The 288,358-nt window shown below is 42.1% G+C and overlaps 2 protein-coding genes, 1 long non-coding RNA gene, 2 other non-coding genes and 2 pseudogenes across 12 annotated transcripts; 4 read left to right on the top strand and 3 right to left on the bottom strand.

Annotated features, from left to right (window-relative positions):
• The first annotated feature begins 24,956 nt into the window (after positions 1–24,956).
• LOC132509159 (Y-box-binding protein 1-like) lies at positions 24,957–29,921 on the top strand (annotated as a pseudogene).
• Positions 29,922–102,872: 72,951 nt separating this feature from the next.
• LOC132510275 (uncharacterized) lies at positions 102,873–222,206 on the bottom strand. 3 transcript variants are annotated; one of them, XR_009537261.1, is made up of 4 exons: positions 221,903–222,206; positions 199,386–199,464; positions 198,003–198,061; positions 102,873–102,970 (listed from the first exon to the last, which is right to left on the bottom strand). It is a non-coding gene; the product is annotated as an uncharacterized LOC132510275 (long non-coding RNA). The 3 variants fall into 3 exon arrangements; XR_009537259.1 differs by lacking the exon at positions 102,873–102,970 and adding an exon at positions 119,908–119,989; XR_009537260.1 differs by lacking the exons at positions 102,873–102,970; positions 221,903–222,206 and adding exons at positions 119,908–119,989; positions 200,910–201,038.
• On the bottom strand, positions 162,444–163,009 carry LOC132509983 (large ribosomal subunit protein uL11-like; annotated as a pseudogene).
• On the top strand, positions 221,883–240,148 carry GOT2 (glutamic-oxaloacetic transaminase 2). Of its 2 annotated transcripts, XR_009537255.1 has the most exons (11): positions 221,883–222,079; positions 227,818–227,974; positions 230,088–230,216; positions 232,350–232,409; positions 232,948–233,109; positions 233,483–233,587; positions 234,704–234,854; positions 235,336–235,501; positions 238,179–238,329; positions 238,913–239,127; positions 239,288–240,148. XR_009537255.1 is itself a non-coding variant. In XM_060132092.1 (10 exons), exons 1-10 carry the CDS (start codon positions 221,991–221,993, stop codon positions 239,033–239,035), a joined length of 1,293 nt encoding a protein of 430 aa, XP_059988075.1. In that variant the 5' UTR covers positions 221,883–221,990; the 3' UTR covers positions 239,036–240,148. The 2 variants fall into 2 exon arrangements, 1 of the variants encoding a protein (XP_059988075.1); XM_060132092.1 differs by having other exon boundaries at positions 238,913–240,148.
• A 4,479-nt stretch (positions 240,149–244,627) lies between these two features.
• SLC38A7 (solute carrier family 38 member 7) lies at positions 244,628–257,433 on the top strand. 5 transcript variants are annotated; one of them, XM_060132086.1, is made up of 12 exons: positions 244,632–244,675; positions 245,292–245,417; positions 246,524–246,945; positions 247,594–247,792; positions 248,014–248,158; positions 249,050–249,148; positions 249,800–249,857; positions 250,039–250,153; positions 251,487–251,634; positions 252,177–252,376; positions 253,217–253,271; positions 255,464–257,433. In XM_060132086.1, exons 3-12 carry the CDS (start codon positions 246,676–246,678, stop codon positions 255,564–255,566), a joined length of 1,392 nt encoding a protein of 463 aa, XP_059988069.1. In that variant the 5' UTR covers positions 244,632–244,675; positions 245,292–245,417; positions 246,524–246,675; the 3' UTR covers positions 255,567–257,433. The 5 variants fall into 5 exon arrangements, with proteins under 5 accessions (XP_059988071.1, XP_059988069.1, XP_059988074.1 ...); XM_060132091.1 differs by lacking the exon at positions 255,464–257,433 and adding an exon at positions 253,481–254,372; XM_060132089.1 differs by lacking the exon at positions 255,464–257,433 and adding an exon at positions 253,478–254,372.
• A 16,662-nt stretch (positions 257,434–274,095) lies between these two features.
• Positions 274,096–274,168, top strand: TRNAW-CCA (transfer RNA tryptophan (anticodon CCA)). The gene has a single exon. It is a non-coding gene; the product is annotated as a tRNA-Trp (tRNA).
• Positions 274,169–279,675: 5,507 nt separating this feature from the next.
• On the bottom strand, positions 279,676–279,782 carry LOC132510556 (U6 spliceosomal RNA). Its single transcript, XR_009537358.1, has one exon. It is a non-coding gene; the product is annotated as a U6 spliceosomal RNA (small nuclear RNA).
• Between the last annotated feature and the right edge of the window lie 8,576 nt (positions 279,783–288,358).

The following is a 288,358-nucleotide window of genomic DNA, read 5'->3' as shown; positions in this document are numbered from 1 at the left end:
ACTCTGTGGCATGTGGGATCTTCCCGGACCGGGGCACAAACCCGTGTCCCCTGCATCGGCAGGTGGACTCTCAACCACTGCACCACCAGGGAAGCTCCACTGCTGTTTATATACAGTACCACCAGGGAAGCTCCACTGCTGTTTATATACAGTAAAATGTAATTCAAAATAAAAAGGAGGAGGGAAGCCTATTTTGCTCTGAATTTCTGCCAGAAATATACCCCTCTGTGGATGGGGTTCTTACACAGTTTACCATTCTCTGTGTCTCTGCCCTGCTTCTCAGGTCATAGCCCATTGGGCTTGGAAATCCAGTTGACCTATGAAGCAGTGTGGAGCAAAAGCATGACCCAGGAGGTACATTCATGATGCTCTGACCCAAATATATTATTTATCCAGAAGTTTAAATATGAGAAATAGAGAGTATATAAAGTTAATAATAAGAGCAGAAAGCAGTAAGAAATATTATGTAAGAAACCAAAACGGAAGAGTGCTGAAGTTTAGTAAAAATTCTTTTACTTAAGATCAACTCTCTTGGCAAATTTAGAGTATACAATACAGCATTATTAACTATAGTCACAATGCTGTACATTAGATCTCCAGAACTTATTCATCTTATAACATATACCCTTTGACCAATGTCTACCCATTTCCCCCACGCTCAGCCCCTGGTATCCACCATTCTACTCTCTGCTTCTAAGAGTTTGTTTTTAGATTCTACATGTAAGTGAGATCATATACTATTTTTCTTTCTGTATCTGGCTTATTTCACTTAGCATAATGTCCTCCACGTTCACCCATGTTCTCACAAACGGCAGGATTTCATCTTTGTTTGTGGCTTAATAATATTCCAGTGTGTATGTGTATATTTATGTATGTGTGTGTGTAGTCCTTTTTATTCGCACTTCTGTTGAAGTACACAGGTTGTTTCCACGTCTCAAATGCTATAAATAATGCTTCAGTAAACATGAGGGTGTAGATATCTCTTCAAGATAATGATTCTATTTCTTTGGATAAAAACCCAGAAGTGGGATTGCTGGATCATATGGTAGTTTTATTTTTAATTTTTTGAAGAACCTCTATACTATTTTTCATAATAGCTGTATCAATTTACATTCTCACCAACAGTATACAAGGGTTTCCTTTTCTCCACATCTCACCAACACTCATTATCTTGTCTTCTTAATAATAGGTATCTCACAAGTGTGAGGTGATATCTTATTGTGGTTTTGATTTGAATTTCCCTGATGATTAGTGATGGTGAGCATCTTTTCATATACCTATTTGCCATTTGTATGTCTTCTTTTTAATATACATCTATCCAGGTCCTTAGCCCATTTTTCAATTGAGTTATTTGTTTTTCTGCTGTTAAGCTGTTTGAGTTCCTCTCTCTTAGTCTTTTCTACTATCTATGTCATTACTATATATAAAAGCTGAGTTTTTTAAAAATTTAGATAAAATAAAAAGTTAAAATAAATATATTTTTTTAATCTATTTTATTTATTTTTGGCTGTGTTGGGTCTTTGTTTTTGTGCGAGGGCTTTCTCCAGTTGCGGCAAGCGGGGTCCACTCTTCATCGTGGTGCATGGGCCTCTCACTATTGTGGCCTCTCGTTGCGGAGCACAGGCTCTAGACGCGTAGGCTCAGTAGTTGTGGCTCACGTGCCCAGTTGCTCCGCGGCATGTGGGATCCTCCCAGACCAGGGCTCGAACCTGTGTCCCCTGCATCAGCAGACAGACTCTCAAGCACTACGTCACCAGGGAAGCCCCTAAAATATATTTTTTAAATCTCTTACCAAGGGCAGAAGGTGACCAGATCTGATAGCTAGAGTTGTACTTCATCTTGAAAAGCCTTCCTCTATCACATTCAGCATCAGACTCCTTGGTGCTTGGCTTTTCTATGATCCTATGAGGCCCGATTAACACAAGCTTCCTCACAAAATCCTCATTACATGAAGCAACGTAAGTGAAATCTGTTCCTTCCAACCAAATGACATTGATACAGTCAGATTCCCCTTTTTGTCCAGGACATTAATATATATTTACATAATTATACATAATCCCCAAGCATGATGATATACAGTATACATAACAATTCATACACTGTCAGTGAGAATGAAAGTTATTCCACTTTCCTGCACAAAAATTTTACTTGTAGGAATTTATCCAAAAATTATAGTGAAGAGTAGGTGTAAAGTTTTAATGAAGAACTATTTCAGAGGTTTGTATATAAAATGCCAATAATAAGAGATTGTTAAAATAAATTGTAGTGTGATAAAACTATATAGATTCAGTAAGAGTGGTATTATAAAAGAATCTTATTAGCCTAGAAATATGAAAATGAAGTAATAAATCACAATAAAAAATTGTCATCCAAGAGTGTGGTTTCTTTTGTTCAAAATAAAATGCATATCTTAAATATTTGTATACAAATATATAATCTAGATAAGGACTTTGGCCAACATGTTGAAAGCGTCATTTCTTAGTGGTGAAATTGTGAGTGGTTTCATTTTCTCATATTTGCATGTCTGAATTTTCTAAATTTCTTCTCTAAACATGTTTAACTTGTATACTCAAGACAAATTAAAATTTAGAAATATGAAAGCAGTGATTGTCCCTAGGTGTTTAGGATTATGCTTTTCTCTTACTTCTTTACAACGAGCAAGTATTACTCCATTATTGAAAAATAAATTATAATTTAAAAACAACAAAGGTATAATGTAAAATGAGAGAATGTTTGATTCCACACAAGACTTTATCAGGATTGTGATACCCTATTGATAGATCCTACATGAACAATTCTGTTGTTAAAACACACCACTGTAGAAACAATTTTTCCAAAAAATATAGTACAATATAAGTTGTTCAGTGGCAAGGATTTCCAATGACAAACTGATCTTTACAACCTCTGTAATACACAAAGGTAATCTTCCTCTTCAGATATAAAAAGCAAATTTCAAGGTATTTACGGTAAATCCACCATTGCTAGGATTGCCGCCAGGAATTGCCATTTGCCACCCTCATTGAATAAATCATTCTCTGTAGCCAAAAGTTTGGTAGTAACTCAAATATTGTCAATATATCTAATTCTATTGTTGCTAACATCATCAACAGAGAACATATTTTCTATATGGCAATATGTAATGTGAAAGTTAAACATTTAAGCAAGAATAATGTTTGTTTTGGATGGCTACAGGAATACTTTCAGTGTCACAGGACCAATCAAGGATTTCTGATAGATATACTTTCTAGAACTGCCAGTCCCTTACCATAGGGTTTTACTTATTTATTTTTCTTTATACAGGAGTCAAAATAATCCCAGCATTATGTCTATGCTAAATACATTTAATTTTTCTCTATCAAATCTCATGAATGTGTCCTCCTGCACGTCTGTTCTTTTCCAGATTCCATGTTTAATGGACCCCATTCCTCCCCAGGCCATTTTGACCTCTATGTTTGACCAACTCTCAATGAGACGATATTTCTCAGTAGACTGATGTCATGGATTTGACTCTTCAAAGTCAGTTAGTACTGCTGTATTTTGAGGTCAACAGACTTATGTTCTAATCATGGCCATCCATCTCACAAATGGTGATAGTGACAAAGGACTAAAAAAGTCAGTATTGAACCAAAACTAGCTTTTCCCAACTTACTGAAAAACAAATAGTAGCACAGCACCTTGAACACAGCAGTCACTCACTTATTCAACAAACACTGAGACCTAGCATGTGCCAAGCATGCTTAGAAGTTCTGGAAATACACAATTGAATACAACAATGTCATTGCCTTCACGTCACTCACATTTTGAGATTGGCTTTAAACGTGGTAAAAGCGCCAATGTTCAGAATCTTTAATTCATGCCCCAAGGCAATCATTTTCTAATTGCTCTTTTGATTCTTAGTGGACTTTTTAAATACCTCAGGGACATCCAAAAGAGATCAGGTGAGGGTCCGCATACCCTTTCTTCTCCATTTTCTAGCATTCAGTTCTCTAAGAAACTATCTAATTCAAGCAGGGGGACTTTATTTGGCGTCCAACATATTATGGTTCTGCATAAGATTTCATTTGCCAGTTAGGTTCCATAAGAGGGAAGAAGCACAGGACATACACAGGGGAAAAGAAAAGATCCCAATGGCAAAGATTTAGTAATGAACCTCCGAAGAAGCAGCTGTCACAAAGACCACAGAGTACCACTGCTTTCTGAACTGCAGGGCTTCTTAGAGGCTATAGCCCTGTACCTGCACAGACTCTAAGAACTTCTAGACGGAGGCGTGGCCAAGATGGAGCAGGAAGACCCTGAGCTCACCTCCTCCCATGGGCACACCAGAATTACAACTATTTACAGACTACTATAGATGAGAGTGACCTGAAGACTAGCGGAAAAGATTTTCTGCATCTAAAGATATAAGGAAGGAACCATAATGAGACAGGTAGGAGGGATGGCGACACAGTATAGTCGAGACCCACACCCCCTGGTAGGCATCCCACAAACAAGAGGATAATCACAACTACAGAGGTTCTCCCCAAGAAGCGAGAGTTCTGGGCCCCATATCAGGCTCCCGAGCCCAGCGGTCCTGCACTGGGAAGATAAGCCCCCAGAATGCTGGCTTTGAAGGCCAGTGGGGCTTGCATATGGGAGAGCCAGAGGGCTGCAGGAAACATAGACTCTGCTCTTAAAAGGTGAGTGCAAAATCTCACATGCTCCAAGATCCCGCACAGAGACAGTAATTTGAATGTAGCCTGAGATAGACTCACTTGCGGATCTTGGAGAGCCTCCCAGAGAGGCAGGAGGCAACTGGGACGTCCCCTAATGACAGAGACACTGGCGGCAGCCATTATGGGGAGCTTGATCTACCGCGAGGACACAAGTGCTGGCAAGTGCGATTCTGGAGTCCTCTCCCTAGACTATTAGCGCCAGGGGCTTACCTGCCCACCAGCCAGTTGGCACCAGTTCTGGAACCCCCCAGGCCAAGCAGCCAACCATGTGGGGACATAGCCCCACTCACCAGCAGGCCAACACCAGCATCAGGACCCCCTGGGATCCCCTGGGACTCGACCTTGCCACCAACCAGCCAGCAGAGGCTGCATGAGGCAGGAACCGGCAGCCAACCAGGCCAGAGGCCAGTTCCCCCTACCAACACATCCACAGTAGTCAGCCCCACCACAACAGAAGGGTTCACATGGCCCACATAGGGGGTACCCCTAGACCATATAGCTCTAGTGATCAGAGGGAAGTGTGCTGCTGGGCCCCATAGGACACCTCCTACAAAGGCCACTTCTCCAAGATCATGAAACTGGACTGATCTACCTAATACCTAGAAATAAAATCAGAGAATAAGGCAAAATGAGGCAACAGAGAAACATGTTCCAAACATGTTCCAACCAAAGGACGAAGACCCCAGAAAAACTAAATGAAGTGGAGATAAGCAATCTATCCAATAAAGAGTTCAAGGTATATGAAAAGATGCACAACATCACTATTCATCAGGGAAATGCAAATCAAAACCATGATGAGATATCACCTCACACCTGTCAGAATGGCTATCATCAAAAAGAACTCAAATAACAAATGTTGGCAAGGATATAGAGAAAAGGGAACCCTCTTACACCACTGGTGCAGCTACTGTGGAAAACAGTATGGAGGTTTCTCAAAAAACTAAAAACAGAACTACCATATGACCCAGCAATTCCATTCCTGGGTATATATCTGAAAAATACAAAAGCACTAATTTGAAAAGTTACATGCACCCCAATGTTCATTATTTACAGTTGCCAAGGTATGGAAGCAACCTAAGTGTGCATCAACAGATGACTGGATAAAGAAGATGCGGTATAGGGCTTCCCTGGTGGCACAGTGGTTGGGAATCCACCTGCCAATGCAGCCGACACAGGTTCTAGCCCTGGTCCACGAAGATCCCACATGCCGCGAAGCAACTAAGTCTGTGCGTCACAACTACTGAAGCACACGCGCCTAGAGCCATGCTCTGCAACAAGAGAAGCCACTGCAATGAGAAGCCCACGCACCGCAACGAAGAGTAGCTCCAGCTTGCCACAACTAGAGAAAGCCCATGTGCAGCAACAAAGACCCAAAGCAACCAAAAATAAATAAAAATAAAATAAATAAATTTATTTTTTTTAAATGTGGTATACACACACATACACACACACACACACACACACACACACACACACACACTGGAATACTACTTGGCCATAAAAAATAATGAAATTATGCCATTTGCAGCAACACGCGTGGACTCAGAGAGCATTATGCTAAGTGAAATAAGTCAGACAGAGAAAGACAAATACTGCATGATATCATTTATATGTGGAATCTAAAAAATATTTTTAAAGAATTAGTGAATATAACAAAAAAGAAGCAGACTCACAGATATAGAGAATCAATGGGGAGAGGGAAGGTCACCAGTGGGGAGAGGGAAGCGGGGAGGGACAATACAAGGGTATGGGATTAAGAGGTACAAACTATTAGGTATAAAATAAGCTATGAGCATATACTGTACAGCATGGGGAATATAGCCAATATTTTATAATAACTATAAATAGAGTATAATCTTTAAAAATTGTGAATCACTATGTTGTACACCTGTAACATATATAATATTGTAAAGCAACTATAGTTCAATTAAAATTTTTTTAATTAAAGAAAATTTTTAAAGAGTTCAAAGTAATGATCATAAAGAAGCTCAACAAACTTGGGAGAAGAATGGATGAACACAGTGAGAAGTTTAACAAAGAGTTAGAGGCTATAAAGAAGAACCAAACAGAGCTGAAGAATACAATAACTGAAATAAAAAATACACAAGAAGGAATTAACAGTAAATTAAATGAAACAGAGAACAGTAGATTAGATGATCAGTGAACTGAAAGAGTTGTGGAAATCATCCAAGCTGAACAGAAAAAATTTTCTTAATCATGATTGCTTAAGAGATGTCTGAAACAACATCAAGCATACTAAAATTGACATTATAGGCATCCCAGAAGGAGATGAGAGAGAGAAAATAGCAGAGAACTTATCTGAAGAGATAAAAGTTGAAAACTCCCCTAACCTGGGAAAGGAAACAGACATCCAGGGCCATGAAGCACAGAGAGTCCCAAACAAGATGAACCCAAAGAGATCCACACCAAGACACACTGTAATTAAAATGGCAAAAAATTAAAGATAAAAAGAGAATCTTAAAAGCAGCAAGGGAAAAGCAACTGGTTATGTATAAGGGAACTCCCATAAGACCATCAGCTGGCTTTTCAGCAGAAACTTTGCAAACCAGAGAGAGTGGCATGATATATTCAAAGTGATGAAAAAACCTACAACCAAGAATACTCTACTGGGCAAGGCTATCATTCAGATTTGAAGGAGAGATAAACAGTTTTAAAGACAAGCAAAAGCTGAGAGAGTTCAGTACCATTAAACTGGTTTTACAAGAAATGTTAAAGGGATTTCTCTAAGTGTAAAAGACCACAAATAGAAATATGAAAACTATGAAACAAAAAATCTCATTGGTAAAGACAAATATATGGTATAGGTAGTAGATCAACCACTTATAAAGCTAGTAGGAAGGTTAAAAAACAAAAGTAGTAAAATCATCTATATCCACAACAAGTAGCTAAGGGATACACAAAACGAAAAGTTGTAAAATATGAAGTCAAAAACATTAAATGGGGTAGAGGGGAGTAAAAATGAACAATGCCCACTCTCACCACTTTTATTCAACATAGTATTGGAAGTCCTAGTCATAGCAATTAAACAAGAAAAATAGATAAAGGTGATGCAAATTGGAAAGGAAGAAAAAAAACTGCCATTGTTGCAGATGACATGATAGTAGACATAGAAAATCCTAAAGATACCACCAAAAAAAAAGAAAAAAACCTATTAGAACTAAAAATGAATTCAGTAAAGTTGCAGAATACAAAATTAACACACAGAAATCTGTTGTGTATCTAGACACTAATAATGAACTACCAAAAAGAGAAATTAAGAAAACAATCCCATATACAATTGCATCAAAAAGAATAAAATATATAGGAATAAATCTAACCAAGGAAGTAAAAGACGTGTACTCAGAAAACTCTGATTCTGTGCTTGACACTTCTGTAGGAGATACCTGAAACGCATCTTTCCACTCCCTGCTACCTCAGACAGTTCTGATTTTTGAGACACTCATCAAGATTTTTCAAAAGGTCCCAAAGAACCAGTCATCCTGTATCCTTGGCCAAGTTGGTTTCACATCCTTCTATTAATGGTCTTTCTTTCCCTGATCCACCACCCCAATCCTTCACACTTGCTCCCTAGAATCATACCCCCAAACTAACAGCCTGCAAATAAGCCTTGGATTTTGGCTCTGATTTAGGGGAAGGATAGCTTCTCTGTTGTCTTAGAAGGCAGCTTATAAGGAGTAATGTCAGCAAGATGGCAGACTAGAAGGTCTTAATGTTTGTCCCCCCACAAGAACAATTATGAAACAACTATGTACCAATGAAAATAGCTCTAGGAGAGCTCCAGAGTGCTATGAAGAAGCTGCAACAAGTGGAGGACAAAAACTGAGGGCGGCATAGGAAAAAGTATAGAGAGCATTTTACCTATGTCACCCCATTCCCTAGCCCAGTATAACTCTTCCTCCTATGGAAGAAAAAGAGGGCAAGAGATCCCAGCAGCCTTCACCACTGAGGATCCAAGCAGCCCTGACCACTTCGGTGGTCACTTGCAGCCTTGCCACTGAGGAACCCAGTCTTTGCTGATGCTGACATCAGTTGAGAGCTGTCTGGAGTCTACCCTGCTGCATTCTCCCCCCACCACCTGCCAGAGCCAGAGCCACCACTACACTTCCCCAGAGACAGGGCTGCAACACTCCACCTAGCTGGTATCCTTGTACCCACCCATAGGTGAAGGGCTTTCCCCACCAAAGCCAGTCCATTAAGTTAAGAAGAGGTCATTGTGCCTTCAGATACACAGACATCAACATAAGCCTACAAGGAACATAAAAAATCAAGGAAACATGATGATATCAAAGGAACATAATAGTTTTGCAGTATCCGACCCAAAGACATGGAGATCTATGAATTGCTGGAAAGGATTCAAAATAATTGTTTAAATAACCACCATTCTAATCTCTGCTTCTACAAGTCCAGCTTTTTTAGATTCCACATGTAAGTTATATCATTCAGTATTTGCCTTTCCCTGTCTGACTTATTTCACTTAGCACTAAGTTCTCAAGTTCCATCCATGTTATTGCTAATGGCAGGATGTCCTTCTTTCTCATGGTTGAATGATATCTGTAAATACATATATATGGGTATAGGTGTATATATATATATATATATATATGTATATATATATTTCTCATGGCTGAATAATACCTATATATATGGGTATTATTATCTATATATGGGTATATATATATACACACACACACATATATACACACACACATACACACACACCACATCTTTATCCATTCATGCCACTCAATAGCAAAAGAATAAACAATCCAATTTAAAAATGGTCATAGGAACTGAACAGACATTTTTCCAAAGAAGACATACAAATGGCCAACACACACATGAAAAGGTATTCAACATCACTAATCATCAGGGGAATGAAATCAAAACCACAATGAGGTATCACCTCACACCTGTTGGAATGGCTATTATTAAAAAAAAAAAAGTAAGTGCCGGTAAGGATATGTAGACAAGGGAACCCGTGTACATGGCTGATGAAAATGTAAATTAGTAGAGCCATTATGGCAAACAGTATGGAAGTTCCTCAAAAAATTAAAAACAGAACTAACATGAGGTCTAGCAATTCTACTTCTGGGTATTTATCCAAAGGTATTGAAATCAGGATATTAAAAAGATAACTGCACCCTCATGTTCATTGAAGCATTTTTCACAATAACCAAGAAATGGCAACAACCTAAATGTCTATTAATGGATGAATGGATAAAGAAAATGTGGTATATACATACAATGGAATATTATTCAACCTTAAAAGAGAGGGAAATCTGTCATTTGTGACAACATGGCTCAACCTGGAGGACATTATGCTAAGTGAAATAAACTAGATTCAGAATGACAATGTTATATAATTTCACTTATATGTGGAATCTAAAAAAGTCAAACTCATAGTAGCAGAGAATGGAATGATGGTTACCAGGGACTCTGGGTGGAAAAATCGGGAAATGTTGGCCAAAGGGCACAAACTTTCAGTTACAAGATGAGTAAGTTCTGGACATGTAATGTATACTTGAAGCTTACTACAAGGGTAGATCTTCAGTGTTCTTACCACACACACAAAAAAAGAAGGTGGTAACTATGTGAGGGGATGGATATGTTAATTAGCTTGATTTTGATGGTTCCTTCACAGTGTAGGCGTATATCAAATTTTCAAATTTTACACTGTAAATATATACAAATTTTAATTGTCAATTATACCTCAGTAAAGCTGGGGGGGGATAAAAAGAAGGCAGCTTGAGGCAGACAGAAGAACATAAGCCACACCATGCAGAAGTGGATTTCAACTTTAGTTTATAATTGGTTATCTGCATGACTTCAGACAAGGCTCATAATCGAGGCACCTTTTAAAAAGTGTGAAGAGTAAATAAGGTTTTATTGTTGTTAGCCTCCAGATTCCCAGACTCCCCTTTCCAACGCACAGCCATTTTTAGCAGGTTGTAGACTCCCTAGAGATAATAAAGTAGAAATTCAATGAAGTAGAAATTGAAGCATACAAATATTTTTCTGTAAATGATGTTTCCTCCTTTTTCCCAGAAGTTTACTTGTTTGCTTTGGAGGCTTTTTCACCTTTAGAATTAGATATCCTTACCTAATATGCCTTGCAGGCAATGTTAGTTCTAAGCGGTTACCATTATAAGAACATTTCAGATTCTGCAGTGCAGGTCCCTTTAATTTTTCAACGAAATATCTGGACTTGGCCATAACCCTTTCAAGAAGATGAGTAAAGTAAGAAGTGAAAAGAAACAATGATTTGAGAGGATAGCAGGAATGTAGGACCGTGACCAAGGGTCAGCAGGAAAATATAATAGAAGGATTGCGGAGAGTCACTGAGGTCCCAGCTGAGACTAGTTTGCAGGTGAATTCAATCAGCTAAAGTCTAAGAACGTGCCTTCTCTGATCCTACCAAAGCATCCTTCACTGCTTCCTATTCTTATCCTGATCATAAATGGCACTTATTACACTAAAATTTATATATTTCCTTCTCTATACCATTCATTAGAGAACTCTACAAAATGTAGGGACCAAGGGCTTCCCTGGTGGCACGGTGGTTGAGAGTCCACCTGCCGATGCAGGGGACACAGGTTCGTGCCCCGGTCCGGGAAGATCTCACATGCAGCAGAGCAGCTGGGCCCGTGAGCCATGGCCGCTGAGCCTGTGCGTCCGGAGCCTGTGCTCCCAACGGGAGAGGCCACAACAGTGAGAGGCCCACGTACCGCAAAAAAAAAAAAAAAAAAATGTAGGGACCTTGTGCCCAGTAAAAAAAAGGGCGGGGCAATATCTTGCATATCCTTTAGGAAGTCCATTTAACTTAGATTAAGGATCTCTGCATTTGACTCTGAGCATCTTGAAAGAAGTGCTTAAATAATGTTAAACTCTATCTCCAATGCACAATTCCTGGTACATAGGATCTATTTTAAAGTATTAAGAGAATTAATGAAGAAATTTTTTCAACTTGGGAAAAGAGCTGAATAAATCATATAAGGCCTAAGGTATTGGCAGAGTAGGAATTATGGATAAACAAAGGGATGAGAAAGTATTGAGATGAAACTGTTTAGGTTATGTGAAAAGGTAGATAAATGATGTAAAGGCAAAAATGATGGTCTGAGACTATAAGCATGTTCAGTATACAAGGAAGAACATGGGAAAAACTGGGCAATATTGTGGTCAGAGAAAACAAACTCGGACAATGAAGATATTTCGAATTATTGTCACATAACTGTGAGCAAGAGAAATAAACTCTTTGTGTAATGAGTAGATTAGCCTTTGTATACAAATAGAAATGTATACTGAAAAAACCTCCTACAGACTCTTGTTATGTAATGAGTAGATCTTATTTAACCTATTAAGAGAAGACTTCTAAATAATAATAGGAAACAAAAGTAAGACTTTACCAGCCTATGATGATTTATCAAGTTATTCCCACAGAGGTTCTATCTTAATTATTTTCTGCAGCTGCTACCAGGAAAATAATTGTGTGATGGATTTTGTCCCTATGAAATAATTGTTTAGCTTTTCAAAACACAGAAAACCAAGAAAATCCAGAATTATTAAATTATTAAATCCATCCTCTAATTATTCATTAGATAAGCATTGTTTACCAACATATCCCAGAGACTAGTACGTAGAAGTTGCTCCATGAATCAAACACTTAAGAACTGAGTATTGTGCTAGTAGTAAGTTTACAAAGATGAACAAGGAACCATCCAAAGCATTGAAGAGCTCACAATTTAGAAGAAAGAGTTGTAGATGTGAACAAATAGCTATAATGCATTTTAAAGCTGGACATGTAGCTAGGGGTATATAACTCTACCTTTTTAAAAATTATTTTATTTATTATGATTATGTAAATTCAGATTAACTTGGGCAAAGGTGGAGAGATACTGGCAAGAATCATAAGAATTTATAAACAATATCATAACCAAGGTTAGATCAAGTTTTAAAAGTAATTTTTACACCTATGTACAATTTAAAGACTGTTTAAAGACTGACAGTCTTACCCATCACAGCTTAACTCTGGCTTTTCCTAATGGGGCTAAACAGGCGACCCAGACTTCATTTCAGAGCAAGACCGTGATGTGTCTTGGTCAGCACTGCAAATGCTAGTCAAACTCATGTCAACAGTCCTTCTCCCCCAGCAGCTGAGAACGACTGAGGATAAAAAGCCTTTTAACAACTTGCGCGGAATCATTTATTAAAAGAAAATCAGTAAAAGCAATTAGAGAATAAAAGTAAAATAAATGTATGACCTTGGCTTTCCAACTTTTATCCGCACACTTCTTGTTTGAACCATGTCCTTTGGGTTTCTCTGCACAAAGGGGACTGCTTCTCTCCTCTGTATGCCTAGGATGCCTGCCTTTCTCTCCACTCCCAGCCCCAGTAGGATGTTGACTTGTGATCAACAGAGAGAAAAGATGGTGGAGAAATAGGCTATTTTTCCACATCCCGTGTTTCCCCATGACTGCCTTTTTCCTGGTCTGGAAGAAAAGTTTCCATGACAACCAAGTCACTAACATTCACACCCCACCAGATGACTTGCTTGCCTTCCAAATGATCAGCTGGATATTGTGTTAAAATTATTTTACAGAGGGTGGCTAATCTGCAGGGATTATTTGTTTATTTTGGAGAAACTGGCTCCTTGGTGAAACTTCTTCAACGGGCCTAACTTCTATTTCTTGTCCTTTAAAAGCATAATCTCAACTAAACAGAACAAGCTTAAGCCAACATTAGACAGTCACCTCACAGGAAATAAAATATGAATGTGAAGCTTCCTTCCCCATGAAGGGCATGTAAGTGCTTTGAGGGCAAAACTAAGTTTTATTTTTCTTTCCCTCTTCATGTGCCTAACACATGGTCTGGCAGGTGGTGTACATAAAATAAATGTTGAATATCTCATCATCCGAACTTCTCCAAACAGAGTATTTATTTTTAGGTTGATCGGTTGAGGCAGAATCGACTTCCTAGTAATGTAATAATCCCCTTATTTTTAAAAATGTCTGTCTATGAAAAAGGTAAGAAACACAGTAGAGGGTTAGTACACCAATCGTTAAGCCTGTGCCTATAGAAAGACTAGAATGAAATATACTAAAATATTTAAAATTGTTATGTTTAGTAGATGGAAATATGGGAGCATTTCTTCTGATTTTTCTCAATTTATTTTTTTCTTTTTTGTTAACTAAATGCATTTTTCTTTTGAGTATTATCTTGGTCCTTTGAGAGGGTAATAACAAGATACTACAAAGTAGGTAGTTTATAAACAACAAACGTTTATTTCTCAAGGTGAGGGCTTTCTTCATGGTTCATAGCTGGCACCTTCTCATTTTGCCCTCACGTGGTGGAAGGGGTGACGGATCTCTGAGGGGTCCCTTTTATAAAAACATTAATCCCATTCAAGAGGGCTCCATCCTCATGACCTAAGGCCCTACCTGGTAACGCCATCACATCAGGGATTAGGAAAAAAATCATCTGAGAAACACAAATATTCAGATCACAGCAAGTATCTATTATGTTCGAGGCACCGTACTATCTCCCAAATCAGAAAGATTACCAAATCGCTCTCATATTCAGAGCCATGAAGAGAAGAGGTGAACTAGGTAGAGAACAACTTGCTAGAAGGATTATCTACCCTGACATGCATGTTAACTGGTGTTATGACTATATGCTGTGGTGTGATGAAAATGAGATAGGGGCCTTCATTCAGATAGGGATCTTGAGAAGAAGGGTGATCAAACCTTTTTCTCACTCTCTGAAGACAGATCTGATCTTAGTTAACTTTCTTGCTCTTTCTCCTGAAAGCCTGATACAGGTGGACTCTCATTTGTATTACCAGGCAACATTATTTATGGTAAAGATGGCCCATGATAGATAAACGTGGCCTGGAAAAGCATGAATACACCAAAAATACCTGGTGGAAGCACAGCTTTATGATTCCTTGAATACAGAGACACACCAAGTGGGCATATCCTTTCTGGGGACCTGAAAGCTATACCTAAGCCTATTACAGGAGATACTGGTCTCTATGGGGCATGAGGCTTCTATGCCAAGGCAGCTACTGTACCTGTTGAATGTGAATCTTGTTCTCTCACACCTAAACTCGCATGGTGGAGGGAGAGAAGGGGAGATGCAGGAGAGGAACAGTCAAAGACTGGATTGCTATGAGGGTTATTCCCTCTGAAAGAAATGCCTAACACAGCCCACGTGGGATGCTGTCTATGTTTCTGGACCAATATCCATCTGATTAAACCGGTGCCAGGTGTTACATGCTCAGGTCTTGTGAGTTTGAGTGTCTAGTTAAGAACATCCCCTACTAGGAGTTACAGAGAGTATGAAGAAGACAACCAATTTTATAAGTTGAGACCATTTTCTCAATAATTTCATGTCCAGAAGAAACATAAGCATGAGCTCCCTGAGGCGGTATTACTGTAGCTTCCACAAGAACATTTTTTATTTCTTGAGCTAGTATGCTGAGTGTGTGTTTGTTGATTGACACTCATGGTGGACAATGCCACTCAAATTCTCCTTCAGAAGTGAAGGATAAATTTCCCAACACTGGACATGCTGTTGACAGGCAGCCCTCAGCTATCAACCCCCCTTGCAAACTGACTGCCATAGTGGTAGACAGCCCCTTCACCCAATTACTGAACAACACAGATGTATAAAGATCTGGTCGTCTCACCTCAATTTGAGACCACTCTGAAGGATTGTCCCAGCTTCAGAGCTTCCCATAGGACAGCTGAAGCTTCCATGCGGCTGTTTCAAGGCTAAACTTCTCTTTCTGCCCAATCCCCATCCCAAGAGGGCTCCCTGATAAATCTCCTGCACATTAATTTCTGTCTGTGACAACAGCTGATTAAACATATTTACAAAGCATCTATCATGTTTTGGGTACTAGAATCAGCACTGGTAAATACAATATGGCCTTTGCTCACAGGAAGCTTACAGTTTAGGGGGCAGAAATGCCTCCATTAAAATGCAGTATAATAAGAGCTATCATGGGTAAACATTCAGGAGGGCCATGAGTTATTCCAAACTGAATCTTTGAACAGTTAAGAAGGGATTTATGGAGGAAGAGATATCTGTACTGGCTTCTAGAGGACAAGTAGGAACTAATTAGTCCAGGAAAAAACAAAAGAAAGGCAGAAAGGTAGACCATGTAGAACCATGTAGAAAGAATAGCATGTTCAACAACATGAATCATAATGAAAGCATGATGACACTGTAGAGAATGCAATTTTTTTCACCTACTTACGGAATCGGAGGTAGGGGAGAGGCGATATCCCATGCAAAGACTATTAAAATGACTTATTATATACAGACATTGAAATTTATGTTAAAGAAATGGAGAGGCATGGAAGATCTGTGCACATTTGTATTTTATAAATATCTCTGTGCCTGAAACAAGGAAAGTGGACTCGGGGGAGGGGAACAAAAGCTAGGAGGACCAGTAAAGAGGCTGCTCTAGTATTCTTGGCAGGAGAGGATGTTAGCCTGAACCAAAGTTGGAATAGGATGATGAAAAAAAAAAGAAAACAGAGACATTTTGGAGGTAGAATTGATAAGACTTGGAGATTCATTGAACATGAGGTTAACAGAAAGGAAGGGATCAAGGGAAACCTCAAATTTCTGACTTGAGCAAATGGGCAGAGGAGGCAAAATATGACAATCAGAGCAGGATGCGTTAGTGATTTCTAGATAAGTTGAATCTGACCTGTTTGTGGGATATTCAAAGGGTTATATAAAGCTAGGAGCTCAATGTGGGGCTAAGGTTGTGTGTGTGTGTGTGTGTGTGTGTGTGTGTGTCTGTGCGTACATGAGTAACACAGAAACAGAGTAGCTCACGTCCCTTACTGGCCCGGCCATATCTAGTACTTGTAACAGTCTTTTGGGTCTCAATGGTACAATATCACTAAGCAGTTATGAGATAGTGTGGCGTATAGGGGAGAACAAAGCTTTCAAGTCAGGCACACCTCAGCTTTTATCTCAACTCTACTACTTACTTGCTAAAAAGACTTGGGCAAGTTATTATATTTGAGCCTCACTCCCCATCACCATCAAAAATGGGACTGCTAATCACACTTTACAGGGCTGTCACAAGGCTTAAATGAAATTATATATGTACAAGCATTTGGCACACAGTAGGCCTTCAGTTATTCTTTAGTTTCTCAATTCAAATAGTTTCTAGTGGTCTTTGCATTCTCTCTCTCCTTCTCCTTCTTTTTTCTTTTTTTTTCCAGTACCTCCTGACTCATACCGCTTTAAACTCATACTGTTAATATAAAGCATTATTTCAATTACCTGACAAAGATAAAAATTCTGCCCCATGCCCCCATCTTCCTTTTGTATGCCTTGGCCCTGCATGTGTTTGTAATCCTCTCCTGGCCTTGTCTACATCTAATTTACTTCCTTTCAGTTGAATGTTATCACAAGTCATGAATTGTTCTCACTTCATGTTTACTGCAAACAGATAACCATTATCTCCAATAGGCCTGCTTTGTTTTATCTTAGGCAGATCACATTCTGCAACTTTTTAATTACTTCATTTTATTTCTCTACATGAGGTTGTTTCTCTTCTGCATTGATACTTGGATAAAGAGATGAAAACAAATTTGTAATTTTTTTTTTTTGTGGTACGCGGGCCTCTTACTGCTGTGGCCTCTCCCGCCGCGGAGCACAGGCTCCGGACATGCAGGCCCAGCGGCCATGGCTCACGGGCCCAGCAGCTCCGCGGCACGTGGGATCCTCCCGGACCGGGGCACGAACCCGTGTCCCCTGCCTCGGCAGCGGACGCTCAACCACTGCGCCACCAGGGAAGCCCCCAAATTTGTAACTCAATACGCCTTTTCAAACATATTACCACTGGAAACAAGCTCAGGCCCTTAAAATTTGTTTTGATTGTAAAGTTCAATGACCATATCAAAATTCTTTGGCTGGTGAAGACAAAGACTTTCAGATTCCCCCTTACAAGGAGCTGAGTTAATTTCAGCAAGGGATCTCAGTCAAGTGAACTAAGGCTTGGTTGGTTCCAGAACCCAGGTCTCCTTCAATTGAGGGGTTACCTAGGGCAGCAGCCACAGCATGTGGGATCAAAGGGTAGGTGTCAGGCCAAATCCAGGAAAGAGAACAATGGCCAGAGAAGAGAAAGCAGTTGCCTTATTCATGGAAATGCATTAGAATGAGAAAAGAAAGGGAACCAATACTCTGGAATTTGGTAAACAAATGGAGAGGGTTTAGGCCATAAACTGTGAGCAAAGGGCAGGAGTATTTAAAGTACCCACTTCAGGGATGATGGTCAAATATCTGATCCCACTTCTGGGCATATATCTGGAGAAAAACATAATTCAAAAAGATACATGCACCCCTATATTCATAGCAACACTATTTACAATAACAAGACATGGAAGCAACCTAAGTGTCCACTGACAGATGAATGGCTAAAGACTATGTGGTACGTATATACAATGGAATATTACTCAGCCATAAAAAAGGATGAAATAATGCCATTTGCAGCAACATGGATGGACCTAGAGATTACCATACTAAGTGAAGTCAGACAGAGAAAGACAAAAATCGTATGATATCACTTATATCTGGAATCTAAAACATGACACAAATGAACTTATCTATGAAACAGACTCACACACTTCAAAAACAAACTTATGGATGAACATAGATGCAAAAATCCTCAACAAAATACTAGCAAAAAGAATCCAACAGCACATTAAAAGGATCATATACCATGATCAAGTGAGGTTTATCCCAGGAATGCAAGGATTCTTCAACATACGCAAATCAATCAATGTGATACACCATATTAACAAATTTAAGGATAAAAACCATATGATAATCTCAATAGCTGCAGAAAAAACTTTCAACAAAATTCAACACCCATTTATAATTAAAAACTCTCCAGAAACTGGGCATAGAGGGAACGTACCTCAACGTAATAAAGGCCATAAATGACAAACCCACAGCCAACCTCATTCTCAATGGTGAAAAACTGAAAAGTATTTCGTCTAAGATCAAAAACAAGACAAGGTTGCTCATTCTCACCACTATTATTCAACATAGGTTTGGAAGTTTTAGCCATGGCAAACAGAGAGGAAAAAGAAATAAAAGGAATCCAAATTGGAAAAGAAGTAAAACTGTTGCTGTTTGCAAGATGACATGACACTATACATAGAAAATCCTAAAGATGCTACCAGAAAACTACTAAAGCTAATCAATGAATTTGGTAAAGTTGCAGGATACAAAATTAATGCACAGAAATCTCTGGCATTCCTATACACTAACAAAAAAAATCAGAAAGAGAAATTAAGGAAACACTCCCATTTACCACTGCAACAAAAAGAATAAAACACCTAAGAATAAACCTACCTAAGGAGGCAAAAGACCTGTACTCAAAAAACTATAAGACACTGATGAAAGAAATCAAAGACGATACAAACAGGTGGTGAGATATACCATGTTCTTGGATTGGAAGAATCAGCATTGTGAAAATGACTATACTCCCCAAAGCAATCTACAGATTCAATGCAAGCCCTATCAAACTACCAATGGCATTTTTCACAGAACTAGAACAAAGAACTTTACAATTTGTACGGAAATACAAAAGACCCCAAATAGCCAAAGCAATCCTGAGAAAGAAAAACAGAGCCGGAGGAATCAGGCTCCCAGACTTCAGACTATACTACAAAGCTACAGTAATCAAGACAGTATGATAATGGCACAAAAACAGAAATATAGATCAACGGAACAGTATAGAAAGCCCAGACATAAACCCACGCGTATATGGTCACCTTATCTTTTTTTTTTTTTGCGGTACGCGGGCCTCTCACTGTTGTGGCCTCTCCCGTTACGGAGCACAGGCTCCAGACGCACAGGCTTAGCAGCCATGGCTCACGGGCCTAGCCGCTCCGCGGCATGTGAGATCTTCCCGGACCGGGACACGAACCCATGTCCCCTGCATCGGCAAGCGGACTCTCAACCACTGCGCCACCAGGGAAGCCCTGGTCACCTTATCTTTGATAAGGAGACAAGAATATACAGTGGAGAAAAGACAGCCTCTTCAATAAGTGGTGCTGGGAAAACTGGACAACTACATGTAAAAGAATGAAATTAGAATACTCCCTAACACCATACATAAAAATAAACTCAAAATGGATTAAAGACCTAAATGTAAGGCCAGACACTATCAAACTCTTAGAGGAAAACATAGGCAGAACACTCTATGACATAAATCACAGCAAGATCCTTTTTGACCCACCTCCTACAGAAATGGAAATAAAAACAAAAATAAACAAATGGGACCTAATGAAACTTAAACGCTTTTGCACAGCAAAGGAAACCATAAACAAGACGAAAAGACAACCTTCAGAATGGCAGAAAATATCCACAAACAAAGCAACTGACAAAGGATTAATCTCCAAAATATACAGAAAGCTCATGCAGGGCTTCCCTGGTGGTGCAGTGGTTGAGAGTCCGCCTGCCGATGCTGGGGACACGGGTTTGTGCCCCGGTCCGGGAAGATCCCACATGCCACGGAGCGGCTGGGCCTGTGAGCCATGGCCACTGGACCTGTGCATCCAGAGCCTGTGCTCCACAATGGGAGAGGCCACAACAGTGAGAGGCCTGCGTACCACAAAAAAAAAAAAAAAAAGCTCATACAGCTCAATATCAAGAAAACAAACAACCCAATCCAAAAATGGGCAGAAGACCTAAATAGACATTTCTCCAAAGAAGACACACAGATGGCCAAAAAACACATGAAAAGATGCTCAACATTGCTAATTATTAGAGAAATGCAAATCAAAACCACAATGAGGTATCACCTCACACCGGTCAGAATGGCCATCATCAAAAAATCTACAAAAAATAAATGCTGGAGAGGGTGTGAAGAAAAGGGAACCCTCCTGCACTGTTGGTGGGAATGTAAATTGATACAGCCACTATGGAGAACAGTATGGAGCTTCCTTAAAAAACTAAAAACAGAACTACTGTATGACCCAGCAATCCCACTACTGGGCATATACCCTTAGAAAACCATAATTCAAAGAGTCATGTACCAAAATGTTCATTGCAGCACTATTTGCAATAGCCAGGACATGGAAGCAACCTAAGTGTCCATCGACAGATGACTGGATAAAGAAAATGTGGCACATATATACAATGGAATATTATTCAGCCATAAAAAGAAATGAAATTGAGTTATTTGTAGTGAGGTGGATGGACCCAGAGTCTCTCATACAGAGTGAAGTAAGTCAGAAAGAGAAAAACAAATATCGTCTGCTAACGCATATATATGGGATCTAGAAAAATAATACTGATGAACCTAGTGGTAGGGCAGTAATAAAGATGCAGATGTTGAGAACGGAGTTGAGGACACAGGGTGGGAAGGGGAGGCTGGGACACAGTGAGAGAATAGCACTGACATATATACACAACCAAATATAAAACAGATAGCTAGTGGGAAGCTGTTGCATAATACAGAGAGATCAGCTCGGTGCTTTGTGACATCGTAGAGGGGTGGGATAGGGAGGGTGGGAGGGAGGCTCAAGAGGGTGGAGATATGGGGGTGTATGTATGCATATAGCTGATTCACTTCTTTGTACAGTAGGAACTAACACAACACTGTAAAGCAATTACACTCCAATAAAGATGTTAAAAAAAAAAAAAGAAGACTTGGGGTAATTGTTGAGGAGCAAGGATTTGAGAAGGAATCTGAAAGGAGAGGCAGAAATACTAAAAATAAAGTTTGTTGACCTGTAGAAAGAAAAAAGAAAAGGTATTAAAAAAAATAACTTATGGTTACCAAAGGGGAAACGTTGGGGGGAGGGTTAAATTAAGAGGTTGGGATTAACATATACACACCACTACATATAAAATAGATAATCAACAAGGACCTACTGTATAGCACAGAGAACTCTACTCAATATTCTGTAATAGCTTATATTGGGCAAAGAATCTGAAAAAGAATAGATATATGTATACGTGTAACTGAACTACTTTGCTGTACACCTGAAACTAAGACAACATTGTAAATCAACTACATCCCAATATAAAATAAAAATTAAATTTAAAATAAATATATAAAGTACCCTCTTCAGGGATGACAGTAAAATATCTGAAAATAATATTACAACACAAACTGTGGTAGATAAGGGCAGCTCCTTTTCTTCTCATCCTGAGTGTGACTTTTTGATTTTGTTGACCTGAAATAAACAGACTGCCTGATACTTCTCCAAGGATGAGTTTATTTGTGTCAGCAGAGGATTGCAATTCGGGGTCTGCAATCATGGGAGCCTCATGCAAGTCCCCCCACAGCAAGAGGATAACATTTTTATAGAGGGGAAAAGGAAGTTGGGGGGCCTGTAGTAAACAGAGTCCATGGCTTTTCATTAGCTGAGTCCTTGACGGGAAAGAAAAGGAGTTGTTCTCCTTCCTACTGGGCTTGGCTCACCTCTCAGGGTGAGCGCTCCCCCTACTCGTCTCCCAACTCTAATTGAGGTTTCTGTTTATTAATTTTTTATGATTCCTGTCCAAGAAAATTATACAAAAGCCTATAAAAGATTGCCCCAATAGATAGCCTGCATTTTATCCTTACCTGCCTCACACTTCCCTTTACCCTCTCAGCTCCTCAACTCTCCATTTATATTTCCACATCCCCCATAATAGGTACCTAAACCATTCAGTTTCTCCTTTCTCTGCCTTGATCACTCTACCTGACTACAAATTTCATCTATTCCTCTCCTCGGTTATGTATCCCATACATCTATCTCTCTGCCGATCAAGAGACCTAAAAGGAAATATAAACACAGAACAGCCTCCTCCTCGTCCTCCTCCACCATGTACATCAGCTCTGAACAGTGGAACTGGAAAGAAAGGGAACCTGCATTTTCTGAGCACCATCTAAGTGCCTGGCACTTAAATACTTGACAGGACTTATCCCGCTGAATCCTCACTATGTTCCAATTTTACAGCTGGGGAAACTGAAGTTCCTTAAAGTAACAAAGCTGGTAGATGGAAGAGCTGGGATTTAGACATTGGTCATTCTGACTCCAAACTCCATTTTTAACAGATCCTAATTTACAAATTGTGCTTTGATGGTGCAATATGAATCATCTCTCCACAATGTCCTCCATCACCTAGATATTTCTGCCCTTGCTCAAGGTCATTCTGGTCCACCATCGGCATGAAGTGCACTAGGGAATCACACTAGAAAGCAAATAGCTCCCAACCACTTTATTTATTTATTTATTTTCTTTTTTGCGGTACGCGGGCCTCTCACTGTTGTGGCCTCTCCCATTGCGGAGCACAGGCTCTGGACGCGCAGGCTCCGCGGCCATGGCTCACGGGCCCAGCCGCTCCACGGCATGGGGGATCTTCCTGGACCGGGGCACGAACCCGCGTCCTCTGCAACGGCAGGCGGACTCTCAACCACTGCGCCACCAGGGAAGCCCCCAACCACTTTATTCACAACTCTGGGTCTCTGGTATGCTTTGCTTTTCTTGCGCATACATTGAAAGATAATGTGTTTTGTGATGTTAATACTGGAGTGGCATTTAGAGACCCAAAACCTGACGCTCAGCTTCAAAATCTTATCATGAAATAAATATCCTTCTTGTGTGCCAAAAGGAAAAAAATGAAAATGCAATACATTTAATAATCATCCAAATGAACAGGAATGAAAGGAGCTGTGTGGCTGGTTTGATGCCAAGTCACCTCTGCCCTGTCTGACACTGATCCACCACTTTATCTTCAGCTGTTTACTCAGTCCAAGGGCCTCACTTCCTGTTTGATATGCATCCCACGAGCTGCCAGGGCCAGACATCCTGAAATAAATTACCAAATGGACTCCAGGCAAACGTCTTGTTCTCATTACGAGTTTTGAGAAGTATAAAGAACCTCCTGTGGACCACAGTGTAGTCCTTTTAGGTCTACTGAGAAAAGGTCAGCTTTCCTCTTCCGGAGGATGTATCTCCCAGAGCCCAACAGCAAACAGCAGTAGTGAGATCTTCTGTGTTTATAACCCCTTTTGCAAAAACCTGGTTCAGAGAAAAGACCATGGGCTTTGGAGTCAGAAAGATCTGGGTTCAAGTCTGAGCTCTGCCACCTACTCTATCTGCAACCTTATAATATAATATATGCAACCTTAGTATGTATATATCACACATAATATAATGACATGCGTCCACCATTAGAGTATCATATAGAATAGTTTCAGTGCCCTAAAAATCCTCTGTGCTCTGCCTGTTCATCCCTCTCCCCTCACTCAATCCTGTCAACATGTGATCTTTTTACTGTCTCCATTGTTTTGCCTTTTCCATAATGTCATATAGGTGAACCACATAGTTTGTAGCCTTTTCAGATTGGCTTCTTTCACTTAGTAATATGCACTTAAGGTTCCTCCATATCTTTTCATGGCTTGATATCCTATTTGTTTTTAGCACTGAATCCACTGTTCACAATGGTGAACACTTTTTAAACAGAAAAGCCCAACTGAGATTTACTGCATCAGAGTTTTTACACATATTTTAACCAGGTCCTCAAGGTGATTCTGATGCACACCTGGGCTAGATAATGGTAAATATTTTCTCCTGGATTTAAAAAGCATATGCATTATATCCAGACAAAACTATAATTCGAAAAGATACATGCACCCCTATGTTCATAGCAGCACTATTTACAATAGCCAAGACACAGAGACAACCTAAATGTACATCAACAGATGAATGGATAAAGAAGATACACACACACACACACACACACACACACACACACACACACACACACAATGGAATATTACTCTGCCATAAAGAAGAATGAAATAATGCAGCTGCATGGATGGACCTAAAGATTATCATACCAGGTGAAGTTAAGCCAGAAAGAGACAAATTCCATATGATATCACTTATATGTGGAATCTAAAATATGACACAAATGAACTTATCTATGAAAGAGAAACAGACTCACAGACATAGAGAGAATAGATTTGTGGTTGCCAAGGGGGAGGGGGCCGGGGGAGGGCTGGATTGGGAGTTTGGGACTAGCAGATGGAGAGTAATATATATAGAATGCATAAACAGCAAGGTCCTATTGTATAGCACAGGGAACTGTATTCAACATCCTGTAATAAACCATAATGGGAAATAAATAAATAAAAAGCATATGCATTAATGTTCCCTAGATTTAAGGTGATTCTTTTCCTTTGAGGGAAAAATGTTTATTTCCTCCAAGGTGGACGAGTGTATGCTCCATCCCAGTATCCCGCCTCAGGCAATGAGTCCTAGTATGGGGAGAATACAGGAGGATCTAGGCAGGGTGGATTCTCCCCTAATAAAGTAAGTTTTGCCTTCAGTTCTTGATCAGTTAGGAGGGAGAAAGAAGAGAAGGGTAATTTGTCAAGAAAAAATGGTAGAAAACAGGAAAAGTGCTAAAATTCCTGATCTTAATTTTTGCCACATGATAGGCACTCTAGAGACATGGTCTCTTTAACTTTATTTCTATAGGAGGTAATATTTACCTATTTAAAGATAAGGAAACTAAGAGCGTAAACTTTAACATTTGCAGATGAGAGGAGTCAATCTAACGCCTGCCTGTCTTCTTGTACTATTTATTATTTTACCCACTCCAATACAGATTGTAAGATTTTTGAGGAAAAGGACCACATGTGTCCATTTAACCCAAGTGCTTGACTGACACAAGGTACACAATAAATATTTATGAAATATGTCTTAAATGAATCATTGTTCACAGGAGTGTGCTGCCTCCTTTTGCTAGATTAACTCCAGTAGAAAGTGGAGAAAGATTAGTTAATATTCCTGATATTTTTATGCAATTCACTTTCTGACATTTTTTGATAGCACAGGCCTCAGACAGAGATATCTCTTAAAGCTGCAGATGATTCAGGAAAGCCTGTTAAACCTCAGATTCATAATCACAGTAGGCGATGGTGGTTCATTTCCTAAGCTCACCTTGACACACCTTTTAATCAAGGCGAGCCAGGCTAATGGTGCCTATGATTTATCACCCTTCCTGAAGAACCACAGATCCCCTTCTACTGCGCCTTGAACACACTTACAGCTTCTTTAGACTAAGCATCAGTTCCCTCAATGTTGAGAAAACAGTCAACAATAAATAAAAAAGTGGGTTTGCTTCTAAGTACATAAAATGTGTTTCTTTATAAATCCTCTCCAAGGGCTCCTAATGACATATAGCTCATATTGTAGTCATAGAATGAGCTGTATTTGCCCCCGGGCCTTCTCAGGCTAGTAACACATTAGACATTTGTGATGTGCATTAATTCTCTCATACCATTCACTGCCTTACATTTCCAAAGAGCTAGTAGCTCAGTGCTAATGAGGTCAAGGTCCCAGGTTTGATTCTTCATGGGCACAGATGATTATCCCTCTCATGTTTAGACATATAAATGTCACTGAACCTTGCCAGCTTGGACTATTTTTTCTTCATGGACAAATTCTTATAGAGAAAAGAGGGTCATTTCAACCTCTGGGTCTCAATGTTCTACTCAATAAAATGAGAATAATAATAATAGATCCTTATTACGTATCTTGTAATGTCCAAAGTATCTAAGAAAATAATGCATATAAATGTACTTAATAAGCATTATAGAAATAAAGGAAAGGGGAAGGAAAGAAGGAGGAAAGGAGAAAGAGAGGGAGGGAGGGAAAAAGGAAAAGCTTTGGTAAGATGGTATTAATAGAGGATCACAGTGGCCTTTCATTATTTAGTCTTACTTAATGTCTTTCTGCCATTTTTTTTTTATAATAGCAGCCCAATATTTATCTCAAGGAGCTATCTTTTTTCCACTTTGTGTTTATGTGGCTTGACACATCCCCTAGGTCTAGAGGTGGAACCATATCACAGTTCTCACCAGTTCATTTAGTTCCATTTTTTGGACACAGTGATTATTTCAGAATTGAAATAGGCCCACATCAATCCAAAGCCAATTTCAGGACTTTTCCAAAGCAACTGGACAAGGGGCTTTCTCCACAGACTTGGAAAGTGAAAAAGTGAGTGAGCACTGTCTTGGAACCATCCTGACTTGAGAGCCTGCCTGAAAATGGAAAACAAAGTGGAACTGCAGAATCTAGAGATGTAGAGAACTCACTCCTAATGATATTGTTTGAGCACCTGGATCTAGCTATACCTGAAGCTATATTTAAAATTGTCAGCCTACAAATTTCCCTTTTTATTCAAAGCCAGTTTAGAGCTGGGTTTCTATCACTGAGACTAAAGGAATCCTGATTAACATGATTACAGAAAGCAGGAAAGAAGTTCAAATACGTCAGCTCTGCCACTGCATGTCTTTCAGCCTGTGCATGGAGAAAGAAAGAACAAAAGTTACACACAGAATTCATTTAAATCTTGACTCTACTACTAGTGTTCTAACTAGTGTTAAGCAAATTACTTGATCTTTCCGAGCCTTGTCTTTGCATAGGTAAAATGGAGAGACAGCTAACTACCATGTGGAGTGACATAGAGAATTAAATAAAATGAAATATGTTAAGAGTGTAGCACATTGTATGCACTCTATACACTTCTTCCTACATTCCTGATTATCTCCTAGAAATCCAGAGATGAGAGGGAAGTGGACAAGTGCTCACTGATTGTGCCCTTGAGGCTATCAGCTCACATACCAAGTTCCAGGTTCAGTTTTTCATTCACTTGAGTTGCACTGCAGTGTGACTAACCAGATCACTATTTCCAACCCACTGCAGTTATTGTTTAGTTCTCCATACAACCCAGAATCCTTTCATCAGCGTGTTTTTTAAATGGGGTGAGGGTGGGTTTCTGCAGCAGAGACAGTATCTCAGGCAGTTGGAAGCACAGTAAGATGGAAAAAAAGAAATCCTGTGTCTAGTCTCATTCTCTGGAGAGCTTTATAAAGGCACACATCTGTTAATGAAGGCATAGATTTGGTCTGTTTTTTAGAATTTAATCCGAAAACAAACAAACGAGGAAATCCCGAACAATTCAGGAAGCATAAAGTGGGAAGGAAGGAAGGAAGGGAGGGAGGGCAGTGAGGAACCTATGCATATTAAAATAGAAGCCAAACTCAAAAATGATAACTCCTAATTTCTGTCCTTTGCCTGAGGTCAAATCCACTGCTCTCCTTCTCCATCAGTGCCTTCCTAGACCAAGCCATCATCTTTGTCCTCTTGACCTTGGAGCTGGTGTCTGGCAACCTGAAAAATCTATGTCCCAAATAGCATCTAGGATGGTCTTAACAAAAAAAAAAAAAAATAATAAATCAGATCATCCCCTACTTAAAATGACCCAGTGGCTCTGGAATATATGTTGGCAGTTTCTTAAAAAACTAAATATGCAACTACTATATGACCCAGCAGTCACGCTCTTAGGCATTTATCCAAGAGAAATGAGAACTAATGTTCACACCTGTATGCAAGTCCTCATAGCAGCTTTATTCATAACAGCCCCAAACCAGAACCAACTCAGTGGGTGATAGTTAAATAAACTGTGGTATATCCAAAACATGTCATATTACTCAGCAATGAGAAGAAACAACCTACTGATACATGCATATTGACACAGATTGATGTTGCAAAAAAGTCAATCCCGAAAGGTGATATACTGTAAATTTCATACGTATAACATTTTTGAAGTGACAGAATTATAGAAATGGAGAACAGATTAGTGAATGCCAGGGATTAGGGCTGGGGATGGAGGTAGGAGTGACATGGATGTGACCATAAAAGGGCAACACAAAGGCTCCTTGTGGTGATGGAACTGTTCTGTATCTTGACTGGGGAGATGGATACATGACTCTACACAAGTGATAAAACTGAATGGAACTATGCAGTGCATGATAAAACACACAAAGGAGTACAAATAAAACTGTGGCGATCTCAATAAAATCAGTGGATTATATCAATGTCAATATGCTGGTTGTGATATTGCATTACAATGTTGCAAGATGTTAACCTTGGGGGAAACTGAGTATAGTGCACTCAGGATCTCTGGCACCATTTCTTACCACTACATGTGAATTTACAACTATCTCAAAGTAAAAGGTTCGATTTTTTTAAAAACCACTCGATGCTTTCCCATCCTATTAAGAATAACATTGCAGATCAGTAGCGGGAATGGAGACCTGACCCCAGAGAGCCCTGAGCAGCCCCATCACCATCCTGGCCTAGTTACCATCACACCTTGGGAGGAGCCTCAGCTGCCACAGTGGGTCCCAGTCACCATCACTGCAACAGTGAGCAGCCCCCGCCTGCCTTCAGGGATGAGAAGATCATTGCGCCCAAGGGCTTGCGAATAGCCAAATGATTCAACGTAAGAAACAGATGTGTTGGGACTTCCCTGGCAGTCCAGTGGTTAAGACTCCGCACTTGCACTGCAGGGGGCAGGGGTTCGACCCCTGGTCGGGGAACTAAGATCCCACATGCCGTGTGGCACAGCCAAAAAATTTTAAAAAATAAAAGAAAGAAAGAAACATATGTGGTTTCATCAACAGGAATGACACCAAGGAATATGTATTTGTACACCAGACTGCCATAAGAATAACCCCAGAAGTACCTGTGCAGTGTAGGAGATGGAGAAAGGGTGGAGTTTGACATTGTTGGAAAGAGAAGAGAAGGCGGAGGCAGCATGTGTTACAGGCCCTGGTGATGGTCAATATTGCTGCAGATTGTAAGTGTGATAGATACGCTCCACGTTGCAGGGTCCTCCATGCCGTTAGCAGCATAATTACCAAAATAGTGAGGGCAGGAGAAGAATGTGGGATGGGAGAGCGCTACCGGGGCCCACCATAGCACATGCGGAGACCCTTCGGGAGTGAACCACGGTATTCCAACCCTCCTGTGCACAGAGCAGGGATGGAGGGTGCTGACAACCAGGGTGCAGAGCAAGGCAGACCCATGAGACAGAATATGTATCAGGTTAGAGACCACGATTCCACAGGGGCCCTCCTAGCCAGACAGCCTAGAGAGGAAGGCAACGAAGAAGATAAGGAAAATCTAGGTGAGAAGACCTGGAAGTCAATAGCCACCTCAACATGGGTACCGCCGCAACTTCAACTACTGACGCAGACACCCAGAAAACCCTCAACCACAAGGTGGCAAAGAGACAGATGCAGTCCATCCACCTGCTGAGAATTCATCCACTCCCACGACTGAGCAGGGTGGTGCCGAGTAAATGCCTGGCTTACCATCTCTGCAGTCATCGGTTTAGCCATCCAACAAGAAGAAATGAACATGAAATTCCTGCAATAAGAAATGAACAAAAGATTGGAGCTGAAGACCTTAATTGCTTGCTTTTTGCCTGTTGACCAGATGAGTAGAACTATCTGCATTGTTTATGCTGCATGGGGTTTTTATAATTTTTTTTTTTTTTTGCAGTACGCAGGCCTCTCACTGTTGTGGCCTCTCCCGTTGCAGAGTACAGGCTCTGGACATGCAGGCCCAGTGGTCATGGCCCACGGGCCCAGCCGCTCCGCGGCATGTGGGATCCTCCCGGACCGGGGCATGAACCCGTGTCCCCTGCATCAGCAGGCGGACTCCCAACCACTGCGCCACCAGGGAAGCCCGGGTTTTTATAATTTTTACCTAAAGGTATCTCTTTTTGGTCATGACAAATGTGTTTTTTTTTTTAAATCTTGGTTATTCTCGATACACCTTTGAAGGTTTTTAAATTGTTCCACATCTGGTCAAGTTGAGATTTTTAAGAACCTCATTTTTAATTTGCAATGAAAGTTTACAACTTGATTTTTTCAAAGAAAGTCAACAAACAGCAAACGCATGTTAACAGAGGTCTTAAGTTTTTTCTTTTAATTTTTTTTTTAATATTTATTTATTTTGGCTATGCCAGGTCTTAGTTGCGGTAGGCGGGATCTTCATTGCGGCATGCAGGATCTTTAGTTGCAGCATGCACGTGGGATCTAGTTCCCCGACCAGGGATCGAACCCGGGCCCCCTGCATTGGGAGCATGGAGTCTTACCCACTGGACCACCAGGGAAGTGCCAAAGGTAAGTTTTTAAAAGTTTTTTAAAGTTAAGTTAAAAAAATAATAATAATAACATTGTATTACCTGTCCTGGCTTACAGAGCCCTATCCAACCTGGCCTCTTCTGCTCTCTACCATCTCCTCTATTGCCATGTTCCCACCCGGCTTCTGAAAGGATCCACAAGGCCTTGGCATTAATTGTCTCCTTTTATTGAAATGTTCTACCTCTAATCTCTGCAGGATTAGTTCCCAACCTGTTACCTTCTCAGGGAGGCTTTTCCTGACTACACATTCAAAAGCACCCAGCCACCCGGTTACATCACCCTATATTAATTATCATTGTGGTATCTATTATTTTTTTGTTTCTTTTTTCATGTTGTTTATATTTGTTTCCTTCCACTAGAAAGTAGGCTCCTTAAGGGCCGAGATTCTGTTTGTTATTCTTTGCTGTATTTCTGTCATCGGAAACAGTGTCAGACACATAGTAAGTGCTCATTAAGTGTCAGACACATAGTAAGTGCTCATACTAAGTGTTCATTAAGTAGATATACTCATGTGTAAATGATAAGTTGTAGAAAGAGGTCTTGCTTAATACATAGTCATTCCTCTTGTCATTCAAGGCCCCCATCTATCTCCAAAGAATTCAAAGTCTCCACCCAAATATTACATCTTAGTGTTTTAATGAAAGGCTCAATATTAGTAGGATAGCCCAGACCTGAAGAAGCCAAGAATTCAGAGAACAGACACAATGCAGAGATGAATGGAAGAAGCGGGAAGAACCCAGGTACAGGTGGTAATAGAAAGGGGGACAAAATGGAAAATCCAGGTAAGCTTAGCAAGCACGCACTGACCTCCCTAGGTGCCAGGTACTATGCTATACCCTGTAGAGATACGAGATGATATAGTCCTAGTCTGAAGCATCCATGTGGTCCCTGATGACTCTACCCGAGAGGCCCAGCAGGAAGGGGCATCATTTGAGTGACCTGACAGATTGGCTGGATAACCTGAGCAGAGTGGTCAGAGCCAGGAGAATTCCATCTTAGGGATGACGATCACTGGGCAAATAATGTAGTCAGAGACCCATCCAGAGGCCCCATTTCCCTTCAACTGGAACAGGTCCATTTTTACTTGTATCACTTACTGGGCTTCTCTGATCAACACATGATCCCATAGTCAAAAAGTGTTTGAAGCCACTGTGTGTAAGGCAGACGCAGATCTTGGGCTAGTTTAACAGCAAAAGAGTTTCAATATATTCCATCATTTCAAGACAATATTTGCTTTCAACCTTTTCCACTTCTGTCTTTAAGAAATAGATAAATAGAAGCAATGCACTGACATTCTCATTTTCAAGTCCCCAGTGGGTTTCATTGTCACAGTCAGCTGAGGTTATCAAGTTCCTTCCTTAAAAATTGCTGGCCAGGCTAGACCCGAAATAGGCTATCGTATGCTTCACACATCCCACTCCAGTTGGAACAGAGCTATCTTATTCTTGAAATCGGTATTGATTTCTCTCTCAGCAACAGTATTTAACTCTTGTGCTTTCAGTCTAGGGGGCCCAGGAAGCTTCAGGTATTTTTCCTGGAAGAAAGCAGCGTCCCTCTTTTCCTTGGACTGGGGATCTTTGTTTCCCTGGTTTCTTAGGTCTGCAACAGGAAGCACCCTCCATGAGCTAAAAGACCATACTACAAAAAAGCAGTATGTCACGTGTCTACCAAGCTTTCACACTCTCACCTGCCATCATGCCTTAGTCTTTACCAAGATTGGCCTTTCTGATTCACTAATTTAACAGATAAAATTCAGGCGGGGATTGTAACCTCCAAGATATGTAAAGGTCCCAAAGTTAACATAGGACATTTCCAGTCCATTCTCTGATATGCTCCTCCCAGAAGCCCTGTGATAGAGAAAAGGCAGGGATTTTCATGCCCATTTTACAGATGAGAAAACTGATTCAGTTTCCTAGTTTTGTGGGCTCTAGCCAGCCTATTGTGCTTCTTCTCACAAAAACCAGTTGTCTGTTCTTCCCCTGACATGAAGAGTAATTTGAACCAAACTGAGCAAAATGACTGTTTCCTTTCATCAGAGCCAACTTTAACCCACATTTAGTAAAATTTAGGTGGAGTAAGGCCCTGGTCTTGGCATAAATCGTGGTTAGTCCCAACAGTTTGTTATATTCCATCCCAAAGATTATATCAACATTGGGGAACATCTATCTGTTTCTCCTGATACAGAAATTACAGAAACAGTTTGCTCATAAATAATATCATATGGTGAAAAGAATAATGATGGTAAATTACGTATTTAAGGTTTCTTACCCTGTATTTCCACACACTTTATGTTACGAACTCTTACAGTGAAGTAAATACTGGTAGCTTACTTTACAAAAGAATAGATGAAGAAATTGAAGAACACAAAATTAGTTAAATCCCACGAGATGGCACACCAAATAAAGGACAGCTCTGAGTGCAAGCAGTTTAACTGGCATCTAAAACCTGTTCTCTTACCACCCACATATAATGCTTCTCAGGCAGAGAGGTTGAGAAGGAAGTACCTGTTTGTGTCCAGAAAGGAGACTATCCAATTCTCCATTTTTTCCACAAATATGTGTTGAGCATCTGTTATAGGCAAGATATTAGTCTACTCACTGGGGCCAAAGCAGTGAAAAAACAAAGGCTCCACCCTCCTGAAGCTGACATCCTATATGCAAACACTCTTGGCTTACGAACGATTATTATTCCTTGCCATGTACTCTCCCCACAAAAAGAAAATAAGATCTCCTTATACACAGGTCACAAAATGAGAAATTATACCTCTAGTCATAGTTAAACGTGAAGGCAGTGGTTCTTGGTCTTTTTATTCCAAGGTGCTAGTTAAATACCAGCATCACCACTCCATTCACGACTATGACATAGACAAAGAGGTGGGGTTTTCTATACAATTCCCTGCATGTTAGCTGTATCTTAATTGTTTTTTCTTTTCTCAAGGAAGTACAGAAGAATGCAAGAAAATACTCTGTTATTGTAGGGTAACTATGAATCCATAGGTAATTATTTGCAAACTTCAGTACTTAATTATGAATGGTAACAAATTTATGACCCACCTCACAAGCGAGGTAGATATTGAGATACTATATTCTGGGCCAAGTTATCACCAGGATTCCTGTCCTGGAGAAAGCAGTAACTTATTAAATCATCATAAACCATATGTATTTTATCATGGGTCTATACAGCCTACGTGTTAGCTGCGGGTATGAAAACGCATGTAGCTTTCAGGACTATTTTTTTTTTAATTCCTCAGCTTAGCACACAATACCAATCAGGTGAGAGGTCAGAAATGGCCTTTCAAATAGGCAGGGAGAAGAGGGAATCAGGAGGCATGGAAAACCTCTTCCAACCTTACCGATATGACTTCAACCAGCCTCATATATGGTTCATACCAGAAAGGGGCATGATAGCAGTTACTAAGATTCACCAAGTCTCCATCTTTTTATTGTCTCCAGGATGTGGGAATCAAACATCTTGGATGAGGTAAGAAAAGTGGTATTTTTATTGGATTTACAAGATATTTCCTCAGCTGCACAGCCTTAGAACCCACCTAAATGAGTCAGGCTCCCTGCAGGAAACAGAAAAGATCGTACATCATTCAGATGAAGATATTTTAACTTAGGGACTGTTTACAGGAGTACAGGCATAATTTAGGGAATTATGATGGGGCAAAGATGATAGGGCAGTAAGAAATAGTGTGAAGACATTAATATCCCTAAGGCCAATGCTAGGATGCTCCAGGAATCCAATGAGAGCTGGAGCCATGGAGGAGAGGTCTCCAGAGGAACTGGAGGGATGCAGTTCTTGCCTGAGACAGGGAACCAAAGCAGGAAGAAAGTTAGAAGAGATATACCTCGACCTATCTCTCCTCCACATTTCCGTATACTGCCATTGCCATCTCATTGGTCAAATCCAACAATTAGCAAGCCAGGGAGTCTGGGTGATGCAATCTGCAAGGGTCAACTTTGCAGAGCACAGAACAGAGCAGAAAAGGGAAAAGAATAGAATTGGGGTTACAAATGAATAAAAGGGGTAAAGTTTACCCATCCTTCTAGCCTCGTCTCAAGCCAACCTCTCCCTTATTTCTGTATCCCTCCCCTGACCTACTGGCCCCTCTCTCTCTCCCCTCCACTGACCTACTGGCCTTCTCAGCAGCTGCTCTCTTCTCCTCAGAGCTTCTGCACATACTGCTCCTTCTTTCTCAGACTCCTTCTCCCAGTCCCTCTTCATATGCATAGCTTTTCCTCCTCCTTGGAGGCCCCTTAAACACCATTTCTCAGGAAGACTTCAGGAGACCCAACATTTCAGAGTCCTAATCTATAAAGGGTGCAGAAACATCACTCGAAATGAAATGAGATGAAGTCAAACTGTATCTACCAAAGTCCTCTCTAGTGCATAATGTGGAACTGTTGGTGAGGGTGAAATCCAGAGGGGCTGATCAACTAAAACCCGTAGTAGCTAAACTTCCTTGTAAGAGGGTGGGCTTGGTTAACAGCAGGGCTTCTATTAGGCTGAACTTAGGGCCAGTGCTGAATCACTCAAGACACGAAAGGAGAGTCTCAGCACTGCCACCACTGTTTCTCTATTCAGCCTCTCCTGCAAGTACCTGTTGAACAAATGCTCTCACAATTATCCATCTGGGGGCAGGGGGTGCTCTACATTAACAGGCTGTTCAAACTTCTAAACCCAGCTGGGGACCAGGGATACTTGTTATGTGCTGCTTTAATGTCCTTTACTTCTCCATCGTTAAAATATGTCACACATGTAATAATGTAATTAGCATGCATCTTCCCTAGCCCCATATTGTAAGATTCAGCCTTATTCATCCTCCGTCAAGACTGTATAGTTCTTAGCTCACTGTTGGGAACCTCCAAGGTAGATCTTCAAAAATTATACTGAATAACTAATAAGAACCTGCTGTATAAAAAGATAAATAAAATTAAATTAAAAAATTATACTGAATAAAGAAAAGAATGAGCCCAGGATTTAGATAGATAGATGATATAGATAAAGATATAGATATAGATACACAGACACATATGTATGGATGCTAGATCAGAAAATATAGTTAGATTACATTTTCATCCTGTGCCAACGAGACACCATTTGCAATTGAGTTTGATTCTAGGTGTCTTCATTTTAAGGGGACCTTCACTAATCAGAATACTCCTATGAAAAGTGGGAGGACTTTTAAAGTCCTGGAAGTCATCTGATAACCTTTGTGGTAGATTTCTAGCTCACTCTAAATCTACTTATTAAATTCCTCTTCTTTTCTAAATACTGTCAAATGCATTTGCACATAAAGGGAGTTTTGCTTTTAACTGTGATAGGTAGCTTACTTATTTGTATGTGTATACCATGCCTACCACTTTTATCCCAATCATAAGATTTTGAGATTGTGAATGTCTGCATGAACTGGCCGGGGAGAATGACAGATAATGAAATTTACGGTTTAAAACAAAAAGCTCGCATTTTTACAAGTCTCTTTAACGAAGTTCTGCAAAGAAAGTAATGCATATGCTCAGCATAAATGTTTAGCTACAAACCAATGTACTCTATCAAACCCTCATCTTCAATAAATAAAATAAGCCCCAAAAAAGTAAAAATAAGGGGACAAGATAATACCTAGAATTTCATCTCTTTCTAAAGAAAAGGCCACTTCCCAAACTAAATTCTAAGAAAGAAAAATATTTTTATTTCAGAGGCATTTCCTATTTTTATGCTGGCAATATACATTCCAACAGCAAGTCTGCTTCTAACACAAATGAGTTTGTATTAATGCATCTTAAAAGCATGAAGCTACAGCTCAGTTTAGATGACTAGCTGCAAACAAGAATGCAGATGGAAACACTGTTTTATGCGCTGTAAACATGCTGTACTCTGAGACATAAAGGCACTGGGAATGTCACCCTGAAGAGTGTCCGTGCATGTCTTTTCTTCTTTCATTCTGGACTGCAGTTAAAAGTCCATGCTAATATCATTTCCTGTTTCCCAGAAAAGAAATTAAAAGTCAGAAACAATTTAAATTACTTGAATCCTCTCCCATGAGAGGAATTTGTATACCTCAGAAATGAATGTGGCTCTTTGATGGGGAATGCTTATTTGCTGTTGACAGCTTTTTAGTGAAAAAGATAGAAATCAGATTGAATTTCGACAGTGAGAAATTGAGAGCTTGTTCTGCCAGCAGGAGGCTGAGGCCTCTAATTTTACCTCTGCAAAACAAAGATGAACCAAGAATATAATCTACCTACTTTTCAAAAACAAAACATAAAAATTCTTCATGTAGCCTGCTTCAAAGTAAGAAAAATTGCACATAGGGCCAGCTCTGTTCTATCCATCTTGGTATTAATATAATAGCTGGATTGTATTCAAAAGCAGATAGAATAGATTCCAAATTCCATTATACTCTCTTTTCTGAACTTTTCATTTGAACAATGAAGTCCACAGTAACCCCATCAAACTTCCTTAAACCAAAAGTCTGACAATCCCTGAATATCAAAATATGTGTTGCACACAAAGTTAAATTCTATTCTACACGCAAAATATCAATTGTCAAAGGTACACTTTTGCAATAGTGGTGATATACAGATAGCCTTCATTAGACTCTAGTAAGCTCCTAATTATATATATAATAAATCCAAAGAGGCAATACTTGCTTTGTAACGGAAATAAAATTTGGCTTTGGTGTGTCTGTCAGATTCTTTGAAGACATTTAGTTTTCTAACATTTACATCTGAGACAAAGGTAATGTTTATAAATTTCACATCCCAAAAGCCTGAGGGGGAGAAACATCATAACAATTTTCCAAGTTAGTATATTATGGTTGCGGAAGAGATTTTTGCTAATAGAGATGTTTAACATCAAGGATATTTCTGATACCATGACGTTATGTGTATTATCTCAGGAAAAAAACAAGGTAGATGTTATCATAGACTCAAAACAGGGTTTTATCAGGCAATATATACCAGGCTCTCCTTTGTCCCCTCAAAGAACAGAGAAAAATGATAATAACAACAACTACTACTATTATTACCAAGTTGCCAGACAGAAAAGCATATGATGTCTCAGGGGACAAAATTAATCAAATACAAAAGTAAATATAATGAAAGGAAGTAGCACAGTATGTTAAAATCCAAAGCAGTTATAAGGATACAAGGAGGAAAGGACTACATAACTATAGAAAAATGTAGATGTGATATTTGATAAAGACATAAAAATAGTATTACAGATATATACAGAATATTTCTGTTTTAGCAAGCCTCAATCAACAATGTGTTTTCAACAATTTTAAAAGAAATTAATTCCCTGCATATTTAAGCATTAACACCATATGCCAATCTAGCTAAAGAAAATAAATGAAGTCTAATTGAGCGTATTAGTTCAAAATAATTAATTTTACTAAATTACTAAATTTTTATTGAAAGTAATATCAGGATACAAAATAAAAAAAGATCCGTGGGCTCATTCAGTTTAATTTGAGAATTCTACAGCAGAGAAAGTGATTCCACTGAAAAGAACCAACTGATTTCTATATTTCTGGAACTTGGTTAGTTATCCTAAAAAAATCTGCTAAAAACAATCAGAAATACTAGCAAAAGATATAGTAGGCATCCTTTTAAAGTGTGTTGGTTGGCCAAAAAGAAAATGATCCCAGATGGAAACATGAGAATAAAAGATGAAATAAAGAGCAAAGAAAGGTGTTAAAAAAAAAAGTGGATGAATCTACATAAATATTTATTACATAAAACAATAGTAATACATTATGGTATTTAATATACGTAGAAAAGTGTAGGATAATAACAGCACAGGCATGAAGTAAATCAATAGAAATAAAGTGTTCTACAGCCCTGGAATTTTTATTGAAGTAGTAAAAGTACTAAATTATATTGCACTGGAATAAATTAAGGATGAATGTGTTAATACTTAGAGGAACCACAAAAGGAATAGTAAAATAACAATTTAATAAGTGATGTAAATGGAATAATAACATTTTAAAGATTAATCAATAAAAGACAAGAAATGTGAGAGAAAAAAGAATATGACCAATGCGATAAATAGAGAACAAATTGTTAAGCCAGTTAATATGAGTAAACGTAAATGGATTAGAAACTCTGCACATGCACACAACGCACATCCAACAACAGAGCAGTGTACCTATCAAAACTTGAATGCAGCTAAAGCTACTCTTAAATACATGTGTTAGAAAAGAAAAATGAATAAGAATCCATTTCAAAGAGAAAGTCTTTAAAAATAAAGAATAGAAAATAAAACCACAGGAAAACAGGGGGAAAGATGTAACAAAAACAAGAGCAGAAAATAATATAGAAGACAAACATCAAATAATAAGTCCACAAATACAAAAACTGTTTCTTTGAAAATATAATAAAATTAACAGCTTCCTAACAAAGTGATTCATAAAAACAGAAAAAGAATGCACAAGCCATCAATCTCAGTTAAGAACAAAGGGACATCTCTACAGATTCTACAGATGTTAACAAGATAATAAGATGTGATTATCAACACCTTTGTGCTAATAAATTTAAAAATTACATGAAATGAACATTTTTCTAGATAAATACAACTTAAACTAAAAGGAATATAGGAAAAAATAAGGATTCTGAATAGTTTTATACTCAAATTTAAAGAAATTAAATCCATTATTAAATTTTCCCACAAATAAAATTTCAAATCAGATTACTGTGCTCCCCCTGTGCTTCTTCTAAACAAGATTGGTTTAGCATTGAAAATTCAATGTAATGCACCAATTAAGAAAATAAAATGACTGGGGAAATCTACCATCATATTTACAGATGCAAGAAAGGCATTTAATAAACTTCAAACTCTTTCATGATTTCAAAACGAAACTCTCAGCAAATAAGAAATAGCAGGGAACTTAATCTGATAAATCACATCTTTTAAAAAATCATACTTCGGCTTCCCTGGTGGCGCAGTGGTTGGGGGTCCGCCTGCCGATGCAGGGGATGTGGGTTCGTGCCCCGGTCCGGGAGGATCCCACGTGCCGTGGAGCGGCTGGTTCCGTGGGCCATGGCCGCTGGGCCTGTGCGTCCGGAGCCTGTGCTCCGCGGCGGGAGAGGCTGTGGCAGTGAGAGGCCCGTGTACCGCAAAAAAAAAAAAAAAAAAAAATCGTACTTCATACATTTTCATGTAAAAAACTTCAAGGTGAAATATTAAAAGATTTCCCCAAGATCAGGAATGATAAAACAATGTCATTGCTTACCAATTTGATTCAACATTTAATAATGAAAAAGTGCCTAGTCAAGGCTTTAGGATTAAAAATATATATATATAAATTTTGAAAAGAAAAACTAAAAGAGTGATTATTTACAAACTATTTAATACATGGCTGTGTACATAGAAAATTCAATACTCTATGGACAATATATTAGATATAATAAGTGCATTTAGCAAGAATTCCTAATGACAAGGTTGATATACAAAAACCAATTGTATTAATAAACACCAGAAACAAAAACAAAATCATTTTCAAAAAAAAATTTATCAAAATATCATCCAAAAAAATCTATTACCCAGAAATATATCTAAGAACAATGTGCAAGACTTTTGTACTGAAAATTAAAAACTATTATTGAGAAAAAAAAATTTTAAGAACAAAAAGATGGAACAAAAGAAAAAATGGATAAAAAGATGGAAAGAAAAGTCATGTTTAAAGATGCAAAACTCAATGATTTAAAGTTATCAATTTTCCCTAAATTGATCTGTAGATCTTATGCAATTCCAATAAAAATTTCAAGGATGTTTGTGCGTGCAAACTGATGTCAATACTAACATTTTACAGGAATGCAAAGAATAGTCTAAACTTTGTTTTGAAGATCAAAGCTGTGCACTTACACTACTAGACATTAAAAGTTAATTATGAAATTATAACAATTTAGACTGTTGGATATTGGTACAAGGAAAGACTAAAACACCAATGAAAAATAATTTTTTTTAAGTCCAGAAGTAAAATTGCAATAAAATGAGAAAAAGATAGCCTTTATAATAATTGATGCTGGGCCAATTGAAAATGCAAATTGAAAAATTGGCCTCCTACCTCACACCATACATAAAAATCAATTTTATATGAACTGTAGATCTAAAAGTGAATAATAAAACAGTATGCTCCTAGAAAAAAAAATAAGAAAATATCTTCATGACCTTGGAGTAAGTAAAAATATTGCAAATGGGATGCAAAATTGCTAATCGTAAAAGTAGTTTCTGCCTATCATATCAGTTTGGACCCAAAGTGCCACATCAAATGGCTTCTATAATGCTTGCCAACAGAGATTTAAAAAGCAACCCAGAAGTTTGGAGGCATTAACTCCCAATAAGACAAACATTAACCAATGAGAGACAGAAGATGGAAGAGAAGAAGGAACCAGAAGACAAATTCTCTTATCCTTTATCCCTCCAAGGTGCCATTCCAAGGAACAGCTTCTCTGTCCCAAAGCATCCTGTGATCTTAAGTATTGGATCTACTGAGCAATCAGCTATGTCTGTTGTGACTTATTATAAAGCAGTAGCCACTTTTCTTTGAATGCCTCTCATCTCTCCTCAACTCATTTTCTTTTTCCCTATCCTTTTAACTACCAAGTGAATGCGGGCTGATTGCATCAGAATTAATCCTTGCCTTGGGCTCTGTTTTGATGCAGACCTGTGACAAATGCATTGATGGATGGATAAATGAATAAAACAAATATTTATTATTATACCAAGTATGTCAATATAATATGAGAAGCACTATTATAAAAGTCACATTAGCCCCTACATCTAAGTCCAGAAATCATAACTGTAAAATTTTTTACAAATGTATATTTTTGGTCCCTTTTTAAAAAAACTTCTTCGGCTTTATTGAGATATAATTGACATATAACATTATGTAAGTTTACGGTGTACACTGTGATGATTTGATATATGTATATATTGTGAACTGATTAACACAATACAGTTAGTTAACACATCCATCACCTTACACAGTTACTTTTTTTTTTTTTTGGTAAGAACATTTAAGATCTACTCTCTTAGCAATTTTCAAGTATATAAAACAATATTGTTAACTATAGTCACCATGCTGTACACTAGATCTCTAGAACTTAACCCTCTTATAGCTGGAAGTTTGCACCCTTTGACCACCTTCACCTATTTCCCCCACCTACCCACTCCCCACCCCAGATTCTAGAGGCTGGGAAATCCAAGATCAAGGCACCATCGGATTTGGTGTGTGGTGAGGACCTGCTTCCTGATTCATAGACAGCTGTCATCTCACTGTGTCCTCACATGGTAGAAGGGGCAAGGGAGTTCTCTGAGATGTATAAGGACACTAATCCCATTTATGAGGGTTCTGCTCTCATGATCTAATCACCTCCCAAAGGCCCCACCTCCAAATTCCATTTCACTGGGAATTAGGCTTCAATATATGAATTTGGGGGAGACAAAAACATTCAGTCTTTGGCAGGGTTGATGCTAAAAGAACTATTCCTGTGTAAATTACAGGGTCTCCAAAATAGAAGACGGCAAAACCCAGTGAAGCCTTCAGCAATATCTGCATCTAAAGAAAGGAGAAATCCTTAAAATAGCTTTTTTTTTTTTCCTAGCACCTCTTATCAGCTTGTTTACAAAGATCATTTGTGGACTGGCCCAACTCTGGGAAAATAAACCAGGCTAAAGGCGGCTTTACTGATACTATATCATGAAAAAGAAAAGGTGGCAAAAGTCAACCAACTATGCTTCTAGGAGAAGCTTACAAGTATGTTTGCTTCTTCCCTTGGAAACAAGGCTCAGGAAAAATGTCAGGAAAAAGATCACACTAGAGAGAGACTACATGTAACTGGGAGGGAGCAGCTAAAATTGAGTAAGCCTATAACAGTGAGAACAGAAATAAATTTATTTTCTTGTTACCTGCAACTTCTATTTTTCTGCAGAAGTGAAGAGAGAAAACCATCTGATGGAAGAAATAAAATAATGCACTCTTCCCACTGTAACCTTATGAGTAGTAATATATAGGAGCATCCCTTTTAGAAACAATTCTTTTTTTTTTTTTTTTTTTTTTTTTTGCGGTACGCGGGCCTCCCACTGTTGTGGCCTTTCCCGTTGCAGAGCACAGGCTCCGGACGCGCAGGCTCAGCGGCCATGGCTCACGGGCCCAGCCGCTCCGCGGCATGTAGGATCTTCCCAGACCGAGGCACAAACCCGTGTCCCCTGCATCGGCAGGCGGACTCTCAACCACTGCGCCACCAGGGAAGCCCTAGAAACAATTCTTGATTTTAATTTAATCAATTACATTCAGGTTTGGAATTCATATTTGATTTAGATTAGGTCCTGTGCTGAATTTGCCATTTAAAAATCATAAATAGACATATATATATAGATATATGATTTGTCTATTTTTATATGCTTTAGGAATGAAAGGATTCAGTGATCTTGATCATTTCTTGAAGCAATAATATAGAGTTGGGAGAGCAAAGGCATTTGAATTCTGAGTCTTTTCTTAAAAGACAAGAATAAACAAAATAAGATATTTTTGAAAAACACATTGTCTGGCTTTTTCTCACTTTTCAATTCTCTATTTGCTTACCAAAGGGCTTAAAGCATTTTTTGGAGTGGTAGGATTAAACAAAAGGCAAGCACGTTTCTCCACAAACTTCCCCATGTTCTCTCACCTCAACTTTTAATTAAAATATTGTCAGCTGGGGATAAGGGGAGCAAAATACAAAAGCAATTATGTACAGAAAACAAACAAAAAAAAAGCATATTTCACCACAGCATAAGCTATCAGCACTTTCTTAGCTATCTGACCATCTGAATTTAAAATCACATGCTGAGCTCCAGTGAGACACCAGCATCCAAGTCTGTGGAGAGGGGGAGTCAACATCAAAGCAGGGAAATGGAGCAGATGCCCTTGTGAATGAACCCAAGGCCAGAGCTAAGGACAGGGTGCCAGTCTGTCTATGACTTAGTAAATCCACACAGGCCTGAGCCTCATCATGAGGGGCACCAATGGCTAGTCGCAGTCCCTTGCAAGGGACACGCAACAGACATGAGTACCTAGGAAAGTAGAAGCCCTGGTTTTCTACAAATGAGGAGGAAGAGAAATCAACTGTGATCAGTGAGTCCATTGATCATAATTCCCACCATGTTGTTTGGATGCCATGACTCAAGCAAAAGTTTAAAAGATAATGAAGAGTTCACATGGAGCAAGAGTCAGGCTTGCACCTCCGTCGCCTCCTCTCACTGACACCCCCTGAGGCTCTCCAGAGAACACGAAGGCTCTCCAGAGCACTTTGAAAATCACTGATTTGGGACATAACTGTCGCCAGGGCTTAATTCTCTCTCCAACATGCCTGAGGGATTTAACTTTCTGTCAGTCCTGCCCCTACTCTGCAAATGGGTGGCCAGATTTCCACTGGCTGAAGATTTCCACCTACTTTCGATCAACGAAACTAAAGGTATCTACTTCAGTTGGCTTTGATTCCCTAGTTGGGTTGACTTTGTAATGTTACATCAGAAAAACATAGGTGTTTTGGTTTTTTTTTTTTTCTTTTTTTGGCTGTGCCAAGCGGCTTGCAGGATCTCAGCTCCCCGACCTGGATGCCGGCAGTGAACGTGCCAAGTCCTAACCACTGGACCTCCAGGGAACTCCCGGAAAACATAGGTTCTTAAAGGCTGTTACAAAAAGGAATGTTAATGCGTATTTTTAAACATCTACTATGTGAGAAGTGCTTTAAACAAATGGCTCATTTCATAATCTGGATGAGATGCATATTATATCCATCATTCACATGAGAAAACTGACCTGGGTCATGCTGCTTAACTTCCCCGAGCCTCAAACAGTGAATGAAGAATGAAACCTGGATTTGAAATCATACACACACGCGCACACACACATGCACACACATACACACACACACTTTTACCTCCCCTGCAAATGACAACTCACCAGAGCCCTAGGGAACAAGGGTATCTCTCTTCAGATCTTTTTAAGCAGGCCAACTCATCTACTACAGTTCATCTCAAAGAGAGCTGATGAATTTGAGCTGACGATTGGATATAAACTTTGGTTTAAAGAGGACTTGACTCCTGTATCGGGGTTCTTAGTGGCAAGCAAAACTGACTCTTGTAAGTGTAATCATAAAATTCATGCATCCATCTCCACTGTTGACTATGTCTGTGTCTTTGGCAACTTACTCAACTCCTTGGACACTCAGCTTTCTCTTCTATAAAATGGGAATCACAGAGATTCCCAGATAGAGTGGGTGTGAGCTCAGAACTTGATAACCGATATAAAACACCAAAACAGTGTCCAATAATTGTGAGTTCCTTTCCCTGTCCCCATTGTCAGTGGACAAAGGAAGTCTGACCCTGAAGAAAGAGGGGGGAGTTAGCAATGATGTGAGACTGCTTTAGAAAGCCGGTACTTTTAGCAGAAGCAGAAAGCATCTCTACGGAGAAGCTGCAGGTCAAGGGCCACATCCACAGACAGCTCCAAATGTAGAGTAACAAGCATCTCCAGGACTTCCAACATTTTTATTCCATCATGTTAAAGGGTAAGTGACACCAGCAGACGCAGAAGCCATATTATTGGCAATTTTCACAAAATGCCCTGAGCAGGCACAAGAGTAGATTCCAAGGTGAGGTGATGCAAAGTGATGCCAAAGCAAGTACAGCCCAATTCTCTGAGCTGCAGTCTGGATTCTGAGCCCATCGCTATGTAAATGGACATGGCTGAGGGAGGAAGGGGAGGACAAGGCATTGCAGAATAATTCAAACAAGGTCTGGATGCAACCAGAAAAGTCTGGAAAATGTTGTTAGAAATAAAGGAGAGACATCTGAAATATTGGTGCTGGAGAACTTCCAGAGGTAGGTTGGCCCATAAGGATTTTATGATTCTAGGCAATTGTATATTCTAGACGATGAACAGCTATAGGGATAACTAGAGAATCTGTGGAAGGAATCTTGAAGGATAACTTAATACAACCTGCTCAGAGTTGAGGAAGATGGTGGAAGAGTAAGACGCGGAGATCACCTTCCTCCCCACAGATACATCAGAAATACATCTACATGTGGAACAGCTCCTACAGAACACCCACTGAACGCTGGCAGAAGACCTCAGACCTCCCAAAAGGCAAGAAATTCCCCACGTAGCTGGGTAGGGCAAAAGAAAAAGAAAAAACAGACAAAAGGATAGGGATGGGACCTGCACCAGTGGGAGGGAGCCGTGAAGGAGGAAAGGTTTCCACACACTAGGAAGCCCCTTCGCAGGCGGAGACTGCGGGTGGCGGAGTGGGGAAGCCTCAGAGCCATGGAGGAGAGCGCAGCAACAGGGGTGCAGAGGGCAAAGCGGAGAGATTCCCGCACAGAGGATCGGTGCCAACCGGCACTCACCAGCCCGAGAGGCTTGTCTGCTCACCCGCTGGGCGGGCGGGGCCTGGGAGCTGAGGCTCGGGCTTGCGCTTCGGTCGGATCCCAGGGAGAGGACTGGGGTTGGCAGCGTGAACACAGCCTGAAGGGGTTAGTGCACCACGGCTAGCCGGGAGGGAGTCCGGGAAAAAGTCTGGACCTGCCGAAAAGGCAAGAGACTTTTTTTTTTTTTAACATCTTTATTGGAGTATAATTGCTTTACAATGGTGTGTTAGTTTCTGCTTTATAACAAAGTGAATCAGTTATACATATACATATGTTCCCATATCTCTTCCCTCTTGCATCTCCCTCCCTCCCACCCTCCCTATCCCACCCCTCTAGGTGGTCACAAAGTACTGAGTTGATCTCCCTGTGCTATGCGGCTGCTTCCCACTAGCTATCTATTTTATGTTTGGTAGTGTATATATATCCATGCCACTCTCTCACTCTGTCACAGCTTACCCTTCCCCCTCCCCATATCCTCAAGTCCATTCTCTAGTATGTCTGTGTCTTTATTGCTGTCTTACCCCTAGGTTCTTCGTGACATTTTTTTTTCTTAGATTCCATATATATGTGTTAGCATATGGTATTTGTCTTTCTCTTTCTGACTTACTTCACTCTGTATGACAGACTCTAGGTCCATCCACCTCACTACAAATAACTCAGTTTCGTTTCTTTTTATGGCTGGGTAATATTCAAAGCAATCTTGAGAACGAAAAATGGAGCTGAAGGAATCAGGCTCCCTGACTTCAGACTATACTACAAAGCTACAGTAATCAAGACAGTATGGTACTGGCACAAAAACAGAAATAGAGATCAATGGAACAGGACAGAAAGCCCAGAGATAAACCCAAGCACATATGGTCACCTTATCTTTGATAAAGGAGGCAAGAATATACAGTGGAGAAAAGACAGCCTCTTCAATAAGTGGTGCTGGGAAAAATGGACAGGTACCTATAAAAGTATGAAATTAGAACACTCCCTAACACCATACACAAAAATAAACTCAAAATGGATTAAAGACCTAAATGTAAGGCCAGACACTATCAAACTCTTAGAGGAAAACATAGGCAGAACGCTCTATGACATAAATCACAGCAAGATCCTTTTTGACCCGCCTCCTAGAGAAATGGAAATAAAAACAAAAATAAACAAATGGGACCTAATGAAACTTAAAAGCTTTTGCACAGCAAAGGAAACCATAAACAAGACCAAAAGACAACCCTCAGAATGGGAGAAAATATTTGCAAATGAAGCAACTGACAAAGGATTAATCTCCAAAATTTACAAGCAGCTAATGCAGCTCAATATCAAAAAAACAAACAACCCAATCCAAAAATGGGCAGATAACCTAAACAGACATTTCTCCAAAAAAGATATACAGATTGCCAACAAACACATGAAGGAATTCTCAGGATCATTGATCGTTAGGGAAATGTAGATCAGGGCTACGATGAGATGTCATCTCATGCCATAATCAGAATGGCCATCATCAAAAAATCTAGAAACAATAAATGCTGGAAAGGGTGTGGAGGAGGGGGAACACTCTTACACTGTTGGTGGGAATGTGGATTGATGCAGCCACTGTGGAGAACAGTGTGGAGGTTCCTTAAAAAACTCATTTTTGGGGGGCGGTCTCTATACTGTTTTACATGGTGGCTGCACCATTTTGCATTCCCACCAACAGTGCACAGGGTTCTAATTTCTCCATATCCTCACCAACACTTGTTATTTATGGTCTTTTTATGGTGGTCATCCTGACAGGTGTGAGGTGATGCCTCGTTGTGGTTTTGATTTGCATTTCCCTGATTGGTAATGTTGGGTATCTTTTTCACATATTTATTGGTATATAGTCACTCACTCTTACCATCTGCACCTGTGATTCACAAAAATGTTTTTTTAACACAATTTGATACACAACTTGATATTTGAAAGGAAAGTGACAAAATGAGATCCCTTCTCTTTATCATTTACATTATGCCATAGGGGTACTAATTTGATCTAAGACATTTTGATTTATGCCTATTGATGGAGTGTGCCCAGTGATGGAAACAGTCACCGTTATTCCTAGGAGATACATCTAAGATATGTGCATGTACTGATATATATAGACACGCATACAGATGTGTGTGTATAGACATATATAGACACATACACATATATGTATGTGTATTAGACCAAGTAACTCCCTTGCTCAAAAGCACCCAAATATTTCCCATCATATTAAGATCCAAAACCTTTACCAAGGACTGCAAAAGGGCCCTTGATCATCTCTCCTGCTGTGTTTTCTATAGCTTTCTTTCAAACTGCCCCTTCTTCCTTGCTTCCTTTGTTACTTGTGCACACTAAGAATATACCTGTCTTGGGTGCTTTCCTTTATGTTCCTTTGATGTGAAATGTTGTTCTCCCCTGTGTTGCATGGTTCAGTCCCAGCCTTCATTCATGTCTCTCCTTCAGATGTGTTATCCCACATCCTACTGAAAATAACACCGTTGGTTACTCTTCCTCCTCACTCCGCCTTATATTCCTTCATCTCCCTTATCACCAGCTGAAAATACATCATATATTGGTTTTCTCTGTTTATTGTCCATCTCCTCTATCAGAATGCGAGTTATACAACGCAGAGACTTTACCAGGCATTATTCTAGGCACTGAATACAGTAAACAAAGTAGAGAGTCAATAGGTATTTTGAACAAAAGAGACACAGCAGCATTACAGATTGAAAAAGTTTGCATGCACATCCTCATGTCTTTCTCTGACCCCCAATCTCAGGTTACTTCAGTACAGGCTCTCAGAAAACCATATTTCTTTCTTTCAAATAACTTGGTCTATATGTACTTATGAATTTATTAGTAGATGAATGCCTGTCTCCCCACTAGAGCCGTAAGCTCCATGAGAACAGAGATCACATCTCTTTTTTATTTATATTTGTTTCCCAGCTCCTTACAGTGTGTGTCACATACAACAAATATTTGCTGATTGAACGAACGTTTGTAGTGATCAATAGCTGACCCAGTTATGGCCAACAGCTGAACATTTGCCCTCCACTATTTAACAAGGCAAAAAGCTTCCTCATGAAACAATTCCTGTTACTTAAAACAGTCATTTATGGGGCTTCCCTGGTGGCGCAGTGGTTGAGAGTCCGCCTGCCGATGCAGGGGATGCGGGTTCGTGCCCCGGTCCGGGAAGATCCCACATGCTGCGGAGCGGCTAGGCCCGTGAGCCATGGCCGCTGAGCCTGCGCGTCCGGAGCTTGTGCTCCGCAACGGGAGAGGCCACAACAGTGAGAGGGCCACAACAGTGAGAGGCCCACATACCAAAAAAAAGACAAAAACAGTCATTTATTTCTGCCATATACCTTCATTTGGAATTCAGGTGGCTTGGAAGCATGATATGGAAAAGAGTAGAGACTGGTATTTAGACAGACCTGGATTTGAAACCTGATTCCCTTACCTAATAATCTCATCTAATAATTTATATATAATGCTCAGAGTTATCAAATATAAAATTGAAATACCTACACCTATTTTTTAACACTATGAAATCAAAATAAATTAGTGTTTGTATAAGCTGAATATAAACTATGGTCTCTGTGGTCCAGCGTCTGGGCCATCTAGCCATAAAACTAAACTCGGGAATTACAAAGGGAATCCATTCTTTACATGCATCTCCTAAATAATATATTTAAAGGGATCAAATTCCTAATTTACAGTCACCTCTCAAAATTCCCACCACCAATCTTCTATACTCAGGGATTTTGTGCCCACTCCAGCCCCTCTTCATGGCACTTTCCCAAACTCACCAGTCCCTGTAATTCTCCTCTTTCTCCTTTTCTTTCATCTCTTTATTATTCCACTTTACTTAGGCTTTTTATTATGCTCTCCCATTTTCTCTCTCAAGTCTTCGTTCTCCCTCTCTCAGTCTATTTCTCACATTTAGCAATGGCGATCCAACTGCCAAAACCAAAATAAAACAAGCAAAAAGCTCATTCTGTTTGCAGGAATGGGAGGGGAAGTAACACAAAAAATATATAATAAATCTTATCCCTCAAGCTAAGAAGCAGGGAAAGGTAACAGATTACTCAGCTAATAAACACTGGAGCTAAGGTTAAAACTCAGGTTTGATTCCGAGGGCACAATGGACCTTACAGGGAGATTCTGAAACCCCAAATCTGCCTCAAAATCAGGGTTAATTTGAGACCACATGCCAATCGATGAAGCAGGAGGGAGGAAGTTTAAGCTGCTTCGTTCTTTTTTGCCCCTTTTTGGAGGGATCTAAGTAAAGGCGGCATTCATGAGCAGCATGCACATACATATTTATATTTACTCCTTTCAACTGGTGGCCTCCAGAAAGAGAGCTCGGTGACAGGGTTTGATTTAGCTGCAATCAGCTTGTTGCCATGTTAGCTCTGTTTAAAAAGGGCAAGCTACATCTATCTGCTCCAGCGCGTTGCGTGGTGGGCCAATTTGGTGAGGTTTATCATCTGTCTCTAATAGCAGTAGGCCCCAGAAATGGCACAGAGCAATTTTCTGCTTTCATTTCCGCTGCACTTGAGAAAAATCTGGGGGCAGTTTTTTAGTCTGAGGCAATATTTCTTAATGTTTTTATCTCTTAGAATTGCTACTTAATTCTCTCCTTGACTCACTTTCAAAGTTTAAAGCCGAGTCGACTACTCGGTAACTCAGTTACAACCACGTGGAATAAAAGTGGGGTCAGGCGGCTGAGCAAGGCGCCCAGGGTAAAGGAACTGGGAAAGAGAGTCAGCTCAATCACAGGGCAACTTCTGGCTGAAAAACACAACCACCCTCTCCATCCTTTTACCTGGTGCAGATTTGTCCACAGAATCATTTCCTTGACTAGTAGAGGTTCAGGGCCTCTGTTAGCAGAGGTTATTGAGAGGATGTGACGGCAAGTGGACCCGCAAGCTGGACCTGGGCTCCTCACCCCTCCCCTGCCCTTGGAATGTGTCCTCCACTTGCCTTCCGCGTGCTGGAAGCTGCCCTAGGACACAGCTTGAGATAGTAATGTATTGTTGAGACCAGCTGGACTGTATACATGACTGAGCCCCGTTAAGGCCTCTTTATAAAGTTTAAGATTCTGTCGGGCAGGTACAGAGATCTACTTACCTTGCACCGCCCAAAACAAGCCTAGTATGTAAGTTCCCTTGCTTATTAAACCTGCCACCAATCTAAAGTGGTTTGCCTCTTTCTTCCGTCTCTCCCTGCCCTCCAAGTATGGGGGCCAGTTTCAGATTACAGCCAGGAAGCTCCTAAGTCTGCAAACTAGTAATTGGCAAGCTGGCCAGAAAACTGAAGAAACGGGCTTTGGGACAAAGGCATATGTGGGGGAAATCCCAAGTTAACTATTGGCCCAGTATGGCCAATAAAAAAGCCAGATGGCTCAGCCCATCATGAGAGTGGGCCACTGAGAGTTCAACAAGGTACTGTCCCCCATCCATGTGGCTGTGCCCATCACTGTCACCATCTTAGACACCTTGGCCTTGGTCCTAGGAGTGTACCATGCTGTACAATGCTTAGCAAATGCTTTTTTCAGCAAACCCCTGGCTGCTGAGTCACAGACCAATTTGTCTTCATGTGAGAAGTACAAGAACGGACCTTTCGAGTTCTTCCCCAAGGTTACCTGCACAGCCCCCTTTTATGTCATGGGATTGTACCTTGAGAATTGCTCCTGTTCTCCTTCCTTAACTCAATAAAATGAACACGTTACACTGATGATACAATGTTAAAACATGAACACTTGCCTCTACTGTAGGACACTGCAGGCTTTTCTGGAACAACTGTGAGGGAGAGGATGGGCAGTGAACCCACAGAAAATTCAAGGCCCAAGCACTGCAGTGAAGTTTTGGGGAATTGTTTGGTCAGATTAAGACATGTATGTGTTGTCCCAGAACCTGTGACTGATAAGATGAAAGCCTACCCAATCCCTAGGAACATGAAAGATATGCAAGTCTTTGCAGGGATTTTGAGGTCTTGGAGGACGTTTATTCCCCACCTGGCACAGTGCCTCCATCCCTTATACTACCTGGTAAAGAAAGAGCACATAACGGCCTGGAGATCAGAGCAGCAAGCCACCTTTGAGAGGCAAAAACACTAGTAAAGCAGATTAAAGTTGTGGGCATCTCCGAAGCAGGGATACCATTTGAGTTAGATGTGTCTGTGACTCTGGAAGGCATGCATTGGGCACTATGGCAGAGAAAATAAAAAGGAGAGAGTGCCCCTAGGGTTTTGGTCCCAGCTCTCGAAGGGGGCAGGAACCTGATACACCCCCATAGAACAACAGCTCCTACAGGGTACACAGCACTCCTCCAGGGAGAGCCTCTCATGAAGGAGCAGCATGACACGGTAAGAACTCCCTTCCTATCCATCAACCCACCTCTGCCATGGCTCAAAACCCCACTGTGATTAAGTGACGTGCTATCTGCAGCAGAGGAGCACCCTGTCCACCAGCCTACTGCCTCTAAAAATGCTGGTGCTGTTAGGCGTGTAGAATACATCGTCCTCCAGATGTTTCCACTTCTGCTCCTATGACAGCCCCTGCAGCCTGCAAAGAGAAGATGGGGGGAATTCCCATTGATGCCTGGTATATAGATGGATCTAGCCAAGGCATCTGTCCACATGGACTTCAGTCACTATTCGGCCCAATAATGACACCATCTAGATGGAAACAGCAGCAAAGAGCAGCAGCCAATGTGCTGAGCTCATAGCGGTTTGGCTGATGACCACATATAAGCCCTGGCTGTCAATCCTTTGCACTGACAGTTGGGCTGTTCTAAAGGATGAACCCTGTGGCTTGGACAGTGGGAGGTTGGGGGTTGGATGGTCATGAATAAGCCCTTATGGGTCAGGATTCATGGAAAGACATTTGGGCTCACCTGCAAGAGCCTGAAGTAGTCCTCACTGTCTTCCACATCCCAGCTCATAAGGCACTGACACCTCCTGGAAATCAGGAAGCTGATGCCTTAGCCCAGATATGAGCCCTAGCAACTGACAGCAGAAGAAGTGCATAGAAAGGAGGCCACCACAGTGCCTCGATGGAATGATGTATTACCAAGGATGCCAGCTTGCCCTTGAATACAGTGACTTGATTAATGCAGTAACAGCACATTCTGCGCATTCTCAATAATTGCCAAAGGAATCTGGGGCCATCCACTGGAGTTCCCAACAGGTGAGGGATGGGCAAATTGATTATATTGGCCCCCTCCCTGCAAGTGAGTGTTCTAAATATGCCTTGGTTTATGTGGTCACTGCCTCTGGCCTAACCCAACCTTTCCCCATGCAAACCAGGCTGCCACCATTAGGGAATGAGGGAAACTGAGTACCATGTATGGACACCCTCATTGAATAGACAGGGATTGGGGTCACATTTCAAAGGTCCAAGACTGGGCAAAGAACACGATATTGAATGTAGGTTCCATCGCCCCTCTAACCCACAAGCAGCAAGCTTGGTAGAAAGGAAAAATGGAATATTAAAACAGCACATTAAATTACTAACAGGCAAAACCACCTTGGCCGGGTGAGCTAAAGTACTGTCCCAGGCTTTAATACATTTGAATGACCAACCAGTAGGGCCTAGTGCCCCATAGGCCAGACTGGGGACCCCTACCAAGGCGCCCAATATCATAAAAGTACAGAAATCACAGGAAACAGCCATTGCCCCAACTTTCACCATGGATCAATGAGCTATGCTGCTGAGAACACCAAGCCCTTTGACATCTGGGAAAGGAGTTACCTACTGGAATTTGCAATGGGACATCCCACAAAACCAATGAGTTACTTCACACCCAGTGGGATCCCATTGTCCTGCTGCAAGATAAGCCTGCTGAAATGCGCTCTACCTGGAATGGAATGTATGCCATTTAAAGAGGAGAGAAAGTAAAGGACCTGGTCTGGAATACCCTGCCCCCACTCCACCTCTTCATACCTGACAGTGCTGCCTCCCCGCTCCCTCCCGGGCCGGCCAACATGTATGGTTTGCACAACCAGGTCAGGTTCCTAAAGCTGCAGCCACATTAACATCTAAGGATTAGGCCACAAGTGTAATTCGTATAGAAGGGAAGACCTCCCCATACAAGTTCCTACTAAATAATGTCTTTTTTGACCTTAGACTTCTGCTTTTCCTACAGTGTCCGGTCACAGGATGGACCTTTCCTTTCTACGGCGGGCCTGCAAAGAATGCCCAGCAAAGAAATCAATCCAACTGTTGGGTATGTGGGCAGCCTCCCCTCTCTAGCTCATCAGGATTGCCATGGTAGGGATCACCGCTCCAGGAAGGGGACTGGAAAGCCCTAAAGCAGTACGTTAAGGAAGAACAAGCTACAACTAGGACGCTTAATTCAACTGATTCAAAAACCTGGCCTGTGGCACACATCATCAGTAACATGGGGCATGGTATTCTTTTTCTGCCAATCAAACTACAACAGGCAGTCCATCAGACTACTGACCAGAAAGGTCCCAGAAATACCACTATTAGAGCTATGGGTGGCTATGCTCAGATTTGGAATGGATTTATGGGTTTACCACAGGATATGGACATTTGAACACCCAGGCAGCCCTGTGTTAGAAACAGAGAAATCACTCTAAAGAGAACCAACTCAACTGTACCAAGAATATGAGATGGGTATCACTGGGGCTGTGTAGTCATTCCGTCATATTAAAGGATAATGACTGATAGTGACTGGTCACACCTCCCAGGTATACCAGGTAACCCTGAATGGGACTCAGTGTCACGCAGCACACATCTCTGGCCGTGGCTTCCACCTGGGTGGTTGGGCTGCTGCACCCAGGGTTTTCCCCGGGCACAGGAGAAAATCTACCCACAGCAAAAACTGCCAACTTCCCTCTCCTCAAGGCCAGAGGGGCACATTTTGTTTTTCACTGGTATGATCATTTGGCTTCCCTCTTTATTCCCTCCATTGACCTGGAGGATGTTAGAGCACACACAGAAGCCCTTACTAAATTCACTCAGGAAGCGTTAAACGACAGCCAACAAAGCCTGTCCTTACTGAACACTGAAATGTCTCTAACGAGAAATGCTGTCCTCCAAAAGAGGATGGCCTTAGACATTATTACTGCCTCACAAGGGGGCACCTATGCAATTATCCAAACAGAATATTGTGTGCTCATACCTGATGAGTCTGCTAATGTATATGCCACCTTTATTAAATCACATAAAAACACAAATAAATGCCCTGAGTGACCTAACGCCCAGCCCAGGGGACTTCATAAATCAGTGACTTGGATTATGGGGCTCTTGATAAAAAAAAAATCGTCACTGATTTTGGGAATCCTTGTCTTCATCAGTGTTTTCTCTTACATGTGCCTATATTGTTGCTACATCTGCCTCCAATGCAGCCAGACAGCTGCCAAACAAGCCAGCTCCACGCTAACGAAACCTCTTGCTGGTCAGGGCACACTGCAGACGAGGGGGACACATGAGATTGTAAGAGCCCATAATGAGGGGTAAAGTGTTGGAGGGGGTCATTGAGAGGACGTGACTGCCAGCTGACCCACAAGCTGGACCCAGGCAATCAGAGGCTCTTACCCCCTCCCCTGTCCTTGGATTGAGAACTCTGCTTGCCTTCCCCACACTGGCAGCTGCCCAAGGACACAGCCTCGAGATAGTAAGGTGGGATTGAGACCCCCTGTATGGTATATGTCACGGATCCCCATTAAGGCCTCTATGTAAACTTTAACATTTTAGCAGGCAGGCGCAAAGATCTGCTTGTCTGCAGCTGCCTAAGACAAGCTGTATGTAGGTTCCCTTTCTTAATAAACCTGCCACCTACCAACCTGGAGTGGCCTGCCTCTTTCTTTGGTCTCTCCCTGCCCTTCGTCTAGGGACACCCAAATAACTCCCAAGGTTGCAAACTAACAGCCTCTGATTTTGTCTTTGTCAAAACTGTTAACATCTTTTTAAAGTTAGAAGCTTATATACTAAAAGAATAGCAACGAATCTGTTCAAAGTCTCAACAGTTAGAGATAACACCTAATAACTTTTCGGCTTGCAGTCTCACATTCAGACACATTCTTATTGACAAAGCGGCACATACTATTTAACTTGCTACCATCAAGTGATACAACATAATCATCTTTCAAAGCCAGTTAATTTTCTTTCTACTGCCTATTTTTTAATAGTTTCACAAATCTGGTAGTTGATTTAGCGAACCATCTGTGGTTGTTCATGTATTTTGTTTACAAATCACTCACTCAGACATGATACTCCAGTCAATAGCTTAATATTGAGATACGACTGAACGACAGAGAAGTTTTGTCCATGTTCTCATGATGGTGGAGATCTAATGTTTATCCTTTGCATGGCAGCCAAAACTGACTTGGAACCCCACTTGAAGTTCCAAACCGAATCAACCGTTCCCTTATCATTCAGCCCTCATGCAAACCCGGATGTCCTGACCTGACTTCACAGAACCATGTGGCTGCCGCCTTCCTAAAGGCTGTCAGTGAAGGGGTTCCAGGCACAATATGGAGATATGTGCCTTGGTAACAAGGGGCTGCTGAATAAGTTCTCTTAGGAAGAAAGTCCATTTTCTCAATTGACCCTTCTCTCTAACACGGCAAATGCTGGGGTGATATGTTAAGGAGACAAGCAGAGACATTTAACATGAGGATAAAGAGGGGGAGTGGGGGTAAAAAAAAAAAATGAAGGTAAGGGAGAGAAGGGTAGCTAGCTAGTTCCACATCTCTCTCTTCTCAAAATAGGTCTGAGGTCCTTTGAATAGACTCCTAAGGTTCCATGATTGCAACAGCTCTTAGAAAACACTGAATTCAAACTCTTCTTGGCATTGATAAGAAAACTGTGGACTAACAAGAAATTACAGGCATACCTTGTTTTATCGTGCTTTGCAGAGATTATGTTTTTTACAAATTGAAGGTCTGTGGCAACCCTGCTTCTAGCAATTCTATTGGCACCATTTTTCCAACATCATTTGCTCACTTTATGTCTCTGTGTCACATTTTGGTAATTCTCACAATACTTCAAACTTTCATTATTATCATATTTGTTACAGTGATCTGTGATCAGTGATCTTTGATGTCGCTATTACAAAAAGATATCACTATTCACTGAAGGCTCAGATGATGGTTAGCATTTTTTAACCATAAAGTATTTTTTAACTAAGGTATGTACATTGTGTTTTTTTAAGATATAATGCTATTGCACACTTCATGGACTACAGTATAGTGTAAACACAGCTTTTATATGCACTGGGAAACCAAAAAATTCGTGGGACTCATTTTACTGTGATGTTTGCTTTATTGCAGTGGTCTGGAACCAAACCCACGGTCTCTCCAAGGTCTGCCTGTACATGAATTTTAGACCCAGTTTCCCGTCGTGCTCTTTTCACCCTGTCTTGCTATCTTTGATCAAAAATTTAAACTAACATTTATAGAGAGCTTATTAACACTGAGCAAAAACACTGCATACATTATTCCATTTAATACTAAACATCTGTTTTAGGCAGCCACCAGCACCATCTGAGGAAGGCCATGTACCGTCCCTAAAGTCTCCCAGAACTGGCTGGTGAGGGAGCTGGATCTGAATGCAATCACACTGTTTCTCAAATACTTCCTCACACACGGTGATTTAAGCTCAACCTTCTCTTGACTGTGCTGAGAGCAGAACCACAGATATGCCTACTCCAACATGAGAAATAATATTGTGCTTTTCTGGGAGATATATTTTAAAAACAAGCCCAAAGAGAGCTTTCCAGAAGCTAAAAGAAAAGGTATTTTGGGACTTCCCTGGTGGCGCAGTGGATAAGAATCCGCCTGCCAACGCAGGGGACACTGGTTCAAGCCCTGGTCCGGGAAGATCCCACATGCCACGGAGCAACTAAGCCCGTGCACCACAACTACCGAGCCTGCACTCTAGAGCCCGTGAGCCACAACTACTGAGCCTGTGTGCCACAACTACTGAAGCCCGCATGCCTAGAGCCCGTGCTCTGCAACAAGAGAAGCCACCGCAATGAGAAGCCCGCGCACCGCAACGAAGAGTAGCCCCCACTCACTCCAACTAGAGAAAGCTCGCGTGCAGCAAGGAAGACCCAACCAGCCAAAAATAAAAATAAATAAATAAATTTTTTTTAAAAAAGAAAGAAAAGAAAAGGTATTTTCAGCAAAATAGAAAATCTCCTGTGTATAGTATAAGTAGTTTGGTGTATAAACACAAAATTTTGGCAGCATAAACACGGCTCATTATGTATTCACAAGTTAATTTATTTCACTCAACGACAGACAGGAATTTAAAAAAACAGAAAAGAAATCACTGATAGGAATTTATCAAGAAAAATATGGATCTATTCCATTTTGACTGGAAACGATCTATTTATAGCACATAAATGTGTCACCTCTTCTTGTTTATTTTATATTCCCATCTAGGAACTCTGAAAAAAGAGGGCAGAAAATAGTGATTGCAAATAGTCTGATTATCTTGACAAATGCAATGCAGCCTCTTAGGCATGACACTCCTGCAAGCCTCTTCAGCAATCCCATGAAATCTGGAACATTGCTTGGTTCCACTACCTACAGGGAAATACAATTTGCGTCAGGAGTTACCTCCGGCTGATGCAGCTGACAAATGTTATCTAATCAAGTCTGTAAGCGTCTCAGACAGGTGCGTCTCTCCTCCAACCTAGGAAACACCCTGAATAATTCATTATCTAATATGTTACTCTAAGCCAACATACCTGAGGGTGAAAAAATCTCACATGTGGCACTCCTTATATGGAAAAAGCAAGGGCTTTAGAATTCTTAAATTCTCATAGGAAACATCACAAAACCCTTTTTTTATGTTAAAAAAAAAAGGGGGGGCTTCCCTGGTGGCGCAGTGGTTGGGAGTCCGCCTGCCGATGCAGGGGACACAGGTTCGTGCCCCGGTCCGGGAGGATCCCACATGCCGCGGAGTGGCTGGGCCCGTGAGCCATGGCCGCTGAGCCTGCGCGTCCAGAGCCTGTGCTCTGCAATGGGAGAGGCCACAACAGTGAGAGGCCCGCGTACCGCAAAAAAAAATAATAATAAAATAAAATGGTATCAGGAAAATGCGGGCCTTGCTACTCCATTACCGACTTCCTAGCTGATTTCCACATCCATACCTTGGCTCTACCCAGCTTCTAAATAATCCTTTCCATTGGTTAAACCCATTGCTAAATCAGCATCCTCTCTCTACACTCAATTTCACCACAGATGTGAACACATTTGCTTTGCAGCGCCTGTGGATGGTGCCGCAGATACTTCCCCTGCCCAGTCGGGAGGAGCGTCCAGGCAGGCTCACAGCTCTTTTTCTGGTTCAGCCTCTTTGTTCCCACCCACACCCTCACTTCCCACTGTCAAGACTAGAAGCTGGTTTGCTTTCCTTTAGACCCTTCAGATCTCAGACCAGGTGGGCATGGGACATGCTCCCATCTCCTTAGGACCCAACACTAAGCTGACTCCTTTTATCAGTGATTCTCAACTGTTAATGCACACCTGGAGACCTTGTTGAAATACAGATTACAGGGCCCCACCAAAGGGTTTCTGATTTAGCAGATCTGGAGAGGATCAGAAAATATACATTTTAAAGCGAGTTCCCAAGTGATGCTCATGCTACAGGGGATCACGTTTTTAAGAACTTCCGAGTTACATTAATGTTTCCCACACTGGCCTGTTTTTTTTTTTTTAATAAATTTATTTATTTATTTTGCGGTACGCGGGCCTCTCACTGTTGTGGCCTCTCCCGCTGCGGAGCATAGGCTCCGGACGCACAGGCTCAGCAGCCATGGCTCACGGGCCCAGCCGCTCCGTGGCATGTGGGATCTTCCCGAACCGGGGCACGAACCCGTGTCCCCTGCATCGGCAGGCGGACTCTCAACCACTGCGCCACCAGGGAAGCCCTATTTATTTTATTTACTTATTTTTGGCTGTGTTGGGTCTTCGTTGCTGCACGCGGGCTTTCTCTAGTTGCGGTGAGGCGGGGGGGCTACTCTTCGTTGTGGTTCACGGGCTTCTCATTGCGGTGGCTTCTCTTGTTGCTGAGCACGGGCTCTACAGCACGCGGGCTTAAGTAGTTTTGGCTCGCGGGCTCTAGAGCGCAGGCTCAGTAGTTGTGGTGCACGGGCTTAGCTGCTCTGCAGCATGTGGGATCTTCCCGGACCAGGGCTCGAACCCGTGTTCCCTGCATTGGCAGGCAGATTCTTAACCACTGCACCACCAGGGAAGCCCTGGCCTGTTCTTAAGAATTACCTGGCAGTGCCTGAGGAGGAATGCACAATATTTATTGATCAGCTACCACATGCCAAGCGCTGTTACAGGCCATATAGACAGAGCAGTGACCAAGACAGCCCAACACATCCATGCCTCATAGGACTTGGCAATGTCCTAGAAATACAGTACATGTTCAATAAATGCTTATCACAACTGTTTTCCAAACTGGAGATAATAATGGTTACCTGGCCAACATGAAATGATAGAATGGATATATTTCAAAGGAATATTCAAACTAATAATTATAGTTGTAGTTATGGTTATGATTGATATTATATTAATGACCAATAGTATAAATTTGAAGATTCATTAATTTCATTTTTCCTTTTCTGCCCATATCCCAAAGGATGATATAGCCATGGGATCACAGAATACAAGAACTGAGGAGGACCTTAGAGATCTTGAATAGAACCCCCTCACGGTACAGATGAGAACATCATAGCCCTCTGAAGTGAAGTTCCCTTCTATAAGACTTGTTGATTCTTACAGGTCAGTCATGGAGTGGTTTTCAACAGTGAATACTCCACAGTGCTTGGTCAGTGCCTATAGAGTGTAGGTTCTGAATAAATGTTTGTTGACTATGACAATAAATGAAATATGTATAAATAAAGGTCAATTGTAATCTTTGCTCAAGGAGTACACATGGAACATTTAGGTGGCCAAATAGGCAGCTTTTCAATTTGGTGTTTTAAAATATGACAAAAAGCCTATAAATATCTCGTCTCTGAAATAGTACCATACGTAAGCATGGTATAGTACTGAATAAATTTTATAACAATTAAGTCTCTTTTCAATGTAAATTAATAAATTTCCTTTTCACATTATTTTTAGCTATCTACGTCCTTAGGCTTTACTTAATGATGATGCACCTGATTAAGTAAAATGAAAGAAAAATGAAAGTTCTTTCAGATGTTAAAATGAATAATGAATTAAGACTTAATCCAAAAGCAATTTAACTTTAAACATTCATATGAAATTAAATGAGCCATTGAATTTGCTATATAAGCAAGCATTAATCTTATCAGGCTATGAAAACTAGAAAGTTATACAGTGATCCATTAATTTCAGAGCCTAATACAAGGTCTGTTTAATGCCTGCACTCCATTAAGAAGTCTTATTCCACAATGTAAGTGCTTTCTCATAAAAGTTTAAACCCCAATTCATTTTTTTTACTGCTCCAATCATGTGATAATCAACTCTCGACAAGATTATGGCTACAAATCTAAATATGGTATGTAATGTTGTCGTGTGAAACAAATTTTCTCATGGCCAGCCTCCATCAAAAAAGAGAACATTTATATCACTGGCAGGAATGTGAGCATAATATAGCCCACGCCCCCTCCCTCCAAGGGTGTTTGAAGTAGTTTATAATTCACCCAGTACGTGGATAGATGTCCCTGTTACAGGAAAGCAAAATTCTTTCATAGAGTTACACAAGCCAAAGCAGTGGAATGTACACACGAATCTTATGCTATAAGCAGATACAGTTCAATGTTGAAATCAAAGAGCATATATTTATTTTTACACATTTAAAATATTTCCCCATATAAAAAAATGAATCATAATTCTATCAGAAGTTTTTATATCCCAACTTTAGGTTCCATGTGCAGTAAGCCCATTTTACACTTTAAACCATAGTTGAATAAAGGGTAAAGAAAAAAGAAAGAATGAGCAACAGTGTTGTACTTATTACCTTACATAATATTTGGCTAAATGACAAATCTATAATGCCATTCCACATGGCATTTCATTAATCAATGTTGGAAGATATGCGGGGGGGGAAGGACGAGAGGTAAAAAAAGTGAAATATATGTTTTTCACTGGCAGGCAGGGCCACCATCAATTTCCTTATATGCCATATGACAAACATCAATTATTTTGTAATAATAAAGAGGGAACCAAGGAAGCGGAATGTGCGAATATGATCACAGTGGTATGGACTCATGTGTATTAATTATTTCATTGCATTGGGATTAGATTAAGAAATTATACGGTTTACATATTTTAAACTCTCATTAATAAATATTAGTTCTTATTACTTAGAGACTGGCTAATAATTTACCAGCGGCCTGATATTTGAAATCTACAGCAGTAAATTTAAATAATGAAGTCTATTATTAATGAAGAAGGATTTTGTGGTGTAAGAGACTAAATTGTCGCAGAATTTTTTTAACCAAACAAGCATGGTTTACAATATAAATCTATTCATCCTTGGGCTGCTATACAAAGTCTATATGCTCTGTCTCCTAAATACAGAGTATGGGGTGGGGGAGGGAGTTTTCTGGTTCATTCATTTGTAGACATTCATATCACTTGGGATTTAACAGTTTAACCCCATCTCTGCATTTAATCACCCCCCCCATCTAGTGCATAACTGGCTGCCAAGACCATATGGACCCTTAAGACCTGCTCCCACCAACTCAGAGGCTTAGACCAGTCCAAGTGCTGCCCCTCCCAGCCCAGCACAGCAGTCCTCAGGGGAAGCTTGAAGGAGGCTCAGCAAAGGTACGCTTTATTTCTTTGTACTCACCACAAAACTTAAAGCTACTTTCACATATTGTAAGTATTCATAGGCAATTGACGACGAGTACCTTAACATTTTGAGTTCTCCTAAAAAGAGAAAGGAAGGTACAAAACTTTCCAGTTTGAAAATGGATAAATGTGAATTTGGAGTTTTAAAAAAATTAAATAAAAGGAAGAGTTGTGCATCAATTACATTTCTAAATGGGAGACCCGGGCAAGTTATCACTATTGTAAATATTTCCTAATTTGAGAACTGAACCCCCTTCATATTTTGGAGAAGCCCCTCTTTTTTCAAGTCTTAGTGGAATTCAGGGCTTCCCAATATCCTTCAATAAGTTATCATTTTTTCATAAGTTAGAGTTGTTTTCCATCACCTGCAACCAAGAACTCTGAATAGCATATTACGTCTTTAATATTCCAATTACCCATCTCTAAAATTGGGGATATCCCCTCACACCATATACAAAAATAGACTCAAAATGGATTAAAGACCTAAATGTAAGACCTGAAACCATAAGACTCCTAGAGGAGAACATAGGTGGGACAGGCTTTGACTTAAATCATGACAATATTTTTTTGGATCTGTCTCCCAAGGCAAAAGAAACAAAAGCAAAAATAAGCAAATGGGACCTAATGAAACTTAAAAGCTTTTGCACAGCAAAGGAAACCATCAACAAAACAAAAAGACAACCCTCAGAATGGGAGAAAATATTTGCAAATGAAGCAACTGACAAAGGATGAATCTCCAAAATATATAAACAGCTCATGCAGCTCAATATCAAAAAAACAAACAACCCAATCCAAAACTGGGCAGAAGACCTAAATAAACATTTCTCCAAAGAAGATATATAGATTGCCAACAAACACATGAAAGGATGCTCAACATCACTAATCATTAGAGAAATGCAAATCAAAACTACAATGAGGTATCACCTCACATCGGTCAGAATGGTCATCATCAAAAAATCTACAAACAATAAATGCTGGAGAGGGTGTGGAGAAAAGGGAACCCTCTTGCACTGCTGGTGGGAATGTAAATTGACACAGCCACTATGGAGAACCATATGGAGGTTCCGTTAAAAGCTAAAAATAGAACTACCATACGACCCAGCAATCTCACTACTGGGCATATACCCTGAGAAAACCATAATCCAAAAAGAGTCATGTACCACAATGTTCACTGCAGCTCCATTTACAATAGCCAGGACATGGAAGCAACCTAAGTGTCCATCAACAGATGAATGGATAAAGATGTGGTACATATATACAATGGAATATTACTCAGCCATTAAAACAAACAAAACTGAGTTATTTGCAGTGAGGTGGATGGACGTAGAGTCTGTCATACAGAGTGAAGTAAGTCAGAAAGAGAAAAACAGGTATTGTATGCTAACACATATATATGGAACCTAAAATAAATGGTTCTGAAGAAACTAGGGGCAGGACAGAAAAAAAGATGCAGATGTAGAGAATGGACTTGAGGACACAGAGAGTGGGCAAGGTAAGCTGGGACAAAGTGAGAGAGTGGCATGGACATGTATACACTACCAAATGTAAAATAGATAGCTAGTGGGAAGCAGCCACATAACACAGGGAGATCAGCTCAGTGCTTTGTGTCCACCTAAAGGGGTGGGATAGGAAGGATGGGAGGGAGACACAAGACAGGAGATATGGGGATATATGTATACATATAGCTGATTCACTTTGTTATACAGCAGCAACTAACACACATTGTAAAGCAATTATACTCCAATAAAGATGTTAAAAAATAAAATAAAATATTTTAAAAAGAGACATAAAAAACAAAAAAGAATGAGTAACTGTCACAAGTTTGGGAAGACTAAGGAGACAGGAAAACTGAATGCAATGTGGGATTATGGATTGGATCTTAGAACAAAGAAAGAACTTTAGTGGAAAAACTGCTGAAATCCAAATAAAGTCTGTAGTTTCCTTAAAAGAAAAAAAAAAGAAAAGACCACATACCTAAATATTTAGGTAGAAAATATTTACTTGCAAACTATATGACCTATAAGTGGTTAGTATCCAAAATATATGAACAGCTCATATAACTCAGTATCAGAAAGAATGAAAGAAAGAAAGAAAGAAAGGAAGGAAGGAAGGAAGGAAGGAAGAAAGAAAGAAAGAAAGAAAGAAAGAAAGAAAGAAAGAAAGAAAGAAAGAAAGGAAGGAAGGAAGGAAGGAAGGAAGGAAGGAAGGAAGGAAGGAAGGAAGGAAGGAAGGAGGAAAGAAAGAAAGAGAGAAATAGAAAGAAAGAAAGACACAATTTTAAAATGGGCAGAAGACCTGAATAGACATTTTTCTGAAGACAACATACAGATGGCCAACAGGCATATGAAAAGATGTTCAACACTGCTAATCATCAGAGATATGCAAATCAAAACCACAATGAGTTATCACCTCACACCTGTCATAGTGGTTATCATCAAAAAGTCTACAAATAACAAATGTTGGCAAGGATGTGGAGAAAAGGGAAACCTGGTACACTGTTGGTAAGATTGTAAATTGGTACAGCCTCTATGGAAAACAGTATGAAGATTGCTCAAAAAACTAAAATAGAACTACCATATGATCCAGTAATTCCACCACTGGGTATATATCCAAAGAAAAGGAAAACACTAATTTGAAAAGATACATGCACCCCAGTGTTCATAGCACTATAATTTACAATACCAAGATATGGAAGCAACCCAACTGTCCATCAACAGATGAATGGATAAAGAAGATGTGGTGTGGTGTGTGTATGTGTGTTTGTGTGTGTGTGTGTGTTTATAAAATGAAATATTAGCCATAAAAAGAACAAAATTTTGCCATTTGCAATGACATGGATGGAACTAGAGAGTATTATGCTTAGCGAAATAAGTCAGACAGAGAAAGACAAATACTGTATATTATCACTTATATGTGGAATCTAAAAAATAATACAAACAAATGTATATAAAAAAGCAGAAAAAGACTCACATATATAGAAAACAAACTAGTGGATACCAGCATGGAGAAGGTAGAGGGGAGCGGCAAGCTAGGGGTATGGGATTAAGAGGTACAAACTACAATGTATAAATAGATAAGCAACAAGGATATATCACATAGCACAGGGAAATATAGCCATTATTTTGTAATAATTTTAAATGAAATACTATCTATGAAAATATTGAATCACTATATTGTACACCTGAAACTAATATAATATTGTAAATCAACTATACCTCAATTTAAAAAGAATAAAATAAATATAAACATTAAAAAATAAATGAATAAAAATATGTTGGGAATATTATGACCTGTGCTGCCTACCTCATGGGACTGAGGGGATAAAATTACATAATTGAAATAATGTCTATATTAGAATTTACAGGTGGTTTCCACAATAGTCTATTCCTTCCTTGTAATATTCTCTGAAAACATTGAGAAGTCCATTCCAGAAAATCTCCTAGTTTTTGTAAAAGTGGAAATAATTTGTTCTTAAACTATATTGTGTTTAATTAGGTCCCATTGGTTTATTTTTGTTTTTATTTTCATTACTCTAGGAAGTGGGTTAAAAAAGATCTTGCTGGGCTTCCCTGGTGGCGCAGTGGTTCAGAGTCCGCCTGCCGATGCAGGGGACGCGGGTTCGTGCCCCTGGTCCGGGAAGATCCCACATGCCGCGGAGCGGCTGGGCCCGTGAGTCATGGCCGCTGAGCCGGCGCGTCCGGAGCCTGTGCTCCGCAACGGGAGAGGCCACAACAGTGAGAGGCCCGTGTACCGCAAAAAAAAAAAAAAAAAAAAAAAGATCTTGCTGCAATTTATGTCAAAGAGGGTTCTGCCTATGTTTTCCTCTATGAGTTTTATAGTGTCCAGCCTTACATTTTGGTCTTTAATCCATTTAGAGTTTATTTTTGTGTATGGTGTTAGGGAGTGTTCTAATTTCATGATTTTACATGTAGCTGCCCAGTTTTCTCAGCACCACTTATTGAAGAGACTGTCTTTCCACCATTGTATATTCTTGCCTCCTTTGTTATAGATTAGGTCACCATAAGTGCGTGGGTTTATCTCTGGGCTTTCTATTCTGTTCCATTGATCTCTATTTCTGTTTTTGTGCCAGCACCATATTGTCTTGATTACTGTAGCTTTGTAATATAGTCTGAAGTCAGGGAGCCTGATTCCTCCAGCTCCATTTTGCTTTATCAAGAATGCTTTGGCTATTCAGGGTCTTTTGTGTTTCCACACAAATTGTAAAAAATTTTGTCTAATTCTGTGAAAAATTCCATTGGTAATTTGATAAGGATTGCATTGAATCTATAGATTGCTTTGGGTAGTATAGTCATTTTCACAATATTGATTCTTCCAATCCAAGAACATGGTATGTCTCTCCATCTCCATGGTATATCTCTGGTATATATCATGGTATATCTTATAGTTTTCTGTGTACAGGTCTTTTGTCTCCTTAGGTAGGTTTATTCCCAGGTATTTTATTCTTTTTGTTGCAATGGTAAATTGGATTGTTTCCTTAATTTCTCTTTCTGATCTTTCATTGTTAGTGTATAGTATGCAGGAGATTTCTGTGTATTAATTTTTCATCCTGCAACTTTACCAAATTCATTGAGTAGCTCTAATAGTTTTCTGGTGGCATCTTTAGGATTTTCTATGCATAGTATCATGTCATCTGCAAACAGTGACAGGTTTACTCCTTCTTTTCCAATTTGGATTCCTTTTATTTCTTTTTCTTCTCTGATAGCCATGGCTAGGACTTCCAAAACTATGTTGAATAGTAGTGGTGAGAGTGGACATCCTTGTCTTGTTCCTGATCTTAGAGGAAATGCTTTCAGTTTTTCACCATTGAGAATGATGTTTGCTGTAGATTTGTCATATATGACCTAATTAAACTTAAAAGCTTTTGCACAGCAAAGGAAACCATAAACAATATGAAACAACAACCCACAGAATGGGAGAAAACATTTGCAAATGAAGCAACTGACAAGGGATTACCCTCCAAACTATACAAACAGCTCATGCAGCTCAATATCAAAAAAACAAACAACCCAATCCAAAAATGGGCAAGAGACCTAAATAGACATTTCTTCAAAGAAGACATACAGATGGCCAACAAACACATGAACAGATGCTCAACATCACTAATTATTAGAGAAATGCAAATCAAAACTACAATGACATACCACCTCACACCAGTCAGAATGGCCATCATCAAAAAATCTACAAATAATAAATGCTGGAGGGGATGTGGAGAAAAGGGAACCCTCTTACACTGTTGGTGAGAATGTAAATTGATACAGCCACTATGGAGAACAGTATGTAGGTTCCTTAAAAAACTAAAGGTCATACCATATGACCCAGCAATCCCACTCCTGGGCACGTACCCAGAGGAAACCATAATTCAAAAAGATACATGCACCCCAATGTTCAATGCAGCACTACTGACAATAGCCAAGACATGGAAGCAACCTAAATGCCCATCGACACAGGAATGGATAAAGAAGTCGTGGTACATATATACAATGGAATATTACTCAGCCATAAAAAGGAATGAAATTGTGCCATTCACAGAGATGTGGATGGACCCAGAGACTGTCATACAGAGTGAAGTAAGTCAGAAAGAGAAAAACAAATATTGTATAATATCACTTATATGTAGAATCTAGAAAAATGATACAGATGAACCTATTTGCAAAGCAGAAATAGAGACACAGACATAGAGAACAAGTGTATGGATACCAAGGGGGGAAGAGGGGGTAGGATGAATTGGGAGATTGGGATTGACATACATACACTACTATGTATAAAATAGAAAACTAATGAGAACCTACTGTATAGCACAGGGAATTCTACTTGATGTTCTGTGGTGACTTAAATGGGAAGGAAATCAAAAAATGTGCATAAATGTGTACGTATAGCTGATTCACTTTGCCAAACAGCAGAAATTAACATAACATTTAAAGCAACTATCCTCCAATAAACATTAATTTAAAAAAATAAACTTATTTTGAAGATCAAGTGAGAATATATATGTAAAAATAACTAAACATCACCTAGCATATTATAAACATTCAAAAATATTTTTCTTCTTTCCTCTCAAGAGAAAAAGAATAATCCAGTTTCAAACTTTATGAAAATTATCAGCCATCCAAAACCACAGAATGTCAAGTTTAATATATTTTGCAAGTAGAATCAAAGCTATATCAAAAAAGAGAAGTAATGTGTATTGATAAGAGTATGGAAACATTGTCACACCTCCTGGTTTATGTTCTCTTATTAACTGTAGGAGTTTCTTAACCTCTTTGATCCTCAGTTCCTTCATTTGTAAAACAGGGATAATTACATCTCCCTCTCAGAGTTACAATTAGGATTTAAATACACAGTATATGTGGACATGATTTGTGAGCTCTTACATACTATTCAGAGACTATTTATCATTATCATCATCAACTTAATATCTGCTCTAAGAACCACTGTATGCACACACACACACAGACACACACACACACACATATCAATTTTACTTAACCACTATAAATATACCAGGCAGAAGAAAAATACAAGCATAACTATATGGCTGTTGATTTTTCTCCTGACAGAACTCCCAGCAACAAGCAATGCTGCCAAAAATGTACTGGTCCCCTGTTTAAGACTGATAAGCCAGTGTTACTAGAACTCCAGCAGAAACCAGGAATGAAACCAACAGAGCCATGTTAATCTCAAGCTTCATTAGAACTTGGGCAAGCTGCTTAGGGAGACCACCTGTAAAAAAGATACACCTAGCCAAGCACTCATTCACCATGAACCACGCTCTGTGTGTTTACCACAGCAAGGCACAGCCCCATTATCCTACAGACATCTTGCTTGGAGTAATTCAGATTTTCTATTGCATTGGTCTTGAAAATCTTATCACAAATTAAGATAATCAACTGAAGATACCATATTTGCCAGACTGTATCAGCCAAAACTTTAAAATAATAAACTAATGATTGATGATAGATAGATATTGATCTATCAATCAACAGACCAATCATACCTGATAGAACTTATTTTTTAAAAGAATTGGCTTTTTATTATTTTTTATTTTATTTATTTATTTTTGGCTGTGTTGGGTCTTCATTGCTGCATGTGGGCAAAAGCATGAGGAAAATTTAGATATTTTTCATTAGTCTTTCTTAAAGGCATCATAAATTCTGTATTTTTTAATAAAGTTATTAAAGTCACTTTTTTGCAAGTCCTTCTTGAACTCTTAGGTTAAAGGTACTCTGCATATAGATCATCATTTTAGACAGCTGTGTTAATCTAAGATTAAACATTCAAGGATGCTCTCAGGAAAGACACCTATGTGAGAGCTGTAAAGGCTGGGAAAACCATCAGACCAGGAAGCAATCTGATCTCAAATAAAAGAGTGAGGCAGCAGAGGTTGGGTCAAGCCATCCTGGACTGTGATGCAGTCATAGGAAGTTTTCACAAGACCAATAGGGAGTCTTCAAGCCAAAGTCACCATTAGAAGAGTCCCATGTCTCCTTGAAATGAGCCCACCTTACTATCCCTGCCACACTCATTCATTAGCTGGGAGCAGCTGGTGGGAAACATCCTCTAAACACAAAAGCTGCTATGAATTTCAAAAGTCAATTACACTTAGGAATTTGCAAGACAATCTCATGGCTGTCACGAGGGATGAAATACATGTTTCCAATTGAAAAATATTTATATATGGCATATATATCCTTTTTATTTTTTTTATTGATATGATGACTAACATGGAAGACAATTCCATAGTAGTTAATAAATACAGTGGGGGGAAGGGGATATCTTCTTTTGCTCCATATTTGCAGCTACTGTATTTGATGAGACCTGTTCTTTGAAATAATGGTTTGGTAGTTTAGTGAAACTTTCCCCATCTCTCCCCCAGCTTCGTAAGGACAAAGGGCTGCTAAAGTATTTTGTCAACATCTGGGACACAAATTGGTCTGTGTTTATCAATAGGCAGAATAACTATTGCATTAAGTATTAACTCACATGGGGGGACTTCCCTGGTGGTCCAGTGGTTAAGAATCTGCCTTCCAATGCAAGGGATGTGGGTTCGATCCCTGGTCAGGGAAATAAGATCCCACATGCCACGGAGCAACTAAGCCCATGCTCCACAACTGAACCCATGAGCTCTAGAGCCCACGCACCACAACTAGAGAGAAGCCCATGAGCCGTGACTAGAGAACCCCGCATGCCGCGTCTAAGACCCAGTGCAGCCAAAATAAATAACTTTTTTTAAAAAGTTATTTTTAAATAACTCACCTCGTATGGGTGAGGCCCACTCTCATTTTTCATTTCCTTGCTCAGTGTGGCTGGGTTGGTAAATTGACTAAGAGCCTGAAACCTGAGGGTTCCCTCATCATTAATTTATTATTGCAGCAATCCACAGAGTAATAAGGTCCTGTAGTCTAGATTTGGGATTCAGGGAAACTGGCAGTCTCATTTAAACCTTAAGCCTAAAGACATATGCTCCAAACCTGCTTTCCCAAATGCTGCTCTGAGGAGTACTGAACTCTGGTCCAACTAACAGTGCACTTTGTTTCCATTTTATATTACTCATTATGTTCACTTCTTCTGCAGGAATCTCAAAAAAAAAAAAAGAGAGAGAGATTCTTGGGTCTTATAATGTAATTCCAATTTAGTACAACCAAAATACAACTTAATATTACCCAACGTTTCATTTCTAAATAATATACTAAGAGTGACATCAGCAAGATAGCAGACTAAGAGATCCCAGCCCTCATCCCCACACAAAAACAGTGATAAAGTCAACTATCCCTGGATGAGGACAGCTCTGGGAGAACTCTGGAGTGTCATTAGGGAGCTGCAGTGACCCAGAGGAGCATAGGACTGGGAATGGCAGTATATAAAGGAGCAAGAAACATTCTGCCTGCGTTGCCCATCACCTTTGCTGGCATGTCACCATGAGGAATCCTGTTGGCCACCAGCTCCTCCCATGGGGAAGAACAGCAGGGTATCTCAGTAGCCTTTGCCACTGTTGATCGCAGCAGCCCTAGCTACTACCACAGAGCACTCCCAGTCTTCACACAGACCCTAGCTGCTGGACCTGCCTGGAGCCAGAGGCACTGTGCCTCCTGGAACTGGAGCTGCCAAGAGCCACCCTTCCCCACTTGGAGTCAGAAGTGCTACACCCCCCATTCCAGTCTCAATGAGGCCACAGCCCTCATGCCTGGGAACTGACACCCACCATGAAGCATGTGCCCATGCACTGGTCCTCGCACCCACTAGTGCCACCACACATGCACCCATATGCCGGATGGACCAGGCACCTATCCCAGCTGCAAAGGTGCACCCATGGGACCAAGTGCCTGCTGCAGCTGTGCGTGCATCCACACACCCACCAGCCCCAACCCGCATGCTCCCCTGAGACTGCACCATTGCATACCCCCAGAACTGGCATCCTCGTGCATCCCCCAACATGGATCCAGACATGGAGTCAGCACTCACCGCACCCAGCTGACATCCTTGCACCCACCAATGAGAGGAGGTCTTTCCCTGCCTGGGCTAGTCCTTAATGTTTAGAAGAGATGACTACTTCTTCACATGTGAAAACAACAGCGCAAGACTACAAGGAACGTGAAAATCCAAGGAAACATGACACCACCAAAGAAACACAATAACTCGTCATAACCAACCCCAAAGAAATAGAGATCTGCATATTGCCAAAGAATTCAACATAATTTTTTCAAAGATCAGTGAGCTACAAGAAAACACAGGTAAACAACTCAATGACATCAGGAAAATAATACTTGAACAAAACAAGTTCAACAAAGAGATAGGTATCATAAAAAAGTATTAAACAGAAATTGTGGAGCTAAGAAACACATGTCTGAAATGAAAAAACAAGCAGAGAGCTTCAAAGCAGACTTAACCAAAACAAAGAGAGAACTCTAAGGTAGGTCATTGGAAATTATGGATTTTAAAATCCATTCAGACACTCTAAGCCGTTGGATTGGGGACCTTAATGCATTCACATTCAAAGAAATTGTAGATAGATGATGACTTACTATTGCCATTTCGTTAACAGTTTTCTGTCTGTTTTGCTGTTGTTTTGTTCCCCTCTTCCTCTCTTGCTGTCTTCCTTTGTTATTTGATGATTTTTTGTAATGATTTCTTTGATTCCTTTCTTTTTATCTTTTGCGTATCTCTGGTAGGTTTTTTCTTTGTGGTTACCGCAAGGCTTACACAAAATATCTTATAGGTATAATCATCTATTTTAAGTTGATAACAACTTGACTTTAATTGCATCCAAAAACTCTGCACTTTAACCACTTCCCCTTTACACTGTGGGTCTTTTTAGTCAGAGTTTACTTTTTTTATGTTCTATATCCATTAAAAACTTTTGTGATTATAATTATTCTTAATATTTTTGCCTTTTAACTTTTATATTAAAGTTAAAAGTAATTTACATACTACCATTACAGTATTACATTATCTGTATTTGACTATATATTTAACTTTACCCATGTATATGTAAACTTGTATATGTATATATATACAATGTAATATTATTCAGCTTTTAAAAAGAAGAAAATTCTGCCATTTTCAGCAACATGGATGAACCTGGAAGATATTATGCTAAGTGAAATAAGCCAAAGATAGAAAGAAAACTACTGCATGATTTCACTTATATGTGAAATCTAAAAAAATCAAATTCATACAAAGCAGAGAGTAGAATGGTGGTTGCTAGAGGCTAAGGGATCAGGGTAATGGGGAAAGGTTGGTCAAAGAGTATAAAATACCAGTTATATAGAATGAATAAGCCTAGAGATGAATGTAGAGTATGGTGACTATAGTTAATAATACTGCATAATATACTTGAAATTTGCTGAGGGTAGATTTTAAGTACTCTCGTCTCAAAATAAATAACTAACTATGTGAGGTGATAGATCTGTTTCACAATGTATATATATCAAAACACCACATTGTACACTTTAACTATATATAATTTTTATTAAAAATTAACTAATTAATAAGAGTGAAGAGTTATTTCTAGGGTAAATAATTATAGGGAGATTAAAGCCTTAAATGGACATAATAGAAAAAAAAGATGAAAAATTAATAAACTAAGCATTTGAATAAAGATGTGAATTTTAAAAAAACAGCAGAATAAACATAGGAGAAATGAATAGAGGAAAATAAGAGCAGAAATTAACAAAATAAAAAATAAAGAAATTATAGAGAATAAGAACCCCACTATGACTTAATTGGCTTCCTTAAAAGACAATGTGGGGCTTCCCTGGTGGCACAGTGGTTGAGAATCTGCCTGCTAATGCAGGGGACACGGTTTCGAGCCCTGGTCTGGGAGGATCCCACATGCCGCGGAGCAACTAGGCCTGTGAGCCACAACTTCTGAGCCTGCACGTCTGGAACCTGTGCTCCGCAACAAGAGAGGCCGCGATAGTGAGAGGCCCGCGCACCGCGATGAAGAGTGGCCCCCACTTGCCACAACTAGGGAAGGCCCTCGCACAGAAACAAAGACCCAACACAGCAAAAATAAATTAATAAATTAATAAACTCCTACCCCCAACATCTTGTTTAAAAAAAAAAAAGACAATGTATTCAAGAATCTGCACACAAAATTTTTAATAAATGTATAGCTTCCTTAGGAAAAATAATAACATACAAATTCAAAATGGAAATTATTAATACAACATAAGCATCCCATATTTAATATTAAATATCTATTTATCTGAGACCCAGGTCAGAAGTTCTAGTGTAATGTGGGAATTCCTAGCATTTTGATGCATGCGTTATTTGAGAATTAACTGTATACTCATTTTTGATATCTTCTTTTTTAGGAATTATGGCTTTAAATATCTATATCTAATCAGTTGAACTTTCAAAACCAATCAGAGTAAAAGGCTGATGTTTAAATATGTTTATCTGAGGCAGGTGTTCTCACTGACATACTATACCCTGATTCACAATTACAAGGTCAATATAAAATTGCAGGTCTCGAGATATGGGAGAATTTTAGAGTGGCAACGTACATGATAAACTGAAATACAATATTCACATGTTAAAGCTTATTAGCATTACCAAAATAGGCCTTTCTTCACAAGATATCCCCAATTCTAGTTTTGAACTGGGGATCCATGAATTTTTGTAAGTGACTATATACATAAACACATTACATATACATATTATATAATTTATTCATGGAAATGTCCTAGAAAGTAGTCATTTCAATGGCTAAATTATCTTTCATGATAAGGCTCTAAATACCTACCAATATGTGTGGTCTTTGATGGGTCAACTAAACTAGACCCATATGTCTGAGTTCTGGTGAATGGAATACGTGTTAAAGTGATATATGCCACTTCCAGGCATAGACCCCTAAAATAAGCATGTCCTAGTAAAGATTTAACAACCAGCTACTGAGGAGGGTGAGAGGGGAGTCTTGGTTTGCAGCATTTGCCAATTTCCATGGTATAAATACTCCCACCATGTCTAATTTCAAGGTACTAACATAATGTGAAGTTGGGGGAGAAAATATATTATGTTGTATTTCTACCATACAGATACAGTAGATGTAAATAACCTCAAGAGAATTTTATAAATGTGGTAGTATAATTAGGAAATGGTATTTTATTTTTAATATAATTTAGTTAATTGAAGTGTATATAATTTAATTGTTCATAAGGGTCATATTTTAAAGACAACTCACTAAATTCCTACAACTTTAGCAATTGCTTCTCACAACCCAGTATAAGCCAACTCCAGCACACCACTGCTAAAATCTGCCATGTGATATCCAGACTCTCATTTCCTTGCTCCCTAGCCAAATGCCTAGGATTCATTTAACAGAACCACTAGAGGGAGCTTGAGTCCCTGACTGAATGGAGCAGAGATTCTTGTCTCTCCTGATCTTGCTGACGCACACTGGATTGAGAGTAAGAAATAAACCCTTAGAGTGTTATTAAACTCCTTGATTGTGGGGTTATGTGTCGCAGCAGCTGGTTATTGACTATCCTGACTAAGACACCATTAGAAAAACAAATGAAGTCTGTCATTCATTGATTCCCATGTTTGGTGAATCGCCAAACTCACCTGAAAATGTTTTATAAAATACAGATTCCTAAGCCCTTAGAGATGATCAGGTGTAAGGTCCAAGACTTTTAGGGAAAGTCTTCCTCATGATTAGCCAGGTTTGGGAACCACTGATCCAGTTCCTCCCATTTCTCCCCAGTTGCTTTAGTAAACTAAAGCATGCCTACAGTTTTGCAGAAGGAAAGCATTATCTAAGATACATAGGGTCATAATTGGAATTATTTCAAATTTGAAATAGGCTTATTTCAAATTTGAAATTTGGTCGAAGTTTTCTCTTTCATCTTTTTTTTTGGGGGGGGGTGGCACACCGCACAGTTTGCGGGATCATAGTTCCCCGACCAGCGGTTGAACCTGGGCTACTGGCAGTGAATGTGCCAAATCCTAACCACTGGATCGCCAAGGAATTCTCATGTTTCATCTTAAAAATATATTAAAATTCTATATTTTGTTTCATAATAAATCTGTTTGTTTGGATATTATAAAAATGTTTCAGATTATTTACCAGTTAGGTTTCTTGACTCCCTTCCCTTTCTCACTCTCCAAAAATAGTGAAGTTAAATTGATGCTTTAGTAGACATGCCTGGTAGTGTCATATACTCCAGTGCTACATTTGAGAACCTTACCAGTATTTCTGTGGACTAATCTCTTTGGAGGTGCCCCCAATAATCAGTTGACCAGATTCTGCTTGAATACCTCCAGAGATGGGAAGCTCATTACTACTCAGGACAAGCAGCCCTTTCCATTATTGAATATCTCTGAATATTTAAGAGCCCTTCTTCACAATGAGCTAGGACCTAAACCTGTTATTTCAAGGCTTTAGGTTTGTTCCTTTTGCCCCTCCCCACCTAAAAAATCTACATGTCTATAAAATTCCCACCCATATGATAGCCTTTTAATCCTGTAGGACAGCTATCATGTTATACTACCCCTGATTTTTCTATTCCACGAGCCTGATAGAGTTAAGATTATAGAGAAACAAAAACAGGGAGCCAAGGGAAAATTTTAAAAGGTTTACAGGAAACGTTGAGATTTGGTTTTGCAGTAAAAGCAAGAGTTAGACAGGCGAGGTGGGAAGTGGGTGCCAGACGAGGAAACTGAGCAAAATCTAGGAAAGAGTCTGATCTGTTCAAGATAACCAGAAATTGAGTAGACATGTAGTAGAGGATGATGAGAAAAGAAGTTGGAAAGATAAGAAGGTCAATTTCTTTGCTGCAAGAGCAGCATCACGATCATCTGGGAAATGTTAGAAATAAAAAGTAAGAGTAAAATTAGAAGTGACAGAAGGTAGAAGGTGAAAGGTGGAATGCAGACGCAAAGACAAAGGGAATGGAATGGGTGCCGTTACTCTTATCACACACAAAGGAGAGCCGAATACTGACTAGAGATGATGGAATATGAAACAGGGAAATATTGATGATAGTAAAACTAAAAATAATATCAAACTATCAAACACTGGAAGGAAAAAAGGGTGGGGTAAAGAGGTGGTATTGATGAACAAAATTTTCATATTTCATAAAAGGGAGTAAAAAGATAATGCCTTAAGTTGATAAATAAAGGAAAGGAGTTATAAGTGTGTAAGTTAAAGTTATGGAGTAACCACCAGGAGATCTAAAATCAAAAAGGCATCTTCCAGGCTGTGGGACTGGAGGTAAAGGAGATTAAAAAAATCCCAGGCCCCACCCCAGATTTACTGAATCATAATATGCATTTTAACAAGATTTCATGTAATTAACATGCACATTATAATGTGAGAAGCACAGACATGACAATCTGAGAGACTTGGCAAATGCTTTAGCACTCAGGAGAGGAAAGAGAGAAAGAAAAATTGTTATTACAAACGCAAACAAAATCCACAAGTAATGATCATGGGAAAAATCATAATATTGTTTTCATCTTTTGTTACATATGAAATATATGCTATAATATTTTCAGTACTTACAGTCTCTAAAGGTTTTAGCCTCGCTCTTTTGTCTAAGACTTTGAACTTTATCTTGCAGGGAATGGGGGATCATTGAGCAAGAGAACGGCATGGTTAAATCTGAATAACCCTAACCGTCCCTCAGGTACGTGTATAGAATGTCTGAGTGGAAAGAATGGTGCTTCCACATGATAATTTCATGTAGTTTTGTCTGATCTCCAGTTGCTTGGAAATACAGGATGGTATATAAATGCTCCTTCATGCTTCTGTTACCAAAAACGTATTCCTTTTTTAAACAATCTAAACCATATCCTCTTGTATTATGAATGCAGTCTCCTTTCCTACGGTCCTAAAGACTTTTTTGTCCCTCTGACTATATCCAGGGTTACAATGTTGATCCTCATTTGAAATTCAAATAGGCCATTTTTCTAGTGCAAAGAAGTCACTGAATCTGTTGGTCTTTGGACCAGCACGATCCACTCTAATTATGAGAAAGCCATTGACTAGTTAGATGAGGACTCTGGGTCTGAAGAGCATGGTTTTTTTCTCTATGGTGTCCCAGACCCCAGACTATTAGAAATACTGCAGACCTACTTATTTCAGAATAACTGCAGATTCATGCCCACTTCTACCGATTAAGGGAAAGAGATGAGAGAGGGAAAGAGGTCAGAAGAGACACGGTGACGGATCTGTTTCTACTCACGCTTGCCCCGTGTGTCTGTGGGGACCACCCTTTCCCATCCTCATGCCCTGTGGTCTACGAGGCGCTCCCCCTACCTGTCATTCCAGTGGAGGACAGATGAGGTTGGCCCTGCCAAACATAGCACGGCATCAACCCCACCAGCGATAGGTTCAGGGTGGGCACGCACCAAACCTAACCAATGTGAACCACGTGTAGGACTTTTGTCAAATTCATCAAGGGAAAAAAGTCTTCCTACTTTACACGGGAATTTCTAAACTCCAATCATGTATCCATAGAGCTGAGCTGCTACTGATCATCTTTGCTCTACTGTGCCCAGAGCCCACCTGAAAATGAATTACCACAGAAGAAAGCAGAACTTAATGATGGGAAAAAAAAAAAAAAAAACAGATCGCTGATGACATTATGCAGTTCTGCTTACTTCTGTCATGAATGAAAGCCATCCTAGACTTGAACATCGCTGTTTATGAGCCAACAAGTTCCCTTTTAGCTTAAGCAAGATAGAATTTGATGTATGACAATTGCCTTTTAAAAAAAAATATCTTTACTAACGTAAGGAGATAAAAAGGGAAAAAGGCTATCTGGACAAAAGACATGGATTGAGTCTGAAGCTGCCCCTTCCCGGTGTCACAGAGGCAACAACACACACACACTGTTGGGCAGAGCACAAAACCCAAATAGGCAACATGTGGGCTGATTAAAGGTTGGCATCTAGAGCCAGACTGCCTGGTTTGTAGCCCAGCTCATTAGTAAGGTGAGTGATGCTGGGCAAGTCATTTGACCTTGCTTGTCACTGTTTCCTCATCTACAACTTGAAGTGAAATGACAGAACCTACTTAAATAGGGTTGATAAATGAATTACGTGAGGTAATAACATGAAGCACTTAAAAGAGTGACTGGCACTGAAAAAACATATTTTTGATGGCTATTTTTTTTTAATCTTTCCTTCCTTCCTTATTTCCTTCCTTCCTTCCTCCCTCCTTCTCTTCCTCCCTCCCTTCCTTCTTTTCTTCCTCCTTTTCTGAGTCCATTATTTCCTCTTCTAAGTCAGAGACTGCACAGTGTTTAGGAAGCAAGATGGATGCACCTCAGTCTGGTGAGGAAGACCTTGTGCCCATTATGAGTTTGGGTTTATGTGCCACACATGCAAAGATTAGGGTAAAAGAACAAAGAACTCACAGAGAAGGGATTCCTCCCCCATCACTGGGATGGTCAGGGAAGGTTTATGGAAAGGGATCTCTAGGGGTACACACTGCAGTCACTGAAGGGCACAGTGGTGATGCTGTGGGGAAAGGCCTCCTTAGAGAGATTTATAGGAACATCCCACATTGATTCCCTCCTAAGGCATGAAGCATTCCGTGTGGGCCAAGTACAAATGGGTAAGTAGTGTGAGCAGAACAGATGATCAAATTAACAGGACATATGATTCCTGATAAAATATTTACACTGGGTTGGACTTTAAAAAAAATCTCTGATTGCTGCCAACTCTCTAATTCTCCTTGAGAATTATGAAAGTTGGGGTTTATAAGTCAGTACAAAGGCTAAAGTGGGATCCTGGTGGTTCTATTCTTAGGGTGTGAAAATATCAATTCAAAAAGCAGAGTTAGGGCTGTGATTTGCATGAAACAATAAGATCTCGGGGATGTTTCAATCCAAGAAGGTGAGTCACCTAACTTGCCTCCAAGTAGTTGTAGGGTATCTCCCCAAAGCCTCGCCTCTGGCAATAGACACCCTGACAGGGAGGGTGTTGCCAGTTTCTATACGGCTAAACCACGGAGGCCAAATGCTTTTATTTATGAGAACTGTTCTGAGCCATAACTCTATAGCTTTTGAGCAATGCAGCTGAAAGATACAAAACTAACAGATAAAAAGATGGGTGCAGGCACACATATATATTCACACACATAGCCCCACATGTCTATCACAACTAAATACATATGGCAGATTTACCCACCCGATGCACACAATGCATACCTCAGGAATACTGACACTCGCAATGTTACATTCATACACACACACCCTCCACACATTCATACCAAACGCACGTGCCGCTTGCATACCCCTCTCCTATACTCACACATCCAAAACATGGCCACATGTGCCAAACCAGATAAGTCAGGCCAATTGTACCTATCAGCCACACACCCCAAACATTCATCCAAAATATGCATCATACAAACACACACACACACACACACACACACACACAGAAATACACTCCAAATTTAATAGACTGCATTTTTTTTCAAGAGATGCAGAGCTTCATTTTTAATGATGAAAAACAACAGAGAGAGATAGAAAGAGGAAATAGTTTTAATTCAAAAATCATCAAGAAGGTCCAGGCTTTCAAGATTCAACAGTTTTTGCACAACCAGGCTAAAGGTGCCCCAGGAGATGTTCAACACATTTAATTCACTGTACACTCAGGGATGAAAATAGAAACAGTCTGATGAAGCAGCCTCCATTGAGCTCTTCAAAGGCAGGGCCTCCGCATGTGGAGCTGGTGTGACAGTAACAGCGAGAAAGCTATCTTGTGTCTTGCCTTGGCTCTATCTTTATAACTTTTCTGAGTCTACAGGGCTCAGACCCCTAAGATGAAGTAAGGCCTAGTAAGAGGTGAAAGCATTCAATTATTTCCCCAATAGTGACAGAAGCAGTACCCCAGGATAAAAGTCACAACAATTTAAAGTGAATCTCCTGCCATGGCTGTCAGGGCAGTTTGTTGTAAGAAAGGAAGAGTAGGAGGGAGTCCAATGAATGAGTAACGACCATGCAGTAACCCTGGACTGAGTGTCCTAGCTACGTTATCTCATTTACTCTTCACAGCCTTGAAAGTTCCCTCATATGGACCCATTCTACATATTCTATATAATAGATTGAGCAGCTTGTCCAACTGCACACAGTTTGGGGCTGGTTTTGAACTCAGATCTCTCTGCCCCTTGAGACTGAGCTCCATCTCCATTTATCTAACCGGTCTGTTAGTACCATAATTGGCAACGTGTTCATACGCAGAGAGAATCAGGGTGAGGTCAGTGGACATTGCCATGAACATCAGGAAAAGAAAATCCTTAATACCTCTTCATTCATGTTAGACCAAAAGGATAATTAATACCTATTAATTTTTAAGTTGTGAATAGGTCATTGCATTGGCATTTGAATGTGTTATTTTTGCCAAGGGAATCAGCTGGTATGGAGACAGCTACTTCTATGAACAAGTGCATAAATATCACTCTCAAAGAAAAAGTATAAAGCATCGACCTTCCGCACCACACTACACCCATCCCTCTCATTTGTCCCCCTTGAGACAAATGTGTCTCATTTGCCTTTAACCCCTAGTGCCAGGCACTCAGTAGGTACATGGTATATGTCTGATGAGTAAATGACAGAAGGAATGAGTAAAATGTACAGTTTTATATAAAACAATGGAAACTTATGCAGCCCCAAAACCTGGCAGCAAGATCATTTGCATGGAATGGCACATACTGAGTTTGGTAATGAACTCACAATATGAAGACAGAAATGGCAAGGCTGATATTCCTAACTCATCATGCCAAGGCTTTGGTCCTTTGAAAGCAGAGCATCTTCTCTGATGATCATGACCATAGATTTCTTTCCAGGAGTCCTGCTTCTGATGTCTGAGGACGATCTGCTGTCCTTTTTGATTCTGTAATCCTACCAGTGTTTATAAGTACAGGTACCAAAATAGTTAAGAGCACAAAACTAGATCCTGCCTGAGGTTTGATTTTCTAAGAGGAAAAGTTTTTAAATTTTGGAAAATTACAGAAAATTTTCTGATACGCTGATCCTCTAACCTGCTGTTGTTGAAAGAAAGAATAAATGAATGAATGAATCTAAAGTAGAAGGAAAAGTAGGAAAGGAGTAAGATGAGAAGGAGAGGGAAAGGAAGGAAAGAATAAACAATGAAATGCGGAGATACACATTAGTTGTTATTAAAAGCCAAGCACTCTACTTAACCCATTTCATGCATTATCACATTTGATCTGAAAAACTGCTACTATTATTATCCCCATTTTTTAACATGGGCAAACTCAGACTCAGACAAATTAAATTGCTCATCCAAGGCTCACAAAGCTTAATAGGCTATGGAACTAGTTAGAGTAGCACTGAAATTCTTGACCTAATACCCATTGTCTCTTTAAGACAATAGAAAGAAACCTAAAGTTTTATTTGTCTGGATTTGATTTTGTTTACAGCAAGGGAAGAGTTGGCTTTTAGGGATATCAATCTGCAGGCTTTCAGAAGATAGACTGAGAAACAACAACATACATCCCTGAGAGACCACACTGGCTGCTACAGGAATCCAGGCAAGGAGCATGGAGTCTTGATAGCAAAAACAATAAATATTTTCCCAGTTGAAGAAATACCAAATGCATAGTTACAATTAGTGTAGAGTAGGACTTCCCTGGTAGTGCAGTGGTTGAGAATCCGCCTGCCAATGCAGGGGACACGGGTTCGATTCCTGGTCCGGGAAGATCCCACATGCCGCGGAGCAACTAAGCCCAAGTGTCACAACTACTGAGCCTACGCTCTAGAGCCCGTGAGCCACAACTATTGAGCCCATGCGCCACAACTACTGAAGCCCAAGTGCCTAGAGCCTGTGCTCCTCAACAAGAGAAGCCACCGCAATGAGTAGCCCACGCACCGCAATGAAGAGTAGACCCCACTCGCTGCAACTAGAGAAAGCCCATGCACAGCAATGAAGACCCAACACAGCCAAAAAAAAAAAAAAAAAAGTCAGCGTGGAGTAGTTAGAAATGAGGGTGGAGAAAAACGGTTTACGTGTAGTGAAAATTCCTAGGATGAGGAGGAATTTCTGGGTGTCTCTATACGTTCATTAATTCGCTGAGTCCCTACAATGTGGATAGGTATAAAGGGGGGAAATAACCAGCAAAACCAGACCCCATTTTTGTGCATCACGGAGCCTAGGTGGGAGACTAACAAAATAATTTCAGCTGATAGAAGTTTTTACACGACATGATTGTGGTACATGCAAGGTGCTCCAAATGGAAGGAAGAGGGACCCCAGCTCTGAGGACAGAGAGGAGAGGACCCAAGGTGGCTTTGCACAGGAAGAGATGCCTTACTGCATTTTGAAAACCCAACAGAAGTCACTGAGGTGAGGCAATAAAACTGGGGAGAAAGACAGGAGCTAAAAAAGTTTAGATGTCAATAGACATGCAAAGAAGTAGAAGCTGATTTCCACGTTCTGACCCTACTTCCCACCCCTATTGCTTGTCTGCAGTCAGGACCGGGCATCAGCACAGTCCACCCATAAGCCTGTACCTGGTGATGAGCAATTGCTCCCTGCTTGCAGAGAACTTACTGAAGCCATTTGGGGCTGTGGCCTGTTATGGCAACTGCCTCCCTGTGGCCTCCAGGTGGGTTGATTTCCTTTTGACCTGAAAGAATATAATATAATAGGAGAATGACTTAAACAAAAGTTAGAGCCAGGAAAGTCCCACTTTGCCACTTGAGCAAATGTTCCATGTGTCATTTTTATTAATGCTATCAGGAAAAAAAGATTTCACTGGCCATGAGTGGGGAGCTTAAGTGTCTTTTTCTGGAGGTACTGCTACTGCTGTGGGAAATTACATTTGCACCCTGGGCTTCCTGCATTGATGGAATGTATTCATTTCCTCCTGGAACAAAAGTAAATAACTCTGGAGGGAAACCAAGAAGTTCAGGCTTCCAGGACCACCCTTGTTTATTCCCTAGATGTACAGAGAATCTATCCAGTTGGAAATTGGCCAGCTGTGAGAGGTACAGGTGATTTAAATACTGATAGTTTAAGCGGTCTTGGCCCCTGACCGTTATCACATAATGCACACAGTTGTCAGGAATGCCATATGGTGTAGCACAGGAGGATGCTGCAACCCGGAGCTATGCAATCTGACAGCACTGGAGATAAGCGTCTACTGTCTCTCGAAGTTAACAAATAAATTTCTCTGTGCGTGTGTGTGTGTGTGTGTGTGTGTGTGTGTGTGTGTGTGTGTGTGTATGTCTATTCAGGTTTAAATGATTTAGTTGATAAAGATAGTTTTCATTGAATTACTCTGGGCTCACATATCCTGCCTCCCCTGCTTTCTCAAGATGAATCCAATCTTAAAAGATACAACTGTTTTATGCGCCATTTATGTGGAAAATCTGAGCTGTAGGCCATCCGTGCCAGTTAATTAATTTTCCTTTGCTCACCAGGCAGCTGTCACAGAGGTGGAGCTGTCTCGTTTTATGCCTAAAATAGTGTAGGGAAGGGTTCTTCAAATTAGAATGCAAGAAGTCCCTCAGAGCTAGCCCCTAAGGGGAAAAAACCAAGAGGTTGGAAAGTACTCTCAGCCTCCTGTCTCCCTTCCTTCCCATTTGCTTATATGCCCACTTTCTCTCACAGTCCTTAGATTATAAATTTCGTATAATAACGTCTCCTCTACCCACCTATCAAAAAGGGCTACTTTCCATTTACACATTCATGCATTCTGTCAGTCTGTCAGTCAGACAGGCATCTGTTCATCTGTCCATTCTGTCATTTATTCATTCATCCATTCAGCCATTAAACTCTCATTTTTCTACTTCTCTATGCAAAGGACCATTCTGAGCTGCTGCTTCTTGCCCACATAGTACCTGTGTATACTTTATTCACAGTGCTTCCAGAAACAGACAGTTTAGACATAGTGCCGTGCCTGTCTTCCAAGCTCTTTCCCTTCCCTCCCTGAGCCCTTGCTCTTGCCTCTGCCTGGAACACTCCTTCCCTCATTCCTCTGATCTATCTCCTCCTTTCCTTTAGGTCTCAGCTTAAATGCCACCTCCTCAGAAGTCTAAAGTACCCTCTCATTATACTCCCTCTCAATACCCTGATTTCTTTATTTCTTCACAGTACTTATCATTATATGCAATTATTTTTTGTATGTCTTTGCTTTTTTATCTTTATTCCCACTTGGCTGCTAGCTCCACAAAAGCAGGCACCGAGGTGGCTTTCACTTTTGAATGCCTAGAACCTACAGTACATTGCACAAAATTGTTAGTAAATATTGTTAGTGATCAAAGGATGAACATTTTTATCTTTGCATCTCCAGCTAATAATTCAAGATTCTGCATGTAATAGGTGCTTAGTAAATGCTGGCTGCTCAGAAATGAATGGATTCTACTAAATACAGACTGTGAATTGAAAATATCTGGAGATGAGTCCATTTCTATTTTCCATTTTCTTTGACACTAATGTCTCCGTCTCCCCCGTCTCTCTCTCTGTCTCTCTCTCTAGCTCTATCTCTGTGTCTCTCTCTCTAAATTTGTTGCCTGAATTCTCTGAAGCCATCGGAGGTTCTAAATGCTATCCTGAAGCCATCCTGGGCAAGATGGATAATGCTGTCTCAGCAAAGCATAAACCATGAAAACACAACCAGCTGAGCTCTTAACACTTTTCATGATGGCTTCACATTTACATTAAAAATGTGGGTGAGAATGGACAAAATGTATAATTTTAAGCTGGAAGTCACTCGACCGCTTACTTTTTTTAATTTTTTATTCTATTTATTTATTTTTGGTTGCATTGGGTCTTCGCTGCTGCACGCAGGCTTTCTCTAGTTGCGGCGAGTGGGGGCTACTCTTCGTTGCCGTGCACAGGCTTCTCATTACGGTGGCTTCTCCTCTTGCAGAGCACGGGATCCAGGCGCCCGCACTTCAGCAGTTGTGGCACATGGGCTCTAGAGTGCAGGCTCAGTAGTTGTGGCACACAGGCTTAGTTGCTCCGTGGCATGTGGGATCTTCCCAGACCAGGGCTCAAACCTGTGTCCCCTGCACTGGCAGGCGGATTCTTAACCACTGCGCCACCAGGGAAGCCCCCACCCGCTTACTTTTGATATATTGCTTCAATTGGGCTGAGAAGGAAATTTTGACAGAAAGAATTTAGCAAAGTGTGAGTGGAGAATTTGCCCTGAAAGCTTAATTCTCCAATGTACATCATGGAACATTTAGCAGTCCCCCTTCTTCATTGCCCATTAAAATAAACTGTGGTTCTTGAGTAATGGACCTAAACTAGGCTCCAAAAATGCAGAAAGTGTTGCTCATCTTCTGAGACAGAATATTAAACAGAACTGAACAAAGAGGATGATAGAAGCCTCAGGAGCCATTGGTAGTAATGGGCAATGCCTTTCTGCTCCATTCCAAAACTCCCCATGTTGTTTGAGCTCAGGAGAGAAGACCAACAGAGCACCTAATTGTTAACACATTTCTCTCATAGAAATAAATGATATCTATAGAGATCTAACATACAGTATATTTAATATAGACAATAATATTGTGCTATAAGTAGGTAATGTGATAAATACTTTTCCAACAGCAAAATATTGTGTATTACAATATACAAATGTATCAAAGTAACACACTGTATACCTTAAATTTGCACAATGTTATATGGCAGTTTTATCCAATGGGAAAAAGAGAAAAAAAATAAGATTACATCACAAAAGGCAAAAACTGAAAGCCACCTAAATGTCCACCACCTGGCATATGATAGGCAAAACGTGGTCTGTTTATACAGTGGAATAATAGTAATAAAAAGGAACGAACTACCGACACATGCTTCAGCATGAATGAAGCTCAAAAATGTTATGCGAGGGCTTCCCTGCTGGCGCAGTGGTTGAGAGTCCGCCTGCCGATGCAGGGGGACACGGGTTCGTGCCCCGATCCGGGAAGATCCCACATGCCGCGCAGCGGCTAGGCCCGTGAGCCATGGCCGCTGAGCCTGCGCGTCCGGAGCCTGTGCTCCGCAACGGGAGAGGCCACAACAGTGAGAGGCCCGGTACCACAAAAAAAAAAAAAAAAGTTATGCGAAGTCAAAGAAGCCATACACTGGAGACCAAACACAGCGTGATTCCATTTATATAAAATCTCCAGAAATGGCAAATTTACAGAGACAGAAAGTAAATTAGTGGTTGTCAGGGGCTGGAAGTGTGAATGGGGATTAATTATAAATGGGTATGAAGGGGCTTCCCTGGTGGCGCAGTGGTTAAGAATCCGCCTGCCAATGCAGGGGACGTGGGTTCAATCCCTGGTCCAGGAAGATCCCACAGGCCGCGGAGCTACTGAGCCTGCGCTCTAGAGCCCATGAGCCACAACTACTGAGCCCTCGTGCCACAACTACTGAAGCCCACGTGCATAGAGCCCGTGCTCCGCAACAAGGGAAGCCACCGCAATGAGAAGCCCGCAAACTGCGACACAGCAGCCCCTCTCGCCGCAACTAGAGAAAGCCCGAGCACAGCAACAAAGACCCAATGCAGCCAAAAACAAATAAATAAAATTTAAAAATTTATTGAATAATAAGTGGGTATGAAGGATCTTGTTGGGGGAGTAAAAATGTTCTAAAACTGATTTAAGGTGATAGCAATGGCAAGTTACTGAAAAATCACTGAATTGCACTCTTGAAGTGGGTGAATTTTATGATACATAAAATATGCCCCAATAAAGTTGTTTTTAAAATTTAAGATTATATTTGATGCAATAGCACTGCATGTTTAGCTTAAATTAGTGCTCCTTTGATAATAAAACACAATTAATTATTACCTACATTTTTTAACATATTTTTAAAGTTAAACTTGTCTCTGAAAAATAAAATTGAGCAAGATTTTTTCAGAACATTAATTCTAAGAAAATTAATTGCCTAATGGAAATGCTGAAAAACACTGTTTCTGAACCAAAGTTTTTTCTGGGAGATTTTAAATAATGAAGTGTAGAGCTTTTTTTCCTTCAAAATGAAATATTTTGTCCTTTAATTTGGTTCATTTCACTTGATTTCAGAGATTCTAATTTCCTCTGGGCTAATGGGAGTGGTCAGGTTTTTGTACATCTTCTCAAAGGGAATTAGATTTGCAATTATTCCTAGCACACCACAGACTTTTGCAAACCCGTGTTTCGTGCAGTCTTCAGATCCCTGTTGCAATTAGCATATTTTCAAGGTGAAGTGCAGATGTCAAATTAATGTGGAAGGCATCAGGATTGCCGAAGGGCCCAGGTCAATCGGTATTGGTCTAATTGGAGGACATGAGTCTTTCCTATGAAAAGGGTCCAGGGACTGACATCAGAAACAGGCAAGGTCCTTCATATGTGAGCAAGGGCGGGAGAAAGAAGAAGAAACTGGAAACACAAAAGAGGACTTGCTTTTACACAGAATGTTAGGATTCAGAAAAGAGAGTGAAATCACAAGGAGAATTTTATTATTACTTCTATTTAGTTACTATTATTTGGGGGGGGTTGTTTTTTGTTTTGTTTTGTTTGGGCCATGCTTCGGCATATGGGATCTTAGTTCCCTGACCAGGGATCAAACCCGCACCCCCTGCAGTGGAAGCTCAGAGTCTTAACCACTGGACCGCCAGGGAAGTCCCCAGTTACTGTTACGTGCCAGGCCTTTTATCTGAATTATTTACATTACACCATGTAAGTCTGACAAAAACTCCCTTGGTAAATTATTGTTCTTATTCTGCAGAAGAGAAAAGTGAAGCCCAGAAAGATGAAATCATTTGCAGTAAATGATTTTTGAGCACTTACTATATGTCAAGAACATTTTTAATGTTTTTCTTGTTATCAAATTTACCTCTCACAATAACCCATAAGGTAGATATTATTACCTGCATGTTGTGGATCAGGGAATTGAGGCAAAGGGAATTTAAGAAACATGCCCCGGGTCCCACAGTTAGTGAACTTCACAGGCACTGACACCAAAGCTGGTCCAGCCGCAGGTAAAGCATCAAACTCCTCAAGAGCTTGTGAAAGGCTATGGACTCTCAGACCACCAACCTTGCTTAAGCTGTTCTCCAAATACAGATCTTTCCTTCAGACCTGTTTATTTTTTTCCCAAGTTGGGCTGCACAGAGCCATTGAGTGAAGAGGAAAGGAGAGAATCATACAGTCTTGAGTTTTTAAAGAGCATCTCTGTTTACTGTTGTATACGTTAGGGGTTTTATGAGATTTCATTTGAATAGAAGAAGCTCTGAAATTATCAAGAAACAACAATTTTTTGTGTTTTGGTTTTGGTTTTGGTTTTTGCGGTATGCGGGCCTCTCACTGCTGTGGCCTCTCCCGTTGCGGAGCACAGGCTCCGGACGCGCAGGCTCAGCGGCCATGGCTCATGGGCCCAGCCGCTCTGAGGCATGTGGGATCTTCCCGGACTGGGGCACGAACCCGTGTCCTCTGCATCGGTAGGCGAACTCTCAACCACTTTGCCACCAGGGAAGCCCAAGAAACAACAATTTTAAAGCCAATATAACAATTACATCTTCTTGAGGGTGATTTCCTTTCATTTCAAGACAGAAATAAAAGGAAAGGTACTCAGGGCATTAGATCTGGGGTTAAGTCCTGAGTCTGACCCATACCAGTTGCGTATGATTTGATATATCCATCTCTTCAATCTTCAGTTTCTTCATCAATCAAAAGGGAACGATAGTTGTTTATCTTGCCAATGTTACAAGGAGGTTACGAGGATGAAATGAGATCATCTATAACAAAATGCTCTGTATCCTATAAAACAGTCTTGAAATAGTAAGAACACATACAAATGATTCATTGAATCAGTTCTTTGGCATTGTGCCAGGTAAGCTCCTTTACATGGATTATCTTCCATAAACCCCACAACTGTTCTAAGCAATAGGTACCACATTATCGCTATTTAATAGATAAGAAAGCTAAGGCTTACAGAGGTTAAGCAATTCACCCTGATGTTGGAACAAGGAAAGTGACAGCACGTCTAGAATCTAGAATCAGAAACAGCTTTAGATTCACTTTTTTAATCACTCTTTTTTAAAGATGCATATTAATGTCACCTTTTTTTAGTATTTTGAAGTGAAACTGATCATTCCTACTTCTGTTCTCTGTGACATATTTGCACTCCTTTTATAGAATCTAATCACAGTCTTTCTTGCATTCAGAATGATGTGGGTTTTGCCTAACCCTCATCAAGCCAAATGCCTAGAAGGCAGGACTGCATCTGTGCCCTCCAAAACTCCTAGCATCTAGAACAGTGAGTGCCCAATAAGAAGGCATTCCCTTCTCCGTAACTTCCCTACAGGTAGAATTGAACCTCTTCACACTGAAATCCACACCGGGCTCCTTGTCACTCCATGGCAAGTTCTGGATTCTCTGGACTTGTGCCATTACAAAAAACTTGACATCTAGTTAAAATGGGAAAATAATCATAATAACTACAATAACAACAGTGGCTAATACTTATGGAGCACTCACTGGGTCTGAGCCTGTGCGAAGTCCCTTATGTGTGTCACCTCATTTAAACTTTACAACAAGCCTGGTCTCAACCACCCCCTTCTGCATTGTACAGACATGGAAACTGAGACTTACAGGTCAGAGAGCTAAGAAAGTGATAGAGTCCATTTAGAACTAAAGGTTGCTGACTCTACAGCCTTAATGCTTTACCCACAGACTTCATTACTGTCCTTTTCTGGAATTCTCCTTGCAAAATTCTCTTCATTCTTTTAGACACACTTAATATGCCAGCTCCTTGCTGAAACCTCCCCCTTCTCTCAGCTGTTCCCATCCATTCTCAACCTCCTATCATTCATTCTACCCCTACACATACTTTCACTTTTAGTCATTGTCTTTTCTGTCCGCTTGATTGTAACATCCCGTTTCATGACTGCATTTCTCACAGCACACAGCCTCTAGACATACAGTGTCTAGCATAGAGTAGACATTAGTATTAAGTTCTGAATTCTCCATGCACCATTCTTTCATTCATTTATAATTCAGTAGATTTGCTATATAAGAGGCCAGCTATACTATCTTTTCCCTAGCTCCCAGAGCAATGTTTCTTGGTTATGTCAAATAGAGCTGTCTTAATTATTTGACTCATCTTTCAACTGTTGGTTATTGAAAGACCTGTGGAGGGAAAGTCTCCACAGGATTTCTGACATATTTTGACAAAGTGAAGGACAGGGCCTGAGTCCATGCCAGGGCCCTAGAATAAGGTGACTATAACCAATTTTATACAACTGTGTTTTCAATAGATCATGGAAGTGGTTGGGATTTTAAAAGACTGAACAATTTCTCAAATTTGTCTGCTCAACATTTACTTTCTAATCTTAGAGACACATTCCAAAAGCAGACTCTGTAAGGAGAAAGAGGTAGTGGACAGGAGAAATATAGCTACTGGGGATCACTGCTGGGCACCTTCCATCTACCAACCCTATTCTTGGTGTTCAGCTTATGTTATTACCACATACGCATCTCACAAAAACTCTAGGAAACACCTGTTAAAATTTCCCTGAGTCTTGTGATTCTATAAGCCATCTCTTCCCATTAGAACAGTGCTTTTCAGTATTTTAAAGTGTATGGATACATTTAGGGGAAAAAGCATACGCAATAAATGTATGTATGAGGGATCTGCATTTTGTGTTAGTCATTCAACATATTTTTGAGATGTTACCAGTTACTGAACACTATACACTGTACACCTGAACACTGCTGTAGGTAAAAGGAATAAAACAAGAAACAAAACAGACAAGACCCCTGATATTATGAAGCCTATATTATAAAAGGAAGATAAAATCCCTTGTTTGGTGATAGGGTTGGGGGTGGAAGCTGAAAATAGACCAAGATTTTCAACAATGAGCAAGAGGTTTTTTTTCTATAGAATTAATATTTCCATATCAATTATAATATCCTGGAATATATCCTCTCTATATAATATAGACCATTTAAATATAGTGTGTAATATATATACACATATATAGTTCTCTCTACATATGTATGTGTACATAATGTGTACATATATATTACATATATACTGTGTATATATATATATATATTTATACAGAGAGAGAGAGAGCTTTGATAACTTTTTGTCAATATTATGGACTGAATATTTATTTGTGTCCCCCACCAAAATTCATCTTTTGAAGCCCTAACTCCTAATGTGATGGTATTTGAAGGTGGGACCTTTGGGAGGTAATTAGGTTTAGATGAAGTCATGAGGATGGGGCTCCCATTATGGGATTAATGTCCTTATAAGAGGAGGAAAAGGGACAAAGATCTCCTTTCCTCTGTCTCCACCATGTGAGGACATAGCAAGAAGGCAGCCATCTGCAAACCTGGAAGACAGCCCTCGCCAAGAATCAAATCTGCTGGCATCTTGATCTTGGACTTTCCAACCTGAAACCTTTGTTGTTTAAGCCACCCAGTACTATGATATTTTGGTAGTATACCATTATGGTATATGGTATTTGTTATAGCAGCTCAAGCTGACTAAGACAGTCAGGGAAATGCAGAATTAATTTAAAAAACAATTAAAAAGATGTATCCAGTAACACATTTTTATAACTTTTTATTTTGAGGTAATTTCAAATGTATGGAAAAGATGTAAGTATAGTAAAAAGAAGTTCTGTGTACTTTCACCAAGATTCACCAGTGGTTAATATAAAATCCCCAAGTGGAACTGTGAAAAGGTATATTTTATATATATATATATATATATATATATAAATTATATATTGCAATATATAATGCAATGTAGTGTGTGTGTGTGTGCAATGCTTGATACTGATAAGATGATCCTGGACTGTGTGTGTGTACACACTATAAAGGGCATTATTGAGACTACTGGTGAAGTTTTGAATAAGATTTGTAAATTAGTTAATAGTATAAATTAGAAAATAAGATTTATCGTCGTACTGTGGCTATATAAGAAAATGTCCTTGTGCTTAGAAAATACATACTGACTTATTAAAGGGGTATCTTGCCTGCAACCTATTTGCAATGAGTTCAATAACACTTTAAACTGATATCAATTCATATTTCCAGCCTACACTGCTTCCCTGATATCCAGACTCATATTTTCAATTGCCCACCCAACACTCAGCTTGAACATCTCATTAACCTCAAACTCAACATGCTCAAAACCAAGCTCCTCCTCTTACTGACGTTCTTCCCTCCCCAAACATTCTCCCCTAGTCTTCCCCTTCTTAGAAAATGGGACCTCCATCCTCCCTGTCGTTCAGTAGTTGAAGTAATACTTAATCCGCTTTTGTGTTCACATTCTGCATTTCTACCTTCAAAATATAACCAGAAACTGTCCCCGTATGACTAGCTCCTCCATCACAAGTACCTTTCTCTCTTCAGGGATTTCCGCAGTAACTCCGGAAATATTCTCCCTGCTTCCACACTCCACCCAGAATTTCCACACAGAAGCCAAAGAGATCGGAGCAGAATACAAGTCAGCTCATGTTACTCTTCTATTCAAAACCCTCCAATGGTTTTCTACCCTACTCAGAGTAAAAGTCAAACATTAAAGTGAGCTTCATGACTCTGCGTGATCTGGCCTCAATTTACTTTTCTGATGTCATCTTCTGTAACTCCCCCGCCCTTTTCACTGCATTCCAGGCATAGTGACATCCTTGTGAGGTCTCTCCCCAATTGCCCCATGGCTGTTTCCCTCCCTTCCTGCAGTTCTCTGCTCAAAAGTTACCCTCTCAGAGGAGTGAGCCCTATCCCTGTACCTTTTAGTACAAAAGAGCAAACCCCACTTGCCATCACTTCCTGTCCTCACTCTGTTTTATTTTTCTCTGCAGAATGTTTCACCAACTATCATGCTAAAACTTTACTTATTAAACAATTTATTGTCATTCTCACTCCATCAGAATATAAACTTCATGAGGGCTTGGGCTTTGTCATATGGTCTTTGTTCAAATAAGTGCTCAGTAAGTTGCTGAATGGTTCGAGGAACATTATAGAGTCACAGTAACATCTACGTATATTTTGGGAAGAAGAAACAGACATGTAGAAGATTCATGCAGTCTGCAGACACTTTTCTGAGTCATTAATGAATTCTGGGGCCTCTAGTATTAGCTCTAAATCTAATAAAAAGAAAGATGTATCAGAGAAAGCGTTGCACTAAGATTGACGAGACCTCATTTCTAGTCTTGGCTCTGGACTTGAAAAACACATTTAAGGGGCTTCCCTGGTGGCGCAGTGGTTGAGAGTCTACCTGCCGATGCAGGGGACACGGGTTCGTGCCCCGGTCTGGGAAGATCACACATGCCGCGGAGCGGCTGGGCCCGTGAGCCATGGCCGCTGAGCCTGAGCGTCCGGAGCCTGTGCTCCACAACGGGAGAGGCCACAACAGTGAGAGGCCCGTGTACAGCAAAAAAAAAAAAACAAACAAACAAAAAAAACCACATTTAACCTTAGTTTCACCACAAGTAAAACCAGAGAATTGGGACTTTCTAGGATCCTTTCCGGCTCGGGCTGTGTGATTCTGGGTGCTACCCACTGCTTTTGGAATCCTCAAAGAAGCACATGTGGCTTATTGACATAAGAACAGATTTGCAGGTTTAAAAGCTTTGTATATAAGCATTAAGAAATTCACTTTGGATTCTCAAAAGGTGGTACTTGAAAAACTGCTGCTTTTACTAATTATGGTTATTCAGACTTTTCTTTATTATTATACAGAATAATAACTGTCATCACTTACTAAGTGCCCACATTTTAGGAACTTAGTTAAAAGGGGAAAAAAAACTGTAATTACAGGGTGAGGATATCTGCATAAATTGATGGGTTTCAGGCATATATTAAGGTAGCAATGCATTATAAAGCCAGGAAGGTTTTCTCTTGATTTGCACCTATTTTTTATTTACTTTTAATATAGTTAATTTTTTTGATAGCACAATCTTTTCTCCTTTGCTCAGCCTCCTGGCTGCCCATCTCAGCCACTGGAAGACTCATTTGGAGCTAACTTATCTTAATCGTGAAATTGTGGAGGATGGCTGACCTGTGTCTAAATTCTGGTTTGGCCATTCATTTATTTGTGTCCTAAAATAAGCTTCCCACTTTCTCTTAACTTTAAGGGTTTTCTTTTTTTTTTAATGGAAATAATAAAAGCCAACCTGGAAAAAGAAAAGCCAATCTGTAAGGGAACTTTTGTAAGACAATAAAATAGATTTGTAAAGCACTTGGCATACACATACACTTGCTAGCACATACACTTGCTAGCTTCCTTCTTCTTCTCCCTTTTCCATCTTTGTGGCCTCAGAGAAACAACTCCCATGGAGAGAACATGGAAATGTTCCATGAGAAAAGTTCTCCACTCTTGCAAAGGAGAAATGACTTCAGAATCCCTTTTATATCCTGACCCTCTTTTAAAGAACCCAAATGCCCCATTTTCCATGTTAATACTTCGCCACAAAAATTTGCTTAATTATAAACCCAGCAAAAAGAACATTTTTTTCAGAGCACAAACTTGCTAAAATGTGTGTGTCTCCATGTGTCCATCCATTTCTATTCTCTTCAAAACAAAAGCAACAAGCTAGTACCCAATGGGCTGGAAAATGGCCCACATATGTGTTTCCTTTACTCTGCAGTACGTTAATTTAATTTTTTTTTCATTTACATTCTTATTCTTAAAATATTATTACACATGAAATTCTGAATTTCTGCTTTATTCTGAAACATCAAAAGATCTGATAAACGCAGATTAAGCCCTTGCATATATGACCAAATGATTTTTGACAAGGATGCCGAGACCATTCAATGTGTAAAGGACAGTCTTTTCAACAAATGGTGTTGGGAAAACTAGATACCATATGCAAAAGAATGAATTTGACCCTTACCTTACACCATATACAAAATTAACTCAAGGGACTTCCCTGGTGGCACAGTGGTTAAGAATCCACCTGCCAATGCAGGGGACACGGGTTCGAGCTCTAGTCCGGGAAGATCCCACATGCTGCAGAGCAACTAAGCCCGTGTGCCACACTACTGAGCCAGCACTCTAGAGCTCGTGAGCCACAACTACTGAGCCCGTGTGCCACAACTACTGAAGCCCACACCTAGAGCCCGTGCTCTGCAACAGGAGAAGCCAGCACAATGAGAAGCCCGCACACCACAACGAAGAGTAGCCCCCACTCAGCACAACTGGAGAAAGCCCATGCGCAGCAACAGAGACCCAACGCAGCCAAAAATAAATTAGTTAATTTTAAAAAATTAACTCAAAATAGATCAAAGATTTAAACTTAAGAGTTAAAACTTTAACACTCTTAGAATGAAACAGGGGGAAAGCTTCTTGACATGGAGTTTGACAATGATTTCTTGGACATGATGCCAAAAGCACAGGAAACAAAGTAAAAATAGTTAAACTGGACTACCTCAAAATTATAAACTTCTGTGCAACAAAGGACACAAACCACAGAGTGAAAATGCATCCAATGGAATGGAAGAAACCATGTATCTGAAAAGGAGTTAACATCCAGACTATACAAAGAAATCCCACAACTCAACAAAAAATAACCCAAATAAAAAACAGGCAAAGGACTTAAGGAGACATTTTTCCAAGGAAGACACAGCCAATAAGCACATGAAAAGATGCTCAACATCATTAATCACTAGGGAGATGCAAATCAAAACCACAATGGGATATCACCTCACACCCATTAGTATGACTACTACCAAAAAAAAGAGAAAATAACAAGTTCTGGCCAGGATTTGGGGAAACTGGAACCTTTGTGCACTACTGGTGGGAATGTAAAACGGAGCAGCCACTATGGAGAACAATCTGGAGGTTCCTCAGAAAATATTAAAAATAGAATTACCATCTGAGCCAGCAATTCCACTTCTGGGTACATACCCAAAACAATTAAAAACAGAGTCTCAAAGAGATGGGTGTCCATCCGTATTCATAGCAGCATTATTCATAATAGTCAAAAGGTAGAAGCACGTGCCTTCTACATGATCCATTCTGAGTGCCCTTCAGATCAGACTTACTTAACTAACAATAAGTTAGAAGTAAAAAATGCTTTAGAGATAATGTCATCCACGCCCCTCCTTGGGAGATTAGGTAACAGAGGATGGGGAAGTGAAGTGATTCACCTATCACACACCCAAATCAGAGCCATCAATAGCTCTCTATACAATCAAAACTCCACTCCTTGACACTGTTCCTGGATTCTCAATTAGGAGAGGGGTTTTCCTTTTATAATGGATTGACAGTGGTTTGTTTGTGACAGGCTGGTTTTTCAAACTGGACAGTAGCAGGCATTTTTAAAGCAATTATACTCAGGTAGTTTCAAGTTCCCTGAAATTATAGGTCACTAGTACTCATTATAGACGTTTAAAGAAGTTCATCAATCCCTGGAAAAATCAGCAGACAGCTTAGCTTGGGAAAATCATTTGACTTGTACATGTAAAAATGGGTGTTTGGGGGACTTCCCTGGTGGCACAGCGGTTAAAAATCCACCTGCCAATGCAGGGGACACTGGTCCGGGAAGATCCCACATGCCATGGAGCAACTAAGCCCGTGCGCCACAACTACTAAGCCTGTAGTCTAGAGCCCACGTGCTGCAACTACTGAAGCCCGCGTGCCTAGAGCCCGTGCTCCACAACAAGAGAAGCCACCACAACAAGAAGCCCACGCACCACAACAAAGAGTAGCCCCCGCTCGCCACAACTAGAGAAAGCTCGCGTGCAGCAATGAGGACCCAACGCAGCCAAAAAGTAAAACAAAAAAAGGGTGTTTGGGAGGTAACCTGGTATAATCACAGCTGAAAGATGTTGAGCAGTAGCTGTCACATTCTTTGGTGTTTGCAAAAACTTCCGAGAACTGCATGCATTATGTCCTTTGTGAATGCTTTATATATACATCTACAAAATAAACGTTCTCTTTCATAAGAGGGGTATCCAATCTCCAAAGTATTTATGTGCATAAAACTGTTTTAAGGCAACAAAAACGGATATAAAATCTCCCTTTTCCTGATTCAATTTTGCAATGAAGAATTATTTAATGGGTGGGAAATTAGGCAAGTCTTTTCCTTTGGCACTAATGACACAGCAGGAATATATAAATAGGGTAACGGGCCGCAGAATCCCCCACACGCTCAAAAGGTGCCAGGGAAACCCTCTATGCTTAACAAGGCCCTCTGCCTGATTTCCCCTGGCTTTTTTCCCTTATTAGAATGTCACCATGTCAATCTGTCCTCACGATAGAGGCCGCCTCTTTTATCCCTCTCTCCAGCTCAGGCATTCCATCAAAGCTAATATCAAATCATCACACTATACACCTTACCCATGTACAGTCTTTACTTATCAATTCTACTTCAATAAAGCTGCGGAGTGGGCAGTTATAATCCAGAGTCTCTGTCAGTAAAACTATTACACAGCAGGCTTTTCTTTAATTGTAAATGCTGAAGCTTTCAACTTCATAATTACGTAAAAGCCGACTGTAATCAATGCCTTCTTCTAAGGAAAAGTAAGAAAACACACACTTGATCAATCTAATGAAAACATAATCTGGGTCCAAAAATTGAGTCAGAACAAGCACCAATTGGAAACAAAGCCTTCACTATGCAACACATTTTCTAGGAAGCTCTCAGAATATTTTTTTTAGAAAATCTGCTTATATCCAATATCCTATGATAAATCATAGTGGAAAGGAATTTAAAAAAAGAATGTATGTATATACATATGTACATGTATAACTGAATCACTTTGCTGACAGCAGAACTTAACACAACACTGTAAAATAACTATACTTCAATTAAAAAAAGAAAGAAAGAAATATGTTCCCATGTTCTTTCAAAGGAGATAAAATTTTCAGATGTGCCAAAAGTTTCAAACGAACGTTATATTTTTCATGGAAATTCATTTTCTATTATTAAAATGTATTGGGATGTAACTCTACTTCTCCCTGGGTAAGTCTGAATGAACTCAGCATACGTTAGGAGCCTATTTATGGTGTACGACTAACATGTGTAATAAAGCATGGTAGAAGAGTCAGAAACTTTTAAGAGTAACAACAGAGTTATCATTTTGCACTTGGGAATGCCAAAATTTATGTAACAAAAGTACGGCATCCCTTTTGTAATTTTATAAGATGTGTTTTGTTACTCATCGATTTATCAGCAATAAGATTATAAGTAGATCACATCATCAGAAAATCTACAAACGACAAATGCTGGAGAGGGTGTGGAGAAAAGGTAACCCTCTTGCACTGCTGGTGGGAATGTAAACTGGTACAGCCACTGTGGAGAACAGTATGGAGGGGAGGTTCCTTAAAAAACTAAAAACAGGGGCTTCCCTGGTGGTGCAGTCGTTGGGAGTCCGCCTGCCAGTGCAGGGGACACGGGTTCAAGCCCTGGTCTGGGAGGATCCCACATGCCGCGGAGCAACTGGGCCTGTGAGCCATGGCCACTGAGCCTGCGCGCCTGGAGCTTGTGCTCCGCAACGAGAGAGGCCGCGACAGTGAGAGGCCCGCACACCGCAATGAAGAGTGGCCCCCGCCCGCTGCAACTAGGGAAAGCCCTCGCACAGAAACGAAGACCCAACACAGCCGAAAATAAATTAATTAATTAAAAAAAAAAACTAAAAAAACTGAAAACCATATGACCTAGCAATCCCACTACTGGGCAAATACCCAGAGAAAACTGTAATTCAAAAGGACACATGCACCCCAATGTTCACTGTAGCACTATTTACAATAGCCAGGTCATGGAAGCAACCTAAATGTCCATCAACAGATGAATGGATAAAGAAGATGTGGCACATATATACAGTACAGTACAATGGAATATTACTCAGCCATAAAAAGGAACAAAATTGGGTCATCTGTAGAGACGTGGATGGACCTAGAGACTGTCCTACAGAGTGAAGTAAGTCAGAAAGAGGAAAACAAATATTGTATATTAACACATATATGTGGAATCTAGAAAAATGGTACAGATGAACCAGTTTGCAAGGCAGACTGACATAGAGAACAAATGAAGGGGGGACAGCTAGGGGGGTGGGGGGTGAGATGAACTGGGAGCTTGGGATTGACCTATATACACTAATATGTATAAAACAGATAACTAATAAGAACCTGCCATATAAAAAATAAATAAATAAAATAAAATTCAAATTAAAAAAAAAGATCATAAGTAGACCAGTGATATTCAGAATTGATAGAAATCATTACTTTTCTGGAATATTTTTCCCAACGTTTTCACAAAAGTTTCTATCAATCACTCACTTTTTCCTAAGCAAAAGTGCTGTCAGCTTGGAGGGGATGTTAGCTATGGAGGCAGCGTTAGTTGCTGGGGGAGTGGGGTTAGTGGTGACAGTTATGGGTACTAGTGATGTTACAGGTGGTCATTGTGGGTGGTGGTGGTAGTGAGGGTGGCAGTTGGGGAAGATAATGGTGACTTTTGCGGGGGCAGCCGCTGTGTTAGTCATGGTGGCATCAGTGGGGAAGGTAGTTGTAATTGGAGGTGGTGGTGATGGTGATGGTGATAGTTGTGGGCGGTGGTAACAGCAGGTGCAGGCGGTAGTTACTGGCAGTAGAGTCGTATATATTTGGCTAGAGTGATGAAGAGATGTGGGCAGAGGAAATTATTCTTAAGAGGAAATTTTAGGGATTGTATTATGTGATTGAATATGTTGTTTAAACATGACAAGATGTAGTTTGAAAAGAGCTAATCATAAAACATCCACTGTAGCCAAAATTATCGGGGTTTCCTTTTCTGTGGATCTGTTGCTGGCAGTCACTGAGGAAAACCCACCAGAGTGACACAAGAAACTACCATACCTGATTGCTGACTGTAACTTTAACTAGCATCCGGGCTTTGGCTTTCACTCTGCGATGGGAGGCTTTAGGGTTTTGGACAAAAGAGTGACATGACTTGACCTAAGTCCTCAATGCAGCGATCAGAACAGTCCGTAGGAGAACAAGTGTGTGAGATGACGTGGCTTGGGCCAGGGTGGTGGGGGCAGAGGTGATGAGGTGTGGCTACGTTATGAATATATTTTGAAAGTAGAGCCCACAGGATTCTCTGGGATTTGTGGGATGTGAGAGCAGGGAGTCTAGAATTTGGAGAGAGTACCCCAGGTGATTCTGAGAGAGGACCACGCTTTGCACAACAATGATGCAATGACATCTGTTTTTCGACTTTTTCATTTCTTATTAGAAACTGACAAATTTCTTGGCACGTTGATGGTCTTAGTAATTTTTTTTAATGGAAAACACATTCAATGAGGACATTTTCAGAAAAAAACTTATAAGCAAAATCATGCCAGGTCTTAATACTAATCCACATGTTTCCTTGTCAGTAACAAGGTGTTTATTTTAAAAATATTTATTAAATAAACAAATCCTCATATCCTTTTTTTTTTTAATTTTTATTTATTTCTTTACTTTTGGCTGTGTTGGGTCTTCGTTGCGGTGCACAGGCTTCTCATTGAGGTGGCTTCTCTTGTTGCAGAGCATGGGCTCTAGGCGCACGGGCTCAGTAGTTGTGGCTCTTGGGCTCTAGAGAACAAGCTTAGTGTTTGTGGTGCACAGGCTTAGTTGCTCCGTGGCATGTGGGATCTTCCCAGACCAGGCATCGAACCCGTGACCCCTGCATTGGCAGGCGGATTCTTAACCACTGTGCCACCAGGGAGGTCCAAACCCTCGAACTCTATTTTCACAATCTGAGCCAGCCTTCTTGAATGTAGGTAAACCCACAGCCACAGAGTAGAGAGTATTTTTGGAAAGAGTCTGATGTCTCCAAACTGTGTGAATGAGACTCAGGAAATCTGAAAGCTTGGTTTTTATTAGCACCAAACTTCCCATTGATAAAGAGGTTTACAGAACATTGAAGCAAAGGCTTCCTTCTTTCTTGAGGAATTATCAGAAGGTATGTCCCTACATTAATAATCTCTCCACTATTCTTCTTTTTCTCTTTAGTCTGTGCCCATGGCATGTATGATGTCAGCAGCCACAAGCTATTCTGAATGATGAGAACTGGTTTTCAGTAACCTACAAGGCAATTGTTTGTTTGTCTCTCTTCCTACGGAGATCTAGAGGCATTTATTAAAAAACACACACACTAAAAAAAAAAAAAAAAAAAAAAAAACACACACACACTCACACACACACACACACATCACTATGACATTGACTTAGTTTACGAAAGATAATAAAGTATTTTACAAAATTAGTTTCAACTCAAAATGAGTTAAAGCAATTAGGAAAAATGATAGTATCACCAATACTCCAACTCAAATATTCAGTTTCCAAGAGTTCTTTAACCTGTGCTACCCCTCATCAGCACCTGTTGTAAATACCAGGTCACAGTACATTTGGATGTCTTACTTGGAAAACTAATAAATCCTCACCAAAGTCTTGGTCTGAAAGAAGCAAGAGAGAATAGGAATAAATAGTCACCTCCAAATCAGTCGTCCTTTGACTTCAGAAAATCCCATGGTCTTAGAAGCTTCAAAGTCAGAATCAGTTCCATGCACCACTCTTAAAAAGACTGATCGCTGAGAGAGAAAAATTGAGGGTTATTTGGTTATTGAATTTTCTCATTCACTCAAATATAGACATAAAGTATCTGTTTTGTATCAGGCACTGTTCTATATACTACAGTAGTGAGGGAACAGAGAAAGAAAAAAAGAAAAGAATCAAGTCCCTGCCCTCACAAACTTTACATTCCACATTGATTCCAAGTAACTTCAATCAAATATCATGCTAAATTTTTCAAGAGTTTCCTTTTGGTTTTCCATAGTCTCTCCCAAGTAACTGTGAATATCTACTTTTCTGGGGAAAAAAAAAAAAAAGCTATGCTTTCTGCCACTTGGCCAGCACAGATAGTTCAAGATCACAGAAAGAGACATAATGCTTATTTATAACTATAAATGCAAACACATAAATGTAGATATCAAATATATATACAAAATGTTGATATACATACACATACAAGGTAAGAGTCTAATGAAGCAATTAAAAGTTAGGATTTGAAGTTCAAGAACACATGTTCCAGTCTTGATGCTATCACTTAACTAAGCCATTATATCTCAGGTAAGTTTACTGATCTCTTTAAATCTCAGTTCCTCACCTGTAAAGCTGGAATAATAATACATACATACATAATTGGACTAATGTGATGATTAAATATGAGAATGTATACTAAAGCACTTATTCCAGTGGCTGGCATCAAGTTCATATCTAATACTCATTATCACTATATTTCTATTACTTCCTTGTATCATAGATGGAAATTAAGAATCCTGTCAGCAAAATCTCAATCATGTTTTGTGATTGTCAAAAAAACTATCATTCATAGTCACTGGGGCATTTCTTCCCTAAGTTTCTGCAGAAACTCGGTTTCTAAAATTTGATATCAAAAACTGGCAGAAATTCAACTGAATGTCCCACTGTAGGCCTCCAAAACACATCTACATCCGAATCTGTTTCACTTGATTTCCCAGAGTAGGTCACTGGCATATGACACCCTTTACTGTTGTATAAAGAAAAGCATCAAAACTGCCATTGCTTTTGCATAAATGTATTTTTTTCTTCTCTTCTCTTTTAGCATTTTTTTCTTCTCTTTCTTTAGATCTAGCCTTAACAGAATCTATTTAGGAAGATTTTTCTTTTTCCAAAAGTGTAATAAGGCAAGTGAAAACATCGTTACTAGATGACCCTGAACATAATTTCAACTTTTTATATTATTCTGGACCATCCTTTGCAAGGATGGTCCCATCCCTCCCTAAAGAGAATCCTAAAAAGGAAGTGGAAGTGGATTTGCCAGTGTAAAATGACATCTAGTTAGCAGTCCACATATTAATATCTCAAAATATGCCATTGTAATACCTACAAAGACTCAGTTAAGACATCAGAACTCAAAGGAAGCCTGGAAAATGAGACAGACAACCAAGCCATTACCAGAATCTGTTTTTGTCTATGATATTATGGAGTTATTTTTTCAGGAACTTAGATAGTGCTATTCACCCTAAACGATGGTAGCTCCAAATGTCTTGAATGTAGTGTTTCTATTGTTTATGATGCTTCACAATGGATCACTTCTCACTTCTCTGGTTATTAGCTCTAGTTTCATTTCCTGCCTTACCTTTCACCAGCCCACACTGTTCTATATTACATTCCACTTTCAGCTAGAAAAAAAATATCTAAGGGAAAACAGATAAATACTCCTGTTAAATACCAAAGTTTATTAATTAAAAACAAAAATGCTCATGGCTGCATTTTTCTCCCAGTTAAAAATTCATGGACTTTGTGACATATTGCCCCTAATGGAATAGAGTCATCTCTTACTACTCCAAATTCTTGGAACTCTTTGCTAAGTCTGCTTACTGGGAAAATATGTTATCATTTTATTACATTAAAAAAAATGTAGAGTTTTGGCAACATTGACTGGATCATGAATAGAAGTACTCCACTTCTATTTTGCATATGATAGAACTCACTCCGGTTGGATCATCTAACTATAGGAAAAATTTCAAATTGTGGACTAAACACATGTGCATCAGAAACTTATGGGCTAGGGCGGTCATGAACAATTCAGATTCCAAGTTCCCACCCACAGATGTTCTAATCCTGGAGGTCTGGGGTCAAACGTGAAATCTTGAAATCGGAGAACATTTCTCTAGTGGTTAAAGGATTTGGTGAAAAGCCCACTTTTCCATATGTACAAACTCAACTTTACCTACATCTTTCTACATTTCGTTTGTACATACACTTTTCTAAATACACTTTCCTTTTATCTAAAATAAGTTGGAAAGAATTGGGTTAGATTTTTCAAAGAAAGCCAATTATTGCTCTGCAAAGTGAAGGTAGTGTCAGTTTCATTGTAGCAGGTGTTTTATAAGCTGATAAAGTCTAGGAAGATATGCATATGATCAATCCTTTGAAAGTGGTTTCAAGAGAAATAGGGGCTTACAAGATTTTTCACTTTCAAGATAGAATATAGATGAAATCCCATAGGACATCATCTTATTAATGTAATTACACAGATACAGGCATTGCAAGAAGTATCAGGTTGATTAGAAATGACAGTGAGAGAGCTGGCAAGTGCAAGTAGAGATTTCCAAGCTGACAAAATCAGAACCAAACAGCATACATTTAGGTTAGAATAAATCTTGCTGAAGAATGCAACCCTCCCTAAAGAGAATCCGAAAAAGGAAGTGGAAGTAGATTTGCCAGTGTAAAATGGCATCTGGTTAGCAGCCCACATATTGATATCTCAAAATATGCCATTGTAATACCTACAAAGACTCAGTAAGACATCAGAGCTCAGAGGAAGCCTGGGAAATGAGACAGACAACCAAGCCATCACCAGAATCTGTAAGAAATCCCAACAATAACAAGCCAAGAGAGCTGAAATGAGACATCCTACAAATGATCTCATAGCAAACACACCACCCGGAAGATAACTGCAAGAGGTTTGGAATCTCCATTTATTATTTATCTCTGATTCACTGACTCAGGAACCATGCTCAGTTATAAAATGAGGCAGCTGTCCCTATCCTGGGAGACTCGCTTTCCTCTGTTTATGCCTTAGTCCCTTCCAAGTGCCTCCCACTCAAAATATATTGGAGGATTTTAAACCTAAGAAAAGCAACAAGGCTAAAAAGAGGGAGGACTGATGATGATACAATACATTTAAGATGGTGTAAAAGACACAAATAGAAATGTTAAGTAAGGTATAACTCAGAAAGAACCTTTAGAAGTAATGTGTACAAGAGGCTGTAGTCTTTCAGAATTTTTCGTGAATCCATATGTGCAGGTATGGGGCAATGTGAGCAAGAAGTCTGTCTGAATTCAACAAAGCTGCAGTAGATGAATGGCTATGGGCAACGGAAATCAGCCAAGAGCTATGAGACAGACCTTTTCAGTTGGCATTAGTGGCCGGTGTTCTCAGTAGATTGTCCTATAATGTAGAATGGACTGAATCATGTTTAAGAACAGTATTTTTAAATCAACTTTATTGAGGTATAATTTGCTTTAAACAAAATGTACCCGCACGACCCCAGAGACGGGCATGAGACGCTAAGGCTGCTGCTGCCGCCACCAAGAAGCCTGTGTGCGAGCACAGGTCACTATCCACACCTCCCGTCCCGGGAGCCTGTGCAGCCCAACACTGCCAGGGTCCCGGGATCCCGGGACAACTTCCCCGGGAGAATGCATGGCGCACTTCAGGCTGGTGCAACGTCATGCCGGCCTCTGCCGCCGCAGGCTCGCCCCACACTCCGTACCCCTCCCTCCCCCCGGCCTGAGTGAGCCAGGGCCCCCGAATCACCTGCTCCTTTAACCCTGACCTGTCTGAGGGAAGAACAGATGCCCTCAGGCGACCTACACGCAGAGGCGGGGCCAAATCCAAAGCTGAACCCCGGGAGCTGTGCGAACAAAGAAGAGGAAGGGAAATCTCTCCCAGCAGCCTCAGAAGCAGCGGATTAAAGCTCCACAATCAACTTGATGTGCTCTGCATCTGTGGAATACCTGAATAGACAACGAATCATCCCAAATTGAGGAGGTGGACTTTGAGAGCAAGATTTATTATTTTTTCCCCTTTTTCTCTTTTTGTGAGTGTGTATGTGTATGCTTCTGTGTGAGATTTTGTCTGTATAGCTTTGCTTTTACCATGTGTCCTAGGGTTCAGTCTATCCATTTTTTTTTTTTACTTTTTAAATTTTTTAAATAATTATTTTTATTTTAATAACTTTTTTATTTTATTTTATTTTATTTTATCTTATCTTCTTTCTTTCTTTCTTTTTCTCCCTTTTATTTTGAGCCGTGTGGATGACAGGCTCTTGGTGCTCCAGCCTGGTGTCAGGGCTATGCCTCTGAGATGGGAGAGCCAAGTTCAGGACATTGGTCCACAAGAGACCTCCCAGCTCCACATAATATCAAACGGCAAAAATCTCCCAGAGATCTCCATCTCAACACCAACACCCAGCTTCACTCAACGACCAGCAAGCTACAGTGCTGGACACCCTATGCCAAACAACTAGCAAGACAGGAACACAACCCCACCCATTAGCAGAGAGGCTGCCTAAAATAAAAATAAGGCCACAGACACCCCAAAACAAAACACCAGACATGGACCTGCCCACCAGAAAGACAAGATCCAGCCTCATCCACCAGAACACAGGCATTAGTCCCCTTCACCAGGAAGCCTACACAACCCACTGATCCAACCTTAGCCACTGGGACAGACACCAAAAACAACGGGAACTACGAACCTGAAGCCTGCGAAAAGGAGACCCAAACACAGTAAGTTAAGCAAAATGAGAAGACAGGGAAACACACAGCAGATGAAGGAGCAAGGTAAAAACCCACCAGACCAAACAAATGAAGAGGAAATAGACAGTCTACCTGAAAAAGAATTCAGAATAATGATATTAAACATGATCCAAAATCTTGGAAATAGGGCTTCCGTGGTGGCGCAGTGGTTGAGAGTCCGCCTGCCAATGCAGGGGACGCGGGTTCATGCCTCAGTCCGGGAAGATCCCACATGCCGTGGAGCGGCTGGGCCCGCGAGCCATGGCCGCTGAGCCTGCGCGTCCAGAGCCTGTGCTCCGCAACGGGAGAGGCCAAAACAGTGAGATGCCCGCGTACAGCAAAAAAAAAAAAAAAGAAAAGAAAAAAATTCTTGGAAATAGAATGGAGAAAATACAAGAAACATTTAACAGGGACCTAGAAGAACTAAAGAGCAAACCAAGAGCGATGAACACCACAATAAGTGAAATTGGAAATTCTCTAGAAAGGATCAACAGCAGAATAACTGAGGCAGAAGAATGGAAAACTGACCTGGAAGATAAAATAGTGGAAATAACTATTGCAGAGCAGAATAAAGAAAAAAGAATGAAAAGAATTGAGGACAGTATCAGAGACCTCTGGGACAACATTAAATGCATCAACATTCAACTTATAGGAGTCCCAGAAGAAGAAGAGGAAAAGAAAGGGACTGAGAAAATATTTGAAGAGATTATAGTTGAAAACTTCCCTAATATGAGAAAGGAAAGAGCAAACAAGTCCAGGAAGCACAGAGAGTTCCACACAGCATAAATCCAAGGAGAAACACGCCAAGACACATATTAATCAAACTATCAAAAATTAAATACAAAGAAAAAATATTAAAAGCAGCAAGGGAAAAACAACAAATAACATACAAGGGACTCCCCATAAGGTTAACAGCTGATCTTTCAGTAGAAACTCTGCAAGCCAGAAGGGAGTCGCAGGACATATTTAAAGTGATGAAGGAGAAAAACCTACAACCAAGATTACTCTACCCAGCAAGGATCTCATTCAGATTTGATGGAGAAATTAAAACCTTTACAGACAGGCAAAAGCTGAGAGAGTTCAGCACCACCAAACCAGCTTTACAACAAATGCTAAAGGAACTTCTCTAGGCAAGAAACACAAGAGAAGGAAAAGACCTATAATACCAAACCCAAAACAATTAAGAAAATGGGAATAGGAACACACATATCGATAATTTCCTTAAATGTAAATGGATTAAATGCTCCAACCAAAAGACTGGCTGAATGGATACAAAAACAAGACCCGTGTATATGCTGTCTACAAGAGACCCACTTCAGACCTAGGGACACATACAGACTGAAAGTGAGGGGATGGGAAAAGATATTCCATGCAAGTGGAAATCAAAAGAAAGCTGGAGTAGCAATTCTCATATCAGACAAAACAGACTTTAAAATAAAGACTATTACAAGAGACAAAGAAGGACACTACATAATGATCAACGGGTCAATCCAAGAAGATATAACAATTGTAAATATTTATGCACCCAACATAGGAGCACCTCAGTACATAAAGCAAACACTAACAGCCATAAAAGGGGAAATCGACAGTAACACAATCATAGTAGGGGACTTTAACACCCCACTTTCACCAATGGACAGCTCATCCAAAATGAAAATAAACAAGGAAACACAAGCTTTAAATGATACATTAAACAAGATGGACGTAATTGATACTTACAGGACATTCCATGGAAAAACAACAGAATACACATTTTTCTCAAGTGCTCATGGAACATTCTCCAGGATAGATCATATCTTGGGTCACAAATCAAGCCTTGGTAAATTTAAGAAAACTGAAATCATATCAAGTATCTTTTCCAACCACAACACTATGAGACTAGACATCAATTACAGGAAAAGATCTGTAAAAAATACAAACACATGGAGGCTAAACAATACACCATTTAATAACGAAGTGATCACTGAAGAAATCAAAGAGGAAATTAAAAAATACCTAGAAACAAATGACAATGAAAACATGACGACCCCAAACCTATGGGATGCAGCAAAAGCAGTTCTACAAGGGAAGTTTATAGCAATACAATCCTACCTTAAGAAATAAGAAACATCTCAAATAAACCACCTAACCTTGCACCTAAAGCAATTAGAGAAAGAAGAACAAAAAAACCCCAAAGTTAGCAGAAGGAAAGAAATCATAAAGATGAGATCAGAAATAAATGAAAAAGAAAAGAAGGAAACGATAGCAAAGATCAATAAAACTAAGAGCCGGTTCTTTGAGAGATAAACAAAATTGATAAACCGTTAGCCAGACTCATCAAGAAAAAAAGGGAGAAGACTCAAATCAATAGAATTAGAAATGAAAAAGGAGAAGTTACAACTGACACTTCAGAAATAGGATCATGAGAGATTACTACAAGCAACTCTATGCCAATTAAATGGACAACCTGGAAGAAATGGACAAATTTTTAGAAATGCACAGCCTTCCGAGACTGAACAGGAAGAAATACAAAATATGAACAGACCAATCAGCAGCACTGAAATTGAAACTGTGATTTAAAATCTTCCAACAAACAAAAGCCCAGGACCAGATGGCTTTACAGGCGAATTCTATGAAACATTTAGAGAAGAGCTAACACCTATCCTTCTCAAACTCTTCCAAAACATAGCAGAGGGAGGAACACTCTCAGACTCAATCTACGAGGCCACCATCACCCTGATACCAAAACCAGACAAAGATGTCACAAAGAAAGAAAACTACAGGCCAATATCACTGATGAACACAGGTGCAAAAATCCTCAACAGTATACTGGCAAACAGAATCCAACAGCACATTAAAAGGATCATACACCGTGGTCAACTGGGGTTTATCCCAGGAATGCAAGAATTCTTCAGTATATGCAAACCAATCAATGTGATACACCATATTAACAAACTGAAGGAGAAAAACCATATGATCATCTCAATAGATGCAGAAAAAGCTTTTGACAAAATTCAACACCCATTTATGATAAAAACCCTCCAGAAAGTAGGCATAGAGGGTACTTACCTCAACATAATAAAGGCCGTATATGACCAACCCACAGCCAGCATCGTTTTCAATGGTGAAAAACGGAAAACATTTCCACTAAAATCAGGAACAAGACAAGGTTGCCCACTCTCAACACTATTATTCAAAAGAGTTTTGGAAGTTTTAGCCACAGCAATCAGAGAAGAGAAAGAAATAAAAGGAATCCAAATCAGAAAAGAAGAAGTAAAGCTGTCACTGTTTGCAGATGACATGATACCATACATAGAGAATCCTAAAGATGCTACCAGAAAACTACTAGAGCTAATCAATGAATTTGGTAAAGTAGCAGGATACAAAATTAATACACACAAATCTCTTGCTTTCCTATACACTAATGATGAAAAATCTGAAAGTGAAATTAAGAAAACACTCCCATTTACCATTGCAACAAAAAGAATAAAATATCTAGGAAAAAACCCACCTAAGGAGACAAAAGACCTGTATGCAGAAAATTACAAGACACCGATGAAATAACTTAAAGATTATACAAATAGATGGAGAGATATACCATGTTCTTGGATTGGAAGAATCAATATTGTGAAAATGACTATACTACCCAAAACAATCTACAGATTCAATGCAATCCCTATCAAACTACCACTGGCATTTTTCACAGAACTAGAACAAAAAATTTCACAATTTGTATGGAAACACAAAAGACCCCGAATAGCCAAAGCAATCTTGAGAAAGAAAAGCGGAGCTGGAGGAATCACGCTCCCTGACTTCAGACTATACTACAAAGCTACAGTAATCAAGACAGTATGGTACTGGCACAAAAACAGAAATATAGATCAATGGAACAGGGTAGAAAGCCCAGAGATAAACCCATGCACATATGGTTACCTTATCTTTGATAAAGGAGGCAAGAATATACAATAGAGAAAAGACAGCCTCTTCAATAAGTGGTGCTGGGAAAAATGGACAGCTACATGTAAAAGAGTAAAATTAGAACACTGCCTAACACCATACACAAAAATAAACTCAAAATGGATTAAAGACCTAAATGTAAGGCCAGACACTATCAAACTCTTAGAGGAAAACATAGGCAGAACACTGTATGACATAAATCACAGTAAGATCCTTTTTGACTCATCTCCTAGAGAAATGGAAATAAAAACAAAAATAAACAAATGGGACCTAATGAAACTTAAAAGCTTTTGCACAGCAAAGGAAACCATAAACAAGATGAAAAGACAACCCTCAGAATGGGAAAATATATTTGCAAATGAAGCAACAGACAATCTCCAAAATTTACAAGTAGCTCATGCAGCTCAATATTAAAAAAACAAACAACCCAATCCAAAAATGGGCAGAAGACCTAAATAGACATTCCTCCAAAGAAGATATAGAGATTGCTAACAAACACATGAAAGGATGCTCAACATGACTAATCATTAGAGAAATGCAAATCAAAACTATGATGAGGTATCACCTCACACCAGTCAGAATGGCCATCATCAAAAATCTACGAACAGTAAGTGCTGGAGAGGGTGTGAAGAAAAGGGAAGCCTCTTGCACTGTTGGTGGGAATGTAAATTGATACAGCCACTATGGAGAACAGTATGGAGGTTCCTTAAAAAACTAAAAATAGCATTACCATATGACCCAGCAATCCCACTACTAGGCAAATACCCTGAGAAAACCATAATTCAAAAAGAGTCATGTACCAAAATGTTCATTGCAGCTCTATTTACAATAGCCAGGACATGGAAGCAACATAAGTGTCCATCGACAGATGAATGGATAAAGAAGATGTGGCACATATATACAATGGAATATTACTCAGCCATAAAAAGAAACGAAATTGGGTCATTTATAGAGATGTGGATGGACCTAGAGACTGTCATACAGAGTGAAGTAAGTCAGAACGAGAAAAACAAATACTGTATGCTAACACATGTATATGGAATCTAAAAAGCAACAAAAATGGTCATGAAGAACCTAAGGGCAAGACAGGAATAAAGACGCAGACCTACTAGAGAATGAACTTGAGGATACGGGGAGGGGGAAGGGTAAAATGGGACAAAGTGAGAGAGTGGCATGGACATATATACACTACCAAATGTAAAATAGATAGCTAGTGGGAAGCAGCCGCATAGCACAGGGAGATCAGCTTGGTGCTTTGTGACCACCTAAAGGGGTGGGAGAGGGAGCGTGGGAGGGAAGGAGATGCAAGAGGGTAGATATATGGGGATATATGTATATGTATAACTGATTCACTTTGTTATAAAGCAGAAACTAACACACCATTGTATACTCCAATAAAGATGTTTAAAAAAATTAAAAAATAAATGCAAAGATAAAGGAGCCAGTGGAGAATGCTTCATTCTCCTCTCTCAAAAAATGTTGATGACTTATGATATGAACTCATGCACACATGATTGAAGAAAAAAAGCTCAAATTCATAATAACTTCTTAATGATATCACAAAAAATTAAGCACAAAAAGCATGGAAATTCTTGCTTATATTATTCAAAAAATAATGAAATAGTTGGGCATTAAAATAATTTTAAACGAAAAAGAAATGTACCCGCACTTAATGTGTTTTGATAAATGTACACTCCCACGTAGCTACCACTTCCATCAAGTTATAAACATTTCCATGACCCAGAAAGTTCCCACATGCCCCAGTATAGTCAATCCTCTCCTCCATCTCAGAGAATCACTGATTCTGACTTCTATGACTACAGATTAGGTTTGCCTGTTCTGAACCTTAAAATATGTACTCTTTTGTCACTAGCTTTTTTCACTTAGTTAATTATTTTAACATTCACCTATGTTGTTAAACATATCAGTGGTTCATTCTTCTTTATTGCTGAGTAGTTTTCCATTGTAAGAATGTACCTTTATTATTTCTCTATTCATCTGTTGATGGACATTTGAGTTATTTCCAGAGTCTGGTTATTATGAATAAAACTTCTGTGATCTCTTGTGTGTAAGTCTCTTGTGAGCATATGTTTTCATTTTTCTTGGGTAAGAAATAGAATTGCTGGTTCATATGTAGATATGTATTTAACTGGATAAGAAAACTGCCAATTTCAGTGGAGCACACACCAGTCAGTGTACACTCAAGAAACAGACACAAAGGAGTGACCAAGATGGCAGAGTAGGAAGACCCTGAGCTTACCTCCTCCCATGGGCACACCCAAATTGCAACTATTTATAGAGCAACTATCAATGAGAACAACCTGCAGGCTAGCAGAAAAGGTTTTCCACAACTAAAGATATAAAGAAGGAACCACAATAAGATAGGTAGGAGGGGCGGAGAGACAGTATTGTCAAGAGCCACAGGTGACCCACAAACTAGAAAATAGTCACAGTAGCAGAGGCTCTCCCCAAGGTATGAACTTTGTAACTTTTTGTTACAAAATAAATGAGTCACGGGGATGAAATGTACAGTCTGGGGAATACGGCCAATAATATTGTAATAACTTTATATGGTGACAGATGGTAATTATACTTATCCCAGTGATCACTTTGTAATGTATAAAAATTTCAAATCACTATGTTGCACACCTGGAACTAACATAGTGTTGTAAGTCAATGAAAAGAAAAAAGAAAATTGTCAAACTCATTTCCAAAGTGACTGTACAATTTTACACTCACATCAACAACACGTGAGAGCTCCAGCTACTGCAAATCCTTGCCATCACTGAATCTTGTCATTCTTTTTTGTTTTAGCCATTAAGAGCAGTCTTTTGATGAGCTAAAAACCAGAGGCTATATCTGTTTGTTATTTAAGCCTGGTTTGATTTTTTTCCATGCAGCAACCCTTATTTTGAAGAATTGCTGCCTCCCAAATCCATGTATTTAGGACCCATCGCATGTGCCTCATTAAGGTTCTTCCCACCTCGTCTATGTTCTAGACCCTTGGCTACTTTGTTCCACTTCAGTTGCTACCAGGGTCTTAACTCCATGCAGGGCACACGGTCCCACTGCCTCTTGTTCTGGCTCCTCTTGATGTTTCTAAGCTCAGAGGTAGCATATGTCCCCCAGGGCATGGAGGACAGCTGAAGGGACTGGGTGATCCAATCTAGAAGTATAAAGCAGCTGTCTCCCTCTGGGATAAACTTTGATCAGTGGGCGATCAGAGATGGGATGGAGCTGGCAGGCACATTTCCTGTGTCTTTACTGCATAAGTCTGGGGCCCAGATGCTTCGTGCAGTGTCCAGCCATCCATTCCACATAGCTTAGTGGATGTACCTACTGAGCAGCCAACGGTGACCCATCAGGAAATAGTGGCCACACAGTAATGCATCACTTTGCATTTGTTCCCCATCCTTTCCTGCCTCACTTCCTTTTTCTCTCTGTGTCTTGGGATTTGAACTTCCAATAAATTATTTTCATTTAAATCTTGCTTCAGGTTCTGTTTTTAGGTAACTTAGTTTCTCCATAAGTTCCTTCTCTTGAGCTATCTTGACCCTCATCCTTCTTAATGTCCTTTTCTTCAAACTTTTATTGATTTTATGAGTCATCCAGTGTCTCTCTAATAAATTCCATTTTGGTCAGAGTCAATTTCTGTAGCTTAAGGCCACAGAATCTTAATCAGTTTATGAGACAACGATATAATTTTGTAGGATGTTAGAATATATCTTTATAATATTTTATCCTATGAAAGAGGAAAATGGGGATCATAGAAGTTCATATAGTTAATCATCTGCTGCAGCAGAAATGCATAGACTATCACTTGGCATATAGTATGTACTAAGTAAATATTTGCTGGATCTGAATCAGAAACCTGGTGAGTACTGCATTTTCCACCAAATTTGAATTCAAAGCCTGTGAGCTCCCTACTATATCACATTTTATCTCAATTCCAGTTAAAGATTTCAACAGGAATCGTTCTCTCTCAGATGTATTGTAAAGGATTCTCTATGATTATCTGCCTGCTGATATAATTCTTCATCCAAATAGTTGTTTAGTCTGGATTGCTCCATCCTCTGAAATAGAATTCTTTATTCTGTCTGATTTAAAGAGTAGTACACCTGAGAAACCTTGAAGAAAAAGAACAAAGCCAGAGAATTTATACTACCATTTATGAAGGCTTAGTGTAAAGCTCTAGTAACTAAGACAGTGTGGTTTTAGCACAAGGATAGAAAAACTAACCAATGGAACAGAATGACTACAAAAACAAACTCTATGATTACATGAGATACAATGGGGAATTCTTTTTTATCTGGTTCTAGGTTAATTAGATATCCATGTGGAAAAACTGCATTTTGTTAGCTACTTCAAATAAACCAGAAAATAAAATATAAACAAATGGTATAAACAAATGGTAGAAATTATAAGGGTAAATTTCAACATAAATAAATGCTTTTATCAATTATGCTGGCCTTTATCATCTCATTATTGCTGCCAGTAAATATTTTAAGCTTTAAACTTGGTTTAGGAATTAGAAAAGAATTTTACAGACCATTCTATGTAACAATTATTTTCATAACAGTTTTACAATACAACATATATTACTGAAAAAAATCCAATTGTATTCTTTTATCAAATGCCATTTAGTTTTCATCTTTGTAATTTCCTCCCTAAGAATTTCAGAGTGTGTAGGGCACTGGATAACATAAGGAACTATTTCATTCTTACGCAAAATTAAATATTTTAATAGATTGCCAAAAGCAAATCCCTATTTATGTTTTATTATTTTTTTCTTCAAAGTATTTATTATGGGTTTTAAATGACAGATTTCATTCTCAGAAAATGATTATATCAATTTAATTAATTGTCACCTCAGGGTCGATTCTTTCATATCTAAGAAGTTTGGAAAAGAAAAGATTCCAAAAACAGAAAACCATTGCAGCTAGGCACCTGGAAGATGAGACTCAATTCAGCTAACTGAGAAGTAAACTCTTAAATATATAATTCCATAAATATGTTCATATTTCCTTTATCTAATTTTAGAACTTTCACTTAGAAATCATATATTAAAGAAACAATTGAAACCCCCTTTGTAGCCAGCCCTGATTTATTTCCCTCTTTATTCTCCCAAGTCGTATGGCTTTCCCAGACACGTTTTTTCATTTTTAATACATATCTACCTATCCATAAACAGCAGATAGTATTATTTTGTGTGTGGCTTTTTAAAAATCACATAAACTGTATCATTCCATGGATGTTGTTCTGTTCCTTAGATTTTTACTCAAATTGTGCTTCTGAGGTTTATCTAGATTGATACTGATAAATCTGAATAAAGTTCTTTTTTTTTTTTTTCAGCTTCTAAAAAGAAGGAGCAGACACTGCCAGTTGCCTACCCAATACCATGCCCCATCTTTTTTCTTTCTAAGAGAAACATAATTTTTTTTCAATGTAGTCATGTGCCTGAAAAATTAGACAATATTTTCCAGGCTTCTTGCAGCTAAATTTCTAGCTAATGCCATTAAGCAAAGTCTGCTTGGGATTGCTCTGGAAAATCTGATTTCTCAGCTGCCTTCTCCTCCTTGTTTCTTTCTTTTTACTTTTCTCCTACCTAGCATGAGGATGTGATTCATGGTGGCAATGCAGCCGTTTTGTAACCATAAGAAAAAGAGCTACATGCTAGGTATGGTAGAGTAGGATGTATAGAAGCTTGGACTCTTTTTTTTTAATTTAATTTTTATCTTATATTAGGGTATAGTTGATTTACAATGCTGTGTTAGTTTCAGGTGTACAGCAAAGTGGTTCAATTATTCATATACATATATCCATTCTTTATCAGATTCTTTTCCCATATAGATTATTACAGAGTACCGAGTAGAGTTCCCTGTGCCATACAGTAGGTCCTTGTTGATTATCTATTTTATATATAGTAGTGTGTATATGTTAATCCCCAATTCCTAATTTATCCCTCCCCCCACACACCTTTCCCCTTTGGTAACCGTAACTTTGTTTTCGAAGTCTGTGAATCTGTTTCTGTTTGTAAATAAGTTCATTGTATCATCTTTTTAGATTCCACATACAAATGATATCATATGATATTTGTCTTTCTCTGTCTGACTTACTTCACTTAGTATGATGATCTCTAGGTACTGGCACAAAAACAGAAATATAGATCAATAGAGCAGGGTAGAAAGCCCAGAAATAAACCCAAGCACCTATGGTCAGTTAATCTACGACAAAGGAGACAAGAACATAAAATGGAGAAAAGACAGTCTCTTCAATAAGTTGTGCTGGGGAAACTGGACAGTACATGTGAAAGAATGAAATTAGAACACTCTCGAACGCCATACACAAAAATAAACTCAAAATGGATTAAAGACCTAAATGTAAGACCAGATACTATAAAACTCTTAGAGGAAAACACAGGCAGAACACTCCTTGACATAAATCGGAGCAATATCTTTTTGGATCCACCTCCTAGGGTAATGAAAATAAAAACAAAAATAAACAAATGGGCTCTAATTAAACGTAAAAGCTTTTGCATAGCAAAGGAGACCATAACAAAACGAAAAGACAACCCACAGAATGGGAGAAAATATTTGCAAATGAAGCAATGGACAAGGGATTAAACTCCAAAATATACAAACAGCTCATGCAGCTCAATATCAAAAAACAAACAAACAACTCAATCAAAAACTAGGCAGAAGATATAAATAGACATTCTCCAAAGAAGATGTACAGATAGCCAAAAAGCACATGAAAATATGCTCAAAATCGCTAATTATTAGAGAAATGAAAATCAAAACTACAATGAGGTATCACCTTACACTGGTCAGAAGGGCCCTCATCAGAAAGTCTACAAACAATAAATGCTGGAGAGGGTGTGGAGAAAAGGGAACCCTTCTGCACTGTTGGTGGAAATGTAAATTGGTACAACCACTATGAAGGACAGTATGGAGCGTCCTTAAAAAACTAAAAATAGAACTACTACATGATACAGCAATCCCACTCCTGGGCATATATCTAGACAAAACCATAATTTGAAAAGATGCACCCCAGTGTTCATTGCAGCACTATTTATAATATCCAGGAGATGGAAGCAACATAAATGTCCATTGACAGAGGAATGGATAAAGGAGATATGGTATATATATATACAATGGAATATTACTCAGCCATAAAAAAGAATGAAACAATGCCATTTGCAGCAACATGGATGGACCTAGAGATTATCATACTAAGTAGAAGCTTGTACCCTTGATGGCCTTGTGGAGGTGCCATAGCAGCTACAAGTAGTCCTACCTCTGGACTTCATATTAAGTGGGAAAAGTAAAATCTCTTTTTGGTTAAAGTACAGTAGTTGGTTCTCTACCACATGCAGCCTTATTAACTCCTAACTAATAGAATTCCAGTAATGAATATGCTATAGATATATACATCCATTTATCCATTCCAATAAGTTATTTACTTCTACTTCTTTACAGTTATAACCAGTATTGCAGTGAACATCCTTGTATAATGAACTTCTCTTTACACATATCTGAGATTCCCTAGAAGTACTGAAAGTTCATATAGCTGATTCACTTTGTTATACAACAGAAACTAACACAACATTGTAAAGCAATTACACTCCAATAAACATGTTAAAAAAAAGTTCATAAGGTCATACTGATATTCAACTTTGGAGAACAGTTTAAAACACCTAGAAAAGTGATGGTTCTTTACATTCCCATAAACAGTGTCTGCATTTTTTATTCCATACACCTTTGCCAATTTGATGAGTCCTGGCCGATGAAATTTTTGTTAAGTCTGGTGGGTATGAAATAGTATCTCATTTTTTAAACTTTAAATTCATTAATTCCTAGTGAGGTTGATCGCTTTTTCATATTAGACTTTCTTATTTTTTTCTTATTGGACTTTTGGCTACTCTTAAATTAATTTATGGAACACAATTATATGAATACAAGAGTAGGTCCAGAAGAATCTTCAAATGAAGGAAAAAATTTCAATTCAATAATGGCTACTTTTTTGTTGAGTATTTATTACATTTCATCAATTCTACTCCTCATGAAAATTCTGAAAGATAGTAAGATAGGAATTACTATTCGGAAGTTTTTGTTATTTTTATAAATTTTATTACACTGTGACATTATTCCAAGGCTTGTATAGACATGGAGGAGTTATTATTTGTCCAAAATCATACAATAGGAAGCAGTAGAGCAGAGATTTGAACTTGACTGCTGACTCCAAAGCCTGTACATTTTTTATTACACAATGCTGAGCATAAGACTTTTTTCAGCATAAACTGTGTGCAGGAAAGTTATTAGCTGCTGTAGAGAAGGAGACAAGTAAAATGTAAGTAATAGTCTGAACTATAAAGACAAAAACATATATATTCATACTTGTTTTCAAACATGGAGCTGAAAAATACACATACTTAAGAAACAGTTTCTGGTCAAGGAAAATATGAGATAAAGAGAAATTTTTAAAAAGATTGAATATCACCAGAGAAATGTTCTACAATTGCTACTTGGACACAACTTTAATTTTAGTAGGTTAAGTGAATGCAAGTGATCCATCTTAGTTTTAGAGAAGCAGGTGCTACTCTAGCTCATGAAATTTCTCCTTGCAGAATTAACTGAAATTGGCTTAGCTATGAGTACTCTCAGTTGACTTGGGAACTGGCTCAAGTCACGAAGAAGAAATAATCATAAAACTCTGAGTACCTAGTTTGCTACTGGGGTGGCACAGGGGTTGATGGATTGAGTTTCATTTAGCATCTTCACTAATGACCTGAAGGAGGGAGCAAATAACTTGTTAATGAAATTCACAAATGGTAATATATGAGGAGGCATTGCAAACACTGATAAAGACTGCTAAATTATCAAAAGGAACCCAAAGAGGTTAGATATATAGACACAAACGAACAACCTAAAACGTACCATGGAAATTTAAGAGTTGAGAACAGGAATGGATGTGGGAGAAAGTTGATAGAGGAAATGTTACTAATTTTTATGATGCCATCAGCTAAAAGCCTTCTAAAGCATTATTTCTAAAAGAAACCCAGGAGTTAAAGTAAAAAGTCATCTACCGATGGACACTTCGCTGTTTCCACATCTTGGCTATTGTAAATAATGCTGCAACAAACACGGGCATGCAAATGCCCCTTTGAGATCCTGTTTTCATTTCCTTTGGATATAGACCCAGAAGTGGGATTGCTGGATCACATGGTAGTTCTTAATTTTTTTTAGGAACTTCCGTACTGTTTTCCACCCTGGCTGCACAAGTTTACATTCCCACCAACTGTGCACAAGGATTCCCTTCTCTCCACATCCTCACCAACACTTGTTATCTCTTGTCTTCTTGATCTCAATGAGGTGATATCTCATTGTGGTTTTGATTTGCATTTCCTTGACAATTAGTGATGTTGAATATCTTTTTTATGTACCTGTTGGCCATTCATACGACTTTTTTGTAAAAATGTCTATTCAGGGGCTTCCCTGGTGGCGCAGTGGTTGAGAGTCTGCCTGTCAATGCAGGGGACGCGGGTTTGTGCCCCGCTGCGGGAGGATCCCACATGCCGCGGAGCGGCTGGGCCCGTGAGCCGTGGCCGCTGGGCCTGCGCGTCCGGAGCCTGTGCTCCGCAACAGGAGAGGCTACAACAGTGAGAGGCCCACACACCGCAAAAAAAAAAAAAAAAAAAAAAAATGTCTATTCAGTTCCTCTGCCCACTTTTTAATTGGATTGCTTATATATATATTTGCTATTGAGTTGTATGAATGGATAAAAAAGATGTCATATACATATATATACAATGCAATATTATTCAGCCATGAGAAGGGACATCCTGCCATTTGCAACAACATGGTTGGAGCTTGGGCACATAATGCTAAATGAAATAAGTCAGACAGAGAAAGAGAAATACCTTATGATATCACTTATATGTGGAATCTAAAAAAGCTGAATTCATTGAGACAGATACTAGAATGGCAGTTACCAGGGACTGGAGGAAAAGGGGAGTTATTAGTCAAGATTACAAATTTCCAGCTATGAGATAAATAAGTTCTGGGGATCTAATGTAGAGCATACTGATTAAAGTTAATAATACTGCATTACATATTTGAAAGTTGCTAAGAGAGTAAATCTTAAATGTTCTCACCACAAGAAAAGAAATGGTAATTATGTGATATGACGGAGATGTTAGCTACCACAACAGAGGTAATCATTTTGAAATATATATATGTATCAAATCAACATTGTACACCTTAAACTTACACAATGTGATATCTCAATTATATATCTCAATAAAGCTGAATGAAAAATAAAGTGAAAAGTAAAGTCAATTAGATCTTAGCTTATAATGTGAAAAGGGTGCCAAAAAGAACTCTGGCTTACTGCTGTATGGTAGAGCAGAAAGAACCTTGGATTTGGATTCAGTAAGACAGATTTGAAATTCAAACCCAGGTCTTCCATCTCAATTTTTCATCTATAAAATGAGAATGATGATAACCACCTCACAGGACTGCTGCCTGATTAAAATGAGGGAATATGCAAAAAAGCAACAAGCTCAATGCCTGGCATGACCGATAGTCCAGCAAACATGATATAAAGCAGTCTTTGATACATTCCTTGAAGTGAGTTGCTGGACTCAGACCTGAGCACTTTAACTCCCAAAATATGGAATTAACCTGGAGAAAGTGCCAAGAAGAGTAAGGGGAAAGGAAGGAGCAAAACCAAGAGAGAGACAGAAGAACTTAATCCAATTCACTAGTTCCAGAAACACAGCTGAGGCGTGCAAGGCTGAAAATGGAGAGTGAATATTTAATATGAACAAGGAGATGCAAGTAAGAGTAATGGGATGAGATTAAGAAAAAGAAAGCTTAAGCTTTAGATCAGGAAAAAAAATTTTCCTTGATACTCCTGTCAGATAGTAGCAGAATATTCACACAAGGAGAACAGTAAGTGAACCATTTCTTAAAGTACTTTAAATTAACTGTATAATAGTTCAAAAAGTTTATCAAGGGACTGGGAATTTGGGGTTGGTAGATGCAAAGTATTACATTTAGAATGGATAAACAACAAGGTCCTACTGTATAGCACAGGGAACTGTATCCAATCTCCTGGGATAAGCCATAATGGAAAAGAATATTAAAAAGGAATGTTAGATGCAAGAGGGAGGAGATATGGGGATATACATATATGTATAGCTGATTCACTTTGTTATAAGGCAGAAACTAACAAAAAAAACAAACAAACAAAAGGAATGTTAAAAAATGTTTAACAAGGGAAAAACCCCTCCTAAATTCTTTTGAACTCTAATGCCTTTGATAATAATTCTCACACCACCATGATTCAAAATTATCCAAGAGTTTCTAAAACAGTAGTAGAATAATTGACCCTTTTCTTCAAATTCTCAGCAAAAATCCCTAATAAGTCACTGAACAGAATGTTTGCAGATTTAAAGTTCCTTTCCTCCTAGAAATTATCCTTAAACACTTTGGTATACTGCTGTATATATGATGATATCTGATTTTTCACGCCATTATTTCACAACTGATTTATCCAGATTTCACAATGTTCTGCAAAACAAATTATTCTATTCAGATGCTCTAACTTCTGGACAAGTGTGAAGTTCTCCTTTGCACTGGAAAAATCTTATTACTTGAGTCTAAGGCAGGCTTTGGTCTGGTGCAGGTTAGATAACCAGCAGATACTCAAGCAAGAGCCAGGAGAAAAAACACGTAACGGGGAAGGCAGACATCTGATTAATACATCAAGATACCATCAAAAAAACCCCACTAATTCTAAAAGATACACGCACACCCTATGTTCAGTGCAGCATTATTTACAATAGCCAAGATACAGAAGCAGCATAAGTGTCCAACAATAGATGACTAAAGATGATGTGTGTGTGTGTGTGTGTGTGTGTGTGTGTGTGTGTGTGTGTGATGGAATATTAGCCATTAAAAATAACGAAATCTTGCCAATTGCTACAAGGTGGTTGGACCTAGAGGGTATTATGCTAAGTGAAGTAACTCAAATAGAGAAAGATAAATACTGTATGATTTCACTTACATGTAGAATCAACAAAACAAAACAAATGAATAAACAAAACTAAACAGAGCCATAGATACAGAGAACAATCTGTTGGTCGCCAGAGGGGAGGAGGGTGTGACATTGGGTGAAATAGGTGAAGGGGATTAAGAAGTACAACCTTCCAAACTAACACAACATTGTAAAGCAACTACAATAAAAACTGCAATAAAAATTTTAAAAAAAGGAAGTACAACTTTCCAGTTATAAAATAAATAAGTCATGAGAAAATAATGTACAGCATAGGGAACAGTCAATAATATTGCAGGGCTTCCCTGGTGGCGCAGTGGTTGAGAGTCCGCCTGCCGATGCAGGGGACATGGGTTCATGCCCCGGTCCGGGAGGATCCCACGTGCCGCGGAGCTGCTGGGCCCGTGAGCCATGGCCGCTGGGCCTGCATGTCCGGAGCTTGTGCTCCGCAACGGGACAGGCCACAGCAGTGAGAGGCCCGCGTACCACACACAAAAAAAATAATAATAATAATAATATTGCTATAACTGTTTATGGTAACAGATGGTTAGTAGACATCATGGTGATCAATTCATACTGTATATAAATATCAAATTACTATGTTGTATGCCTGAAACAAATATAATATTGTATGTCCCACACAAATGAACATATCTATGAAACAGACCCACAGACATAGAGAACAGACTTGTGGTTGCCAACAGAGGTGTGGGAGGGTCAGGGATGGATTGGGAGTTTGGGATTAGCAGATGCAAAACTATTATACATAGGATGGATAAACAACAAGGTCCTACTGTATAGCACAGGTAACTATATCCAATATCCTGTGATAAACCATAATGGAAAAGAATATTAAAAAGAGAATGTAGGGGCTTCCCTGGTGGCGCAGTGGTTGAGAGTCCGCCTGCCGATGCAGGGGACGCGGGTTCGAGCCCCGGTCCGGGAAGATCCCACATGCCGCGGAGCGGCTGGGCCCGTGAGCCATGGCCGCTGAGCCTGCGCGTCCGGAGCCTGTGCTCCGCAACGGGAGAGGCCACAGCAGTGAGAGGCCCGCGTACCGCAAAAAAAAAAAAAAAAAAAGAGAATGTATATATATATAGATGTATAACTGAATCACTTTGCTGTACAGCAGAAATTAAAACATTGTAAATTAACAATACTTCAATAAAATTTTTTAAAATATTGTATGTAAACTATAGTTCAATTTAAAAAAAGAAAAAAATATCATCAAAAAAACATATACTGTCAACCATATGCCAGGCACTGTATGAGGTCTTGGTGATTTAACAATGGCCAATAAAAACTAATGTTCCCAGCCTCAAAGATTTATATTTTGAAGAGATACATGATGGCAAATAAAATACAACTTCTAGGGTACAAAAGTATATGAAAAAACATGAAAGGATTAAGGGGTGGCTTGGGAATGGGAACAGGGGACAACACTATTTGTTAGGTGGTCAAAGAAAGCCTCTTAGTATATACATTTGAAAAAAGACCTGAAAGAAAGTGAGGGAGGAAGCTCGATTTAGGAAAATCACATTCCAGACAGAGGAAAAAGTAAACCCAAAGGCCTTGCTCCTGCATATTTCAGGAGCAACAGGTAAGGCAATGTAGTCAGGATGGGGTAACCAGGGACTTGTAGGTATTCTTGGGTGGAGGTGGCAAACATGATAGGAGTTAAGGTTAAAAACTAGGCAGTGGCCAAACTGTAAGGAGCCTTGACGGCTCGGGAAAGGTATGGGAAAGCATGAAGGTGTTGAGAAGGGGAGTAACAGGATCCGATTTGCATTTCTAAAAGCTCACTCTGGGTGCTCTTTGAAAAATGGATTTTGTTGGGTGCAGGGTGGAGGTAAAAACACAAGAGTGGAAATAAGGAAGACATTTTACTAAACCAGGGAAAGATGATAATGGTAACAGGAGGGATAGAAACAAGCCTATAGACTCAGAAGACATTTGGAAGGTAGAGCCAATAGATTTTACTGACATGTTAGATGAGAGGAAATGCCCATTAGTCGAGGGAACAGGCTGCTGAGACATTCGGAAGGAGGGGTGTAGAAGTTAGCTACCTATGTTGTCAAGTAATACAAGCAACACATGTATGTTTGGTGTGTTCAGAAGAGTGGATGATGGTGACATGAGATGTTTTGTTCCTTTACTAAGTCTCTTTAAGTACCTACTCTCCATTAATTCCTGAATCATTTTCAGATGATGGATATGGGCTTTGGTAAATTCCAGAATCTGTGTATCAGTTTGGGGAACTCATATCTTTTTCATGCATTCTTAACTGACCTCTTTTATGTTTTCAAATTTTGCCTGTCCTTCCCCACAGTCATATCACACCCAACACAAGTCTACAATATTATGAAGAGTCCACTATACCCTTTCCAAACCATGAAGATTTTAGAGCTCTTCATCGTGAGTCCTTATTTTGGGGAGTTTATGTTTGGTTAAATGGAATAATGGGACTGTGTTCTATTCTAGACACTCATTCATCATCCCTTTCTCTTTCTGAGAGCGTTTCTTCTTTCTTGAGGATTGCCCTCTATATTTTCAGCATGACGGCCCCATGCTCTGGAACAAGGGGAATATAGTTCTCTCATGTTTGTTTCCTGGTGTTGCCCAGAATTTCCTAATCAATCTAAGCTGACTAGAACACCCCAGACAATCTTGATACTCCCACTTCCCTCACTCCCTCTGTTTAAGAAATTGCAACGTCATACTGACTCTACCTCGGACCTGGCTGTGCATCTGTCCCTCTTCCTCACTTTCACCATCACAACTTTAATTTGAGCCCTCATCACCTCTCCCTTCCATGACAGCAATAGACTATTTGGTCTTCCTCTCTCCATAGAGCTGACAGTGCTCTTTCTTAAACATAGATCTGTTGATTTCCTATTAACTTTGAGCAGGTTTTCAGACTGTGCTTTTTTTTTTTTTTTTTTTTGCGGTACACGGGCCTCTCACTGTTGTGGCCTCTCCCATTGCGGAGCACAGGTTCTGGACGCGCAGGCTCAGCGGCCATGGCTCACGGGCCCAGCCGCTCCGCGGCATGTGGGATCTTCCCGGACCGGGGCACGAACCCACATCCCCTGCATTGGCAGGCGGACTCTCAACCACTGCGCCACCAGGGAAGCCCTCAGACTGTGCTTTTTGAAATCCTAGGGAGTTCGTAGATGTGCAGCTGCCTTTGAAAAAGAGGCAACTGGTGGAGTAGGAAAGTAGGCAGGACTCCTGGCCATCTCCCTGGCTTCCACTGAAGGTGAACCTCTTTTTCTTTGTTACACATTTGTCTTTTGAATAAGAATTTTTCAATAAAGAGTTTCAATGAAAGAAAAAAAGAGAGGCTGAAAAACACTGACCTAGTCTAGCCTTAATATACATTCAAGCTTCTGCAAAACTAATCTCCCATACCAACCTCTTTCAGTCACTTCCCCAATAATACACTCTATGGGACAGCCATACTGTACTGCCCACACTTCCTAGAACATGTCATGCCCTAAAATATGTGCACGCAGACAAGCACTTGCCACAGAGAAAAGAACAAAGGCAACAGCTAAACCCAGTAGAGAAAAATCTGCCCTCACTCTCCTCTCACCCTCCTAGATCCTCACTGGCTTAATCCAACAGGAAGCTAGAAAATTAGCAAACTGATTAATGAAGTCCAGAGGATTACTCCATAGAGTTGGGAAAGGGTAAAAAGTAGGCCTGGAGATTCAAACGAAAAATATCAAAGATCCACAAGCTGGTAGGTGTCCCTACAGGACATCTGAATATCTGCAATATTGCTTTCACGTCATCTGCATGAATCCTGCTGGGGCACATTTTATTTCTTTGTCATTGGAAACAGAGAGGATAAAAGGTGATGGTGATGATGATGATGATGACAGAAGAGAAGATATGAAGAAGGTGGAGAAAGAAAGAATACGACAAATACTACTAAAGATTAAAAAAAAAAAAACCCTGTGCATTTAACAGTTATTTGTTGAACACCTGCTAAGTGTCAGGCTGCTGAGCAAACTGCTGACAATAAGGAGAGAAGACGTGGCTTCTGTCCTTAGGAGCTTCCTGTTTATTGGGGAAATCAGATCTGTGAATCAGTGTTCACAGAGCAGCATCAGCAACTACATGGATAAATACATATAATTCAACCAGCTTCTATGTTATTTTATTAATAGTAATAATAATTATTATTATTAAGCTTTACTATATATAAGGAAATTTGTTAAACTACTTAAATCAGATCTACTTCATATGATCATGAGAGGATTAAAATTAATCACCTACAGGACTTCCCTGGTAGTCCAGTGGTAAAGACTCCACGCTCCCACGGCAGGGGGTGTGGGTTCAATCCCTGGTTGGGAACGCGGGGCAGCCAAATAAATAAATAAATAAAATTAATCATCTACTATTATCTTCACTTTACAGATGAGCAAGTTGACACTTAGGAAGTTTAAGTCACTTACTCAGAGTCTCGTGGCTAGTAAGAGGTAGAGCTGTGATTAAAACCCAAGCACTCTGATCTCAGAGACACACACCCCTAATAACTTCAGGGGTTGAGACCACAACCGTTTTCCTTTGAAAACTGCACTGTGTACGCTTTCAAAATCCAAGGGAGTTTTCCTTATCCATCCATCTACCATGTCCCCTGTTCTCTCTCTCAATATCTATGACTCAATTTTCTAATTGCATCAAATACTGCATTAGCTCAGTATTATACTAATTAGTACCATTTTGTTTACTAGATGATGACAGGGTGAAAGGGCGTTTCCTTTCCTTGATGGCCATTATTAAGATGATTATTCCCCAGGGGGTGATGTGGAAAAAGAAACGAGGTACACTGCAGTATGTGTGGATACCTGTGGCCTTTTGCAAGGAGGATGGCCCTACCCCAAATTATTCCATCTGGCAGAGCTGTTACCTGCTGTAGTTCACACATGAATGGCAGCGATTTGCATGCAAATGGAGGACTGCATGCTTTCTTGGAGCTAAGAGCTGTATTTCAACATTTCACAGGGGAATTAGTCAGTGGACAGGACGCTGCGACTTTGTGGATGTGCCAGCTAAAACCCTTCTAAATACCAAGCTCTGTGTTTCACAGCAAGATTATTTATTGAACCAGTTCATGAAAGCTCCAAAGACTCTTCTGCTGAAATACTGCCAGCTCCAAGCTCTGATTTTGACACTGATGTTGCAGGTGAGATTAAGCTTTGGTCTTAATGAATGCTGGCAGATATCTTCTGAGGTATGATCACCCGTATTCCTGTGGCTAAGTAGCAAAGCTCTGGACAGGAGTGAAACTAAGGTCTTGAAAGTAACTAGGTGCCTTTTTTTCTAGCTCCCCTTCATTCATTCCCCATTTCTTAAAAGATAAAGGTCAAGTTCCTTGACCACTCATCATGAATTTACATGATCTGAGCCATATCGATCTTTTTGCCCCCCTGCTGTCCCACTCCTTTATACTCCAGCAATCCTAATGTACTTCTCTTGCCCCTACACATCATGCAATCTTTTAAAAAAGCTTTCATTCCTTTGCACATGCTGTTCCCACTACCTGGAATGACCACCTTCATTACGGCTGGATGGTAAACTTCAAAACGCTGGACGATGATCCCCCAAAACCCCATCCAGATTATTCTGAGAGACCTTTCCTTGCTTGTTCCAAATAAAGGTAATTTTTCTATTTCCAAAACCTCATCGAGATTTTTACTCTTATTGCATGAAACAAGATTTACACGCACACAAAAATAATAGTCTTACTACTTGACGCTAAGCATCTATAACTCGTTCATCCTTATATACCCAGATCTCAGCACAGTGTCTGGCATATAGTAAGCTCTCCATCCTTATTTGTCTAATTTAACTGAACTCTTTTACCCAGGTATTTGGTTATAGGAGGCTTCTAGGAGTTTAAAAGAAACCACAATGGGGCTTCCCTGGTGGCACAGTGGTTGAGAGTCCGCCTGCCGATGCAGGGGACACGGGTTCGAGCCCCGGTCCGGGAAGATTCCACATGCCGCAGAGCGGCTGGGCCCGTGAGCCATGGCTGCTGAGCCTGTGCGTCCGGAGCCTGTGCTGCACAAGGGGAGAGGCCACAACAGTGAAAGGCCCACGTACCGCAAAAAAAAAAAAGAAACCACATTGTAAATTAGGAGTTTGGGATTAACATATAGACACTACTATATATAAAATAGGTAATCAATAAGGACCTACTGTATAGCACAGAGAACTCTACTCAATATTCTGTAATAACTTACATGGGAAAAAATCTGAAAAAAGAATGGATATATGTATAACTGAATCACTTTTCTGTATACCTGAAACTAGCACAACACTATAAATCAACTATACTCCAATATAAAATCAAATTTAAATTTAAATTAAATTAAATTAAATAAACCACAAGCAAAAGAAAAAAAGAAATGCATTATAAAGGATGGAAAAAAAAAATTCCTTGATCTCCCTAACCAGAAAAACACTTTCAACATTATGGGTCTATGCATATCTACAGCTATATCTATATATATATATCTATATCTGTATCTAAAATATTCATACATAAAACAGAAATAGAGCTTTGAGTATTAGGTTTTTTTCTTCTTTTTTTAAAGAAATTTACACTGAATAGTGGGAATAAGTTATCCTTTGTAGATGAAGATGACACAGTGGAGAAATCAGTATTCCCTCCTGATGCAACAAGACAGTAAGGCTTGCTGGAATCCATTTAGCGCAATCAGCTGGTCTATTATCTCCCGATTATGGAGGTGGAGAAGTGGGATATTTAATCAGGACATATTTTAGAAAGTTGTAACATATTTGTGTATTTCCCTAAGGCCTGTAATGAAGAGCTCTTAATATTTCATTTTCATTACCAGAAGAGTTACAATAAAAACTCCCCCTGTGGGCTGAGTCCCAGAATAAAGAATTTCAGCGTCTCTAGGTCATTCAAGCAATGACCCCACAGTCAAACTAAGTAGAGAACTACTCAAGATCAGGGCTCTGGGTCCACTTCCCAAGCCATTTCCACTCTCTGTCTTGGTACGCACTCTCTGCCCCTAACTCACAGAAGGACATCTTCTATTTAGAATCTGTTTTGAAGGTCATGGAAGATAATCATCCCTATTAGCAGGATGAAGTGGACATCTCCTGCTGAATACCAAATTCCTCCAGAGGTTCAGGAGCGAGTGTCACACTCTCTCTGCCATGTGAAATCTGGCAGCTCCTGGGGGCGGGGTTGGTGCACAACTGAGTAAACTGAGGTATATTCATGGAAAGATCAAGAAGAGACTGGAGTATGCCATCTTTAGGATCTTTTCAAGCCAAAAAATTATCTGATTAAATTAGTGCCAAACAATAATATCCCCTGAACCAGAGATGTAATCATGGAGCCAGAGAATATGTTTATCAAACAGCAAAATGTTAATTCTGACTCAATTACTACTTTAGCTGCCAAATCCACATAGTTTTTGACAAGCTAGATTTACATTGACATGTAGATTGTAACCAAGTGTGCTCTGTTCCTAAACAGATCAAGACCACATAGCTGAGAATTGTAATAATTGCAGAATGCATAGACAAATGATTAGTCTCTGCACAAAGACACAAATTTGGCCTTCTTTCCCATATTTCTCAATGTGCTGTTCTCGTATTCCAGGTCTAGGGCTAATCATGCCAAGAGAAGAAACTTCAATTTATAGCAAAGAATGGGTGGGTGCAACTCCCAGGGATGTCTGAGTCTAACCAGACAGTGCTGCCTGCTTCCCGTATCCAGGCGGTCTGTGGTGGTGTGTCTGATAAGAACAAGGGACAAGAGGCAGATGGCATGATCACTGCAATGGAAAATGAGAACTGAAGAACAACCACGTCCCAGCCGCCCCTGACATGGTGGCCCTGGATAGCTAAATTTCAGCCATTCCTAAACACTGGTGGGAAGAAACAGATTCAATTCATTAGGTGTTTTCAATCTGCTTTTTTATATGTATACATATACTGTGAAAAGAGTATCAGTTTGTGTTTGGAAGGACTGGTCTGTTTATTCATATTTAGTCATCTATTAGGGGCGTGAGGAGTAAAATAGAAAGAGGTATGGAAGGGCGAATTATTTGAGAAGGGAAACTGGTATAACAGGAGAAAGCAAAGGCTTGCTTAGTTTCTAAAAGAGAACAGTGTTTTAAAGGTCAGCTAGGAGGCATGTCTATGTGCATGTATGTGTCTAAACCATATTTACTATAAAAGCACATTGGCTCATTCACCAAAAAGAGCACAGTCTAGCATGTGGCATATCTTTCTCAGAGTCCAGGGAATGGGGACTTTAGAAGCTGGACAGAGGGGAACAGAGATAAGTGCCTGTGCTCACATGCATGGATATCCGAAGTCTATTCTCATTTCTCATTCTCTTTCTCTCTCCATCTCCATCTACCTATTTTTACCTATTTCCTGAAAGCACTGTGACTTCAACATACTGCTGTCCCTTGTGTGCTAACGTGAAAATCCTGATCTCTCCTTGCCTCAAGTCCATACTGCCAAGTTCCCGATTCAAAGATGTCCCACTTGGATAAGCATGAGGACCCAGGACAAACCAAATGCCTTTTAAAATACTGAATGCTTTTTATAAAATAACTTTGACTTGAATACAGTCTACAGATTATAGTATTGTATCAATATTAATTTCCTGATTTTGATCACCATACTGTAAAAAATACACCCTAAAGTATTTAAGGTTAAAGAGATATCATAGTTGTGACTATTTTCAAATGTTACAGAAGAAAAAATAACATATATAGAAAGAATAATAAAGCAAATATGACAAAATGTTAACATTTGGGATACCTGGGTGAAAGATACCAGAAATTCTTTGTATTTTTCTTAAAACTTTTCTGTAATTTTGAAATTATTTCAAAATAAAAAATTTAAATGGGGGCTATTCTATATGAAAAGAAATTTACCATTTTAACTTGTCCTCATAGTGAAGACTCTCTTCACTCAATAGTGCCATTGGGGAAGATGACTGAAAAGTAAAAACTATACCCCAACACAAATCAAACCAAACATATTGTTGTGTAAACCACACAACCAGAACTGCATTCTAGAAATCTGGTCAAAATTTTCCACATTTCTAATGAAGTTCTCATCTTGTCATTCACCCATTCATTCACCAAATATTTATTGAGAGTCTCTATATGAAATGATCGAAGATGCTGATCTCATGAGCCTGCAGAAGAGAGACACACAGGGTCACGTCTGACACTGTGTGCCACGTGGTAAAACCACAGAAAGGGGCAATCCTCACCCAGTCTTCAGGGGGACCAGAGAAACCTTCCTAAAAAGAGGATGTTTAATATCAAACTCATAAGAGAAGAGGAGTTGGCTAGATGAGGGAGGTGTGGGAGAGCAATAATATCCCAAGATATGCAAAGACACTGGCGCAGAGCACTGGGAGTGAAGGGCAGAGAAGGCTATAGGTTACAAAACAATTAAAACTAAAGAATCAAACAAGAGCCTTATACGGAAATCAAGCAGGACCCTGCAGGGCCTTCCTGGGGACAGAACTCCTCAGTGTTCCCTGTCTCTTGTTTGTAGAAAAGCTTTAGCCTTCTAGGCCTTCCCCAAGTTCCAAAGAGCAAATTTACTCAGAGAAGTGAGAAAATGCTAAAACAAACGAAAACAGTCATTCAAGACAAAATAATAATAGTCTAGTTGTTAGAAAAAGGTCTAGGAACTTTAGTTCCTCCTGAAGGGCTACAAATAATATTCCAAGCTATATCCTTGAGTTGTTTTGCAGATACTATAAAACCCCCACCAGGTGGAAGACGATAACTGTATGCTGCCCACCAGCACGCAGATCCCAGACCAGCTGGAACCAGAAGGTTGATGACTGAGATCCTCAAAACCTTACCCTGTTACCTCACCATCAACCAATCAGAGAATTGTGTACAAGCTGATCACACACCCTGTGACCTTCTCCCTCACACTGTCTTTAGAAACTCCTCCCTGAAAGCTACTGGGGAGTTTGGATCTTTCGAGCATAAGCTGCCCATTCTCCCTGCTTGGTGCCCTGCAATAAATGCTGTATTTCCTTCACCACAATCTGGTGTTGGTAGATTGGCTCTGCTGCAACGCTGGATGAGCAGACCCAAGTTCGGTTCAGTAACACTATGAGTTGCTTGTGATTTTGGATTTTATCCTGAAGACTACAGGATTTTTAAGCAAAGGAGTGACATGAGAAATGTTTTTGCTTTTTTGAATTTTAATTCTGGTTACTGGCAAGATCACTGATTTGAAGAGAGCAGGAATAGAGCCTGTGAGACCATTCGGCTGGAAGCGAGATAATGAACACTAAGGCAACATCAGGAACATATGGACCAATGAAATTAAAGGCTCATACGCCATGTCTGTCTTCTGAAACCCAACCCTTTTAAGTCAAATGGAAACATCCCCGTGCCCCATATCAGATGGATGATAAAGGCCAGGTGCTCACACCCTAATCTTTCTTATGACAATCACTATGGGCTCACCTTCCATTATGGCTTTTCTGATCTTGCTCTAAATTGTGTGACTGATTCTGAGAGTTAATCTCATAGCCCTTCACAAATCCATCCTGAATGGATGAAATGGGTGAAGGGGGTTAAAAGGTACAAACTTCCAGTTATGAAATAAATAAGACACGGGGATGTAATGCACAGCATGGTGACTGTAGTTAATAATACTGTATTGCATATTTGAAAGCTGTTAAGAGAGTAGATCTTTAACATTCTCATCACAAGAAAAAAATATTTGTAACTATGTATGGTGAGGGATGTTAACTAGACTTGTGATGATCATTTTGCAATGTATACAAATATTGAATCATAAGGTTATATACCTAAAACTAATATGTCAATTATACCTCAACTTTTGAAAGTCAGTAAAATGCGACCATCACACTGAAGCCAAAACTATATTGCTTAAAGCCATAAAACTAAATCTAAATCAGATTATCAAAATATGCTGTTCAATGACAACTATTACTTAAGTGGGCTTCACAAAAGAATCCAAAAATATTCCCTATGGCCATTTCCACTTATATGTTACAAATGCTGAAATAACCTCCTGTCAACCTTTGTCTTTGTCAGGTGAACTCTTAGTTATACTTCAAGACCCAAATCAAAAAGTACTTATTTGGTAACATTTTTCTGAATGCTCCCAGGAAAGGTGAGTCAATCACTCCTATGTTCTTATGGTACTTCGTGCTTGCTTCTTAACCACATGGGTTCAAACTCAGCTTTTCCACTGATTTTGGGATAATGTTTATCATAGTGCTTTCTACCTAAAAACAGAGAGGAAAATAGAATTTACCTTCCAGAGTTGTTATATGAAATAATCACTAATGAATGTTTGCTTGGGTCCCCAGAATATGAAAATAACAGATAGCAGTTATGGAGGGTTTACTCTGATTTCATTTATTACTTTCCTCCATTAAATTAGGAGCTCCTCAGGAACTCCCTGGCAGTACAGTGGTCAGAACTCCACGCTTTCACTGCCGAGAGCCCCCTTTCGATCCCTGGTCAGGGAACTGAAATCCCACAAGCTGCGCGGTACAGCCAAAAATAAAATAAAATAAATTAGGAGTTCCTCTAGTAAAAGAGACTCTCTTAACCACCTATGAATCCCCACTGTCTAGCAAGTGGTTTGGCACAGAGACGGAGCACCTTCCATAGCTGTTGAATGCATGAATGAGTGAGTGGGTATAAACAGGATATCTGATGAGCAGCGTCCACGGCCACAGATAAATTACAGCCTGGTTCTTGGCAGATTCCCGTGATGAAGTGTTCAGGCTGGTTCACAGAGCCACAGGTTCAGCCCCAGCTTGGCGAGCCTGCTGAGTCGTTTCTGCTCATTGACTGTATCTCAGACTGCTCTTCATCCTGATCACTGGCTTAATCACCTCTGCTGGCTTCTTTCCTGCTTCTTGGGGAGTGAAAAGTTTCTGCCGCTAAAAGAACGGCTGCCTGTGATCCCATCCGTTCCATTTGGGCAGTCTCCTATTATTGTCGCTTCTCCCCTTGCTCTAACAAGTGGCTTCTGCTTCATCACAAAGCATTCTGTGCTTACATCTCCCTTTATCCCTGTGTGGAGTGGAACAGAGCAGAGAGAGTTCCTCCCTGCCCACATTGTGCTGACACTGAAAGAGACACAATCATCAGGCAGGAAGGAAAGGTGGCTTTTGAATCAGAACAAATGCATCCCAGCTCAATTCTATGCTTCATTTAATTAGGAATCAATTGGCTCTGGCCGCCACGACGGAGTTCCCCTTTTCATAAGAAACCAGAACTAACTAACTCTCCCTCTCCTCTCTCCCCCTTCATTTATATGAGAGGTGGAGAGAGATGGGGAAGAATTGAGTGGAGTTTGAAATTAAAAACTAGCATCCTGCAGAAGGAGAATCAGGGTGAGCAAAGATAAATATAAACAAAGCTGATATGATAAGGAAATTAATTCCAACCCCAAAAATGTATTGAGCACCTAATATGTGCTAGGAAGTGTGCTAAAATCTGAGAAGGCACGTTTGAAAAAAGACAGATTCCTGCATTCACGGATTGTGGGGAAATAACTTCCTGTGATGATTATTTGGAGTAACTGATGTTATTTAGCTTGGGAAGGGAAAGAATCAGAGGTGGCATAAGTCTTTTCTTAAAATATATGATAGGATGTAGAATGGCTTCCTCCGAGCTCCTTCCAATTGTCTACAAAACTCTGCACTATCTAGCACCTGCTGGCCACCTGCAACATCATTGTAAATGTAAGTTTCATAGGGTGGTGCGTGAAACCACCTAAAATCACAGCATTCCAGAGAAGTAATAATGATAAAGTGCTTAAGTTCTTCTACCAGTCATCCTGTTCCTTCTCCTGCAAGCCAAAGATAAAACCATGTGCTTGTAGTTCCCAGCCATAAATAAATGTTAAAAAAACTCACCCCTACAATTTACCATGACCTTCATGGATAACATATAAGAATCCAGGAAAGGAAGAGTAGGATACACAACTTGATGGAATCAGAATTTGAAGTTGATAGTCTTTCATACACCCTCAGGAAGTGTGACTTCAGTTGTCACATCAGGGCTTTGCAGCCACAAAGTGTCCTTGTCAAGATCTGCAACCTTTTACTTCATCCCTTTAAATTCATACATGCCATTTGTCACATCCAATGGCTCAGAAACCAATTCCAAGTTAGCACAGTCCATTACTTGGATGTTTGTAGATGGACTTTCTTTGTCTTCCTCCTTCTGAATTAACAAACCAATTTCAAAGGTTTTGCTTTGCTTGGGACCCAGATGGCTGTGAACATACATTTATTAGTCATCACTCTTAGAGTTGCAAATTATGGAAGAGTCAAGGCAAACTGGCTTAAGCAAAACAGGCAAATTACTAAATCATATAACTAAAACGGGCTAGTCGTAGAGTTCATTTTAGAGATTTCTCTCTCTCTCTCTCTCTCTCTCTCTCCCTCCCCCGCTTCCCTTTCCTCTGGCCTCTCCGCTCCCCACTCTACCTCTATCTCTCTATCTCTCTATCTCTCTTTCCTTTCCCCATGCCTTGGCTCCGTTTTCCTCTGTGTATGTTTCATGCTCAAACAGGATCTCTTTGTGTGGCCTCTGGCAGCTCTGGTCTTTCATCTTTGTAACTATAAGACCAGCACAAAGAAGAACAATTTCTTCCAATCTCCTCAGTAAACATCCAAACATCAGCTCTGACTGGATAGACTAGGGTATGTCTCCATCCCTGAAGAAAGCCCTGAGGCTCCAGGATGAAACATTGGTGGGGCTGGTTGCTCGCCCATCCCTGCAGCTGAGGCTGGGTCAGCTAATGGTCTGAGAGAGAAGGTGTATTTCCCAAAGGAGTCTCCAGAAGCTGTTATTAGTAAGAGAACTAATGAATGCTGAGAAGGGAGAAAGAAAAAGGCAGAAATGTCCCCTTAGTTCCCACATTTGAACATCGAGCCCATAGCTTTCAATAGCTTCAGACGGAGCAAAAAACAAAAGCCTCTGAACCAAATTTTAGGTGTCTAAGGCTTGGCTTGTTTCCTTTTAGCTCATTGCCCTCTTATGTCTCCTGGAGGGAAGAACTGATAGAAAGTGAGGGTGAGAGAACAGATAACCAGGAGAAGGACGTTTGTTCTCAACTTTTTTTGAGCGCAATGAAGTCAGATGTTAATAGAGGCGAAGAGCAACAGATCCAGATTATGTATTGATAGGAGGGTGGGGCTGTGCTACTGGGAGGCTCTCACTTTGTTTTCCTGTAGGACCTCACACGGATGCCAAGACGGACTATTTACACAAAAAACATACTATGTATCTGAGTCATAAGTGCTATAAAAAAAGATTATAATTAGGATTTGAAGTTCAGATTCCAGCTTCACTTTGGATGGGAGAAAGAAACCTATCTGAGCCTGAAGTCTACCTCTTATAACCTCACCAATCAGTTACAAAGGTCGAGGGTATGGAGAAATATTTTTACTATACTTTAATAGCAGAAAGAAAATGGGAATGCATTTTAGAGTGGATTTCTTTGGTTGTTCTGTTTACTCTGCTTTTTCTTTTCATTCGCCCCTTCCCAATGCCCCACCATCTCAGGGTCACTTCACTGCACACTGTTTCATCCATGGCTCTGCTATGTGGATCTTCATGAGGTACAGTTATGGAAACAGCAAGTTTTCTCTTCCCACAGCACCAACTGGAGTCTCTAATAACAATAATATAAGTATTATTAACCTCATCATTATTATTAACACCAATGACCACAGAACAAAAACTTAGTATGACATAATAGCCATACTGATGAGCAATGCAATGTGTCATGTTCTCTGTAAGCACTTTACCTATATTATCACAATTAAGTCTTGCAACAAAACTATGAGGTCAGCACTTTTTTTCATCCCCACTTTTAAAATGAAGAAAACTGATACTCAGAGACCAACGCTTCAACTAATAGACAAAGCTGGTGAGTGTCCTTCATTCATTTCTTCTGCCTGCCCTGCTCTCTCAAGCCTTTGCAACTGGATTGCTCTTGATTCCTAACACTGTCTCAGGAAAGAGCATATGTTTTCAGGGCACAGTCTTCACAACCATAAGTGATGACCTATTCCTTCCTGGCTAACTTCGACTCGTGCTCTTAGAACAAAAGGCACCGCCTCAGAGCTGACTCAGAGCAGACCTCACCACTTTCAGTGCCCCCCCCAACTTTGTACTGCATGATTGTATGGTCATTGATTACCAGCACTGTCCTTCGAGACTTAGAGTTCTGTTTGGTTTTTACCCAGAGCTGTGTCCTTAGTTTTTAGCTCAGTTTTAGTTGTCTATTACATATGGCTAAATAGATGCATGACTGTAATCACTACCCAGGCGGGTAACAGGCAGTTTGGGACGAGTGAACTCTAAGCATTTTCTCAGGACTTCCTCCATCCCCCAATGCCATTTTCTAGTGCCCCCTTTTGCTAAACCTCATCTCCCTGATTTGAAAACTATGACTCTATCCCAGATGTTATTTACTTAACTACTTATAGGAGTAAGGAAAATAACAAAAGTTTTAAAAGTCGACCAATTACAGCGAATAGGGATGTGTGAAGACTCCAATAAACAGTAGCCATGCATATCCTATCTAATAAGGACATTTGTTGCCCTAAGGATTGAGAGCCCAAGAGTCACTAGAAGTTTTAAATATTCAGAAATACTGATTTTTAATTTTATATGTAAAAATCTCTCACTGTTTTAATATCACGGGTAAGGTATATGGCCTTGCACAAGTTATCTAACCTCTCCGTGCCTCAGTTTCCTCATCTGTGAAGTAAGGACAATATTGGAACCTAACTAATAGGGTTGCTATAAAAAGTAAATTACATGGTATTTCTGAACAGCTTAGAGCAGTTCTTGGCACATAGTAAGTGTTTACATATATAAATATATATATCTATGAATATGTGATTATATATAATGTTCAATTTCATGTTGAATATATAATTGGATATTGAATATATAACTAAATATTAATATGTAATTGAATGACAACAATAATACATTTTTAAAGAAAAACACTGAAAGCCAAGCAAAACACACCTCCAGGGCACTTGTGGCCTACAGGTTATCAGATTGGGAGCCTGCTTATACTTTCACTGAAAACCTCATTTTGGACTGCCTCTGGATATGGCATACCTCCTGACTCTTTTATCCTACAGAGTTTGAAAAATAGCCCTTTCTCTGCCCACACAGTCCCTAATTTTCTAAAATCAGCCCACCCCTGAGTCCCAAGACTACCCAAGAAGGGACAAGTTTTTAATATCTGCCTCTCCCCACCACAGGCCCCCCATGGAAGTGTGGTTGAAAAACCTCCCCCTAAAAGCAAACCCTTTAGGAAGCTCCTGCTTCCTAGGCCTCAGAGGGGTCTCTATCAGCTGCAGCCCACTTTTCAATCAATCTTATCTGTAATGTTTGCAAATTGCACCGGCCACCCCACCGAAGCCAGCTGTGTTATCAGCAATCAGCAGCATGGTGAGGACAGAGCACAGGCACAGTAGAGAACAAGGCTAAAAATAACCATTTTCAAATTAAAATCCTGAATTGTAGAGGGAAGGGGGGGAGGAGAAGCAAGACACAGTAGGGCAGGTTTTATTTATTTACACCAATGAATCAAAGATAAAAGCAGGAAAAAGGCATTTGGAAGGAGTTGGGAGTATGGCAGAATTGTTTTCATCTCCAGTAATGTTGTCAAAACACGAATGATGATGCAAAGTAAATGCCTGTCAGACAAACCCAAAGGAAGCTTATTTACACATTTAGGATGAGCAGGGTTGTAAATGATGGTTTAATTGGGAAAATCTGCCTAGTCATTTGAACAAGCAGACCTAAAAACAGACATAACATAGTGCTGGGAGGAAAATAAATTTAAGGAAATTTCTTTTTTCCATTGCTTTACTCTAATACATTTCCCCCATTCCTCTGCCTCTCTCTATTCCATTTTCATTTCCATTAGAAAAAACGTTTCTCAGCATTTCCCAGGCTGCCCTTAACCTTTCTGACTCACTCACTTGGGGCCTGTGGAAGGCAAAGCATTCTCTCAATGACTGGAGACAGGCTCTGGGCAGTACCCAACACACGTAGGCTGACCTCTGGAGCTGGGATGGTGGCTTCCTAAAAACAAACAGTGCAAGGGCTAATGGATTAGGGAAGGTGTGTAGAATGTTCAACTCGATGTCCAGCAAATAAAAGGCATTCAATAAATATGTTTCCTTACCTGCCACTCAGTAGGGAACTGACATTTATTGACTGGGAAGAACTACACCAATACAGTAACAATGATTATTTCTAGATGGGAGGTTATGGTTGATACAGTTTCCTTCTTCTTTATATTTTTTATTTAGGTTTTTTTTAAATTTTCTGAAATGAGAAATAAGATGATTTTTAAATCCAAAATTCTGGATGCCATTATATTAAATGTGTCATTCTAGTCTTATAGCCACCTATTCCCATCCCATGATCTGACCTTCTAGTAAAATTAATTTATTAATAAGCTTTCAAACTAAGGTTTTAGTGCTTCCCTGGTGGCGCAGTGGTTGAGAGTCCGCCTGCCGATGCAGGGGACGCGGGTTCTTGCCCCAGTTCGGGAGGGTCCCGCGTGCCGCAGAGCGTCTGGGCCTGTGAGCCATGGCCGCTGGCGCTGCGCATCCGGAGCCTGTGCTCCGCGGCAGGGGAGGCCGCAGCAGCGAGAGGCCCGCGTAACGCAAAAAAAAAACACTAAGGTTTTAGTTCTCTTTTATGGTTATTTCAAAATGTGCCAGAAACTGGCATTTTGCCAATTTTGAGGAGGTGAGGTTGGCACAAATACCAACCTTAAACTGAATATCACTTGACATGACTGTAATCTCTCAAAACATAGCAAAAAATCATATATAAATAATCCGTAAAGCATATACAATTTATTTCATCATTTTGGCCATTATTCTTAGGTAAGACTTCTTGTCGTCCGTAGCAGATACTTGTAATGAACCATTTCCCTCCCTCAGTCCACCTAATTTCAGCACTTGTATGGTAGACAGTTCCATGCATCTTTGCCGATATCCCATGGTGCCTCTCTGTACTGCTTTCTCTAACGCTGGAGAAGATGGCTTAGCCACATGCAGATGCAACCCAAAAATGTGGGCAAATCTACCCCCAGTGCAGTCCTCACACTATGGAGGGTAAAAGTCTATGGATAATTGTCCCAACTTCTTTGTCTTTCAGTGGGACAATTCTAAGCAGTAATCAGCTCATTATCACATACTTTGTTTTTCTTCCTTTCTTGTCTCTCTCTCTCTACTTTCCACACTTCTGTTTTCTGTGATCACCTTCAAATTAAATTCCCCATATCAACTCCTTGTCTTAGGGTCAGCTTTAAGTGGCAGGAGGAGGTGTGGCTGCACCCACAGTAAGATATCATAATTATAATTCATTGGTGAAAAAGAGTCTTCAAGTCACTAATGATAACAATGTCATTAATGAGAATTGCAGCTAACATTTTATTTATTAGAATGTGGTGCCCAGGGCTTTCCTGGTGGCGCAGTGCTTAAGAATCCGCCTGCCAATGCAGGGGACACAGGTTGGAGCCCTGATCTGGGAAGATCCCACATGCCACGGAGCAACTAAGCCCGTGTGCCACAACTACTGAGCCTGCACTCTACAGCCTGGGAGCCACAACTACTGAGCCCCCATGCCACAACTACTGAAGCCCACGCACCTAGAGCCCGTGCTCCGCAGCAAGAGAAGCCACCACAATGAGAAGCCCGCACTCTGCAACGAAGAGCAGACCCCGCTCACCGCAACTAGAGAAAGCCCGCGTGCAGCAACGGAGACCCAACACAGCCAAAAATCAAATAAATAAAAAATAAATTTAAAAACAAATGGATGTGGTTCCCAAATTAAACTGACTGTGTAAGCAACCTCCACATAGAATGGAACTGGAACAAAATTCCTTTCTGTCTAGATGTGCTGTTAGCACACAGAACTGTACCAGGCACTGAGACAAAATAAGTAAGTGCTTTCACAAGCCCATGGGCAAAACCTCCCCTTTTCTAACTCTTGGCCTTGAAGAATTAGGGTCATAGGAACATGATGAGTATGGAAGACTAGCATCACTCAACAGTAACTCCTCCTTATAGCCTGAGTTTTTGACAGCCTAACAACGGTACAGGAATTATGCCAGTTTTCCTGCTTAGCATGAGCTCTGCCACAGGACCAATGACATATAATCTGTATACTTGCTTTTCCTGCCACAAAGCTGTGACACATTATCAAAGCTTCACAAAGTCATTCCATCTTAGTACAACTCCGGACAACTTCTTTCCATCTTATTTCTGGGACAAGGACATTCACTGTATCCTACTTTCATTTTCTGATTATTATATTAAATGTTGACACATGTATGACAACTCAAATTCATTGATTATATGTTTTTTCTCTCTCAAAATTATTTTTAATATAATAATCTAATAAATATGAATCCCAGATTCATCACTAAATATATGACCTTGGTTAGTTAAACCTCAGTATTTTGTTCTGTAAAATACAGGTAACAGTAAAACACTGTAGATTGTTGTGAATATTGCAAAAATCCCTGTGTGTTTTGTGAAGTCCCTAGCTCAAAAACACGTCTAAATGTTAAACACTATTATTAAAATCAGATCCAATTATAATAAATGCACAATGAAAAAATACCAAGTCAGTTCTGTACTTAGAATCTGGAGACACTTTAACTAAAAGACATATAAGGTCTCTCATTCTAACCTTTTCATTTTTTATGCAATTTAACCTTCATTAAAACTATGTGTAAAGACAGGAATGTATCAAAAAAGCAAAAATGATCAAGATATCCATCTAGAGGATCTCACAATATAGAAGGAAAAACAGATACATATACAGATTTTATCATGCACTAAACATTTATGAAATGCCAGCTTTGTACTAGAATTGCACTAGGTAATACAGACACAAAGATGAATAAGATTCTATCTCCTCTGAGAGAAGCAGCTGTCCAATGAACCAACAAGAAAACTATATTGATATGATATGTATTATGTTCAAGGTAATATGAGAAGACCTTAAAAGGAATTACCAGCTCTAACAAGGGAAGTTAGAGCTGGGGGCAAATGAGTAAAGCTTTACAGTTATGACTGTTAAACTGGTATATGAAGGATGTATAGGAGTTAACAAGTAAATCAATGGGGAAAAAATGGCTCCAAGATATAGCATATACAAAAGCAAGGAATTATGGAAGAACATATTGTCTTCAGGGAACTCCAAGTAGTTAGATTAGACTGGACCCAGGAGAGATGGGGAAAGTGAGGAGGAGAGATGTAGGAAAACACTTCTCACAATGTGATTATTTTGAAATGACCATAATGGAGTTACAAGCAAAGCAGTATGAAATATTCCTGTCACATAAGGTTAGATCACTTGTCCACTTACTTCTGGCAAAACTAAAACTAGAAGCTGAGCCTCCCAACTCCAAATATGGTGCTCTATCCTATAGATCAGTGATTTAGAAAGGTGTCCCAGGACCAACAGCTTAAGCATCATATGGGAAATTGTTAGAAATGTACATTCTCGAGTCTCACCCAGACCTACTGAATCAGAAACGCCAAGGACTGGGCTCAGAAATGTGCATTTGTAAAATCCCTCCCGATGATTCACACTAAAATCTGAGAATCACTATTCTTGACCATGCTGTTGTCTTCACATTCCCAAGGAGCTGTTCGTGGAAGAAACTGAAGAAAAAGCAAAGATTGCTTCTTTTTTATCATAATCAGAAAACAGACTTATGCTCATAACAAAACTTTACCGATCAAGCACTTTGCAAAAACTGTATGGAAATGTTCTGTTTTGGCAAGTCCTTTGATGGCCAGTATCTTAGAGGGCACAACAGGTTCAGGTAGCCAGAAATACCATTTAACCCCAGATGCCATTTAGGTACCAGCTACATGGAGACCCAGGAGCAAGTGCCCACCAGTATACCTGCTGGAAGAAGTCAGAAGGGGGAAATAAAATTAAAAGGAATGGGAGGAAATGAACCACCCTTTGAACACTATGGTTATATCATTGATTTTTCTGAAATTAGAAGCATTCTGCTTCCAATCAACCTGTCTCTCTATAGCTGACATCAACCATTGAGGAGATGAAGAAGAATCTCATTTGTGTCAGTATCTGGCAAACTAATACAAGTTAATTTGTCAATTAAACTATCAGTGTAATAGGGAATGCTGCAAACTAACATTAGCAGGTTAAGAGAGGCAAGCTGTATAATTCATAAAGAAAACACCAAGTCCGCAACAGGAATTCAGATGGAACTTAAATGAAGATGAACAATGGCAAAACTAAATTAAAGACAGGGTCTGAGTGACCTCTAGTGTTATTAAGAGGAATATGAGGTAAGTATGAGAAATAGAAACTAGCCTACAGTGCAGAATCCTAGATACAAATATAACTATATATGTATATATGTGCATAACTATATATGTATAACTACACATATACATTTATGTATGTATACTTCATTTCAACATAGTCATCATATCCATTGGTTTAAAAGTCACCCAAGAAACATGTAATGTTTTACATTTCAGTTTTCGTCACTAAAATACTGACTGTTCTGACTTACTGACTCAGTATTAAAATGTCTTCATTGTATATATGCAAAAGTTTGGGATCTTAGCCTCATCATTCAAATGCCTTTGGGGAAAAAGAAATAATGCCTTGTATTAAATGTTAAATAACATTAGGTTTCCTAACTGATATTGGGAAAAGGTCAAGGGAATGCAGAGAGGCAATAAAGTCATTCCAATTTTAGAACTGTTGAGAGAGAGTGCTTACATTCAGTAGCTTCACCTTCTAACGTATGCATTGATTTTTCTAAAAGCACAGCTCTGATCACCTTCCATCAAGGTTCTTCAAAAGCCCCCGATAGTCTACCAAATTAAGAACAAATCCTTACGTGGGTCATTCAAGGTCTTCCATAATGTGACCACTCTGACCTTCATCTCTTATGAAGAAGGCATTGCCAGATGTCACAACACTTGTATTATTTCTGCACAGGCAGACTTCCCACCTACCGATGTTTTTAACTTCAAGAATTTTGTAAACCTTTGTGTAAAGATAGCCCCAAGCCTGGGAAGGGCTTGCAGTTTATTTCTAACTATCTCCTGATTTCAACTCCCATTTCCACCACTTGCTAAATGTGTAATTTTGGAAAACTTACTTAGCCCAACTTAACTCAGTTTGATCATCGCTAATACAAAGATAACGTACATCATGAATATGTTACTACAGCTACCTCTTCATGACAGAAGATAAAGAAGGGTAAGAAGAAACCAGGTCAAGTACCATCTCTGCCCTTAGCTTTGGGAGCCTGGATAAACCACTCGACTCTCTTAATTCCAGTTTCTCCATCTGTGAAACAGGTACAATAATAACCAACTTTATAATATTAAGATGAGGATTAAAATCAGATGACTTATATGCAAAAGCAGCCAGGATATCATAGGAACTCAATAAAAGCTTAACCCTGAACACTCTAGGACTACTGCCTCTACCTACCTCTTTCATCTGGAGTAGAGGCACGGATGTCAGTGATGCCATCAAGCTCTCTAATTGGGCTGGGGCCTTTGACTGCCCTGTTCCTCCTTTTCCTATTGAAAACGTAGTCAGCAAATGATTCAAGAATATGTTAATAGTAACTCTAAGGTGTGGTTATTATGAACCATCTGATAATAATAATTTACAGGATGATCCTGTAAACCAGCATCATGCAGTCAGTAAAATTATTTTAGCCCATAGACTTGTCTAAACCAGGCTCAGAATGAAAAGTTAAAATAAAGTTGTAATGTATGATTCCACTTACATGAGGTATTTAGAATAGACAAACTCATAAAAACAGAAAGTAGAATGATGATTGTCAGAGGCTGGGGCTGGGTGGGGGGTTTCTTTTTAACAGGTATAGAGTGGCAATTTTACAAAATGAAAAAGTTCTGGAGATTGGTTGCACAACAGTGTGAATATACTTACTACTACGAACTGTACACTTAAAAATGGTTAAGATGGTAATATGTGTATTTTACCATAATTTTAAATTTTTTTTTAATTTTAAAAAGCTTTTATGAGATGAAATTCATTACCCCTTAAATGCAACTTCTTCTGGCATCTCCATAAGCCACAAACACACACAGGTGAGTTTGTGTGTAAAGAGTGATCTTTGTCTAATAACCCATGATTTTACTAATTGGCCCTCAAAAGCCTAGATTATTTGAGTCCATGTTGAAGAATGATAAAAAGTACATTTTTCACCCCTCTGAATGCCACCTAACATGTAAGAAGAGGAACCGATGCTAACTCATTTGGCTAGAAATAAAAGGAGTAAAAGGACCAGCATTTACCTTCTACCTGGAGTTACTTGGGCAGAACCTGGAACAAAGCACCAGTATAAATAATTTTGAACTCCTTCCAATTATTATCAGGCTTTTGGTGATTATTAAAATGATTTCTCAACAAGAGCTACCATCAATTCCTTCCATTACCTGAAAACTTAGACCAGCAAAGAAAGAAGTCCCAAAGCCAGCTCCACACTTGTGTCCCTTCCTTCTGAATCCACTGGAAAAATCAGTAAAAATTGTAAGTCTGCACTGCTGCTTTCTCGGGTTAGAAATTCCAAATTACTTTTAAAGCCTCCTCATTAATGTGTCCCTCTAACAGCCTAACCCTCATTGTTGGCCTGATATCCAGAATGCTTAGAGCTTGATGAAAAAGGATAAAACTCAGTAGTCTTGAACGTAAGTGAGCTGAAATAACCCATCCATTTACCCCCAGATCCTCATGCTTCTCCAAGTCAGTGTACCCTATGATGCTGTCTCTGTACTTCTGGATGGATTCTAGCAATCCTAGGTGTTCTCTATCTCATGATCACAACTTTTTAGGTAGTTGTTTCAACTTTTTGTTGATGTAATATAGATATAGATATAGATATATAGATATAGATTGCATATATACACACACACATACACACACACAAGTTGATGTGCATATATATGCACAAATCATGATTGTATAAATTGATGCACTTTCACAAAGTGAACATTTCTGTATAACATCTGCTTTTGTTACATTCAAGTTATCCTGCCAAAGATAACTACTATACCAAATATGCTGACTTTTAATATCATACATTAATTTTGCCTCTTTGTGGGTGGGGCAGGACTTTATATAAATGGAATCACACAGAGGGATCTGTAAATTCGTGAGATTCATCTATTCTGCTCTATGTAGATGTAGTTTGTTCCCTTTCACTACCGTGTAAGGCAAATGTAACATGACTTATTTGTCCATTTTACTACAGATGACGCTTCCCATTTATTTGAAATTATCCCATCATATTTGGGTCTGTGAATGCACACCTCAAATCCCTGTATTTTAAGTTTCTAGTAATGTTCTAATGACCATCTGACAGCAACCACAGAGCTGCCTTGTCATCCTCTGTCCAAGTCAGTAATTCCCAAATTCCATCTCTAAGGTTCAACCAAAAACTGCCCTGCATGAAAAATCAAGAAACTCATTTTCCCTGAGAACAATACAACCTTTCTATATTTGTAGATTTTCTGTTATTGCTTTAGGAATTATTTTTTTAAACACTATGTTCTATCTACTTCAGTTCCGTTCAACAAGTTTTATTAGAATTTCATCTATGTGCCAAGCACTGTGCTCCTTATGGGACTACAAAATAAGGTAACATACAGTCTTGAATTTGGGGGAGCTCAGAGCCTACTGGAAAGAAAGATGATATTATATATGGGACTGCCCCCCACCCCAGAAGTGAATGTGCTGTTCAAATTTCTCACCAATGCTGTTCTAACTCCAGGGAAGAATAAAGTCATGACCCTAGGGCTGGGGGCTCTCAGGAAAGCCTTAAGTAGTTCACCCCAAGTGTGACATATCCTTGAAATGTTGTTCATCAGTAAAGGTATGCTTAATAAAATGATCATGCCTGCTTTAATATCAAAATATTTCCCTTCACAACTGTCAGTTAAAATAGACACTCCAGGACAATGTGCCCTGTTTAACACTTGAATTTTAGCACTCCTGTAAACCACTAATATATTAAACCACTGTAGATATCACCACCGAAGTTTGAAAAGGACAAATCTGAACAACCTGTAAAAGTTTACCACATAATAAAAGGATATGAGGCAGCTCCATCAATCTTGTGGATGATCCACAAACATCTAGCCATATTGTATTTTGATATATACTAATTGGTTTGCTCTGCTTTTCCCAGGAGATAAATAATTCTTCATATATTTTATCCATTTTAAACAACCATGCATTTCATAATAAGAATCGGAGGCTTTAAACCACAAACCCTCAGTAAAACATAGGCTGAAATTCTAGTGTCACTCATACAGTTAATAACCAAAAAAGTAATACTCATCATTTTCCTAACTGTTTGAAAGTAGAAATTGACTCCTGGGAATGCAGAGAAGCCAATTTGCAATGAGCGGCTTTCATTTCCTACTCAATTCAAATCGTCATAAAATTGTTTGAAGTCTTGGCACAAGTAGTGGCATTCCAATGTAACCTATAAGGGGCTCTTTGGGGAGGGACAGTTATATGTAAAATACACTCTGCATAGCAATCAAAACAGTCAGTGGACTTTGAGTGCTAAAATAGGACATCTTTCTAACCACAAAGAAGAAAAATGAAAACGGTGGCACAAGATGATTAGAACTAAGGGTGAGAATCCTTTGGGCGCTCTTATTTTGGCTTGCTGTGTCTTTTCTGTGCAAAGGGAGACGTGATATCTTTCATTCATTCATACACACATCCTGGAACTCAGGAAGTCCAAGGGGATGTACAACTAGGAGCCCTCAGAATACAGATGGGGATTAAAGCCTCGGAACTGAACAACATCACCTAGGCTAAAGAAGAGAAGAAAAGATGTATGAGGTCTGATCCCTAGTCTGATCCAATATAGAGGTAAGAAAGAGGAGGGCAGGCTGGAGAGAACCTTAGAAGAAGCAACCTATGATGTAGGAGGAAAAACAGGAGTGTGGAATGTCTTCAAATTATATGGGGGTGGACAGGTGGTCAACAAGGTAGGAATACTCAACCGTTCCAAAGACTCTCAAAGGCCAAATGAGATGAGGTTTGACAAGGGACCAACGGAATCAGCAAGCTAAAGGCACCAGTAACCATAAGAAGCGTGGTTTCAGGAAGTAGGGAGGGCAAAAATGGATTGAGGAGGGCTTCCCTGGTGGCGCAGTGGTTGAGAGTCCGCCTGCCGATGCAGGGGATGCAGGTTCGTGCCCCAGTCCGGGAGGATCCCGTGTGCCGCGGAGCAGCTAAGCCCGTGGGCCGTCGCCGCTGGGCCTGCGTGTCCGGAGCCTGTGCCCCACAGTGGGAGAGGCCGCAGCAGTGAGAGGGCCGCGTACCGCAAAAAAAAAAAAAAAAAAATGGATTGAGGACAGGATACACAGTGAAGATTAAGTAAACAGAGAATAGAGACAACACTTTTGAGGAGTTTGCTATAAAGAAAAGTGCACAAAGTTTATAGTATCAGGAGCAGCACTTTTTAAAGATGAGCTACGATAGATTAGGCCATGTGTCTATGCTGACTGGAAAAATCTAGCAAAAAGAGGTTAAGTGATGATTCGGAAGAGAAAGGGCTAAGTGCAGGCTTGAAGCTCTTGAGCAGGTTACAGGTATGAGATCTCGTTTACAGAGTGTGTAGGGAGGGGAAATTAGATAAGAGCTCGACACTTCCTCCTCTATGAAAGGGAGATGAGCAGAAGGTGTCAGCATTAGACAGATTTGTCATGGGGAAGCTGTAACAACTTTCTTCTGATTGCTTCAGTTCGCTTCAGTGAAATAAAAAGGGAGGTCACAAGCTAAGAAAGGAGAAAGGACAGGTGTTGAAAAATTAAGGAGAAAAGGGTATAGAGGTAATCATTTGGATAACCTGGTTTTTATTCCAAAACCTGCTACTCCAAGCTATGTGCCTTAAATAATTAAATTAACCTCTCTGATTCCCAGCTTCTTCATCTATAAAATAAGGATGATGGTTTTATCATGAGGTTAATCCAGCATCTCAGAGTGACTTTTATTTGGCTTGAGTTTCTTTCTTATAAAAGTAATCATCACAGATCTTCCAAAATGATATCCTGAAACCAATTATCACATGAGTTTATATTTAATAAGAATACACACATGCATGTAATAGATGGCGTGAAAAGGGCTCTGGGGCATACCTACAACAACTAGTCTTGGATTTAGATTGACTCAAAATATTCTACAACCAGAAAAGCAACAAGTAAATCATGATACAGAAGACAGTGCAAAGAAGCTGGATCTACTCCTAGGTGAAACACTCATTTGCTGTGTGCCATGGATATCACCTAACTTTTCTAAGCAGATATTTCCAATCTGTAAAATGAAGCCCTTGGACTTAACGATCTGTTTCCTTCCAGCTCTAAAATTCTGTAGACATATGAATAACTCCATTTATACATAGTTGCCCCTTGTCTACTCCATGTATAGCTTTGAATTGTTTATATTTATAGCTAGACCCCCTCTTTCTTTCTTTTTTTTTAACATCTTTATTGGAGTATAATTGCTTCACAATGTTATGCTAGTTTCCGCTGCACAACAAAATGAATCGGCCATATGCGTACATATATCCCCATATTCCCTCCCTATTGCATCTCCCTCCCACCCTCCCTATCTCACCCCTCTAGGCTTTCACAGAGCACCGAGCTGATCTCCCTGTGCTATGCAGCTGCTTCCCACTAGCTATCTATTTTATATTTGGTAGTGTATATATGTCCATGCCACTCTCTCACTTCATCCCAGCTTACCCTTCCCCCTCTCCATGTCCTCAAGTCTATACTCTACGTCTGCATCTTTATTGCTGTCCTGTCCCTAGGTTCATCAGAACCTTTTTTTTTTTTAGATTCCATGTATATGTGTTACCATATGGTATTTGTTTTTCTCTTTCTGACTTACTTCACTCTGTATGACAGATTCTAGGTCCATCCACCTCACTACAAATAACTCAATTTCATTTCTTTTTATGGCTGAATAATATTCCATTGTATATATGTGCCACATCTCTATCCATTCATCTGTCGATGGAAACTTAGGTTGCTTCCATGTCCTGGCTATTGCAAATAGTGCTGCAATGAACACTGTGGTACATGACTCTTTTTGAATTATGGTTTTCTCAGGGTATATGCCCAGTAGTGGGATTGCTGGGTCATATGGTAGTTCTATTTTTAATTTTTTAAGGAACCTCCACAGTTCTCCACAGTGGCTGTATCAATTTACATTCCCACCAACAGTGCAAGAGGGTTCCCTTTTCTCCACACCCTCTCCAGCATTTATTGTTTGTAGATTTTTTGATGATGGCCATTCTGACCGGTGTGAGGTGATACCTCATTGTAGTTTTGATTTGCATTTCTCTAATGATTATTGATGTTGAGCATCCTTTCATGTGTTTGTTGGCAACCTGCATATATTCTTTGGAGAAATATCTATTTAGGTCTTCTGCCCATTTTTGGATTGGGTTTTTTGATATTGAGCTGCATGAGCTGCTTGTATATTTTAGAGATTAATCCTCTGTCAGTTGCTTCATTTGCAAATATTTCCTCCCATTCTGAGGGTTGTCTTTTCATCTTGTTTATGGTTTCCTTTGCTGTGCAAAAGCTTTTAAGTTTCATTAGGTCCCATCTGTTTATTTTTATTTCCATTTCTCTATGAGGTGGGTCAAAAAGGATCTTGCGGTGATTTATGTCATAGTGTGTGTTCTGCCTATGTTTCCCTCTAAGAGTTTTATAGTGACTGGCCTTACATTTAGGTCTTTAATCTATTTTGAGTTTATTTTCATGTATGGTGTTAGGAAGTGTTCTAATTTCATTCTTTTATATGTAGCTGTCCAGTTTTCCTAACACCACTTATTGAAGAGGCTGTCTTTTCTCCATTGTATACTCTTGCCTCCTTTATCAAAGATAAGGTAACCATATGTGCATGGGTTTATCTCTGGGCTTTCTATCCTGTTCCACTGATCTATATTTCTGTTTTTGTGCCCCTACCATACTTTCTTGATTACTGTAGCTTTGTAGTATAGTCTGAAGTCAGGGCACCTGATTCCTGCAGCTCCATTTTTCTTTCTCAAGATTGCTTTGGCAATTTGGGGGCTTTTGTGTTTCCATACAAATTGTGAAAATTTTTCTTCTAGTTCTGTGAAAAATGCCATTGGTAGTTTGATAGGGATTGCACTGAATCTGTAGATTACTTTGGGTAGCATAGTCATTTTCACAATGTTGATTCTTCCAAGCCAAGAACACGGTATATCTCTCCATCTATCTGTATAATCTTTAATTTCTTTCATCAGTGTATTACAGTTTTCTGCATACAGGTTTTTTGTCTCCTTAGGTAGGTTTATTCTTAGGTATTTTATTCTTTTTGTTGCAATGGGACAACATGGGAGTGTTTCCTTAATTTCTCTTTCAGTTTTTTCATCATTAGTGTGTAGGAATGCAAGAGATTTCTGTACATTAATTTTGTATCCTTCTACTCTACCAAATTCATTGATTAGCTCTAGTAGTTTTCTGGTAGCATCTTTAGGCTTCTCTATGTATAGTATCATGTCATCTGCTAAGAGTGACAGTTTTACTTCTTCTTTTCCAATTTGGATTCCTTTTATTTCTTTTTCTTCTCTGATTGCTGTGGCTAGGACTTCCAAAACTATGTTGAATAATAGTGGTGAGGGTGGGCAACCTTGTCTTGTTCCTGATCTTAGACCCCCTCTTTCTTTAAAGTGACAACACAGTATCTTCTTTAGTATCACAGTACACTAGATCTTTAAGGTAAATGTTAAACATTCTAATAAACTAAACTTTTGAATGACTGTATCATGTGTATGGCCATAAATAGCAAATTATATCAAGACATTACATTTTTTATTGAAGTATGGTTGATTTACAATGTTGTGTTAATTTCTGCTGTACAGCCAAGTGACTCAGTTATACATATATATACATTCTTTTTTATATTCTTTTCCATTATGGTTTATGCCAGGACCTTGTTGTCCATCCATTCTATATGTAATAGTTTGCATCTACTAACCCCAAACTCCCAGTCCATCCCTCCCCCACCCCCCCAAGACATTATATTCTAAATAAACACTGTAGGGTCTTAGGGGAATACACAAATATATTTTTTGGCAAAATGCTTAAAATCAACACATAATCTTTACAAATCAGTGTTAAGTTTGACTTGACAAAGACAGATAAGAGGATGTGTTATTTTTATCATTTAATTTTTTTAATGGAATATTATTAATTTATCCTTCAGTGACAAGTTCACAGGTTTAAAAAAAGAACTTGAATACCAAAGTTTTTTAAATGGCACAATCATATGTATAGTCATGCATTTTTAGTTATCTGAAATGAGTCTTGGTTCCAGTAAGCTCAATGATAAGATAAGCATTACCATGGCTGATTCTGTCACTTAGAATGGACTCCAATTATGGGATTTGTATAATGATGAAGATTATGGTCAACATGTTTTGACTAACCAAATTTCCAAATCCCTTCAACTGCCCCTGTAGCAATGAACAAAGGATTGCCATTTCATTTAAGCAATTGTCCTAACCATCTCATACAACAGCAATGAATTTAAAACTTGGATAATACTTCCATCACAGTGGTGATCGTTTTGTAATAATACAGAAATATCAAAACACTATGTGTGCAGCAGTAACTAACATGATGTTGTAGGTCAATTATACTTCAAAAAACAAATAAACAAATTCACAGAAAGAGAGATCAGACTTGTGGTAACCAGAGGCAAGGGGTAGGGGGTGGGGGAATGGATGAAGGTGGTCAAAAGGTACAAACTTCCAATTATAAGATAAATAAGTCCTAGGGATGTGATGTACAACATGATTAATATAATTAACCCTGCTGTATGTTATATACGAAAGTTGGCAAGAGAGTAAATCCTAACAGTTCTCATCACAAGGAAAAAGTTTTTTTTTCTTTTATTTTGTATCTGTATGAGATGATGGATGTTCACTAAATTTATTATGGTAATCATTTCCTGATGTATGTAAGTCAAATCATTATGCTACACACCTTAAACTTACACGGTGCTGTCAATTATATCTCAATAAAACTGGAAGAAAAAAATACTTCCATCACAAAGATTTCCAAGGTTTCTTTATTTTCTGTGCCTCTCCTTTTGGTATGTCTATAAACTTCACTGAAACAAACTTTCTAAAAACTTCAAATGACCCTTTCCTTGTGGTAGGGCTGCCAGATTTAGCAAATAAAAATGCAGAATGCTGGCTTAAAATTGAATTTCAGATAAATAACAAATAAGTTTTTAGTATAAGTATGTCCTAAATATTGCACTAAAAAATTACTTGTGTTTTATCTGAAATTCAAATTTAACAGAGCATCCTGTCTTTTATCTGACCACTCTGCCTCTTTGCCCACCTTAGCCATTCGGTAGGATCCAGGAAGGACACTGAGCTCATGGTGATGGTGATGATGGTGATAACATCTGACTTTTATAAAGGGTTAATTAAGGGCCAAAAATAGCAAGCTTTTCTGATTGTATAATTTGGTATGATTTGCTTAAATTAATCAAAATGAAACATTAATCTATTTTGTGCTTAATTGTCTGAAAATTCATGCATTCATTATTCATTGAGGTCCTACATTTTGCCAAACTCTTATCAAGCACTGGGGAAATGGCAGTGAACAAAACAGAGTGGTGTTTCCCTCTTGGAGCCTGAGCAAGTAGGAAAAAGGCATCCAATAATAGGTTCAGGGATACACAACCATGGAGGAGAGGTGCAGCAAAGAAAAATAACGGGTGTCATGAGAGAGCAAACAAGGGGAACCTACCTTACCTAGGAGTATAGCTGGGTGTAGAGAAAGCCTTTCCAATTCTGAGACCTGGAGTCTGAGTAGGCATGGGCCAGCATTGAGGGAAGAGTAGGAGAATTTGGCAAGTTAAAGGGACTGGAAAAGGCCAGTGTGGGTAGAATATGGTAAGCAAGTTGGCAAGGACAGAAAATGAGTCTGTAGAAATAGATGGGGGCCACCACGTGGAGTCCTCTGAGTCATGTTAGGATGTGGGATTTTTTTAATGGCATGAAGAAGCCCTTGGAGGCTTTTCAGCAGTATGGTGACATGATCGAAATTGCCTATTAAAATGCTCTACCTAGCAGTTAGGTGGGAAATCATACAGAAGGGAAAACTAGTACCACTGGGGAGACAGACCATTGAAGGAGAGGAGGCATAAAATAAGGGTGTCTTTAGCTGGTGTGGTGATAGTGAGATAGAGAAATATTTTGGAGCTAGAAATGACAGGATTTGTCACTGGATATAACTAAGGAGTGAAAAAATATGAGATGTCAGATGGCTTGATTAGAGTATGAGACTAGAATGCGGGGAAGGATGGATATGCCACTTCCAAAAAAGGGCAATTTGGGGTAGATTAGAGTGCATCAGGGAGGGAAAGAGGCAATCTAATTTTGGCCCTGTTAAATTTGAAATGCCTAGTCCCAGCCCTTTGTATCACCATAATGTGAATCTGGAAATAAAGAGACCGGCATCGTTAGCATTGCTTGTGGAATTAAAGTGTTCTCTATTCAGGAATGTTTTACTTCATGGTCCAAATACAAATGAAGAGGACATGTTACTTATCCAGGACAGAACCTAAAAAGTTTGGGTTAAGTGATGACTTGTAGAACTGGAACCAATTAAACACTGAGATTTGAAAGAAGGTATTGTAATATTGCTCATAAAATGCAAACAGACTCTATCACAGAAGAGATTTGTCTCCACTAAAGAGAGAAAAAGATTCAAATAAAGGAAGTCTTCATATACTATTCACTGACTTTCTTCTTGACAATTTGACAGACAAGATACAAATAGTTCGCTTTTGTAACTGACTCTAACAACGGCAACCAATGATCTGGCTGACTGATTAAAACTGTTAATTAAACAAAGTAAATGGGTTTTCCACCTCATCCTCAGCACTTCCCATCAAATCAACTGTATGAACATGTACATGACTTGTGACCTCATTTTATTCTACATAGAAAAGTTTGAGAAAGAAAAGTGAGTTAAATTCTCTTACATTTTCCCCTTCACATATGTCCTGAGATGGGATGATAATCCCATCTAGAGTTTATCACAGAAAAGTTTTCAACAGGACAGAATTAAATGAAACTGAGCATTAGAGAGAAATGGTTGAAAACAGGACAAGGATACATTTATATAATTTCTATATGTGTTGTTGGTCCAGTGTGGTGTGGTATGAATAGACCTTATTGATAAATTAGATATTTATGTATGTGAATATACATGTAGAAATTAAAGCAGAGCGGGACTTCCCCGGTGATCCAGGGGCTAAGACTCCATACGCCCAACGCAGGGGGCCCGGGTTCGATCCCTGCTGGGGGAACTAGATCCAGCATGCCACAACTAAAGATCCCACGGGCTGCAACTAAGACCCGGCACAACCAAATAAATAAATAGATATTAAAAAAAAAAAAAAAGAAATGAGGGCAGAATTTTGGGAAAATACACCCATTATGAAATGAACAAAATGTATCTCACTTTTTAATATTCTCACGTGCAGCACATAAATGCACACAGTGCTTTTTAACATAACTGTTCCACATGGAAATATTTTAAAACTCTGAAAGTACATTTGACAATGTCTTTATAGAGAGCAGCATGTTCGGTCTGTTCTTTGAAATGAAAAGTGTCAACCATCACTGCAGTTCTTAGAACTGAGATGTTAAAAGTCTGTGGTGTCAAGAATGGGTTCATTGTGGGCTGCTGATAATACAGACTCCTACAAATGTTCCATTGTACTTCTGAGCCATGCTAATGATCCGTGCCTAATGGATTATGAAGAGCGTTTTGAAGCCACCTTTTCCCTGATCATCATCAACTCTCAATACCTTGTCAAAAAGCACCAGTGGTTGTCATGATGACATCCCACGAGTGTCCCTTCCCCAATGCAGCCATCAAATGCATTTGAAGGCTTTGGGAAACAGGCAGCAAAATTCAAGGGGAGTTCAATAGTGCATATCTGAGCTTTCAAAAACATTAAATCTGAAATAATATTTGAGACATGGGCCTTTCACAGTGGAAAAAGTGAGCTATTGCTATGTGGGAATTCCATTTTTATCCAACTGCGAGAAAATAATACCTTATAGTTACAGAGCACTTTTTAAGTTACATGTTGTACATTTTTATCTCATTTACTAACACAAAGTTCCTGTCAGTACCATTATCATTCTCATTTTATAGATGAGGCCCTCAGAGATCTCAAGAAACATGCTTAAGAAACATTCCTCATTTGGTAAGTGGTAAAATGGTGATTCAAACTCAGTTCTCTATGATTCCAGAGTGTGAGCTTGTAAGCACCCTCCTAGGTCCCCAATTATTGTGCCATGATATGGAAATCTATGAACTCAGCAAATTTTCCAAAAGCCCAATAGAAATCAAACATTTACTTATCAAGAAAGTCCCAGGTTTACTTAAAAAAAAAAAACTTTTTTTTTTAGCTTTTAAGATAGAATTAGGGGGCTTCCCCGGTGGCTCAGTGGTTAAGAATCCACCTACCAGTGCAGGGGACACCGGTTCGAGCCCTGGGCCAGGAAGATACCACATGCCACGGAGCAGCTGGGCCTGTGTGCCACAACTACTGAGCCTGAGCTCTAGAGTCCACGAGCCACAACTACTGAAGCCTGCATGCCACAGCTACTGAAGCCCGTGCACCTAGAGCCCATGCTCCGCAACAAGAGAGGCCACTGCGATGAGAGGCCTGTGCACCGCAACGAATAGTAGCCCCTGATCGCTGTGACTAGAGAAAGCCCTCGTGCAGCAACGAAGATCCCACGCGGCCAAAAATAAATAAATATTTTTTTAAGTAATAAAAGTTTAAAAAAAGATAGAATTAGGAAGAGAGAAAATTTGGAGTTGAAAGAATAAGGTTCACATCCAGCTCTGTCATTTGTGTCCTATGTGACACTGCACAAGTTACTTAATGCTACAGTGTTATTATGATAAACTCAGTGAAGTGAATGATATTATACCCATTTCTCAGATGAACATACTGGTTAAATTCAATCCTGAGGGGCTTCCCTGGTGGCGCAACGGTTAAGAATTCGCCTGCCAATGCAAGGGACACGGGTTCGAGCCCTCATCTGGGAAGATCCCACATGCTGCGGAGCAACTAAGCCTGTGCGCCACAACTACTGAGCCTGTGCTCTAGAGCCCGTGAGCCACAACTACTGAGCCTGTGCTCTAGAGCCCTCATGCCACCACCACTGAAGCCTGCGCGCCTACAGCCCGTACTTTGCAACAACAGAAGCCACCACAATGAGAAGAGTAGTCCCTGCTCACTGCAACTAGAGAAAGCCTGTGAGCACCAAGGAAGACCCAACACAGCCAAAAATAAATAAATAAATTTATTAAAAAAAAAATTCAACTCTGAGTGTGGCTATATCCCAAATTACTGATCTCTTTATTTAGAAGGACTGAAAAACTATGTGATGCCAAATTGCACTTAGTCTTATCTTGGTCACAAGGTTGAATATGCCAGAATTTGGGGACTATACTGATACGAGTTTACTGTGTAATTGTCTTGGAAGGACCCCAGGTCCAGATCACACCCCCGTAGGTGAGAGTAGAGTTTTCCTAAAGTGAAACGATATTTTAGCTGTCAGCCATCCTGGAAAGAGATCCTTTGGAGGCAATAAAAAAAGGACTTGGGAGAACCCCATGAAAGAGGGGAAATTATATCTCTTTCCTTCAATCTAAGGACCCAGTTCAGTTCACCGGATGTTTGGTCACATTGACACGGTTCCAGAAAAAAGCAGGAAGCCAATCTGAGGGAAAGACCTAGGGATGGAGCACAGCTGTAAATCACTGCATGTTGGACTTCTCTTTTCCTGTTACCAACCTTCAGTGAAATCTCTGCTACGATCTAGGACAAAGGTCTGCAAACACTTTCTATAAAGGGCCAGAGAGTGAATACTGTAGGCTTTGTGGGCTATACTGTCTCATGGCAACCACTTAACTCCTGACATTTTAGCTCAAAAGCTGCCCTAGGGCTTCCCTGCTGGCGCAGTGGTTGAGAGTCCGCCTGCCGATGCAGGGGACACGGGTTCGTGCCCCGATCTGGGAAGATCCCACATGCCGCGCAGCGGCTGGGCCTGTGAGCCATGGCCGCTGAGCCTGCGCATCCGGAGCCTGTGCTCCGCAACAGGAGAGACCACAACAGTGAGAGGCCCGCGTACGGGGGCGGGGGGGCGGGGGGGGGAGAAGCTGCCCTAAATATGTAAACGAGTGAGCGTGGCTGTGTTTCGATAAAACGTTATGTACATTGAAATTCTAATTTAATATAATTATCACATGTAATGAAATATTATACTTTTGATTTTTTGTCAACTATTTAAAAATGTAAAATACATTCTTAGCTCACAATCCATACAAAAACAGGCAACAGGCCAGATTTGAACCAGGGGTTGGAATTTGCCCCCTGCTCTAGGAAATTAAACAGGAGAGCCTATCCTCCTGGAAGTAAGGCAGTAAAAGAGAAAGAAATGTGCCCTTCTCTGAGGACTCGAGGCTGGAAACTAATGCTACCGTCACCATCCAAGACAGTCACATTCTATGCTGACTTCCTCCTACTTAACTAAGCCCATGGCTGCTGAATTTTAGGATGTCAATATAAGGGCAACACTGTCCTCCAAACTACTAGAAATTGATTATGGATACAAATCACCAGTGATCCTCCTGGTACCTAGAACATACTTTGACAATACTTGATTCCCTCCCTCCTTCCTTCCTTTTGCTGATTTTAGCTTCGTAACCTTGGTGTGAAATATGCTTAATTCACATCTAAACTGTTGAGTTTGTTTTTTCTAATTCTGACTAATAGAAATATAGGAAAGCCAAATCCTTATTACTTAAAACATACAGTTATTATTGTTTAATATTCTTATTTTTTGAGAGGTTAAATTGTTCAAGATCTGTAGACAAGGGACAAAAAAAAATAAGACCATATACAAAAGATACTTTGGTGGTGGTCTCCACCACTTCCCCTACATAAAAACTGCATCATGTGTCTTTTTCTCCACATTCTGCATATACACGCACACACATAAGCACATGTGCCTTTCTCCAGCCTTTACATTTATGCACACTTTAAAACAACAATTTTCATCAACTTCATTCATCTTTTGGATTAGCCAAAGGACAGCCTTGTAGACATTAATGCAGCATAGAAAATCAATACATCACAATTAGTAAAGGCCAATTGGAAAGGCTCCTGGCTTTTATTTTGCTTTATTTTTATTCATACACATTCAGTTTATTTGAACAGAAGACAGTTTTGCTATTCATGCCATCAGCCAGAATTCTTGAACCAATGAAGCCAGTGGACACTAATGAAAAAGGATTTTTCATGTCTGTTGCATCTGACTCAACACCAAGTTGCTTAATGAATTACATTTGGGTTTCACCTAGAGTTGATTAAATATTTAACATTTGGAGCAAAAATACAGCTGCATTCAGTAGGTTAAGGGTGAGCCACAAAATGGCTTCTGATAACCAATTCTAGAAGTGCATTATAGGAAACACTATTAAAAATTATCTAACCCAATAAACCAATATTTTAGACTAGAAATAACTGAGGCCCAAGAGATTCAGGTGGCATGGTTGAAGTCATCCAGCTAGATTGTAATCCGGCATTCCTTTTAGCTGGATATTAGACTCATTCTGAGAAGCAGAAAATGGGACTTGTTTCTTTTAGGACGGTCAAATCCTAGTATTCAGAGATTGGCCCTCTTTTTGAACAGGTGTAGACTGCACCTGACCTCAGGCTACACGTGTTTCTGACAATTCCAAATGAAGTGTCTGCTCTAAGGGAAAGATCTAGATTTTAGCTGCTGCCCTCAGTGGTGCAGGGTTAAGTGCCAACACTTAACCCTGCACCACTTTTTGAGTGGTTTGAGTGGTTTGAGTGCAGGACTTATTCTTGAAGTTGCCAGCTTCAGCTAATTGCAGATGTAAAAGATAAGACACCAATTTCAAAAAGAAGAGCACATTGCAATGAGACCAAAAAATGTGTTCACTGTGCTCCTTCCCTATCTAAGGACAATTGACCGCACTAGAGGAGACTGATAAAATTTAATGGTCTTTTTTTTTAAGTTATTTCTAATTTAAATGTGATTTAAGAAAATTAATACCCAAGTCTGATTCAGAAGTCATTTGGGGCAGCTAAATTACAAGGCTCCTTAGAGGAAGAGTTTTTTCCATTCAATTAATGAACAAATTTTTAGGTATTATTAAGGTATGATTGATACAATAAACAGCACATATTTAAGGGGTACAACTTGACCAGTGTTGAAATATGCATACACTCATGTAACTATCATCACAGTCAACATAATAAACAATTCCATAATGCCCAATAGTTTACTGGACATGTCTGAAATCTACTCTCCAGCTCTGTCCTTAGACAACCACTAATCTGTTTTTTGTTTGTTTGCTCTTATTTTTTTTGGGGGGGTGGGGTTTTTTGTGGTTTGGGGAGTATTTTTTACTGGTTTCCAAGTGATCCTTTATTGAAATGTTTTCCTTAGTAGTTCCTAACTAGCTGGGCGTTCAACTGCACCAGTTGATGTCATCTATGACGTCATGACGGTGGTGACCAACAACACTGCAGCCATACACTGGGCAGTCCCCAGGATTTCTTGAATGGTTCCAGAGAGTTTTCTAGCTAAACGTCCATGCCACATCTGTCAGACAAAGTTGACAATCTCTTCAACAGTGATGTTTCCTATGTGCTTGATGTTTTTTGATTCTTTCCGTCTCTAGGTGGTTCCTTGAGGGCTTTGATGGCCAGGGTAGAAGTAGAAGGTACCACCTCAATCTGGGCCTGTCTGTTTTAAATGGGTAGGTCCACTATAATCCTCAGGCCCTTCATGTCACTGGTTGCCTTGGTGATGCCACCACCAAGCTTTTTTGGAGACAGACTCAGGGGACAGATATTGGTGGCCAGGGCAGACGTGGTATCAATTTCCCGACTAAGGCACCTCAAGTACACACAACTTTTGATCTTGTTGGGGTTGAACTTGAGCGACATGTTGGAGGCAGCTGGTGTCAGATAGACCTGGATGCAAAAAGACGGAAGAAAGTTGCCCCTTGGCCTGCTCTGAGATAAAAGAGGAAAGCTGCTTTCTGTTATATATTTGTTTGCACTTTCTAGAATCTTCTAGAAATGAGGTCCTGTAGTATGTACTCTTTTTTGGTCTGGCTTATGTAATTCAACATAAATGATTTTGAGATTCATCCATGTTGTTGCGTGTATCAATAGTTTATTCCTTTTTTCTGAGTTTATTGTAAGGATATAGAAAAACTAAATTGAAATGGACCATAGACCTAAATGCCAACCCATAAAACTTCTAAAAGAAAACAGGAAAAAATCATAATGGCCTTGAGTTGGGATAAGATATCTAATATAGCAGGGGTCCCCAACCCCCATGCCGTGGACCACTACTGGTCCGCAGCCTGTTAGGAACCGGGCCGTGCAGCAGGAGGTGAGCGGCGGGCAAGCGAGTTAAGCTTCATCTGCCGCTCCCCATCACTCACATTACCGCCTGAGCCATCCCCACCACCCCACCCCACCCCCTGGTCTGTGGAAAAACTGTCTTCTACAGAACCGGTTCCTGGTGCCAAAAAGGTTGGGGGCCACTGTATAGGACAACAAAAGCGTGAACTATTAATACATCAATAAATTGCACTTCATCAAAATTAAAACTTTTTCTCTTCCAAACACACTGTTAAGAAAGTGGAAAGGCGGGCTTCCCTGGTGGTACAGTGGTTAAGAATCCGCCTGCCAATGCAGGGGACATGGGTTCGAGCCCTGGTCAGGGAAGATCCTACACGCTGTGGAGCAACTAAGCCCATGCGCCCCAACTACTGAGCCTGTGCTCTAGAGCCCGCGAGCCACAACTACTGAAGCCCGTGTGCCTAGAGCCTGTGCTCTGAAACAAGAGAAGCCACTGAAATGAGAAGCCCGCGCACTGCAACGAAGAGTAGCCCCCGCTCACCGCAACTAGAGAAAGCCCACGCACAGCAACGAAGACCTAACGCAGCCAAAGATAAATAAATAAATAAATGTATTAAAAAAAAAGAAACGCCACACACTTTGAAGCAGCCAAAGGTGGTAAGGCCTGGAGTGGAAGCCAGCTTTATTTATTGTCAAGGCCAGCACATTCGTCAACTCTCCTCATTAAAATTTGCCAATTAATGAGCAGTGGCATACCCCTTAGCAAAGGTCAGCAGCAACCTAAGCAAACATCAAAAATTCAAAAAGGTACAGAGTTTGGGAAAAGTTCATTCTTCACTTAATTAACGGATCTAATTACAATCCTGACATAACAAAATGCAAAATGCGCTCTTCAAAAGACACACAGTCAAAGATTTAACAGCCCAGATAACCTTCTCCTTTGGTACAGGCTGACCCAAATGTGTGTGTGTGTGGGGGGGAATCTTAGCATACAGTCAACAGGGCTGATGAAATGGCTTTTCAAGAAATTAAAGCTTAGTAGGGTATCAGTATCCCAGAGCAACAAAGGAATTGAAAGAGAATGAAGACCCTCCCACATCCTGCAATCTGGCTGAACACAGAGTCAAGGCTTTCACTAATCTCCTTTGTTAGCAGACATCAAAGTATTTATTTGGTGACCTTTCCTGACTAGTTGTGAATAGCACTTTAGCATCCTAAAGAGTCCAGGTCTGTAACTGTTGCCTCATTTAGATGGAACCTAAGATACAATAAGATAGAATGGATATGCTGTGCTTACATTGTTTCTGAAATAGCAGGTCCAGAATTTCAAACCAGGTACCACTAACCAAAGGCTTAGAGAAAAATCACCCTGACCTCCAGCTCATCCACTCAGAGAACAACCATCTTGAGAGGGTTAGCTCCATCTCTGTCTCATGACATGGAATCAGCTTCACAGGAGACAGTAAAAACCCTGGCAACTTCAAGTTTTGATTCTGTACATGAAAATGAACAGATAGGAAGCATTAAGTCTCAAGGCTTCTCACCCTTCTCACCCTTCAAGGGTGTTCAAAACTTTTAGACAGCAAGTGGGTTTTCCACTCAGGAGTTCCTAGGTGAGAAGCACACTCGTGGATTAGAATAAACATATCACAGAGTATTATTATCTGGAAGGGGAAACCGATGCTCAGAGAGAATAAATGACTCACCTAAGACCAAACACAAAGGTAATAGTAAAGAACCCTGCAGCCTACCCTCAGCAGGGTCAGGTGTGGTAGTTCTAATCATTTCTTTATTCAACAAACATTTGTTAAGCATCTTTCATGTGTTGGGCCTTGTTTAGTCACCGGAATGAGGTTAAGTGTTCAAAACAGATATGTCCTACCCCTCATAGAGCTTCTATTCTAGTGGAGGAAGATAGACAATAAAGCAACAAATAAGCAAGAAAAATGCATCTAGGGAATTCTCTAGCAGTCCAGTGGTTAGGACTTGGCACTTTCACTGCTGGGGCCCAGGTTCAATCCCTGGTCAGGGAGCTAAGATACCGCGAGCTGCGTGGCTCGGCCAAAAAAGAAAAAAACAGAAAGAAAGAAAATGCATCTACTATCGGTGCTTATAGAGAACTAAAACGGAGGGACGTGAGAGTGACTGGGTGATCATTATAGTTGGAAGGACTGGAGAAGCTCTCCCTAAGAGGTAACATTTCAGCTGAGACTGAAGGACACAGAGAGCCATCCACGTAAAGACTAGAGACAAATGTACAAAAACAGGAGAGAAAAGTTGGTGCCAAGGACCAAGGCCACTAAACAACATCAAGAAGACCAAGGCGTCCAGAACCAAGAGAGTGAGGAGAGGGGTATAAGATGAGGCAGAGGCAGCAGGCCACGGGTAGCTATCACACACAGGACTTTGCACGTCCATCACAGGATATACGAATTTTATTACAAGTGCAACAGACTCCACTAGAGGGTTTTAAGCAGAGGAGTGATCTGAATTCTCTTCAGAAGATCATCCTAGCATATACGTAGACAGTCCAGAGTCCAGTAAGAAAATCCAGTAAGAAGGTTGCAGCAGGAGAGCAGGAAAGAGACGAGAGTGGAGGTGTCAGTGGAGATGGAGAGAGGGTAAACAGAACTTGCATGTGAATTGATGAGATGTGGGAGGAGGTGAGAAAAGAGGAGCAAAGCATCACTGGTGGGTTTGGGGCTTGAGCAACTGTTTGAGTGGTGATGGCTGATACTGGGTTGAGGAAAACAGGCCATAGGAAAGAGGCAAGTGTGGAGGTTAGCAATAGATTTTTTGGTCAAATTTGAGATGCCTAGTAGATACCGTTGTGAGATACCAGCTAGATAACTGGATAGAGAAATATACAAATCTGGGATTCTAGGAGGATGTTTAGAATTGAGGCAGCAAAGTGACAGTTACCTTCCTTAGAGATGTCACTTAAAGTCACTGGACTGGATGAGGTCACCCAGGCAAAGGGAGAATTTTTCCAAAGGAGCAGTCCACTCCACTCCTTTCCAAGAGGAGCTCTGTGCTTTTTTCTCTCCCGCACAGCTGTTCTGTGACAGTACTTGAGAACAATAAAGGAAGGGAGGCGACTCTCAGCGTCCTTGGACGCATGTTTGGAGTTGGTGCCTCTTCCTCGTAATCAAAAGGCCCTCAGAGGTGAGACGCAAAGACGCGCACTTCCTGTGATGTGCTGCCGAGCGAAAACCCTGGTCCCTACCTCAAGTCCTTCGTAAAGAAAAAGAAAAAAAAAAAATCAATCCGCTTTCACACAAAACTGTGGAGTTTTACTTACTGTGCACCTAAAGAGGGGAAAAGCAGCCGCCGCCGCGATCACTGGCGGCCTTCCCTGAGAACCCGGTGTGAGGCTGCCCCCTTGTGTCTACTAATGGGTATGACCCGCTCAGCAATCCAAAATCGGTTTCTTAATATCGCAGGGCACCGAGGGGTGGGAGAGGGAGCGTGGGAGGGAGGCGCCAGAGGGAGGGGATATGGGGATATATGTATATGTATAGCTGATTCACTCTGTTATACAGCAGAAACCAACACACCATGGTAAAGCTATTATACTCCAATAAAGATGTTAAAAAAAAAATTTCAGGGCTTCCCTGGTGATACAGTGGTTAAGAATCCGCCTGCCAATGCAGTGGACACGGGTTCGATCTTCCCTGGTCCGGGAAGATCCCACATGCCGCGGAGCAACTAAGCCCGTGCGCCACAACTACTGAGCCCGCTTTCTAGAGCCCGCGAGCCACAACTACTGAAGCCCGCTCACCTAGAGCCTGTGCTCCGCAACAAGAGAAGCCACCGCAATGAGAAGCCACACACCACAACGAAGAGTAGCCCCCGCTCGCTGCAACCAGAGAAAGTCCGCGCACAGCAACAAAGACCCAACGCAGCCAAAAATAAAAATAAATACAATAAATTTATAAAAAATTGCAGAGCACGGAGCTGCCTTTATTTCCTCTTAACTTTTTTCTTTTTTTTAGCTGTTATTGAGTGGGTAAGTTAATTGAATAATTGAATTATAATTGCTGTACAATATTATATAAGTTACAGGTGTACAACATAGTGATTCACAATTTTTAAAGGTTATGCTCCATTTATAGTAGTTATAAAGTATTGGCTATATTCCTCATGTTGTACAATACATCCTTGTGGCTTATTTTATACCTAATAGTTTGTACTTCTTAATCCCCACTTTATCTTGCCCCTCCCCACTTCCCTCTTCCCACTGGTAACCACTAGTTTGTTCTCTCTATCTTGAGTCTGCTTCTTTTATGTTATATTCACTAGTTTGTTGTATTTTTTAGATTCCACATATAAGTGACATCACATGCCGCAGTGGTCACAAACCAAAACACACCAAATGCTCCACTGCCCTTGAGATGAAGCCCTTTCCCAACTCAAGCTTGACCTTGGACCCCTGCCTGGCCCTGCCTCCCCAGCCTCTGCTCCCTATGACCATTATACTGGCTCACCATCAGTCCCACACCCCACCCACCCCTGATCACACCACAGCGCACTCTCCTGCCCTGGCCCATCTGCCCCAAATCCTCCTCACACCCTTCTTTGCCTTCAGACCTCATACTGGAAACATCCAAGCTCACTCTGGGAAACCTGCTCTGGGCCTCGAGGATGGGAGCTCCTCTGACGTATTTCTCCCATCACAGTCTTTGCCACAGCTTGTTATAACTGTTTCGTTGTCTGTCTCCCCTAGAGAATGTAAGCTCTACTTCCTAGAAATAACCACCACTTACCAGAAATCAATCCCATGCGCCCCCATTACAGGAACATAGATGAGGAAATGAGAAAGCTCCACGTGACATTACCTACAAACATCAAAACGTGGGCTTCTTAAAAACACATCTTTCCCTGTCATACAAGGTATAATTCTCAAGCAAAGATAGTGGTGGCTTCACAGATTCAGATACCTGGTGGTCCTTTAGGATACCCCAAGGTGTATGACCTTGATGTGACATATGGGTCTGATTAACTAGTGTCTCGGCTGGGATTCCTCTGAAAGCAGGGCCTGAAACAAGTTGAGTGCAGATGATGTCAGAAGCAGGGATGTGAAACGGTGGGAATAAAACAGGGAAGGAGGAAAATGAGGAATGGCTTACTGAACTGTTTACTTGCGGGTCCAGTAGAGCTCAGTGACGTCAGGGAACTTCTGAGAACCCATGTAGAAAGCACCTTATAATTGTCCATCTGAAGGGCAGAAATGTGGTGCATTTTTCAACCAACTCTTATTTTCCACTGGTGAAGGACTGCTACCTTGCATCTCTGGGCTGAGCCGATAAGAACTTGACTATCCTTTCATGGTTTTAGAAAACCACGTGAGGCAGAAAACCAGAAAGAGACCATGGCACACATGCTTGAAGAGGGATGAGGTCAGGAACAGGAACTTTCCACCCCAGCTAAGCCGAAAAAGGTGAGTTGAGGGGATGTGACCTGGGGACGACAGGCATCTGTGTCATCTAGGAAGAGTCTCATCCTGAATGATTTAGAGAAACCTTGTTCTGTAGAGCACAGGGTACCACATTTGCCATTTGCTAGCTGTGTGAGATTCAGCAAACTTCTTATCTCTCTGAATCTTAAAATTCTTCATCCATCAAGTAATTATTAATGGTAACTATAATTAAGGGCTCTTCTAAATAACAAATGTGTTAATATATGTGAGGTGCCTTGTACAAGGAGAAAAAGAAGTTAAGTTGCTATAGTATTGTTAATAAAATAACAAGAGTAATATCTCACTTGCCTCATGGATTCATATCTGTTGACTCCATTTTTGTCCTGCTCTTACTTAGTAGCATCTGTTTATTCAGACACATGCTAGTTGCCTTGGCTTGTTTCCATTCTTCCTTCTTCCTAACAAATATTTATTGAGTCTTAACTGTGCTTCAGACATTGTGCTCCCCTCAACTCTATAATTTTGCTTCCCAGACCATATTCAAGCATTCTTATCTGAAGTACTAGAAATTCGCTGTCTGCATAAATACTGCCTGCCACTAACCCCTAATCCACACCATGCAAGTATTTAAAGTCTTGCCATGTCACACTGGAAATGCAACAGATAGACCAGAACTTACATCTAATTGAGCACTGTTCCTCTTAAGTAGTCACCTTGCAAAGTTACACAATCCACCTGTCTCCCTCCTCCACCCCATGCATACATTTAGGGAACAATACAGAGTCAGCATATTATTTTTAATGTATTTGAAGACAAAAACTATTTTTGTTTCATTTGTAGGTATATGCAACAACACAAACAGAGGAGTACATAACACTAGAGACCACATCTTATTCTTCTTTGGTGACCCCCACTCCATACCTACCTAGTAACCTTTACTTTGTAAGGCAACAGTAAGTGTTAGCTACTATTTTCATCCATTTATCAAATATTCTAAGCACCTACTATAAACTAATTGATGTATTAAGACCTGAAAAAGGACACAAAGGTAATTAAAAATATGACTTATGATCTCAAGATCGCTATGGTCTAACAGAGAAGTTAATATTAAATGCCTCTACAAAAAGATCTTAGGAGAATTTTATAGATGAAGTTGAACTGAAAGGTGGGTACGATTTCAATAGACAAAACTGTGAAAGAAAGAATGCAGTACTAGCAGCAGGAGCAGCAAAAGCAAAGGCACCGAGTCAGGAAATAACCAAAAAATTCATTTAACAGTGTTAAATAATTTTTTCTCAATCAGTGGGAATAGATGGCTTGGGACACTCTACTAAGACACTGGTATAATATCAGAGGTATCTAAACAGGGGTGTTGAAACTCACTTCCCATAAACTTTTTAGTATAAATGAAGCTTGAAAATTTGAAAAATATTCATCACCAAAGAACCCTCTGGGGGAGTTGAAAAATCACCTGCCTCCAGCTGGTACTTTGCTCTGTTAATGATTTGTATACATGTGAACAAAAGGTTCAATGCTCCTATTAATTACCTAAAAAATGATTAATCTCCTCTTCCACTATGGAATTAGGGACTCAAGAGGTAGATCGTTTAAACCTCTGTATCGCAGATATCAGAAATGAGTATCCTTCCTTATACACTCACCATACTCTTCCCCAGCTTTCCTTCTGCTCCCATTCTATACACACATATAGCACACTGAGAAGAGATGAAATTCATATTCATTTTGTTTTTGCTCACATCCCAGAGGTAGAAATGATGAGGCACAAACTTTCTAAGCTAGGGCACATGTGTGGGTAATTATACCCTTTACTTCACCATCAGAAGGTCCCCTTCTCCCCACATGCTCCCATATCACTCCCTGAACATACATTTCACCTAAATTTGCCACGAAATCCTCAAGATGTTCACAACTTTTTTTTTAAATAACACTAAGCATAACCTATCTACTTTGCCTATGGTTGGGGCCTTAACTGTAATAGCCTCCAGCCTTGCAATTCACCTTCCCAGTTATGACCTCTACTCTAAACTGTAATTGGATTGTCCCTATTTTCATTGCACTGTGCAAATATCCCACCACATAAAACATTTCTCTTGGGGCACTCATCCATATTCCAATTGCCAACTTGAAGGGCTCTCTGGAAAGTTCACTTCAAATTATGTAACGCTAAAAAGAATTTAAACCAAAAAGAATAGGATAATTATTGTTTTTCTGAAAATTGTTTATAGTATCTTTGGGTTCAGGACTTACAACAATCAGCACTTGTAATGACTTAGATGAAGATGTAAAAGGTACGAACTCAGCCTTGCAAATAACACGAAGATGTGGAGAAAAAAAACTATTGAGCGAAGTACAATAAGCCACTATCTATTGACTACTATTAAGGTGCTTTATACTTAAATCACACAATTTTATCATAAAAATCCCTATAGAGTTGCTGTTGTTATTATCATACCTCTATTTCATAGAGGAAGAATTAGGCCTTATCATGTCTAGGGCACAGGTGCAAATCCACTGCAGCTGAAGTAAGGGAACAGAAAAAAAACATCTATCCCTGAGGGAAGGGGCAGGAATACATGCCAGACATAGGCTATTAGACATCTCCTCTAGCTGAGCAGGAAGACAGTAGATCCCTAGAAGACTCCACCCTCAGGACCCAGGACACAGCAGTTATCTAATACCAAGGCTTAATCAGAACAACAGAAAATATGACCCCTCCTCTGCTCTCACCACCAGGCTAACAAGCCTCCAGTAACTAATAATAGCAGTCTATTATTGGAGAGGGGCAACAGTGAAGACCTAACGCTGATGGTGGAACACATATTAAGAAAAACCCTCTGGCAAATTAGTACCCACTTTAAATACAAAGAAAAGCTAGAAGAATTTGAAGCCTGTGGTACAATGAGGGTGCATTGGTCTCCTGAAAAAAAAAAGATAAGTTATAGGTTGCATTGTTTCCTGGAAAAAAAAAAAGATAATTTAGAATCCTAAGCCTCAGTACCTCAGAATATGACCTTATTTGGAGATCAGGTCTTTACAGAAGTAGTCAAGTTAAAATGAGGTCCTTAGGGTGAGTCCTAATTCAATATGACTAATTTCCTTATAAAAGGGGAAATTTGGATACAGAGACAGACACGCATGGAGAGAAGATGATGTGAAGAGATACACAAAGAAGATAGCCATCTACAAGCCAAGGAGAGATGCCTGAAACAGAACCTTCCCTCACAGCCCTCAGAAGAAACCAACCCTGATGACACTCTGATTTAGGACTTCCAGCCTCCAGAACGATGAGACAGAAATTTGTTGTTTAAGCCATTCAGTTTGTGGTACTTTGTTACAGCAGCCCTAGCAAACTAAGACAGAGGGTAACCACAGAAAAAATAAATCCCAAACTCAACTTAACTCCTGAGTAGATTGAATCAAACACTTACTAAAGGTCCAGCAGGAGGAAAGGCATGCCAGTTTCCAAATAAAAAAAAAAAACTATTAAGTTTCTACAGTCCTAAAAAAAAAAAAAAAGTCTGGCTTTCAATCAAAAACTACTAGGCATACAAAAAAGGACAGAAAAAAAAACTGTCAAGAGACAAAGTAAGCAACAGAATCAGACTCATATATGACACAGATGTTGAAACTAACAGGGAATTCTAAATAATTATGATTAACATGCTAAAGGCTATAGTGGAAAAGGTGGATAACATGTAAGATCAGATGAGTGATTTCAGAAAAAAAAAAGAAAATTCTAGAAATGAAGATCACTGTAACAGAGATAAAGAATGCCTTCAACAGGCTAATCACTAAGCTTCACATAACTGAAGGAAAAAGTCAGTGAATTTGAATGCAGGTCAAAAGAAATTAGTCAAACTGAAACACAAAGAGAAAAATAGGACCAGAGCATCCAAGAGCTGTGGGACAATATCAAGTGGTCTAATATACACGTAACTGGAATCCCAGAAGAAGACTCCATTTCTTTTTCAGCAGAAGAGAGAGAAATGAGGCAGGAAAATATTCAAAGAAATAATAGTGAAGAATATTCCAAATTAATGGCAGACACCTGGGTTTGCAGGATACATACCAAATAAAGGTTACCTATGTATACCACGTCCAAACTTCTGAAAAGGAAAGACACAGAGAAAATATTAAAAGGCAGCTAATACGTACAATGGAATATTACTCACACATAAAAAAAGGAATGAAATATTGCCATTTGCAGCAACGTGGGTAGACCTAGAGAATACTATGCTTAGTGAAATAAGTCAGAGAAAAAAAATACTATATGATATCACTTACATGTGGAATCTAAAAAATAATACAAATGAACCTATATACAAAACAGCAACAGACTCAGACAGGGAAAACAAACTTACAGTTACCAAAGGGGACGTGGGGGTGGGAACAGATGAGGAGTGTGTGATTAACAGATACAAAGTACTATACACAAAATAGATAAGCAACAAGGATTTACTGTATAGCACAGGGAACTATACCCAATTGGGTACAGATATTAGGGGTACCTAATATTCCTATAATGGAATATAATCTGCAAAAACACCAGAATCACTATGCTATACACCTGAAACACACAATACTATAAATCAACTATACTTCTGTTTTTAAAAATATCATAGCAGCAAAGTTAAAAAAAAAAAAAGAAGCAGCTAGAGGGAAAAGACATATTACAAAGAGGAATAAATGAGAATTACAGCAAACTTCCTGTCAGAAACTATGCAAGCCAGGAGGTATCCTGAATAGCCCTGTACCTGTTAAAGAAATCAATTGGCTGCTTAAAACTTTCCCACAAAGAAAACTCAGGCTTAGACAGCTTCCACAGTGAATTCTATCAAACATTTAAGGGAAAAATAATATCACTCTACATAAAGCTTTCCAGAAAACTAAAGAGGAAGGAACACTTCTCAACTCATTCTATGAGTACAACGCTACTTTGATACCCTGCCAAAGACATTAAGAGGGACTTCTCTGGTGGTCCAGTGGATAAGACTCCACACTCCCAATGCAGGGGGCCCGGGTTCAATCCCTGGTCAGAGAACTAGATCCCACATGCATGCCACAATGAAGATCCCGCGTGCCACAACGAAGGTCCACGTGCCGTGACTAAGACCAGGGCACAGCCAAAAAGAAAATAAATATTTCTTAAAAAGACATTAAGAGAAAAGAAAGCTATAGAACAATATCCCTCTTAAGCACTGACCAAAAAATCCTCATCACTAAATAAATCCTCATTCACTAAGATATTAGTGAACCAGATCAACAATAAATCAAAAGGAAAATACATCATGACCAATTAGAATTATCTCTTGATGCAGAGCTGATTAAACATTTGAAAATCAATATAATTTACCACATCAACAGACTCAAGAAGAACTATATGACCAACTCAATAGATGCAGAAAAAGCCTTTAAAAAATTCAAAACCTCTCATGATACAAACTCAGCAAGCTGGGAATACAAGGGAACTTCCTTAAGCTGACAGTTAATGTTCTAGTGGTGAAAGGCAGATTGCCTTTCAGATAGGGAAGAAGGAAAGAATTCCACTCTTGCCACTCCTATTAAACACTGTACAGAGGACCATAAGAGATATAGTAAGAAAAGTAAATAATAGGAATACAGATTAGAAAGGAAGAAATGAAATTCTTTTTTACTGATGACAAAGTTGTATACATAGATAATCCCAAGAATTTATCACACACACACCAAAAAAACCCTAATAGAACTAATAAGTGAATTTAGCAAGGTTGCATGATACAAAGTCAATGTACAAATATTGATATCCATTGTATTTCTATATATTAGTAGTGAACTATTAAAACTTTAATTTTGTAAAAAGTCACTCACAATAGCAGAAAAAAACATGCATTATTCAAAGATAAATCTTATTAAGGATACAAGTTATATGCTGAAAAATATATAACACTGATGAAAGAAATTTTTAAATACCTGAATAAATAGATACATATACCAGGTAAATAGATTAGGAGATTTAATATTGTTAAGATGTCATCCTCCCCAAACTGATATATAGATTCAACACAATTCCAAGAAAAATCTCATCAGAAAGTTTTGTAGAGGCAAATAAGCTGATTTTTTAAATCACATGCAATTATAAAGGCATCAGAATAGCCAAAATAATTTTGAAAAATAAGAACAAAGTAGGACTCATACTACTTGAATTCAAGATCTACTATAAAGATAAATAGTCTATGCAATATGATATTGAAGACAAAGAATAGATATTTAGATCAATGGAAAAGAATAGGAAATCCAGGGCTTCCCTGGTGACGCAGTGGTTGAGAGTCCGCCTGCCGATGCAGGGGACATGGGTTTGTGCCCCGGTCCGGGAGGAACCCACATGCCGCGGAGCGGCTGGGCCCATGAGCCATGGCCACTGAGCCTGCATGTCCGGAGCCTGTGCTCCGCAACGGGAGAGGCCACAACAGTGAGAGGCCCGCGTACCGCAATAAAAAATTTAAAAAATAAAAATAAAAATAAACGTTTCTCTGCTCCAAACCCGACGTTTCAGTTTGTTTGACCTCAGTGTCCGCTGGACACACGAACTTGAGTTCCAAAACAGTACTGTTTCTCTTAAACCTTAGAACAAGCATATAAAGTACCTACTTTACATGGTAATCATATCCCTATTTTACAGATGGAGCTGCTGAGATCTGAAAGATCAATTAACTATCCCAAAGCCACACAGCTGATAAATGATAGTCACATTTTATCAGGTCTGCCTGACTCCAAAGACCAGGTCTTTAACTAGTATGCTGGTAGTTCTCAACTGAGGGTGACTTTGCCCACACACCCTGCACCCAGGTGACATTTAGCAATGTCTGAAGATATTTTTGGTTGTCACAACTAGGGGCAGAGGGGATGCTACTGGCATCCGGTGGGTGGAGGCCACAGGTGCTGCCAAACATCCCACAGGGGGCAGGACAGCCTCCCACAGCAGAGAATTATCCAGCACAAAATGTCAACAGTGCCAAGCTTCAGTGACTCTGCATTACGCCATGGCAGGTATGGAAGAAAAGTTTCAGGTTGAGGCACTATTTTGCTTCAGTGGGGCCTCTCTCCATGGTCCACAGTCTTAGTCCTGGTGGCATGCCTTTCCCAATATTAATGACATAAGCCTAGGGTCACCATGTGTCTGATTTTTGCCCTTTGGAAAAAGAGGAAGCTGGGGTGGGTGTTACAGAGGCAACTTTTAAAAATACACCATGGGATGACTGTGTTGAATTGAAAGACAGATTTTGGAATGTGTGACCCCAGTTAACGAAGGCAATACACAGAGCCCCTAACTGTTCTATCAGGCAACATGAAGCACTGAGCCCCGGGGGCAGGCACAGGGATGGGAACTATGTCCCCATTATCCACAAAGTGAACATTTTCTTAACAATAACACAGTGATTTCAGAAGCAATTTTAACAACAAAAATGTTCCCCCAAACTCTAGAGCTTTTCTGATTTTTGTCAGCAACAAAAGAAGACAGCTTCCAAAAGCAGGCTGTATCTCTGAATATTAAAACTCCCACCTCGGGAAATTTTTTAAGCCTTCAGACAACCCCTTTTAAAGTTATAAATGAAAGTCACTCAGCAGACTATAGTGCTCATGGGCCCCTTTTATCTACTGAAGAAAGACAACAGAGTGAAAACTCGGGAGTCAAAGACCAAATTACTGACCTTGAGTCACCTTCCACACCACGTCTGGCCCAACCAAGATAGGGAGTTGAAAGGTTTAACTAGACCAACAGCAAATGATGTAATTTGATGATATAAAGAAATCCATCAAGGGAGAATAAATGACTAGATCATATTATTCACAGAGCTCTCTGCATTTAAAAAAGAGCCTTGATTTGCCTTCAGCTAAGTTCTTTCATGCAAAAAATCAACCATTCCACTTTCCCCTCCTGTCCAGAGAACAAGCAATTCCATAGCCAAAGAACTGGTCCACTGGAGCTTGGACTGTCCTAATTCATTTATTATTTATCTGCCTAGAGCTCCATGAGTGAACCCCTACATCACTCCCCCAGCTCTACTGCTCCCATTTCCTTTTTCTATGATGGTTATTATTATGCCACACCGATACCTATTCATCCACATCTTCATTATGAATTCCTGTGTTCCTTCACCCCAACTGTATTTCCCATGCGAGCCAACTATGAAACTTTCAGAATTGCCACCAAATCCAAGCATCAAGGATGTAACGCCCAAAACTGACACAGCAAGGATGCACCACAGCACTTTGTGGCATTTCCCCAGGACTCACAGACTGCTGTCATCATACTCAAATCTGCTTCTTTCTGCCTTATTGTCTCCCTAACTCTTAACTATCAGTATTAACTGCTCATTCTCATTATATTACCTGGCACTGTACTAGGTGTTTTAAAAATACAGTTTTATCCCACAGAGAATACTACAGGTATCTTCACTGGAAACTTTCACCAAATATGTAAGGAAGATATAATTCCCATTTTACACAAACTCATTCAGGAATAGACGGGGAAAGAATGCTTCCTAACATTCTATGTAGGTAGCAATATTCTGATACCAAATACAGATGAAGGTAAAAGAAAAGTATTCTAGAGACCAATAGCTCTCATTAACATATGCAAAACTTCTCACTAAAATTTTAGCAGATCAAATACAACAATATGCTTTTTTAAAAAAGGTTACTATATCCAAAACAAGTAGGCTTATCCTAATGGAAGCCTACTTTAACATTATAAAATATATCACTGTAATTCACCATTTACACAGACTAAACAGGGAAAACCATATGTTCATCTCAATATATTTGACAAAATCTACTGGGAAAGGCAAAGAGTTGTAGAACTGCGAAGTGGACATGAACAAAGAGTGCTATTCCAGAGACCTAATAATCTTTTTAAACAGAAAGATGAAAAACCTCTTTTTCATCTCTAACCCATAATTTTGGCTTTGTATAAAGATGCTGGAATCCTGCTATCTCAGATGGAAATATTTTGAGGTATACACACCCAAAATAATACTGGAATCCTGCCGACTTAGAGAGACTTGAGTCTCCGTGTTAAAATCACATGGACTTGTAGAAAATCACAATGTGACACCCAAACTGCATTTGTGGACTACCTGATACTTCTGATTTTCTGCTTTTTGTCTCAAATCTCTGTATCCACAGGAACAAGCCAAGTCCTTTACAAGTTATATATGCTCAACAAGTGTTTGCTGAACTAAATATTGAATAAAGCTCTTAATATAAAAAAATAAAATAAATAATAATAATAAAATTAAAAGTACAGTTTTACTTAGTCCTTGCACCAACCCATGAGATAAGTATGATCACCTCTATACTACAGATGAGAAAGCTAAGGTTAGTGAGTTTTCGTAACATATAAAAGATAACATAAAAAGTAAGTGGCATATTTAGTCCTAAGTATATCTGACCTCAAAAATCATCTTTACTACACAGCATGCAAGATTTGTGGATGAAAACTCTAAATTCATTATCAGTAAATATTACCAAAAATAAGATGAGGGCTAATTTTGTCTTTCTTAAATATTCTCTATATTTTTCAATATATAAAATTGGGTATACAAGATAGAGTAACAGAGAAGGGATTTACCCTTACATCAAAAATAACCTTAGGGCTTCCCTGGTGGCGCAGTGGTTGAGAGTCCGCCTGCCGATGCAGGGGACACGGGTTCGTGCCCCCGGTCCAGGAAGATCCCACATGCCGCAGAGCGGCTGGGCTCGTGAGCCATGGCCGCTGAGCCTGCGCGTCCGGAGCCTGTGCTCCGCAACGGGAGAGGCCACAACAGTGACAGGCCCACGTACCGCAAAAAATAAAAAAATAAAAAAATAAAAAAAAATAACCTTAAACAGATGAAATATATGAAACAAAAGTTTTCAAGACCCTGGACATCAGGCAACAAAGGCAGTGATCCCTGAGAGATGGGAAACAAATAAGGGGAGCCCTATGGTTGCTTCAGTGTAGTCTAGCAAGAGAGTGTCCAGGGACTTCCCTGGTGGTGCAGTGGTTAAGAATCCACCTGCCAATGAAGGGGACATGGGTTCAATCCCTGGTCTGGGAAGACCCCACATACCGCAGAGCAAGTAAGCCCACATGCCACAACTACCAAGCCCACGTGCCACAACTACTGAAGCCCCGCACCTAGAGCCCATGTTCCACAACAAGAGAAACCACTGCAATAAGAAGCCCGTACACTGCAACGAAGAGTAGCCCGTTTGCCGCAACTGGAGAAAGCCTGGTGCAACAACGAAGACCCAACGCAGCCAAAAATTTTAAAAACAAATAAATTGATTAATTTAGAAAAAGAGAGAGAGAGAGAGTGTCCCCACAGGGAGGGGAAACCAGGCAGAACCTAGCAGACTCCCTGAGTTGAAGAGACAAATCTAAGAGTCTAGTGAGACCAAAGTGGCTAGAGTTCACAGCACCAGCAAGGAGGGAGGTGCACAGAGAACTCCAGACACTGCAGAAGGTGCCCTTTAAGTATTTAATGAGTACTGATCAGTGCATATGTGTGAGAAAACTACCCATCAGGAAAATAACCATCCAAAAAGATTAAGTATCCATTGTTCAAACAGAGCTAGGTATAGTGCCTAACCCCACAAGCCAGACTAGAATACCACATGACTCACAGGTCACTGAGTAGAGTACACAGTAGGGTCTTGCTTCAGTCGTGGAAAATAATCATCCCTAGAGAGCTCTGTTCAAGTCCCACCTAATATTTCTTCACAGCTATAACCAAAAGGATCAAATTTCTTCCAAGTAACTTAAACATGTCCCAGAACAAACCTCAAAAAGATTTATAGGGATACAAAAATATCTAGCACTCAGTAAGGTAAAATTCACAATGTCTGGCACCTAATCAAAAATTAACAGACATGCAAAGAAGTAAAAAGATACAACCATAATGAGGAGGGTGATTAAAACAATTGGTATATATGTATTCCATATGTTCAGAATTTGAAGTACAGGTGTGAAAGATATAAGAAGACCCAAATCAAACTTCAAGAGATGAAAAATACAATTATGAGATAAAGAATAGACTTGATGGGAGTAATGGCAGATTAGACACTGCAAAGAAAATATTAGCGAACTTAAAAACACAGGGGACCTCCCTGGTGGTCCAGTGGTAAAGAATCCACCTTTTAATGCAGGGGACGCAGGTTTGATCCCTGGCCAGGGAACTAAGATCCCACATGCTGCAGGGCAACTAAGCCCATGTGCCACAACTACTGAGCTCGTGTGCCACAACGAGAGAGCCCACGTGCCGCAAACTACAGAACCAAGAGCTCTGGACCCTGAGAGCCACACCTACAGAGCCCACGCACCCTGGAGCCTGCGTGCCACAACTAGAGAGAGAAAACCCGCATGCCACAACTAGAGAGAAGCCCATGTACCACAACAAAGAGCCCATGCAGCAACAAAAGATCCCGCATGCCTCAACGAAGATCCCACGTGCCGTAACTAAGATCCAACGCAGCCAAAAAAAGAAAAAAACAGCAATAGAAACTATTCAAAATGTACCATTGGAAAAAAAAATGTAACACTGAGAGGAAAAAGAACACAATAAAATTAAAACTGCATCAGTGAGATGTGGGACAACTTCAAGCGTCCTAATATATGGGTAGTTGTAGTCCTACAAAAGGGGGGTGAGAGAGAAAAAATATTTGAACAAATTACAGTCAAAAACTTTCAAATATGACAAAAACTGTAAACCCACACATCCAAACCCAAATGAACCCCAAGCACAAGAAAAATTAAAAAAAAAAAAAACTATACCAAGGCACATAATAATCAAATTACTGGAGTTCCCTGGTGGTGCAGTGGGTAAGAATCTGCCTGCCAATGCAGGGGACATGGGTTCAATCCCTGGTCCAGGGAGATGCCATATGCCACAGAGCAACTAAGCCCGTGTGCCACAACTACTGAGTCTGCACTCTAGAGCCCATGAGCCACAACTACTGAGCCTGCATGCCACAACTACTGAATCCTGCGCCTAGAGCCCATGCTCCGCAACAAGAGAAGCCACCACAATGAGAAGTCCATGCACTGCAACAAAGAGTAGCCCCCACTTGCCACAACTGGAGAAAGCCTGTGCGCAGCAATGAGGACCCAACACAGCCAAAAATAAATAAATAACATAAATTTATTTTTTTTAAATCAAATTACTCACACTGTTGGTAAAAAGAAAATCTTAAATTCAGCTAGAGAAAAAAGACATGTTATGTAGAGAGGAACAAAGATAAGGATGACAGCAGGTTTCTCATCAGAAACAACACAAGGGAGAAAACAGTAGAGCAACACCTTTAAAGTACTGAAAGAAAAAACTGTCATAAAAGAATTCTAGGGGCTCCCCTGGCGGCGCAGTGGTTGAGAGTCCACCTGCCAATGCAGGGGACGCGGGTTCGTGCCCTAGTCCAGGAAGATCCCACATGCCGCGGAGCGGCTGGGCCCGTGGGTCATGGCCGCTGAGCCTGCGCATCCAGAGCCTGTGCTCTGCAACGGGAGAGGCCACAACAGTGACAGGCCCGCGTACCACAAAAAAAAAAAAAAGAAGAATTCTAAGGGGCTTCCCTGGTGGTGCAGTGGTTGAGAGTCTGCCTGCCAGTGCAGGGGACACGGGTTCGAGCCCTGGTCTGGGAGGATCCCACATGCCGCAGAGCGGCTGGGCTCGTGGGCCACAACTGCTGAGCCTGTGCGTCTGGAGCTTGTGCTCCGCAACGGGAGAGGCCGCGGCGGTGAGAGGCCCGCGCACCACGATGAGGAGTGGCCCCCGCTCGCCACAACTAGAGAAAGCCCACGCACGGAAACGAGGACCCAACACAGCCAAAAATAAATAAATAAATAAATAAAATTTTTTAAAAAAAGAATTCTATACGTAGCAAAATTGTCTTTCTAAATAAAAGCAAATCAACATGGATGAACCTTGAAAACATTATGCTAAGTGAAAGAAGTCAGTGACAAACGTCTATAGATACTATTTTATTTATACAAAATGTCCAAAATAGGCAAAGCTATACAGACAGAAAGTAGATGAGTGGTTGCTTAGACTGGGGGGTGGGGGAGGTAAAAGCAGGTGATTACTAAACTAGAATAACAAAACAAAGAGTCACAGCTAATAAAGCCAACAAAGGAGATAAAAATAGAATCATAAAAAATAATCTGAAAAAAAGGCAGAAAAATAAAACAAAGAACAGATGAGACAAATAGAGAACAATTTGAAAGATGATAGGGTTAAACCTAACCAAATGAGTAATTACATTAAATGAAAATGATTCAAATATTCCAATTAAAGGCAGAAATTGTCAGATTTATAAAAAGCAAGACACAACTAAAGATAAACAAATAGATCAATGGAATAGAATACAGTCCAGAAATAGACCTATACATGTATGGAAAAATCAGTTGATTTTTTTACAATGATACTAAGACAATTCATTGAAGAAAATAATCTTTCAACAAATGGAGATGGAACTATTGTATATCCATATACAAACATAACAAAAATAATTTTGATCCATATCTTATACCATATACAAAAATTAACTCATTTGAACACAAATATAAAACTGAAACTTCTAGAATAATACATAGGAGAAAATACACTGGATTAGACAAAGACTTCTTAGCTACAATACCAAAAGCACAATCCATAAAAGAATAAATTGATAAATTGAACTTCATGATAATTGAAAACTTTTGTTCTTAAAAAGTCACTGTTAAAAGAATTAAAAGAGAAGCCACAAACTAGGGGAAAAATTTTGCAAAGTATATATCTGATAAAGGACTGTTTCCAGAACATTTTTTTTAACTCTGAAACCTCAAAAAATAAGAAAACAAACAACTCGATTTTTTAAGTGGGCAAAAGAGTTAGACTCTTCAGCAAAAAAATATACATATATATATGAATGGCAAAGAAGTATAAAATGATGCTCAATATCATTATTTATTAAGAAAATGCAAAATTAAAACCACAATGATATAGCACTACACACTTTAATTTGATGGCTTAAATTTAAAAGATTGACCATACCAAGTATTTGGTGAGGTTGTAGAGGAACTGGACCTCTCATACACAGCGGTGGTAATGTAAAATGGTACAATTGCTTTGGAAAACAGTTTGGCACCTTCTTAAAATATTAAACGACATCTACCATGTGATCCAGCTATTCCACCCCTAGATATTTATTCAAGAGAAAAGAAGAGCTATATACCTACAAAGACTTATTCAACAATGCTCACAGCAATTTTATTTGTGAGAGCCAAAACTGGGAATAATCCAAATGTCCATCAACAGGTAAATGGATACAACAACTGTGGTATATCCATACAACAGAATACTACTTGGCAATAAAAAGGAATGAACTATTGATATACACAACATGAATGAATCTCAAAATAATCATGCTAAATTAAGGAAGTCAGACTAAAAAAATTTTTTAATTAAAAAAACATATTGTGTCATTCTATTTATATAAATTCTAGAAATGCAAAATGATATAGTGATAGAAAGCAGATCATTGGTTGGGGGGAAGGGGGAGCAACCAGGATGATGAGGGACAAGAAGGAAGAATTTTAAAGGGAAACAAGAAAAATACAGGTCATGAATGATATGTTTACTACCTTGATTGTTAGGTTCACAGGTGTATACATAAGTCAAAATTTTTTAACTTACAAACTATAATATGTGCCACTTATTGCACATCAATTATGCCTCAACAAAAATGGGCACTTGCAATTTTATAATCATAAAGCATTAAAAACATATCTTAATAAATCCAGAGAGATATCTAAACTAGTGGGAATTTCAGTTGCTATAATAAGGGGAGATATTTTAGGGGAAGTGGAATCTTCAGTTCCTATAAGATATCAATCTGAAAATCCAGCATGGCTAAAATACCTCATGGACCAGACCAAGCTGGTGATAATTGCCTATTTGTCTTGTAAGTACAAATAGGAGTAAAATCTAAAATGAAAATCTACCGAATTTCAAGAGATTTATTTCAACCATTCATACAAGGACCCTTCTCCTCTTGAGACCGTTAAACAGGGCTCCTTCAACACTGACTCATAAATCTGGGATGAAAAAAAAAAACTTATTTCAATAGATAATGCTTCATGCTAATGTTTCTTTTCAATCACCAAGTGAAGGTCCATCACAATCGTAAGGACTCCCACAAATCATTTCACTAGGTGTTGGGGTCTACTTAAAAGCTGCCAGCCAGTGAAACCTCCTGTAATCAATTTCACTCATCTTTGAGCACTTCAAGATTGTCCTTTTAGCACTCAGGTTTGTAAGCCAAACCACAATGATTACCAAAGATTCTACGACTGAAGTGCCTCTCTGTTCAACTACTGATCTTCCTCGACTTACAAGGATTACCTCCTGATAAACGAAAGTTGAAAATATAACAAACAGAAAATACATTTAATATACGTAACTTACCAAACATCATCACTTAGCCTAGCCTACCTTTAACATTCTCAGAACACTTAGCCTACACTTGGACAAAATCATCTAACACAAAGCCTATTTTCCAATGAAGTGTTGAATATCTCCTGTAAGGTACTGAATACTGTACTGAAAGTGAAGAACAGAATGGTTATAAGTGTATCAGTTGTTTACCCTGGTGATCACATGCCTGACTGGGAGCTGTGGCTCGCTGCCACTGCCCAGCAGCACAAGTGAGCATTATACTGTGTATTGCTAGCCCAGGAAAAGAGTAAAATTCAAAATTATAAGTACGATTTCTACTGAACGCATATCACTTTTGCATCATCGTTAAGTCTAAAACTCATCAGTTAAACCATTATAAGTTGAGGACAGTCTTATTTAATTGCATGTGCCACAAGAGAAACTGCACAAGAGAGTGGGCATGCAACCCCTCCTCAAGACTATAGAGAAGAAACAGACATTTTGAAATTCTATATTCTTGCTTTAAAAGTTGATATTCTCTTTCTGGGGAGAGTGGGGAGGAAAAACAAGTAACTAGCTATATTGAAATCCTTTGGGAAAACGAACCAGGAACCAGAAGAGGGACTTTTACTTTTTACTTTACATCTTACAATATTTTTTTGAATTTTCTACTCTTGACACGTATAACTCTTTTAAGTCAGCAGAGGGTATCTTGGTGTTAGATTTAAGATCCTTCTGTATTCATTTCTATAATCCTCTGTGTTCAATCTTTTAATAAAGGTAATTTTTAATAATGTTCATCCTCCATTGTTACTGGGTCCATTCAGAACCAGGAGGAATAGAGATCTTTTAATCCAAGACTTTCATTTTACAGATGGAAAAAGTGATGCTCAGACTAGAGAAGCTGTCTGCCCAAGTCTCCACACAGTAACTGGTATGGCCAACTCAGGGACTAAGTCCTCTTCTTTTTTTTTTTTTTAACATCTTTATTGCAGTATAATTGCTTTACAATGTTGTGTTAGTTTCTGCTGTATAACAAAGTGAATCAGCTATATGTATACATATATCCCCATATTCCCTCCCTCTTGCGTCTCCCTCCCACCCTCCCTATCCCACCCCAGACTAAGGCCTCTTAACTTTCAATGCTTTTTACCAAATTTCCATTCTATACTTACATATTAAGATTCCACAGTAAGCTTTTTAAAACTCTAAGTACAGCAATATTCTGGATGCCACACCTTGAAAGAAAAGGTACCAAAGTGGAAAACTATCAGATGAGAAGTAATTGAGGAGATTTAAGGAGACTAATGAATCATGTGGAAGTTTTATTGTAATGCCTGAATTTCTTTAAAACAACATCATGGGGACAAGGTGGGGAACATGTTCTGTGTGGCTCTAGAAAGAAGAACTAGGTCCCATGGGAGATAGTCCAAGAGGGCAAATGCTTGTGGTCCAACTATCCACAATGGAGTGTCGTGTGTGTGTGTGTGTGTGTGTGTGTGTGTGTGTGTGTGTGTGCAGTGCGTTGGGCAATAATGTGTCAGCTACGCTGGAGAAAGAGACAGATGTGAGAAGAAAGATAACCTAGATGCACTTCGAGGTCTTTTCCCCTGGGGCCCAGGGGAGACTTGTATACACTATGGTCACGCCTTAAGTGCAGGCCACCTTATTAGATCATTCTCTCCCTTGCCTCGTTTCATGTGGAAGACACTGACTCATCCCCGACCATTCTCCGCATGAAATAAATGAATTACACTCGGCTTCACAGGATTAAAGCTTTAAATCAGCAGTGACGATTACTGGACACAGTGGCCACTGGGCTCCACAAACAGCCAAGGAGCAGAACCCCCAAACAGAGCTAGACCAAGTTCGGAAGGTTAGGTGGCCTATTTGGTACGTCCCAATCTTTCCATTTCATTACCCTATCCGTCTCACTGGGTTTTTAGTGGTTTTACTTTTGTCTGTTTTCTTGTTTGTTTTGCCTTCATTTCAAAGCATCCTGTCTGTTCAAATAGCAGCAAAGCAGTTAAACGACCTTAAACAGCCAAAGGGTACTGGATCTTTGAAGTAACAGTAAACAAATACAGCTTCTAAACTTCCTTAGGGTAAGACCACCCTTGTTATCTTCTTCAAGGAGTGAAGTGAGAGGTGAGAATGAACAGAATAAGAAGTGGGCTGAACACTGAGTATGCTCAAAAAAGACTATTTTATGCATTTCTTCATTAATTTATTTACCCATGTAATGGGTAACGTGTGTAAAAAAAAATCATGTGTGAAGAACATATGAGCTTTGACCAGACAGACAAGGTCTTTGAACCTTGGGAAAGTGACTTACCTCTGAGTCTCAAGTTCGTCAAGTGTAAAATGGGAACAATAATAAATTTCTCCTGATCTTCAGATTCATACATTGAGCTAGTTGAAAGCATCCTTACTTAAATGATACCTAAGTCCCTCAAACTCAGCATGTTTAAACCTCTGTGAACCTATACGACCTTCCAGAGTTCTCTGTTCCTCGTTGCATCACCACACGCAGAGCCATAAATCTAGTCATACTAAATACATCACTTCTTCCTCACCCACCCACATGGATCCATTCACCAAAGTCCTCCCATTTAAAAAGGAGTATTACGGGCTTCCCTGGTGGAGCAGTGGTTGAGAGTCCACCTGCCGATGCAGGGGACGCAGGTTCGTGCCCCGGTCCAGGAGGATCCCACATGCTGCGGAGCGGCTGGGCCCGTGAGCCATGGCCACTGAGCCCGTGCGTCCGGAGCCTGTGCTCCGCGGCGGGAGAGGCCACAACAGTGAGAGGACCACGTATCGCAAAAAATAAAATAAAAAATAATAATAATAAAAAGGAGTATTAGGACTTCCCTGGTGGCGCAGTGGTTAGGAATCCGCCTGCCAATGCAAGGGACAGGGGTTCAAGCCCTGGTCTGGGAAGATCCCACATGCCATGGAGCAACTAAGCCCGTACACCACAACTACTGAGCCTGCGCTCTAGAGCCCATGAGCCACACTACTGAGCCCGCCTGCCACAACTACTGAAGCCCACGCTCCTAGAGCCCGTGCTCCGCAACAAGAGAAGCCACCTTAATGAGAGGCCTGTGCACTGCAACAAAGAGTAGCCCCTGCTCGTTGCAACTAAAAAGAAAGCCCACGGGCAGCAACGAAGACCCAATGCAGCCAAAAATAAATAAATAAATAAATAAATCTTTTTTAAATGCTAAAAAAAAAAAAGTGATAAAATTCTTAGAAAATTATAGTATGAGGTAACATTTGATAGAGTCCAAAGACAAGATATAAATAAAAGGTTAAGGGAATTAGCAAAGGGATATGATCCTTTGTTAAATTCAGTACATCAAGACCTATGAGGTTGGACCCTCGATGGCTTAGGGCTCCAAGGGGGTTCTCCCAGAGAGAAGGGCGGCTGCATGAACAGTGCTCTGTGTTTTGCCTTCTACTTGTATTCTTTCCTTTCATTCCACAGTAGCATCCAGGAGTATCCGGATCACTTTTTTTTTTTTTTTGGCCGCACTGTGTGGCATGCAGGAACTTAGCTCCCCAACCAGGGATCGAACCTGTGCCGCCTGCATTGGGAGCGTGGAGTCTTAACCACTGGGCCGCCAGGGAAGTCCCTCCTGCTCACTTCTTAGAATTCCACAGTGGCCACTAAGCATGCCCTCTTTGTCTTGAATAGAGGCTGTATGTTCAAAAACAACATCAATAACCACCAAAAGGTGAAAATAAAAGTAAAGGAAAACATAATAGCAGAAATTAATGGACAAACATTTGTGAACATCCAAACAACAATAAAAGCATAAACACACACCCAGAGTGTACTTAAAGCAGTAATCACAGTGCCTGAGGAGTAAGAAGCCTTGGCAACCAGCAGTTATAACTTCCTCAGAACAAGCCAGTAGGTAGGTGCATTCTACAGACAAGAAAGCTGAGGCTCAGAATGATTAAGAGAATGGCTCAAAGTCACAAGATTTGCTGTGGAACAGATTCCTAACAGAATTCCTAAAATTCAAACCAGTGTCCGTTAGACTGGAGAGTCTATGTCCTTTTCATTACAGTGGGTTGCCCTCTTAGCCTGCTGTACCCCCTACACATGCAACAGATTCATGCCTTTTCTGAGCAATACTACCTATTACCTTAAGCTATACCTGGTATGTATTCATTCATGTGTAGCTTCAAAATGTTCACCTCCCATTGGCAGAGGCCAGCTTAGCGTCAAGGGAAAAGATGATCCAAAAATCCATATATTCCATGTTTTTGGTCTGTTTCGTGTCTGACCCAGTTTCCTGATGCCCAAGACTGAACTATTATTGTGAGCATCCTAACCTGGCTACCCCAGGACAGTAGGGAAGAAATATAACATTGGCAACTGTGTATACATGTTGCCCACATTTGCTGAAATAACCAAAAGAGGGTATGGAAATAATGGGAGATTACATTCAACGGCCTATCCTAACATTTCTATTCCCTACCACATAAGAGAGAAAACAGTGTTCGCATCACAGAAGACAAAAAGCATAAACTTTGATATCTGACCTGGGATTTAAAGTTGTGGAACTTGAGAAAGCAGTTTTCTTATCTGTAAAAGGGGTTGTTAGGAGGATTCAAAATAATAAGTTTAACTTGCCCAGCCCACTGTAAGATAAGTTGAAAATTGTTGCTATTGTAAATATTAGTAGTAGAAGTAGTAGTGTTGTTTTAGCATATGAACACAGATAATAATACATGGACCTGGGAAGTCCTTAATGAATTGTGTGGGCTCTTGGAAACCAGCTCCTACATTAGTCCTTTCCCTTCAGCATGGGACCGTGTACAGACAACTTAGACAAATAGTCAGGGGCTTGGCAAAGCACATGTGAAGAGACACAGTGCAATCTCTCCCCTCCTTGAGGGGCTACCAGGTTTTTGATGAATGAAGAGGGTGAGTGTCAGTCATGAGGCAGAGCAGCAGGGAGCATTCCCCATTAAATATTTAAATCCCAGCTGCCATTCCCAAGGCCCCAGAATTCACATACTCAGATCTGAAGCAAATGAAAAACAAGAAAGCAAGTAATAAGTTAACAACCCACTTCAGAAATGACTGCATTCGTTCTGTTGAGCAGCTACTTAAGTTCTGATGGTTCCCACTCATTTGCCAGTGTGTAATTCTTTTTCTTTTTTTTTTCTTTTCCTTCCAGTTTTATTGAGATATAATTGACATACAGCACTGTATAAGTTTAAGGTGTACGGCATAATGATCTGGCTTACATACATCATGAAATGATAATCACAATACGTTTAGTGATCATCCATCACCTCATATAGACACAAAATTAAAGAAGCACAAAATAAATATTTTTTCCTTGTGATGAGAACTCTTAGGACTTACTCTCTTGACAACTTTCCTATGTAACTTTCAGCAGTGTTAATTGCTTATCATGTTGTACATCACATCCCTAGTACCTATTTATAACTGGAGGTTTGTACCTTTTGACCACTTTCCTCCAAATCCTCCTCCCCACAACCCCCGCCTCTGGTAACCAAAAATCTGATCTGTTTTTGATGAGTTTATTTGTTTGTTAGTTTTTTCTTTGTTTGTTTTTGAAGTATATTTGACCTACAACACTATGTTAGTTCCTGGTACACAAACAACATAGTGATTCTATATTTCTTTTTCTTTTTCTTTTTTTTTAAACGTCTTTATTGGAGTATAATTGCTTTACAATAGTGTGTTAGTTTCTGCTGTATAACAAAGTGAATCAGCTATACCTATACATATATCCCCATATCTCCTCCCTCTTGCGTCTCTCTCCCACCCTCCCTATCCCACTCCTCTAGGTGGTCACAAATCACAGAGCTGATCTCCCTGTGCTACGCAGCTGCTTCCCACTAGCTATCTATTTTACATTTGGTAGTGTGTATATGTCCATGCCGCTCTCTCACTTCACCCCAGCTTACCCTTCCCCCTCCCCATGTCCTCAAGTCCATTCTCTATGTCTGCGTCTTTATTCCTGTCCTGCCCCTAGGTTCTTCAGAACCATTTTCTTTTAGATTCCGCATATATGTGTTAGCATACAGTATTTGTTTTTCTCTTTCTGACTTACTTCACTCTGTCTATATGAGTCTCTAGGTCTATCCACCTCACTACAAATAACTCAATTTCATTTCTTTTTATGGCTGTGTAATATTCCATTGTATATGTGTGTCATAGCTTCTTTTCATCTGTCAATGGACACTTAGGGTGCTTCCATGGCCTGGCTATTGTAAATAGTGCTGCAATGAACATTGTGGTACATGACTCTTTTTTTTTTTTTTTTTTTTTTTTGCAGTACGTGGGCCTCTCACTGTTGTGGCCTCTCCCGTTGCGGAGCACAGGCTCCAGACGCGCAGGCTCAGCGGCCATGGCTCACGGTCCCAGCCGCTCCGCGGCATGTGGGATCTTCCCGGACCGGGGCACGGACCCGTGTCCCCTGCATCGGCAGGCGGACTCTCAACCACTGCGCCACCAGGGAAGTCCCATGACTCTTTTTGAATTATGGTTTTCTCAGGGTATATGCCCAGTAGTGGGATTGCTGGGTCGTATGGTAGTTCTATTTTTAGTTTTTTAAGGAACCTCCATATTGTTCTCCATAGGGGCTGTATCAATTTACATTCCCACCAACAGTGCAGGAGGGTTCTCTTTTCTCCACACCCTCTCCAGCATTTATTGTTTGTAGATTTTTTGATGATGGCCATTCTGACGGTGTGAAGTGATACCTCATTGTAGTTTTGATTTGCATTTCTCTAATGATTAGTGATGTTGAGCATCCTTTCAGGTGTTTGTTGACAGTGTGTAATTCTAATCAGAATGAAAGTCCTTAGTCATAGCAAACTACAGAATCTTCTATCCTGAACCTATTAGGACTCTTATAAGTAAATACCTTGCAAAGGGAACTGAGTCATCAGCTCATAGCTCTGTCTATCCCAGGCTTATTCCTGATGCTGACAGGCCACAAAGCAGTACCTATCTCTTCCTGGTGTGTTTAGTTTATCTGACTATGACTTGGCCTTCCACCTCCCCATGCCCTGTGAATAAAGGTCATAAATATCCTCCCATCTGCCTAGACTTAGGTCAGCACACAGATTCTAACTCAGTGTTGTACTACTGGTCATTTAACTTTCTCTACCTCATTTTCTTACATGTAAAGCAGTTGGTCAAGGCATAGTGCCCCATCAAGCCCTTAATGCCCTGATACAGAGCAATACCTCTTATGAAGTTAATGCGAGGATGTCAGGGGGAGGCATACAGATAGGAGATGTATACAGCTAATGGAGCAGGCCATAAAAGTAACTGGGTTCCATTTAGGTTTGACTGAGAGTAACAAAGAGAAAAGGAGAAAATCATGTTAATAGTCTACTATAGCTTGCCAAATTAATTTAAGGAAACGTGTCACATTTCCTCATTACAAACAATGACTCTCCCTTTGGATCAACTCCCGCAAGCCCACCTTGGCCCCTCCTCAGGTCAACAGCATTGACGAAGTCCATTCAGTAGCCCAAAATTTAAACAACTCTATATTTCCCAAGTCTGCCCCATCCTATTATTTTAGTTACTGTGGCTGAATATTTGGCACTCATCTTTGACTCCTTCAACTACCAAGTCCTTCAATATTTCTACTCTTCTATACCCCTAATCCATCCCGGTGGTCAGTAAAGAGCTCCAGACCTATATCCCCTCTCAACTAGCCAACAGAGAAAGGCTTCCTTTGTTCATCCTGTCTTAAGTATCTGCGTTGCAGCGTACCATATCTACCTCTGTGACTTTAACCTTTCTAAAATAAAGTTCTTATTCCCAAACACTAAATGTCTCCCCAAGAAATAAAGGCCCAAATATCTCAGCCTGGCGTTCAATTATTTTCATAATCTGACCCCAAATGTCCTGCATCCATCACCCCTTTCTGTCTCCCTCCTTGAATTCTAGAGTCCACTCAAGCTAAGCTGACTGCTGGTCCCAGAGTACACTCCTGGTTTCTCTCCTCAACACGTGTTCATGATCTTTCCCACCTGCAAGAAGGCCTTAATCCACCAATCTGTTCATATCTAAATCATCCTTCAGCAACAAATGTCACCTTTCCTGAAGACTTCCCTGAACTCCCAGACAGAAGGGATCTTTCTCTTCTCTGAACCTCACTGCCCTCTCTCGAGCATTTATTACAACGTGATGACTCCACAGACTGAGTTCTTCACCATTTCACTCAGCCTCCTCCTAGCGCAGCAAATCAATCTCCGCGGAGTTTGAATCCTGGCCATTTATTAGACCTGGGGTTATTTATTTAACCTCTACCAGCCTCCATTCACTTGCTTACAGAATGGTGGTAAGAATGATTCCTACTTCACTGGGTTAGTATGAGGATGTTGTGAGATCATACATGTCCAGTACTTACTTAGCTGGCTGTCTGACATAGAAGAGCTCACTAACTGTTAGCTATGGTTCTTATTTATTTGTATCTGTGGAAGATAACTCTCCAAAAAGAGTTCCCTCTCTGTAAGTGTGTGCTACTTCACCCACTACTAATACCATTACCCCTCCTCTTGAGCCAGGGCTGGCATTATGACTTTCCTTGATCGGTAAAATGCAACAGAAGTGATAACCCTTCTGTCTCCTTTAAAAAGCCAGACAGCTTCTGCCTTCCCCCTGGTAAAGCCACTCACCCTGCTGTAAAGAAACTTGGACTAGACTACTGGATGGTGAGATACCACGAGGAAAGAGATAGGCCATGTGGAAGAGCACTGAAATACCAGGCACGTGAGTGAAGCCACATTGGATCTTCCAGCCAAGCCCAACAGGCAATTGAATGCATAGGCATGAGAGACTCCCCAAGCAAGACAAGCAGAATAACTGCCCAGCGGAGCCTTAGAAACCTCACAGCCAGCCGTGGATTTACGGGAAATCATAAATGATTATAGAGTTAACTAAAACAACTTCTATCTACTTTCCCTTCTACTAGACCATGAGCTCCTTAAGGGTAAGGACCATATCAGGTTTCTATCTGTATTGCCAGCTCCTAAACAGACAGAAATTTGAAGTAATTCATAGATTAATAGACCAGTGAACTAAGTACGTGAGTGGCTAAGGCAGAATGTTTGAACAGAAAGCTATTGAATGAATTATGTCCTAGCTCTTTATGAGGATACTGGACATATAGAATCAAAGCCCAGGGCACAAAAACATTAATACAATCTGACAACATAAGCAGGAGGACCCCATTTTTGAAAGCTTTATGCTCAACATCTTGGTTAAATAGGTCTCTTCCAAAACAACCTGGCTGCCTGTCAACTTCGAAGACAGTGGCAACCTGGGTAGCCTGGGGAAAGGAAGTGGAAAACTTGGATTTATTGCACCAAGTTGAAATTGCAGAGGGAAACAGATGGGAGATAAAATGTTCCGTGATGTTGTCCATTTTTCTACCCATTCATGTAGTGATTGCTGCTCACCATCTGTGTTGGCCCCAGAAAGTTGGGTCTTTAAGCACTGGAAGAGCCTCCTTCTGTCACTACTGCAGAATTATATCAAATGTACCACCTCTTAAGATTATACCTTGTCTAGCAGAGTCTAGCTCTGTCCCTTTAAGCCTGATGGCCCATCCCCAGATCAAAAGACCTGAAAAGAAGTTATCTCTTACAGCTTTTTCTCTTTCTCAAGTTTTGTCCTGAACCATAACGCTCTTGTTTTTGCATCTCTTTTCTGTTAAGAATCTTGCCTGTGTCCTCAGACACAGAGGTTACTGTGCACCAGAGGTTCTGACCCCAAGCTTACTGCGCACCAGACGTTCTGATCCCAAGCTCTCTTCACCAACCATAATGGTTTATTTTCCCATGAACTCTCCAACTTCAGGTTGTGTGGATGAAGTGAAACCCTCAAACATACCACCTGGCCCCAGCATCCAGTGTAAACCCTTGTAATCTCTGTAATTCCTGGGCATTACACATGAGATCTCAAATGAAGCCCACATCCCATCTGCTGGTCAACATTTTACATAGATCCTTTGGAAATGGGTTAGGAAGGGAAACAAAAGGATCAAGGATATGACCTTGCTAGTTTAAGTAGATGCGAATGAAACCCAGCGCCAGATGTGCTCAGCAGCTTTCACTCTTTACTTTTCATCAAGTGAAAAGTCATGCCCTCCTCAATAATTTTTGTTAATTCCCAGGGTCTTTATATTCTCACTGCCACTCCTTGCTGCAATTTCCTGAATCCACTGAATTCTTGTTCCTGGTTTTAATCCTGCCACATGTGCATTTACTGAGCCTCAAATATCTTTCTTTACATCATCAAATGCTTCTTGAGTCTTTCATATGTGAATGCAACAAAACCCAGTTACTGTGGTCTAGGACATAATGATCTAGTGGGGGGACCGAAAAATTAATAGACAATTAAACACTGTGGTGAATGCTCCTACAGGAAAAGTCGAATGTGTTCTTTAAAGCACCTCATTCTGGGTGTAAGCTGGGAGAGCAGAACCAGCTTCCCAGGGAAATAAAAAGCAGGAGATACTTAAACAGTTGCTACTCAAAGTGTGGTCCATTAAAACAGACAAATCCCCAATCATAGTTAGAGATTTCAGCATCTCTCTCTCCATAATTGACAGGACAAATGGATAGGAAATCAGCAAGGAGATAGCAAATTTGAACAACTATCAACCAACTTGACCTGAGTGACATTTATAAAACACTCAACCTAACAATGTCAGAATACACATTCTGCTCAAATGCATACAGAACAATTACTAAGAAAAACCCTATTCTGGGTCATACATCAAACCTCAATTATTTCAAAAGGACTCAACTCATACAAAGCATTTTCTCTAACCACAAAGAAATTAAATTAGAAATCAATAACAGATAGGTCTCTGAAAAAAATCCCCAAAATTTTGGAAACTAAATACACATCTAAATAACCCATAGGTTGGGCTTCTCTGGTGGCGCCGTGGTTAAGAATCCGCCCGCCAAGGCAGGGGACACAGGTTCGAGCCCTCCTCCGGGGAGATCCCACATGCCACAGAGCAACTAAGCCCGGGTGCCACAGCTACTGAGCCTGCGCTCTAGAGCCCACGAGCCACAACTACTGAGCCCGCATGCCACAACTACTGAAGCCCGCACATCTAGAGCCCGTGCTCCGCAACAAGAGAAGCCACCACAATGAGAAGCCCGCACACCACAACGAAGAGTAGCCCCCACTCGCCATAACTAGAAAAAGCCCATGTGCAGCAGTGAAAACCAAAAACAAACATTTTGTACAGGATGAAAACTAAAATATCAGAATTTATGGAATGCCACCAAAGCAGTATTAACAGAGAAATTTATGATTATATGTCTATATTAGAAAAGAAAAGAGAAAAAAGGTATCAAATCAATAACTTCAGCTTCCACCTTAAAAACTAGAATAAGAAGATAAAATTAAACCCAAATTAAGCAGAAGAAAGGATATAATAAAAATCAAAGGGGAAACAAATGAAATAGAAAACAAAAAGGCAATAGAAAAAAACAACAAAATCAAAGCTGTTTTGCTGAGATCATTAAAATTAATAAAACTCTAGCCATAATGATTAAGAGAAGAAGAGAAAAGACAGAAATTACCAACATCAGGAATGAAAGAGTTTCAGCATTTTTTTTTTTTAATTTACTTTTTGCTGCATTGGGTCTTCGTTGCTCTGCGCGGGCTTTCTCTAGTTGCGGTGAGCCGGGTCTACTCATTGCAGTGGCTTCTCTTGTTGCGGAGCACGGGCTCTAGGCACGCAGGCTTTTGTAGCTGTGGCTCACGGGCTTCCGTAATTGTGGCTCGCGGGCTCTAGAGCACAGGCTCAGTAGTTGTGGCGCATGGGCTTAGTTGCTCCACAGCATGTGGGATCTTCCCAGACCAGGGCTCGAACCCATGTCCCCTGCATTGGCAGGCGGATTCTTAACCACTACACAACCAGGGAAGTCCCAAGAGTTACAGCATTTAAATTTCTACAGACATTAAAGGATAAAAAGCAAATATAATGAACAACTTCATAACAATAAATACAGAAACTTAGATGAAATGGACAAATTCCTTAGAAGACACAAATGACCAAAGCTCATTAAAGAAAAGTTAGGTAACCTGAAAATATCTATCAAGGAAAGGAATTTAAATTATAATTTAAAACACCCCATTAAGAAAACTCCAGGGCCAGATGGCTTCACAGTGCATTCTACCAAATGTTTAAAGAAGAAGTAATGCCAATTCAATACAAACTCCTCCAAAAATTAAGGAGAAGGGAATACTTCCCAACTTATTCTGAGGCCAGCAGTACCCTGACACTAAAATCAGAAAAAGACATTACAAGAAAAAAAATAGACCAATATTTCTCTTGAACATTGATGGAAAAATTCTAAAGAAAATTTTAGCAAATCAAAACCCACAATATATTAAATGGATAATATATCAGGACCAGGTGGGATTTTTCCAAGAAATGCAGGGTTAGTTTAACATTCAAAATTCAATCAAGGTAATTTACTATGTTAACTAACTAAAGACAAAAAAACATGATAATCTTAATAGATACAGTAAAAGCATTTCCCAAAATCCAACATCCATTCCTGATAAAAACCCTCAGGAAACAAGAAATAGACGAGAACTTCTCCAATCTGAGAAAAGTCATCCAAAAAACACCCACAGATAACATCATACTTGATGGTGAAAGACGTGAATATTCTCCCTCTGGGACTTCCCTGGTGGGGCAGTGGTTACGAATCCACCTGCCAGGGCTTCCCTGGTGGCGCAGTGGTTAAGAGTCCACCTGCCGATGCAGGGGACACGGGTTCGTGCCCCAGTCCGGGAAGATCCCACATGCCGTGGAGCGGCTGGGCCCGTGAGCCATGGCCGCTGAGCCTGCGCGTCTGGAACCTGTGCTCCGCAACAGGAGAGGCCACAATAGTGAGAGGCCCACATACCGCAAAAAAGAAAAAAAAGAAAAAAGAATACGCCTGCCAATGCAGGGGACACAGGTTTGAGCCCTCGTCCAGGAAGATCCCACATGCCGCGGAGCAACTAAGCCCGTGTGCCACAACTACTGAGCCTGCACTCTAGAGCCCTCAAGCCACAACTACTGAGCCCACGTGCCACAACTACTGAAGCCCGTGCACCTAGAGCCCGTGCCCTGCAACAAGAGAAGCCACCGCAATGAGAAGCCCACACACCGCAACAAAGAGTAGCCCCAGCTCGCCGCAACTAGAGAAAGCCCGAGCACAGCAACGAAGACCCAATGCAGCCAAAAATTAATTAATTAATTAATTAATTGAAAAAAATATATATTTTCCCCCTAAGATCAAGAACAAGTCAAGAATTTCCACTTTCATTACTTCTATTGAACATTGTACTGGAAGTTCTAGACAGTACATTCAAGCAAGAAAAGAAATAAACAGTATCCAGATTGTAAAGGAAGAAGGAAAATGTGAACCTTTATTCACAGATGACATGATAACCTATGTGGAAAAAGAGATGAACTCAACCAAAAAATTACAGAACGAATAGATGAGTATAGGAAAGTTGTAAAGATTCAAGATCAATATTAAAAAATCAATTATATTTGTATATGCTATCTACAATTGGAAATTAAATTTTTTAAACTATTATTTAAAACAGTATTTAAAAATATTAAATACTTAGGGATAAATCAAAAAAAAGATGGGAAAGACCCATACAGTGAAAACAATGAAATACTGCTGAGAGAAATTAAGGAAGAATTAAATAAATGGACAGCTATACCTTGGTCACGGGTCAGAAGACTCAATGTCGTTAAGATGTCAATTCTCCTCCAAACTGATCTGTAGATACAAAGCAATCTCAATCAAAATCCTAGCAGATATTTTTGTAGAAATTGAGAAGGTAACTCTAGAATTCATATGAAAATGTAAAGAACCTAGAATAACCAACATAACTTAGAAAAAGAAGAACAAAGTTGAAGGACTAACATACCTGATTTTAAGGCTTTTTTTAAAACTAGAGTAATCAAATCAGCATGGCATTGCCATAAAAACAGGCAAATATAAATAGCAAGTCCAGAAAAAAAAAACTACACATATATGAACAGCTGATTTTTTTACAAAGGCACATATACAATGCAGGTAGTATAGCCTTATCAACAAACAGTGCTGTAACAATTAGATATCTATATTCTCTGGCAACTCTGGACCTCTGTTCCCAGCAACTGGCTGGGCACCATGCCGTTCACCCATGCACTTTGCCCGGTTCCCCACCGCTCCCCACCGCTCAGCTTATCTCCCCTGTGTAACTCATTCATGTTGCTCACTCAGCCTCTACAGACAGCTGAGCAGGGGACCCCCAGGGGACTCTCTCCAGACCTGTGGCCCCCTGGGCCTGCCCTAGCTGCTGCCGTCTTCCCTGCAGTGGCCAGCCCTTGTGATGGGAAAGGCCCTCTGGACTCTGCCTGGGTGCAGACCTGCTGGGTGGCCCATTGACACACAGGGCCAGAAGGCCAGGGCATGGGCAGTGGGTTGTCACATTGGTTCCTCCCCGACCAGCCGGTCCCACTTACAGAGCCTTACCAGAAACTGGACACAAGCCAAGCTTTGGTTAAAGGAGGGGTCCTTACCACAAATGCCCACAGGGTTTAAGCTTAGAAGGTGAACCAGTGGAGAGTTGGGGAGGAGACAACACAGGATGGAAGGGATTGAGGCAAACTAGACAGAAAGGCCCATCCTGGTGGCAGCTGATTCCTGCCCACCCTGACATGAACCAGTATTGTCACAGCCTTGCTTTTTAAGACAGGAATCCAGATTTTTAGATGTAAATGTCTGAGTTTTAAGTGTCATCAATGAATCTAAATTAAAATACAAGAAAAGCCACAAGAGGCCAACACCCTGGTTCTGAAGCCACATTCAGCCTCAGATGCCAGCAGATCCCAGGTTAAACCCTTCAAGGCGTGGGATCAGCTCTGGTCCTGGGTGCCTGTGGGGGCAGCTGTGAGCTGGAGGAGCAGCGGGCAGGGCTTTCTCCCAGGCTGTCTGCAGCAGCCCGGCCACAGCTCGGCTTCCCAGCTGCCTCCAGGTGGCGACGCCGGACCTCCGAAGTCGCTGCTGTCCAGCCCCACCACCCGGAAGCCCCGGTGACAGGATTGCCAGTACCTACCACATACGATGGGTTAAATATGTCCATGCCTTTGAACTGCTGCTTGGATATGGTCTTGTTGAAGATGAGCCCTCCGAAACTGGGGAGAGACAGCAAACGATTAGAGTGGACGCTTGCCAACCTTCTCCACGCAGACCGCCAATCAGCAGAGCGCTTTCCCGGCTCCCTGGCCCAGCTGGTCTCCCCAGTGCCCTCTGCACCGCACACATGCATTTTCCCCTCTGTTCTGAGTCTAACCTGTTCCAAAAAGCCCATCTGATGATGTCAGCCCACTGAAAACCCAACGAACCCTTTCTGAGGCCACTTAGCTGGCTGGGCTCTGCCAAGTGATAGCCTGCGAGCCTGCTCTTCAGCAGAACGCCGAACCTGCACAACGTCTCCCGCCCCTCTACCCCGTTCCCAGAAGCCGCCACCCCAGAACCTGGCCCCACCAGCCCCTGTGGTTTAGCAAAGGCCTGGAGCCCAGGAGCTTCTAGAAGCAAAGACACCTCGACCACAGCCTCCCCTCCCCAAGAGTCAGTCGGGAAAGCACATCATAAGGGACTGGGGTGGCCCCGGTCAGCGTCCACGAGCAGAAAGAGGCCCCAAGGATGGGTCTGGAGGGCAGAAAGCCTGGGCTCGGCTGGAGGCCCCAGGGCCCTGGGGCACTAATCCCTCAGCATTGTAGGTCCCACCAGCGGCCGTGCTGCGGAAACACGGCGTCCACAGTGCCGTCGCCTTGAGGCCAGCTAAGCGAGGCCAGGCCGGCAAGGGCGTCAGCAGCAGGAGAGCAGGGCCCCGGGCGCCAGGGCTGAGGCCGCGGCCAGTGCTCGTTCGCTGTCACCAGGCTCTGCTCCTCAGGCCCCCGGTGCTGTGGCCGCCACAAACAGCGCTGCCCCTCGGAATATACGAGGTCCGGGGTTCTGGGGGGAAGAGCAAAGAGCATGGCGAAGGCGCCGCGAGCATAGCGAAGACGCCGCGTCCACTGCTCACCCCACCCGGACCCAGAGGCGTCGCCACACCCTTGCGCCCGCGCGCGCACCTGCTGACGACCATCCTCAGAACTTTCCCACCCGAACTTCAGGATCTTCACGACGGGCAGGTTCTGCTTGGCGACGAGGACCCACACGGGGGTCAGGGCCGCGAAGCCAACGCAGACCAGCGGCGTCAGATACTGACTGTGTAGGGCGGGGTGGGGGGCGGTAAAGGGGCGCATGGCTGGTGGCGCCAGAGCTCACGGAGGGGCCCGGGCTGTGGTCTGGGTGGCAGAGCTGAGAGGTGGGTGGGGACCCTGGGCACCGCAGGCCCGAGGAGCAGCTTAAGTCCCCATCAGTCTGGTGGGCCGTCCCCCACACGTCTCAGAGAACCTCTTTCCTATCAGGCGGCTGGAAGGTCTCCTTCCACCTCGGTTCCCGCCACACCGCCTTTTCTTCTCTTATGTCTTTGTGACTTTCCTGACACACTTCCCTCCTCTGCCTCCTCTCCGCCCAACCTCATCGGTTCCACTTATGGGATCGTGACCGTGGCCAGCACCGCGTTCGTCACCTCGTGTGCCTGACTCTCCTGTTCTCAACGACCCACTCGGACGGCCCGGCAGGAGGTGGCAGACCAGGATACACGCCCTGCTCCTGAGGCCATCCCAGCGCCTGCGTTTCTCATAGGGCTCGGACCTCGTCCTGCTTTGCATCTACTCCTGTCCCTGTGTCACCTGCTCCAACCGGCGGGAGCCCGGAAGACCGACCTCGACCTGGATCGGCCACCGGAACCTGGGCGCAGGCCTGAGCCCGACACACGGGGCACACGCGGCCGCCTCGCCCCACCCACCCACCCCCGCCGCGCCCCGCCCCGCCCCGCCTGCCTCCTACGCGCACGCAGAGCGAGTCACCGGCCTCGTGGAGAAATGTCCTCTGACCCCAGGCACGCCCAGAGCAGGCTCGGGGGTGCGCACCCCTCTGCAGAGGCCGCAGGCCCAGAGTGCAGGCGTGGCTCCATGTCCCCTGCCCTTCTCCACAGGAAACAATCGTGTCCCGTCCTTCTGGCCCACGGGCTCCCGGGAAGCTGCAGGGAAGGACCGGCCGCCACAGGCCATGTGCTCCACGGTGGGCGTTCAGGGCAGGAGGTGGGTCCAGGGGTTCTGCTAGTGTCCAACGCCCTGGAAATGGCATCCTGGAGAAGCAGGTACTCAGGACCAGTACCCTCCCAGCGCCGTGATACCCGCCTCCCCAGCTGAGGGCTCACCCTGCTTTAGTCAGGACTTACCTGACTGGTGCCAGGCCGGAGACCCGCGAGACCCCAGGGATAAACCACTGTCCAACTGAAAGGACGGGTGACCCAACACGACTCAACGTCTGGTGCATCGAGCGGAGACGTGGGGCTGAGCGCAGAGGGGAGGAAGGGTCTGGGGAGGCCTGAGACTCGAAGTTATTTTGCAAATCAAACTCGATAACTAACCCATGCACAAATCTCCTTTGAAATTATTTTGTTTGAAAAATAAAATAAGGTCATCTTATTTAAAAAAAAGGAAGAAAGAAGAAAAGGAAGGAGGGAGGGAGGGAGGATCTCACAAACAACCTAACCACACCTCAAGGAAAGAGAAAAAGAAGAACAAACTAAAGTTAGGAGAAGGAGGGACTTCCCTGGTGGTCCAGTGGTAAAGAGTCCACCTTCCAATGCAGGGGATGCGGGTTCCATCCCTGGTCAGGGAACTAAAGATCTCACATGCTGTGAGGCAACTAAGCCCGCCTGGCTGGCAACAGCTACTGAACTCTCCCGCCTCAACTAGAGAGCCTGCGAGCCGCAAACTAAAGAGGCCACGCTCAACAACTAGAGAAGAGAAAACCCGCACGCCACAACTAGAGAGAAGCCTGCACACCACAATGAAGAGGCCGTGTGCTGCAACGAAAGGTCCCGCATGCCTCAAGGAAGATCCCCGCGTGCCGCAACTAAGACCGGAAGCAGCCTAATTAATTAATTAATTAAAAAATATTGCCCTCCCCAGTGGGGGTGGGCATCATCCAATCCATTAAGGGCCTGAACTGAACAAAAATGTAAAGGAAGGGCAAATCAGCTTTTTGCTTGAGCTTCACCTTCTGCTACCCTCAGACATCAGCACTCTGGTCCTCCCGATATTCGCTTTACTGCAATGGTCTGGAACCTGATCTGCAATCTCTCTGAGGTATGCCTGTATTATTAAAATCTATTTTTTCCTTAAGTAAACACAGTTTGAAGCCAAGCATAAGGGTTAATAGGGGTTTGTGTAGATGTCCTTAAGTGGCTTGGCATTTTGTAAAGTTTTGGGGTGAATGGGCAGAGCACAGAGGATTTTTAGGGCAGTGAAGGTATTCTGTATGATACCATAATGATGGATATATGTCATTATACCTTTGTCCAAACCTGTAAAATGTACAACTCTAAGAGTGAGCCCTGATGTAAACTATGGACCCTGGATAATTCTAATGAGTCAGTGTAGGTTCATCAATTATAACAAATGTACCACTCTGGTAGGAGATGTTGATAATGGGGGAGGCTATGTGTGTGGGGGTGCAGGGGTGATATGGGAAAATGTACCTGCTACTCAATGTTGCTGTGAACCTAAAACTACTCTAAAATGGTCTTAAATAAATAAATATGACATATATTTTACACCAGAATACAGCCATTTTTATTCCACTTTATAATTTTTAAAAATTATTTCCTGGTAAAATTGCTTAATTCTCTTCCAAAAGTAAAATGGGGACTGCTCAGACTTTGCAGCGTCCTGCACGGAGTATTCTAGGAAGCTACCACGAGATGGCAGCATCCGCCCACAGATGTTGCAACCAGCCTAGACTGTCTCTGCAACAAGGAACTACACGTGTTTGAGGAACCCTAGAGGGCCTGAGGCCTCACCATCTGTTTAGGGGGAAGCAGAGGATGCTGGCTCAGAAAACATCTGGTAGGGGGCAGTCCTCTCCACGCCTCCACGGGTACACACACACTCCTGCCCTCATTCACTCGGAAGGTCCTGTCACAATTCTATACAGTTGTGGCCATTTTAAACACACACACACACACACACACACGCCCCACCCAAGATGTCCAAGCCCAGAAAAGGCCCCTGACCCACCAAATCTCAACGTTCAGAGGGCTCTTGCATCTGTTCCTTCCTTTCTATTTTAAACATAGACGTCACTGGAGATGCAGCACATTAAATAACAATTTCAGTGTCAGGATGCACCAGCCCCCAGTGTCAACCAAGTCACCCTCGGTGTGGGTTGCACTCTGCAGAGCCAGGACCCGCAGGAAACCACAAACTAGGGAATCTCTGACGTCTGATGAGCACTCCCTGGTACTGTGAAGTAACTTCACTCCCTTTTTTCACTTCAGGTAACTGATTTTCAGTGTGGTTTAGTCACGTCTCTATGTTCGTGTACCACCTAGTGGTAGAAGAGAGATTCAAACCCAAATTTGTCTGATTTCAAACCCCCTTTTTTTCTACTATCACTTTACTGTAGTGTTTATCTACTTTATTGGAGCTTTTCCTACAATACTGGGTGGGGGGGAAAAGAAAACAAGAATATCTGGCTCTCTGAAAAGATTTAGTGTCACTTGGGTTTTTTTTCCTTTTACAAATAGAATCCAATAGAATTAAAGAATTTTGCCAAATGCTGAATGGAAGTTAAATGGTAGTTAAATGGAATGGAATGTGGAATTCTAGTCAACAAGAATTCTCACAGGTATTGCAGAAAAAGTTTTCTGTGACCACAATAGCACCTGAAATGCCTTATCACCACATAAAATTTAAGTTCTATGAAGAATGCCACGCTTGTTCTCAAAATGTTCATAAACTGTGCATTCTTAGTTTGAGGTTAGATGTTATGTAACTCTGACCCAGAAGACTTTTCTATGCTACTGCTGGCCACAGGGCCATTATAATGAGCAAATCGATATAAGCGTAAGTCATATTAATAAAACAATAAAGTAATTATCACACTCTCCTCTGCCTTGGTCAGACCTCTCCCAATGGTGCCAAGTTCTTGTTATGACATTTTATGATAGGTTTTGTCAACCTAAAGAATGGGTTTTGGGGCTTCCCTGGTGGCGCAGTGGTTGAGAGTCCGCCTGCCAATGCAGGGGACACGGGTTCATGCCCCGGTTCGGGAAGATCCCACATGCCGCAGAACGGCTGGGCCTGTGAGCCATGGCCGCTGAGCCTGCGCGTCCGGAGCCTGTGCTCCGCAATGGGAGAGGCCACAACAGTGAGAGGCCCGTGTACCGCAAAAAAAAAAAAAAAAAAAAAAAAAAAGGAATGGGTTTTGATGCCAAAAGTTATTATGACATTTTAGGATTGATTTTGTTAATAAGAGAAGAGAGAGCAGGATGGTCAGGGGCTCCAAGCCAGACATCCCCGGGGGTCCTCAGCTGTTTCTCCTGCCATGAACTGAGGAAGAAATGATTTAATAAGGGGGACATAGCACCTGTACTCAAATATGCAGGGCATTTGTTTTCTGGCTCTGGTGATCAATGCAGGCCTCTGAACAGAAGGCACACAGATAGAGTTTATCTCATGATAAGGAAGAGTACTGTCTCACCAAGTGCTGTCCCACAGTGGAATAGGTGGCTTGGGAAGGGCATCAATATCTGATGAACCAGTGATACCCGTAAGCAGAAAATCATTCCATATACGTGATGTACTGTGACAAACTCTAGACGCACAGTGGTGTTTCAGGTAGGCTTTGTCTCTGCCCTCACAGGGGCTTCACAGACAAGACAGACCAGAAAAAAAAAAAGAAAAAAACGTATCTAATTTTAACTATAAAGTATGAAATGTACTATAATAAGAACAAGAGTGCAAAGGAGCCCATCCAAGGGGCCCCTGCCCCTGTCTCTGAGTACAGAGAAGGATTCCCAGAGAATGAGAATATGAGACTTAAATAGTGAATGAGAATTAACTGAATAAAGAAAATAGGAGAAAGAGAAGATTCTCCCCTGAGAACAATGCTCCTTCCCAAATACAGTTCTCTGTGACCTCCTTCACATACGTGACCTTTACAAACACCAAGGAAAGTAGCCTGTTGTTATGTTATCTATTGCTGCATAACAAGCCACCTCAATGTTTTGTGGCTTAAAACAACCACCATTTATATGCTCATGATACTGCATCTTGGCTGAATTCACACAGGAACGTCTCCTGGCTCGCCTGGGCTCACTCCTGTGGCTATAATCTTCCTATAGCTCCACTGGGATGGACTGGCCAGATGGCCTCGGCAGGGGCACCTTGGTTCTCCTCCACAGCCTCTCACCCTCTAGAAGGCTAGAAAGAACTTCCTTACTCGGTGGTCTCAGGGCTGCATTCCAAGAGGGCAAAGGAGGACGTCTTAAGGCATCTAGGGGCCCAGGCTCTGGAACTCACATAGCATCATTTCTGCCACGTTCTATTGGTCAGAGAATGTCATAAGGCCAATTTGGATTCAAGCAATAGGGAAACAGACTCTTCCTTTTGACAGGAGGAGCTACAAAATACTGTGGCTCTGTTTGTCAATCTACCATAAGTGTGGTGAGAAAACCCAAAGTGGAAGGAACTAGGGAAGATTCCAGAGAAGAGATGGAGCTTGAGATGGAGCTCAAGAGATGAAGAGAAAACCCAAAGTGGAAGGAACTAGGGAAGATTCCAGAGAAGAGATGGAGCTCGGTCTTAAAGGATGAGTAAGATTCTGTCGAGGAGAGCAGAAGGAGTGCACAGCATTACAATGACGTGGAGGTGTCAGAGAACACAGGTGACCTGTTTGAAAAAGAACACAGGGATTGGCTCAGGGGACAAAATTGTGGGGAAAGACCCATCAGGAGAAGAGCATCATCACACCTAGCACCGTCCCACGTGCATGTGGCTGCTCATGATACGGTTAATAAATACTGACTGTGTCCAATCAAGGACAAGATCATGAAAGCCTCTATGGTAGATACAGGAGTTTGCCAAGAGAAAATTTTTTTTTTTTTTTTTTTTGGCGGTACGCGGGCCTCTCACTGTTGCGGCCTCTCCCGTTGCGGAGCACAGGCTCCGGACGTGCAGGCTCAGCGGCCATGGCTCACGGGCCCAGCCGTTCCGCGGCATGTGGGATCTTCCCGGACCGGGGCATGAACCCGCGTCCCCTGCATCGGCAGGCGGACTCTCAACCACTGCGCCACCAGGGAAGCCCCCAAGAGAAAATTTTTAATCAGGGGAGTTAGGCAATGAGAATTTTCCTTGCACATCCGAGATGTCGTTTCATAGACACTGCATAAATTAGCAGCCAAACTATTTTGTTCCCGTGGGTCTGGTCAAGACCTTTCATCATCTGGACTTTCTGTGGCCCCTGACTTGATTATCTGTGCGAATTCTGGATCTTTCTTTTGATCACATCAATTCACTCAGAGTAGAGGAGAGATGCAATGTCCTCAGCAAGTTGCAGAGACCCCATCTGACATGAAAATGGACACTGGAACAAGAGGACCATGATGAGAGCAGGTATGAAGGCATATGGCTAACATCTAATCCAACACACATTATCTCCCTCCAGTTGGATTCACACAAGATTTTTTTTTTTTTTTGCCTCAATCAGTAGAAAGGAGATATTTTATTGCTAAGAGGCTGGAGAGAGAGAGAAGTGAGATTGAAATTCTGGAACTAATCAACTCTGGCAAAGCCCTAATAGTGGTAACTTGTGACTACAGTGGTAGATTGCCCAGGGTCACATGGATCAAATGCTTTAAGCCACTAAGAACACAGAATAAACATTTTCTCATATCTGTGGTTGCTCTGTGAGCAGGACCTTACATGACGCACGATGAAAGTGTAGTCATAAAAGACCACGTATTATTATTGTATGATTCCTTTTACATGAAAGGCCCAGAGGAGGCAAATCTATAAAAACAGGAAGTAAATTAATGGTTGCCTATTACTGTGAGGAGTGAGGAGAAATGGAGGGTAGCTGCTAAAGGACACAGGGTTTCTTTGGGGGATGATAAAATGTTCAAACTTTGATTGTGTATTGGAGCAGGACCCTATGGGGCCTTCCTGGGACAGACCCTCCCCCCCACTCCCCAGCACGTGCTCTGCCTGCCTCTTTTTTTTTTTTTAATATTTATTTATTTGGCTGCCCTCGATCTTAGTTGCGGCACGGTCTTAGTTGCGGCACGCAGGATCTTTAGTTGCGGCATGTGGGATCTAGTTCCCTGACCAGGGATCGAACCCAGGCCCCCTGCATTGGGACCGTGGAGTCTTAGCCACTGGACCACCAGGGAAGTCCCCTGCCTGCCTCCTGTTTGTAGAAAAACTTTAGCCTCCTAGGGCTTCCCCAAGTTCCAAAGAATAAATTTAATCAGAGAAGTGAGAAAATGCAGAAACAAAGGAAAGCAGTCAAGCAAGACAAAATAATAATAGTTTAGCCGTTAAACAAAGTCAAGGCCCTTCCGTTCCTCTTCAAGGGCTATAGATAATCTTCTGAGCCAAATCCTTTGAGCTGTTTTGCAGATACTGAAACCCCCACCAGGTGGGAGAAGTTATCTGCGTGCTGCCCACAAGCACGTAGACCCCAGACCAGCTGGAACCAGAAGGTTGATGATGTTGACTCCCTGTTACCTCACCATCAACCAACCAGAAGAATGTCCATGAACTGATCACATACCCTGCAACCCTCTCCCACACTCTATCTTTAAAAATCTTTCCCGGAAAGCCTTTGGGGAGTTCGGGCCTTCTGAGCATTAGGTGCCTGGACCCCTTGCTTGGTTGGCCCTGCAATAAATGCTGCACTTTCCTTCACCACAACTCGGTGTCAATAGATGGGCTTCACTGTGTGCAGCTGAGCACACCCAAGTTTGGTTTGGTAACAATTGTGGTGATGGTTATAAAACTCTGTGAATACATTAAAAATCGTCAAACTGTACACTTTAAGTGGGTGAATATATGGTATGTGAATGATATATCAATAACGCTGTTCCAAAAAACTAAGTTAAATTAAAGAATAAACTCTCTTTTCACGCAAATCCTGTCATTTGGAGGCTGGCTGGCAACCATCCTCTAATCTAACCTTTATGCTCAGTAAGTCTTTTCAAAATCAAGGGGGAGATATGGGACCTCCCTGGCGGTAAAGTGGTTAAGACTCTGCACTTCCACTGCAGGGGGCACAGGTTCGATCCCTGGCTGGGGAACTAGGATCCCACATGCTGCATGGTGTAGCCAAAAAAAAAGCAAAAAACAAGGGGAGATATATTCTCAAGGCAAAAATGAGTATAATAAATATCTTCTGCTTCCTAATGGTGCCCTTTGTTTGTTTAGCCCAAAGGGAGCATCTATATAAATGAAGGTCAAGAATCCAAGAACTTGATAGCTATCAGCTGGAATTTACATCATCCAATTAATCTCAATGCTGGCAAAAACTACTGTCTTGTTTTGTTTTGTGGGGAGAAGTAGAATCTCTTGGAGGTGGGAAGAATTAAGACCTGTTGATTCAATGCATTTTGTGTTAGGTTTGCAAGACAGTGATGACACGTTCCTGGGCCTCAGGTTGACTATATTTTGCTAAAATAGGAAGGGATCCCTCAGGGACACACAGGTCTGCGGCTACTTGTGCTGCAGGGTGGATTCATCACTAAATTATCTTTCTAACAAAGGCAAATTACCTCCTATGTTGTACAAGACCCCGAAGACATTAGACGAATGAATCTAATGTCCAGCCAAGACTTGAGCTGAGAGTCAGCAGGATGGCACCTGCCAGAGGAGCCTCTTGAGTGGTCTACACAGACAAAGGTGAGCACCGGCAACCGTGATCACAGGTACCCCTCGGGAGGGCTTTCACACACCAGGGTCTTATGTGATACTCCTCTCAGTCATTGCCAGGAATGATTTTAATTACATTTATCTGCATGTGAGGAAACTGATGTTCAGAAACATCAGAATCATATAGTGGACAGGGCTTAGCTGTTGTAGACATAGCGCTCTTTGTTCAAATGCCTTAAATACAACGTATCAGCCCAATGACTTTTGGAAAGTTTTTACACCTGAGTTTCAGTCGCCTCATCTTTATAGTGATGATGATAATGCCTCTCTCATAGGCTTGTAAGAACTAGAGGAGAATTTATTCACACAAGCACATACACACATATGCACATATACACATACATGCACACACATACATACACACAGAATGTCTGGCGCTTCTAAAGAGTCTAGCAAGTGGTTATTAAACTGTGACCTCTGACCTCTGGAGTCTAACCACTTGGGTTAAAATGCCAGGCCTGCTATTTGCCAAAGCTAACAAATGCAAGAAGCTTGGCTTCTCTGTGCCACATTTTCTTATCTATAAAATGGGGACACTAATAGCAGCTGGCCCACAAGTTTGTTGTAAAATTTTAAGATGATAAAAAGCATATGAAGTCCATAATAAATAGTCAATAAATGATGGAGACAAAGAGGATAATGATTATAAGTAATGATTATCTTAACTCTGAAACAGTTTGTTCAGGGTCACATAACAGGTAAGGTGAAAGTGGGCTCCAATTCTAGGTCTTCTGACTTTAAATACTGATATTTTTCCATTCCTAGAGAAGACCACAAAGTCAAGAGAAAGGGTATGAAATATTTTCAGATCCCAAAGGGTCTTCGGTGGCAGAAAGGACGTCAGCAACATTCAAGAAACAATAAAGTCTTCTTAAAAAATAGAATAGAAGGGAACAGTTCCTAACTCATTGGATAAGACCAATATTGTTGCAGTGATTCCAAAGCTAGATAAAGACATGACAGAAAAAGAAAACTACAGACCAATCTCTTTTATGAATATGGACACAAAATCCTCAACAAAATACTAGCAAAGTGAATCCAACAGCATATAAAAATAATTGTATATGCTATAACCAAGTGAGATTTATCCCAGGAATATAAGATCAGCTTAGGATACAAAAACCAGTCAAAATTATATACCATATATAGAATAAAAACAAAAACCACATGAACATCTCAATACATACATAAAAAGCATCTGAAAAATGCAACACCCTTTCATGATAAAAACATTCAACAAACCAGGAATAGAAGGGAACATACTTCTTCAACGTGATAAAGGACATCTGTGAAAAACCCATAGCCAATATCATACTTAATGTTGAAAGACTGAATGCTTTCCCCCTAAGGTCAAGAAAAAGACAAGAATGTCCACTTATATCCAACATTGTACTGGAGGTACAACATCGTACCAGGGCAATTAGGCAAGGAAAAGGAATAAAGACATCCAGATCAGAAAGGAAGAAGTAAAATTATCTCTGTTTGCAGATGACATGATCTTACATATAGAAAACCCCAAAGAATCTGCTTAAAAACTATGAGCTAATAAACAAGTTCAGCAAGTTGAAGGAAACAAGATCAAGATATAAAAAGTAGTTGTATTTCTATACACTAGCAGTAAATAATCCAAAAATAAAATTAAGAAAAAAATTCTACTTGTAATAGCATCCAAAAGAATAAAATACTTAGAAATAAATTTAACTGAATAAGTGCAACACCTATACACTGAAAACTGCAAAACATTGTTGAAATTTAAGATCTAAATAAACAGAAAGAAATCACATGTTCCTGGATTAGGAGACTCAATATTGTTCAGAGAGCAATATTCCCCAAACTGATCTACCTGTTGTTCAACACAAGCCCTACCAAAATTCAGCTGGCTTCTTTGCAGCAACTGACAAGCTGATCCTAAAATTCATATGGAAATTTAAGGCACCCAGAATCCCCAAAACAATCTTGAAAGAGAACAAAGTTGGACTTTTTAGGGACTCACACTTAATTTCAAAACTTACTTCTAAACCACAGTAATAGAGACAGTAATGAAACAGGAGGGAAGGGGGCAGGGCACAACCTTTAAAAGAATGACATAGCCCAAGGATACGACATAAACGGATTAGACCGAACAGGTCCAAAATGGTGAACCAGTCGACTTCCACTAGACCTTGAGTCTCATTTAGCTTGCTGATGTGTTACTAGCTCATTGTAACACATCAGCAAGCTAAATGACACATACACAGGTGCCATGACAGTTCCAACACCTACCATAAAGGTCAAAAAGTGGGTGGTGGCCCAATTTCTGGAAATTTCCACCCCTTCCCCAAAATAGCTGGAATACTCTTCCCACTCATTAGCCTATGAAATTACCCACCCCTATAAAAACTGACAACCCGGACTTCCCTGGTGGCACAGTGCTTAAGAATCCGCCTTTCAATGCAGGGGACATGGGTTCGAGCCCTGCTCCGGGAAGATCCCACATATCGCAGAGCAACTAAGCCGGTGCGCCACAACTACTGAGCCTGCACTCTAGAGCCCACAAGCCACAACTACTGAGCCCGCGCACCTAGAGCCCATGCTCTGCAACAAGAGAAGTCACCGCAGTGAGAAACCCACGCACCGCAATGAAGAGTAGCCCCTGCTCGCTGCAACTAGAGAAAGCCCACGTGCAGCAACGAAGACCCAACGCAGCCAAAAATAAATTAATTAATTAATTTTATAAAAAACTGACAACCCCATACCCTGGGGCCGCACTGGCCTTCTGTGATGGCCCACACTCTGTCTGTGGAGCGTGTTTCTCTCTAAATAAATCCACTTCTTACCTATCACTTTGTCTCTTACTGAATTCTTTCTGTGATGAGACATCAAGAACCTGAGCTTCATTAAGTCCTGAGACCAGGTGTGTGATCTCAGTGAAAAGACTGTGGGTTCAGGGACTTCCCTGGTGGCTCAGTGGTTAAGAATCTGCCTGCCAGCCACTATGGAGAATAGTTTGGAGGTTCCTTAAAAAACTAAAAATAGAATTACCATATGACCCAGCAATCCCACTACTGGGCATATAACCAGAGAAAACCATAATTCAAAAAGACACATGCACCCCAATGTTCACTGCAGCACTATTTACAATAGCCAGGTCATGGAAGCAACCTAAATGCCCATCGACAGATGAATGCATAAAGAAGATGTGGTACATATATACAATGGAATATTACTCAGCCATAAAAAGGAATGAAACTGGGTCATTTGTAGAGACGTGGATGAATCTAGAGACTGTCATACAGAGTGAAGTAAGTCAGAAAGAGAAAAACAAATATCGCATATTAACGCATATATGTGGAACCTAGAAAAATGGTACAGATGAACTGGTTTGCAGGGCAGAAATTGAGACACAGAAGTAGAGAAAAGACATATGGACACCAAGGGGGGAAAGAGGTGTGGCGGGCGTGGTGTGATGAATTGGGAGATTGGGATTGACATGTATAAATGTGTATAAAATGGATGACTAATAAGAACCTGCTGTATAAAAAAATAAATTAAATTTTTTTTAAAAACGAATCTGCCTGCCAATGCAGGGGACACGGGTTCAAGCCCTGGTCCAGGAAGATCCCACATGTCGCGGAGCAACTAAGCCTGTGTGCCACAACTACTGAGCCTGCGCTCTAGAGCCCACGAGCCACAACTACTGAGCCCATGTGCTGCAACTACTGAAGCCTGTGCTCTGCAACAAGAGAAGCCACCGCAATGAGAAGCCCGTGCACTGCAATGAAGAGTAGCCCCAGCTCACTGCAACTAGAGAAAGACTGCGCATAGCAACAAAGACCCAATGCAGCCAAAAATAAATAAAATTTTAAAAACAAGACTGTGGGTTCAAGTCCTAATCTGAGTTGCATGGTTTCAGTGAGGTACTGACATAAAGATAGACATATAGATTAACGGAATAGAATTAAGAGTCCAGAAATAAATCCATACATCTATGGTCAACTGTTCTCTTAACAAGGATGCCAAGACCATTCACTGGGGAAAGAATAGTCTTTTCAGCAAATGATGCTGGAACATCTGGATAGCCACATGCTGAAGAATAAAGCTGGACCCCTACCACATACCATATACAAAAATTAACTCAAAATGGATCAAAGGCCTAAATGGAAGAGCCAAGATCATAAAACTCTTAAAAGAAAACATAAGGCCAGCGTGGGAGGGCTTCCTTATAGCTAGAATGGGAGCTCTCAGGCTTTGACCAGGTTTACAATAGAGCTATGTTACAAGACCAATGCAGTCTATTTTGTGCAGGATAGTTGTGCAAAAGCTGTGTTGGTCACGTGACTGAGTCACAGAGCTATTGCAGCTGGTTGTGTATGGCAGGAATCACTTTCAACTCAGTTTTGATAGAGGGTTTTCTGCCATGATCACAAGGCACTCATATACCTTGATCCCTCCCTTTTTCCCTATCATTATCTATTTTCAGGAAAGTATATAAAGGTGATCATTTATATCTTAACCTTCACCTAGGTCATTCATTCATCCATTCATTTATTTATTTTCCTAGTGCTTTCAATAGCCCTTCACCTAGGTCATTCATTCATCCATTCATTTATTTATTTTCCTAGTGCTTTCAATAGCCCAAGGTCGAATAATTTGCATATTAAGCTTCAATTTCCTTATCCTTGTTAGGAGACAAGTCTCCTCAGATTTCTCACTTTCTGCAAGGTCTGGGCCTTCTAAGCAAGATATGTTTGAATGGCAAACAGCTTTGGAAGCTAGAGACATGTATCTCATGAGACATTTGGAGATTATCTCTCTGGAGATATCACAAGGTAATAAAGATAAGACTTTTCCTTCCCTCTCCCCCAGTGGAAACTTGCTTACATTTCATAAGTAATCTCTCTCTCCACAGGGGAAGATGGACAGATCACCAGTTTCCTAATTTCAGGGTTCCTCTCCTATGGGGCACCCCTCTGCATGAGCAGGTAACCTCCAGCCTTCATCACCTTTCCCCATGGAGCGTGGGGCAAGGGGAAACGCTGCCCTGGCAGCTGTTTTGGCTGTGAGTACTAAAGCATCTGTGTCTCTGACCCAGGGGTCTCATGTCTGCTGTAAGTACATAAAAACTGTAACAGTCTAACTCATAAGCTTACAAGCAAGGTAAAATCCCAGACTTTTCTCAATTTCTGACTCAAAATTTTGTAAAATGGATAATACCAGAACCAACACTTTAGAGTTTTCATCAAGACCATATGTAATAATGCATGTAAACACTTAGCTATTATCAGTCAGTCACTGTGCCTTACTATATTTATTAATTACTCTACTGGAGACACAAAATTAAGTACTAGGGACACAGTAGGAAGCAATAAAGGGATTTGCTTCTTAGATTTCCGTCTGAAAACCTGAGTTCGAGTTCTGGTTATGCGTTAACCAGTTTTGTGACCTACGACAGTCACCAGAGCCTTTGTATTCTCATTTGTAAAATTAGAATATTGGAAGAGGTCAACATGTAAAAGATCTATTCCAAGGAACATTAGACTCATGAGATTATTCTTGGGGGAAAAAAAGCGTTCCATGGACACGAAAGTCAGGGAAACTTTGCATCTTATATATCTCCCCTAGAAATCTATAATGCATATAGTAAAAACTCTGAGAAGCCCTCAGAAAGGAAACCTGTTTAATTCGAATGAAGCCACAGTTTCCAAAAGTCATTTGACCACAGGACCCTTTTTCCTCATGACAGCAAATTAGCATCCCATGGATCATATCGTAGGAAATACTGAACCAGGTGATCTAAGTTTCTCCAATGTTAACAATCTTCTGTCTCTCTGCCATCATTACCTACATCTAATGTTTCTTTCTGTAATTTCAGACTCAGGTGTGAGTGGAGATGGTCTTCTTGTTGACATCTGTCACTTCTAAGTCACAGGGCATAAGCAACTGACAGGTGTTTACACAGAGCCACACCAGTAAAATATACACCCATCAGCAAGTGCACAAAAACAATGATATTGGAAGTTTGTAAACGAGCTTCCCAACATACTTATTGCTACCAACACCTTGTTTTCCACTGTTCCCAGGAAGCCTTTTCTTTAATAATCAGATGGAAAGAAAAGCTTGGGACCAGAAGGCTTTTTTTTTTTTCTGCCTTCTAAACAGCTAAACCCAATAAGAGTAATGGTCTAGAACCTGGAAGATTTGGATTCTAATTCTGCCAACCCATGAACTCACTTTTGATTTGAAGCAAGTCATCTTCCATATCGAATCCTGCATCTTCCATCTGGAAGTGAGGGAGTTAAGTGAGGTGGTCCCTGTGTTCTCACCCAGTTTGAGAATGTTGTTTCATTCTGAGTAAATGGCATCTAAAGGCAGTTTTGATCCAGCAACTCCATGGTTTGGCCGTATAGCCTTCGGTAGTGTCCATCTGGTGCAATGGAGTGTGTAGCAGCAACCTCTCTACCCTCCAACAAGCAATAGCTGGAGATGGGAACATCTCAAGCCCATCTGGGTCTTTTCAAGGAGGCGACACCACACCCGTCATGGTCAGTGCCCACACTGAGGTTACCCTTACTCTTTGGGACATGCTCTCTCCAGCTTTGGGGACAATCTGTGTCCACTGAATCAGTGGCTTGGACTATTGCGATCCTCATATTTTCTTTCTTTTTTAATAATTAAAAAATCAACAAGAACCCTCATTTAAGTTATGCTAAGGGGTTTACTTCAACCCACAAAATCTATGAGAGCTATACCTGGGCCTGGAAGTGGAGCCAGACACAATAGCTTAGATTAAGGCAGGAGAACAGCTTCAAGTGTGAAGTTAAAGTTTGTTCTTTGTGTGTGTGTGTGTGTGTGTGTGTGTGTGTGTGTGTGTGTGTGTGTGTGTGTGTGTGTGTGTGTGTGTGTGTGTGTGTGTATCTGTCTGTCATGATTCAAGCATAACTTAGCTGGGAGAACTAAGTGCTGTGAATGCACACACTTCTATTTTTCCAAACTGTGCTTAGCAGAAGCTCAAATCCTGTTAACTACTGAGCACAGGGAACATCTCCCCAGTGCAGCCGCTAGCCTTGGCTTTGAGGTTGCTGACTGCACCCCTCTCCCTGCCCTTCCTGTTGTCAGCTGAGTGAGGTCTGGGGCTTGTCTGAATCTCCTCACCTGGTCAGAACCACACGGTTGCAGGAAGAGGAACACTGAAGACTTCGTTGGTTCTGACTTTACCAATCTGTGACCTTGAGCCAGGCATGTGACTCTATGGGTCTCAGATACTTTCTTATTCTGTACAAAAGGTCTGATAACCCTTCCATGAAAACATCAGGCTGCTGGTGGGACATCTCTTGCCCCTCCCCAATTTGTGCTGTAATATCTGAGACCACCTTGACTATGTCTGACTATCTGCACCTCGTTCTCTTGATGTCTTCCGGTCTTGACAAGTGCTGCTCTTTCATCCTGGTAACATCCTTCCTTTTTTGCTTAATAAACTTGTACTCATTCTTCTAGGATCAAGTCAAGTGTTTCCTCCTCCAGGTGTTTTTTTTACATACATTTTTTAAATTTAAGTATAGTTGATTTACAATATTAATATTAGATTCAGGTGTACAACACTGTGATACAATATTTTTATACTCCATTTAAATTACAAAACAATGGATATATTTCCCTGTGCTGTACAACATATCCTTATTGCTTATTTATTTTATACATAATAGTTTATACTTCTTAATCCCCACTGCTATCTTTCCCCTCTCCCTTCACTCTTCCCACTTGTAACCATTAGTTTGTTCTCTATATCTGTGAGTCTGTTTCTGTTTTGTTATATACATTCATTTGTTTTATTTTCTTAGATTCCATATATAAGTGATAATATAGAGTATTTGTCATTCTGACTTATTTCACTAACCTTAATACCCCCTAGGTCCATCGACATTGTTGCAAATGGCAGAATTTCATTCTTTTTATGGCTGAATAATATTCTACTATATAAATACTGCATCTTGTTTATCCATTCATCGCTTGATGGACGCTTAGGTTGCTTCCATATTTTGGCTATTGTAAATAATGTTTCTATGAACACTGAGGTGCATGTAACTTTTCACATTTGTTTTCGTTTCTTCGTTTTCTTTCAATTCCAGCAGTGGAATTGCTGGATCATATGGTAGTTCTATTTTTAGTTTTTTAAGGAACCTCCATACTGTTTTCCATAATGGCTGCACCAATTTACAATCCTACCAACAGTGCACTAGGGCTCCCTTTTCTCCACATCCTCTCCATTTGTTATTTGTAGACTTTTTGATGATAGCCATTCTGACAGGTATGAGATGATACCTCATTGTGGTTTTGGTTTCCATTTATCTAATGATTAGTGATGTTGAGTATTTTCTCATGTGCCTATTGGCCATCTGCGTATCTTCTTTGGAAAACCCAGGCGGTTTTTCTTGACATCCCAGGTTGGGTGTCTCTGTTTTGCACTCCTCTGGCAGTGGCATCTGCATTTACATTTATACTTAGAGAACCCCAATTCACAGTCCTGCCCTTCAAGATGCTCACAGTCTCATGGCAGATGCTGCATATTCTTTTATAATTGCCTTTTTTGCAATGTCCTCCTAGGGTGGTGATATGTTTTAGAAGGATCCTGCTAGCTGCTGTATGGGGAATTTCTTGAGGGGCAAGACAGAGTCCAACAGTCCAATGAGAGGAGGGGTTTCTGGTGTGACGCAAGAGAGGACTGTGATGATGTGACCACGTGGATGAGAGGCAGGTGGCTTCTACTTCCTGTGGTAACGAGAGCTGGGCCTGAATCCCAGCTCAGCCTCTCCCTGGCTATAGACTTTGGGCACCAACTTCTTGGCATCATTGTGAGGAATAAAGGAGGGAATAAATGTTTAGTAGTAGTAGTAGTAGTAGTAGTATTCCAGACATATTCTCGAGGTCAACTGGGGAATGTGGGAGGTGATGGAGAGCTGGATCAAGGATGACTCTTGGATTTCTGGAAATGGGTAGGCAAGTCAGACATGACTCAACGCTGAGCATGTCAGGTCATGATGGGAGGGCATATTTGGGATCTGTGGGTGGAATAAGTTCAGGCCTTCACATCTCAGCCCTGGCTCGCTCTGAATCCTGGTCTTCACCCCCATGGGCAGGGCAGGGTGGATCCAGCATAGGCAGCCAGAGGGACAGAACTGATTAGAAAAAACAACGGGCCAACTATCTGAAAGGCTAGACCCTATCAAAGGTGCTCTGTGTGGCCCTGGGTAATTCACCTTACTGGCTGGGGCCTGAGCTCACACATATGTGAATGAGGGAGACAACTGGGCCCAGCCCTGGCCTCCCAGACACCGAGCCGTGAAGTACAGACGACAGTGATGTTGAAACACCTCCTCTTCCTTCAAGATCCACTCACGTGTCACCTCCTCCTTGTCACGTCTCCTGGTTCCCCAGCCAGAAGCAACCCCTCTCCACTCTGGGCTCCTAGAACCTCCACACTATGGGCACTTACTTCCTTATACCCACCTCACAGCTCCCGCACAAAATGGCATACACAGGCCGCGCGCTGCCATGTCTGCTGCACATCCTCCCTGCAAGTGGCCAGCATAAGCCCAGGGCTGGTCCAGAACCCAGAGCTAGTCATGATCCCAGCTGACAGGGGAATTAGCGTCCTTCAGGTGAGGCGTCTGAATGTGAAGCACACCACAGGGAACACAGGGGAATCAAGACACACCCAGGGGTTGCACACGGGGAGCCACAGATGGACAACATTAACAAAGGATTTTAAAAAATCATTTATTAAAATCCTCAGTTATCAGGTGGAGGTGGGTGGCTTTTCCAGAGTAATTTTACACACACAGATAAGTGTTTGGAGACATTCTGTGAGCCAGTGGGAGAGGTTTCCAGAGGGTCCACCAGCCAAAGACCAGTACATTCTGTGGCGGCTCTGAAGATGCTCTCTGACCATGAGGAGGGGCAGAGACACCAGAAACTACCCACACACACACCCCGTCTCCTGCTAGCAGGAGTGCCTGCACTCAGGCCTCCCCCAAGCTCTTTTTCCAAGGCTGTGCATTTCCCGAGGGCAGGCTGGGCATGGAGGACTAGGGTTGAGGGGATATAAAAGGCCCCAGTCAGTCCAAAGAAAGGGCTGCTTCTTCAGATGAGGTGGCCCTCAGCCAGCACCATCCCCTCCCCACCCAAGGCCACTAAGGCAGCCCAGCATCCCCTACCCTGGGCTCAGGTGGCCTCTTCTGTCCTCTTCAGGATGCATGCAAACAGGGCACACCTAGACACTTGCACAGAGTCACACCCCACTCACTGACTTCCACATATGCACACAAATGCAAGACACGACAAGGTCACATTCAAACAGTCACCCCAAGTGCACATGAACATTCTCCATAGACTCCAAAGATAGGCATACAGCTACTCATACACACATGTGCACACACACACACACACACACCATGTACACGCGGGCCCCTCATAAGTACTCTCTCCTTATATAATTTATATAAATATCTACATAGTAGCTGCTGGGGGCTGCTACTCAGATCCCCTGCCCTCTTTCCACTGAACCCATTCACTTGCCAGGTCACGCAGCAGGACAGAAAGTCAATGCACAGGTACAAAAGCCAGGCCCCCTCGCCCTGGTTCAGGACCACTCTTCAGGGCCGTTATAGCGTCAGAGCCTTTGTTCTTGCTGCAACACAGCTCCTCCCTCTATCCAGTCCTGCTTCAGTCATTCCCCCAGGTGGTGATGGCCAGAGTGCTCCCCAAAAAAGTATGAGTCTGTGCTGAGCTCTCTTTCCTTAAGGGTCTTCAGTCCCCTGGCCTGGAAGAGACTACATCTTTTCTACCTGCTGCCTGAGGTTGACCTGCAGCACCAAATCCACAGCCTGGGCCTGGGCAAAAGCCCCAAGATGATTCCTGGACAGGCCACCAAAGAGCTGACTCCAGGCTGGGAATAGATCAGGGAATCCTCCTAGCTATCTGCATTTGGTACTGAAATTGGCAAAAGGAATCTAGCCTCAATATGTGCTTTTGTTCCTAGTCTCAAACCATAGTTGGCTATGTGACCTTAGGGAATACTTCCCTCCTTTGGCCTCAGATTCTCCATATATATAGTGGGAAGTCTGGAGTTTGAGACACAGGCTTCCTGTGACATCTATAAAGGGCTGCAAGGCATGGTTTAGATCTACGCTGCTCCAATGTGGTCCACTGGTCAGCAGCACTGGCCTCATCTGGGAACTTATTAGAAAAGCAGAATCGTAAGCCCGACTCAAGACCTGTTGAATCATAATCTGCATTTTCACAAGACCCCTGGGTGGTTCCGATGCACATTACAGTGTGAGAAGCACCGTCCTGAATAAGCTCGGAAAGCCCTTTCTGTTTCTAGAGTTCTATGATACACTACTTCACCAGGATTGGGATGGAGGATGTGGGCCTTTGGGTTGAGAGGGGTTACTGATTTGCCAGCGAAGTTTTGTCTTTATTGATCCCTGTGACCAGACAGCTCAATTCCAGTCAGCTTTCATGACTCCAGCAGAATTCCCAGCTGTGGTAAGAGTAATTTTAAAAATAATAATACAAACGATGACGAGGATTGAGGACGGTGAAGAACGGACTTCTCTGTGACTCAGGACCTCCTCACTATTAGACATTCCTGCCCCCTTTCACCCAGGAGAATCCAATGAACATCTGGATCTACCTGGAGCCCTGGGGGCTGACTTTTCTGAGCTCATCCCGGAAACACTTCCTCTGGGTCTAACAGAGGGTGACCAGGAAATGGATTTTGTGGGGCAGAAATGCCACGCCAGCCCTTGACTACCCATCTCCATATTTTTATGCTAGAGAAATACATTTTATCTTGATTTAAGCCGATTATTTTGGGTCTCTGTTATCTGCAGACAACCCCAATTTTAACTGATACACTGGGAATTATTTCAGATTCCTTTTCTACTTCTCCCTGCATTTAATCACCAAACACTTTTGATTCTTACTCCATGATATGTCCCAGATCTGTAACCTTTTCTCCATCATTGCTACTTCTACCTGAATTCAGACAACCAAGAATTTCTTGCCTGGATTATTGTGTCAGCCTTCTTTTGACCTTGTCTCCCTACCTCTTAGGAGTGTCCTTTCCAATCCACCTTTCATACCAGCGACTCAAATTAGCTTTCTAATGAGAAAGTTAAATGTATATGTTACAGAGACCCACACCCAGAATGGTGATAATCGTTAATATTATCTGTAATTTTTTATGAAGCAAATATGACGAAGTTGTCTTACTCCCTCCATAAGAGCAAATATCCTCTTGTGCCCTCCTGATCCTGAACTGAAGTCTCCTTGGTGTATTCTTTCAAACTTTTACATACATTTGTGAATGAATGTATCGTATACTTTTGTGTATTTTAAAATTTTATCTAAACGGCGCCATATTATACCTATAGTTCTGCGACTTGCTTTTTTACGTTTTTGAGGTCTATACGTGTTGATACCTATAAACTGAGCTCATTCATGTCAGTAGTAACAGCTACCTCTTCGGTCAGGTCCGTCGTCATTAAATGAAGGAAGCGTGTCGAGCGCTGTGAACGGCAATAAACTGTGTTGTCACTGTTTTCCGGAACCACGTGGCGCCGGCGGTGCAGACACCCCTGCAGCGGGACCCAAGGCCTCACGGAAGCCAAGCCGCTCCGCTCCGGCCGCCAGAGTGCGCTGTGACGCGGCTCGGGGCCTGGCGGGAGGCCGCTCTAGCCTCGCCCGGGGAAGTCGCTGTCCTTACCTTCAGCAGGACCCTGCGCCTCCGTGTCCGTGCCCGCTGGCATCTCCGCTCCGTCCTCCAGCTACCCACTGCCCTGTCGCCGCCCACCATGGCCCTGCTGCACTCCGGCCGCGTCCTGTCCGGAATCGCCGCCGCCTTCCACCCAGGCGTCGCTGCCGCGGCTTCTGCCAGAGCCAGGTAAGCGGGGGAAAAAGGAGCCAGGGCGACGGGCCTGCGAGCTGCCGACGCCTCAGAACACCTAACCCGCCTTCAAAGCACACGCGTGCACCCTCACACACCAACTTTCTCTGCTACTCCCTTGGCTTCACAGGGGGCTGAGGATTGAGCGTCCGCGCCTCACAATGACCCTTCGGGTCCTACCTCCCACCCCTCCCATGCCCCTAGGACTGTCGGAGAGCCTGCCAACGCGTTCCCCTGGCTTAGGAAGTGTGGCCCTCTACGGCACCCGGACTCCCATTCAAGGTGGAGAGGTCACGACACGCAGATTCGGCGCAGTGCGGGTGGGGGCAAGGGGAGAGCCCCCGGGCTGTGGCGCCGAGCCGGCCTCGCGCGGATTGGCTGCGGCGCCGGGAATACCTCGCGCTAGTTGGCTGCGGCGCCGGGCGGGGATGGGGGATGGGGGGCGTGAGCCCTTGACCCGCTGCTCTGGGGGGTGGCGGGGCTCACCTGTTGGGGTCTCCCTGGGCCGTGGCAGGGCTGGAGGGGCGGCGGCTGGCTCCCGTTTGTGTGCCGGGGGAAGAAAGCTCAAGGGAGGAAGGTTCTCAGGGCCCTGGCTTTCGGGCTTGGCGTTCCTCCCTGCATCCTGTGACCTTGGCGCGCGGTGTTCTCCCGCCTGTGTCGCCTCCTGAGTCACCGGTGATCCCCTCCCCCTGGCCCTTTGACCCTTGGATGTAAGAGTCGGGGTGTAGTGACTTTTTTTCCCCCGTTTTATCCCTTAGGAGGTCTGGCTGTAGGGAAGTTGCCTTTCTTCCCCTCCCTCTTGCTCTGCTCTTCGTTTAGTATTTCCTAATCGCAGCCAGGCACTGGACCAGATGCTCGTGCTAGATGCAGCGGTGAACAAGCCTGACGGAGGGACCGATGTCACTCAAAAAATTCCAAATATGTAATTTCAAACTGTGTGATGTGTTGCAGAGAAAAGGTTACAGAGCATTAAACGAGTTAGTAATCCCTTCCTAGTGGAGAGAGCCAAGCCAGGCTATATAATTCACACAAGAAGCCGATTTGGGAGAGTGCCCTTAATGACTACCTAATCAGGAACCAAGTCTCCAAACCACCCCAATCAGACCTTAACTCCAAAGAGCAAAGCCTTGACCTCTCATACCTGCCTTGGCCTTTCGTTTGAATGTATGCACGGTGTCTTTAAGGCGGCAGAACAGTTTGTCCTTACCAAAGCTCCACACTCTTAGCAGTACAGTTTTGCCCACGCTTTCACACTTTCTTCTTTACCTAATTTGGTTCCTTCTTGGCCCACTGTCAAGGTGTGCCCTTTTTTTTTTTTTTTTTTTTTTTTTTTTTTGCCGTACACGGGCCTCTCACTGTTGTGGCCTCTCCCATTGTGGAGCACAGGCTCCGGACGCGCAGGCTCAGCGGCCGTGGCTCACGGGCCCAGCCGCTCCGCGGCATGTGGGATCCTCCCGGACCGGGGCACGAACCTGTGTCCTCTGCATCGGCAGGCGGACTCTCAACCACTGCGCCACCAGGGAAGCCCCAAGGTGTGCTCTTTAAGGCAGCCTACCTGGACTAGAATTAGGGAGGGGTTATCATTTATGCAGCAGATTTGGAGAACAGAAAATAGCGCCTAAAATTATGGGCAAGTGAAAGTCTGTTTCACCATTGTAGTAATCTTAAAATCTTAAATAGTAATCTTAAAATAATCTCTTGTTTTATGGATTTGGTTGAGTGGCCTACAGCTCTGCTTACAAAGTGCTTGGTGAAATCCCTATGGGTGTTACCTTTTAGTCTCTCTTTCACTTTGACAGCCTAACTTGTTTTTCTTTTGTGTCTCTTCCACATTAGAATGTGAATTCCATGAGAGCAGAGACTGTATCTACTTTGTTCACTGTTATAATATAGTATTTCAGGACGTAGAACAAATTGAGTATTTTAATTTTAAACCTTGATTTTTAAATTAATGTAATGGAAACATATGACATTTTAGCATTGTACCTTAGTTCAAAGTCTAAACGTAGGGGAACCAGAGTGGTTCAAAATGTGTACCAAAAAAGTCTTAAAATATTTGAGCCCCTGCAGTTGAGGAGGTGCTGTTCAGGTTTAACAATGATGCATGATTCAGTGATAGAACCAGATGCCATATCTAACTATGATTGTTAACTGTTCAGACAACAAGGAAGTTAAGAATCTCCACTCCTGCCACGGTGGATATGATCTTTACCTAAAGCCAAATGGTAAAATTGGAAAACATTTAAACAACTAATTGAAGTTTTTTTTGTTTTTATTTTTTTTTAAAAACAGCTCATCTAATACAATGAAACCTTGGCAGTTGGTATTCTGAAGGACTGAGGATTTATCCTATGACATACTTAATTTTCATACTTGGGTCATTTAAATGGAACTCTCTAAGTTCAAGTGTTCCTATAGCTGCATTTTTTATACAGAAGGAACTAACCTTTAACCTTTTCTTCCTGACCTGTGCTGTAAAAGCATAGTAACATGAAATCAGACATAGTCACAGGTCAGTGAAGAAAGGAAAATATGCTAATGTATTTTTATTATAAATACCTATTCTTAATTATTTAATTCTCATTATTTAATTTGTAGTTAAATAACTGAAGGAGTATCATGAGACCCTTTAGAAAGGCAGTGCTCAGTAGTGGTACAATAACCAGTAAGAAGATCGTAATTGTAGTATTGTCTTTGCCATTTTTTAGCTCTATGATCATGAGCAAGTTAATTAACTTCTCTTCTTATTTTAAAATAAGAATGTGAGGGAAAACATTCTAAAAACTATAAAGCACTAGGTAGACTCCCAGAAAAATTGCAAGGTATTTGAGTTGGAAATGCTTATCTGAATACTTTGTACCTAACATCTTTTGGCTGGCTGGTCAATATTGCTCAATGGCTGAAGCTTTGCACTTTTGTCCGAAGTACATAGATAGGAATGCTTTGTAGGCCGCAAGTTATCAGTATCAATTTTGTCCCTGGAACACTCTTGGTTTCCTCTAGTACTGTCCCTTAAAATCATTAGAGTTCTTACAATGTGGGCGTGATCTTTATCCTTAGAAGGAATGGAATAATAAAGGGCATAGAGGACTGAAACATCATTACTGATATAGGACTGACTAATCAAATTAAGTATTCCTGCTTCTTTATTTAGATTGTTTCAGATTTAATGTTTTGAAATTTTTTTAGAATCCTTCTTAAAAGATACCACTCTCAATCAGTTCTCTGCTAGAAGACTTAAGGCTATGATTTCTGAGAGAATTTCTCTACTAGATAAACTTTTTAAAGAACTTGACAAATAAGTGCTTTTCACACCCTTTAATAAGAATGGTGCCTTCTCCTTGTGGTTTAGGAGCAGCGGCTCTGTCATTGTTGATGGAAGGCCCTGGAAACAACCATATTTTTAAAATTGAAAATTGTTTATTAAAAGTTCTCTGTATGTCATTGGGCATTCAAGGTGTTCCTTGCACTCATCAGTTAATGACAGTGATATAGGTGGGCAGGTGGCTACATGTTTTCAGGGTCTGAATCATGGGTAGGACATAATGAAAGCTTTTGTCAGGACCAGTTCAGAAGTTGCTTCGAGGTAGTATCTGTTTCTTACTATTGCTTAGATACTGGGACAACCAAGCAGCCTAGAACACTGAAAAAAGAATGAGAAGGATTTTGAGTCCTGGCAGTAGTGCTAGTGAAGAGGAAGAATGATAACATCTCAGAGACTCCAGAGAAAACTAACTAGTAATAATTGAAAAGCAAGAAAGACCTGCATTTGGTCATAAAGTTATGACTTATGCTCCTTGAATTTTTTACATACTTGGCCTCACCAGTCTTCATACTAGGGGCAAGGTGGTTATAAATAAAGGTGTAGTAGTAATAATTTAGTAACAGTGATACCAGCTAACATCAAGCACTGTGTATCAGGCTCTGTTTCTGACTGTTTTATATTTAATAGCTCCTTTCATCTTTGTAACAGCCCTGAGAGATAGGTACTGTTGTGCCCCCATTTTACAGGTAAGAAAAATTGAGACTTAAGAGAAGTTAATTGATTCGCCTGTGCTCACACAGCTGGTAGGTGGCTGAGCATTTGAATCCATGCAGTTTGCCCTACTGACATTGCACAGGGCAAGCTATTAAAAGAAGTAAAAGCCTGGGACATCTGAAAATGGAATAATCCACCCTTTGTTAAGACAGAATTAGCTGTACATACCAATTACAGCTACTGAGACTGAGACAATTTTCAGCTTGTCAGGAGAGCTTAAAGTTATTTTTTAATTCTCATTTTTTATACATTTTAAAAATATTTATTTATTTATTTAATTTGTCTATGCCGGGTCTTAGTTGCGGCACACGGGATCTTTGTTGCTGCGTGCTCATGGCTGCACGCGGGATCTTTAGCTGTGGCATGCGAACTCTTAGTTGCAGTATGTGGGATCTAGTTCCCTGACCAGGGATCAGACCCGGGCCCCCTGCGTTGCGGGTGTGGAGTCGTAGCCACTGGACCACCAGGGAAGTCCCTATTTTTTGTACATTTTTTAAAGGTTACTTTCCATTTACAGTTATTACAAAATATTGGCTGTATTCCCTGTGTTGTGCAATACATGCTTGAGCCTATCTCACACCCAGTAGTTTGTACCCGCCACTCCCCACCCCTATATCACCCCTCCCCCATCCCCACTGGTAACCACTGGTTTGTTCCCCGTATCTGTGGGTCTGCTTCTTTATTCATTAGCTTGTTGTATATTTTAGATTCCACATATAAGTAATATCATACAATATTTGTCTTTCTCTCTGACTTAATTTCACTTAGCATAATGCCCTCCAAGTCTATCCATATTGCTGCAAATGGCAAGATTTCGTTTAAAGGATATTTTTTTAATGTAAAATCATGACTCATACAAATATAAAATAACGAATATTGTTAAGCATTTTAACTCAATAAGTAATGAGGAAATCAGTAAGATGTTACAACCAGTTCTAAATACCTGGCAATTCTCTGTCATCCTCTCCACCTCTACTCCCCCCATCCTGGTTCAAGCCCTCATCTTTCTCTCCTCTCTGGGTGCTGAACCAGATTTTTCAGTGATCCTTCTGCGTTTCCCCTCCTTCTCTGCATTCAGTACCCCACCTTGTGACCAGATGAGCTCTAAAAATGCAAGTCTCCTCGTGTCACTGTTCTTACCTGATCACCATCCCCCCTGCAAAAAAAAACCTTAAATGATTCTGTATATTTTCCCTACATCCAAAGTAGAGCCCAGGAACCTGTATTTTAATAAGCTTTCCAAATGATGCCCTTAACAAGTTTGGGAACAGGATAAAACGCAATCCCTTTGGTTGGATGTCACAGAACACCCTTACATTGGTCCTTGCTTACTTCTCTAGTCTCATCTTTTACCACTCACAACTTCTCACTGCCAAATTACTTGAAATATCCTTTGCCTGGGAATCCAGGTCAGGTTTGGACTGCTTTGAAAGTGTACACATGCACCCTGTCCTCCCCAGGATGATTCAGGTGCCCCTACCTTTTGCTTCTCACAGCATTTGTATTAATATTATTGGCCTCCACTCTTCTGCAAGGTGCTTTGAAGTCATGCATTGTTGGATTATTGGTCTATTGCTATATCATGTGCATGGTAGACAGGAAAACATTTGTTGAAGTGGATTTTTGGCAGATCCAAGATGTCTTTGGCCATGGAAATCTAGTTGCTGTGACTGATGTCTTATATTTCCCATTTCAGCTCCTGGTGGGCTCATGTGGAGATGGGGCCCCCAGATCCCATCCTGGGAGTCACAGAAGCCTTTAAGAGAGACACCAACAGCAAAAAGATGAATCTGGGAGTTGGTGCCTACCGGGATGATAACGGAAAGCCTTACGTGCTCCCCAGTGTCCGGAAGGTAAGCTTGCCAGATGTCTGTTTGATGGGGATGAATAACTGAAGGGCACTCCTGAAGAGAGACAGAAAGACTCCTGGACTGGGAGTCAGGAGACCTGGGTTCTAGTTCTGATACTGCTTGAATCACATAGGTTGTCTGGGCTGTAGTCTCCTTGGCTATAAAAGTGAGAGGTTGGAACTATATGGTCTTTTCCAAGATTGAACTTCTATGATTATCTGTAAAACAGGCAGAGTGTCATGTTTTATCCTGAGGATGCACAAAAGGACCAAGCATTTAAACATTGTCTCTTGGTGATAGGAATAGCCCTTTGTGGATGAGGGTTACCATTGTTATTTTACATTTCTCTCATTTTGATTGCCTTAATAAAACCCTCCTACCCAGGCGTGTTCTGTTCTTTCTTCCTATTGAACTATAGAATAATTTTCTTTATTTTGTCGTATTTTTATTAGTAGTCTTTCTATTGGTTATCACAACTTAAATAATGTAACTAATTTCCTTAGAACAGTGTTTTGTTTTGGCTGCGTTGGGTCTTACTTTGCGCGTGGGCTTTTCTTTAGTTGCAGCAAGCGGGGGCTACTCTTTGTTGCGGTGCATGAGCTTCTCATTGCAGTGGCTTCTCTTGTTGCAGAGCTCAGGCTCTAGGGTGCATGGGCTCAGCAGCTGTGGCTCGCGGGCTCTAGAGCACAGGCTCAGTAGTTGTGGCGCACGGGCTTAGTTGCACATCCTGCAGCATGTGGGATCTTCCAGGACCAGGGCTCGAATCCATGTCTCCTGCACCGGCAGGCGTATTCTTAACCACTGCGCCACCAGGGAAGTCCCAGAACAATTTTTTAAAAGAAAGTATGTGTTTCCTTTCCATCTGCACCTCCTCTGATGAAATATGTGCTGCTTTGTCACTTCCAAACATGGGGTAGTGACGTGTTGTTCCTGCATATAGCAGAACTAGGCATCCTGAGTGAAAGTTACAGAAGCATACTTTGGGGTGGGAATAAAGAACCCTCTGATCATCTGAGCTGCAGTAGGCTGGCTCAGGCCCTCTTGAGCCACTGTAGTAACAGAGCATGGGCTGAATGAACCACTGAAAGAAGAAATTTCTGAGTGTATGGGAGTGTGGATTAGGTGTCCTCTCTCTAATTCTCTGAGTAGAAAAAAGGACTCAAGAAATGGTTGTGATGAGAAGACTCACAAAAAACTGCTGGCTACTGGGTCTCAGGTCATGCAGGGATTGCTTTTGTTCTCAGTAAATCAGTTTAAAGTATTCAGCAGGTGTTAGCTATTGATAGAAGCTGAAACACCACCACACACTTTTGTACATTACCTCTTAACTCTTCACCTCAGTCGTATGAGGTGTAGAAACAGCTGTTCCCCCATTCAACAGGTGAGCAAACTGAGGTTCAGGGAGGTTAATAAATCACCCAGTGTCACACAGCTAGTAAGGGACAGGCAGGCCTCTGACTCCAAAGCATGAAGATATGTGACTATTACTATTAACCTTTTGAAGTTCTTAGACTGGTATATACCTTGAAATACTTCTTTATGTATTTGTTTTGGTTTTATCATCTTATATCTATTTTAAGTGTTGCTCTTAAACCTTGTTCTTGTGCATCCCAAGAATGCCATTTTTTTTAAACCAAGAGACACCATATACCTACCCATTCACATAAAACCTAACTTAATGGGCTTCCCTGGTGGCGCAGTGGTTGAGAATCTGCCTGCCAGTATAGGGGACACAGGTTCAAGCCCTGGTCCGGGAAGATCCCACATGCCACAGAGCGACTAAGCCCGTGCACCACAACTACTGAGCCTGCGCTCCCTGCTCTCTGCAACTAGAGGAAGCCCGTGCACAGCAATGAAGACCCAATGCAGCCAAAAATAAATAAATAAAAATTTTTTTAAAGTCTAACTTCTAAAAATAAAGTAAAGTATGATAAAAATTTAATATTCCTGTTCTGTAATATAAGATATATTCTACTTACCCTTCTTCTTGAACAATATCTCCAAATTTTTTTAAAAGGCTTTACTTCCGAAACTTAACTTATAAAACATTAGATATTATTCATGGTAATTCCAGGTAAGGAGAAGAAACTAAATGGATGCATTTTCTCTTGTCTAGGCAGAGGCCCAGATTGCTGCAAGAAATTTGGACAAAGAATACCTGCCCATTGGGGGACTGGCTGAATTTTGTAAGGCATCTGCAGAACTAGCCCTGGGTGAGAGCAACGAAGTGTTGAAAAGTGGCCGGGTAAGGAGAACAGACTCTGGCACCATACGGGTCTCTTTAAATCTAGCAGTTTAAACAAATATGAAATAATTTAAATAAGAAAAGATACACCACTTTGTGTGTGATGATTGTTTTGAGGTAGCCGCACGATGACTAATATCTCTTCTTTAGGTAGTAAATTGCCACTAATTCAATAAAAGATTTCATATAATACCAATTCCAAAAATGTAGTAGTAATCCTAAAAATGTAGTGATTTGACTTAAGATTTGACAGTTTTTGCTGTTAGTCTCTGTGTGTGCTTATGTTCATTTTACACTGAATGGCTTTGAGGAGTGCCAAACTATGTCAAGTTTTAAGGCCTATAATTAGGCCCCACCCTCATGTCCCAAGCTGCCAGCTTAGGTAGAGGAAACAGGCAGAAAACAAGCCACGGGGTGACTGTCAGGGCCAGGACAAGCCTGGCACTCCTCTGCCACCCCTTCACAGCCAGCTTGGATGTTGAAAGAGCAGACCATGCTCCCTCCATGCTGTCTCCCTCCTCAGAGGGCAGAGAGCATCACTGCAGCCAAGAGGTGAAGCACAAGTGGTTCCCAGGTGTCTCCTCCCTCCAGCTCCTTGGGGGCCCTCTTACTGTGGAAGAAAGAGGTCCCTAAAGGTCACTGAACATAAGCTTTTTACAAACAGATTCTTGTATGCACCCACAGAGTAAACACAGGCCCAGCACTTGTAGTAGAAGACTCACATCATGCAGGTGGGATGCAGCCAGCCAGCCTGACATGTGGTCTCATGTGCATTATAGTTTCCTTGCTTTTGAAACAAATGTGGTTTTTTAATAGATTTGTGTGTTTAAATATTTATTTTTCTGGGTAAACCTCGACCCCAGGGTAATGTAGTAATGATCCTAAGTCATGGACAAAATATGGTTTGATTGCTATCCATATACTCAACCACCTGTTAACCTCTCATTAAAACGTCTGTATTTTTCTATAATTTTTGCTTAGTCTGTGTATCATCTAGTGAATTGTAACCTAAGTGTAAGACTGGCCTATCTTAAAATCACATCAGCTTCTCTTTTATAAATTGCTATGCCTTTCTGATTCTTATTATCAGATTTACAGTTAGGTTTTTATTTCTAACATGCCAAAGTTTGCACAGGCAAACTTTGTTTACTAAAGAGTTTGTTAGTAGAGTTCCCCCTCCCACCATTTAATCCATTGCCTCCCAGTCCAGAAAGTAGATTTATGTTTTGTAGAGCCTTGTACTTCTATGGTGCCTAAAAACAAAAACAAAAACAAAAAAACCCTACTGTAGCTTCTTACTCATCCCCTAAAGTTGACCAATTTGAAGATTTACCTCATGCCATCTCCCTGTTACCCAAAAAGTATTTTCAGATTATGAAAACTCATAGAATATTACTCATGTAATAATGTTGTTCTAATATACTTGTTGACTTTTTTTTTTTTTTTTTTTTGTGGTACGCGGGCCTCTCACTGTTGTGGCCTCTCCTGTTGCGGAGCACAGGCTCCAGACGCGCAGGCTCAGCGGCCGTGGCTCACGGGCCAAGCCGCTCCGCGGCATGTGGGATCTTCCCGGACTGGGGCACGAACCCATGTCCCCTGCATCGGCAGGCAGACTCCCAACCACTGTGCCACCAGGGAAGCCCACTTGTTGACTTTTTAAGATGACTTGCTTTTTGATGTTCAGAGAGTCATTCAATTTCATATAAGTCTAGAATAATATTTTAATGTAGTGACTGTTCATCATGTCTTTTTTTCTCTGTATAAATCACTCCTTTTTCATATCTCGTGGGGGGCTGTGTCCTGAAAGTTTCTCATATAACACAGTATGATACTAACAACTTTCAGGGCAGGCCATAAGGAATTAGCTTCCACATCAGCACAGGTGTTAGAAACTGAAGAGCCAACTCTTTTGAGAACCTGTAAGGAGAGTTGTTCTCTCTTAGAAAATGGAATGAAACAGTAGTACTGTTCTCTTGTTTCTAAATATTCATTTGGAAGGGTGTCTTCATCTTCTGAAGAAAGAAGGGTATTGACCATACGGTGCCTCCCTGTGGGCTTGAGCTCAGGTTTGTTAAGTCGTGGGCCCGTAGAGAGAGTGCTGCACCTCACTGACCAGGGGTGTCTCTCCTTCAGTATATCACCGTGCAGACCATTTCTGGAACCGGGGCCTTAAGGATTGGAGCCAATTTTCTGGTGAGTCTGGAAACTCCTTCTGTAAGACGGTCTGTAAGCTGGGGATGATGGGGTTCCCTCTTGCATATGTGTTTGACTTCTGACCCAGAAGTAGATTTCCTCTTTCCACAAAGCTGGAAGATTTCCGGTTCTTTAATAAATGGAGTTGGGAGGAGAGGGGAGAATGGAAGTACTTAGAAGAAATTATAAGGAAGAGATAATTATAATAATAAGTACAATTTATTGAGCACCTACTGTAACTAGGAGCTTTTATATCTTAACTTGTTTAATCTTTCTGAGGGAGATTTAGTTAATGCCATTTTACAGAGGAAGAAAGTGAGGCCCAGACAGGTCCTTGGCTACATAGCCAGTGTAATTGTTGCAGCCTGATTCCAACCCAGGCAGTCTCGCTGCTGAGTCATCACTGTCTCTCAATCTTAGAGAGAAGCCAACTTTCAGTAGAGAAAAATGTCTTCTCAGTTAAATATATCAACGTTTTTGTTGTTGTCTTTGCCTCTCCTTTCTTCATTTTTCCATTCCCTTTCATTCCATCTTTTAGCAAAGATTTTTTAAGTTCAGCCGAGATGTCTTTCTGCCCAAACCAACCTGGGGAAATCATACGCCCATCTTCAGGGACGCTGGCATGCAGCTACATAGTTATCGATACTACGACCCCAAGACGTGTGGCTTTGACTTCACAGGCGCTATTGAGGACATTTCAGTAAGTGTGGCTTTCAGGGCAGGACAGGGAAGGAACAAGGAATAAACCTCCCTGTGGAGATTTGATGTCTCCCACTTAGGTCTCAATATCCAACTTAAAACACTGGGATGAGGGACTTCCCTGGTGGTGGTCCAGTGGTTAAGACTCCATGCTTCCACTGCAGGGGACACGGGTTCAATCCCTGGTCGGGGAACTATGATCCTGCATGCCGCACAGAGCGGCCAAAAAAAAAAACCAAAAATACCAGGATGAGCTAATTCCCAGACCTCATGTTATTTTCGTTACTTATCAAATAAGGGTGACCCTATGGCATTTCAGGTAAATGATCTCCTTTAAAGCTGCAAAGTAATCTCTTGGTTGTTGTTCTCTTCAGAAAATACCAGCAGAGAGTGTTATTCTCCTGCACGCCTGTGCGCACAACCCCACGGGAGTGGACCCTCGTCCTGAACAGTGGAAGGAGATGGCTGCAGTGGTGAAGGTGAGGCAGGTGAACTGACCGGTGACTGTTCTGTGTTTAGTAACTAGCCTTGGATGCTTCACTTGGCGAAGTCTTAACAGTGAGAATTAACCTCGAGACTGCATGAAATTTCCACGCATTGTGTAGTTGCCAAGAAAGAACTCCTTGTTTGCATAATTAGCAGTTCTGTAATTGATGATACATGAGCAGTTTGAAAATAATTTTTGCTCCTCAGCTAAGATGTATAGAATTCTGATAAAACTTGTCGCTGGCTAGTCTGCACAGTCGGTATCCCCTGGCCCCAGGATATCTGCTGTTGGTGCCTACACTTGCCCTGGTCAGTGGCTCCTTGTTCATCCTTTTATCCTCTTTTTCACATCCCCTCCTGTCTTTTCCACTCTCCTTGGCATTGCCGTTAATTATTCACAGTGATTCTTATTCTTCTGTGAGAGAAGGCACTAGTCAAAATTCCCAAGGAGGAAGATATTCCTGTTGGCTTGTGTCCCCATTCTCATTCCTTTCGGTTTCCCTTTCTTTACGTTCTGTCAAACCTAAGCTGTGAACAGAGTGGGACAGAGAAACAGCATTCAGAGAGCACTTTCAAAATGAGATGGTTATAGTGAGGCTGTCCCCTGAACTCTGGGAATAAGATGGCCTGCCAGAGTCTCATTAGCCCCAGGAAAGGCTGAGGCTCGTCCTGTGTTGGCTGGACCAAAATAACTACCCAGACCACTGTGGGCCTTAGAAGAGCTTCCTGTTTGGACTTCCCTGGTGGTCCACTGGTTAAGACTCCATGCTTCCAATACAGGGGGCGTGGGTTCGATCCCTGGTCAGGGAACTAAGATCACACATGCCTTGCTTCCTGTCTGACCAGACAGCATTCTGTCCAGGTTGGATTAAGATTATCTTTTCTTAATGTCTTCTTGAAGGCCCATATCCACCAAAGTATTGAACAAAAAACTATATGTTGATATATTAACTCTCGGAAAATTAAACATCTCCAAACTGCCACCTGGGGAGAAAACTGTTGACTTTGTCTGAGTGAAGCAGGCATGGTCCCAATAAGCACAGGTAACCATCTGGGGCATCTTGAGAAGAACTGCCTAAAGCTTTGGTCATCTTTTCTTTCCTTTCCAGAAAAACAATCTTTTTGCATTCTTTGACATGGCCTACCAAGGGTTTGCCAGTGGCGATGGTAACAAGGATGCTTGGGCTGTGCGCTATTTCATCGAACAGGGCATTAATGTCTGTCTCTGCCAGTCCTATGCCAAGAACATGGGCTTATACGGTAAGCTAAAGGACCTAGGGTGATATGTGTTCTGTTGAGACTGAAGAAGTGGTGGGAGAGGGTGCCACAAAGGTGTAGAGTCTTGGAAGGGGTGGGTTGTGCGTGTGCGTGTGTTGTCCGTGTCCCTCTTACCCAGAGAGGAAAGACGGGTAAAGTGGATTTTACTGCTCTAAGCCATATCTTATTCAGTGTCCCTGAATTCCTCCAGCAAAGAAACCTATCACGGCTTCTCTAAACAAAAAGCGACTGCTCTGTGAGCCAGGAAGATAGATACAATGAGGAGAGACCTGTGACCACTCTGTAGTACTCCAACTTTCTGTTGTAGATTCACCATGCTGGTTGTTGAAAACTTCTTGTTTATAACAAAGCGTTATTTTGTGCTTCTCATGGAAACAGATAACACATAGCGAATGGAATCATGACTGCCTTTAGTATTTTAGATAGGAGAACCAGAAGACAAGATCCATTTTTTTCTTTTCAGGTGAGCGTGTTGGAGCCTTCACTGTGGTCTGCAAAGATGCTGATGAAGCCAGGAGGGTAGAATCACAGTTGAAGATCCTGATCCGTCCCATGTATTCCAACCCTCCTCTCAATGGTGCCCGGATTGCCTCCACCATTCTGACCAGCCCGGATTTGCGGAAACAATGGTAAAGGCGCTTTGCCATTCCCCAGCCGTCTGCCCTTCCCACCACTGATCCTTCAGAGCTCCTTTATACTTGGCTTATAGGGACATGCAGTGTCACTCAGCTTCCATATGTGGAAGGGGAGGAAGGAGAGAGGAGTGTACATTTTGTCAGCACTTTCGAACAAATAAGTTGGTTGTTCCCTGTAAGAGAAAACATTGGTCTAGATTAGGGGTTGGCACACTATGTTCCGCAGGTCAAATCTAGGCTGCCCCCATTTCTTGATGAATTGTGTATGGATGCTTTCATGTCACAACAGCAGAGTTCAGCAGTTGTGACAGAGTCTGCAGCTCACAAAACCTAACATATGTACGATTTAGCCCTTTAGAGAAAGCTTGCCAACCCCTGCTATATATAATTCGGAGTCATGGAAGGTGTGATTTGTTACATAAGAATTTATCCTGTGTAGCTGATTAACCGAGGGTGTAGATCCCTAAGCAGCTCATTGGATAGAAAAGCTAAGTCTGTGAGAAACTTCTTCCACAGCTCACCTGGTCATCATGGAACAACTGTTTTTTCTACCTTAGATTAATCCTCTGAACATTGAAGTAAATAGAGTCTGGTTCAGGATATTTCTTTTCAGTACAACAGATCTATACAAGGCTTACCAAAAAATCAACTACTTTTTAAATTAGATCTGTTGTAAAATTAATGTGTGAGTACATTTCAGAAAGTTTGGGCAAGTCACTATAAGCCAGATTTTTTTTCTTTGCCTGTTATTATTCATAGTTGTAACATGAATAGTATGTCCATGTATCATATGTATGTGTAAATATGTTATATATGTGTGTGTAGGGTTGGTTTTGTTTTTGTCACTAAGAATTATTCTAAGCTTTTTTTCTTAATATTTTTAAGTGGTTTTTAAAAATATTTCCATGGTCCTTAATGGTTATCAAGATGTTTATTTTTTTAATGTGTTCATTTCAATACTTATTTGAAGTCTGTAGTGTACAGAGATGACAGAGATACTGTGCTAGGTGACTAAGATATCTCTTCCCTTGGGGAGTTTATAATCTAGTGAGAGAGATACACGTATAGCATTGCTACAAGACAGATGGAATAAGTGCTGAGTAAAGGAAGAACTATTGATTAGTGGGGAATGCGGGAGGAAGTGATGCAGACAGCAGCATTTGAGCTCTGCCTTGAAGAAAGAAGGCAGAGGAAAGGAAAGGAAAGGAAGGAAGGGGAAAGATGTGCGTGAGGATCAGCACAGGCACGTGATGTGCATCGTGCTGGATGTGCTTCAAACCAAGTGGGTTTTGTAGCAGAAACACGGAGTGTAAGGAGGGTGGAGAAGGCAGCAAAGCTGGGAAGGTGGGAGCAGGTCGTGTAGCACCTTGATATTGTGAGAAGTTAGAACTTCATTCTGTGGACAACAAGGAGCATGGGGGCGGGAGGGGGCAGGGCGGGGGCAGTGGTTGCTAAGGTGGCCCTGGATCTAGCCATGGTCATGTACTCAGTGCCTTTAGGGCCCAGGCCTCAAAGTGAATGAAGCTGGATGGATAGGACTACAGGAAATATAAAATCATATGCCATCCTTAGTGGGGCTGGGGGCTCCAGCCGGTAATCACAAGGCTGGTGCAGTGTTGCCAGCTTCTTGTTTTTCAAGAGAGGCTGCAAATCCACGTCTTTATGTGCATGTACCAAATCTAAGAATGTTTAACTGGGTCAAATAAGACATGATGAAGACTCTTATTTGGCCTTTCATTGGCAGTATGTAACCTCTGTTCTACCTATGCATGACATCATGGTGGAGAGATGGTTTGAAAAGTGAACACGTAAGAACAATGAGATAAATTATTTACAGTCATCTAGTTAGTGAGAGCCAACAGGAATTTCCCATAGCTCCATAGGAACAGAATGAATGAATGGGTAGATTCTGAGGAAGGGGAAGACTGTGTCCTGAATCCAGCGAGCATGCACAGTCAGAGGACTGCCTTCTGTGCTCCCCCAGATAGAATTCACCCTCTCTTCTCAGGGCCTCTCTTAACACAGCACAGTTCTGTCGATTCTTATCCCACCTTGTTCCATAGTCAGTTGTTTGCAGGTTTGCTGCCAGCCACAATGGTAAGCTTTTAAAGGGAGGGGCCGGGTCTCAGTCCTCCCTTTCTCCTCAGCACCTAGCACATGGCTGGGCACATGGTAGGTTCACAGCACACTGTCTTTAATTGTGAAGGCAGCAGTGTTTCTTCCACCCATGTTAAAGAATAAGGTTATATTTTACTGTTTAATTTGCAGCTTTTGCCCCTTGAGTAAGGGATGGAGAGCCTTAGTCCTCCTATGTTTTAGAGTGATTTAGTCATTCATTTTTCTTTTTTTTTAAATTGAACATCTAATTGGCTTTATTAAATAATTCATGAATTGGGCAGTATCCATCTAGTAAATAGAAAGGCACTCCGCATTCATTTTTCTTAATAACTCAATTACGTCAGCTATTTTAGTTGCCTGATCAAAATGGTGTTCTGATAGAAAGCAGGATGCTGTAAAATAGCTTTCTTCCGAGACCAGTGACAGCACAGGACTCGGTCAAAAACGGAGAATTGAGGCTAGAGCAGTACGCAAGGGAGGTAAAAATGCCGGGAACTGGCTTATCTGTTAGTGCTTGGCCAGAATTGAGCTCCATCTTGGGGATTTTTTCCAGGTTACAAGAAGTAAAGGGCATGGCCGACCGCATCATTAGCATGCGGACTCAGCTGGTCTCCAACCTCAAGAAGGAGGGCTCCTCCCACAACTGGCAGCACATCGTTGACCAGATTGGCATGTTTTGTTTCACAGGCCTAAAGCCTGAACAGGTGAGTGGACTCCGATTTCTCCGCAGCAGACCAGTTGGTCAGTCCTTGCAAACAAAAATTCCTCAGGTCACCTGCCCATTTAGGATTACTCTAAAAACAGTCATTTTGAAGCTTCATTCATAGGTAAAAGAAATATGAAGCTTTCATTTCGTTTTATTCTTTGTTGGTCGTTTACCTGTCTGTATCCTCTATGAGGTTGCAAACTTCTGAAAAACAGAGCTTGTTTTGATCATTTTTATAAACACTGCTGTTTCTCAGAAAGATTCCAGAACAAGCAGGAGCCTGAATATTGATAGGAAGAGTAGCTGTTCCATAGCTGGATTCTGGATCAATTTTTCTACAAAGGCTGAATATATATATAAGATTTTTTTCACCTGGTCGCACTTCAGAATTCAACATCCTACTTTAAAATAGCTTTTTATTCTTCTTTCATTCTGAGCTAGCATACCAAATTCTGGGAATAGGGTTTAAGTGAGAAAACAGACCTGTTATTTTCCTGTCCTAACTGTTGGCTAATTGTGCCATGCCAGGGCTGGGGAGACCCCCCTGACCAGGAAGTGCCCACACACTCTTCTCTATGCAGGTGGAGCGGCTGACCAAGGAGTTCTCCATCTACATGACAAAGGATGGCCGTATCTCTGTGGCAGGGGTCACCTCGGGCAATGTGGGCTACCTTGCTCATGCCATTCACCAGGTCACCAAGTAATTCCCCTGGTCAGAGGGAACAGAGACAACCTTCCTGTCTTCAGCCTCTGCTACTGTGAGATTCACATGGAGGAAGAGGGAGAGTGGATGGTGGTGAGCGGATCATTTTTTTCAACCACAGTACTTTAAAACTCAGCGATTGAATGTGTTTCTCAGAAAAGAATGTGCAGTGAAATAGGGCGGAGGCACCTGTGGCTGGTGTTGGGAACTTTGTGGCTGTAAACCAAACTCTCACTCATCCTTTTATCTCCAGTTTTTCCAACAGAGTTTACATGTACAAGAAAGATATAAGCCCAAAAAATACCTGTCAATCACACCATTGCAATATTTCAGAAGCTTTAACAGAAGCACCTTTTGGTGTTGCGGGTTCCTCTGTAAAACCAGTGTGAAAATAGCACCTATTAGAGGCTTTGTGAAAAGACCTAGTTCTAACATTAACAGTCAACCTCATGTTTGTCCTCCCATGATTGAGCAACCTTATCAACAAACCGTATGACAGAAATCATGTTTTACAGCGAGTCTGCTACCGCTGCAGCAAAGAAAAGATGCAATTTCCCGTCTTATTTAAGAAAAAAAGAAAGAAGGCTCTCCTTTTTAGTACTTGCAGGCATTTTAATGTTCCTCTTCTTACTCACTGCTGTTCTTTTCCTTAGGCACAAAGATCTATAACTAGCCTAGATTTTCATCCTGTTCTATTCCTTGATTGACCATCAGTCCCATCCCATAGGATTTACTTATTTGAAGAATGAAGAACATTATTTACTGCTCATCCCATACCCTCGCTTTTCTTGGCAAAGAATAGCGGAGAGTAGGTAACTGCACTTTATTTCAGCATCCCCTTCAATGATTGTCATCTCCTGTAGGGATGTTGCCTCTGCCCAGTTGGACCTCGTAGCTTTGTTCAGTATGGTTGTGCAGTCACTCATTTCATATCATGAGTCAGGCAATGCAGGGTAGAATCGGGAAAGAGGATGTTCTGGGCTTTGATTTCAACTTTTGTGTGCTGCCAGCTGGGCTCAGGCTTCACCCTTTGGAAGGATAACCACCATTTGCTCTAAATGTAGACTTATTGCAGCGTGGTCTCTCTGTTACAATAAAGTTACTGTAGACCCAACCGCCATTTACCATGTTATCTTTTTTCTTTAATGGGATGAAAGGTTAGGAGTGGGTATATATCCCTGGAATCTGGAATTGTGTCCAGATGACCATAAGCCAAGAGATATTATAGCTGTTTCGAATGTAAACCAAAGCCACATCTTTGTCGTGTCATTCCTCATGTCCAGTCCAACAACGCTGAAAATGTTGGTACAATCCTTTGGACCTTGGTAGACAAGTAAATGGAGTGCCTCAAAGGATCCTGTGGATAGAGGCAGTGATGAGGAGATGGGGAGGGGAGGTGGCAACTTTGGGTGTCTAGAGGAGTCAAGTAGGTAATATAAACAAACAGTGCATGTAAAGTAAAAAAGCGATGGGAACTGGGTGTGAGATGATTGTCAGTGACCAGCCCGCATCCTCAAAGATGAGGCATAGTAGGGAAGTAAGTGACAGGCACTGTGAAAATGAAAGCCCAGGGCTGCAGGTCTTAAATTTTTCAAGTAAAATGGAAATCCTGATTTTTTTTTTTTTTTTTGCGGTATGTGGGCCTCTCACTGTTGTGGCCTCTCCTGTTGCGGAGCACAGGCTCCAGACGCACAGGCTCAGCGGCCATGGCTCACGGGCCCAGCTGCTCCGCGGCATGTGGGATCTTCCCAAAACGGGGCCCGAACCCGCGTCCCCTGCATCGACAGGCGGACTCTCAACCACTGCGCCACCAGGGAAGCCCCAAAATCCTGATTTTTATGGGAGGTCTATTGATGCTTAAAAGCTGGCAACTCTTTTTTTTTCTTTTTTTAATGATTTGCAAGCAAGATGCAAACAGTAGATCGCCAGTGTGCAGCCTCTACTATAAAGTTATATGCTCTGTCAGCAGACATCCCAAGGTAATTCTATCACCTTCTGCTTAATGCCAGGAGCCATTCAGGATAGGACAGCTACTGGGCAGACAGGCAGTGGAGCAGGAGTCAGGCCCAGAGCTCAACCACAGCGTTCTGATTATTGTTGGGAGGGGAAAGCAGGCTCAACTTGTTCGTTCCCCCTTGCTTCTCCTCGCTCTCTGAGAGACACAGTATATGATGGGCTCACTCCTTCTTGGCTTTCTGTGTTCCTATTGCTAATGGATACACCAAGGTGGTAAAAGGTCAAGTGAATGGACTGATTCCCCGAATGTCTTTGGGAAACTATCTTAAGTGGGGAAACAGTAAACATATTAGTCAGCTGCTCTGTAAAGGAGATGACTGCCTAGCTTAGAAGAAACTGCTTTAAGTCTCCCTCTCTGGAGCCAAAATGATTCAAAGTTGGATGCCAAGACCTCAGCTGGAAAAGGAACTTGACCACCCGACTGACCTTGTTATTTTTAAACACATGTATTTCCAGCTCACTCTGGACCAAGTCCTATTCCTCACTGAAAAGTCATGTAGGGTGTGAACCTGATGTTTTCCTCACAGTTCAGTCTGTTGGCCATCAACCTTTTCCTCATTTCCTACTAGGGTCTAAGATGTTCTTCCACTTGATGGAGGAGGTAGCTTGCCTGCCCAGAAAGAGTAGTCATGCCTTGTTTACCATCAGTTGAGGTAGGATAGTTCCCAAATCTGGATTTTTTTTATTATTATTAGTTCCCTGGCCTTACCTCTAGGCATTCTGACTCAATATGTCTCAGGTAAGGCTTGCAAATCTATTTTTTTAAATGAGAAAAACAAAACTTTCTAGGTGGTGCAGATACAGCTGATGCATGGGCCAGCCATTGGGCGCTATTAGAACAACTGCCTTAGGCTTACATCTAAACAGCCGAAGTCCAGCTCACTCAACCAACTTGAGAATTTTGTTTGAAACTTTTTTCCTTACTTGTAGGCTGTGGAATTTTTTTTTTTTTTTTTTTTTTGCGGTACGCAGGCCTCTCACCACTGTGGCCTCTCCCGTTGCGGAGCACAGGCTCCAGATGCGCAGGCTCAGCAGCCATGGCTCATGGGCCCAGCCGCTCCGCGACACGCAGGATCCTCCCGGACTGGGGCACGAACCCGCGTCCCCTGCGTTGGCAGGCGGACTCTCAACCACTGCGCCACCAGGGAAGCCCTGTGGAAATTTTTAAAATTAATTTTATTGGAGTATAGTTTATTGGAAAACAATTTTAATAGAAATTATTGGTTTATTTATATCTAATAACTGAAAGACCAACTTTTTCTTTTTTTTTTAAATGATAATCTTATAAAAATGTTGAGAATAGTATTGCAAATCACATAACTGATAAGGGATTCGTATCCAGAATATATAAAGAACTCTTACAACTCGATAATAAAAAGGGGGTCTGAATAGACACTTCTTCATAGAAAACATACTAATGGCCAATAAGCACATGAAAAGATGCTAACATGAGTCATCAGGGAAATGCAACTCAAAACGACAATGAGAATCACTTCATACCCACTAGGATGGCTATAATCAGACAATAACAAGGGTTATCAGGGATATGGGGAAACTAGAACCCTTACACAGTTGGTCAGAATGTGAAATGGTGCAGTTGCTTTAGAAAACAGTCTGGCAGGGCTTCCCTGGTGGTGCAGTGGTTAAGAATCCGCCTGCCAATGCAGGAGACATGGGTTTCAGCCCTGGTCCGCGAAGATTCCACATGCCGCGGAGCAACTAAGCCCATGCGCCACAACTACTGAAGCCCGCACCTAGAGCCTGTGCTCCACAGCAAGAAAAGCCACCGCAATGAGAAGTCCATGCACCGCAACGAAGACTAGCCCCCATTCACCACAACTGGAGAAAGCCCGCACAGAGCAATCAGACCCAACGCAGCCAAAAATAAATATATTTATTTAAAAAAATAAAAGTCTGGCAATTTCTCAAAAGGTTAAACATAGAGTTAACGTTTGACCCAGCAATTCTACTTCTACATATATACCTAAAGTAAATGAGAACGTGTGCACAAAAAGTGTACCTGAACATTCATTGTGGCATTATTCATAATAGCCAAAAAATGGAAACCACAAATGTCCAAACAACTGATGAATGAATAAACAAGATGTGATATAGCCATACACATACATACTTGTAATATTACTCGGCAATAAAAAGGAATAAAGTACTAATATATGCTTCAACATGGATGAACCTTGAAAACAGCTCATTCAGAGCACAAAGTAGATTAGTGGTTGCCAGGGGCCTGGGGGAGGGATGAATGGAGAGTGCCTGCTAATGGTTACACGGTTTGGGGGGGAGTGATAACAATGTTCTGATATTAGATAGTGGCAATGATTGCAAAACTGAATATACTAAAAACCACCGTATTGGGCACTGAAAGTATAAATTTTTTGGTAAAATTCATAAATCTCAATAAAGCTGTTATTTATGTTTTAAAAAACCTGCAACACCTCAGATGTCCTTCAAAAGTGATTAGTTGCACAAACTGCAGATACCATGGAATATTGTTACTCAGTAATAAATAAAACATACACACACGGCATGAGTCTCTGGGAAATTATGCTTCTGCTGAGTAAAAATAGCCAATCCTAAAAAGTTGCAGACTGTATGATTCCTTTTATATAACATGCTTTGAAATGACAAACTTTTAGAAATGGAGAACAGATTAGTGATTGCGAGGAGTTACAGAAGGGGGGCCTTGCTGGAGGGAGGTGAGTGTGGTTATAAAAGGGTAACAGGAGGGGTCCTTGTGGTGATGGAAATGTTCAGAATCTTGAATGTGGTGTAAACCCTACACATGATTAAGTTGTACAGAACTAAATACAAACTAAAAAATGACTATAAATATAACTGAGGAAATCTGAACATGATCTGTGGATTGTGTCAATGTCAGTATCCTGGTTGTGATATTGTACGATAGTTCTGCAAAATGTCACCATTGAGGGAAACTGGGTAAACAGTACACAGGACCTCACCAGCAAGGACCTTTGATGCACGGAGAGGATATAACATAGATGAAGATATTGGAATGCCAAAGATTATGTGACAGCCTGCAAGTGGCACACAGCCACAAACAGAAGCCAGGGCTTTGGACACCCATTCCTTCATTCAACAAATATTTATGTGAGTGACACCAATGCCTCAGATCCCCAGTTGTAGAATCTAGGCCCTAGGGTTATAGCCATGAACAACCCTCAGGCCAGCCACAGCTCAAGGAGGTACAAATGACCCCTCGCTGTCCCTAGTGAAAAAGTCCAGGGTCACTGGCTGTGGGTGTGAACGTAAGAAGGGAGACAAAGGAGGATAATAAGGCCAAATAGCTCTGGCCCACAGCATCCGTACTGGCAAAGACACCAAACCTCCTAATGCTCTTGCTAGGAGGCAGGAGGTGCGGCTTGGCCAAGAGGCCAGGACTAAAGTAACAGGATAAACACGGGCGGGCTGGAGGGCCGAGGCTGGTTTGGGGCAATGCGGTTGGGTTGAGGATTAGAGAGCTGGTGTCCGAGACTAACGCCTGCCGAAAACTACAGCTCCCAGTGTGCCCCGCGGTCCGCCCCAGCGGTCATGTGACCGCTGCTCACGTGTCTCCGCAGCCGGCCCGGGCTCAAAGCACCGCAGGTAAGTGGAAGGAGGTACAGGTTGGTGGAGGTGGAAACGTTAGGTCCCTGGGTCCCCAGGGCCGCCACCGCGGCAGAGCCCTACCCACTCCCTACAGGACTCTGTAGCCCGGCGTCCTCCGCCCCACACCCGCCTTCGGTCGGCCGGCCCTTGCCGCGCCTTAGCCCGGCCTGTCCCCACCTAGTCTCCACCTAATCAGTCCTAGGCCCGGATCGAAAGCCGGAGCCCGTCCCCAGTTTACCTCACAGCAGCCCACTCTCCTCGCTTCAGGCCTGAGGATCGCCCCCACCCCCCGCCCTGGGTGCGCCCTGGCCCACCTTCCAATGCAGCTCACCCCTTGTATTTCTGGGATCCAGCCCCAGGCTGGCCTGGGAACCTGATCCGGTTGGGATCTGAGGGGCCTACTGCAGTGGTTACAGCTCTGGCCTGAGCGTGTGGGCATCAGGGTTCTAGTTCTGGCTCTGCCGACGAGCCGCTGTGACATTAGTCTAGCCTCTTTCCGTCCGTGGGCCTGTTTCCCTGAGCTGCTGCTCCACTCCGTGAGTTAGAGCGCCTCAGTTCCCTTCACTCTGCTGGCCCGCACAGAAACAGCTGACTCTCTGCTGACAAATTTTGGGTAGAGTTTGAGAAAGAAGAAACTGAGGGCAGAGAGGGAAGTGAGGAGAATCAGATCCCAGATCTTTGGGGAGAAGGAGCTGTAAGGAGCAGCTGTCCCTCCACCAAAGCTGGAGGGGTGGAAAAAGCAGGTAAGCTGGGGACCATGGAGCAGAGTAGTTTGAGGGGAGCGGGGCTGAGAGATTTCAGACCAGTGCAGAGACCTCTGTGTCCGGGATGTGAGCAGGGTGGAGGACAAGATCTCACCGCTCAAGCAGCGCTAACTTTGCAAGGCTGTCTCTGGAGCTACGCTGGAAACTTGGGAGACCAAAACTGCCTCCACTGCTCATCGCTTTGATTTTTTGCCGAGTTGCTGGCTGGGTGGGTGGCAGGTTGCACAAGAGGAAGCCCTGTGGCAGCTGACTGATCTTTCTGGACTTGGAGCCAGCAGGGAGACATTTCCCCTGGAGCTGTGTCCCTTGGTTGCAGGCTTGGTGACAGATGTCTGGGAGCACCCAAACTCCCCCTTTTCTCTCTAATGAGTTTAAGGCTCCCAACTTTGTTCAGCCATCACAGGAGGAGCAATGGCAAGCATCTGACTACCCAAGAGGCCTTGCTAGCCATTCTAAACCCCCCAGTGTGCTGGGGACATTGGAGGGGATGTCCCTGTGATGGGCAGTGGTTAGGTCAGGCATGTGGGGAGAAAAGTAAGAATTGGCCTCAATTTTGAAGGGCTTTGAAAGCTCCACAGAATTTAGACTCTGGAGGGAGGTATGCTGGGCTGTAAGACATTGAAATACCCACAGTTCTGGGTGGGGATTGTTCTTGCGACCCTGTGGTGTAGAAACAAATGAGGAAGCCAGACAGATCTGGATCTAAATCCTGCTTTGCAACTTGCTACTTTGTGACCCTGGATGAGTGATCTGATCTCTCTGAACCTTATGACCACTGTCATAAGGAATGAATGAGATAAGATATGTCCATGACACTCCTGCCCGATGCATGGCCTCTAGTGCTGACATATCAGTACCCCTCTCTTCTGTGTTTGTGTCTTATTTACCTGATAGGTCTGTAGGCCTGAAGCAGGCAGGAATTACATCTGACACATTTCTGTCTCTGCCATCACACTGTGGCACCCAACGCAGTGTTCTGCACAGCGGCACACCCGGGTTTGGATCTCAGCCATCTGATCTTGGGAAAGTTGTTTCACCTTTCTGTGTCTCTTGGGATAACAGTAGTATCTGCCTTTCCCATCTAGGTTGAGGAGAGCCAGAGCCCACAGGCCTCCTAGGATAACAGCCCCAAACAGGCTGGTGGCACCCTCCAGCTGAAGGTGTTCTCTCAGCTCCCCAGGGCATGTGGTCGTGAGACAGAACCCACAGACCCTGCAGGAACAGGACTCCCAGGGCCATGGCCCAGGTCAGCATCAACAGTGACCTTGGTGAGTGGGGCTTAAGCACAGACTCCGGGGAGCGTGCCCGTCTGCTGCAGAGTCCCTCTGTGGACATAGCCCCCAAGAGTGAGGGGGAGGCCCCTCCTGGGGGTCTGGGCAGAGGCACCACTTCCACACTTGGAGCCATCTTCATCGTTGTCAATGCCTGCCTGGGCGCAGGGCTGCTCAACTTCCCAGCAGCCTTCAGCACTGCCGGGGGAGTGGCAGCTGGCATCACGCTGCAGATGGTGAGTGAGCGGGCCTGGCGGGCAAAGGTGCAGTTCTAGTGGTGGGTCTGGGCTCTTCACCTCAAAAGGGAGGCTCTGGATCAGGAGTGGTCAGTTGGAGACACATGCTACCACTCTCCCCTCCATCACACATGGCAGACATTACTAATCTATTCCAGCATTCTTTCCTTTGAGCCCAGATGAGGCTTCAAAAGCCTTCCCAGCTATCAGGGAAGTTTGGACATCGACTGCATATTTAATAATTTCATGGTTACGTTTAAAAAGCAGGCCCATACCTTAGAGCCGTGCTGAAATATTTACTGATGAAATGATATGATAGCTCGTATTTTCTTCAAAATAATCCAGAGTGGGAGAGGGAATAGATGAAACAAGATTGGCTGTAAATTGATGATTTTTGAATTTGAGTGATGGGTACATAGGGGTCCATTATACTATTCTGTCTACCTTTGTGTATGTTTGAAATTTTCCTCAAAACTTCTTGTTTTTAAAGAAAATCTCAACTCCAGTAATCCATTAAAATTGCCCTGCAAGATAAGGCTAATTTGCCAGATGGGCATTGGGCACCGGGCCAGTAAATGCTGAGCAAGACCAGGCTGCTCTTTGCTGCCAGGCCTTTCCCACACCCTCTTGCTATGCCCCTACCCGCAGGCCATGCTGGTTTTCATCATCAGTGGCCTCGTCATCCTGGCCTACTGCTCCCAGGCCAGCAATGAGAGGACCTACCAGGAGGTGGTGTGGGCTGTGTGTGGCAAGCTGACAGGCGTGCTGTGTGAGGTGGCCATTGCCACCTACACCTTCGGGACCTGCATCGCCTTCCTCATCATCATCGGGGACCAGCAGGACAAGAGTGAGGTCCCCCCTCAGTACCCCCCCCCAGCCCTGGGGGTCATGCGGTGGGTGGGAAAGAGCATGGAACACCTGCCCAAGGCCTGGCCTGGGCCCGGCATTCATCTGGGAGTCCTCCCTCCTGGCTGCTGGGCCCATTAGACAGATGGAGGTCCCAGCAGAGGTGGAGGACCACACCCTGCAGTAGCCTGGCATCACCTTCCCTCCTTCCTCCCTGTGCAGTTATAGCTGTGATGGCAAAGGAGCCTGAGGGGGCCGGCGGCAGCCCCTGGTACACAGACCGCAAGTTCACCATCAGCCTCACTGCCTTCCTCTTCATCCTGCCCCTTTCCATCCCCAGGGAGATCGGCTTCCAGAAATATGCCAGGTTCGGAGGCCCCACCCCAGCCTGTGCTGGACAGCAGCTCTGATCACAGGCAGCTGGAGACCCGAGGGCTGCAGGGGAACCCCTCTGCTCCATGCCACCTCATCTCCTGGGGCAGCAAGAGTGGGCAAGGCAGGGTAGACCGGGGCTTGCAGGGGTTCCGGCATAAGACCTTCCTTTTGTGTCAGCAGGAAGGGAGACAGTGGCTCTTTGTATCAGTGAGAGATTCAGTTCCAAATGTCCTTGTCGAAGAAGGGATGCATGATAATCATGTGTGAAGGCCGTCTCCTAGCCTGGGCCTTGTCTTTCCCATGGAGGATGGGACTCCTGATCATTTGGGATTGTCAGCCTGGCAGCATTTTCCATGCAGCTTGGTATGAAGGGAAGGGACTAGCTTCCTGGCTCAGAGTCTGAAAAGCTGTGGGATTCTAAGCTGTTTCCTCTGATCCTTTATCGAAGGGGTCACACTCAGTGTCTCCAAGGTTTCCTTTAATGTTGACTTCCCAGTATTTGTGCCTTCAACCCTCCAGCATCTCCTACTTCTCAAAGGCCCTGCTTGCACCTCTCGCCAAGTCTGGGCTGCTCTGATTGAAGTAGCAGATGTGCTTTGAAGCCCAGCCCCCTGCTGTGGTCTCTGAGCCATGGAGCTGAACCACCTCATTTCCCAGTGGCCACAAGTGTCAGTCTGGTCCCCTCCTGGCTTCCTAAATGTGGCTTGTTTCTCTGAAACTTATGTCTCATGTGTTTCTTGAGTCTTTGTTTGGGATAGTCTCCCAGTTGGTTCATTAGACACTTGTGGTCACTAAAGTTAAGGGTGGATGTCCCTGGGGATGGAATGAGAGAAAAGGCAGCTGGGGATAGGGGGGAAGAAGCTTAATCTATCCTTCCTGGCAGCTTCCTGAGCGTCGTGGGCACCTGGTATGTCACTGCCATCGTTATCATCAAATACATCTGGCCTGATAAAGAGATGACCCCAGCGGACATCCTGAACAGGTGGGTGAGGGCCCCCGGGAGACACATGGGGTAGAAGCTGCCACTCGGGCCCCAGGAGGTGCTGGGTCAGGCATCAAAAAGCCACACAGGTGCTCTTCCCAAGGCTCATTATTGAGCCTTGGGGCTTGACTCATTGGTCATTTTAGGAAGGAGGCAAGAGGTCCTGATCTCTTTTTGCTGGAGAGAAGAGTGACAGCCGGAGATGAGGGACACTTTGCCACTAATGTCCAACAGATAAGCCAATGTGAGACTAGGCCTCAGGTTATGGAAGCTGCCAAGGTGGAATTGCACATCTGTTTCAACATGTGCTTATCTGTAATATCTGTATCTTCCACGTGAGGATGAATCCATTTTCTTAATTTAAAAAAAAAAAGTTTCCTTTTTCTTGAAAGAAACAAATCAGAGAAGCAAAAGCCCAAGTGCAAGAACCAAAAGTTCTGGATTTTGGTCCCAGGAGGGCCTTCCAGAGCCTCAGTTTACTGACCTGTAAATGGAGATGTGTCCTCTCCCAGTCCCCAGACTTCTGTGGGTTGAATGTGTGCATGCTGGCTGGTGGAGGCCGTGGGGGGCTGAACGAAGAGTAAGAGCATGGCGGCGGTTGGTGACTCTGAGGGACTCCCGGGCAGCAGCATCTTGTGTGTTTGTCCGCAGGCCAGCTTCCTGGATAGCCGTGTTCAATGCCATGCCCACCATCTGCTTCGGATTTCAGGTGCTAGTTGCAAGGTCCCTTTTGTCCCCTTAGCTCACTCCCCATCCTGGGATGGAATCCACGTTACAGGCAGGATGGGGGAGTCCTGGAAGGAAGGACGGAGTGGGGGCCCCAGGACTTGCCCCTTATCCTTGGGGGTGAGGTCACTTGCCCACCATGACCCTGCCCTTCACCCTGACAGTGCCACGTGAGCAGTGTTCCCGTCTTCAACAGCATGCGGCGGCCTGAGGTGAAGACCTGGGGTGGGGTGGTGACGGCCGCCATGGTCATAGCCCTCGCTGTCTACATGGGCACAGGTGAGTGCTCCCCTCCGAGGGCAGGGCTTAGAGGGCTCCCACTTTCCCTCTTTGTCCCCAAGTCGTCTGGCCCAGGATTTCCTGGGGACAGCCCTGCACTCCCAACATGTCAGACACTTCTGTAGGCACTGGCTTGAACTTGGGCCACCCTGGGCCTCCTCCTGCCCAAATGAGAAAGATGTACGCATGCATTCATTCAGCAGCTCTCAGTGGGTGCCTAGTAAGTCCCAGGAACTTTCTCAGCGTGGGGGATGCCATGGAGATAGATAGACCCGGTCCTGCCCTCATGGAATTGACAATCTAGTCGGAGAGAGAGTCTTACAGGAGCAAGTCAGTCAGGAATCAGTAAGGAAATCCAGACAGTGGTGAGTGCCATGGTAACAGGGAAACAGGAAGCTGTGAGCGGGACTGAGTGGGGTTGGCTTTGGTGGGTAGGTCACAGGTGGCTCCTCTCTGAGGAGGTGGCAATTGGGGAAGGCCAAATCATGAGAAGGAGCTAGAATCTGAAGAGCTGGGGGAAAAGCATTCCAGACAGACGAACCAGAAAACGCCAAGTCCCTGAGGCTGGGACAGAAGAAGGTCTGCATAGCTGGAGTGGAGCGAGTTGAGGGTGGGTGGCGGGCAGCACAGCCAGACAGGGAACACAGCCAGATCCCTGAGGACTGTTGGGAGGCAGAGAGGAAGCGCTTCAGCAGGGGCGTGGCTTGGGGACACCCGGCTCTGGGTGTTGTGTAGAAAATGGTTTGGGTGAGGGAGCAGTGCTGGGAGACCACAAAGAATGGCCCTGTGATTCCTTCCACAGATGGTTCTCAGGACCAGCACTGTTCTAGTTTCTGAAGACACAGCAGGAACAAGGGTGGCAAATAGGCAAAGTCCCGTTCTCCTGGGGCAACAGACAATAAACGAGTAAAAAAAAAAAAAAGTTCCAAGAGAGAGGAGTGCTCTGAAGAACACAGAACAGGGTGGTGTGAGGGAGTGCCTGGGGGCAGGGGTTATTGTGGACGGGCTGGGTGGGGAAGCATTCTGAGGAGGGGACAACGGAGCTGAGACCTGAATGATGAGGAGATGGGCAGACAACGTTAATGCGGAAGCTCTGAGACAGGAACTGCTGGGTGAGTTCAAGATCAGAAAGGTGACGGTGTGGGGGTGGGAGATGTGAGAAGTCAGGGAGGGAGGCTTCTGATCCCAGCCTCGACACTCCTCTGAGCTTCAGTCTTAGCCTCCAGAGCTGCTCCGTCATCTCCCCACCTGCTGCTGGACCCAGCGGTGAACGGTCCATGGCCCTAACCCTCCGAGGGTCGCCTGGACCCAGCCCTCTTGTCCCTGCCCTCAGGCATCTGTGGCTTCCTGACCTTTGGAGCTGCTGTGGACCCCGATGTGCTCCTGTCCTACCCGTCGGAGGACATGGCTGTGGCCGTCGCCCGTGCCTTCATCATCCTGAGCGTGCTAACCTCCTACCCCATCCTGCACTTCTGTGGGCGGTGAGTCCCCTCTCCACCCCACCAGGGTGCTCCCTTTCACCAGGGCCTCTGAAAGCCCTTTGAACATGGGCCTTGTGTAGAATCCATTTTATAGAAGGAGAACCGGAAGCCCAGAGGAAAGAGTCAGTGCCTCGCATGGCCCTGCAAGTACTCCCAGCCGGGTCTTTGGGGGTCCCCTTTGTCCCAGAGTCACCAAAACATTCTGTGAGTCCTCTGAGAACCTCTAGTCCAGATCCTTTCCTGAACACCCTGCTTTCTGGGTACCCCAGACCCTTCCTTTTCAGGAGACTAGTAGTATATGTTCCCATGGGGTGTGCTAGTCCTGGGCCAGGCAAGGCACTAAGCCGTTCCCATTCACCATCCCGTCCGGTCCCCATGGCAACCCTGAGAAGAGTGCTGCTAGGCCCATTTCAAAGAAGAGGAAACTGAGGCCCAGGGGTTAGAGGCTTACCTACAATCCACCCAGTCGGGGGTCTGGCTCCATGGCTGGAGGTGGGGAGCTGTTAGCAGGGGCGCCTCTGAGCCGCTCTCTGTGTGGGCAGGGCGGTGGTCGAAGGCCTGTGGCTGCGCTACCAGGGGATGCCGGTGGAGGAGGACGTGGGGCGGGAGCGGCGGCGGCGAGTACTGCAGACGCTGGTCTGGTTCCTGCTTACCCTGCTGCTGGCGCTCTTCATCCCTGACATCGGCAAGGTCATCTCGGTCATTGGAGGGCTGGCCGCCTGCTTCATCTTCGTCTTCCCAGGTGTGGACCCCTGGCATCCCCACAGCACTCTCTCCCAGGGCCTCCTGGCCTGAGCGCGTCACCTCCCGGGTTGTTGATCACCCACTTCAGGCTCTGGTGTGTTTAAACGTTATCTCCTGCAAAGAAGATGTAGTTGTCATCTCCATTTCACTGGTGAGGAGGTGTGAGGATCAGAGAGGGTAACAAGCTTGCCTAGAGGTTAACAAACTCAGCTAAAGACTAATAGAAGCTTTTCAAACCCAAGTCTGTCTAGGTCCACAGCCTATACTCTTAACTCTTCATTCAGGTACCTGTTACTCCCCGACTATCAGGGATCTGGGTGGGTCAGCCCATGACGGGGTAATTAGGGTCTGGTTGTGGCACCCTGACACGGGTCGGGAGACCTGAGTTTCAGACACGATCTGCCACCAGATCCCTGGGCAACTGTCCTATCTGCCCAGTCATGAGTTCTGCCTGTACCCAGCTTACTTCTCTCTAGGAGGCCACCTGGAAATCCCTTGCCACTTTGCTTGGAGCAAGGGGGACACATCTGCTCAGAAGTGCACTGGGAAGGGCCCTGCAATGTAGACACCACTGAGTCACCTCCCTATGCTGCCCCTTTAGCTCTGGGGTTTGCATGCAGCCCAAGGGGTGCCTGGCAGGTGCTGGCTCCTCCTGGGAGACCAGATGCCAGGTGTCCAGCTGGGTGCAGAGTGGAGACAGAGGCAGAATGTGTGGAGGAGTAAACACAGGCCTTTCTCCACCCACCATCACTGCCTCCTGGCAAAGGGGGAGGCTGGACTGCTGGGTGGTGGTGGGGGGTGCCCACCCAAGCTCCCAGGGCCACCTCTTCTCTTCTAGGGCTGTGCCTCATTCAAGCCAAACTCTCTGAGATGGAGGAAGTCAAGCCAGCCAGGTAAAGCAGGGCCCGGCCCGTGGTCCTCTCAGGGAGGTACTGGATGGGGGGTGGCCTTTAAATGGATAGGAGTCAGGAGACTTGTGTACTTTGAAAAACTTTTTTGAATACTTCTTTTAAAATGTATAACATGTTAGTTGTAACAGTTCAAATACTACTGAGGATTTGTTTTTAATTTTTTAATTTAATTTTATTTTTTTATACAACAGGTTCTTAGTAGTCATCAACTACTGAGGATTTTAGAGAAAAAAATGGAAGTCCCTCTTACCCCACAGCCCGCTCCCCACCGCTCCCTTCTCCTGAGAGAGCTCCATGAGATCAGCACAGCCTGTGCCCTTGTAGACTGTTTCTGTGTGTGCACATGTGTCTGTGTACACAAAGCTATGCACGCGTATACACAGACACATGGGGTTTTGTGTCTGGTTAGGTTTTTTCAAAAATGGTTTCATGCCAGACACACTTTTCTGCTACTTGCTTTTTTCGCTTAACCACGTATTTTGGAGATCATTCTATGTCCACACAAGAAGATCTACTGCTTCCTTTTTCCATGGCCGTAGAATACTTTGCTGTTTGAATGTGTCCTGAACGTGAACACACTGCTGCATGTACACCTTGGCACAGCTGCTCGAGGATCTCAGGAGCATCGATTCGTAGAAGGAGATTGCTCCATCATAGGCACGCTCATTTTTACCCTGGCACACGGGTTCAAATTACCCTCCAAAAGGGCTGTACCAGTCAGAGTCCCAGAAGCAGTGACTGAAAGTACCCTGTTCCCCACACCCCTGCCAGGGCTGTATATAGCAGCCTTTTCAATATTTGTTAGTCTAATGGATACAAAACACTACATGTTTAAAAAATTAACCATTTTTACCATTTTAAAGTGTTCAGTTCAGTGATATTAAGTTCACTCATATTTTTGTGTAACCATCCCCACCATCTACCTCCAGAACTTTTTCATCATCCTAAACTGAAATTCTGTACCCATTAAACAATAATTCCCCATTCCCTCTCCCCTCGCCGCCACCATTCTACTTTTTGTCTGTGTGAATTTGACTCTTCTAGGTACCTCATGTAACTGGAATTATACAGTATTTATCTTTTTGTACCTGGCTTCTTTCACTTAGCATAATGTCCTCAAGGTCCATCTATGTTGTAGCAGCCTTTTTAAGGCTGAATAATATTCCATTGTATGTATAGGCCACATTTTGCAAAACACTGCATTCTTTTAATACGTGCATGTCCCTGAATGGTAGAGAAGTTATGACCAGGTTGCATGCTTTTAAAAAAATATATTGTGCAAGTAATACTCATTGATTATAGAAAACTTTAAAAATACAGACAAGTCTAAAGAAAATAATAATCACCTTTAATATCCAAATATAACCAGGAAATTTCTTGGCGGTCCAGTGGTTAGGACTCTGCTTTCACTGCTGAGGGCATGGGTTCAATCCCTGGTCAGGGAATTAAGATCCCACAAGCCAGGCGGGCAAAAACAGGAAAAAAAAAAAAAAGAAAGAAAAAATTCCAGTTGTAACCCTGTAGCTATTTTTGATACATATCTTTGCAGATGTCTCCTTTTTAATTCATTTTTTTAATGAAATGGATCACTCCATGTGACCTGCTTTTTCCTGACCATCTTTCCATCAGGAGATATGCATTCTTTTTTTTTTTTTAATATTTATTTATTTGGCTGTCCCAGGTCTTAGTTGCAGCACGTGGGATCTTCCATTATGGCATGTGGGATCTTTTAGTTGTGGCATGCAGGATCTTTAGTTGTGGCACACGGGGGTCTTTAGTTGCAGCATGCGAGCTCTTAGTTGCGGCATGTGGGATCTAGTTCCCTGATCAGGGATGGAATCCGGGCCCCCTGCATTGGGAGCTCGGAGTCTTAGCCACTGGACCACCAGGGAAGTCCCAGGAGACATGATTCTAATTCTGGTCCTGCCCTTGGTGTGCTGTGACCAGTCAATTAATCCCATTAGGTCTTGGCCTCTTTACCCATGGTCTAGGGATCATACACCCAGCCCCATAAACTGTTGTATGAAAGTCGTTGAGAAGTAGGAAGTGCTCTTCCCATAGGAGAAGTGGTACAAGTAATTAGAGTAATTAACTGATACATATAGAGAGAGAGAGGTTGGCAAATTCACAAGTGGATCAACTGACCAGGCCCTCTCTCACCCTCTGCTCTACAGCTGGTGGGCGATGGTCAGTTACGGAGTCCTCTTGGTCACCCTGGGAGCCTTCATCTTCGGCCAGACCACAGCCAACGCCATTTTTGTGGATCTCTTGGCATAACCAGTGCCTCCCAGGGAATTCTTGGCCTTTGCCATTGGACCCTGGAACCCATCTCGTAGAGCTTCAGGACCACCCTGAGTCCGGCATCATTCCCCTCTACTGGTGGGATGACATCTGGACATCCTTTTCCAGGGACAGTTCTGGGGTGAAATCAGGCCCCACAACCCTGGACAGTTCAAACCCAGCTCCCTTCCTGCCCCCGCATCCTGGCAGTGCCATGGATGGTAGGAGGAGGTCTCGTGTCACAGAAGAACCTTCCCCCCTCTTCCACCTCTCAATTTCTCCATGCCTGGAAGCCACGGGTGAAGAGAGTCGGTAGGTCTCCGAAGGAACAACTCAGCCTGACTTCCCTCTGGAGAAAGAGTGTGGACCAAGGGCTGCCATCCTCCACAGAGAAGCCTGCCCTGGGTAGGGGCTGTGCTCATTACCCCGGGGCTCAGTGCCTGCTCCAGTCTGTCGGCAGCCCAGCCAGCAGTGGCTTCCTCCGGCAAGTTCCAAAGGTAGCACTGAAATCATACAGGTGCGCCGAGGCAGGCAGATGGATGCCTTGTCCACTGCCTCCTGGGCCTGCGCTGAGCCTGAGAGCCCTCTTGCCCATGGCTGGTTGACATTTCCCAAGCCTTCTGGGGCCTCACCCTGTCTTCTTACCCAGACCTGACGGTCCAGGCATCCCTCTGCTCCTCCATCCCCAGACATCACCAAGTCTAATGTTTACAAACGGTGCCAGCCCGGCTCTGAGCCAGGGGCCAGGGGCCGTCCCGTGCCACGGTGCTGTGAGTACTCCTCCCTTAACTTTCCCCAAGGCCGGAGTGTGCTTTTCTCTCTCAGATTCCTGATGGGTCCCTCTTTTCAGAGGCACAAGGGGGGGTGAGGGAGCAAGCTGGGAACCCCATGCAGGCTGGGCTGGTGAGGATCAAGGTGAACCTGTCTGGCATCTTCACTTTGAATGGCTGCTTCTCTTCTCCCTGCCCTGCACGTCCCCCCTTCCCTGCCAACCCAGCCTGGTACCCTGGAGACAAGAAAGGCAGCTGAGTGGCCACTGACTAGGCAACATCTGAGTGTAGTCACACCAGCTTACAAGTTTCCCTTCCAGTCTGGATCTTGTCTGCTCCTGTCCCCCATCACCTCTTCGCCACCACCCCATTTTTCTATGTAGCTCAGTCTCTCCTGTTCACATAAGTATGGGGGTGGGGGTGGACCAAACCCTCTCTCGTCCACTTCCTCAGCTCCACAGGTCTACCAGGCCTGGCCTCGGCGGCCTGTCGATCACACTGAGGTCACACCTACGTTGTGCCCCAGGCGGGGTGAGGAAGGATATTTTCCCCTTTCATATTTTGAACACCTTGGCCACTCACTTAGGCCAAGCCTAGGCACCGAATCAGGCTTCCTCTGCCTGGAACACCTAGCGTTCTCCCTGGCCCCTCCTGCCTAAAACCTCTGAATGCAGTGATGGGGTGAGAGGGATCCCTGCCCTCAGGACAGTGAGACAGAAGAAGCAGAGCCTTGGGGGGCCAAACAGGCTTCTGCTCAGACCCCCGGACTGGGTGACCTGCCTTTCCTCACGTTCCCTGGGGGCCAGACCCACGTGGCCGTTTTCTCTCCGCCTGCTGCACAGCACCAGGCCCTGCCAGTGCCCACCCCAGATACGGTCAGGAGGATGGCCCATCATCAGCAGGGCTGCACTGCCTCCTAATGTTGGATTTCAGTGAGGGCTGGGGGCATGTACGGGGAAAATGAGCTGGAATCTGGCCTAACCTCAGGAGCACCTTCCCCTGCCCTCTCTGCCAGGGCATTTTACTGTTTCTTTTCTACTTCTGCACATTCAGACCAGGGAGGATGGTTAATAAAAAGGGACTTGTGCTGCTGAGCTGCGTGGCCTGTGTCTGGTGCCAGGGACAGTCCAGGCCACTGACAGGAGGAAGACGGGCTGGAGTGGGAGTAGGGGTTGGGGTGCGATAAGGCCGTTTGGCCTCACTGTCTGTGACCCCTTACTCGAGAATGGGCCCATCACGCTCCCTTTCCCAAGCCGGAAACCTGCAAGTGGTTCTTAACACTTCTCTCTCCTTCCACATCCCATCAGACTTTCCCCACTGACTTGGGGCTCCGCCTTGGTCTGTCCTGCTGCCTCTACCTTGGTTCAAGTCCTTCCTGTGTCTTCCCTGCACCACTGCAGCCTCAGATTAGCTTCTGTGTTGTATGTCCCTCCCTGACCTCTAGTTTTGGGGTGAGCTTCAAACCCCTGAGCATCCCTCCTGCTTTGTCCTTTCAGAGTCAGGTGTTGAGAGCAGGCACTGTTGTCCTGGTTATGGAGCCTCTCACTGTGCTCAGTGCCGGGGAGAAGATATTCAGCAAAACACACCAGCTCTGCTGTCAGTCTACTGGGGAAGACTGATGCTTAGCAAATCATCACAAATATAAACATGCAAGTTGTGATAAATGCCAAGAAGGGAAAATACAGAATGTTATATTTGGGGGTCTGAAGCTTCCCTGGGGAGTCAAGGAAGGTTTCCTGGAGGAATTGACATATGAACTGGCCCCTGAGTGATGAGTAGAATGAACTAAGTGAAGAGAGGTGGGGGAGACCTTTCCAGGCTGTGGGAAATGCATGTGCAAATGCCCTGTGATGGGAGGAACATGGTCATTCGAGGAACTGGAAAGTGGCCATTGTCGATGGAGCATTACCTGGGTGTGGGAGAGCAGCAGAGGTGAGAGCAGAGCATTCTGAGATGGTCTGCAACGGCTCCCCCTGGTCCTCAGAATAAAGTCGAACCCGCCCACCTTCTACCACACTCCCCATCCCTGTTCGGGTATTTTGCAAAGATCCCTCCCTCCTGGTGGAGGTAGGGACCCTCTCCAAGGAGGAAACATGTTGCAAGACTAGACAAGTGGGACAGCTTTGGGCCATGGTTCACACCTGCCTAGTGGACCAAGAGCTTGAGGTTTGGTTTCACTTTCTCTGAGTGAACAGAGGGAAGGAAAGGTTACATCTAGGCCACAGGCAAATGCCCAGCCAAATTCATTCAAGACTTGTAAGCATTTAATCAGTGTCTGTCTCCCTGTTAGACTGTAAGTTCCACGGGAGCAGGGTCACATCTCCCTTGTCCATCAGGTATTTTAGCCAGTGCCTGGCACATAGCAAGTGTTCAGTAGTTGTTGAACAAATGATGGAACGAATAGCAACTAACACTTGATTTCTTACCTTGTGCCAGCTTAACTTGCATCATTCACATTTGGTCTTCATGGCAACTCTATGCAAAAGTGAAAGCTGAGAGATGTTACATAGCGAGTGTGCCCAGGGAGTAAAATTGGAGCCCTCTTGCCGTGCATGAATGAACAAGTGAGCAGAGGGCTCTCTCAATCTGGTGATTTCTGACCCCGGAAGGCAAGCTCAGGAACCTCCAGCCCTCATGCCGGCACCAACATCAGACCCTAAAACCTTTGACTTACTGTCCCATCCAAACCGTGTCAAGTTGTGGGATGCCTGCTGGCTGGTGGCTCTGGGCAAGTCGCTTCCCCTCTCTGGGCTTCTGTTTCCAGAATCTCTAACATGGGACTGATCATCACTGACCTTACTTACCTCCCAAGATAAAGGAGAGCCAATGTCAAGAAAGTACATGAGAAAAGTGACAGAAGTGCTTTATAACCAGAAATCCGCGTTTGTAGAAGAAATGAGAAAACTCAGTTTCTCCTCAGGAGGACACAGGCAGAGGTTCCCCTAGCACTTCCTGGGAGTCAGGGTACTTCTCAATCTTTAATGTGCATACAAAATTTTTATCTCCTTAGGATACAAATTCTGATTCAGTAGATCTGGAGTGGGGCCTGCAGTCTGCATTGTTAACGCTCCCAGCTTCGCCCATGCTTTGGTCCTTGGACTGCACTTTGAATAGCAGGGGACTGGTGGACAGACCAAAGGCTTTGGCTTCAGACAGACCTGGGGTGGATCTCAGCAGTGCCTCTTTACAGTGGGGACTCAGAAATTAGTTCACTTCTCTGAACCCCACTCTCCTCGACTATGAAGTAGGAGTGATGGTGCCCATCTTATAGATGCAAATATTATAAATCCAAGGACAAATGGCATAATATACGTGAAATGCCTGGCATATAGCAGGGATTATGTTGGTCATCTCCCTGTACTGGAAAGAAGGGGGTGGGGTGGGAGGGTAACTGCAATTTCTTCCCTTAGTCAATAGAGGTCGCCTCTGAATAATTTCAGCTTACGAAAGTGAGGAGCCTATGGCCTCAGAGGACAGTCCAGTCCTGAGTCATTAGGGTTCCTGGTGAACTGCTGCCTAGCACTTCTGAATGATGTCCCTATACTGGGGCAGGGCCACTTCTAGATCATGGCCTCCAATCTGGTGGGGGAATCAGACCAATCAAATAATCACAGAAACTAATTATGTAGGTACATGTGCTACATGTAGATTCAGTATTGCAAATCCAGATTTGGTAATTCATTGCTATGATACAATGAAAAATTTTTCCATAGGTGTGGAGGAAGGCCAGAGACATTGTCGTCAGGAAGAAGGAAGACGGCAGACACCCTGTCCTCCAAATACTGTGTGTTTCCTGAGGGGACAGTGGGGTGGGGAGGGGGGAAGGAATAGGCACAAGATGCCTATTTGGATATTCTTCCATTAAAAATGAAATTGATGTGTTTCCAGTCCAACATGTAAGAAGCTTGGAAGTGGCCACTCCAACCTAACAACAAGTAAAAAGTTGAACAAACTGGAAAGTCAACTCTTCTTAGATATGTACAATAAGTCAGATTATAAGGCACACCACTGCCCCCAGAATTGGAGAGAAAGACAGACAAATACAGAGCAGAAACCCACAAGCAGAAACCTCTGTGGGAGTCAGTGCCAGGGTAAGGAAACCTGAACTGTAATTGATGAATTGCTGGAGGCTCAGTGTGGACAAATCTGAGAAATAAAAACACCAAGGAAGGGCTTCCCTTGTGGCACAGTGGTTAAGAATCCACCTGCCAATGCAGGGGACATGGGTTCAATCCCTGGTCTGGGGAGATCCCACATGCCACGAAGCAACTAAGCCCGTGAGCCACAACTACTGAGCCTGTGTGCCACAACTACTGAAACCCGTGCGCCTAGAGCCGGTGCTCCGCAACAAGAGAAGCCACCACAGTGAGAGGCCCGCGCACCACAATGAAGAGGAGCTCCCGCTCGCCGCAACTAGAGAAAGCCCGCGTGCAGCAATGAAGACCCAGTGCAGCCGCAAAAAAACCACCAAGGAATCCAGTCCTACTGGGGGAAGGGAGCAGACTCTGTGACTTTGTGGGTTTTACCTGAAGTTCTACCAGGTTCTCATAGTAAACATCAGAAAAAAATCCCTCATGTTTCCAGCAGAGGAGGGTAAAAGGAACCATTTTGAAATGTGCTAGAGCATTCTGTTGTTGTTAATAAGATATACCCTCAGGAGACACTTAAAATTTAACCAGAGCCTAACCTACTGGGATTTTATCAGAGCCTAACAGACCTCAGGGAAGGGAAACACACAACTCCATCCCACTCTAGCCACCCTGGGGAGACTGGAGGGAGAAAATAAGTGAAGTCCATAGTCCTTCTCTTAGTGAGCCAGTCCATCACAGGCTCACTAAGAGACTGTGATCCAGTCATAGGACTACAGAACACTTCCCCTTCCCTTACACCTTGCAACCTTATTACTAAAGGCCAATCTACAGCAGTTCCTTTTACCTAGTACATTATGTCTGGCTATCAATAAAAAATTACAAGATATACTAAAAGGCAAAAAACATAGTTTTTTTGTTTTTGTGGTACGTGGGCCTCTCACTGTTGTGGCCTCTCCCGTTGCGGAGCACAGGCTCCGGACGCGCAGGCTCAGCAGCCATGGCTCACGGGCCTAGCTGCTCTGCGGCATGTGGGATCTTCCCGGACCGGGGCACGAACCTGTGTCTCCTGCATCGGCAGGCAGACTCTCAACCACTGCGCCACCAGGGAAGCCCCTAAAGACATAGTTTTAAGAGACAGAGCAAGCATCAGAGCTTGACTCAGATATGGCAGGAGTGTTAGAATTATCAGACCAGGAATTTTAACAACTATGGTTAAGATGCTAAGGGCTCTCGGGATGAAGCAGACAGCCTGCAAGAACAATAGATGGGCAATGTAAGCAGAGAGATGGAAATTCTAAGAAAGAACCAAAAAGAAATGCTAGAGATAAAAAACACTGTAGGAGAGATGAAGAGTGCCTATACTGTACAGGCTGGATACAACTTAGGAAAGAATCTCTGAGCTTCAGGATATCTCAATAGAAACCTCCAAAACTGAAAAGCAAATAGAAAAAAAAAAAAGTCTGTGGAAAAACAAAAGGAATAATGTACACAGAATAATGTACACAAAAGGAATAATGTACACAGAATATCAGAAGGAAAAGAGAGAAAGGAACAGAAAAATATTTGAAACAATAATGACTGAGAATTTCCCCCAAATTAATTTCAGGCACCTGATTAATGACAGACCAGGAAGCTCAGAGAACACCCAGCAGGATAAATGCCAAAATATATGACACCAAGTCATATCATTTTCAAAAAATACAGAAAATCAAAGATTAAGTCCTGAAAGAAGCCAGAGGGAAAAAACGCCTATAGAGAAGCAAAGGTTAAGAATTACAAGGGAATTCCTTGGCAGTACAGTGGTTAGGACTCGGCACTTTCACTGCCAGGGGCCGGGTTCAATCCCTGGTCAGGGAACTAAGATCTCACAAGCCTCACAGTGTGGCCAAAAAAAAAAAAAAAAAGGAATTGCTGTTGACCCTTGAACAATATGAGGGTTAGGGGCTCCAACCCTCTACATACTTGAAAATCTCCATATAATTTATAGTCAGCCCTCTGTATCCGAGGTTCCTCCATATCTGCAGTTCTGCATCTAAAGATTCAACCAACTGCGGATCGTGTAGTATTGCAGTATTTACTATTGAAAAAAATCCACTATATATAGACCCTTGCAGTTCAAACCCATGTTGTTCCAGGGTCAACTGGACATCTGACTTCTCAGAAACTATGCAAGCATGAAGAGAGTTGAGTGAAATATTTTAAATGTTAACAGAAACCTAGAATTCTATATCCTGTAAAATTATCCTTCAACAGTGAAGGAGAAATACTCTCTCAGACAAACAAAAATTGAGGGAATTTGTTGCCAGTAGACTTGCCTTGAAAGAAGTGTTAAAAGGAGTTCTTTAGAGAGAAGGGAATTTTTTTTTTTTTTTGGCCACGCCACCCTACTCTCGGGATCTTAGTTCCCCAACCAGGGCCCCCTGCAGTGGAGCACAGAATCCTAACCACTGGACCACCAGGGAATTCCTAAGGGAAGGGAAATTAAATGAAGCAGATATCACAATTATAAAGCAAGAAGAGAATGCTTTGAAAAATGAACAAAATGAAAACTAGCACCTAAAAATTAAAAGTATGATTGCCAAATTTAAAAATAAATCAAAGAAGAGTTAAAGATAGTTAAGAAAATCCCCTGGAAAGCAGAACAAAGAGACAGAGATGGAGGGAATTCCCTGGCTGTCCCGTGGTTAGGACTCAGTGCTTTCACTGACAAAGAGATGGGAAAGAAGAGATAAGAAAATTAGAGTTTCAACTCAGATCCAACATCTGACTAACAGGAGTTCCAGAAATAGAGAAGAAAGAAAATGGACAGGGGCAGGAAGTGGGAGAGCAGAGAAAGACAGATATTACCAAAAAAATAACTCAAGAAAATTTTGCAGAACTGAAAGATATGAGTCTCCATATTTGAGCCAGTAAATTGAATTTTCAGAGCTGCACACTGGAAATAAAGAGAAAATCTTAAAGATTTTCTGAGATAGTGGTGGGCAGGGAGGGCATGCTTCTTGGCATCACTGTGAGCTAGAAGATAACACATCAATGCCTTCATAATTTTTGAGTGAAACTTTTCAACCTAGATTTCAGTGCACAACCAAACCTTCAATCAAGTGTGAGACTGAAACAAAAACATTTCCAGATAAGTAAAGGGTACATAAATTTACATCCTGTGTAGCCTTTCTCAGAAAGTCACTGGAGAACATGCTTCAGCAAAACAGAGTTGTAAAGCAAGAAAGTGTAAGGCAAAGCATCCAGGAAACCAAGAATCTACCTCAGAAGAACCAAATGATGGTTTCCAAATGGCAGCTGGGCAGCTGACCAAAACGTGGCCAGTTCAGCTGAAGCAGGAATACGGAGAGCAATCAAAGGAAGGTCTCCAGGGAAAAAATAAAACGAAGAGCTTATCTGACTTGTCTAAGCATTTGGAATAATTACTGACAGATCTGTTGGAGCATTTGGATAAGTATGTATATAACAAAGCAAATGGGAAAATATGGCCATTATTAACCACAGGAAAAACAAACAAGTTTTACAAAGAAGGAAAGGTAATCATAGTAAACTATCAATACTTTTTTAAAAATTTATTTTATTATTTATTTATTTAGGCTGCGCTGGGTCTTAGTTGTGGCATGAGGGATCTTTAGTTGTGGCATGTGAACTCTTAGTTGCAGCATGCATGAGGGATCTGGTTCCCCAACCAGGGATCTAACCCGGGCCCCCTGCATTGAGAGCAGAGTCTTACCCAATGGACCACCAGGGAAGTACCTAAACTGTCAATACGCAGCACAGCAGTGAACAATATTTACATACTCATAATAATGTACATACCGATTATTTAACCCTAAGGGCTGTATTGTGACAGAACCTCATTTTAAAAGGGGAGGAAGGGACTTTAGGGTGCAGGTGTAAGAAAGCTAAATCTTTAATCAATAATTACTGCTTTTAATTTTTAAATCACAAAATAGCAGTATAAGCACATTATCTTAAAATAGTGAGATAATGCCAAAAGAAACAGGTTAAAAGAGATGCATGTAGGCAACACAACGAGCTAGAGGTGGGCAAAGCTGGGACAAAGGACTGCTGGCATTTGATATGAGCTTTTTAAAAATATATATTTATTTATTTTTGGCTGTGTTGGGTCTTAGTTGTGGCACGCGGTCTTCTCTCTAGTTGTGGCGCGTGGGCTTAGTTGCTCCGTGGCCTGTGGGATCTTAGCTCCCCGATCAGGGATCGAACCCATGTCCCCTGAATTGGAAGGCAGATTCTTAACCACTGGACCATCAGGGAAGTCCCGGATATGAGATATGAGCTTTTTATTACCACTGGATTTATAAAACAAAATGCATGACTAGTTGGGGTTTTTTTAACTTAAAATTATGTTTATACTTACAATAGCCAAGATATGGAGGCAACCTAAGGGCCCAGTGATAGATGAATGGATAAAGAAGATGTGGTCCATAAAAAAGAATGAAATCTTGCCATTTGCGACAACATGGATGGACCTAGAGGATATTATGCTAAGTGAAATAAGTCAGACAGAGAAAGACAATATATGATTTCAATTATTTGTGGAATCTTAAAAACAAACAAACGAACACAACAAAACAGAAACAGCATCATAGATACAGAGAACAAACAGGTGGTTGCCAGAGGAGTAGGGTGGGGAGATAAGAAAAACAGGTGGGGGAGATTAAAAGGTACAAACTTCCAGTTACAAAATAAATGAATCAGAGGTATGAAATGTACAGTGTGAGGAATACTGTCAATAATTATGTAATATCTTTATATGGTGAAAGATGGTAACTAGATTTATCACGGTGATCATTTTGAAATGTGTAGAAATATCAAATCACTATATTGTGCATCAGGAAGTAACACAGTGTTTTAGGTCAATTATACTTCAAAAAACAAACTAAATCATAGAAAAAGAGATCGTTACCAGAGGCAGGGGATCAGGGGAGAGGGAGTTGGACGAAAGTAGTCAAAAGGTACAAACTTCTAGTTATAAGATAAATCAGTACCAGGGATATAATGTATAATATGATAAATATGATTAACCCTGTTGCATGTCTGTCTATGAAAGTTGTTAGAGGGACTTCCCTGGCTGTCCAGTGGTTAAGACTCTGTACTTCCACTGCAGTGGGTGAGGGTTCAATCCCTGGTCTGGGAACTAAGATCCCATATGCCGCAGGGTGTGGTCCAAAAAAAAAGTTTAAAAAAGTGATCATAAAACAATTTTTTTTTTTGCCACACCATGCAGCATGCAGGATCCTAGTTCCCAACCAGGGGTTGAACCCATGCCCCCTGCAGTGGGAGTGTGGAGTCTTAACCACAGGGCCACCAGGGAAGTCCCTAATATTTTTTTAAATAGGAGAAGTAAAAATTGAATGTCTCCTATAGGCCATGTTTGAATTCTAGCTTTGCTGCTTCTCGTGAGGACTTAGGCAGTTAGTTAAACTTTATGGGCCTTGATTTCCTTATCCATACATTACAATACTTGTTGGAGTGAAGACCCTTGGCAGCCTTCTCCATTCTTCAATAAACAACACAACTTGTGAAATAATAAAAAATAAATATATTGGTCTCTGCCCCATTTCTGGCATAGAGCTCCTAAAACTTCTGTAATTTCCTAAATGATAAGGGTACTTAGGAGCATTTTTTGTTCTAATATTTGGTCTTGGACCCTGTTTCCTGACACAGAGCTCCTAAATCCCTTGGAATTTCCCGGGCAATAGGAGTGTCTTTTGTTCTAATGAGGCAATGATTGGGGGGCTCCTGGATAACTTCAGGATTGGCGCAGGTCACCAGAAAGACCACACGCCATGATCAGAAGCTCGGAACTTTCAGCCCCAGCCCCCCAACCTCTGGGAAGGGGAGAGGAGCTGGAGATTGAGTTAACAATCAATCATGCCTATGGGATGAAGCCCCCATAGAAATCCTAGCACTATATGGTTGGAAGGGGTTCCGAGTTGGTGGACACACCCACATGCCAGTAGGGTGGTACATCCTGACTCCACAGGGACAGACGCTCCTGCACGTGGGACCCTTCTGGACCTCATCCTATGTACCTCTTCTTCCTGGCCATTCATCTGTACCTTTTATAATATCTTTTACGATAAACCAGTAAACGTAAGTAAATGTTTCCCTGAGTTCTGTAAGTCATTCTAGCAAACACCTCTGAGGTGGGAGTCATGGGAACCCCAATTTATAGCTGGTCACCAGATTCACGTGGGGGTAGCTAGACCCACCCCTCCAAGAGAGAAGTGACAAAGAATTTGTGGCCACCTTTATCTACCACATAATCTGGAAAATATACATAAATACTTAGCTCAAAGGGTTGTTACAAAAATTATATTGGATTTATAAAAAATGCCTTGTCTACACTGAGGAATAAACAAATAAATGTTTTATTATCGTAATTCTTTCAAAAAGGTCATATTTAGCATTAGAGGGTGCCTTTTTTTTTCTTTTTGGCCCCATAGCTTACAGGATCTCAGTTCCCTGACCAGGGATTGAACCCAGGCAATGGCAGTGAAAGCCTGGCATCCTAACCACTAGGCCACCAGGGAACTCCCAGAGGGTACTTTAAATTAATAAAGATAGAATTCTTCACTTACAAGAGTTCACCTCAAGTCTCTCTAAACAGCAAACTCTTCCTGGAAAACAGGACTTGGGTCATGTGTCATTTCACTGACATCCTACTAGCTAGAACTGCACCATTCATACTCACTGAGGTGTCTTTTGAAGGCCCAACGTGGAGAAAGAGGCTCTTGCTGGGAACGTTACCAGCTCCATCTCCTGGAGCGGCAGTGGTTGGAGCAGGGGCCAACTAAGACGAGATGACCTCCCCTGGGCTTGGCTCTGAATGTCCAAAAATGAGATTGGGGGAATGAGAAGGTGTGTCCACGGGCCACTTGTTAGTTTATTCTCAGTGAGATAGATTCTGTGGTCCCTCCCAGCCCTGGCAGATTATATTGTCCTCAGCCTTTTTCTCCTCAATTCCTTATCCAGGGGTTGTAAATAGAACCCATTGTGTGCTTATCTTTTAAAAAGAAGGAGGAGGAGAAGGAGAAGAAAGAAGAGGAAGAAAGGAAAGAAAGGAAGGAGAGAGAGAGAGAGAGGAGAAAAAAGGAAAGAAAAAAAGGAAGAAGAATTTTTAAATTACTTTGGAGCTCCTAAAACCCTTGGAATTTCCTAAGTGATTTAAAGTCTTTTGTTATGTTAATGAGATGATGTTCCGACTGCCCTAAGGTTGGGGGCTGGTTGCCAGGAAACCAACTGTGTTATTAGAGGGTTGGAACTTTCAGTCCCACCCCCTGACCTCCAGGAAGGGGAGAGGGACTGGAGGTTAAATCTGCAGCCTAATGGCCAATGCCTTACTCAACCATGCCAATGAAAAAAAGCCTCTATAAAAACCCAGAGGATGCAGTTCAGAGATTCCAGGTCAGTGAAAAGGTGGAGGTGCTGGGAGAGTGCTGTGGTTGGAGAGCATGGACACTCCATGCCCCTTCCCCATACCTTGCCCTGTGCATCTCTTCCATCTGGCTGTTCTTGTGTTACATCCTTTTACAATAAACTAGTCATCTAGTTAAAAAAAAAAAAAAAAAGAAGAAGAAGAAGAGGGACTTCCCTGGTGGCGCAGTGGTTAAGACTCTGCCTGCCAATGCAGGGGACACGGGTTCGAGTCCTGGTCCAGGAAGATCCCACATGCCGCGGAGCAACTAAGCCCGTGCACCACAACCACTGAGCCTGCGCTCTAGAGCCTGCGAGCCACAACTACTGAAGCCCGTGCGCCTAGAGCCAGTGCTCTGCAACGAGAGAAGCCACTGCAATGAAAAGCCCACGCACTGCAACGAAGAGTAGCCCCTGCTCGCCACAACTAGAGAAAGTGCGCTTGCAGCAACGAAGACCAACACAGGCAAAAAAGAAAAAAAAAAAAGAATTTTTAAATTAAGAGCAATGACAGAAATCTGGATGTCCCGCTTCTCTGAGAAACTGGCATGTCTAGCAACACTGTCCTCAATCCTGTTTGGAAACCACCAGCTAGAGCTGGATTTCAGTATAGTTCCAACCTGGCAGCTTCTTTCATATATGTTCCCTGCCTGGCACCTGGGGATATCTCGGTTTTGGAGCCCTGCAATTAACCTTGAACCAAATCAGCCAATCCCAGCCCACCCAGGTGCTACCCTGAAAGCCAGCATCTGCCCTGAGGTTCTGAAATGCCAGCGACTGAGCAGGTGCCAGCCTCAGAGCCAGCTGTCCTGTCAGCACCAGAACCAGCTGTCCTACCAGCCTCTGCCCAGAAGCTCAGGCTGACAAAGGGAATGGGACTGGCCAGGAACACTAGCCAGGGCTGTGTAGGGAATGAAGTGAGAAAGATGTAGCCTCTCAGCTATACCATAAACGTTGGCTGTTCTCGGACCCCAACATCCTCCCTGCTTGTCTGGCTGCTTATGGTTAACAGAAGGCCAGGGAGACGCTAACTCTGCCTTCTTTTGAGCCAAGCCCCTGGGGCACCATGCACTTCTGGGTGCTATGCTATTATGCTGGACCTCAAGTAACCAGAACCAGCAACCAACCATTCTGCTTAACTGAATTCCTGATTAACATGTATATCCCTAACCTGTATATCCTTGATGTTTAAAATTAAAAATTCCAAAATGTGTTAGGAATCCTTTCTTCTTTAGCAAAGAACATCTCATAAATACAATGTATCTGAATCTTTCTTTGGGGACTTAAGGTCCTGCCAGAGAGCTTCCTTACTTCCTTCTCTTCTTCCTTTCTTTCCTCCACAAGTTGTTTTTAAGCATCTATGATGTGTCACTCCCTGTTTAGGCTTGAGGACAGAGAGGTGCAGATAGCTGGCTGGAGTGGGTATTAACTAAAGAATATTCCTGAGAGGCCACCACTGGTGGCCCAGTGGTTAAGACTCCATGCTCCCAATAAACGGGGCTCGGGTTCAATCCCTGGTCAGGGAACTAGATCCCGCATGCGGCAACTAAAGATCCTGCACACTGCAAAGAAGGTCCCGCGTGCCACAACTAAGACCCGGTGCAACCAAATAAATAAATATTAAAAGAAAAAGAATATTCCTGAGAAATTGTCTTCATAGACTAAATTCTGAATCCTAGTCTGTTTCCTGTGGATTTTTTGTTTTTGTTTTTTTGTTTTTTTACTATTCTGAGTAGAAAGCTCAGGAAAAAAAAAAAATCAACCTAATTGTGAGCTCTGGGTAGCCAAGTTCAAATCAATCAAGGTTTAACTGAGCAGGGCTGGGGCACGGGGAGACCCCAGATAATCAAAATAGAGCACAGGGCTGGAATTGGAGAGGTCTGAGTTTGAGTCCTGGTTTTACCATATTCAGTTGGTAGGATCTTATAGTCCCAAACTTTATTGAGCATTTACTATGCACTTGGCATTGTGTTCAACACATCCCATGAATTATCTTACTTGATAAGTGAACTCTGAAGTCACTGCCTAAGAAATCACAGGAGAGGCACTTTACCTCCCTGAGCCTGAATTTCTACATCTGCAAAATGGAAACAAAAATAGCATCTGACAGGTTTGTTGGGTGGATTAAGTGAGCTCAGTGTTGGAAAGTCCTCAGCACTGGGCCTGGGCCAGGGTGTGTGCACAGCAGGTGTGGCAGCCAGGACAGGCCACTCCGAATGCATCCTGCCAAGGTGCTCTGCTGGGTAGTCAGGTTTGGGTTTTGATTCTTTCTTTCTTTATTAAAATCTTGTCCCCCTTCTTCTTCTTCTTTTTTTTTTTTTTTTTTTTTTGTCATTTTAAAGGGACTTTACGCTCCGGTTTGGCTGGGCTTCACTGCTTTTATTGAATCCCAGACACAGCTGCTCCCAGCCTACGAGGATCTTGCCTGCCAGGAGCTAAAACCTAACTTCACACAGTTTAATTAAGATGAGAGAAGACTGGAAATTCCCTGGTGGTCCAGGGGTTAGGGCTCCACGTTTCCACTGCAGAGGGCACAGGTTCCATCCCTGGTCTGGTAAATAAGATCCCACAGACCACTCGGCGTGGCCAAAAAATAATAATAATAAAATTAAATTAAATCAAAAAGAAAAAAAAAGAAACCTTCCAAGGCCGAACCCAGTGCTAAATGACTGCTCCATCTCTTCGCTGCTTGCCTGCCCTCAACAGGGCACAGGCTGTAAGGAAAGTCACTGTTAGTCCAAACAACGACTTGCTGTGCATCCCCACGCAGGTTTCTTTCCCTCTCAGGGCCTCAGGTTTCCTTCCTTTATAGTGGGAGGGTTGCAGCACATGACTGCTGAGGTCCTTCTGACTCGGGAACCCTGTGGTTCCAGCTGGAGTTTGCCACTAACTGTCCTGCAAACCCCTCCCAAACCCCAAGCCATCACATATGGAGCTATCGTGAAGTTCCCTAAGGAGCCCTGCTCGATCTAGTGCCAGGTGGTGAGGGCTGGAGAATTAGACTCAGGCCTTCAGAGCCAGAAACTCTGGGAGAGCAACAGAACAGCCAGCAGCTCAATGTGGTGGAAGGAACACTGGACTTAGACTCAGGAGGCATGAACTGTAGTTGGTGTCACCTTGGGCCGGTCACTCCCCCTCTCTGAGTCCCAGTATTTTCACCAATCAATTGCCTTACCGACTTTTTAGCATCAGGTGAGTAAAATTCCATGGAAAGCAAACCGTCCTGAGCATGACTCAGGTGCAGGGTCAGTTCACATGCTGCGATAAGACAGAGGTGGTTCAAGCCCCATCTCCAACACCTCCCAGCTGTGTGAACTTGGACGAGTTACTTAACCTCTCTCTGCAGGCCTCAGTGAAGGGGATGACAACAATGTTAGTATTGTGAAGATTTAGGAGAAGTTTAGCATAATATGTGCCTTGGAAACTGACTGACTCGTTCAAATGTGGGCTCTGCCATATACTAGCTATATGGCTTAAGGTAAATAAACCTGGTTGGGCCTCAGTTTTCTCATCTGAGAAATGGGAATAACAATAGAACCTACTTCATGGGAATTCCCTGGCGGTCCTGTGGTTAGGACTCCATGCTTTCACTGCCGAAGGCCTGGGATCAGTCCCTGGTCAGGGAACTAGAATCCTGCAAGCTGCGCAGTGTGGCCTAAAAAAAAAAGAACCTACTTCAAAGGTTGCTGTGAGGAATAGGAGCAATTCCCATAGAGTACTTAGCACAGTAGCTGGCAGACAAGTTGTCTCTCGACAAAAGGGAACAGAGAACAGGGCCAGCAAGGAGCAGATTTGGGGCTCAGGAAGAAGCTCCATGGCAAAGTTTGGCCTTAAATGGGAATACCCTCTGTTACTCAGGTGGTGAAAGGATTCTCTCTAGGGAGGGTTTGGAGAGGCTAGAAGAAAGAGGGCTTCCCTAGCCTCCCCTGTGGATGCCAACCTAGGGGATGCCCCGGAGCCGCCTACTCCTGGACTGGAGCATCCACCTATGCCCCTCTCTGGCTGCCATCTTGTTAGGAGACATGGGCAAGAGCCCCACGACCACTGCGTTCAGCCCTACGGGTGCCCTTGGCCCCTGCAGCCCAAAGGACACCCACACATCTCCCTCCTCCCTACAGAGAGAACGCCGACACGAACCCACACAGCCGGAACCTGGTGGCCCGTGTTCTGGACCTGGAGTCCCCACTGGTGTGGGTTCCTCCTACTCTCTCAGCCAGAACTACCAGACCAATGACCAACAGGTGGGTGGCTGCACCACTCAAGGTGGGGACAGGGAAGACGGAAGGAAGGGGAAGGAAAGGAAGAAGGGCAAGAAGGCTAGATGGAGGTAGAGGGAGGACAAGAGGACGGGAGCTGGAGGAAGAAAGGAAATGCCTTCTGTCTCAGACAAGAGGCTGCAAACTGTGGCCTGTGAGCTGCAGTCATTCAGCCCGTGGATATGTTTTCCTTGCCCTGCCTATTAGAGCGAAGAAAACTTGAATTTTGGTTGCCACCGTTTACACAATTGAGAGATTTCACTTAAAAATTCAGACTTGTGACTTCTGTTAAAAAGTCAACTCTGAGCCTGCATTTGCTCATAGTAACACCCTTCTGGAGCGGAGGTGCAGCAAGGGTGAGTAGCTGTAGAAGACCCTGTGCTCTCCAGTTTACCACTGTCCCCACCAGGCCCTGTTGCCTGACACCTGTCTGCTTCACCCATTCATGTTTTCTGCCTAGTTCCTGCAGGCAGTAGGTTTGTGGCCCCTGCTTTTGAATCAAAGAATGCCAAACCTCACCCTGGGGGCTGATAGAGAAAGGATAATAATCCCTCCCTCCTATATACAAGGCAAGCTGGACAGTGTCATGGTTAAGAGTCAGACTGCCAGGTTCAAATCCCAGTTCTGCCATTTCCCAGCTATCTGACCTTGGGCAAGTTCCTTTAAATATCCTGTGCCTCAGTTTCCTCATCTGTGACATGGGATGCTAATAACAGTACCTATCCCACAGGGTCATGCAAAAGATTAAGGAAGTGAATACACACAAATGACTAGAATATTGAAAACACTCAGTGTCAGCTATCATGATCATCATCCCCAAGGCTGTCGCAGAGATCAGACTGTATACGAAGAGATACTTTGTGAGCCTCTGGGAACTGAACAAAGATGAGGGATTTATCAGCTGGGCCAGAGGAAGCCTGAGCCAGCTTTGAAGCAGGTGGTGACCAGGCAGCTGACTCTGCAAGCTACTCTTTGTGTGACCGTGGGCAAGTCACTCACCTTTCCTGAACCTGAGTTTCCCCACCTATGAGTTTAAGGAGCCAGACAAAATGATCTCTGGACCCTCATTTTCTTTTTTTTTTTAATTAATTAATTTATTTTTGGCTGTGTTGGGTCTTTGTCGCTGCGCGCGGGTTTTCTCTGGTTGCGGTGAGCGGGGGCTACTCTTCATTGTGGTGCGCAGGCTTCTCATTTTGGTGGCTTCTCTTGTTGCAGAGCACAGGCTCTAAGCGTACGGGCTTCAGTAGTTGTGGCACGTGGGCTCAGTAGTTGTGGCTTGCGGGCTCTAGAGGGCAGGCTCAGTAGTTGTGGCGCATGGGCTTAGTTGCTCCGCAGCATGTGGGATCTTCCCGTACCAGGGCTTGAACCCGTGTCCCCTGCATTGACAGGTGGATTCTTAAGCAGTGAGCCAACAGGGAAGTCCCTGGACCCTCATTTTCTTTTTTTTTCTTTCTTTCTTTTTTTTTTTCGGCCGTACACACAGCTTGTGGGATCTTAGTTCCCCGACCGGGGATTGAACCTGGGCTCTGGCAGTGAAAGTGCGGAGTCCTAACCACTGGATCTCCAGGGAATTCCCTGGACCTTCATTTTCTAATCTGAAATTGAATGCAACAATCTTCTTCTTAGTAATTTACTGTGTGCCAGGTACAGTGCTACTCATGGGGGAAACAGCAGTGAAGGAAGTGGTCCAGTCCCTCCTCATGGAGCTTACAGTCTAGGGCAGAAGCAGACATCAAACTAGTCATTACAAGTGTGAGGAATATGGCAAAAGAGGAGCTAGAGGGGATTGGGAAGCACAGAGCAGGGAGATGTACATCACCCTTGGCCTCAGGGAACAAAGCCCAGTGATTGTGGCGGAAAAGAGTCTACTCACAGAGTGTAAGCAGGGACCAAAGGCTTGGAGATAGGGAAAGCTGATGCCTGAGAGGCTGGAGCATTACGTTTAAGAGGGAGGGTGACAGGAACTTCCCTGGTGGTCCAGTGGTTAAGACTCCATGCTTCCAATGCAGGGGGCGCAGGTTCGATCCCTGGTCAGGGAACTAAGCATGTCACATGGTGTGGCCAAAATATTAAAAAAAAAAAAAAAAAAAGGCGGGAGAATTGGGCTGGTGAGCTGTACAGGGCCTGACTACCAAAAGTCTCATAAGCCCCATTAGGGTTAAGGGTGATAGGAAGCTCTGAAGAGTGTGAAGCCCTGGACTGCCTGGGTCAGACCAGCTCTGCCATGTTAAAGAGAAAGGGAGAATGGACCAGAGCGGGTAAGAGGAGAGCTCAGCAAAATGTGCAAATGAGTGTATGACCTCTTCTCACCCTTTGGCTGGGGCAGGGGAGCCTGTCTGTGATTCTTTCCCACTTTGACCCCCACCTTGGGCCCCACTTCCTCTCCGTTCAGGGGGCTTCTGACAACTGCCAAGCACTGCTGAATTTCTTTGAAAAGCTCCCCACTTTTGCCAGCCATGACTTCTGCGTCTTTGGAGAAAGTTATGAGAGTATATATGTGCCCCGCCACCCTGAGTGCACAAATTGTCAAGGGTCCATTTTCTATCAACTTCAAGTAAGTCTCAGGTCCTTGGCTGCTGAACAGGTGTAAAAGGCCAGCACTGCCCAGTAATCTTTATCCTGTCCTTCACTCTTCAAATATTCTTTGAGCACCCAGCCTGGCACAGACTGGAATACGGTAGTGACCAAGGCAGTCTCTGCCTTCTAGGTGGGGGAAAAATAGGCAATAAGTGTACACACACATATAAACAAGGTCGTTTCAGAGAATGCTATGAGCTATGACGGACTGCTTTAGACATCATAGTTGGGAAACCTTCCTGAGTAGGAGACAAGTGAGCTGAATGACAAGAAGAAGGCACGAGAAAAGCCTCAAGAAAAGCGGGCCAGGAAGAGAGAAAAATAAGTACAAACCTGAGGCAGAATAACCCAGGTGGAAAGAAGGCCTCTGTGGCTGGAGCAGGGGCACGTGGTGGAGTGCCACTGGACAGATGAACGGGTTCCTGGGGGCCTTGTAAGCCATGGTAAGGATTCTCTAGGAAGCCATTGGAGGGGTTTTAACAGGAGGATGGATTGCGGGGGTCGGGGGAGAGTAGAAGGAAGGAAACCAGTAGGGCCTGTTCTAGTGGTCCAGGCAGAGATGATGGTGACACATGGACTAGAATGAGAGCACTGGAGGTGGAGATCAATGGCAAGATTCAGGGTACATCTGGAACCAGGGATCAACCTCTGACCTTGATCTCTATCCCCTCTGGCCTGTTTCCCCATCTGTACATAAGGCTAATCTGAGACATCAGCTGCTCTGAGATGCTGAGTATGGTTCTCTGTTAATGCTGCACGAGGCAGTATAGCCAAGACACTAAGTGTAGACCTGGAAATGGCACTAACCTGGGTTTGAAACCTGGCTCTGCCATTGATTGGCTGTGTGGCCTTGAGCAAGCTCTTTAGCCTCTCTGTGTCTCAGTTTGCTCATCTGGAAAATGGGAATGCACAAAGAACAAGAAAGAAAGAAAAGGAAATGAATTCCCTGGTGGTCCAGTGGTTAGGACTCTGCACTTTCACTGCCAAGGGTGTGGCTTCAATCCCTGGTCGGGGAACTAAAATCCTCGCAAGCCACGCGGTGTGACCCCCCCCCCCCAAAAAAGGGGATGCACACAATAGTACCTGCTTCACAGGATTAGGGTGAATAAAGGAGACAATGAATATGCAGGGCTCAGAGCAGGGCCTAGCACTCAAGCTTAGCCATTATCACTGTTACCAAAAGGAGGGGCTTCTCAGCACTTATTTGTATGTTCTGGTATCAGGGCTTTGGAATGGGAAGGAAATGAGCAACTACCAGCTGGGTGATGATCCTCTGATAGACTATGGTTACTACCATGGCCTCATTGGCAATGAGTAAGTCCTGTATCCTTCTAGTCCTTGGCATGTCAACTTTTTTTTTTTTTTTTGCGGTACGCGGGCCTCTCACTGTTGTGGCCTCTCCCGCTCCGGACGCGCAGGCTCAGCGGCCATGGCTCACGGGCCCAGCCGCTCCGCGGCATGTGGGATCTTCCCGGACCGGGGCACAAACCCACGTCCCCTGCATCGGCAGGCAGACTCTCAACCACTGCGCCACCAGGGAAGCCCGGCATGTCTACTTTTGAGGCAGCTGGCTCTCTGTCAGCCTTAGGCCAGAGGCAGATGATGCCACCAGGCAGGCCAGTTTAGATTGATCAGAGGTAATTAATATGGCAGGAAATGGAGTAACTGCCCTGGGAGTGGAGGTGAGCCCAGGTGGCCACACCCTCACTGCCTGATTCCAGGTCTCAGTCCACAGCCTCTGGACTTCCCTCAACACCTACTACTGCTCTGCTTTTATACCACAGAGGACAACTGCTTCAATGGGGTGAGTCACCCCTCTCCTCAGTGAGGGTTGGAAAGAGGGCACCTCTCTCCTCCTCAGCTGGTGGGAGAGCAAAGGAAAAGAGCTCAGAACCCCAGTGCACAGAGCTGTTCTTACACACACATACACACACAGAGCACACCCCCCAATCAGTTTACAGCAACCCTGTGAGGAAGGCAGATTGGTGGGACTCACACGGGGATTTAAAAATTCTTATTTCTAGAGGCTGGGGAAATTTCTGAAGATGGTCAAAAGGTACAAACTTCCAGTTATAAGATAAATAAGGGCATGTCCCTGGTGGCACAGTGGTTAAGAATCCGCATGCCAATGCAGGGGACATGGGTTTGAGCCCTGGTCCGGGAAGATCCCACATGCCATGGAGCAACTAAGCTCGTACAACACAACTACTGAGCCTGCACTCTAGAGCCCGCGAGCCACAACTACTGAGCCCTCGTGCCACAACTACTGAAGCCTGCACGTCTAGAGCCTGTGCTCCGCAACAAGAGAAGCTAATGCAATGAGGAGCACATGCACCACAAGGAAGAGTAGCCCCTGCTCACAGTAACTAGAGAAAGCCTGTGCGCAGCAACGAAGATCCAAGGCAGCCAAAAATAAAATAAATAAATTTATATATATTAAAAAAAAGATAAATAAGTCCTGGGGATGTAATGTACAGCATGGTGACTATAATTAATAATAGTGTTCTGTATATTTGAAAGTTGCTAGGAGAGTAATCTTAAAAGTTCTCATCACGGGCTTCCCTGGTGGTGCAGTAGTTGAGAGTCCGCCTGCCGATGCAGGGGATACAGGTTCGTGCCCCGGTCCGGGAAGATCCCACATGCCACAGAGCAGCTGGGCCCGTGAGCCATGGCCGCTGAGCCTGCGCATCTGGAGCCTGTGCTCCGCAACGAGAGGCCACAGCAGTGAGAGGCCCACGTACCGCAAAAAAAAAAAAAACTTCTCATCACAGGCTTCCCTGGTGGCGCAGTGGTTAAGAATCTGCCTGCCAATGCAGGGGACACGGGTTCGAGCCCTGGTCCGGGAAGATCCGACATGCCGTGGAGCAACTAAGCCCGTGGGCCACAACTACTAGAGCCCACGCAACTAGAGGTCACGCTCCACAACAAGAGAAGCCACTGCAATGAGAAGCCTGCGTACCACAACGAAGAGTAGCCCCCACTCTCTGCAACTACAGAAAGACCGCAAGCAGCAGCGAAGACCCAATGCAGCCAAAAATAAATAAATAAATAATTTTTAAAAAAAAGTTCTCATCACAAGAAGAAAAACTGTAACTATGTGAGGTGATGGATATTAACTAAACTTATTGTGGTAATCATTTTGTAACATATACATATGTCAAATCATTATGGTGTATACCTTAAACTAATACAATGTTGTGTCGATTATATCTCAATAAAACTAGAAAAAAATGTAAATACATAAAAAATAAAATTTAAAACATTTTTTTTCTTGTTTCTCATTGTTTTAAATTGCAAATACAATATACTGTCCTCATTTAAAAATTCAGGTAATATTTCCTCTCTATTTTACAGGAAAACAAACTACCCCAATGCCTTCCAGGCAGTAAGGGGCAGACTGTGGACTAGAATTCAGGTTTTTTTGTGTCCAAGGACAGGGTTTCTCCCCTGGGCTGTGTGGTCTCCCCATAGGGCCTCCAACTCTGCCCCCTACCCTGCCCTAATCCAGAAGAAACCTACAAAGGCCTTGGCAAAACACTTAGCAGATAGGCCCTGATCCACATCAGAGATAACATTTTCTCTGACACAGGAGATAGGACTGTCCCCAATTCCTCCCACAGTATTTGCTGTCACACCACTCCTGTCTCTTCCTCCCAAGAGGGTGTGCATATCTGAATGCAAGTGATGCAAATCTGAATGCAAACTTCAGCACTCTATGATTTTTTTAAACCAAATAAACAGCAGGAGGTCTCACAGGGAATGATGACCACTCTGAGGGGATGAACTTCCCAGAGCAGTGTTTTCTGCCTCTGCTCCCGGGGCTGGTGCTGGGCCCTCAAGGCTCTGATTAGCCATTGCCAGAACCCAAAATGACAAATGCCTCGCATTTTCCTTTGACCCTTGGGTTATTGTGCACAGGGAGCCATCACGGCTCACCAAATTCTGATTTTCACATTAGATTAATGCGCAATCTCACTCCAGATTTCTGCCAAGGGTTTGCCTGCCATGCAGCCTTGCAAAGTTCCTGCTGTGCATGGCCACGTGGAGATAGTGGAATACCACGAGGAGTAGAAAGGGGTGAGATAAGAGGACCACAGAGCCTTTGGGCCTATCTAAATGGGGTCAAAACTTAAAAAAAAAAAAAATTGTGAATCCTGGCCTCTAGAGCATAATCCAGCCCCCCGACTTTGTGGAGCTGGCTTACAATTGGTAGCTCTCTCCCACGAGGAGGGGAGCAGCAGTGCCCTCAGCTCCCCGTGGTATGGCATGGATGTGTCCCCGGGGGTCAGCTCCAAGACTGCCTCCTGACCCAAGAGGCCAGAGGGCACAGGCTCAGTCCCTCATGCTTTGCTGGCCGTTTTCACCATGTTAGGTGTCCCAGTCAACAGACCCTGTGCCTGAAAGAGTAGCAAATTGTGTTTTTACCCTCAACCCTGGAAAGTCCTTGGACTGATTCCTCTCTGCAGGTCCTGGAAGCTTATGGTATGATTCAGGGCATTGCCCTCAACATCTGCAACCTCTACTCACTCTGCTGAGGGGCACATGGCTACCAGGGGCCTTAACGCTGCTGGCATGAGCAAACTCTTCTGAAGATACCAGGCCAACGTGGCCACCCCAGGAACTGGTTGGTGAGGTGGGATGGGAGACAGTGAGTGCTGTGCCCTGTAGTCTGGAGATAACTATTAGAGGTAATGCTTTTCTCCACCTTTGCAACTAGTCCAATACACCATCATCTCTTTTTTTTTTTTCATGTTCTTTCTTATTTTATTCTTTCTGACAGAGTTTTGAAAAGAATCTTGCTCCAGAAGAATGTTTTTCCCCCTTGGATCTTTTTTAACAAAATCCAAGAACAGAATGAAGAACTTGGGCTGATTATTATTATTATTTTTTAACATCTTTATTGGAGATAATTGCTTTACAATGGTGTGTTACTTTCTGTTTTATAACAAGGTGAATCAGTTATACACATAAAGTTATGGAACGCTTCACGAATTTGCGTGTCATCCTTGCACAGGGACCATGCTAATCTTCTCTGTATCATTCCAATTTTAGTATACGTGCTGCTGAAGCGAGCGCCACCATCATCTCTTGCCTGGACTATTACATCCTTCTACTTTGAAGATTCCTGCTGCCCCCCACCCCTTTGCTCTCCTGTAGTCTTCTTCTTGCAGTAACCTTTTAAAACTAAGGTCAGCTCACATCCTCAGCTCAAAATCTTCTGTGGCTTCTCTTCTTACTAGGATGAAAGCCAAAGTCCTCATCTACCATGGCTGACAGGGCCCCACAATTCTGGCTCCTCTCTGACCTCTTTTTCTGTTACTCCTCCTCTCCCACTGCTCAGCCTCAGCTACAGACTCAGGGACTTTGTACTTTCTGGTCTCCTGCCTGGAACCCTCAGCCACCAGATGTCTGTGTGGTTTCCTCCCTCACTTCTTTCAGGTCTCCGCTCAGACCCTTTATCAGAGAGGTCTCCCCAAACAAAACAAGCTGCTGCCACCTCCCCAAGCTTCCCACCTCTGTCACTCCAGCACCTTATTCTGCTCCATTTCTTTTCATAGCACTTAGACTGCTCAACATTATTTCCTGAGTATTATTGTTTATCACAACCCCCTGTTTAAATGCAAGATCAATGACTGCAGGAACTTTGCTTTTTTGCTGCTATATTCCCAACACCTGGCACATAGGAGGCACTTAAAAACTATTTGTTGGGGGGACTTCCCTGGTGGCACAGTGGTTAAGAATCTGCCTGCCAATTCAGGGGACACGAGTTCAATCCCTGCAACTAAGCCCGTGTGCCACAACTACTGAGCCTGCACTCTAGAGCCCATGAGCCACAACTACTGAAGCCTGCGCGCCTAGAGCCCGTGCTCTGCAACAAGAGAAGCCACCATGATAAGCCTGTGCACCGCAACAAAGAGTAGCCCCCGCTCACCACAACTACAGAAAGCCCGTGTGTACAAACGAAGACGAACGCAACCAAAAATAATAAATAAATAAAATTGATTCTTTAAAAAACAAAACAAAACAATTTGTTGGGGACTTCCCTGGTGGCGCAGTGGATAAAACTCCATGCTCTCAATGCAGGGGGCTTGGGTTCGATCCCTGGTCAGGGAACTAGATCCCATATGCCTGCTGCAACTAAGAGTTCACATGCCACAACTAAGGAGCCCTGGAGCCACAACTAAGGAGCCTGCCTGCTGCAAGTAAGACCTGGTGCAACCAAATAAATAGATAAATATTAAAAAAAAAAAAGCTTACCTAGGGCAGCCTTGGACCGTGGATAGCATGGTCTGAGCCTGAAAGAGATCAGAATGTGAGGTGCTCAGGATGGTGGGAATGGGGGGACAGGCAGCACTTCCCCAGGGTCCCCTGACCAGGACAGGTGTGTCCTTGGGATCCTTACTTCTTGGGACTATCACGTGGTGATGGTAAGAGAGGAAGACGTGCAAAGTGGCCTGGCTGCCCCTCCTCTCTCTGTCCTGCCTTCTCCAGGTAACTCTCCCTGACAACTCCCATTTGGAGTACAGGGTGGACCAGGGGCTGCTGTGGAAGTCAGAACGTTTCCAGACAGAAAGGACTTTGAGATCATCTAGGCCAACTCTTCTGTTTTACAGAGGAGGATTCTAGAGAGAGAGAAGGACTTAGTCTGCATGGGAAGGGGATGAGCAGAATTACAGAAGGGGCTCAGGGCTGTAGAGCATGGGACGAGCTTGTGGGATCCCAAAATAGCATCTCTATGAGGTTCACCAAGTATTGGGGGACTGGCATGGAAAATGGGATGGTGGGAGGGAATGTCTGAGGCTTTCAACCCCATAACCCCTTCCATACTCTCTGCTTCCAGCCTCCTGACGGCCCCATTTCTGGGGTGCCTGAATGTATCCAGGCCAGGCCGTACCACATACCTGTAGCTAAGCCACACCCTCAACTCCCTCCCTGCCTAGGAACTGTGCAGGTAAGCCCGAGGAGATCTAGCAGCCACTGGCAGAGGCACGAGAGCGTGGATATGACCTCCCAAGATTGGGGGGCCTTCTTGGGGAGAGGTAGGGCAGAGATAGCTGACACTAAGATGTAGGGTAGGGCAGGCTGTTGGTTCACTACTATGATCCCAGCACCTGTAACAGTGCCTGGAACGTGTGGTGCTCCAAGGACAATGGTGTTTCAAGGACAAATAACAACCCTGCCTGAAAAAGTTTCAGCGTTACACATCCTACTGGACTCTAATCACCATGTTGCGATGGGTACGAAATTCCTGAGCCCACCTGGGCTACGAGACCTGTTCCTCTCTCGTCTCAAATAAGGAAAGGCATCTGCCCCATCCCACTCCCACTCTAAAGAAGGAAGGTATATGTGCCTCGACCAATCAGAAAACAAAAATTTCACCTCGGACCGTTTCCTCGTTCTAGGGCTATAAAAACTGACTAATAGCACGTGTTCGGGGTTGGCTCTCCCAGACTACTAGGAAGTCGGCCTGCTGTCCTGGCAGCGACCATTCCCTCTAATAAATTCTAACCTCTTTACATTCTGCTTTGTGTCTGGAAATTCTTTTCCAACCTGCGTTCGGACCACTCGGACCACGACAGAATACAGTGAACACTCAAATATTTGTTGAAAGAAGAAATGGATGAGGGAGAGGCACCTGTTGCAATTGGAAGAAGATGGGATGGAGGTGGGGGTCCTAGAGCCCAGGCACAGGGTGTGGGAAACAATCGTTATCCTGGGAGAGTGGACAGGCCCATATCTACGGGCAACTTTTTGCTGATTAAGAGGCAAGGCTGAAAAGGGGCTCCAGGAATCCCAGTTCCCAGTTTCCTGGAGCAGACGCCAGCTGTCTGGACATCCTCAGCTGCTTCTGCCTGCAGTGCCCAGGTTTGCCCTCAGTACCAGAGGCAGTATATGGACATGGTCCCTTTCCCCTGGGAGCTGCTGCAGAATGACCTCTGAGCCCTTGTCTATAAAGGGGGCAGTGACCTGGCTTACAACTTCGTGGGTGGGGAGAGGTCTGTGGAGGCCCTGAAGCAGCCAGTGAGGACGTGATGCCCCAGGGGAAGGGTGGACTCCGGGGTGGCCAGGGTGGGGGTGGGATGGCTGCAGCCCTTTCTTCTCCCAGAAGTCAACAGTCAGAGGAAGAGTCACTTCCCAGGCAGCTCTAAGTGGGTGCTGTTGCTGGATACCTTCTGCCTGGGAGAAGAACCCTCAGGAGAAGGAGGACGGAAGAAGATCAAAGCCCAAGTATTTCAAAAACAAAGAAGACCTTGGCCCTCCAGCTGTCTAAACCTGAACTCCTGGGAGGAGACATCACAGGGAGGAGAGATAACTTCTTTCCAAAAGAAATTTATTAGCATTTAAATGTGCCCCAATCCCTCTATCTTAAAAAGTACAAACCCTCCTTTGCCCTCCAGCTACAGCTCTCCTCTGCAGCCTGATCCCATCTGGCTCAAACCCCCTCTCAGCCACAGAAAAGGTCCCACAGCCCAAGGCCTTGTCAACCTCCTCCCTGCTTGACTGCTCAAACACATTGGGTCCCTCAGTCCTCTGGCTTCTGTGACTTCACTCAGCCTCCAGCAGTCCTCAGGCCTCCTGGGTTGGGCTGTTTCCCAGCATGCTGGAGACTCTTCCCTCCTCAACCAGGAGCCTGAGCACAGCTCTTCTCAGGGCCCCGAGGCCTCTGCTCTCTGAAGGCTGCCCCAGGGCAACCAAGCCGGCTTGTCAGTGCCTCCATCAGCAGTTCTGGCTCTCAGCCGCCCAGAGCTTTAGCCCACGGCCTGAATGTGTGAAACACATTCACCTTCAAATTGAACTCACTGTCTCTGCCTCCACACCTGCTCCTCCAGTCTCCCTGCATCAAGAGGCGGAGTTGAGGTGGGAGGAAGGAGGTGCCCAAGCGCAGACAATCCTTCACTTTTTCTCCCTCACCTTTCACACTCCATCGGTTGCCAAAGCCCACTTTGCTCCATTCCCATGGCCACCACCTCCCCTGGACTCCTGCGGTAGCCTCCTGGCTAGTCTCCCAGCAACTTCTCTGGCTGGACACCAGTACTTTCTTCATGCAACAGCCAGTGTGACCTTCAAACAGTGCAAATATGAGCACAACAGCTGTTCCATCCAACCCTTCAAAGGCTCCCAGAGCCCTTAGGATAAAGGGCTGAGCACAGAGGCTTAAATGGTCCTCTGGCTGCCTCTCTAGGCTCCAACGTTCCTGGTCTTTTAATTCTTCAAAGATGCCAGTATCATCTCTGTGAGGCTTAGCTCTTTGCTGGAATGTACTCCCTTTCTGCCACTCTGTTTAGAGAACTCCTACTCCCTTTCACATCCTTAGAGAGTCCTTGAATCCCCGGACTGGGTTGCAGGCTCCCCAAAACTCCCTATGTTCCCCACTTGTTAACATTTATCACATCTGTGATTCTTTGACAGTTGGCTGCTCTGCTAGTCTGAGCAGATGATCATGAGCAACCTCAACCTGCACAGACACCTGAAGTGCCTATTTTGCTCTGAGCTATGTTCCAGGACACAGCTGTTGTTTAATCAATGATTATCTGTTGAAGAAATGAGGGTTCTGCCCTGGTGGTGGAGGGGTGTGTGTGATGTATTGGGAGGTAAGGCCTTTGGGCGGTGATTAGGTCATAAGGGTGGAACCCTCATGAATGAGATTAATGCTTTTATAAAAGGGATGCCAGAGAACTCCCTTGCTTCTTCTACCATGTGAGGTTACAGCAAGATGTACATCTATGAACGAGGAAGTGGGCTCTCCCCAGACACTGAATCTGCTGGTGCCTTTATCTTGGGCTTCCCAGCCTCCAGAACTGTGAGGAATAAATTTCTGTTTTTATAAGCTACTGGGTCTATAGTATTTTGTTATAGCAGCTTGAATGACATATTCCAAACGCTTTCTTTTTTACTTGAACCTGGAGTCTGTCCTTTCTTTCACCATCTGTGACTACTCTAAAACCACAGGGCTACAATGACAAGTATGGGCCTAGCCTCATCCTCAGGTCAGTGAATGAGGCTAATTAGCCTCAGATTTTGGGGGTTGAAATGGGCCTCCGTAGAGATTCCCCAATATTTTATTCCAAAGATGTTTGCTTATTATTTTCCCTAAGGGTTCTGAATTTTGGAAGATTTTTGCCTACCAAATATGATGAGCTAATTAATGATAGCTGCTGTAGCTTCTGGGGGGGTAGTGTGGGGAAGGACAGATATTTGATTTTCTTTTTTTTTTTCTCGGTACGCGGGCCTCTCACTGTTGTGGCCTCTCCCGTCGCGGAGCACAGGTTCCGGACGCGCAGGCTCAGCGGCCATGGCTCACGGGCCCAGCCGCTCCGCGGCATGTGGGATCTTCCCGGACCAAGGCACGAACCCGTGCCCCCTGCATCGGCAGGCGGACTCTCAACCACTGTGCCACCAGGGAAGCCCAAGAGGCCCCCAATATATTTGAATTCAGGGATTCTTGGTCATGAAAAGTCCTTTTCAGGCCAGTGTGGGTGGCTGGTAAGCTTACCTTTTGGGGTTCAGGGAGGGGGTACTGTTTTAAGCTACATATCCTGAAAGAATTCCAGCAAAAGTATTTCTCCTGGATCAGCTTCTAGCATTTAGATTATTGACCTATTCATTCTATAGGTAACATACAGGCTTGAATTGTTCACTAATGATTACCTGGACTGTCTTTTGCTCCTCCAAAGAGTGACTGTAAACATATTAAAGACAGAGGCCTCTTTTTCTCAGACTTCCAAGACTCTATACTGTATTTGGAAGAGATTAAATGTCTGATGGACTTAATAACCTAGAGAAGGAAGTATGGAATGGTCAAGAGGAATTTGGAAGGGGAGTTCCCTGGTTGGTCCAGTGGTTAGAATTCTGGGTTTTCACTGCTGAGGCCCTGGTTCAGTCCCTGGTTGGGGAACTAAGATCCTGCAAGCCGGGAGGTGTGGCCCTCCACCCTAGAAAAAGGAATTTGGAAGACAATGCTCAACTCATTGCCCCCTCCCACCTTCAGTTGAGGATATCTTGTAAGTTTACCCCTCTAAGATGACAGCAGAGACGGGTTTTAGGTAAACGATGTTAAGTGTAAGTTGGGGGCTGAGGAGCTGAGACAGTGCCCAGAGAAGTCTGTAGTACTAAACGAGAGCTATCTGCCAAGGCAGGGGCCCAGATGGGCGGAGAATGAAGAGTAATCAGGGAAGACACAGAAAGTTACGGCAGAGTCATACAGACTCTGTCCAGCTCAGAAGAATTCCGTCAATAATCCTAAAGTCCACGAATCTGTCTAAAGCCCAGGTAGGATTCTCAGACCTGCTCTAACTTGTTTGCAAGCATCCACTCAGTGCTAAACTAACCATGAACCAGAGGAGATGCTTTGTGGCTTTTCCTTTTTCCTCTTAGCTTCTTCCCTGTCCTCTCATGAAAAGAGAGAGAGGGATAAATAACCTTAAAAAAAAGTCAGGAGTTTCCTACAGAGTCTTGGGACAAAATCCCATATTAAAGAGAGAATCTAGGGACTTCCCTGGTGGCACAGTAGGTAAGAATCCACCTGCCAATGCAGGGGACACAGGTTCGATCCCCAGTCCAGGAAGATACCACATGCCGTGGAGCAACTAAGCCCGTGCACCACAACTACTAAGCCTGCGCTCTAGAGCCCGTGAGCCACAATTACTGAGCCTACGTGCCACAACTACTGAAGCCCACGCGCCTAGAGCCTGTGTTCAGCAACAAGAGAAGCCACCGCAATGAGAAGCCTGCGCACGACTACGAAGAGTAGCCCCCCTCGCCGCAACTAGAGCGAGCCGGCACGCAGCAACGAAGACCCAACGCATCCAAAAATAAATAAAATTTTAAAAAAAAGAGAGAATCTAAAAATTCAAATGTAAACTCAACTGGAAAACACCAAACTCACAGCAGTATTTTCAGAATCTGTCTCACTCATTTATAACACCCTATCAGACGATGCATCACATTTTTTGGCTTGGAAAGTATCTGATCACTACCGGACCACTGAACATGACAGTTGGGAGATCACCTAGGCACGGGGGTTTCCAAACAAAGGCTTAGAGGACAGTGGCTGGGAATGTAAGCCCTGAAGTCAGAGAGCTTGGGTTTCAAGGCTTGCTTTGCCATTGACTAGGTATGTGACCTTGGGCAAGTGACTCACCTCTCTAAGCTTCAGTTTTATGATTTGTAAAATGGGGTCCCTACCCTACAGGGTCTTGAGGTGTGGATGAGATACAGCATGTAAAGTTTTACTTTTAGAGTATATTAGTTGATTAATAAACCTATGTGCACATAAGAATTCCAGGACCACACAGTAAGTCTTTGGCTTCCTAGGAGTCCACAGAACACACTTTGGGAGCCAAATCCAATATCCTCAGAATAGTAAAGAGGGAAAAAGAAGTGCAGGGAGGGGAAATGACTTTCCCAAGGTTACACAGAAAGTTAGGGGCACAGCCTGGTTCGGGGCCTGGGTTTCTGAATTCCTCAATGGGCTTTTTGCAATGTGCCTCCCTGGTCATCCTCCCTCAGGGTAGAGCCACCAAAGTCATACCAAAGCCTGGGTGCCCAGGGAGCCAGAAGGTTTGGAGCTTAGGCATTGCTGATGGTCTGGAAGGAGATCAGAATTTAGCTTTAGGCTGTCAGTGAGTTGCTTTGGATAAGACAGTCAAAACTACTATAAATTGGGAACTCCCTGGTGGTCCAGTGGTTAGGACTCCATGCTTCCAATGCAGGGGGAATGGGTTCGATCCCTTGTCAGGGAACTAAGATCCCGCATGCTGTCCAATGCAGCCAAAACACAACAAAACAAAACTACTGTAAATTGAAGTTACTGACTCTCTGATAAATGGGACTGAAAAACAAGAACACTGAATAAAAAGGCCTTGTATCTCTTCTTCATTCAAGCACCAAACATTTTATAACACAGTTTGCACAGATCTCAACCTCTCAAAGTCCTTTGTGTTCTAGGTATTTTTGCCTCCACCCCAAGCCAATTCAATAAGGCTTTTGTTTCCTAACACTTAGATTTCCCTCTCCATGCTATTTTGGGAAACAAAAGAGTTTGTATAGTTCTTCCAGAGCATGGGAAGCACAGTTAATTGGGGGTGAAGGATTGGAAGAAGGCTGAGGAAAGAGGCCAGGTGAGTAATTAACAGCTGGTAAAAATATCCTATTTCTAAATATGTTTGAACCCCAGAACACATAATTGCTAAGTTACAAGGTGATGCAGTGAGCCCTTTGTGATGGTCTCTAGTAAACTAGTTTGTCTGGGCATGATTTCCAACTATGTCTTTCAGTAAAGTGAAAAAAGTACACTAAGTTATCTCCATTAACCCTTCCAATTTGTAAACATTCTATGAGTCTCTCTCTTTTCTAGCAGGGATAGAAGCCACCCAGAATTCTTGACAACACACAGTTGAAGGACTTTGATCTCCAGGGTATTTATTGTGCGAATCCTGCAAGTACTAGGCTAAGTCCCCAAGGCAGGTCAAATCCTAGCAGTGGTGTTGGTGTAGCTGGGGGTGAGGATGGGGCGTGGGAGGGCGGCACTGGCAGTGGGCAGAAGGGTCTCCCAGAGCAGCCTCAGTATAAAGACAGGCGGAAGTGGGGAAAGGCAACTCAGCTTTATTTCATTCAACTGACTTTAGGAGATTTATGTCTGAGACCTGATT

This window comes from Lagenorhynchus albirostris, chromosome 19 (genome assembly GCF_949774975.1).
Source record: "Lagenorhynchus albirostris chromosome 19, mLagAlb1.1, whole genome shotgun sequence".
In the NCBI taxonomy this organism is placed as follows: Eukaryota; Metazoa; Chordata; class Mammalia; order Artiodactyla; family Delphinidae; genus Lagenorhynchus; species Lagenorhynchus albirostris.
The sequence above is the reverse complement of the archived record's forward strand: the minus strand, read 5'-3'. Positions and strand labels throughout refer to the sequence as shown.

What these genes read in the sequence shown, in the direction of transcription:
- GOT2 (XM_060132092.1), top strand. Translation starts at nt 221,991, where the DNA reads ATGGCCCTGCTGCACTCCGGCCGCGTCCTGTCCGGAATCGCCGCCGCC. An exon ending in GGATTGGAGCCAATTTTCTG is followed by an intron (nt 232,410 to 232,947) that starts GTGAGTCTGGAA and finishes TCCATCTTTTAG; the next exon opens with CAAAGATTTTTTAAGTTCAG. An exon ending in GCGCTATTGAGGACATTTCA is followed by an intron (nt 233,110 to 233,482) that starts GTAAGTGTGGCT and finishes TGTTCTCTTCAG; the next exon opens with AAAATACCAGCAGAGAGTGT.
- SLC38A7 (XM_060132088.1), top strand. Translation starts at nt 246,676, where the DNA reads ATGGCCCAGGTCAGCATCAACAGTGACCTTGGTGAGTGGGGCTTAAGC. An exon ending in CTGGCATCACGCTGCAGATG is followed by an intron (nt 246,946 to 247,593) that starts GTGAGTGAGCGG and finishes CCCTACCCGCAG; the next exon opens with GCCATGCTGGTTTTCATCAT. An exon ending in GGCTTCCAGAAATATGCCAG is followed by an intron (nt 248,159 to 249,049) that starts GTTCGGAGGCCC and finishes CCTTCCTGGCAG; the next exon opens with CTTCCTGAGCGTCGTGGGCA.